Source organism: Macrosteles quadrilineatus, unplaced genomic scaffold, assembly GCF_028750875.1.
Source record: "Macrosteles quadrilineatus isolate MER2022 unplaced genomic scaffold, UCM_ALF_1.0 Scaffold_2__2_contigs__length_208266976, whole genome shotgun sequence".
Taxonomy (NCBI): Eukaryota; Metazoa; Arthropoda; class Insecta; order Hemiptera; family Cicadellidae; genus Macrosteles; species Macrosteles quadrilineatus.
The window spans coordinates 204,939,976-205,167,918 of NW_026542595.1; the positions used below are offsets into that span (position 1 = coordinate 204,939,976).

Sequence of the window (227,943 nt, forward strand, 5' to 3'; positions counted from 1 at the left end):
TCATGTTAAGGCCTCTTTCACTATATGGGAAAAGGAGTTCATATAATTGGTCTGTCATCTGACGGAAAAAGTCAATATTACTAAAATAATTGATTAACTTAACTTATGGGGTAGTTTTGCAATGGCCATATCGATCAAATAAAGCTGTGCATGTATTTCATGGGTTCCAGACTTGGTAACAAATTATGCAAATGCGATGAGATGTGATGGCACTGTTGTGTTTCCGAATGTTTTGTATACGTAAATAGTGAGGTTTAGATGCGTTGTTTGACCTAACTAGATGTGTACAAAGTAAAAACCCTGTACACATTTTTTTAAATACATGAATTGACATTAATTTACCTACTTCACCAAACCATAGATGAAACATACTCCGTAGTTAGTCTATTCCAAAACTTCAACACAGCTCTCATTCTCCTCATCTATGACACAAATTTCAACCCGATTATCGAGAACTTTTATACCAATAAATGAATTTCTGGTCATCTTTCTTGAATTCTCATTTTGTTGAAACTATAAAAAACTTGCCATGCAGTGGAGAATCAATTTAAAATCATAAATAAAAATGTGTAAACATTTAATTAATTTTGACAGTTTCAGTAGACCTTTGAATACAATTTTAATATTAACAGCTGGTTCATTAAAATTGGAGTAAAATTATCCATATGGTCGTAATGTAAAAATACTGCTGAGTGAACTTTAAATGCCTCTGGGGCAGAGCCCCAAGAATCAAATGGTTGGAAAATGCCGACTTAGAGGAAATTTTAGGCAGGTGTTCTTTGAATCGGGTGGTAAATGATCGTGACGTCTGGCCTATGTAGAAGCTTGGGCAGTCGTTGCAAGACAATTTATAGACTCCGGTTTTATTGTTTTATTATTTTATTTTATTTATCCGGATTTTGTGAAAGTAGTTTGCATGAAAGTGTTGACTTTGACTTTTGGATACTGAGTTAAGTCATCCCTTCTTTAATGGACCTACTTTATTGTACCGTAAGTAAGTCCATTTTTATCCAACAAAATCAAATTATATAGTTCAATAATGTGCCACTTAAATGCAGAAATGTGCTAAAATCTAAAAGATTTCTCCATTAGTTTTTGTTGTTGTGATAGTCTTTGTAAGAGATTAAAGATGCTATATTACAGTATACAAAATAGTAGCCTAATTATTTCTCCTCAGTTTGGCTTGGTTAAAGATATTGAGTATTCTAATTCAACAGAAATATCAGTTATCTCACTCTGCTGTGGAGGCTTTAATTCATCTAATCAATTTTTTCCAACTTTAACATGCAAGATCGAAAATATCTACTCCTACTAGATCAAAGGAGAAGTGCTTATGACTATTTTAGTAGGTTTTTTATCCTATTGAATTGGAAACGGAATTATTTTGTTTAAATATTTTTGTCCCAAAGATTAAAAACAAACCAAGTGCGGTACAGTATCTCCATTATGGAGAACTGACACCAATTAAGAGTGAAACTGGCAATAGATATCTCAATTTCAGGTATAATATATTTTTTGTCACGTTACATTTTATATAGTCCAGATTTAGTGTTACACACATACACAATATTGTGATTAGTTGGTTTGTGAAGTTCAATTGTTGCTTTCATCAAATATATGTTTATCACATGTTTCCAGCACCATTAATAATATTGTTTAGAAGAGCTCATACATTTTGTGAAATGAGTGTGCAATATATAAGCCTGCAATCAACAATTTTGTGTAAGTTAAATATTTACTTCAATTACAAAATTAGCTATCAAATGTATGTAAGCTAGAAATCACTAAAGTCATTATTATTGCTAGAAATCATCTTACCTCTGGTCAACAAAACCTTTAAGATTAAAATAGGTGAATCATTCAGATCCATCTAAAATAATATCAACCAACTCTATTTTTGTGAATGTACATTAAAACATAACATGTAAGATGTGTTAATTAGTAAATAAAAAACAACTGTCATGACTTACTATTTCCAAGTTTCCTTACAAATTAACTTACATACAGTATCTCCGTATTCTCATTTATTATCTATATATTAATACGCAAGCAGTTTTCTTTTCACAGTCATAACTCAATAATGGCTTGATGGATTTTAAAGTTTGAGGTGTCAAATCAAAGGTATTTTCACGTAGATGTGCAAATATGTCTCAGAATATTAAGAAAGGGCACCATTTAAGTGCACTTAAGGGCTAAAGTTTGGAAGGCGGCGCTATCTGTTGACATTAGATCAAACTCATTTCCTGTTGTTTACAAATAACATATGGACGTAGTTTGAAATAGTTTTTTAAGGTTAACCACAGACTGCAGGACTTAAAACTGCCAGAGCAAAGCTAGAATTTATAACTAAGTCTGGTTCATAATCAAGAGTTTCCTAGCAATACTTGACAACAAAGTGTTTGTAATAGTTAAATCATAGAAAAAAAGAATAAAAATTTAATAAATATTTCATTCTTTTTGACTATAGTTAAATTGATTGACCTTACATTGTACTTTACTGATTATCATGTAGTTACAGTTCGATTATTCACAGGGCATAGTTATATCTGTTGCATTGCCATATTATCATCTAATTTACAATGTGTATCAAAATTCCAATTCCTTTATAGCGTTTTCTGTTATTTCTTATTTCATTTCAATTTAAAATCAAATGCCGCGAGTACGACGAAGAACTGTGAGTGGCTGGAGGGAACCGGAACGTGGACATGACCGCTTGCATAAACCTCTCAATTGAACATTTGACGGATACATTGTGGTAGAACCACCGTTGTGATAATATCCAATCTCGGACCCCCAAAGGGGAGGTAACTGCTCGGTGTTGGTATCGGCATTTTCAAGTAGGCCACAGACATGGACGACTGGGCATTGGGTCCCAGTGACATTCCTTTATCCAGGATGGAGGGGTGTTTAGCTCTAGGAGAGATGGAAGTGCATCATATTCTCTAACCTACCTGTGTCTGTGGTTCTTTGGGCTTCGGCCTGCTTGTTGTGTGCGACCAGCATTCAGTGTGGCAAATCCTCGACTTTGGAAGTAACCTTTCCTGGAGGTGAAAACGGGCAAGTACCCGTAGCTCACGGGGACACTCAAGGGCAACGTAACTTTCCGCAGTGTGAGGGTAACGGTTTGTAGGCACTTATGCAAACCAATCCCTGTCTCTGAGCACGGACGGTATGGTTATCTTGAGTGTGGGGGGTTCTTCCCGGAACCTCAATTGAGTCAAGGGTGTCGCCACCTCTGGTGGATAGGTTCATCCGGGTGGGTCCCACTTCTATACCTGCCTCCTTTGGGAAACCCTGATGGCCTGGCAGTGATGTTGGGTCTGACGGGCAAACGAAGTAGATCGGGTGCTGGGTCCGAGCCCGCCAGGGGTATCTGGGGATCTATCGCTCTGGTTATCTCTGGTTTCCCAGCAACTGGGTAAGGCCTCGATCGGGTAGTGGTGTAAATGGGAGGTTGGGGTTCCCCCCGTCAGCGTGCTAACGGTCCCCTTCCTTCTGGCTATTGATGGCGGGTTTACCTGTCAGGGATTAGATAGGTCCCGAGTGTTACTTGCACTAAATGCGTCGGGGCGCTCTACCATGGGCCTCTAGGTCCCGACCTAGTGGAACCCAGGTGGAGTGACGCTTAAACAAGTAGCCGGAAACCCTGGTTAGGATTGAGGGGCAACCCTCTTTCCGAAGGGTCTGCTTCGGCAGCCGGTGAGCCTGATGACCTTAAGTCATCCGCCCATGATGTGCAAAAGGTTGATGCGTAAGCTTCGGCCTACATCATGGGGCCCGGGTAAGTCTCACGACAGGTACCGGGTATGTAGTCAGGGGGCTTCGGCTCTCATGACAAAGAAATAATAATAATAATAATAATAATAATAATAATAATAATAATAATATCCAATCTCGGACAAATGAACGTTAAATGTTTACATTGTAGTGGCTTACATTTTAAGCAAGAAAAGACTGACCGAGACGGTTAAGTTTTTACTCTTTGTTGCCATAAATGAAAGGTTCGTTTACCTCATTTGTACTATTCACCATACCTTCAGGATCTTATTGGAAACTCCCAATCTAAAAAAAAGACTGTGAGACTTATATCCAGAAATTATTTGGATAAAATTCGTTAATTCAGTTCTGCCATGATCAGAAAATTCCACAGGGGATATCGACAATTTCAAGGTTCATGACACGTTTTACCACCGATTAGGCCCTCTAATTCCTCAAGAAGGTGATGATCCTGAATACTCATACAAGTACAAAAATGTCACTAGAACCCAAAGGAGAATTAAGCACAATTCAAACAAAAAATTCAATGAAAGAATATGCGGAAATTAGGGTCACAATGCTTATTTGCAAATTTTTGAAAAAATTGGCAGACATTCTGTATGGACGAGAGATCCGAGGAGTCAAGTGAGATTCTACATACATAATAAGAGACATAAGAAGTGTCTTCCCTCGTTACAATGGTGTTACCTGTGTAGATGTCACAGCAATTTTTAAAGCTGAAAACAAATAAGCACCACCTGGCCAAATAAATCGTATAGTTTTTTTTTTCAATACTAATAATGTTAAACGCGTATCCATTCTAGATCTGTCGTTAGATCCATTTGCTTACCCTCTTATGTTCCCAACCAGAGACTTGGGTTGGGGCCCTTAATTTAAACACGCCTAAAACAGAACATATCGTAGAAATATTTTAACAATGCTAGAATAAGAGTAGCAATGGTTGGCGTCAAGAGAGGAATTGAGCTACATTAGGTCAAAAGCTCACTTTACAGTGTGTGGTTGACATCTGTGTGTTCATAGAGTGCACCCGCCTACTATACGTAAGAGATAACCAAAGCAGTATGAGAGTGAATGTGAACTTAAATATTGTAGATTACTTTTATATTTTTACATCATAATATTTTTTATATTCTATAATCAGTCATATAAATTATTTTAGAGTGACTCTTTGATTAAGGTCTTGCTGTTTATGTTTTTTGTTTATTCTTTTAATACAAGTTTCAGTTTTGCTCGATTTTGAGCAACGGGTTATCTTGTACTATTTAAAGCTTCTGGAGAGAGAGAGGGAGAGAGAGAGAGAGAGAGAGAGAGAGAGAGAGAGAGGGAGAGAGAGAGAGAGAGAGAGAGTGAGTGAGAGAGAGGGAGAGATTTTGGTTCAAAAACCCACATATGGACCACAAAGTAATCTTTATGATAGCAAATATTTTTTTTCTGTAATTTGTTAAATTCATTACCCAGAACCTATCTATAACTATAACTATAACCTAACAGTATGCCCCTTTAGCTATTTACGGTAGGTAGTCAATGCTACTAAACAAAAAAATTGTCTTTGATCATCACTTACTTGAACAAATTGAATTGGCCAATATTTTCAAGCTAATCGTATTACTTTGTAAATTTCAGGGTTGAATCTGTTTGTCTTGTTCATCCACCACAATGTGTTGGCGTTTCATCTTGAAAAATCAAGAGTATACCTTTTTGACGAGGTTGAAACAGACGTTGGTTATAACTTTTCCGAGAATAAATCATCGTTGACTATATCTCCAACTAGTGAGAAAGCAAACAATGTTGAGGGGAAATTTGATTCATCCTCAAACTTTACCAAACTTCCTCACGAAAACCACACAATTAATTTTGCACCCCATCATCCCATTGGTGAAATACAATTCAAAGCAGATGAAAACACCTCAGTTGAAACGTCAGTCAAGCAGTTCACTACACCAAAGTTTGAAGATGTGATGGATCCGCGGTTTGTAGAAAGTGAGATGACCAGATATTTCTTCCTAAGAGCGATTTCAAATCTGATAGAACATATCATGTCAGCTCTATTTGCTGTGGAAGATCTGCAACAAGTAACTGAATCACCACATTTTGATTATGACTTGTCACCTTCACACAACCTGAGTAAGAGAGGTGCTGCTGATCCTGGAGAGCATGTTGAAGATAAATAATGAAGATCTGAATGCTAACCATACATCAGAGCTTAAAAATGCTGATACAAATACTTCAAGCGTTGAAAACAACATTAACAAAAGTAACTCAAACAGTTCTCACTTTACAGGTGGAAAATATAGCTCAAACATTTTTAGAGGTAGGCCTATTCACTTGTAATAAATTAATAGATGTAGTACAAATTTAAAGCTACAACATGAGTAAAACTTCCTTTAAAAGTCCTAAAGGAACTTGGTTGAAGTTTGTGGTTTTACACATCACTATTGGTTGATGTCAAAGGCTGTTCTAGGCATTTGATGAACACCCTGCAATCTATAAGTGGGACCTCTGAATCTAAAATTTGGCTTCAATGGTCCTGGCTTAAATACAGCTGATCTTAGTCCAGCCATTTTATATCTTTGCCTTAAAATATGCATTCTGGTGTGTGTATTCTTTTACATTAGATCAAGTATTATTGCTTAATCTAATGTTATAGCCTTGTAGCTTAGCTTCCCAGATTGATGACCCCCTCTTGACAAATATGCCAAAATTAGTCTTCCTTGCTAGGTGGCTTCTCGTTTTGAAAATGTTAATGAAAAATAATGAACACCTCAAGACTGTTTAAGGCCAAGTCACACCGAGCTCGCTCCCGCGGCGGGAGCGAATTTTGAAAAGTCGCTAACCATGCTATCAAATGTGCCAAGTCACAACACCGCACTACCACGCCCCCGCAGGCGTGCTCAGCGATTTTGTTTGACTACCACGGCGGGATTTTTGTCTGGCGCATGCGCAAAGGGGCATCTCGAATGGCCAAGCTATAAAGTTTAAAAATAATACAGATTAATACAGTTTGAAAGTAAATTTAACATTCAATTCAATTCAATTCAATTCAAAACATCTTTATTCATTAGTATATAAAATTGCATATACAAGAATGGTGTCAAATTCATCATTACATAAAATATAAACACAAATAAAAGACAAATACAATACACAAGAACAAAACAACAAAATAATACAGTCATCTCTCAAGTACAAACTTCCAACATAAGGTCCAAATTAAATTTTTAAAATAATTACAGATCACTTTTTATGTACGCTAACAAATAAATAAACCCATTCAATGCTTCTTAAACACTTTACTACTTTAAAAACCAGAAAACTTACATGTCATACCAAACAGGTAAGATGAGTTTCTTATGTAAAATAAATTGTAATGAAATAATCCCAAAACTCCCGCTGCGGACGCAAACTTTTGGTGTGACATGGCTCGAGGAAAAACATCTGCGCCCGGTACTCCGGCGGCAGGAGCGGCATATGTCGGTGTCACATGGCCTTTAGGGTGTTTTAATATTACAACATAGGTTTAAATTAATTATTAAAACTTACTATTTAAACTACTATAACAAACACACCTGAATGAGAAAAAGTCCAAATAGGCATAAGAAAGACCAAACTTGACACAAAGCAACAGCGTAGTTTTAATATTTCACAGACCTGAAAAACTCTCTTCAAATCATACCTTCCTTAGATGAAAATGCTGTTCGAGAGGGTGAAATATTTGAATGCTCTGTGTATAATGTAAAGTTGTGTGTTTCCTACCAGTTTGAACTCTTTTTCATTCAGAGGTACCGTGAGCCTGCTATCCTCACTAAAAATCCTAAAAACCTAGGCTCATGTAGGTTTATGTTGTCGTTGTTATCACAAAACAATTTATTTCATTTTCAGATGACCACAACAATAATACAAGTTTATTGGATTTGATTTGTACAACTGTATGTCTTTTGCTTCTTTTTGGTAAGTAAATATTTTTCTCGTTATAATCTCTCCAGCAACCAACCGGATTCACTCTTTTTGCTACAACTTTTAATGCAAAGCTATTTTGTGCTAATACTTTTGCTCGATTCTGCATAATGCTGCATATGCTATATAGGTTCATCCATGTTATCCAGTAAAGTTTTAAATGTTGATTAAACCTATTTGATATAGAAAATAAGGAAATGAGAGCTCAACTACTTTTGGAATTAAGTTTTCGGGTGTTAATACTGCTTATTAATTAGTTACTTGGATGGGAAGAATTTAACGAGTTTATTTTTAGTCAGCAGAGTAAGGGTAAATAAAATACCAGTTTTGTGTCAGCATTTCCACAAAAAAATTATGATTTTTGCAGGAGTTTTGGCCTTCGCAGCTGGGAATCTTTGTCGCAGACCCCAGCCTGCTGGGAACCAAAATGCAACAAACCAATCTTCTGTCATATTAAATATTCAAATTCCTTAGCCACATTTGCATGGATTGTAAGGTGATAATTTTGTTTTATATGGTTGTAATCAGTAACATAAGTTATATGTAGAAATACAATTGTTTGTCAAAGCGCTGCAGAAGAACTTTTAATGCTTTGTGTGATTGTTAGAATCAATATTAAAATGTATTAATGCTTTTTTTCTAGAATACAGTGAGTGAATCTTATTCTAGAATAATCTTACTTTTCAAAAACTAAGTCAATAATTTTTCATTTCATTTAATTTCAACACCTTCGATAGCACATGCCTTTCTGGACTTTCATGATAAAGAACTGCTTTTATCTTCGTCTTCAACGGACACCTTTATCCTGAAATTAGAACACATAGCTGGTTGTATTTATTTACTCTAAGATACTAGCTTTGTTAAATTTAAATTAAAATTTTCCTTTAGCTAAACGTGATTTCAAAACTCTTTGCAATAGGTTTTTTTGGGATTTTGATTTTAAGCACATAAAGGTGTTTGTTGTGGGAATGTTGCTGGAAGTCAACAGTGGCGGAAGGTCAAATAATTTATACTTGTGCCGATAGGTCAAAAACTACAATGTTTGCAGTGTCTCTAGGTCAAAAATCTCATTGAGTCAAATAATACAGTCCGTGTTTCGCCATCAACAGATCATACAGATTTGCCATCAAGCATCGGCATATATTTATCTATAATCAAACTCGGCTTATACGTAAACGAAATGTGCTCCCCATGAGCGAAACTGAACTTATATTTTATCGTATTTCGTTATATTAAAACTGCTGTTGCATTAGGTCAAATTCCCAATGTGTCAATCGCTTTAACATATACTATGTTTTTAGCACGGACTGTATTATTTGACTTACTGGGATTTTTGATCTACAGACACTGCAAACATTGTAGTTTTTGACCTATCGGCACAAGTATAATTTATTTGACCTTCCGGCACTGTTGACTTTCTGCAACGCGTTCATGTTTAACCACAGTCAGATTGTAAACAAAGTTTATGAAAATGTATTCGAAATAGGCTATTTTTTACAACTGTACCTGATTGAGGTACGTAAATCCCTCTTTATACTGTGTAGATAAAAAAAAGTTGTTTAAAGAAAAATTAATTAGTAGTCATGTTTTCTCAATAAACAAAACAAACATAATCTTGAAAAGGTAAATGTGTATTTCTCTGGATTCATTTTGCCTCCAAAACAGATTTTGGACCCTATTAATCAGCACAATTTGTGCAAGAGGCCTCTCCTTTTCAATATCATGACAGGGAATAAATTATTACCTTCCCCATTACAATAACTATTGATTTATTTACAAAACACAATCATTCAATTTAAAAATACTCATATCTGTAACACATAACCAAATAGCGAAATCCCATTTTAGTTAAAAAAATTTGTGGTTTATCCTGTCTTATCTTACAACTATTAGTCTTTCAAAGACTTCACAGCAAATAAAATACAAAGTTATAAAAGGAATATAGTAACAGTAATTATACATGACTATAGTCCGTTCACAAAATTAAGGCAGTTTGAGGGTAAGTTCCCTTGCTATTTTTTTGCCTAATGTGTATGTTGCAGCTGATGGGCGTTTTAGCAAACCCCAGCTTTTGAGCTATTGTCCTACCTATTGATGAGGTAAGATCAAGTGGAGGGTATAGATTTTTTCTGCCTAAAATGCCTAAATTTTGTGACAGATTAGGTATAATTGCTAGGATTATAATAGTTAAAAACATTTAATTGGTATGTATAGCCAACTTTTGTGCAATTTTCAATATAGAACACAAATACTTCCCAGAAAACACACTCAAAAATAAATACACACAAAACCCATACAAACATTTTTATAATTTTGTAGTATTGTGAAGATTAATTCTAATGTGGAAATAGGCTGAATTCTTTTTATTGTTGGTTGTTAAAAAAACTATTAAAGTCTTATAAGTAATTTAATGTCCAAAATAAGTGTTTGTACAAATAGCCGCTGTGACATATATTCATAGTAGAACCCGTCCCATTGCTACGAAGTTTTCCAGTGCTTGCTAAATTCAGCTGGATCCTAAGAGCTAAAAATGGGTACTTACGTATTATACGGAGGCCACTTATTTTACAGCGCGCTGCGGCGGTTGGGTTAAGTTGGGTTATCATAAATATGTTTGTAGAACTTTCCTAGTTTCGTTATGAATCGAACTATACGAGATGAGTCATAAAAACTTATGATAACCCAACCTAACCTAACCGCCGCAGCGCACTGTAAAATAAGTGGCCTCCGTATAATACGTAAGTACCTAAAAATGTATAATGTAATTCTGACATTTCAGAAGAGAAACATGTTCTCCAGCATTTCTAATTCACTTCTGGTGTACAGTAAATCTTTTTCTAAATTGCTATTATCTTTGAATTGGTTTGGTAGTGTAATGTCTAGTGGGTTCAATAACCCCTGAAATCCAATAATTGAGGCAGGACACAAAGCTGCATATTTTAATCTGAATATGACTGACAGAAGACTGTAGAATGGAGAGAGATGATTTTTATTGCTTGTAGCTTTATGACTGAGTAAGGCCAGCTGTTTCCTTACATTACGAGAAGGATGTATTAAAAGCCCTACGATCCAGTGACAGAACGGAGGTCCAGTTTTAAACTGTCAAAAAGCTACAGACTTTTATCAGGATAAAACCAGCTACCTTCTGACTACTAGGAAGGCAAGGCAATCACTATGTTGAGGAATCAGCCTCTTTTAAACATAAGTTCACAATGTTATTTGCAATTACATTGCGATGTGATGGGTTCTATTAGACATGCGTGTCACTTATAGGGCTTTCTTTGTTTCTTTTCTAACAACCAACTAAAAAAACCAATAGAGGAAAAATGCAAAAATTAGAACTTTTCAGTAAAAATTCAGTAAAGAGACTAGAGAACTCTTTTATTATTGCATACATTTGGACAGGTTAGGTAATTCTTACATAGTTTCATATATTTTTCGTCTTTGGATAGACTTCCCATTGCTATATTAATGTTATAGCCGAGTTGTAGTTAAATTAGGTTTTGGTCATTCATAACTTTAACATTCTTTTGTCACATCATTATCACCCCAGTTTTGAAAAGGATCAGGTGATTTTGTTATGTTGGAATGGTTAGAGATGGAAAAGGCTTTTTCCTACAGTCACCCGACAAAGTTGGCCTCCTTGTACTGTTTATAGTACAGAAAGCTGCTAATTGCTGCATATTTATGCTCTGTCGTACGGTTTATACTTTGTCGTGCGGTTTATACTTTGCACATGGCGCACATCAGGATTCCAACAAAACAATAAACAATACAAAACAGCGTGGTTCTATTATGCACGTAATCCGTGTACGCTTGGAAATAGAAGATAATAATACTATGAGCAGCTGATTGACTATTATAACTACGATTTAATCTGTCATTTCGTGTTTATAGTTTCGGTGTTTCTGAACTTTCTGGACTTTTCTTTTAAACGTTTTTAAAACATTCATACGATCTTAATAACCAAGAAAATACCTTTAAAGCATTTTTTAAAGCATGGAAACCACTTCAAATTAAAAAAAAAATACGGAACTATTTTCTCAAGTCGCGGAGCACATTGCTTGCCGTGGAAAAAATAGCGGAGTGATACGGACCGGTGACTACTTTCTCTAGGGCACCTATTTGTGTTGCCAGCTGAACCTAAAAACGTTTTGTATAGTGTTTGACAGTGTTTGTAAACATTGCTCTAGTGTGCAGCAAAGTGTCACTTTGCTCACTAGTTACACAAATAACTATTGCACCACACTGTAATGTTTTTAACTGTTATACATACGTTAATTGATGGCTGAAAGTTACGTTTTGCTGGCCATGGTAGCTGTCATCATCATTTTGGGGACCGAGCAGGTTTTTACATCCCTAGGGCCGTAAAATCAACTGTTCGCTTATTTACTTTAAACAATAATATATTAAATAGTATATTAATTAATTAATTATTAGTATATTAAATACACAAACTGTATCCATAGCATTGCAATGGACTTGTTTTTTTGTCACCGCTGCCTAGCAACTGTTTATTATTATTTTTGCTGATTCCTCAAATTATTTCTTCACATAGTTAGTGTAGGTACATTATTATTGTGTTGAATAGTATTGTGGGTAATAGGGTATAGTGTGGTGAAAAATAGGGTTTGTACCACGGACCAAAATGGTTTTGCAGCTCTCGATCGTATAAGTTCTCGACTTCGTCTTGACCTTATAAACTATCTCGAGCCAGCAAAACCTCATTTTCGGCCCTAGGTACGAGATATACTGTCTGATAATGTGAAAATTGATTTAAAAATGTTCCATAATTCACTTTTAAATGCAAGCAGGTTGATGATTACCAAGAAGTATTTTGTAAGACTGATAAAATAGGAAAGAATACCTTGGATTTAGTCCTATTAGAGTTTATTTTGGGCTATACTAGAATTTGTTTCAATTTTCAATAGTATTTAAATTTGTTCAATTCCCATTTGTTTCCCAAATTGGCTTAAAATGAGTTTCTAACATTTCAATCCCTAATTTCATATTTTTTTCAAGTGCTGTCATTTACATATTTTTTCAAATAAAAAAAAAAAAATTAACTAAGTAGGAATTGAAGTTGGTTTGAATCTTTTGCAAAAGTATTCAAACGTCAATGACATCTTATCAAAGTGTTTTAAGTAGATAAAAATAGTGAATAATTTATGCATAAAACTATGTTAACCTCACCTAACCTAACCGTGCAAAAAATAGTTAGGGAAATAACCGAGAAAAATAATTTGACATTAAGTAATTAATTCAAATCTAATTGAAGAATTTCTCAATGCGACAGTTGAGTAATGAGTTGTTATTCTCATTGAAATTTGAGAAAAACAATTCAAACACATGGAAGGACTATAATTCATCTCGCGGGAGTTCGGAGATGTCATCGTCGGACACAGTTGCATCGTCCAAATCTGCAGAGCTGACTTCATGTTGTAGTCCGTACTCATCTACGTTGGCCAACATTTGACACACTAGAGGACTCTCTACTCCCAGGATGTACTGGCAAGTGTGAGGCTCAATGAGGTATAGACTGACAGCGCCTGGGGAACTATTCTCTACACACTTCAGCTTCACCTACACAACAATAGACACAGTTACTACATAAAGCTGTCAGTGCATTCACCAGTCTGAGTACCCCATAAACATTAAACTGTAGGGGTCTACACTTCCCTACAGGCCAACAATTGGTCTAAGGGGTCGGTAAAGAACGGAAGTAATTTTCAGGCAAAACTCGGGTCGGGTGAAGCAATATCATTGAGCATTATGCAACGACAGTAGGTGATAATTGGTCAGAATTGGCCAAGAAATGTTGTTATTGTCAGTAGTATTTGGGCCTATATAGGTTTATGATTGTTATATGTGTAGATTTTATTTTCCTTAGTATTATGATAGATTTAGCCTATATTGTATGACGAAGCCTATTTCATGTAATATGATCAATGGTGAATAAAGATTTCTGATTTCTGATATTCACGTTTTTCCTAAAGACGTTCACTAGTTGCTCTGTCTGCGGAAGATGTTCTTGATTTTGCCGTGTCTACAAAAACTTTCAAAATTTCATCGTCACTGTGGAAGAAGTTCATGATTTTACCGCAATATGGGGGCAGATCATGTAAAATATTGTATAAGCCAACTGTGGTTTAACAGTTAATATATTTTTTAGATCAATTTTCAATACTTTCCAATACAATACGATATTGGCCCAAGACCCAAGAGAAGAGCGAAAATGTTTTACCCAACCCAAAACAAAAAAAGTGTGGTTCGCAGACCCTAACAGTAGCCTACAACTCAAATGACCCTACAAACATCAGAATCGCTGACTAACCGAATCGCTTACAGTGTTTTAAAAACCTTAAACTACAAGCACTAATAAGAATCATTATCAAAGGTAGAAGCGTGATCAGTTTCTACAGTAGTGAACTGTCTACATACCTCAGTCTCCCTAGGCAGTCCAGTTTTGTCACACAGACTGCCGCCTCCATAGTAATGTGACAGCTGACGTCGCTCGGGCAGCGGCTTGGGTCGCTTGTGAGGGTTGTGTGTGAGCCACGCAATGTGTGCCTCGCGATCGAACACGCCTAGTTTCACCGTTGTGCGTGTGTTATCCTGCTCCACATGGTATTGCTCCACACTGTGGCCGTAGCAGAACTCAAATTTCCACCATCCAGAACCCTAGAGTATATCAGACCAATTTAAACACAACAGAAGTGGTAATTGGATTTTAGATCTCAAAACACTAACTTGACCTATTATAAAACAACAAAATGTTAATTTGCACACTTTAAAGAAACATATAAGCTTAGCCTGACCTGACTCCAGTACCAATTGATAGACTAGCTGCCAATATTAGTGGCTGGTAAAACAGCGTCGTCAGATCAATTATTGAGAAGGGGACACCACTTAGGTGCGTATTTGAAAACCCAAATATGAGTGAAGAATGAGTGTACAATGGTGTAAGATGATCTTTTTTAGCTTTGTTACTGACTAAGGTCAGCTGTTTCAACAACTAGGATCATTTTTTCAAAGCCCAATGATCAGGGACAGCTGAGTCCAATTTCAAACCATTAAAAAGCTTAAAAAGACATTTCTCAAGATTGAACCTGCAACCTTTTGATTACCAGGCGAGCACTACCAATATCCAGTGCTAACTAGCTAGCATATAACTATATAAGACTCACCCCATGTAGACAAGTTTTGCCAGACAGGAAGTTCTCGACAGGAGACGTGTCTGTGATGACGTCAGGTGATGGACTAGAGGGGGTGGGGGGAGGAGTTGGGGCGTCTTTGTCCTCCTCAACAGCTCTCAGTTCTAATCTTACTCGGTTCTCTCCATCCTGAGTACAAAGAAGAGTAACATTTTTCCAACGGGGTAAGTACAAGTTGTTAAATAACAGAAAAAATACAATATTGACTTTTCAGGGTGTCTACCAGTTGATCTAAATTTCAGCGACTTTTGAGGGGGGCGACTATATAACTAAAGTATAAGAAAATAATTTTCAGTGACATGAGATAGTCGGGCATTCAATATTTTGTACTATGTTGTATTTTGTTGAATGTGTAACATTTGAGCAGATTGCCATCTCCCAAAATATGTTCGCTCTCACTGATTCTCATTATAAACTTAATCACTTGCAGAAAGGTGCAAAACAAAAGACAGGCCTGAAGAACTTTATTAGGCCCAATTTTTTTCATGACCAAAAGTCATGGATCTTAAAATGAAAATCCGTTACTTTCCACTGACTTCTGTGACCCCCTAGTAAAATCAGTGACTTATCCGTGACCAGTAGTCTTTTCGCTTTTGGATACTGAGGAAGACATGTATGTGAAGTACCACCAGCTATAGCCTATTTACTATAAAAAAATAACACGGTTGAATAAGCCACTCGCAGAATGTGCTACGGTCTAAAATTTGAATCCTTCTCCTTAGCTTTTGTTATAATTAGTTGTTGTGACCTAAAAAGATGCTAACTTATTGATTATTTGTTTGTATCTCTTAATTGGTTCATGTGTTGAAATAAATAAAAAATAAAGGCACTTAATTTAGTTATTTTGTTGTGTTTAACCAACAACTAGTTTGCCACATAAAATGCTAAATTCACATAGAAAAATATTTAAGAAGAGAAATATTTTATTTAAATAAAATAACATAATAGTTTTTAGAACAGTTCTTCATGCAGGAAACGAGGAAAATATTCACTATTTCAAAAGTAACATTTTACCAAGCACATCCTGAAAAAAGATAGAAAAAATTAATGAAATGAATATAAAATGCATAAAAGTACAATTAAATGTTAACTTTCTTGAATAAACAATTCTAATAAATGATCAGCAGTTGAAAAGATTCTCTCTGGTGAACTCCGTGTGACGCTGGATAAATCCCGTATATTCACACTCGATTCATCCCTCTGCACGCACTTGGTACAACTTCGTAGTATTACGAAATTTTATTGTACTGATACTAAAAAATTGTACCAAGTGCCGATGGAAGAGTCGAGTGTGAATATACACGATTGATATGTTTTTATTTGTATGGACCATTTCTTACCTGTACGCAGGATAAACCTAGAATAAAATAGCTTATTCCCTACATGGGAAATTCGCTTAACAAAGGCAATCGGCTAAACATGGAAATTTATTTCAATATTTAATCACCCTGTTGTTTTATCAAGTAGTGTAATAAATTTGTAACAAAGTCAAATGAACACAAAACTACAAGCTGTGAAAGTCAATCTACAATAATTATCAAACATAAAGAGTTGGCACACTACCACAACTGAAACTACATAAGATATAAGGTTTCATGCTAGAAATACTATTAGAAACAAATATGCAAAAACAAACCAAAACTACTATGAACAAATGATTGAAAAAAATTATCAAATGACTTAATTAACTTGAAGTGCGATTTTTAAATTGCATAATATGGAACGGTTATTTGGAGTTGACAAAAATAAATTTAGTTACTTATAACTCAAGAGAAATACTTGGGTTTGGATTTTTTTACCCAATTTTGTTTACTAAGTTACACAGTTACTTTCGTAAGGGAAAGGTTTTAAGCAAACAAAATTATAATGACAGCATCAACAGGATTTTACGACTCATCTAGGAACAATACACGGTAACAAATTGTCAAGAAAAAAATTCAAAGCTGAAAAAAAACTTTTTAAAAGAATGCCAATTTAATGTATACTTCAACTATCAATTTCAGCTCCACTAAAAAAATTTGGTCCATGAGAAATAGATCAACGGAGTTTTCAGGTTAGGAATGAATAAACCTTCATGTTAGAGTTCATAATCCTTCATTTGTTTAAAATTTTACCCTGTCGTTACTGCAGAATATTTTTCAACCCTAGCAACTGCTTCAACCCCCTAATAGGCTACATTTGTAAACAAAATTCCCAGTGTGAGGAAACTAAATCAACCACTACACAATAAAACCGACAGGGATGTATATTTGTTTTATGTAACAAAGTAATTTAAACAATGTATTCCCCTTGCTTATAAGCTGAAAAAGAATTACGACCAGGTTTACTTATAATAGTCTTAAAATTATTAAAATTATCACAAAATGAAAACAAACCTTTTCGATTTTATCTATGCTGAAAACCGCAAACACCTTCTTGAGTCTTTCGTCTTCCTAAGAATAAACAAAACTTGCATTTCAACATGTGCAAGGTGTTAAGTTACAAAAATTAACTGCATTTTAGGAAATTGTAAACATTGGTTATTTTTAATTTTTATTATTAAATTTGGTACATTAATTTATTGAGCATGATAAATTATGGTTTTGCGTTTATATAATTTACATTTTTAACATTTCTAGTTTATATAGGTCTAGTAACACTTTTAGTAAATTACAAATTAAAATGAATATTAATAAAGCAAAACAAAAAAGGTGCAATTACAGGATGAAAGTGCATACGTACAAGGAACACATTTACTAAGTTTATTAGCAGTTGAAATGTATATCAGTAACTATAATGTATCAATGAATGGAAAAGTTAGCTATTCAAATAAAAAATATGCCTATGACCAAAAATGCAAGTTAAAAAACAAAATGAAAGATTCAGATTCAACTATAACCACTATGCATGAAAACAATAATTTCAGTAGCCTAATACAAATTTTTTAAAATTAAATGACAAGCACGCTTCTACATTGTTTCACAGAGATCAATACAACAACAAAAATTGTATTATCCAAAATTTTTATACATTGACTATAAATAACCAAGAACTATAAATTTTGTTGCATGTTTGATATACGGTAAACATTGAGAGCAGCTGACGCCTTCAGAGTGTCCTATTTTTTTGATATTTTATTTATTTTATAGAACAGCAACAGATTAGAATTTTTTCTCTAGCTCTAAATCCTAATAGATAGTTTAAAACTTACCAACAAGACACCAGAATTCCCAACATTAACTGTTCATCAAACATGATAGTAAAAATATTGAAAAGGCTGGAGTATAAGTTTAATTTTTGGAATTCTTCCAAAAATGCCAGTGCCCAGAAAGTAGTCCAACTGCTCTTTTAACCAAATTAATCAAACTAGGGTAAAAGGGTAATAAGAATAGAGAGACAAAAAAGTTAATGCTTTAACATTTTAGGTTACAAAAGATAAATTAAATTTAAAAATTTGAAACTAACGTAATAATTGACCACACAATAGTTGACCATTTTAAATTAATTTGGGTTTAACGCTCTTAACGCTCATTTCTCTAGGTATATTTTTGATTATGTCCAAAACACATGATTCCAGATTTTAGAGCAAGAAAAGGGAGAGGAGGCAAAATTTTCTATCGGGCCAATAGTGTGTCTCATGCAAACCACGGGGCTGGGAAAAACATTAGAGACTCACCAAAAGTCTCTGGCGACGCAATTTTAAGCTCTCAGCCTCAAATTTCCTCAAGTTCCTTGGTTTCCTTGGAGCTTCATCAACTGGCAAACAGTTAATAGGATGTTCTCCAGTGTCTTGAGGTCTGAAACCAAAATAGGTTTGTCTAATGGTCTAGTCTAATATAATTTTACAGCAATCATCTCGTCGAGACATGAAAGTCCAACTTCCTTTGTTTGTTTGGCAATGGCTAGTACTGTTATGTCTGCTACTTATCGAGATTATTTTGTGCGAGTCAGACTTCATGTTGTCAGGTAAGCGTGGACTTAAAACGTTTACAAAGGATGGAAAAAGACGACTGATTAAAGCAGTTGATGATGGGTTAAAGCAAAAAAGGCGAAAGAAATAGCTAGGGAATTTGGAATTCCATTTAACACTACGTCGAAGATTTTGAATCACCGGGAAAGTATGACGATGAAGGTGGGTTTACCAATAAGAAAAGACTTTAGAACGGTGAGTTTAAAGACGAGGATGAATGGATTAAACAGTGTCGAGATTAAAACATTCCTATATCAGGACCGATTTTACAAGAATAAGAATAAGAATAAGAAATATTTATTTCCATTGATCTTTATAAAAGAAATAGGACACGTCATTGTTATACATAGTTACAAGGTGATTCAGTGTTTACAGTACAAAATATCTAAATTTAAATAGCCACTTACATGAAAATAAAAGCTTTATTTCAACTTACTCTTCAAAATCTAATATTTATTTCACAACTTAAAAAATCATCAATTTTGTAAAAGGGATTTTTAACAATCCAGTCATACAGTTTATTTTTAAAAATACTGTAAGAAACTAATTTTGCTTCTTCAGGCAGCTTATTAAAAAACATTATACAGTTTAATTTATGTGAATGTTTGGTTTTTGCCAATCTGTGCTGCAATATATCTATTTTATCCCTACCTCTTGTATAGTGATTGTGTACGTCTTTTCGGAAAGAGAATTGATCTAAGTTTGACTTTGTATACATTAGAATTTGGAATATATAAAGATTTACTATGGTTGGTATCCTGAAATTAATGAAAAGAGGTTTACAATGTGTATCTGAGCATTCTCCAGCAATGCTTCGAACCGCCTTTTTCTGGAGTAAAAGGATGTCATTAATATGTGGAGAGTGGCCCCACAAAATAAGACCATATAGTATGTGCGATTGAAAGAGCCCAAAATACGCCAATCTTAAATATTCTTGACTAACAAAATCCTTAAGTTTCCACAGCAAGCACCTCACTCTTGAAATTTTGTTACAAACAGATTTTATGTGTGATGACCAATTTAATTTTGAATCCAAATTAAATCCTAAAAGTTTAACTGATTCAAATTTTACCTCTGTTTTAAGACTGATTGTTATATATTGTGATTTGTCAGAATTACAAGATAGTCTGTTTGCAGAAAACCAATCATATGCTCTATGTTCAGCCTCTTGACTAATTAAGCGCAGGGTTGTTAAATTAGAATGGTTAGCGAGTAAAGTTGTATCATCCGCATATATAACAGATTGTGTATTTATATTTATAGGAAGATCATTAATGTAGACGTTAAAGAAAAATGGCCCTAGTACAGAGCCCTGAGGAACACCGGTTTCAACTTTTTCAGTTTTAGAACATTTATTTTTAATTGATACCAATTGAAGTCTATTACATAAATACGAAGAAATTAGAAGCATGGCATCATTAGTGATGCCATAAAAACGTAGTTTGTTAGTTAGGATATCAAAAGGAACCGTGTCAAAAGCTTTACTTAAATCACATAAAACTAATGACACAGATTCCTTCTTTTCTAAAGTTTCGAGAGAATGGTCAACTAAAGTGAGAATTGCTGAGGTTGTGGATTTACCTCGACGAAAGCCGAATTGGGAGTTTGACAATAGGTTATTTGTTTCAAAGTAATTATTTAATTGATTATACATTACTGCTTCAAATATGTTGAAAAAAATAGGAACTGCTACAACTGCATACAAGAAAAGACCATTAAGTATGCCATTTGTATGCATAATCAATGGTTTTGTTTTGCTTCCACAGTTACCCTTTAGTATGTGTAAATAGCTTTAGCTCATTTGTTTTGCATGTAAAAGTCAAGTTATAAATGTCATGACATAAAATCACTTTCAGAATCCAACACATCTCAAATCTTTGGTATAGCACTTTCATAACTCAGATAGAAGTTGGAAAGATGGATTTGAATTCTTCATGAGATGTGACTCAAATCAGCCATTTGCCTGATTGCCAACCCTTACTGTGTGTATGGCCACACCAAAAATTGTTTTAAAATAATTTGGATTTTTATGCTCACAAGGTGAAAAGCTAATACAAATAGGCTTCATTAAATCGCTGAATCAAAAAGTTTGAAGGGTAATGCCACGGTGCCTGTACACGAAACAATTCAAACCTGGGACTAGGAGAAACAAACAACAATCTCATTAGGAGGGTTGAACTGTTAACATTTTTTATCAAGGTTTTAGGTAAAAAATACTCTAAGTTAGTTTTAGGAGTACCAACCTTAAATAGAGAACTAAGAACAATTCATACACTTACTTGTACTTGGGGTGTTGGCAGAGCAATGAAGACAACACTATCATCTCGTACTGACATGTCGACGTCTCTTTGAACGAGTAGATCTCGTGTTTGCCCATAGTGTAGCAGACGTAGAGAACGTTTGTGCGACGAGGCTGACCGTTGAGGTCACATATCGTGCCGTCAGTCAGGTTCAGCTGGATGTACGGCAAACTGAGACCATCAAGCTTCTTGACTGGAGGCGGATAGTGTAGTCCTGCGTCCAATTCTTGACCTGGACACAATAAAAACTATTTAAGTCTTTGTTTGAAGTTGGAGGTTAGGGTCCTTGTTAGAGTGTAGAATGACGCAGGAACACTGGGGTGTCTGATAGTAGCAGTAGGTATTACCACACGAGGCCTATAAACATCTTCTTACGAGCAATTATCAGGATTAGTCATCACTTTTCTTACCAAGTTATTAATCACATTGGATTTTCACTGATCAGATTGTTTACAACGGCAGTAGGAAGACAGTGGGTGTTGCTAGCCTAGTGGTTAGCGACTTTGCGTCTCGGAACTTTGGGTTTGTAGCGCTTTTCCTTAAAATCGTTTAATCTCACTTTGACTTAAATAAAAAATGCCACTGGCATAGAAAAAATACAAAAAATTAAAATAGTGCTATTTACACTTGATAACATGTCATCCACCACCATAACAAGTCTGTGGCGGTTGTAAAAATTCCATAAGATAATAATTGTGTATAAAGTAGTGGTGTGTTGGTACTGTACTACCGGTTCACGACAAAAAACATTTAAACGTCGGTTCTCAGTAGCTTGGTACTAAAAGAAAACAAGCCTATTGGTGTGATGATGACTTTTTAGTGAAAAAATCAATCAGTTTCAACATCTTTAACTTAATTTATTAGGTTTTTGAGTCTTTTTACTATTTCTGTAATTGTAAACTAAGTACGTTTTACAGTATTTATAAATCATTAATGGTCAAGGCCTACGACTTGAATCTAAAATTTAAACCTTCTAGAGACGTGGTAAGAATGCTCTAACTAGTTTATGAACTCGTCTACCACTTGTAACCTAACCCTTAATGCGTTCAAAGATAAATATCACGAAGTTTACAATATTCTTTTGCAACTTACTCAGCTTTTGGTGAGCCGCCTTGTCCCATCGGCCGAGGTAGTACTCCTGCGTCTTGGAGCGAGTCGCTTCTCTGTCCTCGTGATACTGACGCACGTATCTCCCGTGGCACACCTCGTAAGTCCAGTACGACTCCAGCTACAAACAGGTTCAGCCATTAGCAATGTAATGAGTCTAATATATTCACAAAAAATAATTCAACAAGTTTGTTCCAATACTAAATTTTTATAGCCATAAGCATTAAAAATATTTCTCCCAACTTACGCAATTCAGTAGAGGTTCTTAAGTTATTTACATATTTGTGTAAGAGTAATACACATGCCTAACTAATAATAAGGCATGAAGATTTTTCCAATGAATATATCTTGCAGGCTACGGTAAGACTTATTTTTGTTGGTGGGTCCAAAGGTAGTTTTCTTCTTGGTCTCCAAAGTTCTTAGTCACAAAGGATTAGCAAGAGTAAACTTTGATTACCAATAACAATAATCAAAGGTATATTATTTGATTTATTCATTCATTTTCATTGTCAGTACATAAAATAAATGACAGGACAAATTGTCAAATGAAATTAAATCCATGGCTTAAAACTAACAGGTAAAACTTACATCATTAGGTTTATTCATACCTAATTCCAGCAACCCTAATTTAGTTTTGAGCCATGTTTTTATGGTAGCCTACAGTAAGTCTAAACTTGGAATGATTTTCTAGGATAGTAAAACTTCTATAAGTTATTTAAGGTTTTTGGACCAATGTATTGTATGTATGTATGTAATGTATTGTTTGGATAACTTAACTGGAATATGAGTAATTTGTGAACTACAGGTTTAATAATATTATTTCTGTTGTTGTAATTATGTTTAGTTTGGGTACGACAAAAATATAATAGTAATAAGGGCCAAAAGTATCTTTTCAACCTTCACTCACTTTAGACACTATAGATGACTAAGGTATTTTTAAGCTATTCAATTAACTGGAAAATGTTAGACGAACATCCAAAGTGTATAGACATTAAAAGACATACACTAAAATAGTAATTAAGTTTCATATTTTTTTCGCTTTGAAGTTTACTCACTCGATAAGTACATGAAGATTGTTGAAAAAGAGGCTGTAGAATTTCTAAGGCATTGGGTCCTTCATATGTTTCTTCAGATTCCTAAAAATATAAATATTATTAATAAAAACCATGGGTGACAGTTAACTGTAATTGGTAAATCGAATATTATAGGCTCGAACTAGCAGCACTTGTGTGTCCGTGAACGCGATAACTTGAGTAATTTTTGTCAGATTTTAATGACATTTGGTTTATAGGTGTAAGGCGGAATAAACTTGAATGAGTTCGCTTGTTTTTTAAGCTCTTTAAAAAGGTCTAAATAGAAATTTTGTGTTTTAAGGGTCAAAAATTAGAAAAACCAATTTTTACCCCATAACTTCCCGTAAAACCCTGTTCCCATTGTCTGGTCATGCTGGTTCGCGAACTCATTGAAGTTTATCCCGCCTTACACTTTTTAACAAAATTTCATCAAAATTGAACGTAAATTACTCAAGTTATTGCGTTCACGGACGTCTGACTGTAAGTTACATATAAACATTTGAACGAATGTTGTTTTTGGCCTTTGGGGACATCAAAATTAAAAGTAAATCTGTCCAAGGCCCAGGTCTTTCCTTGCCACCTATGGTAATAACTTGAATACTACCCTATAGGGAAATTTTCTAAAATATCACAAAAAACCTAGGCCTACAACATAACAGTTGAAAGTAAGTTAGGCTTCTACAGGAAAAGACTGTAACATTATTAGTGCGGTCGACATGTTTAAACATAAAAGTTATTTATTTCAATGTAAAAGCAATAGCGGCGATTCCCGTCATCAGCTCTCAAAGTGTTAAATCTTGGCACTATATCTTTGAGAGACTCAAGTTTACTTGTCACTTACCCAAAATACCTACCTACTTGCAAAACGTTGGTGAGTTCAACCGAGACAAAGATTTGACAAAAACTACTATTTATATTTACAGTATAACCAACTATCAGATTTTTTTAGGCTATGTTGCAACATTAATAATAACCAAACCTAATGTATACCGTATAATTTTACTATAATAATATATAGTATATAGTATACTGGTAACGTCTTACTCATAAATGGGAAAACTATTTTATGTTCAGCTTTAGGCTACTTAAGATGGAGGAAGTAGGTGTCAGTTTTTAATTAACACTTTCTTTGTTAGCCAAAGCTATAAATTGATCGGTTGTCAAAATACACAGTGTTATTAAAAGGATAACCTAAAAAACAAGTTATTAAAATTGATAAACCTTAGTTAGTCTCCAGTACTAATAGACAATTTATTGAAAAATGCCAGTTTTGACTACCTATAATAAACTAGGGTGTTAAGATTATATAGGCCTACCGTACTTACTTTTGACTTATCTCGAGTGGTTGGTATTGTGCACTTATATTTCTCTTTACTACTTGTAACGATTGTCATAGATTCACTATCAGGAACCTCCTAAAACAGTCGGATGATCATAAAGTTGGTTAGTATAATGAGTAGCCTAATTTGATAACCTTTTATAAAAAATCCTGATGTTAATTTTTTAAAGTGGTTGTTCTCTCTTGCAGTCTGCCTTTTGTACCGGTCAGCTATGAAGACATTCATAGTATCTCATGATTTTAATCACATAAACATCTAGGCTAGGCCTAAATGTACCTAAAATTTTGCAATAAACGGTTATAAAAGCTTCGCCCAATCCACCACAATTCAGGCATGACTTTGCTTGGCCAATTTCTTACTTCTAAGAATTATCATCAAAACACTAATCCCTTGGATTTTTTAACAATCTCGAGCCCTAAAAATAAATTGTGACTTCAGAATCAAAGTAAAAATTCCCTTAAGACGTTGGTTCAAACCTAATAAGGAAGTAAAACAAACCAAATAGCCTACTACCAAACACAGAGGACACGTCGGGTAAGGCCATTACCACAACGATAAGATGTAAATCCATCGGTGTTCGTGGTGTAGTGGATAGAGTGCTCTGCTGATATGCAAGAGGTCCCTGGTTCAAATCCCATCTATAGGTAACTTCAACTTTATGTCAAAGATTTTCCTTTGAATGCCATTCCTTCTCAACTGTAACTTACATCTTGTTAGAATTTTTGGCATTTATAATTTTATTTTATGAACACAATTTAACCTTCATTCGATTTTTTCATTATCAGCAAGTTTGGTTGGTTAGGTTAAGTTATGACAGTAACAGCCGGACGTCTAATCTACTACCGGACCATACCGGTATAATGTAGTCCGGTTACCAGACATGTATCCTCTGTGTATCTCAAAACCTATTCATGCCTAGATCATTTAAATTAGCATAGGCTACTATATCCAATAAATTTAAGTTAATTTTGAATTTTTTTATATTTTAAAATCTAGTTTAGGAATAAACTTAGTTGGTCTTCATCAGATAGCCAAAATAATGGATGGGTAGCCTAGGGACTTTGGCAGCCTAGCCTATCTTTTATGGTTGCAAGAACTTAAACTTACTAGGCCTACTATACCATTTATAGGTTAGGTATAATCCAAAAAAGGTTGCATCTTACCAAAAGGTCAGCACTGTCTTTTCCTGGCCAGTTAATTTTAAACAACACGGTATCATAAAATCCCTGGATATCAGAACACAACACTCCTGACAATAATGATATTCCTAAGTAAAAAATCAACAAAATGTTGCAGGAAATGATACTCATTTTTACTCCCTGATACTTTGTAGTAATAAATTAACCTATGGTAAGTATAATTACATAGAACGAAATAGATACTGAATAATTAAATAGATAAAATTATAAACATGTAAACAAACTTAACGTAGCCAAATTTGATTCGTGGTCCGACTTAGTAACATTTTTGCAATTAGGCCTATGACAACGACAACAAGAACAAACTTATTCACTGATCAGCCGATCAGCGGTTGGTTAAATTGACGTTTGTTGGCTTGGTGTGTGCCACAAAACAGCTGATCAAAACATCTGGTTGTGGTATAGAAAAGCAGAATCACCAACAAAAGCCATCACTAGGTGTGCAATGCAGTTGTATGCTTGCAATATTGAGCGGAGCAAGTATATTAATCATTTTTTTTAAGTCAATGCTATGCTACGTCTGTTTTATGTAAATGGAATGTCTACTTACTGTTTCCAAAGTCAATGCTAAATTTAGTTTACGTAAATGAGACGTCTCCTGGGGCCCATTTCATAATAAAGTACAAACTAATATTATTAGTAAATCAGCTGATCGGCCAATGCAAATCTAATGGAAATTACAAGCTACAAGTTGTAACTTGTAACTTGTAGTTTATTATGAAATGGGCCCCTGGTCGAATCCTTATTCAATGGTACGTTTGGTTCATATAATTAATGGAATGTCTACTTGCAGAACCCAAAGGTACATTTGTTATACGAAAAGGGGAAGTATACTTACAGTATCCAAAGACAATGCTCCTTTTGGTTAACGTAAATGAGATGTCTCTTTGCAGTATCCAATGTCAATGGTGCATTTATATCACGTAAACGGGATGTCTAGTCGACTTGCAGTATCCAAAGTCAATGGTACAATTGGTTCACGTAATGAGATGTCTACTTGCAGTATCTAAAGTCAATGGTCTTTCTGTTCTTATAAATTAAATGTCTATTGATGTATCCAACGCAAATGACACATTTGGTTCAATAAGTAAATGGAATGTTTACTTGCAGAACCCAAATGTGTTATATGTAAAGGGGATGTCTTCTTACAGTATCCGAAGTCAATGGTTGTTTATGGGTCATTTAAAACAAGTGTGTAATTAGTAACACAAGTTTATTAATAAAACCACATTGTAGTCACAACAGATACACAGGGTCACATGTTGAGGAGTTGACGGAAGAGTGTGTGAAGTTGGAATGAAACTGGAGGGTGGAACGGAAGGGGAATGGAGATACATAGAGGAATGGAAACATAGAATATATAATTATACAATACTGTATCAACATCTCCCTTATCAACAAATAACAAATTTTTTACTTTTACTGTTAAGAATATGTGAAAGAACTAAACAAACATTTTCAGCCTACTCATATCTAGTTAGGTTACAATGAAGTACTAGTTAGCATCAAATGTAAGTCTCCTAGGATTTCTGATTGTTCTACCTCTTTTAGTCACATAACCCTCCATGTTTTGGATAACATTATTTTCGTCATGACCACTGGGAGTGGGAGGAATCAAAGGACTGGGCTGAATTAGACATTTTTGTTGGTTGGGAGTGGGACTCTGGTTTTTATGATTAGGATCCTTAGAATTGGTGCTAGGAAGAGATGGATTTACATTTTCATCGGGATTGTCAGTTGGAGATAAAATAAAAAACTTTCTGTTGCGATTATACAATCTACCATTATCATCCTTTACCACATAAGAACGGGGTGCATTTCCTAAAGCTGTTATCTTACCAGGGGACCAAGGACCATCTAGGTTCTTTTTAAAAAGAACTTTGTCATTTACATTCAACTCTGATAAAGGTTTAACATGTTTGTCATAATATTTTTGTACAGACTGTTTTCTTTTATTTACAAGATTGGGGTTTGGTTTTGTGACCTTTGGCTCCAGGAACTTTGCTGAACATGGTAATAATGAATTTAAATTTCTCGAAAACAATAATTGTGCGGGTGAAGGTAAATTACCTTTAGGAGTGTTCCTGTAATTGAGTAAACCGATGTAGGGGTCTGTGTTTGAATGTTCACATTTTTTCAGTATACCTTTGGCTATTTTTACTCCTGACTCAATCTGTCCGTTGGACTGGGAGTGCTTTGGTGACGATAAGACATGACTAAATTCATAGCTATTTACAAATATTTGAAACTCATGACTAGTGAACTGAGTACCTGGATCAGTTACTAGTATTTGGGGAATTCCATGTCTTGCAAACATTGACTTTAATTTGTTAATAACACCTTTTGAGCTAATATCATTTAGAGACACTAATTCAATGTATTTAGAGTAATAATCCATTACAACTAAGTAGTGCACAGATTTTAATTCAAAGAGGTCTGCTGAAACTTTAGACCATGGCAGGGATGGTATTTCATGAAATAGGATTGGTTCTTTACAGTTATTGGGGGAATGTAAAGCACATGTCATACAATTATTTACAAACTCCTGTATGTCTGACTTTATACTAGGCCAATACAATAGTATATTTCGTACCTAGGGCCGAAAATGAGGTTTTGCCGGCTCGAGATAGTTTTTAAGTTCGAGACGAAGTCGAGAACTTAAATCGATCGAGAGCCGCAAAACCATTTCGGTCCGTGGTACGAACGCTATTTTTCACCACACTATACCCTATTACCACTATTCACCACAATAATAATGCACACTGATAGTCAACACAACTACAACTTTAAGGTTATGTGAAGAAATAATTTGAGGAATCAGCAAAAATAAAAATATATAGTTGCTAGGCAACGGTGACAATAACACAATTAAGTAAGTAAGCGGACAGCTGATTTTGCGGCCCCGGCCTGTAAAAACCTGCTCGGTCCCCAAATTATGGACAGCTGGCATCGCCAGCAAAACCTAACTTTCGGCCACCAATTAACGTATGTAATACAGCCAAAAACATGATAGTGTGGTGAAAAATATTTTTTTCACCACACTATGATGTTTTTGGCTGTATTACATACGTTAATTGGTGGCTGAAAGTTACGTTTTGCTGGCCATGCCAGCTGTCATCGTAATTTGGGGACCGAGCAGGTTTTTACAGGCCGGGGCCGCAAAGTCAGCTGTCCGCTTACTTACTTAATGAATGCATTTTAAATACACAATCAAAATCCATCACCGTTGCCTAGCAACTATTTATTTTTATTTTTGCTGATTCCTCAAATTATTTCTTCACATAACCTTAAAGTTGTAGTTGTGTTGACTATCAGTGTGCATTATTATAGTGGTGAATAGTGGTAATAGTGTATAGTGTGGTGAAAAATAGTGTTCGTACCACGGACCGAAATGGTTTTGCAGCTCTCGATCGATTTAAGTTCTCGACTTCGTCTCGAACTTAAAAACTATCTCGAGCCGGCAAAACCTCATTTTCGGCCCTTGGTACGAAATATACTATTGCTCTCTTTTCACATGTACTTACACCAACATGACCTTCGTGCAGTTTTGTTAACATATCTTTTTGCAAACTGTGAGGAACTATTAATCTATCATTTTTAAACACAAGTTTGTCAATTACATGGAGACTATCCCTCAAGTTCCAAAACGGTTTTACAGAATTGTCAAGATTATTTTTGTTTTCAGGCCACCCAGATTTAACAAATTCTCTTACTTGAACTAAAGTACTGTCCTCATCTGTCTTAGAAATAAACAAGCTAAATTTTTCTTGAGAAATAGGTAAACTATTTTTGAACAAATTAACTTGGCATATTATATCATCATCTGTATGATCAATTTCCTCTTTAGTTTGAAAGGGTAAGGATGACCTTGATAAGGTGTCTGCAATATACAGAAGTTTACCAGGCTTATAGATCACGTCAAGATCATATCTTTGCACTTTTAGCAACATAGTTTGCAGTCTCAAAGGGGCTTGTGACAAAGGCTTTTTGAATAAGCTAACTAGGGGCTTATGGTCTGTCTCTACAGTTATTTTCTTAGAAAATATGTACTGATGAAATCTGGTACAACCAAATGCTATGGCTAGCATTTCTTTCTCAATTTGACTATAATTTACCTGGCTCGGAGTCAATGACCTTGATGCATAGGCCACTGGGTTACTATCACACAATAACACCGCTCCTAGACCTGTTGAGCTACTATCAACAGACAATGTCACCGCTTTTTTTGGATCAAAATAACACAAGACTGGGGGGCTGACCAAAATCTCTTTTAATTTCCGGAACGCGATATCTTGTGGCTGATCCCAACGAAAAACAACATCCTTTCGTAACAACTCTCTTAAAGGTGTTGTTATTGTTGAATAGTTAGGGATGAATTTAGATAGATAATTAGTCACGCCAAGAAACCTTTCCAGCTCTTTGCGATCAGCTGGGACCTGCATATGCTGTATCGCAAGAACCTTCGAGGAGTCTAGAGAAACGTCACACTCTGAGTACTCAAACCCGACAAATTTAACTTTAGGCACACGGAACTTGCATTTGGACATGTTAAACTTGATGCCGTTAGCCTTTGCGATTTCTAAGACTTTACGAAGTCGCTCGTCGTGAGATTTTTGATCAGCCGCACTAATACAAATATCATCAAAATAGCACACTACGCCCTCAATATTACCAAATAACTCTGTCATTTTAGATTGAAAATAGTCAGGGGCACAACTGATTCCATAGGGCATACGTAGAAATCTGTATCTTGCAAATGGTGTATTGAAGGTACATAACCTACTTGAATTTTCATCAAGCTTAAACATCCAAAAGGCAGAACTAGCGTCAAGAACAGAATATATTTTAGAATTTGTTAGCTTACTACTAATCTCTTCTGCATTGGGAATTTGACAATGGGGACGCTTTAAATACTTATTTAGATTTCTGGAGTCTAGTACAACTCTAAGACCAGAGCCTTTTTTATTAATTAAAACCATACCATGTACCCATTCAGTAGGTTCGTCTATTTTAACTATTATGCCCAATTTCTCCATTCCCATGTAGCACAGATGGTTGGGCCAACGTTGGTAAATTGTGGAGCCACACAGTTGGCCAACGGTAGAAATGTCACCTCTTTAAACTGTTTTCCAGCCAACCATTGTCCAACAATGGCCCAACCGTTTTATTTCACACAAAATAATAAAGATTTAGTACGTAAAGCATAATTATTAGTTGAGTAAATTGATTAAATAGTTCATAAAAACAAATTTTGAAAAAAAGCTAGAACAAAATTTTTTGGCCCAGACGGGTCTCGAACCCGGGTCCTTCGACTTATGAGCCTCTTACCTTACCACTGAGCTATCTGTGATCGTTGATAAAGAGAGTTTTCAAGTGGTGAAAGAGTAGCCGACAGTTGCAATGGTCACAATACTTCAAACATTTTTGATACTACACAGTATAATATTATTCTGTTAATCTGTTAAGGCATCATAAGTAGTTATATTTTATTTTTTTGGAGTTAGAGAGGATACTGGTATTTGAATATAGATTAATTAATTACCGTTAGATTATTATAATGCTATTATAATTAACTGTTATATGATTAATTACTCTTTCCCCTTAAATTGTTGCAAATAAGTTAAAGAATATTAATTTAAAAAATATTTGCATTATTATAATTATTAAAATTCATTGTTGTAGCCCCGGAACTGTAATATATAAAATATCTGGTTTTACAATACCTTCATCAGTTCCAAAAACTTTTGGAAACTTTTGGAACTGATAAAGGTATTGTAAAACCAGATATTTTATTATAATTATGTTGTGAAAGCTAGACCCAGAGAATGAAAGTCGTGTAAACTCAACTATGGACCATCGTTTAAAAACAAAAGTATCTTTTGTTGGTCCAACGGAGTGAAAAACGGTTGGACAACGGTTGGCTTGATGTATGATACCCAGCAATGCATATTAATGTATTTCATTAACAATGAACCAATGTTGGTCCACAGTTGTAAATATTGGTTGGCCCAACTACGAGATATACAGTTGGACAACGGTTGGTTGGTTGTGGAAGCTCCAACCAACCATCGACCAACTGTTCCACAGTTGGCCAACGTTGGCCCAACCATCTGTGCTACGTGGGTTCTGTTTAGCTCATTTTTTAAAGGCTCCAACTAAGCAAAAGGGACTCTTCTTGGAGGCTCAACTTTAGCCTCATAATTACTACACAATTCTAATTTAATCTCACCAGGGATTGTACCTAAGTTACCATCAAACATGGTTTGATAATCTTTGAAAACAAAGTCATCAGCGTTTTCAACTGTTACAGAATTCACTGATCTACTTATGAGACCTAAGCTACAGCAGGTTTCTAGGCCTAACAATGGTGTACATTTTATATCTACTATTACAAAAGAGATTAAGTGTGTTTTGTTCTTAACCTTGCAAATTATATCAACTTTACCAATGACATTTACTTGTTGTCCCGTGAAAGATGAAACAGTAACGTTACATTTGTAGATTATGTTCTGATCTAGACCTAACTCTTTGAAAAGTGAAAACGAAATTAGGTTAGTTTGAGCTCCACTGTCAAGTTTAAATTTGACAACTTTACTGTTAATTCCTACGTTTTCAAACCAATCAGCAGAAGTTTGAGTATGATTCACACATTCAATAGTGAAATTCTCAAGGTGTAGGTTATTTTCATCTAGGTTTTCACTAGGTTGAGTCTCATTTAGTTCATCAAAATTTACTTCATTTACTTTTTTGAAGGACTTTGTAGGCCTATTTTGGCTTTTGATTTGATTATTAGTTGGTTTTGACTTAGATTGACAGTAATTTGCAAAATGGTTCTTATGCTTACAAGAAAAACATTCAATACCATACGCGGGACATTGATTCACTAAATGATTTCTACCACAATTTCTACAACTATTAATGAATTTCTTATGATTAGGCCTAAACTTAGACTGGCTATTTGACTGATGAGCGCTGGGTGTCACTTTAGGCTTGGCGAATTTGCTTGAGGCACTAACTTGGGCAATTTGGGCTCCTTCTATTTCTTTAATTTGAATTGACGACAGTTCAGCAGCTTTGCATATGGCAACAGCTTTGTTTAGGGTGAGGTCCGATTCCCGTAAAAGTCTTTCCTTCATATGCTGATTTTCGAGGCCACATATCATTACATCACGCACTAGGTCTTCGCGAAGTTCTTTGAATTCACAGTTTAAGCTTTTATTAACCAAATCTGTGAAGAACGAGTCAAAACTTTCACCGGGATTTTGCTTTCTAGTGAGGAATTTGTGTCTTTCTACAGTCAAGTTCTTCTTTGGGGAAAAGTAGGCCTGGAACTTATCTACCACAGTGTTGTAGTTGGTTAATGAATTAGAGTCTAGATTAAAGGAATTGAAAATTTCGAAACACTTTGCACCTAAATTATGCAAAAGGATTGCAATTTTCCGTTCATCTTCCTCTTTATCAAGGTTTGAGGCAGTTAGGAATATCTTGAAACGTTGATACCAAAACGTCCAATTCTGGGCTAGGTTTCCTTCTAAACTTATGGGGCCTATATTTGAATCGATACTGGCATTTGTATTTGGGCTAGATGATGAGGAAGCCATTTTACTACGGTAATTTGACAGTTCTTACTGAAATTTATTCTTCAATGAAGATTATCCACACTGAGTAATAGGTTATGCTAGGTACTTACGGCAATTCTCGCGTAACCTAACCTAAAACTAATCCACTTTAATCTGCTGACTAGCACTGAATTTACTGTTCACACAAGTGAAAACTAACAACATAACCTGACGCCATGTTTATGGGTCATATTAATTAATTAAAACAAGTGTGTAATTAGTAACACAAGTTTATTAATAAAACCACATTGTAGTCACAACAGATACACAGGGTCACATGTTGAGGAGTTGACGGAAGAGTGTGTGAAGTTGGAATGAAACTGGAGGGTGGAACGGAAGGGGAATGGAGATACATAGAGGAATGGAAACATAGAATATATAATTATACAATACTGTATCAACAATCATCAACAATGGTTCATCCGGTTCTCATTAATTAAATGTCTACTTGAAGTATCTAATATCAATGGCACATTTGGTTCACGTAAATCGGATGTCTACTTGCAGTATCAAAGTCAACAGTTCATCTGGTTTACATACATTAAATGTCTACTTGAAGTATCCAAAGCCAATGTCTCTGTTTCTTGTAAATGAGATATCTATACTTCCAGTATCTAAAGCCAATAATGCATCTGGTTCACGTTAATGTAATGTCTAATTGCTGTATCCAAAGTTTATTTGGTTCACATAATTTGGAATCCCTATGTGCAGTATTCAAAGTAAATTGTACGTCTGGTTAACGTAAATGAAAAATGTTTACTTGTAACATCAAAAGCCAATGGTTCATAATCCTTATTGGTTATACATTTTGTAGCAAATAATGTTTAACGGTATCAATCCGATTGTTCTTCCCTTTTGTTCTCTATTTTGCAATGTGCTAGTTTAGATGATTTATTGGTAAACACATGTTACAACTTTTGTTTGCCTTTTTATTGTTATCTTGCAAATACTGTCATGGCAACCAATTAACCCATAAGGCACATGTTAAATTTCTAAAAGTTTAAATTCACATAGGGAAAAGCCCTGTGGTCCGATTTGTACCATTTCAGATTTATACCTTCCCATGGTTGGTTACTATGACTGTGCTAAATTTCATGCAGATTGCTTCAACCGTTCAGGAGGAGTATTTGTAAAACAAAAGCAGGAGTGTAGTATAAGAGCTTCACTCGCTTCGCTTCGCTCCGCTCAATAAACTTGAATGCCGATGTAAAGTAAGTACTATATTTTGTTACTATATTTTATTACAAACTAAATCTAAAATATTAAAACAGATTGTGGTCTGTTCTGGTCACAGCCGCCTTTAACTCCAGGCCGCGGCCTGCGAAGTGGCAACGTCGCAAGTAGGGTTGTAACCACGGCCGCCTTTAACTCCAGGCCGCGGCCTTCGAACTGGCAACGTCGCAAGTGGTGTTGTAACAGCTGTTTTGTTTGGTAGCAGCTAATGGTATTTGTGTATTTACCTAACCCGCCATGTTAAACTTCCCTATCCCAAGCGTGATGTATATAACTTCATTACTTCTCGAGTGATGTAAAGTTGGAAAAAAACTCACTCGGTGATGTAATGAAACCCATTTAAATAACATTGAGTGCTTAACTTAAAAAATATACCTCTATGGAGCCAACGACGTTCAACGCTAGAAATCAGCTGCGCGCTTGAATTTTATTGTTATGTTTTGAAGAATTTTCCTAACCTAGCTTTTGTTTGTAAATGAACGTTACTGTTAGAAAATGAGTGAAATAGATAATGAAAAATATTGTTCGTAACCTCCTCCTCCTGTATATTGTCGGGTCAGGTAAAATCTTGTACGTTACACGTTACGCAAGAGCGTGTTTACATCACTTCGGTAAATTATGCAACTCGCTTCCGCTCGTTGCACAACATTCACCTGCGTGATGTAAAAACGTTCTTACTACACTTGTAAGGTAATAGCTATTTACATTACAAGTGTAGTAAGAGCGTTTTTACTTCACGCAGGTGAATGTTGTGCAACGAGCGGAAGCGAGTTGCATAATTTACCGAAGTGATGTAAACACGCTCTTGCGTAACGTGTAACGTACAAGATTTTACCTGACCCGACAATATACATGGGTTTACGTACAATATTTTTCATTATCCATTTCACTCATCTTCTATCAGTAACGTTCTTTTACTAACAAAAGCTAGGTTAGGTAGGAAAATACTTTAAAGCATAACAATAACATTCAAGCGCACAGCTGATTTCTAGCGTTGAACGTCGTTGGCTCCATAGAGTTATATTTTTTAAGTTAAGCACTCAATGTTATTTAAATGGGTTTCTTTACACCACCGAGTGAGTTTTTGATACTTTACATCACTCGAGAAGTAAGGAAGTTGTATACATCACGCTTGGGATAGGGAAGTTTAACATGGCGGGTTAGGTAAATAGCTATTACGAAAGATTGGTTACTGGACTATGACAATATTGATCCGCTTAAAAATGTACAGATATAGATTTTAATTCATACTTGTTTCGGTTTTCAATTATGTATGTTTTATTTTCATATTAAATTTATGTTTATAAATTTTAATTTAAACCAATAAAGTTAAATGAGCTATGAGTTAAATGATTAATGAGCTGATGTCACCTGGCTGCCATGTTATCTTATGGGACGACTGTTACTGAACAACAGCACTTGCGATGTTGCCAATTCTACAGGCCACGGTTGTAACAGCTGTTTTGTTTGGAAGCAGCTAATAATGGTATAATTTGTGTATTTACGAAAGATTGGTTACTGGACTATGAAAATATTGACTCCGCTTTAATTGTACAGATTTAAATTTTCAATTCATATTGTTTTGGTTTTCAATTCTGTATGTTTTAATTTCAATATTAATTTTAATACATTTATGTTCATAAATTTAAATCAATAAAGTGCAAATTAATGAGTTGATGTCACCTGTCTGTCATATTATCTTATGGGACGTCTAACACTAAACAACCCTACTTGCAACGTTGCCAATTCTGCCAGGCCATGGCCTGGAGTTAAAGGTGGCCGTGGTTTTGGCACTGCCATAGATAAAACCATAGATAAAACATACTCCTTCGGGAGTATGTTTTATCCATGGTTTTGGTTCATAAATAGCATTAGGGCCATCCACATGTTACGTAACGAGTTTTTAGTTATTTTAATACGGCTCCCTCTCTCCCCCTGTGACGCTGCATAACGCTAGCCTAGATTATAGACTTACCAACACAAGTAGACTTCTCATCCCATTCATATATTAACTGTAAATAATTTTGAAGCTCGTTTTTCGTTTCTAGTTCATGTACGGTGACACTGATCCCTATAGTGTTGACGACATTTTGTTTCTATTAATTAAGGTTTAATTTCATGATTTGTGCTTTACTGTTTGGTTATATAGCTATGGTACGAGATATTGCTCACAAATCATTATAGAACCATCAATAACGTAAATAGGTAGTAAGTTAAACAAAAAATATTTTCCTGCAGTTACCTGAAAAAGCAGGTTTCTTTGCACGGATGATAGCAGCAAAGTAGCTAATTACTACATTTACTTACTTTGCAGCACTCATTCTACGTACCAGCAGCGGAAGTTTTGAGGCCTGTTTCGGCGTGTGTTTTATGATGCTAACGTTGGAGCGGACTGATATAGAGTAAATTTATCTCCCTTATTCGATAGAATTTACAATATTCACTTTTACAATATTTACTTATTATAGGCATAGATAACAGTATACTCCCTAAGTAGATTTCTCATCCTTATGGAACAGCTGAAGCCAATTTTGTTGTCAGTTCTGTCCGGTGCACTGTGATTTGTTTAAATGTTTTTCTTGTTATTTCAGTAATTTAAAACCACGTTTAACCATATAAAACAATCTAAATCATAAACAATAACTCGTCCTCTAGTTATATATAACCAAACAGTAAAGCACAAATCATGAAATTATCACTAAAATAATATAAACAAAATTTCGTCATCATTAGTTAACATGAACTAGACACGAAAACCGAGCTTTAAAATTTACAATGGGATGAGAAGTCTACTAGTGTTGGTTAGTCTATGTTGTAGCATGGATAAAGCATCGTTATAACATATAAGAACCAGACATCTCATTGTGTAGAGCATATTGCAAAATCCCCACTTGGCCACAACAATACAACAGTACAAATTAATAAACGTAAATATTCCCTTCTTTAAACTGTGCTTTTACCTTATTCATATAGTTTTTGTGTAGCAATTTAATTCTTTCCTTATCTTATTTTGTTTCATTCTATTAACTACTTTTTTGTGCATTTCTAACCTTAACCCCTTTAATTTGAATTTAAATTGTGTATGCTCACACAAACTATTATTTGAAGAAGCTATCTTTTCATCAGATGAATCTTCTGGCCATACTCACATAGCCTACTCTACCAGACCTTCAAATCAGAACCTCATGTGTGGTAATAGATTAAACTTAATTGTACAACCAACTTTATTAAAACCAAAAGTCCATAACATTATTTTGTTGTAACCAAAAATTAAATTCATTATCCCTTCATACAGTCTACTTTATTAGCAAAAAGGCAACATGTTTTGACAAGTACAGTATTCGTTTTACTTGTTTTCTTCATGAACCAGTCGCTGGTCTATGTCGTGGATGGCCTAAGTAAGCGGGGATCAGTAGAACAAACAAAAAGCATAGAAAGTGTAAAAATTTACATTTTATTTACAAAATTTACTTAATAAATTACAATAAAACAGACTTAAGACAATATTTTTAAAAACGAATACTGAATCCCCGGAAATCCTGTCGTGCTAAGTACTCAAAGTTGCTTAGGTCACAACGATCAATTACACTACCAGGACTGCCTGTCTTGGACAACCATGCCACCCTGAAACATAACATCTTGGGTAAGAAAATGAAACTATGACTTTAAACACTACAATTTTCAGCTTCATTTTCCTACAGTACCCGACAAAGTGGGCTTCCTTGCATAGATTATAGTACAGTAGTACTTTAGCACACACATTTTACTTTGGCGCACACCAGTATTCCAACCAAACAACACAAAACAGCGTGCTTTTACTATGCACGTAATCCGTGTACGCTTGGAAATAAGTTGGCAACACAAGATACTGTATTAAGACTACGATCAGCTGGTGCAGCTTTTGCCATTTCGTTCAATGTTTGGATTTAACCTAACCTAAAAACGTGTTGTACAGTCTTTGAAAGACTAATTATATAATATATATGATTACTTCGCCCACTAGTTACACAAATAACTATTCCTTGTCCATTGGAACTTTTGGCAGTCTTTGGGATGAATTTGTTCCTATATTGTATGTATGTAAGAAGGGGGCAAGGCTGCACTTAACTTTAAGTCCTACACTCATTCGAATGAAACAACCGAATGAAAATATTGATTTATCGATTGTTTCATTCGATATATCGTTTGGTTAGTTAGGTTAGGTTAACCTTACCTAACTAACCAAATAATATATCGATATATCGATCGATATTTTCATTCGAATGAGTGTAGGACGTAAAGTGCAGCCGGGGACCCCTATACTTACTAACCGTAGGTGAGTATCGTACAGATTCCGTGGATATAGAGCCCACCGAGGATGCTGTTAGAACATATGCTATGTTCAGTCGTAATAGCTTTGTCATGTGCTGATCAGAGGAATATTACGAAGCAGGATCCGAGGGTTAAGATTTAGCTACGAATAACACTCCATTGTGGGTGGACCAACGAATATTTAACAGAAACAAACATTATGGATCATAAACATAAACACATGACGTCACTGGCTAGAAAGTATACTTGTTATTATTTCAATGGAACTATAAAAGAACGTGCAAACCATATGAAAGACTACGGCTATTAGTATAGACATTCGGCTCAGTGACGTAACTTTGTTAACGTTAATGATCCATCCCGTTTCTGTTATAATATTCGTGGCTGTCAATGGTTAAAGGTGCATTATGGTTTGTGAAAAAGGGATCAAATCTGTTCTGATCAATCTGTTGGAGCATATCGGAGATTCATATTTGAATAAGGCACTTTTATAAGAAGTATAGTTAGTGGAAAAAAATCAGACGTAAATCGATCAAGTGATTGGGTGAGCGACGCGTGGGGAAGTGGTTGTTTTATCAATACTAGAGGTCGTCCAGTGGTCGAAAACTCGACCAAAAATATGTAATGTAGAGACTTCTCTATTTTCAACCTACGCTGTAAATAAAACATGTGGTTGGAATTTATTTAATTTGTTTTGATTTCTGTTTTGCGTTGTTATTTCGTCACCAGCATGGCAACCCTTACGGTCCATGTTAATTTTTTTAAACTTTAAATCCATTTTTTATCCTTATTTTAAGCCTATTTTAATTTATGAAGGGACTCTGCACATCTAGAGGAAAATATCTTTCCAACAGTATGCGTAGATTTTTCCTGCGATGCACACGAGCTGAGAAAAAAGGTTTTAAAGAAACATTCTTGCCTATAGATGGAATGGATGTACATGGTTCGACTTCCTTAAGTATTTAGTGTTGTTCTTGTGATTTCTGTGGGAGGTTTTCAAACACTTTCACATTGGGAAGACTGTTCACATTGGGGAGCTAGAAATTTAACTATTAATTCCATTATTGATCGCCCAGAACAATATTGCATGACAACAGAGAAGTTGCCAAGCCCAAGCCGAGTCTGGCAGGACGACAACAATGCCGGGTCGGCCTACTAGAATAGACCTGCCACTGACTGCTGCTTGCAAGTCCATTGTGCCATTGCCGTAGGCCTACAGGGAATGATGAGCTCAGATGATAACGGTATTTTAAAAGAGTCCAATAAATAAAATGGGCAAAGCGGTAGTGGCTAGAAGCTATTCTTAAAAGGTTTTAGTCTGTAGATAACTGACGATTGATTATATGAAATCACCGACTGCCGAACTTAAGTCCGGCTTCGTTTGCATTGCATTGAATGCAAAGTCATAAACTGTAAGTTAGACTATTGGGTGGTAAAATATGATTTCCCTGTGGGAAGGTGATTAAGCAATCTTCAGTGGATTTAATATTTAAATCCCCCATCGAACCTTTGAATCTTCGGTTGTTAACCTATGACTATCTTTTAGAAAACCATGGTTAATATATTTAGTACTCTGCCTTTAACCTCTTGAACTTCAGGGACGGATGATTGATAATTGACGGTTCATCAAGCTATTTACACGTTACACATTTTTACCAAATTTCCCTTATCCTGCTGTAACCCCAACAACCAAAATCTTAAACGGGGTAATGATTAGTACCCCTAAACCATTGTAAATTAAATCAATCTAATCGCTGTCATGTATTTATGTCACCAGAGTTTTCAAGAATAACAATTTTGTTAGCTTCTTTTAGTGGGATATTGAAAACAATAACTGAGCTTTCATATATTGAGATTATATACAGCTAAACTAATCTAATCTATACAGTTCTAATCTATTGCACTGATCTAAACTAGTGTTTAACTCATTACTCTCCTTAAATGCAAATTAACACCTCATTTAGGTATCGCAGACATAGTTAAAGCACTATCACTATGCTGATTACTAGAGTTTTACGTTGACACGGTTGTAATTTAACATTATGTTGACTGACTTTTCACAAGAATATCCCAAAACATACTATGTAAGCCTTTTGGTAAAAAATTGGCGTTAAAAACATTTTTGAATGATTAAAATGTTTATTAAAAATCACATAACATAATAATGCAATAGAAAAGAGATAAGGTTAAAAATATTTCACTTCGCCCTATTTGTAAGAGAATGCTCCAATTGTTCATATTATCACATTGTCACATGCTGTCTATCACCATACAATGTAAGAAATGTAAAAAATTATGGATACAATTACGCAATATGCTAGTATAATTACTATAGCCTGTGAGATGGAACCTGTCTCCTGTCCCCGTCTATCTGAGGACTGGCCAATGGTTTTAGGCCCGAGCCAGCCCCAGGTAGACAGGTTCCAACATACAGACCATAGTAGTACGGAGGTACACTTATACAAGTGTAGAGTTCTCGCAGCATTCCCATTGTAATTTGAGGAACTGAGAGAATGATGTGGTCAGAGTAGGGGAGGCTACTGTCAAGAACCTAACCCAGAGTTCAGACAGGGTCTACTAAGCTTTTCAACATCCAAGTTGAATATCTACATCACCATCCTGTTTGAACTAAGTGTGTGTTGTGTGTTGACCCAATGCGGATCACGATGCATTTCTCAACATTCGAGTTTAGGCCGTGCTTCATTCATCACATACTTATTCTTCCTAGATCTATGTGTACAGCATCAAACGCTCTATGAGCTGATTGAGTACGAAAAATGCTATAGCAGTCATCTGTATATGTATGCATATTACAGCGAAGTACAGGAGTACAGTGCACAAAGTGGTAGTGTAGACAACATTCCAAACAAATCCTTGTGTACATATCGACTCTTATGTGTATTTCCCTGTAAACTCACCTCACAATATTCATTTTAGGCTAGGCCTATTCTATGTGGAATAACAGAGCGATATATAAAATAACAAAAGGTATTTTATTGAAACAAGTGAACAAACATGCAATGCAATTTAAAAGGCTAAGTTACGTTGTAATGAAAGGACTGACATTGGAGTGTGGGCTGAAATTAAAATAAAATAGAAGATAAGTTTGAAATCAAGGTTCAAATTTACAAGTTAGTATAATTTAGATGTGCTATATCTCAGGGTAGGGTGTCGTGCTGGTTTGAATGCTAAGAATTAATAAATTAAATAGTGTCCAAATAATTAATGTGTTAAACCTACGAAATCCCAACAATGAAAATAAAATTTTGAGGTTGTCCAAAAGGTAAGTCCAATGTGCACTGAATTTAAGTGAGTTTAAAAGAAAAGTTTATACTTAATTTTGAAAAATAATGTTGGAGTTAGTCCTCTTGAGGTTGACTGTAATATAACTTGAATATAAACTGGGGTTTCTTGATGAAAATAATTAATTTAACTCAGATGAAATCTAGAATCCTTCTTTTAACAGTTTCAACTTTCAACTATGGCTTCCCTTCTCTCCCAGTCTTCTCCAATTTGGATGTTCACATGGGTCGTCTATTGTTGAACACATGGATCACTGCTTACTTGAATTTTAATTCCTTAAGGACTAATTTTGAAATTATATTATAAGAAATTTTGATGTATTGCAATTCTCTTACATTTTTAACAAATAACTAAGTTGTGGGCTTTGCAAAAAATATATAGGCTATGGAATGAATATTATTAATGATTAATTGAACATAGGTTAATGGAATTGTATAAATAAATTTAATGAATACTAGGCCAGCCTTTCTGAGGAGTGATTAATAGCAAAGATGTATGAACAAAAGTTAACATATTTTAAGAAACTTAATACTAAATAATGAATGAATGAAATGAAATATTACATACCTAAGTGAAATAAAAAACGAATAAAATAAAAATGCAACAAGTGTCATGAAAATGAATACAAACGCTACAAAAACATCCTGGATAAACCAACAATAAGAATAATTGTCCACTCAATTGGATTTGTTTCAAACCAGAAACAATATTGGACGGAAGTGAAAGCCTTGGATCAATCTGTGTAATAATTTGGCATTATACTTGTTTACACTTGCTCTTTGTTCTTCAAAGTTAACTGGCGCACCTTGTGTTGTCGTGTGATATTTACTAATAACAGTTATTATGCCAGATGTCCGAGCAGGGGTGCCAATTATTACAAAAAAAATTGGCGCCTTTTTCAGTCAGGGTCGCCAACATTGTACGTTGCTTCATACACCATTGATCGACGGGGTTACTACACCTTTAGCCAAAACACGTGTTTGAGTTTGTAGATTATAAAGTGTATTGAATTTATATATATATTTTAATTCAAAGGCTGGGAACAGTTTGCATAATCAATTAAACGTTGCGTTTAAAATGTATTATTATAGTTACATTGTAGAGTGTATAAATGGAGTAGGCCTACCTATAATAATAAGCGTAGTTTTTTTTTTTTTTTTTTTAGGGCGAGGAGGGAAAATGCCTTTACGCACACAGGTAGCCAGCCTGTAGTGTGAGACTCCTGAGTTTATCACAGACTACTCACTAAAAAACCCCCTCTACTCTGTTGGACACAGACCTGGAATTGTTTGTCACATTACTTCAAGTCAGGCCAACATGTGACCTAAGCCCACAGGGCTCGCACCGTTTCTGGCATTATTTATTTTTTTTACCTAAACCGCATCCCGGTCGAGGTCAAGCTTCTTGGCGCGGAGAACACCCTGGATGTAAAGTGACACACAGGTCCAATTGTCCTCACCCTCCATCATCATCGGTATGACCGTGTCCACCGACAGCAGTCCTACGAACTGTTGAGCCTCTAGGCGGGGCCTTTCCCAATGCTGGCAGTGGAAGAAAGTGTGTTCCACATCATCGGGAATGCCTGGGCAGTATATGCAATCGGATGACACGGCTTTGCCCATCCTGAACAAGTACGACCGGAAAAAGCCGTGACCCGTCAGAAATTGGGTGAGGTAGAAGTTCACCTCTCCGCACCGCCGATTAACCCAAGGTTGGACTTGTTGTATCAGTCGCCTGGTCCAGAGCCCCCTTGTCTCCTGTTCCCAGCTCTCCTGCCACAGCTGGAAGGTCCGGGTGCGTTCCTCAATTCTTGCCTGGTCCTCCCCACGGCGCTGATAATTGCCTTCCTCTCCGCTGCCAAAAGTTTGACGGGGATGACTCCAGCAACCACCAGGACGGCGGGTTCGGACACTGTTCGATAGGCAGATGCTACCCTTAGTGCTGCCTGACGCTGCACTCGGGCGAGCCGCATCCTATATATCTCCTTATTGAGAGCGTCTGCCCAGACTTCCGCACCGTACAGGAGCACGGACTGGACCGCAGACATCAACAGCCTTCTGCGGCTGGACCGCGGACCTCCGACATTGGCCATTAACCGACTAAGGGAATAAACCATTTTAGCGGCCTTGTCCGCCGTACGGGTGATCTGATCTCGCCAGCTGAGCTTACTGTCCACCATGACCCCAAGGTACTTTGCGGCACGAGTGGTTTGGACTTCAACGTTCCCCACCATCAAAGGCACGATGGTGTCAATCCTCTTTTTAGTCGGAATCACAATCTCAGTTTTGCTCACAGCGAGCGAGAGACCATGTTCTGCCATCCATGCGTTAATGGTTCGCATGACTCGAATAATAAGCGTAGTAAGCACATTTAGGTTGTAATTAATCACTTATTTGGGCACATTTAACTGTTTTATACTCTTGAAATAGTATGACAAAATACAATTACGTCTTAATATTACACTTTCCCTATTTTGTTATTCGGTCCAATCTAAATAATAGTGTTAATGTACCTTGGTCTGTTCTAGGTTCAGGAATATTTCATTTAGCTAATTATTTCTCTCATGGTTTTTGTTGTTGTTCTTGTTGTTGTTATCTTTGTGTTTTTTAATAAGTGTGAATAAAAATGTAAAGTTTTTCTTATTTTAGTTTTATTATCCATTGGAGAAGAGATAGTTGAGTATAATTAACAATTATATTATGTTTAATCTATTATTGTCTATACTTATAAAAGACAAATACCATATAATTATAGAATAATCCAGAAAGAATATGTGTCAGTTGAAATATTAAATAGGAATTTATTTTATTTTTTATGGGAACCGGAGTTTTGCCAACGGGTGTCAGGTAGATGGGGAGGATGCCTTCGGCCACCTCTTGGTGCGGAGATTTGCCAACGGTGGTGGTGGGAGAAAGAGTGTGACGGAGGGAAGGAGAGCGATTGTCAGGGTTGTCTACGCTTGGCAGTTATGCGCTTGTCGCAGTGGGTTAAGTTAGGTTAGGTTAGGTTAGGTTAGGTTAAAAATTCAATACATTTCCTTTCACAGTCAGAGGTGCATAACTCCATTACTTTGAACACAGTCAGCATCTTGCCTGGTTTGTCCACCCCTAGCGGAAGCCACCCTCACGGTCACGTGTAGTCTCTCTCTCTCCCCTCCCCCTCTCGCGCAACCCACAACCGTTGGCAAAACTCCGCAGTATGTGGAATTCATAGATGGGGACCCTTTCTACCTGATACCCGTTGGCAAAACTCCTACACTCATTTTTTATCTACAACCTATGCATCCTTTTTAAGATTAGTTAAATAACTCATGGGTCTCTTGAAATATTAACAAGTGTGCTGAGTTATGATTTCTATAATAAATAAAATGGTAATGGTATTTTAATTTTTTTAGTATTTATTTATTGATTTTTATTATTTTTGATTTTCTGATATGCATGCCAACAGTCAAATGCAACTAGAAAATAGATTGATATTCATACTTATAAGACAATTAGACAGCCAATGTTTCTTCATTCTATGTTGTAACTTAATCATATGAAAACCACTTGACTGACATGAATATTTCATCTAAAATGTTGTCCAAAGATGATCTACAGACCGGGGTATCTTATTTTGTTATCTCGACATAGGCTATTGCCAGGCATCCACTATTAAACTATTCATTGAGCTAATAAGAATTGTTTTATTGATTTTTATCCATCATACCGAAAAAAAAATTTAACTGCAATTTGTTTTGACACTGTCTATTATGAGCAACGTGTTTCATTGTTAATTCATTTACCTGATGCAAAACTCATACCGGATTGAAAATAAAAACTAAGAGAAGAATTTGGAAAAGTTTGAACTTAAATGGGGTTTCTGTTAATTCAGAGCAATTGGTTATTTCAGTTTTTTTTACAGCGGCGAAGCGTATACGTGAAATATCAGCAAGTATTACCTAATGAAACTACACTTGTCAATAATTTTAATCAGCTTGTGTCAGCTAGGTGAAAGTTGTAATGGCAAAACTTGTGTTGAATGATGACACTTCAAATGTAAAAGACAAAACCAGAAAATTCGTGTAGCTACCGATTTCTTATACTTACATCTCCTCAATGTTCGGTTTGGTGCCCTGCAGTTTGCCAACAATAGTTCCTCTTTTGCTGTTTTTCACCCATCCGCCGATACCCAAGTCGGTACATTTTTCTTTGCAGTACTTAGTGAAGTATCGGCCTAAAACAAATGCAGAAGATTGAAAATAACTAGTATATGTATACATGTTTTCGAATCATGGTCTTTGTCAACAAATTACTCACATAATCTAAACAACGGTCAGATAAAAAGTAGTTCCTATATTCCCTTCCCTCGCCAAGACCATGGAAAATTTATTGACGAAGACTATCAGCTGATGTTTACTGATCCCACATCAGACAAAACAATGAAGCACATACTCTGTGTTGAGCTGTTTTACTATACACTAGAGGTCGTCCAGTGGTCGAAAACTCGACCAAAAATATGACATGTACAGACTTCTCTATTATCACCCCACGCTGTAAATGAAACATATGAATTTCTTCCATTTATTTTGATTTTCTGTTTATATTTCTTTGTTATTTCGTCACCAGCAAGGCAACGCCCATAAATAAGGCTCTTGCTAATGAAAACTTTTACTTCAAAACTTTTTTTATTTTTTAAAAGTTTATATTCATTTTTTTGTGTTTAATTTTCATCCTATTTTAAATTATAAAGAGATTTTGCACGTCTACAGGAAATTATCTTTATAATATTATGCGGATATTTTCCCTGCGATGCACACGAACTGAGAAAAAGGTTTATATTGCAAAAAACATGTATTTAATATATCTAAACCAGAAAATAATTATTTTAACAACCAAAAATTGCTAGTAAAATTAATAAATACAATTTAAAGAATAGATACACGATTATTTAGGTTTATGATTTTACGGAAAATTCATAGGACCACTTCTCCCTCTATTTAAACTGAAACCCGATTAATTTACTACAGTATTCAGAATTTAAATTAAAGCTGAAGCCAATGATTTTTCAAAGCGTAAGCTTAAATGTGAAATTGCTATACATAGTTTGAAATGTTCAAATATACTATGGATACATACGCAAATGACATTTTATATGAAGTTTAAAAATTGCTGTTATTTTATATACGAATATAGCATAGCATATTTTCAGCTAAGCATGTCAGTTATTTATACATCTATTTTGCCATCCAACAATCAAAGAGACAGGTCAATAACCCCAAAAGTATTTCTAAAACTAATTATCATAAACCTACCTGAACCAAAAATGAATTTCAAATAAAAAGTATTACAACGTTTGTAAAGTTTGCAAAACTTACTTGTTAAATTGTTTTATTATAAATTGGAAAATAGGTTATAAAAATATTACGGCCTGAGAGGTCCAAAATATAAGTAATATTAATTTCACTGGGAATCTTAATGAATTTTCAAACTACCTTACCTGAATAAGGTTTCATTAGGTCGCATTAAGTTGTTTAACAAGTATATTCACCTACAGTAGACTAAAGGTTATTGGTAATTATATAGATGAGGGTGACCAAGAGTTCTATAGTAATTTATATATCATTAGAAACTAGATTTTTACCTGAAAATAATGGTACAAAAATTTTTCTGCTGCCACAAAAACTGAATTTACTAAGATTTTTTTGAAATTTATTTTAATGTTTTATCAGGAACGTTGAATCTGCACTACAATGTTTACACTGTAAAATCGAAGTTAATAGCACAATTCACATTTATTGATTGATTATATACCATTTTAATGTAAATACCTATTACACTCACAACCCACACTTAGAAAGATAACTACGTTAATTTAAGTAGGCTATAACTTATGTATTATTTGATTAAAATTAATTAACATTAATAAACACCTCTACATTAGGTCGGACATATTTAATCTGGATTTGGGGACTGGATTATGAAAATTGAAGAAGGAATAATAAAATGAATAAACAACAAATTGACACCATTCTAACCTAACCTAACCCAACCAAACTTCTCGGACAGTTTAAAATTGGTTTTATAAGATGAAAAAGACATGTGAGGTTGGTAGGTTGGATGTTATGTGGATTCGTCACTATATTAAGTCCTTTGAAGGTAGGTTAGATTAGGGAAGTTAAAGTTTAGGTTATTATGAATCGAGTTGTTGATTTAATATTATCTCCACACTGTTTTTGCACTTTGTAAAAAGTACTACAAACACGATAAATAATAATTTCAAAAATGCGCAGCACAAAATATATAATGCGCAGCATTTTTGAAATTGTTATTTATCTTGTTTTTAGTACTTTTTACAAAGTGCAAAAACAGTCTGGAGATAATATAAATCAACAACTCGATTCATAATAACCTAAACTTTACCTTCCTAATCTAACCTAACTTCAAAACACTTTATACAGTCACGAATCCGCATAACACCCAACCTATACCAACCTCACATGTCTAAATACTGAAGAAATAAAATGCAAAAAATCGTAGTAAATTCAGTTTTTGTGGCAGCAGAAAAATTGTTGCACCATTATTTTCAGGTAAAAATCTAGTTTCTAATGAACTCTTGGTCACCCTCATCTAAATAATTTCCAAGTTATTATTTATTTTATAACCATATTTTTTTAATACTGTACATAATTAGAAAATAACAATTACAAAATTTCTCGTATAAATTCCGGTTAGCCATTGCTATATTCCAACTATACCACCTAACTATGATTAAAGTTCACTTCCGAACAATTTTTATGAGTTATGTCTCTTTCCAAAAGTTTCATACCAAAAGGGTTCGAAAATATAGACATGTAGTAAAAATCAATCCTACTGGTTTAAATAAAATAACACCGTATATTTTTTGGCAATACAATCTTGATCACTTTTAAAAACTATCGTATTTAGATCCGTAAGACGTCGCAGGTGCAATTTAAGGAATTTGGCACACAAGTCATCCTTACCTTGAACTTCACCGAAGACCTCGAACTCCAAAGAGACGATTTGGCCGTCCGGCCCCATAGCGTCGCCGATCACTGATACACTGATACTGGGGACGGCGGCGTCGCGGCGCACAGGACGAAAACACTGTGACGTCACCTGGCGTCCCCCCCCCTTTCAGAATCAACATGTGTATGGCATATACTGGTCGTTTCAAAGTAGTAATAAATGCATTAAAAAATATTGGGTTTTCTATGCCGAGTCGGCCGCCTCTTCTTCCCGACCGATTTTCACAATTTTGGTCTTAAATGAAATGCATGCACCCACAGATTTGCCAGTAAGCATTATCACTCATTTATCTACTGTATTACTCAACCAAATACCTTATTCAACTTAAGTACAACTTTCAGCTACACTTAAGTTTATTCGCAGAAATTTTATCTAAATTATTTGTTGATTAGTAAACAAAATATTGTAGCACTCTATCAACATAAATAACAGTAGAGAGCTCGCCCCGTGGTCGAAAACTCGACCAAAAGTATGTATTGTGTAAACCTCTCTATTTTCATTCAACCCACGCTGTAAATAAAACATGTGGACCAACATGGCAACCCTAAAGCCCATGTTAATTTTTTAAAATCTAAAATTTACAATTTTGATTTTAAAATATCGCTTAGAGAATTAATAAAAGATGGAAACAAAAGTAGATACAACATTTCAGCCTAATTATAATTCTAAGGTACTGCTGCTCGAAGGTATTAGTAAAAAAGTCCCGAGTGAGGGCTTTAACTTTTATATTCTGTATTTAGATCATATTCCCAAGGAAATGAAAACCGACGGAGATTAACTTATTGCAACACAAGTTTAATCTATTATATTGTACATACAGCTTTGGCTGAATAAAAGTAAATCTACAATGAACAACTCTACTAGCTGGTATTCTGCCAACTATCCTGTTACTTTTAGCTCCACACCTGAAATGTTTACGGTAAATTACTTGAGTAGTTGAATGCAACGCTATGTTTTGAATGTGGTGCAGTATTTTAGTTGAATTTACGGCTTCATGCAAAGAAAAAAAAAACATTAGCAAACTTTTGAGGTTGGACTAAATAACTACTACAGTACTACAATTCTAATCTTAATCAACTCAATTTGTTCATTAGCATTTCATACGCAGGTTCATTGTATTTATTTTACACAGCGTTTATCCTTAAAAAATTTTGGTCCTTCGAACCGGATTCATTCATGATATTAAATCTCAGCCAAATTGCCTAATTATTCGTAAGTCGCTCATCAAATTTATCTTTGAGCTATTTTTCCTCTACACATTTTTCCCGTGTTCACAATTTTCCCGGTTTTCCTGTCCCCGCTTGTTCTTGGCGAGGTGTTTCCTCGGTTTCCTTATATCCGGTTTCCTGGTCTCACGCCCCCCCCCTCCCCTGGACCCATGATTGACCTGTCCGGTCGCCAATCGTTGCTTTGTTCTCTTGTTACCGACAATTGCATAGCGACATAGCGTGTTTTCGCCAGCATCGCCGTACAAAATACTCCTCCGTTATTTGATAAAAATGTTGCAAAAGAAAAATAGAATGTTCTGCCAGTGAAGGTTGTTAGCTATGTACCATCATGTGTCTGAAAGGTTCACACATCGTTCTGATAAGGTTTTGTAAATTGCTAAATTTTTCTCTTTTGTTTTGAGTTGCAGTATCTGACTTTCAGGGAGTTAAAAGAAAAGAAGAAGGTAGCTACATTTGAAGAATAATCGCAGAATAAGCCTTCTGCCTATCCTTCTGTGTATGACACGTCGCTTTTAATTTTAGATGGGTAGAAAAATTGCTTGAAGCCTCACAAAGAATTAAGAATTTTAAGCTGTTAGAAATTTTTAAATAAATATAAACATCAATACAATAGAGGAGAAAATAAATTATCTAGCAATTTTACATACAAATAATATAGTTTATATAAAAACTTTTTTAGAATCGTCTTATGACAACCAATCAAAACGTTGCGTGGAAACTTACAAGAAGGAGAATTGCTATAAACAAGCGTTCATTGATAGCTTGATCTTATATAGACATGAAAAAAACTAAGAAACATGACACTGAGATTTATTTTTAAAAGATTCACACAAATATAATCATGATATAAACTGTTTATATTTTAGGTCAAGTAGTCCGGAAGGGAAACCGGGGCTGGTCCGGGGCGGGGGGTATACCGGGGCTGAATTCTGGCCCTTTCAGTTTTTTAAGTCTCATGGAAAACGAAGAAGGATTTTCACAAAATCGTAGCAATTTAGAAGTATGTAGTAGTGAAAGAAGAATGGTGAAGTAGAACGAGCCAATAAAATGCTGTATAGAAACATTATTTCAGACAATTATCATAGAAAAGTATTAGTATCAATACTCTTAACCAATGGTTGATTACTATTGGTTAAAAAGTAAGTATAACAAACCACATACTTGACTGAAAAGTCTTGATAGGAAACTCCCCCGTAAAATATAAGTTACTTAAAATATGCCTCAATTAAAGGGCTCTACCTTGATCACATTACACATTTACAATATTGATGACGCGCCAGCTGTTACGTTGTTTGTCTATTTTCTCCTAAACCAACAGTGGAAGGTTAAACTTTTGATTCTCTTTATAATATTCACATTAGATAAAGTAATCTATATATAAAGCCAAAAGTACCCATGAACTTTTGAGAAAACTACAAGTCATACCCCCCTAAACCATATACTTAAAATATTCGTCATGACGAGAAACCTTGCGCAAAATTATCCATTCTTTCATAAATTGCCCTTTAAGGTCATAATTGCTTTCCAAAGGGAACTTTCCATATACTTAATGTTAAAAATACCTCAGCTGTTCTTGTATGTTATTCTTTCAATTTATTACCTTATTAAAATCTGGTGTGATTATTTGTTTGTAATACTGTATTCTGTTTTGTTTATTTCAGCTTAACTTAACCAATCAATAGTTTTTTTTTATAATACTTTTGAAGTCAAACGGGTTGAAGCCCGTGGGTAACAGCTAGTTCACTCTCACAAATTACTATACATACATAACAGACTTTGAAGAACGATTGAGCTTTGCTTGTACTCCATGGTAAGTGTGAAAATTCTTTACTGTAGATCTAGATGAGGGTGCATTATTTATTCTCTTTAAGTATTCTTGTCACGTTACGAAGCATGGGCAGAACAACTAGTAATAGGCCTAGATGGAACCACCTGCAATAGTATTTTATATTCTAGTAATATTTGAACATAATAATTTGTCCTATATAAGTGAATACATATGTTTGTGTACAAGTAATAACTTTCCCTACAAGAACTGATTAATATGTATGTTAATAAATTATAACAATATTTGTTTCTTTATCCGTACTTCACAACGAAGTGGAGATGCAGAAGCGTTTTATTAAATTATTTGTCAAAAAGTATATACATTTATCTGAAAGCACAAAAATACGTCAAAACAACACTTGTATTTACACTTATACTGTTTACTTACAAGACGGTAGATACATATAAAATTTACCATACGCCTATTGGGTGTGATGATGATTGGAGTGTTCAATCAAAATCGATCACCACTTATCAGAATCAGAATCAGAATACTTTATTCTTGAACATAGAGTACAGAATAGGCGTCAAACATTACAGAGATTTAATTATAAAATAGCATAAAGTTGTTGGGCTATGAGGCGCTGTCGGTAGTGATGGTTATTGTTATTACTATGAGGGTTGTTTAGTCCTCACTGGAACATTGGTGATGTTCTAATATTGTGAGTAATCAGTACAAGTGTAAATATATTATTACAGTGCTATTTGACTTTTTTTGTACTTTCAGGTAATTTAATAACACTGCTAAATTAAATGAATGCTTGATGCTGATAAAGAAGTTATAAATTCATCATTACTTAAAATCAATCATTTAGTGTAACAGGATACAATATAAATTGTAAACCAAGTAAATTGTAAATATTGCGAATGTTAGTGTGTTGTTAGATGAATATCACCTTGGAACTATGGAGGCCCGCGAGGCGTAGCCCGAGAATATTTTTAGGCCACAGAGAAGCAAGACACATCTTACTTCTCAGTTGTTAGGCCTATGTCTTGGCCAGGATCATTACTATCTTAGGGTACAGTTTCGGTGCAATCAATTCAATTCTGTAGTATTTCAGTTCACTCGTAACAAACATAATTATATACCTATTTAGAAAAACACAAATAGATAATTACCTCAACTTCATGATGTTGAAGATGTCCAATGTAGTTATAATCATCATAATTACTTTCGAGATGTCAGTATTATTGTCATCAGACCAACTTAATATTTGTTTTATGTTAGGGGTTTTGATTATTGGCCATTAAGATAAGTTAAAGACTTACTGTAGCATTCTGATATTTAGTTATCGTTGAAGTTACCATTGTCGTAATATGACCTGGAATAATTTTGTTTGGCGGTCTTTTCACAACCTATATTATAAGGCATTTTAATAGTTTGCTGCCCAAATAAACCATTATACTATTGGCCAACTTTACAAACGAGAATACTTTAAAAGTGAATTGAAATAAATTAACGAACGACAAGCCATCTTCTGAGCCGATGCCAGCAGGGATCTCATTGTTCCAAAATAGCATACTCGTTTCACCACTCTAGATTAACTAAGTTGATGTCAAATTTGACAATCTTTTTAAGATGTTGTGTAGTTTAACAGTCTTCATCAGTGGTAGCCATATTGGATTTTAGTCCCATAAGAGCAATGTTAAATTTGACAGAACAAACCATCATTTGAAGCAGCATGCCGGTGTTATTTATTAAGATATAGTTTGAAAATTTATTATTAGGTTTATAACTTAGAGTACTAGGGAATGAGGAAATGATATTTCAAATAGTTTATTAGTATTTGTCTTTTCTTAATAAATAATTTAATTAAAGGCTTAATTAATTATCATTAATTGTTATTAGGTAGAGGAAAATTTACAAAACTAAAATCCTCAATCCCTAGAGGACCACTAAACCTTAATTTTAACACCTCCATCATATTTTATCACAACAGGTTTTTTTAGAAATTCTGTTACAAAGTTAACATTGCTCTTATGGGATTAAAATCCAATGTGGCTACCACTGATGAAAACTCTTAATTGGGAAAACTAAATCATTTATTTGAGTTCATCAACGTAAACACGTACTACGTACTTCTTTTGTCATCAACCCACTATTGGTATTTACTGTATCACGATTATAACTAGTAACTTACTACAAGTAAGTAAGGTTTACTACCATCGTAACTCCCTTATTAAAAGTGATAGTAAAAAACGGGACGAAAAGAGGTCTGCAATTTTTCGAATGTTAGATTTGAAGATTGATGCTTCGAAACTAACTAGTTGCAAATTATGTGCAAATTAATAGTGGATTTCCGACGAAAAAGTATAAAATACAAATATTCTTTTGGTTAAACGATGCTAATCTCTAAAGACAACTACCAGTAAAATGAACGATTAATAAAACCTGTTGATCGAGAAAAATCTTTGATAAGAAAAAATTTAATGATTATTTATATTTATATTCCAAATGTTAAACTAGCACCGTGTAAAGATATTAAAAAATTCAATAAGTTGGATGGAAAATAATAAATTCTAAATCGTTCAATTATCTTACAGAAAGCCTTGTAAATATTCCTTTTGACCGACTGCAGGCCAATTTTCGCAAAAAGGTAACACATAAAAAGTGTCATAAATGCTTAACGTCTCTAGATCTGAATTTAATTTCACACACATTAGGGATTTTTTACTGAAACCTTTCTCACATTATAAAAACTGGTTGTAGGCCTATAATTATAACGTTGTTGGATAAAGTTGAACTTGGATACTGTATATCCTTAGTATAAATATTATCTTTGCCAACCCCATGTGATTTAGGCTACACATGTTTATTGATATGGACTGTTGGACTTCTTATCTTGCATACAAAGTATGTTTTGGGTGAGTGTTATGTCCAGTTAAAGTTATAATTGTGTTAATTGGATAAACATTTTTCTCTTATACTCGTATTTACTCTAAATATACCGTGTTACTCTTCGGTTGGAATATTATACGTCTAGCCATAGTTTATAATTAAATTATTCTATTTTAAGAATCTTTTTAAAATTTGTGAATTAATAAGAAATAGTCAGCAGTCATTGTAATTCACTGTGACGTGTGCTATAAAAATACCTTAAAATTGTCTTTTGGTGATGTTTGGAGTCTTCAGGAAGGCAGTGACCACAGAGTATGTTTAATCGCAAAATAAAAGAGAATATCTTCATAAAAAGAGAAATTAATCCAGAAAAACTCAGTTACCTTTTCAAGATATTATTAGTTTGGACAAATTATTAGATAAATAGAACAACTTATTTTAAATATCTTTTTAATTTTAAATGTACACTATAAAGTATGATTAACGTCACAGTTGTAAAAAAGTAGCCTATCCGATACTCTAATACGAGCAATGTTTGCTTGTATGTATGCTTGCTTGCTTGCTTGCTTGCAGAAAGATCTCGAAAACGGCTCCGACGATTTTCTTCAAATCTTGTAAATAGTTTATTTTTGGCCTAAAAACAAGTTTCATGCAGTTAGAACTGCCAACAAAAATCTAATTACGTAGAAAAACGAAACTGAAAGTCACATTTTTTTAACATTAGTCTTATGGGTTGCTAAGTAACCATGTTGGTTGAATTAAATAACAAGGAAAAGGTAAACAAAAGACTTGAAGTTGTAGCACGTGTTCATAATAAACCAACTACCCACAGTATACTAGCAAATTACAAATACAGTACAAAAGGAAAAACATCACTTGTTAATATTGAGCAAAGATTATACTTAAGATTACTCGAGACATTGTAGTCAAGGGTAGCAGTGCGAAGTCTAGGATCTGTTTATGACGAATACATTAAGGTATCTGCAATCCTAAAATGCTATGGGAAGGGAAGGAAACAGGTCCGTGACGTAGGAAGTAGTGAAGGAAGTAGTAAAGGCAATCATAAAATGCTATGGGAATAGAGGGAAACAGGTCCGTGACGTAGGAAGTGATGAAGGAAGTAGTAAATGCGAGCAGTCCGGAGTGTGGGGACTGTTTATGACGATAAGATTAGGGTATCTGCAATCCTAAAATGCTATGGGAAGGGAGGGAAACAGGTCCGTGACGTAAGAAGTGGTGAAGGAAGTAGTCAAGGCGAGCTGTCCGGAGTGTGGGAACTGTTTATGACGATAAGATAAGGGTATGGGCTATCCTAAAATGCTATGGGAAGGGAGGGAAACAGGTCCGCGACGTAGGAAGTGGTGACGGAATTAGTCAAGGCGAGTTGTCCGGAGTGTGGGAACTGTTTATGACGATTAGATTAAGGTATCTGCAATCTTTAAATGCAATGGGAAGGGAGGGAAACAGGTCCGCGACGTAGGATGTGGTGAAGGAAGTAGTCAAGGCGAGCTGTCCGGAGTGTGGGAACTGTTTATGACGATTAGATTAATGTATCTGCAATCTTTAAATGCAATGGGAAGGGAGGGAAACATGTTTGCGACGTAGGAAGTGGTGAAGGAAGTAGTAAAGGCGATTAGTATGGAGTGTGGGAACTGTTTATGACGATTATATTAACGTATCTGCAATTCTGAAATGCTATGGGAAGGGAGAAAAACAGGTCCGCTACGTTGGAAGTGGTGAAGGAAGTAGTCAAGGCGAGCTGTCCGGAGTGTGGGAACTGTTAATAACGATTAGATTAAGGTATCTACAATCTTAAAGTGCTATGGGAATGGAGGGAAACAGGTCCATGACGTAGGAAATGGTGTAGGACGTTGTAAAGGCGAGCCGTGTGGAGTTTGGGAACAGATTTATGTATCTCCGATACTAAGACTGCTTTCAGAGTGAACTAATGATTTTCTCCGAGCAAAGCTCGGTCCCCAGGTACTTTAAAATAAACTTCCATAATTGTTATCTTGTTAACAATTTGACTGTGGTTAAACATTCAACTGAAGGGACAGCTGTTAAATTGCAATCTATTATATTATTAAAGTGATACAATCAAATTTTATGTAAACGGTTAAGACCATTTACCAAATAAAAATATAGGCATATGGCACATAAAAATGAAGCTTAGAGTATGTAGATTTGCCGAAAAGTATTGAAATGGGCGAATTTCCTAAGGGCTCTGCCCCACAGGCTGATTTCCAAAGGGCTACGCCTGGCATGCTTCTAAAGTTTAGATGATTTTTTAATTTAATTTAGTTCATGAAACAGCTGGTCAGTACAATGAACTGGTGTTTGTTTATAATATTATTTACTCGAAAAATATGTTTGTGGCGCTTTATGTAGATTGAGGAAGGTTATGTTTGGTTTTAAAGAAAGGTTGTATACGTTTTGTAAAGTATTGCTCAAAGTTTCATTTTGTAATTTATATAGTAAGCTACGTATAAAGAGGCTTGACTAAAACTGAAGAATTATGGTAAAACATGTCATTCATGAAGCATCAATATGAAGCAATTGATGCTATTGCTACACTAAGGTATGTTGTCATATTCTTTTGGATCCATTAACATTTGTTACTTATTATTATACTTGTTACTTACACTTGTTATTTCCTCTTCAGATTTGTTTACATCACGACCATATGCATACATTTACACTACTTTTTAATGAAACAGCTGTTAATATTTAAATTGTGATTTACAAAATTTGTCAAAATGAAGTATTTGCAATGGTTTTTGCTGATTGTAGATGGTTATTGCATTTGTAGAAAACACTAAAAAACAAGGTCAGCTTTTGAAAAAAGATAAGATATTTACAAAAAAATTTAATTATATCTAACTGTTGTGTACATCTTGAGTATTTCCATAATCTTTGAGTTGACTCTTATAAAGTCATCGGAAATTATTTTAAAATAACGCCTGTAATGCTTCGCAATTGCTCGAATTCGAGCAACAGGTACACTAGTTCACATTTAAACCGTTATGAAGAAAGCTGCCAGCATAACTGGATCTTTCAAAATGGACTCTATAAATAAAGTAAAACGTGAAGGGGTAAAGCCCGAAATAAAATTACATTTTTAATTGCCATTTGCAGATGCACTAGATCATGAGCTTTAAAATAACACCTCAATCGTGAAAGTCGGGTAAGTCGGACAAAGGGATGTTACAGGGAAAAATTGTATTGAAATTAAGTAAATAGATTTGGTTTGATAATGTTTTGCATGTCGAAAGCTGTTAGGTCTTGATAAAAGCCACTAGGCCTTAAAATAATCGAATGAGAACCAATGCAACGTTAAAAGAGGCTTCCAGCCCTGTTAACAATAGGGATATGAAGAAAATACATTTAGATTTTTAAAAGTTTATTACGACAATAGAACATAAATTTATAATAGTTATGGATTATTCATTAAAAAATGCTTATTTACAATAACCACTAAACACCTTTATTTGTAGAAAGATTTCAAAACAAAATTTAAGAGTCATAAAGAATATACCTATTGCAAAAATCAATGCAGGGTTTTAAATGGAATGCGTTGTATATTTTAATAATACTGCTTACATCAACAACACAAATTTCTAATAAAATTACTTTGAATCAATTTTTCAATTAAAACTGTTGTAACTACTGTGCTAGATCGGCCACCTTTAACTCCTTTAACGGCCTGGTAGAATTGGCAACGTCGCAAGTAGTGTCGTCTAGTGCCAGACGTCCCATTAGATAACATGGCAGTCAGGTGACACCATCTTCTTGATTCGCTTATTATTCATTAAAATTTAAATTTATGGACATAAATTTATTAAAATATCAAAAATAAATCATACATAATTTAAAACCAAAACAATATAAATTGAAAATCGATTTCTTCTATACATTTAAAGAGTGGAATGAATAATTCCGTAGTCCAGTAACCAAGCTTTCGTATTCTTAAAAATACACAAATCTCCAAACAAAACAGCTGTTACAGCACTACTTGCGACGTTGCCACTTCGAAGGCCGTGGCCTGGAGTTATAGGTGGCCGTGGCTAGATACACACTATTCTTGGTCATTCATATAATGTCAAACTTATTATGTACACATATAATCATAATATCACTATAACAGTATAATGGTTACAAATAAATAACGATATGTACAGCTTAAGATTAAATATAACTTAACTTACAGCAACATTTTTGTACATCTACACTATTCTACGCTCACTATCACATAAATGCATCCATACTACACAAGATAACAAAAACTTTATACTCTAGACAGTTTTACATTTCTTACTTTGACATCATAGAACATATGTAGAATCACAGTATGTTTTCATTTGGCTTTGAAATTGGCACTTAGTCTCTAAAAACTAACACTGCAATCATGGCACGAAATCATTATGACAAGAGGTTTTACGCATTGGCTAATACATATTTTTAAGTATTCAAATAACGTTGTTCTAGTCTAAAAATCAAATTTTAAACATGATAGATATTCTATTTTTTACTTTTGATTATACGTTGCATTGCAATATTTTGTTCTATTGTTTGTAAATTTTCTATCTTTATCTTTAATTCAGGAACCTAAATGGTCAGACAATTAGGGAAAGTTTCTTTTTCTCAAATAAAATTTTAAATGTTCTCATATTCGATTCGGTACCCATATAAATTATAGAGCCGTTAGATGGTGCAAATAATATATTGAGAAATTAATAAAAGGGGGAGTTAACAAATGTTAAGTTTGATTATCAAGGAATTAAAAAACGGGAACCCCTTCGTTAGACAACCCAAATTTAGCTAACAAAATACTGAATTTTGATCTCAGCTTAAGCATTTTTTAAAGCTTAAAAGCACATTGATATCATTCACGTTTTAGAGTTTATTTTGGTTGATCAAGTTGAGCTAATTAGCCTATGAAAACCCCACTTTATGATTTATGTCGTTTACACACTGAGTAAAATTACATTTCTAACACTCTTCTTATACTTAGAAACTATTATATGATGCAAAATGCACAATGACTATGATGTGGTTTTTTACATTTAACTACCGTATGTTGCCTTTGTACATAAACGTTCGTAATGTTCGTGCACTCATCAGAGTAAATGAGCTTTTCCCGTGTAGATGTTTCAGCACATCTCCATGCTCAGAGTTTTCCCAAGTCAGCGTTAGCATCCCTGTAACAACAGTGAGTGATGAAAACAGTACCTAAAAAAAAATGTTTTAGTAAATCTGTATTGGTGTAGCCTTGACGTTGGACATTCATGACGTCGCATTCATGCGGATCAATCAAACTATTTTATGGGACTTGATATTTAAAATTTGAATGTGTGGTTTTAAAGCCCCTTTCCCATTTTTTCTGAAGGAACTCGGACACTAAATTGCTGCTACTCATTGATAAACAGAAAAACTCAATCACAATTAATTTGGTAACATCTGAGATATTTTAAAATTGTTTAGCCTATTGAGTATGATGACGTTTCCGTGCATTTATTGATCAATAACCGTAGACAACGTACCTACTTTGACAACAATTGCATTTTGATTGGCAAAGGCAGATGCGGAGCTTGACAACGTTAAATAATGTGATAACGTTAGCTTGATAACGTTAAAGGTAAGTTCTCAGTTCTTTTGTCCATTTCATCTGATTGCCTTGGCCGGACTTGTAAAACAAACTGGAAAGCCGAGTGATTAAACTACTTGCCTTCAAAACTGAGGGATACTAGTTTGATCCCGAACAAGGGTCAATTTTGGACCCAATACAACATTAGGACCGTCTATTGATTATTCTAGCAGACAGAGTAATCTAAGAGAAAATTGTGTCAAAATATCTGTCAGCCGTAGAAAACGTTTCTTTAATTTGTATTCAAATACCACGCCCTTTTCCCAGGCTAAGGAAAATCTTTATAATTTTACACCAAAACCATTCACTTTTACTTCGTGATAACTCCCATCGAAGAATATACAGAATTTGACAATCTTAATTCAGATATCAAAATCATCATATCAATATCAATATCAATATCACACTCGGGATGATTTAAAAGGAACTTAAAGTCCTATCCCAAGAAAGTGGTATCATTGCTTCTCACATGCTTTGTATTAAAAAGGTTACGTTTAGTAAATATCTTTGAAAGTCTTTTATTGTCTTATTCAGCGTCATTGACAATTCTCGTTTGAAGGTGATCACTACAACCTCTCGATTAACTAAAATTCGGACATTTCTTATGCAGTGAACACCTTAAATTTGGATGAATAGATCAGACATCTCTTGCAACAAAAAAATCCAAACCACCAGATTTTGGAAGTAGAAGAACAATCAGATACCTATACTACATGAGGGTCGGAGGGAAGTATGATGGAGGCCCGCGGTTTGTGCAGATTGTGCAGATGGTTGATCTCCACATCTTGTGCATCTTGAGCTTCACTCTTGCGCCTCACTAGAGCGGCGACTTGCCTCTTCTGCAGCTGGGCTAGCAGCTTCTTCTTGCGCTTCGTCTGTGTACAAATCATACTGATTAGTAGTTCGTATACGTGTAAAATCTTAAAATTGAGTGCAACGGAACAAAACTAATCAAAGCAAATTATTCCTGATGTTTTCAGTCAATGGATGCACTTTGCACGATCATATTCTTAATTACCAATATTTTGATGAAAATATCGGCAATAAATCTAAAGGTTTCGTGATGTCACAATTATCACAGTTCATTCATCTAGGGAGAGTATAGAATTTCACAATAGCTCGCTCTATGGGATTCTCTTTGGCCTGTCTTCTATTTAAATAAAAATCTACTACAGGCCTATATGGATGCGGTGTCAACTTCGGCATCCTAAAGCCAATGGTCAAATACTAGCCAATTCTCAGGATACACATTCAGATAGCACTCATTGACTGCATGTACTATATAAAAAACTCCCTTATAGATTTACCATCCTCATGGATCAGCTAAAGACAATTTTATTGTTAGTTCTGTCAGGTGAACTATAGGGGTCGTGTTTTGTGAACAATTAGTTTCTTCCGGACATGAACTAGACACGAAAACGAGCTTCAATATTTACAATGGTATGAGGAGTCTACGCGTGTTGGTTAGTCTATGTACTGTGTTGAAGCCCTCGCTTCTGAGTTCTAACCCACCTGGAAGAACAGCCTGAGGTAGTAGCAGGGGAAGTCGACGCACTGCGCGCCCTGCTCCTCGGCGTCGATGTAAACTCCGCGGACGAGGATGGAGTTGGAGGAGTTGATGAAGATGAGCAACACAAACGACACGACGTGAGAGACCCAGTAGCTCTTCACTGGTGTGTCTGTAACATCACATTGTCATTCAGTGGTGGACAAGAGGCTTCAATATGATTAAGATTTAAGAGAAAAACTAAATTTCGTCTGACTGAATTATCCAGACAAAAATATTCAGGTAGACTTCGATAGTGGGAAAGCTGCTCATCCCCCTTAACGTAGCTCACTTGTCTTACTTTTTCAGGAACATTTGAATCACAACTCTTGTGAATCACAATGCACTTTGAGATATAATTAAATATTAGATCTTTCGTTCAGCTTGAGCAAAACCTTGTTGGGAAGTGCCTTTGAATAGACGATTTCGAGACAATATTTGAGTATATTTCGGAATCTAGTAACTTAATTGTTTAAGAATGCATATGGGTACACACAAGAGACAGCTTACGAAGTGGTATGGCAAAGCATGACTTGTTTACTACAATTATCAATAAACAAAATATAAATAGAACAGCGCTTCCTGAGCGTCTATTAAGATTTGATATTTTTTACTTTACTAATCTTCAGTGATGATAATAAGATTGCAATCTACAGAAAACTCTCAGAGCAATGTTAACAAAAAGTCATAATACATATTACTAAAAATGGAGTCCCTAAACGGTTGTGGTGAAATGGAAATCACTGCTCCTCATTTCATTCGTCCATAACTTGGGAGAACGCCGAATGAAGCAATCTGTTCCAAACGATAATGTTCCGTGCTTGCCGTTCCGTAGATAGTTTGAAATAACTATTTTATACTCTGTCTAGCTAGAGCAGGTGGGTAAGAGATTAAGGTTCCCAATAATAATTACTAAACACGTTAAAGTTAGTTTAGTAGCAGTTAAATGTCCTCAAAACAAAACTACACTATAGTTTTGTCTTATCAGCTAGGGAAGTATTGAAAATAGCACAAATCTGTGCAATTAATAATACGATAGAAAAAAATACTCCCACTTTTTCACATTTTGAAACAGTGGATGGCTGATTTTAGCGTCACATCATTATGGAACTCGTAGTCAGGCATTGAGGAAACAACTTACCAGGCAAAAAATATATGTTGAGCATGTTCCACACTCCTCTCCAGACGTTGACGGTGCCGCAGAAAGAGAAGATGAGGTAGATGTCGACAGCCACAAGTCTCCAGAATCCGTCAATCCTGGACACCAAGGCCTTCATGAGAGGTTGGGTAGCGAACGTCGCGAACACCAACATGTAGCCGAGAACCTATCATAAACAACATCAACCATAAGACACTATTGGTGTTTAAAAAGTTAGATTATACAACATTCTTCAAAAGTATTAAGGATCCTTAAGAAATAACAAGTGTACGAGGAAGTATTAAATGAATTAATGAAGAGTACAACACTTAGCATATTGTAAAGATTCTCCTCGAAATTCTCAAGTACTATATTATGTCGTAGTTTGTTTGCCGATGGGGTTGGTTAAATACTTTTAAGCTATCACTTACGTTGCATCGATTCAGAGTAGACCTAAATCAAAAACCAATGGCGAAATAATTTAGGTGATTTTTAAGACAAAGTTTTCGACATGATCATCATACATAAATCATCTACCATAAATTTAATTTGTTAATCTTACCCACCACACTCTCTCAAGCTATGGAGACGCTCTTCAAAATATTTACTCTGCTAACTGTACACACCACTCAAAAGGATTTGAGCGAACTGGTTCATGAAGCAAAATAAGTGTTCTCACAGTTTCCCGTGCACAAGTGACATGTAAGATTAGTTTTACGATTTTGACGGTATTAGCCGAAAGCGGGATTTTCATTTCTTACTGCCGACAATGCTGCTACTTTACTCGTCGGCTAGCATCTTGAAAAATTGCCGCGTGTAATTGAGCATTAAGGGTCAATGCTAAACACAGGGATTATCCACTTCTTTCTTCTACCTTACCCAGACCAATGACCAAGAACTAGGTCCAACCATAGGTGTCAACCCATCTCAAAGCTTCCGTCTTCAAACAATATGACAATACAATCATCCACACTGTCCTACCACAGCGTAAACTAAACACACCAACTATCTAACTCATATAGACCATAGAGAAACAATCTTTATCTACGTCACAACTCTTGAAAAGTTCGGAAACCCCTTCGGCAATGATCTCATTTTGAAGTGGACCGTCTTCGATGTCAAGGCTCGTCTAGGATGTTTGTGGGAGGATCAATGTCAGTGCAAAGGTCGGGAGATTCTGTAAAACAGGACAACGAGCGTTGAGTGGCGCTTTGTTGTGGAATTGGCGACATCCTCCCGACTCACAGGGCCGCTGCCCACTGTGTACCTCAACCCGTGGTTTGTTGAGGATATAGTCCTGAAACCCTGAACCAGCTGACACCCTACTGGACTGGAACATCACGACGAGACGATCTGTCATGAGCTTCGTTCCTGGAGTCCATGAAATGTACAGTAGACACACGACATTAGTGACTTACTCTACAGGATAGCATATGCAAATATACCAATGCCGATGGGGATGAAACGGGGCCATGTAAACCCAAATACGAATGGAGGATGAAAATAGAATAGAACGAGTTACCTTGATTAACTCATTATTGACTAAGACTAGCGGTTTCGTTAGTCAGGACTATTTATTAAAATCCTAATGATCAATGGCCAACTGGGCCCAGATCCAAAGCAATCAAACCAGTTAAAAAAAAGCTATTGCATTTTTCAGGACCGAACTTTTTGATCACTATAGCCAGTCATCTACCAGGTATATTGTTATGTGAGCTTTCCATCACGAAAAAGTGCCGGTATTGGTTTTGTAAAACTCATAGTCACAGGTTCTTGATGAAGAGCCAAAAAATTATATACTACAAACATCTGAAGACAACCTGTGCAAAACGTGGTATGACGAAAGTAACAAAAAAAACTAGGCAAGTTAATTTTAGAACATAACATGAATATTTTAGGGTTTAATAGACAAAATAACGTCAAGGCTTAATGAGAAACTACGGTATCAAGCCTGAAGTCCGATACGTAATTTAAAAAAAAACCTTCTTCAAAATGTTGTCCAGTTTGTTTTCAGAGATAACCCTACAGCAGGTAGAGAAAATTTGTGAAATTCGTGTTTTAGCGAATTTCCCATATAGGGAATAAGCTATTACCGTAGTACTCATGGTAAGACCTGGACCCGGGACCGTTTTACTTTTTCGTTTTGAGGTCCCTAGAGACCAAAAACACCATCCGTTTAAATTCATATATATATATATATATTGATATATGTGTCCGTTAGCGCGATAACTCGAGCAAAAATTATCCGATTTTGATGAAATTTGGTACAAACGTGTAATCCTACGTTTATTCGAACGAGTTCGCGATCCAGCATAATCGGACCATGGGAAGGGTGAGGTTCATAACTCCAAGTTTTCATAACTCCAAGTACTTTTAAATACAACATTTCATAACTCCAAGTAAAATTATGTCCAAGTAAATTAAAACCAAAATATTATAAGACCAAGTTTCAAAACTCCAAGCGTTCATAATTCCAAGATTTATAAGTCCAAGTTAAAATAAAACCAAGTAAATTAAAATACAAAATTTCATAACTCCAAACGTACAGATTTGCAAGGACCACAAGTCCAAGTCTCATAACTCCAAGGGTTCATAACACCAAGTTTCATAACTCCAAGTGACAAAGGGTACAGTCCGTGCAGGAAGCGATAACGTACGCACACACACGCACCCATTACACACACACATGCTGGAAGAGAGTTTCCGATGTTGGCGAGATTATTCGAAGTGGTGCGTTCCCTGTCGCTTTGCACGTTCGTCTAAATTGTAATACAAATAGTGAGAGGATGAAATTTACATATTTAAATTCTGCGTAAACTGATGTTTAATACTATATAAATACAATTTAGTTCGTGCAGATGATTAATGTTTAATAATGGAAAATATGAAAAGGTTGTTCAATGTAAACATGAAAAAGTAAGTGAGCGAGGATTTTTTTATTTTTTGGTCAGATGAAAACTTTCAGCGAGAAAAGTATGGATAATAAGATGTTCTTCAATTTTTGTTCCAAACATTTTTTCGTAAGACTTTTAGTTTGTCCAATAATCGACTTAGATGACCACCACGAGGTATGAATGAATTAGTTTACGTGCACAGTATTTTAGCAATTGCCGTCTTCCAACAACAATATTAAGGAAATACAGTATTAGTTCACGTTTTAAAATTTCTAAACTATGAAAAATATTTAGTCTTAACTTCTTAAGCTGTACCGGTATGTACGAAATTTCGAAATTTTTTCTACATAATATTCGTGGTGCACAACGCAAATAAGTCGTAGTGCCTTTTTTTCCACTATTTTTCATCTCCTATTTTCGGGAACAATTTAAACAGTATTAATCCAGGTTAAGGTTTCATCTTGTAGCATTTGTAAATATAAAATTTGATTATAGTTACAATTACTTGTTCCCTCATAAATCTTTATTCCGTAACAAATATGAGAGTGTATGTTAGCAAAGTAAATTGTACGCAAAATGTCTGTAGTGCATAATGGGTTTAGTAAAAAAATACCATATTTAAAATTTAAAAAATACTATCTAGATTTGTATGATCCAAACAAGCGGATATAATCTATAGATAGGTCTAAACATTTGGATTTGGAGACTAAATTATCATAGAAATAGGTTTTTGAGTAAATACATCTATACCTAATACCAGATTGTTTTATTTGAGTTAAATAGGAGGTATTTATCATTTAGGTATTATTGAAGTACCTTAATGAGTTAAGTACTTTAATACAGTATAAGAATTGATGTCGTCCAGTGGTCAAAACTCGACCACAATCCAAATAAAATATGAACTTATATATATTCATCCCACGCTGAAAATCAAACATGTGATGATTGTGTACCAGTCTTCAATTTGTTTTGATTTGATGTATATTTATCGTTGTTATTGCGTCACCAGAATTTTACTCATAATCCAAATGTTAGTTTTTTGTTTGTGTTAAAATTTTATTTGTTCAATTGGTGTATTTTTTGTTTAGTTGCAATAACGTTAATTATATTTACCTGAGAAAATGCAAAGTTAAAGACCTTCTGTTGTTCAGATGATTTTTGTTTCCCTTAGCATTATATGAATAATAATTAAACCTTCAGGGGCTCTTGGGTATTTTCATAGGCTATTATTAAAATTGCTTGACTTTTATGAAAACATAGATTAATGTCATTGACGTACCAGATTTATTTGGCTTTAGAGGGCTTTCCTCTGCAATGATCAGATCACAAAGTTAAGTCCATGTTTCCTAATAAAATTTGTAGCACTTCGGCTAACATCCTCGTTCATAGTTTGTAGGAATCTGAATCTTGTAGGTGTTCTTCATTATACAGGCTAATGACGATAGTTAATTCTTTAAAAAAATATTATCTCTATTTCTTCTACTAGGGGGCGTTCTATGACTTTTAATGTTTCAATAATTTGCAAATGGGTTCTTTCAATGATTTATTTTTCAAAGATTTAATTTTTGTAGGACGCTTTTCTTTGAAATGCAGTTTAAATATTGACAGCAATTAAATTATACAGCTGATAAAAATTTAAACAATTATGATCTTCATAAGGATAACATGGGAACCTTCAAAGCCACTGGGGTAGAGCCCAAGGGACTTTTTCAAATCCAGTTCAAGGCCAATTTGCAAATCTACGCGACACGCTCTTTCCAATGATACGTCAATGGATAAAATCGGTTAAGAAATGACGGAGGAGTTCAACCGACAAACTTCGTGTTCGCGTATTAATTATATAGATATACGTATCACGTTTCGTTTAGCCTACAGGTAGGAAATGTCGCTCATTACGAAAATCTATATAATTAATACGCTACATGAAACTTTGTCGGTTGAACTCCTCCGCCATTTCTTAACCGATTCTATCCATTGACATCTCATTGGAAAGAGCGTGTCGCGTAGATTTGCAAACTGGCCTTACATTACATTTGAAATAGTCCCTTGGGCTCTGCCCCAGTGGCTTTGAAAGTTCCCATGTTATCCTTATGAAGAACATAATTGTTTACATTTTGGTCAGCTGTTTAATTTAATTGCTGTTATATATTTTTCAATTCAATGAAACCCATCGAGTACATTTATTTACTATTTGAGTTTGTGTAAACATAACCTCCAAGACGGATTTTGTTAGTATGGTTGTACAGTATCTTAAATTTGTGTATTTATTTATCGTTGTTTTGTGTAGCTATGACGGATCGTGTTAGCACGATTGTAACATTTATCGTTGTTTTGTGTAGCTATCATTTGTTTATTTGTTGTTTTTTTTTCTTTTATATGCCTCCGACGTGACGACAACAACACATATAGACAGGAGGCGTAATCGTGATAACGACCGCAGCTCACAGAACAGTGGCGAGTATTAGGCTTAACTCATCACAGTCAGCACCTGACCCTGGACAATCTCAACTATTAGGTTACAAATGCCCCCTAACACTACCCCAAAACGACTTTTCGTTCTCAATTGGCCCTCTATAAATGACCTGTGTTGCCTGTACAGCGAGGCATTTTGAGAAGGAGAAAACCGGCCCGAATGCTTTAGGTTTATCAATAACGAAGATAAACATAGTCTGAGTTACACACCGGTAATCTTTGAGTTGACTCTTTTAAATTCGTTGTAAATATGACTGTTATTCGTTTTGAAATATCTTCTGTAATATTTGCAATTGCTCAAATTCGAGCAACATGTACACTAGTATTTATTAATTCTTTTAATAATGACTCTAGAGAAGAGTTAGAAAATTAAAAGGTGAAGAACAATACAGCTAACAAAAGTGGTCCTGTAACATTTGGTCATAACTTGAACCCATATGACATTATGGATCCTTTCATGTTCTGGAATTGATGGAGAGTTGCGTGGAGGGGCGAGCAGGGGCGTGTGGGACTTTTTTAGTATCCATACTGGCAACCTGCCTGCCGCTTACTTCGAATTGTCAATGTTACCAACATGACGTGGCTTCCGTGCCCCGTCTTCTGAACTGCCCGTTTAAAAAATGTAAATTTAAGTAGAAAGGTCTATAAATATAAATATAATAAAAAAATATTAATATAAATATAAATATAAATTAAAATATAAATATTGCATATAAATACAATCAAATTAAATGTAAACGGTTATGGCAGTTTACCAAATAAAAATATTGGCATACAGCACATTAATTTCATTGTAACATGTAACATTAAATTCATCCCAAAGTGTAATCTAAATTTTAAATTGTTTTAAATCAAAAGTATTAGGGACAAGTGCCTTGAAAAGTACCAAATTTTAACCAACCCCTATTTTATTTATTGCATGTGGTACAAAGGTGAAGACAGAGACTCCAAATTGGTAACCATCATCCATCTCGTTTAAATCACTAACTAAGGACAAATCGTCATTGGACATTTTGAATCAGCATAGCCTAATAGGCCCAATTATAACTTAAACTCATCAAGATCTACATATTTCAAATTTAACCTTTATTCCAAATTTACACACACATATATTATATACAGTACAGCATATGAGTTTGAACAAAGTGTGTATTGTCCTCTGGGGCTCTTAAAATGAAGATAAAAATCGGTTCCGGGTTTAGGTCTTACCATGAGATCTACGGTAATAGATTATTCCCTACTATGGGAATTTCGTTAAAAGTCTCAATTAGAGGTGACGGTATCCCTGGTTTTATGTACCTGGGAACCAAGCCATGACAGGGTAGTGGTATTAGTTTATTTCCATTGAACCCCTACATTGAGTAATCTTCAGTGTAATCTTTGCTCAATAGTAACAACTGGTGTTTTCCCCTTTGTACTGCATTCGTTAATTTGCTCGTAAAACCTTGGTGAACATAACAACACACTACAACTTAAAATAGTTCTATTAGTCTATGGTCATGGTTACTTGGAAACCAATGAGGCCAATGTTTAAAATTACAGACTTTCAATTCAATTTTGTTGCGTAGTTAGTTTTTTGCTAGCAGTTTTAACTGCAGTAAACACGTTTTTAGGCCAGATATAAATTATTTATCAAATTAGAAGGAAATCGTATTAGCCGTTTTCGATATATAGAGGATTAACAACCATTAGTAATTGAACGGCACAAAGCGAAGCTCTTATACTACTCTCCTCTTTTTGTTTTACAAATACCTCCTGAACGGTTGAAGCGATCTACACGAAATTTAGCACGATCATAGTAACCAACCATGGGAATGTATAAATCTTAAATGGTACAAATTGGACCACAGGGCTTTTCCCTACGTGAATTTATTTATTTTTTTTTAAATTTAACATGGGCCTTATGGGTTCATTGGTTGCTATGACTTTATTTGCGAGATAACACTAAAAAGATAAACAAGAGTTGCCACATATGTTAGTCAAAGAATCGTTTAAAAAGTACATTACCGTATAGGACACAGAAAAAGGGAAGAACAATAAGATTAATATAATTGAGCATAATTTACTACAAAATGAAAACCACCAATAATTATGGTCGCCGGAATAAGGCTGAAACACCTTTGACTTTAAATAATCTATATATCCATTACATTTTAACCAAATATAAGCCTACCATTGAGTTATATTTCCATTTAACTTGCAATTCCAAGTAGGCTTTCCATTTCAGTGAACTAGACTTACAATTAAATAATGCAGACTTTGAATAGGTACTGCAATAATTAGGACTTCCATTAATATGAACCGAAGATACCACTGAGTTTAGATGCTGCAAGTAGACATTCCATTGACGTGAACCAGACGTAACATTGACTTAATATACTGCGAATCGGCACTCCGTTTATGGGAATCAAATTAACCATTTTTTTGGATCCTGCAAGTAGACAATTTATTTATGTGAACGATATGTACCGTTGAGTTTGTATACTTCAAGTAAACAATTCGTTTAAGTGAACCCGACGTATCATTGACTTTGAATGCTGCAAATAGGCATTTTATTTATGTGAACCAAATGGACCATTGACATTGGATACTGCAAGTAAATTTCTCATTTTTGTGAAGCTGGCGTACTATTGATTGACTGTAATTGATTGTAATTGACTTTGAATAACGAAATTAGACATTGCATTCATTTGAAACAAAATATATACTAATGAGATTGGATACTGCAAGTATACATTTCATTTACGAGAAACATATGTAACATTGACTTTAGAAATTATTTGATTATTATGTCTGCTATCTGCTCAATGTTGCAAGCAGACAACTGCATTGTACACTTAGTGTAAATTACCTGAAATGTAAAGTTAAAACTGTGAAACACAGGAACGTTTCTCATCCAAAGTCCCCGTGCGATCTCTAGTGTTCACTTGGTAATACATGTGTATTACAAAGTATAGGGTGTTTTCAACTCCCCACGTGAGTGTTAACGTTTCGTAAAAAGTACAAGTTCCTGTATAAGGTAATGTTGTTCTTTTTGCGAAAGACTCTAAAAGTAATGAAAGGACATTTTTTATTTACATTTATTTCGATAACAAACAAGTGTTTTTGACATATAAATAAATTTGTTTGCACAAAACTTGTGTGTATTACGATCCCCCCCCCCTAAAAACTGTTTTTTAGTAGTACATTTTAGGGAAAAATAATACCTTTACCATTCACAGACATAATATAATCTTTTAAAAATTATATATTTTCCGGGTAGTACATATGCTAGTTATTCAATATCAAACAGTTCAATGACAAAATACATATTTTTTAATACAACAAATTGTTTATATGCAAAACTTGACCAGATACACACACAAACTGCAGTTGGTAAAAGAAATATATTATTTACATTGTATAACTTAAAATAAATAACTCTTTCATATTGGAAACAGTATACAGTAAAATAAAAACAAGCCCATGGGGCGTAGCCCAAGGGAAATATGAAAATTAAATGATATTATATTGCATTGTCTTCCATTTGTGGGCTATGTTTCAAGTCTCTAGCTCATCGGGAAGTTAGTATAAAATTGATTGCAAAATTTGTACCGGACAAGAAAGCGAGCTAATAAAAACGTTTTCATAAACTTAAATAACAACAAAAAATGTTATTTACCAATTATTAGTGTTAATACAATTATAACAAGTATGTAATAACGGGGTGTCAAAAACACCCCACGCGAGTACATACGTTAGTAAAACCCGCGCGAGTAGTTAAAGGTTAAAGTACCTTTAGCATAGAAGTAAGAAGTATAGCAATTAATTAATCTGTAAGTATATAACAAAATTACATAATCGTTTGACAGGCGACGGTAGGTATATAGTACAGTAAAAATATGTTTTGACCCAAAAAAAATTAGCACAACCGGGGAATTTGGTACAGATGTTGGGTGTACCTTCCTTTTGAACATACTAAAAGTCCCCTAAAATTGAAGCTGTGCTACGGCCGCCATATTGGAAAATGGCGGCATATTTCTGTATTTTTCGCTATAGTCACTTTATTATTAGAGATACAGGAAAAAGCTAAATATACAAAATGTAGGTCATCTAAAAATACACATTTTTTGTATTTATCATCTTTCTCTAAACCCAACGGTTTTTGAGTTATTTGTTATTAAGTATATTTAGTTTTTTCTATTTATCAAAAATAGGCGAAACACATGGAAATTGACCGTTACTTTCAAGGATTATGATAATTTATCCTATTTAGTTAAATAGTGTGATACTATAAAATCGAAAAATTTAAGCTTATTTTATGAGTAAAACAACTCCGCCACAGCAAACCTGCAGACTCAGCAAATTTCCATTTGATTGGATGTTTTATTAAAAAATGTATATAAATAAAATTAGGTTCAACAGGTACCTAGGTTTGCTGCTACAGGTAGGTTATTATAGTGTTTTTTTTTTAAATATCAATACCTTACTATAAAATAACTAATTTTCCAAGTTTGATCGAAATATATCTATAAACAAGCAAACTGCAACAGTTAACTAATTCATAAGAATAGCATGGGAGTTTTAAATTTACAATAAACAAATTTGAGTATACAAATTTTGGTTGTGTTTACTAAAAAGATGGCGATTATTCGTCACGATTAGAATATTAACCAAATGGGTTTTCAAAAGAACTGTCATCTACCATATTTTGTAAAGTACGCAATAGTCATATTAATATTTTATCTTATTTTTTATCCATTTAATAGTTAACATTTTAGTATTTTGATGGCACCACCACACTAACTAACTATACTTGACATCCCATTGTAAATTTGGAAGGGTGTTTTTCGTGTCTCGTTCATGTTGGTGACTAATTAAGCATGGTATAGTTAGTTTTATTTATCAAAAATCGGTGGCACCCATCGCAATCGACGGTTACTTTCAAGGTTTACGACAATTATTCATCCCACTTAGTTGATATCAGAGTGATAGTGGTAGTGCCATCAAAATATTAAAATGTTAATTTATTAAATGGGTACAAATGAGTATAAAATATTAATATGACTATTGCGTAGTTTACAAAATATGGTTGATTTCCTCACTCCATACAATATTTCCGATACTTGGTATCGCCATATTTTTAGTAAACACAACCAAAATTTGAATATTTAAATTTGTAAATTGTAAATCTAAGCTACCATGCTATTATTATGAATTAGTTAACTGTTGCAGTTTGTTTGTTTATAGATTTATTATGATCAAACTTGGAAAATTAATTATTTTATACTAAGTTATTGATATTTTACTAAAAAAAAAAAAAAACACACTATAATAACCTACCTGTAGCAGCAAACCTAGGTACCTGTTGAATCTGATTTTATTTAAATACAATTAATAAAACATCCAATCAAAAGGAAATTTGCTGAGTCTGCAGGTTTGCTGTGGCAGAGTTGTTTTACTCATAAAATAAGCTTAAATTTTAAGATTTTATAGTATCACACTATTTAACTAAATAGGATAAATTATCATAATCCTTGAAAGTAACGGTCAATTTCCATGTGTTTCGCCTATTTTTGATAAATAGAAAAAACTAAATATACTTAATAACAAATTACTCAAAAACCGTTGGGTTTAGAGAAAGATGGTTAATACAAAAAATGTGTATTTTTAGATGACCTACATTTTGTATATTTATTTTTTTCCTGTATCTCTAATAATAAAGTGACTATAGCGAAAAATACAGAAATATGCCACCATTTTCCAATATGGCGGCCGTAGCACAGCTTCAATTTTAGGGGACTTTTAGTATGTTCAAAAGGAAGGTACACCCAACATCTGTACCAAATTCCCTGGTTGTGCTAATTTTTTTTAGGTTTATGGAATTTTTCTCTTATTTTTACTGCACTAATATGGATACAATGATGCGGCAAAGGCTGCTGACAGTATTACAGCGGAGCGGACAGCGCAGGAACTTGTGGCGCTGACTGTACTACACATTCCACTTGGAGATATGAGACTCCACTCAACTTTTGGAGTTATGACACTCTGGTTTAATTTTTACTTGGACTTATGAAACTTTGGAGTTATGATATCTTGGACTTATGAAACTTTGGAGTTATGATCACTTTTCTTGGAGTAATGAAATTATCCCTTTTCGGGTACTTGTAGTTTTGAAACTTTGGATTAAATATAATTTGGAGTTATGATCTCTTGGACTTATGAAACTTTGGAGTTATGATCACTTGGAGTTATGAAACCTTGGAGTTATGAGATGATCCCCATGGGAACGGGGGTTTATGGGGGGTTTTATGGGGTAAAAATGGGTTTTTCCCATTTTTGACCCTAAAAACAAAAGATTTTGCAATTTCTTCCTAAACCGTTTTGTAGAGCTTAAAAAAGAAATAATTTAGTGTATTGAAGCGCTGTTGTATGCCTAACGGTCACGGAGAAATTTCAAAAATAGTGTAATTTAAAATTCCCATGTTATTCTTATGGAGAAAATGAAAATTGTTGTAGTTTACTTGTTTATGGTTATATATTGATAAAATTTGGCAAATTTATTTATTTCATCCTATACTATTGACGTATGGTCAAAAAACACTTTTTACCTTCCCCGTAGCAGCAAACCTAAGCTCTCGTTAAATATAATGTTATTTAAATAGGGAATAAATATGTCTTATTTATGGAAATATTTTAGTAAAAATGTAATCAGACAAGTTGAAATTCGCTTAGTCTGCAGGTTTGCTGCGGCGGGGGTATTTCTTTAATACGATGAACCAATGCACTCATAATATTTCACAATCATCGTTCTACCGCATTACATTGTGATCATTGTTTGCAAGTGTCACAGTGCTTTCGGATGCACAAAAAACGACGTGTGTTTCAAACGACGCGGTACGTTTATGACGTTAATGGGTAATTGCGAAACATGGCAAACCTGCAGACCGTTTGTTCTATTAATCATCTTCGTTTCAACCAATCAACCACTCTAGTCTTCCTGGCGCATGTCTCGACTGGTCCATTAGCTATTTATGTAATTGATTGATCTTTCTAGGTGAAGAAATGCACTTGCAGTTCAGTAGATTCATACGAGTATCAACTCAAAGACCGGTATTTGGATAAGTGAATGTTCTATTTTAAGGTACTAGCTACTATATCCATCATTCGAAAAAGGAAGGGAACGCAAAAGAGAATGATAAGGTTCTCTAGATTTTCTATATGACATAATCATACTTCCATGTAACATTTTATACGCAAAACTTAAGTTTAATAGAATAAGAACACATAGAATTATTTCCTTTCAATTCAGGAAAGGGGATTACTTTTCCTAGACAGCCTGGAAATTTAACAACGGAATTATTAGTAGTCGGTGTAGCCATAAGTGGTGATGATGCTTGTTTAAAAATACTGTAACTGTATGATTGCATTTGTCAAGATAAACTTAAAAGTGTCAATGTACTTGTTTTTAAAACATTTAAGTGATGTTTACTTACTTTTGAGGTGGTACTTGCTTGGCACTTACTTGTTAAGTATTGTTAAGTAATACTGCAACTATGTGGTTAAACTAAATTGTTTAGACCTAATTACTTTTTTATTTGAAGTCAATAGATTCAAATGAATCTAAGAACATATGGCAGTGTAGCAATAAAGTCTATGACTTGATATTAATAATTCATAAGATTAAGATATTTTACCCGAATTCTTTTAATTTTAGTCACTGTAGCTAATTTTATTAATTACTCAGAAAACTCGTTACTGGCAAACCCCTAAAAACCTGTACTACCTTTCGTTAATCAAACATAGCACTCCTGTTAAATAACTTGCAAATCTTCCCTATTTTAAGTAAGTACCGAAAATTAGTAATAGGCTAAACGGGTCAAAATAAACTGAAAATCAAGATTAAACACTAAAAAAACCCTCATAAGCATGAAATCCACTTTTTTTAAATTAATAATATTTATAAAACTCTTCAAGATGTCTTAATGATATCGGTACATATATTGGTATTGTAGTAAACTATTTGCGGAAAAATAATCAATTCAGTATTATGTTTTGCACAAAAATGGCTGCCATTTACGTTTTTAAATTAAAGTAAAAAAATTGGCCGATTTTATGAAAGAATTGTAAACAAAGCAAAAATAATTCTTTGAAAAGAAAAGACAGTTCCTGTGCTTTGTTTGCTAGGAAAAGAGGCAATGAGGAATATCTTATGAAATATGTGTATATTAATTTTTGAAGACATCTAGTCTTTAGGAAACCACCCACAGTACTCACCAGTGAGCCCCAGGCGGAGAGGTCGGGTCGGTCGGGGAAGAGGTAGTTGTCCAGAAGACACCAGAAGCCTCGCCACACGAACACTACCAGAGTTCCGATTATGAACACGCTGAAGAAGCAATCCAGCACGTAAAGCCAAGTCTCTCTCGTGCCCTGGGAAATCACCACGTGTGAAAAAATCTTGTTTTAGGATTATAATTTCTAAATGGGATGACCTACAAGTTGAAAATAGCTGGGATCAATGGTTATAGTTCTACAATCAGCTGTTTAGATCATGAGAAAGCAGCTTTTCCATGGTTAGAAGCTGGACCCACTGTATTAAACCTTGGGAAAAGATATATAGCACTGGCTACATCTGATCGTAGTTTGTAGCAATGCCAAACAAATTTCCCTAGTAGCACCAGAACATTCAATTTAATATTCAAATACGCATTTTTGTCCTAGGACGCTGGGTTCTAGCCCTGATTTTTTTCAGATTATTTCAGGCTAAGCTAAGGGGCTGAAGCATTATCACTAAGATAAAATCCATTGGTGATTTGGGATTGAACGAACCTCAATCAAAGGGTTAGCCTAAATCACATTCATCATTGTACAGTGCATTTTAAACCTACGTCTACCTTTCTCTTATTCTTTCCCGTTGCGAAGCACGGGCAGAATAGGCCTAACTATAGTTATTTCAAACACTAATTAAATAGCGGATAAATATAATAATATGTTAAATATAATATCCAGGCATTCTGCTGCGGGGTATTTTGTACGCTACGATGTTCTTACAATTTCTAGAGATATATTGTTTCAGTGTTAGATCGCAATTGAACTATTTAAATATGGCCTACCTAGGAGACAAGGATTAGTGTAGGTCAAAAAGTCGCAACTAATCTACCCACACAAAAAAGTATTCCAAGGAAGTAACGTGATAATTAACTATATATGGAAACTAGAAGACGGCGTTTAGAATGTACACTTGTTGAGCATTCTTACTTGTATATAGTTTTCATATAATTCCTTCTCTATTCCCACTTCGCTTATTTAATTTTTGTTTTCTTTCATTGTTTATATTTTTGGTTGCTTTAAAATCCAAGCCAATGACATACTAAGCAAATAGCAGTATTTGATCCATGGAAAAGCCACCATGAAAGTAACCAACAAATTAGTAATATAAACACTGTTTTAACAGGAATTGTATATACAAAGTAACTACAATAGGGTCATTCATCGAGTTAATCTATTTTACCTTTGACTACAGTATCCAATAGTCAATGATTTTACTTCATTATTTAACTTGTTCTGTTGGATATGGGTGATATCGTTCTAACTTTGAAAATCAGAAAATGTATACTGTAATAGGCATATAAGAATGCCGAAACGAGTGCTTGAAACTCCCTTTCCTGGATTGAATTTGCATAATCTGGTTCTCGTGTACAATTAATAACTTTTCAATTGATTAATCCACAAAGTTTCCCGAAAGTTGTTATTGTTGCAATAATTTTACTTACCAAAATGTTAAACTTGTTATTAATATTAAGAAAAAAGTTCAATTTATGTTATATTTTGCAGGTCATGAGATAGCCTTTACGGTCAACGATTTGAGAAATGGTCATGGACAAACCATTATGTGCCTGTGGGTGTACAGTTCATTGAAACGATGCTGTATGTTTTCTTGGCGGCAAATTTTTACTGACAAGGTTTTCTGACGTTAAATGTTTACGAACAAACAACATAAAACCTAGGGTTTAAGAAATAATTTACGTAGGCAATACAAACTATCATAAACTGTGGAAAGGAGAATGAGAATTTTAATTTCTTTTAAAATTTCGTGTTCGCAATGCATATTATAGTTAGACATTTTCCCCTGCAATAGGATGTTTTACTCTTAACCCTTAACCCTTTACCCTTAATTTAAGCCCATAGTACAAACTATACTGTTACATTCAAGCTCCTATGAAATTACATTTAGGGTATTACTATAATCTATATAATAATAGGCAAGCATGTTTCTTTAAAACTTTTTTTGTCTCAGCTCGTGTGCATCGTAGGGAAAATCTACGCATACCGTTGGAAAGATATTTTAATGTAGATGTGCAGAATTCATTTATAAATAAACTCAAAAATAAGCACAAAAAATGAATTTAAAATTTAAAACATTTCACATGGGCCTTATGTTTTGCAATGTTTGTGACGAAATAACAACGAAATATGAACAGAAAATAAAAACAAATGGAAGAAATTACAATCACATGTTTTATTTACAGTGTGGAATGGAAATAGAGAATTCAGTACATTTACATATTTTTGGTCGAGTTTTTGCCCACTGGACGACCTCTAGTTGGTATTATTATAATCGGCAACAAAAGATAGTTGATCTAATCAAAGCAATACCTACAAGTAACATATTAAACTAACGTTATAGTTGGTAGCTTCAAACTCAATTTACGCAATTAAGTTACACCTTGCAATGCTAAAAATATATTTGACAAAATTCTAACTAATCTTATTTTTTTATCGGGCAACAACTTGTAAAGAAACTTCAAAATTTGGTCAATATACGAATGAAAATTGAAAATGTATTTTGCACAAATTACCCATCAAAAATATCTTCAATCGTCAAAAAAAATAATTATTGAAATCGTAAGACATTTATCTTACTTTTATAAATTTAAATGGGTTCTGCAAAAGCCATTTTTTAGGTTATTTACGTACACCATCCAATTTACCCCAAACAAACATTTATTTTCCTGTTATTATTATTATTGTTGTTGTATACTATTTTCATGTTTGGGTTATTTTGATATATGTTTGCTTTTACTTGTATTGTATTTTTATTTTACACCTCTGTTTAAGCTATCATCTAAAGTGTACAAATTATGTATATAATTTACAGAACAGAACTCAGTTTTGGAAATGAATCAACTTAGATGTGATTGAAACAATTGTAAATATGTGTATTTTAATTAAAAGTTTTAATTATATTTGAAATTAAAACGCGTGTTTGGATATATATAGCAAGATGTATGTTTATTTGATACATGCTTAGTAAAGTTACAAGAAATAAAATTAAATTTCGTTCACTCATGCTTGGATTCAAATATAATCTAGTGGCCTGTAGGGACATAAAATCCTAAAAAGCTTAATAACATCAAACAAATTATTTGAACAAACTAAGAAATATATTATCTATGTGTCAGAATAGATATCCCTGTACGCCATATCTTTTGGGTAAAAAAACAGTTTGTTATTTGTCTTTGTTTGCCTTTGTTGGCGTTATTCTCAATCAATCATTTGAATCACTACATAGGATTAACTCTACTAAAGGTAGCAAACGTATAATTGGTTGTTAATAAATACTGGTTTATTAAGGTAGCTTTGGTCTTGTGGTTGATGGGGGAAAAAAAGACTTCCCTGATTGCAATTTTGGAAATTGTCTTCGTCAAATATGAAAAGGCAAATAAAGGTACGTTGAGGTAAGCTTAGTTCTTGGCCAAACCCACTAAATTAGCATCCCTACCCAGTTAAAATTTTTAATTTTATACTCCTTTTGTTAAGGTTTAACAACATTAGTGTAAAATAAAGGCATCCCATTGACCAAACTTAATCCTAGATTTTTTCTGATCAACATTAAAAAACTACAATTAGTGTAAGTTAATGTGGTGGTATTCCTCAAGGAGCGATTGACGTTACATATTCTATCAAATTAGGCCTAATCATCGGCTGATTCTTAACTCTTTTGCGAGCAACAGACAGTGCCTGTTTAAAATCAATATTGTTTTTCCTCCCACTGGAACTTGTCATAGTACCTACTTAATTAACAAATATATATATTTCCTGTACGAACCTATTCCATCTTTATTCCCAGGTTATTTCCTAAGAGTAGCCGTTGAAGTTATTCCACTTCACAAAATATTGATTAAACATTACAATAAATCTCAAATTTAAAATAAAGAAAGTGTAGAATAAATGTAGAACATATGTTTTGAAATAAAAACAAAGCAGAAGTTTTCCATTTAATCTTGAATAGTTAATTATTTATACAATGTAGTTATTTCATAATTTGAAAAGTTTCAGAGTAAAACATTTTATTTCTACATTCTATAATGTAGGTAACTAAAAAGTCTTAATTATTATAGGTAACGTCATTTCTGGTTTTATATAGTACATTGCAGAATAATTGACTGGCAAATAAGTAATCCAAATGTTAACATTGCGTACTGGCTTGATGATAAATCACGATCAGCTGTATTGAAGTAAACAAATATCAGCAGTAAATGGCTTCTAATGCTATTCTTTTGGAGAACATTATTTGACGTAATATCTCGTTTTCTGACAACTTTATGGGAATTCTGCTATTTTTCCCGAGTCCCTGGGGTCAAGACCTTTAATTTAAGACTCCTCCCACTTTTCTGCGACTTATCAGACGTCCACAATTTTCTGGTCAAAATGTTGTCTTACAGAATTACAGAATAAGGATTTTGCAACTAACACGTAACGTAAAATGTCGGGAAACCCAAAATAACAAATCAAGTGAATGATCCTTTTACGAAAATATTATAAATCCTCGTAGGCTCTATGTTATAATAAATAGTCAAGTTAATAACCCTTTTTCAGAGAGTAATGAATCATGGTTAATTTAATTGCTTTCCACGATAACTAAAAGTCTATAGGATTGCCTTACTATTTTTTGTTTTGTTTTACGAACTAAAATTCATACTACAGTTTAATGAAATCGATAAAAAATATAGGTTTTCACTATATTTGTGATTTCATTTTAACTCTTCAATAATCGTAGCAATCATTTTATCGGTTCTGATTAAAATTAATTTATTTTTTGTTTAAAAGAATGGACGCTACGAAGGAAAATACTCGAATCAGGGTCTCGAAAATAAATTTAAACCCCGAATTTGGTAAATTATTGTTGTTCAGTGAAACATTTTATTTTACTGCCCTTTTTGATTTTGTTACATGTTTAAAGTAACTGCCTTGTAGTGGTTTTGGATGGGTCTTTCGGTCTTTCGGTGTTTTGGAGTAGTTTTGGAAAGTATGTGTCCATTCTTTTTAGTATATTCAGCAAAAACTTCCTTTGACAAATTTTTTTGATTTGATTTCCGCGCGTTTGATTTCACGTCTTATAGAAACAGTTACTTTAACGATTACATTAAAAGCTTTCCTATTCATTAGTCAGGACAATCTTGCTTACGTTGTCAACTTATTCGCTACATACATAACCCATCAAAATTAATATATACATCTAAGAGAATGGATATTTCGTTTCTTCTGTAATATGTGTTACGCTGAACCTGTAACATTACTGACCATAACCAGACAGTTTGAACATTATACGAATCTCTCCAACGGATGATAAGGAACCACACATTTTATTCCACCTTAGTCAATACGGCGCACTTCAGATATCACATAGGTACGTTGCTGCCAAGCCCTTCGCACTTATACTCACATATTTGAACATGGTCGGAACCTCGAAGTAACCTTCTCTGCGGTCCGTGACGACGGCGAAGGGCGGAGCACTGATGTTCCTCAGGGTGCGGGTCCCCGCGAGGATGACGATGGCGGAGAGCGTCACGGCGAGCACCAGGTCTACGCCCAGACCGGTGTAGAGGTCCAACAACTTAAAGGCGCCTCGCCACGAGTTGACGCAACAAAACCCGAACACCGCGGTGTACAAGCGAGAACACAGGTAATACAGGAGGCGGTGACGATCCGGGTGGAGGACAGCGGCAAGAGAGGTTTGACCTAGAGTCAAGATAAGGATTCCGCCCAGTCCGGCACCTAAGGAGACAAATCCACTTCTACCAGGGTCATCGGGGTACACATAGACGTCCATGAGACCCCATGTCCCCCTCCAGTAGCCGACGACCAGGGTGGTGATGACGAGGGTGGACAAGAGGGTGTCCAGGAGGGTGAGGAAGGCGTAGTGGACGGCGTTGTGCCCCCGGAGGCCGTCGGTGATGCCCGCCGTGGAGCCACGCATCGTTCTGGCGGATCCCCACTACCAGCACAGGACATCAGGAGTGGTTCTCGCACGCACACACACAGGACATCTGTCCTCGGGCCACTCAGTCGGGGAAACACTCAGCAATTGTAATGTTGCTAGAATAAATGTATGACTGTCGAAGAGTGATTGGAATACTTCTTGATCATGAGACATGGATAATATTGGGTTTCTATTAAATAACCATAACCAATCTGGAGAGAGCAAAGGCAGTAACGTACCAATCATTTGGCTCATGAGAATTCGGTCAAGAACATATGGGTCCAATTTCAAACTAATACTGACTTAGCTTAGGGTTGAACCAGCGACTTTGTGATTGTTGGGTGAGCACTTAAATGTTCTTGTAATCCGCCGCCACCAGTTTGATCGGAAGAAAGAGTCTTTGAAGGCTCCAAAAATAATTTCAGGTGACATAGATTGATGTTCTTATAAATTTCCATAATCAATCTAAGGAGAACAACATGCACTGGATGCAACAGCAGTTCTATTAAAAATGTTTATAGCTTTTTTGATGGGTTGAAAGTAAACCAAGATAGGTGTGTATGTACTTTAAGCTTTTATCGTTCTTAAGAATCAACTTGTCTTAGAGGGTAACAAAGCTATTCAAGGCAGCTTAACTGAAATAATAAGTTATTCAATCTCATTTGAGCTAAATCTACCCAATTATCTATACAGGGTTATTACAAATGATGTTCCTGATTTTCATTATAAATATTATTGGGTTAATTTGTTTCAAGACTATTTTAGTTGGTACCATTGGAAAGAAAAACTCATAAAGTTTCATTTACATTGGTTTGGGTGCATATCAGCTGTTTGTCAAGTCAATTGTTGTAAGTGTTGTGTAATGGCTGAATTTGAAGGCAGGAAAGCTTTTTGCCAGTTGGAATATTACATTAACCAATCTGTTATTAGTGTGCAACGACACTTTAGAACCAGGTTTAACGATTATCCTCCTAGTAACCACTATATTGGCAAGTGACACTTGAAATGTAAGAGAAATGGCTGCATTTAAATGTTACTTGTAGTAGGGCTGAACTTAACAAATGTGCTGCCTGAGATACGGAACGAGCTCAGTGGTCCGAATAATTACACACCCCTGAACTGGCCTACAAGATCTCCGGACATCACCCCCTGATTTTTTTCTTGTGGGGATACATAAAAGTCTTTATGTGATTCAAAGATAAGGCGTACACACCACCATTATCAGATAGCATACTTGAGGTCCAGCAACGGATTACCAATGCTATCGAAACAATAGACCTAGACACACTTTTCAAAGTCTAGCAAGAGCTTGATTACATTATTGACATCTATCGTACCACAAGGGGTTCCCGTGTCGAGCATTTACAGTTCTGTGTATCTGTGTCAACACTTTTTGAGTTTTTCAAAAGTTGTAACCATTTTATTTCTTTGTATAACAAATAAAACTATATTTCACGTATGTATGAAATCATGAACATCATTTGTAATAACCCTGTATAATTAATACGCGAACACGAAGTTTGTCGGTTGAACTCCTCCGCCATTTCTTAACCGATATTATCCGTTGACATCTCATTGGAAAGAGCGTGTCGCGTAGATTTGCAAACTGGCTTTACATTTTTGAATACGTCCCTTGGGCTCTGCCCAGTGACTTCAAAAGTTCCCATGTTATCCTTATGAAGAATATAATTGTTTACATTTTGATCAGCTGTATCCTAATTGCTGTTATTTATTTTTCAATTCAATGAAACGCATTGGGTACATTTTTTGTTGAAATTAAATATTTACTACTAGGTGAAACCCGTCGAAATCGACGATTAGGGGCCTCCTCGTTTTACAATTAATTGGCAATGTTATAACGCTTGACTGTGCTGTAAACGATCTATTGTACATCCGAGTAATCTGTTAGCCACGATAAAAATCAAAAGCTCATAAAAAACACGTTGGCAAAACTGATTGTGCTGTTGAACATGTGTTTAAAATTGTAAACAATTTGATTGACAAACTATTTGATTTGTTCACAAACATACGAGTTAATATGTCAAAACTCTCAAACGTACTTCAAATTAGTAAACGATTAAAACTAATGTTTCTACAATCGCTTATCCGCCAGAATATTCCATGCATTTCTACTTTACCGCTGTTACTTTCTTCGAGAAATTCCCAACCGTTTGGTTCACAAAATCACAAACCCCAAAGTCGGAAAATGTCTCAAGAAACTTCTGGAATTTTCAACACCGAGGTTTATTTACGCCTTCAATCTTGCAAACATCACCATACCCTACACCAAGACACCAGGACAAGCAGTGTAAGTAACACTTTATTATGATAACCATCGTATAAGGTTGATCCATTATACATATTAGGCTGGTGCTATTGGAAAGGACTGAGGAGGTCAAACTTTGAGCTTGACTATTTTAAAGCTTGAGTGATGTGATGTAATCGCAAACTTTCAGCAAGTTAAAAGACCACTGATTATGTTTTATATCATTTTCAGCTCTTGGGTGTTTCAGAAACAGTGTTGTTTATTTTGCGGTCTTTAACTGTCTTTTTGGGCCTTTGTCAGCGTACAATCAAGCATAATCTCTTAGGGTACTGGTTTATCAAGCCTGTGGATCATCTAAGTTAGTTTCTATTCCAGATTTCTTTACATGGCATGAACTACTTTTTGTGCTTGCACTTTTTGTACTTCGTGTAACTGTGTATTTTCCACATGACCGTTCATGTCCACGTATATCAGAGGAATTGAAGCATGTTTTATATGATAAAAACAACTGTTGTCTTTTATCAAGTTGATACAACCTTGCAGCATTTACTTGTTCTTTGATACAATTTACGTATGTAATGATAGCGTCTCTCAAGAGTTGAGTATAATGAGTTATCAAGAACGCACAGCAGCAATAAGGCTTCCACTTGAAATATCTGTAAGATAAATGCCGCTTAGCCTTGCTTAGAGTTTTACCACTTACTTAATAGTTATCAATGTTGTAATTACAAAAGATCTACACATTGTTTTAACCTCGAAGGTAGTTTGGATGTATTCGCTAAAGCAAAAGCTGTTGGCCAGGGATAAATTTACACAGACCATCACACTCCATTCTACCTTTGACTTTTAGACGGGCATAGGTGGAAGGAATCTTTATGAACCAGCTGTGTTTAGTATTGAATGCAAGAAGGCTTAGAACATATTTTGAATAAGCCACTCGTGGATCTTACTCGTTTTCAAATTTTAGTCTTCATCCCTACTGAACACTTAATGTTTATAAGTTACTGATATTTGTATATGACATAAAAGATCATAGTTGACAGCTTGAACTTAATATTTACTTGGATGGAATATGTCATGTCCAACATTGATAGTGGCACACTCTGCCTAAATTTAACTACGGTACGTTTTATTTTAATTCTATAACTAACTACATCATTGACTATACAACTCCTCTATTCAGATTATACGTAGACAAGTTCTGTTGCTGTTTTAATATAATGAATTATTTGGTGTTGTGCTGTAAACTGCATTGGTTGGATTTTAATCATCAAAAGTGGTTATTTAGTTGTGGAGCATAATATGTTTATATTATTTTTTGACTCGTGGAATTGTGTACTCAACTGATTATTTTACACCAACCACAATCACCGATTAATCTCAGAGGTGTATGAATAACTCGCAACGCGTGAATACCTTGTAATTCAACTACAATCGAAGATAAGAGGAATCGTTAATCCTTAATTAATTATTTATCTAATCAAACACGCGAATAAGAAATCGTGAGTTAGGGACGTTTAAACAACAAAGTTTCTTTTGTAGTAATCTAAGATATTCTTGTAGTAAAATATTTAGATGAGAGCTCAAGAGAAGTTATGTTCCATAGATTTTACAGTTAAACTGTTTTTCAATAATAGTGGTTTTTCAATCCGAGCTATCTGTTGGCCTTTCTGACAAGCAAAAAAACAGAAACACTGATCCAACGTAGGTTAAATTTGTCAAAAAAGTTAGCTAGTAATACAGAGAAAAGGTAGAAGGAGTTTTTTTTTAGCGAATTTCCCATATAGGGAATAAGCTATTACCGTAGTACTCATGGTAAGACCTGGACGCGGGACCGATTTTTTTTTCGTTTTGAGGTCCCTAGAGGCCAAAAACACCATCCGTTCAAATTCATTTAAATATATATATATATTTATATATATCAATAAATTAATAACTTAAAAAAAGGGTACTAAATGTTTAATTATTTATTTCATTTATTAATTATATATATATATATGTCCGTCAGCACGATAACTCGAGCAAAAATGATCCGATTTTGATGAAATTTGGTACAAACGTGTAAACGTACGTTTATTCGAACGAGTTCGCGATCCAGCATGATCGGACCATGGGAACGGAGGTTTACGGGGGGTTTTATGGGGTAAAAATAGGTTTTCCCATTTTTGACCCAAAAAACATAAAATTTAGCAATTTCTTTCCAAACCATTTTGTAGAGCTTAAAAAAACAAATAATTTAGTGTATTGAAGCGTTATTATGCGCCTAATGGTTACGGAGAAAATTCCAAAAAATTGTAAATTTAATATTCCCATGTTATTCTTATGGAGAATAAGTAAACTGTTGTAGTTTGCTTGTTTGTGAACATATTTTGATCAAATTTGGAAAATGTTTTTATTTCTTACTAACTATTCATATTTTATAAAAAAAAAACAGTTTTACCCTCCCTGATGCAGCAAACCTAAGTACTTGTTAAACTAATTGTATTTAAATCAAGAATAAATGTTATATTTTTAAGTAGACATTTCAGTGTAAATCCTATCAGTCAAATGGAAATTCGCTTAGTCTGCTGGTTTGCTGCGGCAGGGGTATTTTTATATTTTCAATCTCACCTTACTCTAGACCTATATTAATCCCCGTATTATTTGAGGATACATTTTGGTAAGTAAATATAAAGAATATTAAAAAATCCAATTTTTAGTTTAACTTGTTTATGTTTATCTACTAATATTAATACTAGTGTTATATAGGCCTACTTAATTCAAAACAATAACATATTTTACACATTGAGTAAAACTAAGATGTGTTACATTAAAATGTCGCTTTATAGTTCTTCAAGAAACACAACTTTACTTAACAAAATGGTGAACGAATGTTTCGTCCAATGCGATTATATTATTACGCCCTCTTGACTCAATTTTACAGACTCGTATCCAGAAAATTCTAGTTGATCCCAATTCAAACGTTCACGACGCACACAACAATAGATCAGCTGGTCAGTGGATGTCAGCTGATATTATAGATCAGCTGGCTTGTTTGGCGCCATAACCTCAGTATCAGCTGTGGAAGATTCCCGCTAAGGGCAAAGGTGGTAGAACCCCAAAATTATAAACATTCGTTATTATGATGCAATGTTCTGTTCGGCTGTACAACGAATACGGGTTTTTACAGCGAGTTATCAAGGACAGAACTTGATTAAGCTGTTTATCTTCTTTAGTTCTTCTATTGAAATAAAGTTGTCTTAATTGTTTTTAATGCTAACTGAAGTATTTTGTAGCAAACAGAACTTGTGTAGAGTATGTTTTATAACTAGCTGAATATAAGAAAAATACCCCGCCGCTGCAAACCTGTTGACTTAGCGAATTTCCATATACCTGATTGGATTTCCACTGAAATATTCCTTTACACATGATTATTTATTCCTTATTTAAACAATTTTAGGTTTAGTGATTACTTAGGCTTGCTGCCCTAAGAAATGCCATAAGTAGTTATTTTATCAAAATGTTAATAGCTTCGTATAAATATAGTATACTAGCTGTAACCCGCGGGCTTTGCCCCGTTTAACTTCTTAATTTTCAAGATTATCTCGTTCGCATGGCTCAATCACGTCCTGGTTGAAGTTTGTTCGCTACCCTCACTCAGGTTGGAGCTCGTTCGCTGCGCTCACTTGCCTTCAGGTTAGCTCGTTCGCTACGCTAACTCGCCTCCAGGCTGAAGATCGTTCGCTACGCTCACTCACCTTTTGGTTGCAAATTAGCTGTTGTCATAAATGTAAAAGAAATAATAGTGCTGCACCCTGTTGGTAATCCTTGTAACTTTAATGCTATTGAACATCATAGAACAGAACCAACTTGTTTAATTGAAACAGCTGTTAAGATTCAATAATTCCATTTCTCATAAGGTTAACATGGGAAACTCCAGAGCCACTGGGGCGGAGCCCAAAAGGATTTTTGAAATAAGAATATGCCTATATGTTAATCGGGAATGTGAGCTATCATCATGCCAAATTTCAGCCCAATCCGACCAGTATTTTTCGCGTTCACTTGTCACAAACATACATCCATACATCCATACATCCATACATCCAAACTTTCTCATTTATAATATTAGTAGGATTTCATAACAAGAATAGAACGTGAGTCGTTACATATTTTGAGACCATGTTTAAAGTGCGAGATTTGTCAAACTTTTGTAAGTTACTTTTCGATACACTACAAAGGCTAATTACTTTTTAATTCACAATAGACATTGGAATATTTTTTATAACAGTTGGGAACATTGAAAAACTATAAGAATTTGTTAGTTTAGGTCTTCTAATTAAAGTTCAAATTTACTTAGCACACTTTTGGTTGTTGCAAATCGGAACAGTTGATGAAACAGTAACAAATGTTTGTTTATGTCGGCAAAATCCAAAAAAGTTAGTAAACATTACTTTTGTATAGTAAGCATTCTTTTGCGTATTAAACTATGTAATAATAAATTTCCACAGTTGATAAACATAAAACGGAAACAGGTAATTTCACAGTAGCGAAAATTGAGTTTTTGTCTACTGGCGACCACGTTGTATAACTTACCAATGAATGTCCATTTTAGAACAAAATAATTAATCATTTAGTGCTTTAATTGGTTTAAAAGCATTCAGTATTTTGACTACATTTAATAAACCAAACTCGATTCTTACTTCCTAGAGCTATCAATTAATGTTAGCCTGTTTTGTACCTGGTGAACCTTTCTGATGCCTTATTGAATTATTTGCAAAACAATTAGAGGTTCATTGTCATTCAAATTGATCAAAATGGTAGTCCATAAAGACCTCTCTAGTTATCTCAAAAGTTTTTACTAGCGAATTTCCCCTAAAAGGAATATTAATATTGGCCATCCACTTAAAAAGGTATAGTAGGCCTTCATTTATACGTTAAGAGATCTTAAAACGAAACATAAATCATCATTACATACCAACAGTTCATCATCTACTAATTTACATAAACCACATTTTTATTTTAATGTAATGACTGACAGTATTAATTTTACAATAAGATTAATTATTTCAATATTGACTCGGTTGATCAATTGTTTTCAAAACGACCACCTATAATTTGAAGACATTAATTTTATATTAATTTATTCATTAGTTGGTTTGGAATCCGGATTCACGTTTCTATATTTCAGAAACTACTCTCAACGGTCTAGTGATTTCATAAAAGAAGATTGATTGAGTGGAGGTTTTTTACATTGAAAGTATATTTTTCAATGTAACTGTTGTCTGTGTCCATGAATGAATGCCAGTTTGTTTTGATTTAACCTCAAAATTTGTCAAGAAAACACACGACCTACGACCACACTGCAAAGTGGTTGATTGTCAAAGATGGTCCTCCACCAAACAACTGCCCCAGGCTAAAAATCCAACTTTGTTGGTGGCATGATATGAGTATACAAAATTCAAAGAGTAGCCTACTTTTTATTCTGTGCCCCGTGCGTTATCGCTGAAGTCATCTTTATGGGGAATAAATTAATTGCGGTAGAGTGATTGTCTGTGGTTACACATTTATTTAACAAGGCACGCGTGGTTTTTTGTTTTGATATTCTAACAATTAAGGCATTGTAAAGCAAAGTGTTGATGTGATTTGATTTTTCGAACAACAATATATGTTTGAAAACAAGTTGGATTAGTTCTGAAGTTTTGCTATGGTAGGGATAGTTTTTGGAATAATACAATTAAATCCATCACACAAAAGTAGCGATTTATATTTGCCAAAATTCTTTGAGGAGGTTTATTAGTTTTTATAACTAAAGTTAATAACGTACAATTGTTTTTAAGTTGGCAAAACCCGATCATTGTGGTAATCATCGTGGTAATCTTCGTCTAGTTTACATTTTTACCTAATGCTTAAATAGTAGTTTTTACATTTTGTTAGTCTTTGCATTGACTATAGATCGGGATCATTATTGCCATTCTTATGTAGACTAATAGTTCTTATTGAACGAAAAACTAATTTAAAAGATAAGAAGTAGCATAACTCAAAAAGAACTAAAGAAACTATATTATCTTTGATAAAAAAATAGATACAGTTGGTCCATATGGATAATTGTATTTCACTATATAAAGTCAATGGTTAAAGTGATAGCATAAGCTACATACAAATATTTAAGTGTACGGGTAGTGCATTTGACAAAATTAAAATCCTAAAATATAACTGTGACAGCATAACAAAATCCAAATGTGAAACTAATTACAATCCAGCAGAATTCGTTTAATCAGTGAGGTTTACTAATAGATCTCTATCGGGTCTTCGTCATTGCATGGAGTTATGCAATGTCATTATAATGATCCAGATATAAATACATCAAGAATCAGTCTTACATAAGCGTTATATAAAGAGTTTGGAAAAATTAAGTTCGTAGAGGCCAACGATAAGACTACAAGGAAATGAATGAGATACAATCAAGAATTGTTAGAACAATCGAGAATGTAGATTTTGTTTCTTCGTATTTTTTGTTTGCTAATTCACTACAACATCTTTGTTGCGGGAATTTACTTTGCTAACGTGCCCTGGGTAGGCTAATCATTAATTGCTGTGTTTTGGAAAAACAAATCTTGGAATGTTAGAAGGGTAAACATAAGTATATGATTAAGAATATGTTTTCAAACTATGTTTCTTTCCAAGTATTTTTTGCTTATATTTTTTGTCTTATTACAATTTGACCAATTTAGTCAATTTGGATTTAGAAGATTTTTTTACAGTAAGAAAATACAAGCAAGAAAACAATACAAAACGAGCTTTTTGAACTGATTTTATCAGAGTATTTTTTATGATTGATTCCACAAAAAAATTGTATATTTCATCACTAGGGCGCAAAGTGACTCTTTTTAACCCGAGCTCATGTTTCACGACCGAGGCTATAATTATTTGTGTAACTAGTGGGCAAAGGCAGTTTGCACTCGTATTACTCATTATATTGTTCCTAAAGTAAAATAATGTTCATAAATCATAGAAATAATTGGTGTTTCAAACACTGTACAACACGTTTTTAGGTTAGGTTAAATCCAAACATTGAACGAAATTGGAAACACTGCACCAGCTGATCGTAGTCGCAATATATTTTTGCTACCAACATATTTCCAAGCGTAGACGGATTACGTGCATAATAAAAGCACGCTGTTTTGTGTTGTTTGGTTGGAATACAACCTGGTGTGCGCCAGAGTAAAAACTGTGCACGAAAGTAAGCTTTCTGTCTGTGCAAGGAAGCCCACTTTTCGGGCGACTGTAGGGAAATAAATATTGTAACTAACAATATTTCAGTCATACTGAACAATTATTTAACAAACCAAGCTAGAATACGAAAATACTTTTCAAGTAAACATAACCTCTCAAAACGACTTTCAACTTGTTTTCAATTTTGTTATTGCAAATAAGCAGTTGTTTAGTTAGTGATTCGTCTATTACGATTGTGTTAGTATATTATACTAGCGATATGTCTAACTAACTATTGACAAGAATGCAACAATAATCTACGACGATGTAAACAATCGATACGTGCGGTTGCTTACAATCGAAGTTTACAACAGCTGACTTTTAGTACCTAGTTAGCGAGTAAAATAACTACAGACCCGCAACGCGTGTTAAAATTAGCTGCATTTGCTGCAGTTTGCGAAAAATATTTTGGACTGTTTTGTCAAAAGGGATGATTAAAAAACATAAAACAAATGTGAGAGGAGGTTTTCGAACTAGAATTGTTTCAGAGCACTTCTCAATTCTACATTCGCTCCAAATGTGTTTATTAGAATTACGGAAACAAGCAAGGAAAGAATGCGAGAGAAGGGTTTCAAATTGTATTTCTATTTTTCAAAGTGTTTCCCCTTTCTGCAATAGCTTTAAACATTAAAACCGATTTATATATACACACCAAACAAACAATCAAACAATCATACGATAGAAGAGACCCTTTTTAACTAGATATTTCGATTGTTTATCTGTTCTTCATTGGCTTACTCAACTGAACCAAATTATTCAAACATTTTTGTCGCGAAGAAATAACTTAAGCTTAGAACACTCGAGGTAAATTAACCACTCAGTATAGAGTGAAATGTACGACTTTAAATTGTTAATTTATAGAAAGGTAAACACTATTTCCTCCACGTGTGGTTGCAAATCACAGAATTAAACTTCGCCAATTAAAACCTTCTAATACGGTACGGAAATAACTCGTGGATAGCACTCGTTCTCCGCGCACTAGAGATATACGTACTTTATATAAACTAGAGATATATTTTACTCGTGTTGGAGATTAGTCCAAACGAAATGCATAACTGTGATTTCACAGTGGTTGAGAGATATTTTCTCAGAATGTTGTAGATTTAATATCTGTTAACAATGAACTAGTTTCAAACATGAGTGGTTGAATCCGCGAAACATGTAATTTAATTACAAATTGTGATTGTGTATTTGGCTAGTTAAATCTCAACATAAGTATATTGTTTTATGAAAATTACCAGTTTTGTGTCAAAAAGTGTGATTTATTTTAGAATTTCGTGAAATGCTACTCAGTCACGTTGGAAATTTTATACTTCGTTGATTTCGATCAAAAGTGTATTGTAACATCACATTGCAACTCTGATGTTATATTACTGGAAAGTATTACAGTATATGAAACGTTATTATAATAAGAGGAGTGTGTGTTTTTCTTATTATTTTTGATTGCTAACTAATGAGGTGTATCAGCAAAAACAAGCACTGAATTCAAAACGAACAACTAATACGAAACACAACAAAGGATTATCTCAAAGAATATTACAGTTGTCAGCTTTTGGTTCATAATACAATTTGTTCAATACTTTCCCTGGTAAATACTGTTTTTAGAACATTTTCATACTGGTTTAAGATTATTAGGCTATCCTGAAGCTCATTGTACTTCATAGGAATATGTTTATGCATACTTGTCCACTTGGGGACTAAATTCTTAACTGTCATGTTTAAAAACATGTTAATGTATTTATTTCTGTGTCGAATATTACAATACCGGTACATAGGTCTAACGCATTGTCTTATCAGTGACGTAGCCAGGATTTCAAAATAGGGGGTCCACCGACCGGGGGGCCTAGGTAAAAGGGGGGTCCGAGAAAATTTTTAAAAATATAGGCCCTAAAACGGTCTTTTTTTAGCTCTCTTGGCATTGAAAAATATCAACCCCAACGTCAATACAGCATGATTATATAATTTTACATTGAATTTAACCAAAAAATATTATATTTAAGATTGGAAGGGGGGTCCAGACCCCCCAGGACCCCACCCTGGCTATGTCACTGGTCTTGTAAGTGTGCAGTTAACTATTGGTGGTTAATTTAAACATTTTACTTACTGTAAACCTTGGGACTATAAAACTACTATGAGTATGCATGCAATCTTAAAATAAATCAAAAACTACTTTATTTACTATTTTCAATCTTGGGATGTAATTTGATTTTTTGAGCCCCTTATTCACTAACGTGCATTTTAAAACTATACGATGCAAACTTTCAAAGAAGAGCAAGTAATTCACTCACCGAGATATTGAACATGGTCGGAAACACGAAGACATCCTCGGCCTTGAAGTCCAACGCGATGCAGAAGGGAGGTGCCAATGTGTTGCCGAAGAGGCGAAACACGAACAGAACCACAGTGGAAGGTACAGTCCACAAGAGGAGGTTAGGGACGTCCTCGCAGGCGGTACAGTCCTCCAGGAGGGCCCAGGTGGAGCGCCACTGCATGGCGCAGCACACGGCGAACACGTAGATGTAGCAGCGAGAAGCCAGAGTGTACTTCAGCCCGGTGTGTTGGAAATACTCCACAAAAGCTTCCCGCAGGAGGGCGAAGACCAGGTGGAGAGCCCCGGACACCCACAGGGTCCACCAGAGCGGGAAGGACTCCCGGTAGGCCTCCATGAACTCCCATGTCCCCCGCCAGAAGCCGACGACACACGGACCCACCACCAGACTGGAGAGCAGAACGTCCAGCACGGCTAGGAACCACATTCTCAAACATCATTCGCTCACTGTCAGCTCGGCATGACTGAGCGAGACTGTGATAGTGTTATCAGCGTCACATGGCGGCGCTACAGCTACAACATAGAGTACACGTCTTGTGTTGGGCTACTTGAGGGAAACGGGATACGGGGGAACAGGTCATGTCACGATACAATACAGTATAGGGAAGGCGATGGAACATGACAGAATGGTACATAGAGTAACCTAGTGTGCGGTACAGAATACGGCGTGTGTATCATACGGCGGTACGAAACTCAACAGAGAAACCTCGTAACTTATTTTCCGATCGCGCGATCTTCACAAAAGGGTCTGATGTATCGGAATGCACTTTTGACGATTGATTCTCGATACTGATACCAACGTATAAGTATCGGTGGTATCGAGGATTGGTTTCTGGAATCAACAAATCCCTAATAAATGTATCAATAAATTTCGTGGGGGGGCCGGCCCCCTTGGCCCCCGTCCCTGAAAACGCCACTGCTCGTAAGCGGCAAAGGATAATACGTTAGTGTCACGATTCATCATAAAATAGAAGTACATGTGGTACAGGTGATTTTCTCATAATCACGAAACATTTACAACCTCATGCGGTACAGGAGAATATCTTTGTCACGAATCGTAACTATACATAACTTATACGGTACAGGACAATACGTCATGTTTCGCGATACCTAACAGCGCGTATGTATTCGGTATTATTCAAAATAGAGGATACGGAGTACGATTGAGTTTACATTGTACAGGGAAATATGATTGACGTACGTCATGCAAAGTACCCTTCAGTAATAAAATACGGCACAGAAGTGGATAATGAGTCGTGATGTGCTACATGGGATAGGTCTATTTGAACGAAAGCTATTACAATGGAACCTGGATAGCAAGACCCTCGATAACAAGGGTCTTTTTAAATCCCGTTGAATTTATTTTACCCCTAAGTCACGTGTTATTGCAGCACATTGTTGTGTTCAGTTGGAAAACTGGCTTGCATTATAAAAGTAAGGAAAACTATGAAATTAATGAGTCAAAGACATCTCTTCCAGGAGGTCAACGAACTCAACTAGATCTTGATGGGTATACACATGGTGACTGATTCAAAAAGATAATGATGATGATACAGAGAAGCTAAAGACCAAACAAATCAAAGATAGTAATAAACTGTGTGTGGGCCTGACACAACTCAATTGTTATCGCTGCTTGGTAAATACTGTATTGTTTGTAGTTTGGAAAGTCGCCAATATTACAGTTAAGCAGACTTTTGTTATGGCTTGTAATTCGGCTAAAAGTATTGTAGTTCATAATTTGAACAGAGTTTAGACAAACGCATTGCATAATTTGAGGTTTGAAAATTTAACAATTGTACAAAATGCATAGGTTTGGGCAGACATCGTATTATTTTTTATAGTTTGGACAGACAACTATTCTAAAGTTTGTAGTTCGTGTTAACCTATTACCAATATTATAGTTTGTAGTTTGGGGGAACATCATATCACAGACTAGGGAAATATTATGTTTATCATGAGCCTTTGCTATTGTGCGTAGTTAGAACCGTTATGAATCGTATGATGAGTGATCTATTGTGAAGATTCTAACGTAATAAATGCACATTTCAATTACATAAATTCATAAGATATTTAATTCGAGATCACTGGACGGTTAAAATAAAAAATACCCGACTTGCTACCATCATATAATTGATACGGGTTGGCTTACAGATTTAAGTGGCACATAAAGATAAAGCAATTGGACGAGTAATTGGAAAAAGTACAGTAATGTTTAAAGTTCAATAAACAAGTTTTAAAGATTTCTTAATCAAAAGTAAGTTATTCTCATCTCAATTAAAACAAAAAAGTGTCCAGGGTTTTACCAGTTCAACAAACATCTCGGTAGATTCTGGTGTATTAATTAAAGCTAGCATGATAAAAGCTCTTGGAATTGATAAAATGGCAAATTATACATTGTCGACATTTTGACTAAGTCTATCTATACTAACATAAAACTGTCGGGAAGTTTAATGAATAGTTATAAAATTACTAATTACATCGTGTATTATGTGTCCTCTAGATTTGATTCGTAAAAAAAATTGCAGATAAATTAGTTTTCAAGTCGACAAAGTTTAAAAAGCGAATATTATAAAAATACCTATATGGATATTAGCTGACATCATGTAATATAATCATGTTACGGTACTAACAAATCCTCAAAATTAGTATCAGGAACGAATACAAATAAAATTTAATTTGTAAACTCACGAAGATTAATTACTATATTACATTATAAATGCTTTCTTTTCGACAATACCATTGACTATACTATTTATACTAATGTACTATAATACTAAAATTGTATAGTCAATGCTATACTATAACAGAGTTAGTCTATGTATGTGGTTGCGATATCTGTTGGCGAACACTAGAAACTTTACGCCGATCTCGGTTACTGCTGCACTCGTACAGATTAACTTCGAACTATAATAAAAAATAGTTTTCTGTTTTCTAAGTAAGGAACGTTGCCTTTGCCTAGCCTATGTATATAATTTGTTGTGAGTAATTTATTTTATGGTATGAGAATTTTATATTATGCGCATGGCGATCTTGATAGTGTATAATTTTGTGTTTTGTGGGTTTACTCGCTTACTCGAGTTTAGAGATAATAATTCAAAGTTCAACGTAAATTATAAAGTTTTACGTAAAATTATAATTAATTAATTAAAGGCAATTTAGACAAAAAATTACAGAAATTAAAGAAATAAGACTAAAATGACTTTTAATTCCGTTAAGCGTAGCTGTGCCATAAATAAAGTACAGTAGATTGATTCATTCAAGTGCTATGACAACTTTCAACACTGTTAAATTTACCGGTTATTATCATTGATGAATAACCAATTCCAATTCAAAAGAGCGATATAGCCTGATGAAAAAAGCTACAGTTCAAGAAAATGAGGTGTTCGAAAATAAATACGGTAATGAGAATTATTACTGGTAACATTATGCCAAAACTCGACAATTTCAACAAACAGTGTTGGCCAACCTGAGTCACAGACTGTTTTCTAGCTTTTGTGCCATCAGCTGGTTGGTTGCTGGAAAAGACGATCTTCACTCCCCGGTCTCTTGAAGTGTCTGCATCTGTCATTCTTTCTTTCCCACTACCGCTTGAAATTCCATTGGTTGAGGTTATAGTCGTGTAGACCGAAAGACACAAAATGGTGAGTAACTTAGTTAACTATATCTCTAAATATCACAAAACACGCAACACAACTCACTGCTTCAGTTCAAAGACTCCGTGTCAATCAATTCGGTCCAGATTATTGATATTGCTAAGAAGGAAGTGAGTAGTTACCATTATGAAAATGACCTTCAGTGTCATGTCTCATGTCATGATGATCATTGTTTTACTTCAGTAATCTTAATTTTTTTAGGCTCAACCAATAAGAGTGGTCGTAACTGGAGCAGCAGGGCAAATTGCTTACTCCCTAATTTACCAACTAGCCAAAGGAGATGTCTTTGGACCCAACCAACCTGTCATTCTACACCTGCTGGATATTCCCCCCATGATGGGTGTGCTTGAAGGAGTTGTTATGGAAATAGCAGACTGTGCTTTGCCATTAGTCAGAGGTACGTGTAAAATCTTGTCTCAATACCTTGAGTTAGAGATCAAAATTTAGTGTGCAAATATATAGACTAGCTTAAGAGCCTAAAGCCGCGTTTACACGAGGCCAGTTGGCGGGCAAGTTACTTGCCTTTGGTAACTTGAAATACATTAGACACAAGCAACCTGCATGCTCTACTGGCCTTGTGTAAACGCGGCTTTAGCCTAAGTTAGCTTTTGTTACTTACCTAGGTTGAAAAAATGTAGGCCTAGTTTTGTTTATAATAATCCTAATAAGTTACAAGCTAAGAAGGCCTACACTCTCACCGATTAATGAATATGCCTAAAACTGGCAAAGTTGTTCCTATTCTTAACTTAGTGGTTGTGTGTAGGCCTACTGAACTGAACTGAAACACCAAACAGGATTATTTTTACCTCTCGCCTAAAGAAAGTACGAAACCTCACAATGGGTTATAAAAAGAGTTCTACAGTAGGCTATGTAGTCCTACAACATTGGTGGGGCACACGGGAGGGATGATGGCTAACATAGTGTCAGCGTTCGCCGCTAGAACCGCTAAGTTGAAAAATTTAAGTTAACTTTTTAATTATAAAATTAAACTGTCATAACCTACCTAACCAACCAAACTTGCTGATAATATATTTAAGATATAAGATAAAGATCAAATAAAGCAAAATCTTTGACAAAAAGTTAGTGTCCATGACGAGTTTCGAACCCGAGACCTACTGAACACTAGTCCGATGCGCTATCAACTAAGCCACGAACGCCGCTGGAATCACATCGTCCCGTTACGTTAATCGTGTTGCCTCAAGAGAAGACATAAGCCACTAGATATGACGTCACCACACCTTTAGCCATCGTCCCTCCCGTATGCCCATTCCCTACAACATAGGCTATATTTGTATTCAAACAGAAGTCAGCTGCTTGTTTTGTAAATTTAATAAAACAATCGCAAATCTTAAAAAAAAATGTAAAAAATATTCATAGGCCTAAATTAGGCCCTATCCTATTTTTTAATAACGTTTGTGGTTATTCATGATATATTATATCTATCTATATCTATTAAAGAGGAACTATGTATGTATGTACCCTATGGGCTCAGAAACCGCTCGACAGATTTTAATGAAACTTTCAGACATTATTAAGCATTATTCAAGGATGGTTTGTGTGAAGTTTGGTGCAGATCTGTCCAAAGGGCTCCACCCCAAAGGGTTTTAAGGGGTCCAATCTCAGACTTTTGGAACTAAAATGTTTGCAAATAAATTATAATGTAAAAGCAGATGTTTACTTTCACCAACTGTTTTGTAGGTTTAGTAATAAAAGGAAGCCTCGCCGACAAACGAGGTTACTTAGGCCTAACAAAGTTGCATTGTTGATGTCAAGGAACAGTTTAAAGCATTTTTTAAACAATTTAGATCCATAAGATACTTTGAAGCTTATAGAAAAATTTTGCACAGCTGACGTTTTTACCTTTTAGCTTTTAGGCCTACAATAATAGTGACAATCAATTTACTTTCACTTCAAAGTGGCCTTTAAAATATTTAATCATTAGTCAAGTAAGTAGAGTAGTCCTATGAAGTTTGCATTAGAGAATCATGAGCTATTTTGCAAAATACAGTGGTGTAACAGATCGTCTAGTTATATAGGCTAAGTACCTGGGCTTATTATGTTAAGGCAATGTTCAATCCTTTTCATACAAAATTCTAGTGCAACCAATCCCAACATTTTTATACAAAAACTCACCAAATGACATACAACTTATGGTTTCAGAGGTTATCCCCACTGCTGATGTTGCTGTTGCGTTCAAGGACGTGGAAGCAGCTTTTCTTGTTGGAGCCATGCCTCGTAGGGAAGGAATGGAAAGGAAGGACTTGCTTTCTGCTAATGTGAAAATCTTCAAGGTTCAGGTATGTGGTTTTATATGAATGGATGAAAAATATTACAAGAGTTAAAAAAATAAGGTAGCCTACCAAGCAAGCTCCAGACAAGGTCGAGTGATATGCCGTAGCTCAAATCTAAGACTGTACTTTTAGTTTCCCCTACTATTCTATCTGGCTCCCACTGGTGGCGATAAGTTTAATTGCAGTAGCCTTTACTGATATGAGGGAACCCCCCCCCCCCCCCCCCCTAGGGTCATCCTAGTTACGCCTATGGTTGTGCTTGTATTTTGAGGTCATACATTGATTGTGGTGTACTGTAAAACTGGCTTCTTTAGTGTCTTCCGCATTAGCAAAATTGTTAGCATAGTCCGAGACTTTTGTGGCGAAAGTGTGAACTTTTAATCGTAAAATTTTTGTAGACGTGGTCTGCTGTCGCAGTAGATAAAAGCTCCGTTTCAGCTCAATTTTTCTTTACTTGATGTTCGATCACTTGAGCTCTTAGACCAGACTTGGCTCGGCTCGCTAATTGAGCCGCTTTCACACCTCTACCAACAACTTAAATAGATCACTTAACTTATAGTAGGTACCTTTGTGCAATATATACTCTACAAAAGTAATCTCTTTTTGTTCACTAGGTTATTCATTTAATAAAAAATGCATACATCACTGAAAATGAAGTATAGGCTAGCCTGTATTCTATCTATAAATTACTTTGAATTCCTGTGAAAATCAACCTGAGTTTTTGACTATTCTAGATTATCCTAATGTGGTATGGTTCCAATATACCTATTTGGATTATTGGAGTTATATTTTCAAATTACAAATACATTACCTAACCACCGTACCTTAAATAATGCAAAATTTTTTTCAATTTTTAACAGTAATTTTATTAGGAGATCTAGGAAAAATGTTATCTATTTGTGAACAGTCTTATTTAAACATTGTATAGACCATAGTCATTATTATACACCAGTTACCCACAGCAGAAATTTCTATATATTTAATTTTACTCAAAATTCTAGTTTTTGCACACCAACTCAAAACTTTTACACGATGCTTACATTCCAAAGCTTCTGAAAATTCAATTCAAAATTGAATTCATCCAATTTCATAAAAAAAACAAAACGAAGTAGACACCATATTTATTTTAAATTTACATAATTCAGGTACAGGTACTAAAATATCAAGGAATCATCCAATCAAAAGTATTATACCGTACTTCATTTTATCCCATCAAGCCACGAATCTATCCAAAGGCGGATCCAGGAATTTTTTAAGGGGGGGGGGCGCACTTATATATTTACTTTTTTGCCATCAAAAAAATTGTAGTGCATTTGGTAACAGGGTTTAAATTAACACTATTTTTAAGGTTGGATGTCGTTTTCTGGTCTTTTGAAAAACCCCCAAAATTGAGGATTGGTAAAAAATGTCGGTTTCATTTTATTGGTTGTCATGCAATCATTTCGCCGCAGTCACGGATGACGACAACAAGTTTTGGTGCTCGCGACGATGTTCAAGATTTTGCTGCAATCGGAGGAGGTGATGATTTAATATCTTGGCGCTCACGGTGATGTTGAGGATTTTGTTGCAATCGCGAGATAGAAGTAGGACCAGGGCTAGACCATTGATTATACATTGCAGAGATGTATAATACTCAATGGCCAGACTTACCACCAGGCCGCAGCCTAGGACTACAAGCAAAAAGGGGCCGCTGCATTGTAATAACAACAAGTTGTTTTCTAAAATTAATCAGGGTTGTTCGGTCAAGGAAAACGTGGAAAAGTCAGGGAATTTTGTTGGTCGGGAAAAGTCAGGGAATTATGAAAAAAATCTGGAATTTCTCCTGAAAGAATACCTTTTTACAGATATGCTACATTTTGCTCTACATGTTTTTGTCAGGGTGATGACTAATGTAACGGCAAAAAGAACAACATAAGCACTGATGCACATTTTTATATAGATAGTTATCGTTACGGAAGAGGAATCGATATGTATATAGTTTGAAATAAGTTTTGTATTGGAGTGATTAAATATAAGTTATATATTTACATTTGTTCTAATGTTTATTGATTTTGATTAGTTGATATTGACTTACGGTATACCTGGAAAAAGTATAATATCAGTCTGGAAAACTAAAAAAGTCAGGGAATTTTATTTTCCAAATTTAGTACCAACCCTGTTAATGATTCGCCACGCTAGGGAGTAATGATAACGATGTTTCCGAGATAGTGGGAGATGTTCACCATTTTGCCACGATCAAAGGCAATTCTTTAACCAAGGGGGGGGGGGTACTGGCTAGATCTGCCACTATTAACGCATATCTGTCATTATTAACTGAAGGTTAAGGGAAACATTAAAACAGCTATCATTTCTTTTGTTAGTGTACTTGAATAATAATGGTAAAGTTTGAATTTAAAGCTTCAAATCCACACATGAAAAAAAAAGATCTTAATGGTTGTTTAAAAAAACTTAACTAGTTCAAGAAACAGGAAAGCATAGTTTATCTTATTTTGTATTCTCGTTCAGTTTTCTTTTAAGATGTGAAATCAGATAAATAAAATGGTTTGAGAAATATAACAAGAACCCAGGAAATGTATGTACACTCTTTTATTGTTTTGTTTGATAAAAAAAACCTGAAAGCAAATAGATTTAACATCATGTAATAGACTAGACTTGAATCTCATGGAATAAAATATAATATTTAGCTTTATCTTCTATCAATTGTCTTTCAATTTCTCAAACGGTTTGATGTTTAAAGAAAGTTACATGTTGCACTCCTACTTCAAACAGACATTTCTGAAAGATCTCTTATTTTTCAATGGTGAACAGCTAGATCAACATTTCTTGCAATGAATGAATTCATTGTGAGAGCGGAAGTCTTATAATTGGTGTGTTTGTTTGTGTGAGTGACTGGCGTTTTGATTGGCGTAGAAGCCATTTTATGCTTTTAATAAACGTGATGGTGATTTCGCCTTGACACGAATCAAAATAACAAAAAGTAAAACTTCAGCTTCATTATTTACTTCAAGGTCATTACAGTTAAGTATGGAATATTTTCTTGAACATCTTTAAAAGTTCCAACAATTCCCATTCTGATTAGATAGTTTAGTCTTGTTTAACTGTGCGCTGTGACGTTTTTCAACATTATTGTCAGTTGTTTTCCTTCTTTATTTGTTAACAATCACTCATTATCGTTAATTCAACATGTTAGTCCAGAGGTCTGCATAAATATTGTACCAGACTGATTTTATAAGGGACACTACTCAATGGAAGCTTTCAGGGTCAAGATTTAACTGTTTGAATACTTTATATTCTACGCAGTTAGAGATTTTTGTTATAACTTTAATAATCCCGTCATTCTGATAGCTTTTACAATACGGTACATAAACAATTTTTTTCTCCAATAAAGTATATTAATGTTGTTTTAGTTTAAAGGCATGCATATTCAACTCATATTAACCATCATAAATAATGCCAACATTTTCTGTAATTATTAAGTTTAGAGAAAATGTTTCCATTATAACTGGGTATTGTTAGAGCTTGATGATTATAAAATCATAAATAACATAGCATAAATCATAATAATGTGTTAACTCTGTAATCAGTTCTGTCTATGATTTTGAATCAAACTTATTTATACCAGTTACCAGTATCAACTACTGACTGCTTATCTTATTCAAGTCCAAAATAACAACCTCTACAGTTCAATGATAAAAGGTCGCATTGATAACGGATGCAGAAATCTTCCTGAAGTATTCCACTCGTGAGATTTTTTTTCAAGTATTGAAGGAGTGTTTTTTTTTTGCTTAAAATGAATTCAGTTTATGGATTTTATGTACATCAAACTTATATCCAATTAGAAATTTCAGAAAATTAGTTTAACGCTATTAGAATATTTTAATATTTAAGTTTTTATTTTGTAATGGACCGGTCCAAGTTCTAGTCTTGTTACTATCCAATGACCTTTATTGTTTGTTGATAGCTTAATGATAAATGGAATCTGCAACAAGACATAGTTGAACTTTATAGCCATTTGTAATTACTTATGGGTATAGTTCTAGAAATTGCAGCACCAATTCTTTTTATAACTCATTATGTTTAGTGCTATTTCAAAAGGGTAAAATTCCCCTACTAGGGTACAACATGTTTTCCCAAAATAGTAACCATAAAACAGAAGCCAAAACTAATACTAGAATCAACTATACAACTAAAGATTTTTAACTCTAAAAAAATTTGTATTTAGAATAAAAACTAAAACCATCTATGTTTGGTATTTCAAGGGCTTTTGGCTGTGTTTAATTATTACATGCCACTGTCATTCCTTTAGTTTCCACTTTTATTATATTAAAGAAGTAAAAATGTGTCTTTGTTTTACTGTAAAAATAAAAAAAAATAGTATTAAAATTGTAAAATCCATTATCTTCAATGTCGTTCAATGAACCACATCTGTAAAAATCCTACTTAATTGGAAAATATTGTTGGAAATTGAAATATTAATTTACTTATTAAAAAAATATCGCTACCAACCACAGAGAAGTAAAGTATAGAAGAAACACTCAATTGTACACTAAAGTGATGTCTTACACACCCCTCGTCCTCATGTACGACAATGCTCATAGTGGAGGTGGACCATCTGCCTGTTCGATAAGGATTTCTGCAGAGTGCTTGCCGTTAGGGCTCTTCCTTGCTCGTCACAAGTATATTTCCGGCACAAAATAGAAGAGCTGAAAGCGCTCATCCCATAAGCGAGTTTCCTCTGTACCTTACTTCTCCTTGTACTAGCCTATTGTTTCTGGCTGGACACATTTCAGATTGATATAGAAATAGGTTTAATACTTTTCTTTGAAATGGCGACCATACAAAGGTAGGTATTTTAAGCAAAGTATGAATGGAGATGAGTGTGGGATGAGTGGCGCGATCTTGTAGTCTTGTTAGTGACTAAGGCCGACATATTAAGACCGACTAAGACCTTTGAAAGTCATACTGAGCAAGGAATCTGATGTGCTAGGTTTCCTATCTAACTTCTCCTCTGAATCTGCTGCCGAGTTGGATAACAGTCTCTCTGATGTCAAAGCATCCCGTGATCGTACACCTCAGGAAATGGCCTTCTTCAAATCTTTAAAATCTGAACTTGAGGAAAGGATCTCCAAAGGTGAAAAAGATCTGACAATAAAGTACAAAAATAATATCCCCGCCATCGTTAAGAATAAAAAAAACTAGTAAGCTTCAACGGTACACCAAAAAAATTAAACTGTCTCTTTCAAAATGTTAATGGACTAAAAAGTAAACTTAGTGAGTTAATGCATGCTTTAGCAACCACCTCATATGATATTATTGCTCTAGTTGAGACAAATCTTACGCATGATATACTAGATTCTGAACTGGGCTTTAAAAACTTTTCTGTGTTTAGGTGCGATCGGTCAACCATGACTAGTGATAAGTCTAGCGGGGGCGGATCTCTCATTGCGGTGCGTGATTCGATTCCTTGCAATAGAATTTCTCCTTGCAATCTCAATACTGAAAGTGTTTTTGTTAAAACGAACTTTGCCCAATCAAGCACAATAATAGGTTGTGTGTATATCCCCCCGAATCTTCATAGTTCAGTTTATAGTGATTTCTGTCAATCTGCTGAAGAAGTTATTGGCTGTAGTAATGACAACATTCTACTGGTTGGGGACTTCAACTTGCCCAATACGGACTGGACTGGATCCTCTCAATCTACTGATGAATCCTCACGCTGCATCTTTGAGTTGGCCAACTTCTATGAACTTAAACAGCTCAACAATGTCCACAACTATCGAGGTGTCACACTTGACCTCGTTCTCTCGTCAATGCCTGACACTGTAGTTGCTCCGGCCCTTGACTCTTTTCTTCCGGAAGATAGACATCATCCTGCTTTAGAAATTACTGCAGCCATCCCTGTTCCGGTGAGTCAAAATTGCGTAAAGCTTGTTCATGACTTTAGAAGATGTAACAACGAATCAATATTTAACCAAGTGCAAGCTCTTACATTGCCCGTATTAGATGACTTGCATGACTGCGAACAGTCATTCAGCCTTTTTTGCAGTCAGCTGTCTCACATCATAACGCTGAATACACCCATGAAGAGAGTTCAAACATCTAGTTTCCCTAAATGGTTTTCCAAGGACCTGAGAAATCTGGTCATCATGAAGAAGATTGCCCATAGGAATTTCAAGACTTCTGGAAACCCTATTGATCTAGAACGGTTTCGATGTTTGCGGAGGCAATGCAAACTCCTGGCTGGAAATTGCTATGCATGTTAGGGTTGAGGACAGCATTCCTCATAACATCAAATCCTTTTGGTCGCATGTCTCCAGCCTGAAAGGCGCATCCAGTCTCCCACCGAAGATGGCCCTAAATGATAGAGTGGCTGAAGACCCAAGTGAAAAATGCAACCTTTTTGCTGGTCACTTTTCTTCAGTGTTTGGTGTCAGTGATGTTCCAATTCCTGTCTTCAATTTCGCTACTAGTGACTCCCTTTCTTTGATCAAAATATCAGCCACTGAGGTTCAATCGAGGCTTGACAAACTCGACCCATCCAAAGGCCCTGGTCCAGATGGCATACCCCCAGCTGTTCTGAAACTCTGCTCTCCTGTTCTTGCCGCTCATTTGGCCGTCCTATTCAATGCCCTACTTTTCTCTGGTATCTTTCCATCAGCCTTAAAACAAGGCTTTGTCGTACCGATCTACAAGTCTGGTGACCGAAGTAGTATTTCAAATTATAGACCAATTGTGATCCAATCGGCTTTGGCCAAGGTTTATGAGTCTTTGGTCTTGGACCATCTCTATGCTTATTTGAAAAAATATATTACTCGTAATCAGCATGGTTTTCTAAGAGGCCGCTCCACCATTACTAACCTACTATCATTTCAAGAATATGTTTCATCAGGATTCACTAGTTCAAGGCAGGTTGACTGCATATACTTGGATTTTTCCAAGGCTTTTGATAAGGTTCATCATGGTTTGTTGATCGCCAAACTTGCTGGTTATGGCATTAGTGGTCCATTGATCAAATGGTTGGAAAGCTACCTAAAAGATCGTCACTTGATTGTCAAGTGTAGTGGCACCTTCTCTTCGCCCTTCAATGTTCTCTCCGGTGTTCCTCAGGGCTCTCACCTCGGTCCACTACTTTTTAATACATTCATAAATGACATAATTGGTGTACTGACGTCGGACTGCTTGATGTTTGCTGATGACCTCAAGATATTTTCCCAGATCTCCTCATCCTTAGACCATGAACATCTCCAACGATCTCTCACCAACGTTGAGACGTGGTGCAATGAAAATGCAATGGAACTCAATGTTTCTAAGTGTCATGTTGTCTCATTCACAAGACTTGTAACATGTAGCACCTTCGACTACAAAATTGGTGGTGATATTCTGAGACGTGAGGATCGTGTGAGGGATCTTGGTGTCATACTTACTTCTACCTTGAGTCCTGCTGAGCACATCATTCATATTATCGCAAGAGCTAATTCCATCTTAGGATTCATCCTTAGATCATCAAGAGACTTCAAGTCCCCACAGTCACTTCTAGTGTTATATAAGACCCTAGTGCGACCAGTTTTGGAGTATGGCTCTATTATCTGGTCACCATATCAGCTTGGCCATATTGAAATGATAAATAAAGTACAGTTACGCTTCCTCCGAGTCCTAGGTGTCCGACTGGGCTATGAGTATCGTGCCCCACCAATCTTGGAGCTTCAGGAGCGCTTCAACGTCCAACCTCTCCATCTCAGAAGAAAGCTGCACGACATCCTTTTTTTGTTTAAACTGGTCCGTAGTGAGATCGATTCTACCGATCTACTGGAGGGAATTAATTTCCTTATACCGAGAGGAACACGATCTTCGGATACATTTGCTCACCTGTACTTACCAACTAACTACTCTCTCAATTGTGGATTGGCCAGATTGCAGCGTCTTGGAAACGAAGTCGGGTCACAAGTTGACTTCTTCAATGAACAGTTGTCTTCCTTCAGAAGAAAATGCTCCAACATTATCTTTGTTATGCCTGTTTTGTAGCTGATGTTTGTTTGTTTTTCCTAAATCTCTTTCATTCTTGTTATTCATTCATAGATTTATTGTTGCTTGTTGTTATTTTTTCACGTTGAACTTAATGTCATCATAGTTTATATTTTGTTAAATCTTGAGGAGATATTTGTTGTTGTTGCTTTCAAAATCATATGCTTTTTCTGAAGTCCAAATTAATATTAAATTTTTTTTTTTTATTATCTGTACAATACTTTGTTAATGTTATTATCTGTAATTTTTGCCACGCTGTTGTTTTCTTGTTATAATTTTGTTGCAAAGCTGCTTTGTTTCATGGTCATTATGTTACTTATCTTGTATTTTTTTGTTGTTATCTTTTCATTCTGCTCATGTGCTTAAAACACATATTTTGTAAATGGTGTATCCGTTGATATGAATAAATAAATAAATAAATAAATAAATATTCCTTAGACCCCCATATTCCTTAATTAATAGCCCATACTACAGCTAATGGCAATTAAGGGACCTACAATTTATAGTGGAATCCTAACCTCGCCTTTTTGTATTAACGAATTGGTCTAATTATCAGGATAGCACTGTGCATAGTCATAGTACTCACTAGTGCGGACGTTAATCCACACCAGGGAGTATCACATTCACAATGCATGCCTATAAATATCCACAATTCGTGACCTCCTAGTAGCTGGATTACAGGACGACGCCACCGTCTCAGTAAATCCAAAGCAGCATCACCATACACATGAATACACATGAACCTGACCAGGATAAATCTCATCAATTACCAAGTTCCATTTCAGTTGTTACTCAGTTTTGGGGCTATAAAATGTATTCCAAAAATCGACCAATGTTAAAATTAAATTTGGTCGGAAGTTCCACAATTAATTGTGTTTCTGTACTCAAATGAGGGAAAACTGGAATGTTAAAAATTATGTATTTTCCTGCCGATTTGCCCTTCTTAAAAAACTTGTGAGCAGCCAGTATTGAGTTTTTCATAACAATAAGACGGTACAGTTCTCAAGGACTACAGTTTCAAGGTGATAATGTGATAATAAATGATAGACAATTTTGTTCAAACCGGAGTCTTGTGCTTAAGTGGTAACGCAGCAAGCAGCAAGCACACGAGCTCCAGCACGGCCAATGCCGCGAGCTCCGCTAGACAATGGAATTGAGCTCTAAATCATCTGTGAGCCGGCCAAACCGATGGCCCATAATTAAAGGGTTCGCACTGGTTCACAGAAAAATAAATAGCAATAACAAGCAGTGAAGACCCGCGGCAGGTTGTGCAAATACTCAACACTGGTTTTTGTGGTGTTTGGTAAAGGGGTGGGGGGGGGGGGGGGGTAACTACCCCTGTGTGTAGTTTAATTTTCTAGTTTTGTTTTTTTAATAAATGATGCAATATGACTAAAAATATAGTTCAACACACTGGCAAAAAGTGACTTTTTAACCCTCGCTCATATTCCGACCTCGGCTTTGCCTCGATCATAAAACTTGACCTCGGGTAAAAAGTTAGCCACTTTAGGCCCTAGTGATGAAATATACTATAAAAAAAAATTAACATGGGCTCACGGGTCGCAATGCTGGTCCATAAGTGGCATTGTTTATCATTTTAGACCTTGGGAAATCTTTTCAAGGTCACTTTTAGCTCATCTCTGTCTTAGTGGCTGTATTTTAATCCTAAAATGTTGAAATAAACTATTTTTGCACAGTTAATTAAGTATTTTCTTTATAATTTTGCAATGCAATTTTAAATGTAGTAGCATACAATTTTTGTTTGAAACTGACCTATCATCAAACAATAATGTCTTCTCATTACATAGCTGTATGGGTTTTACAATGGAAATACAAATTTGTAGGCTGTACTGAATCTGGTTTAAAAATAGTATAAAGATGGTTTAAATAGTGTTCAATCTTTACTTTGGTCAAGAAAATTATTTTAATGTGTTCTTATGCTCAAGTTGGATGGATGTGATTCATTGCCTTTAGTTTGGAAGTTGGCTGGTCTAGTGGTACATAGCGGGACTTCGGTCCCTGAGGTCCCGGGTTCAAATCCTGCCAATCACCAATATACTTTATCTAGCGATAATGCCGCAACCTCTAGGCCTAGCATGAAGTAATGTGATAAACAATCTCAGTCTATGCCTAGTTAAAATGTATATATAGTTTGTACCAGCTGTGTTCAGTTTCAATGCTTGTTACACAACTCGTATTGGCAGCAAATATATAAATAGTAGTCACAATCAACTGGTGTCTGCCATATCTAATCTTAATGACTTGAGCAAGTAGTCACTTGTAAAACTAATGTTTAAATTTGCCAACTCAATCTTCCTAAAATAAAATATAATCACGTTTAGATTTGTGAGCCTATAACTACAAATGTTTTATTTTTAACTGACTACATTTTTGTGAGTTATTTGCTAATTAAATGAACATACCCATAAAGTACAACTCAATACTGACAATATGAATTCTCATGAAGTTGATTTATGATTCTCTTAGTATAGAAATACTGTAGATACAAATCATAATTATCAATTATGTGAGCAAACTACTTTATCTATAAGTATAGAATTAGACGGTTTTTGTTCTTAGAATGATTTGATACTTCTTAAATTGAATGAAAATAAACCACAATAATTTACCATTCAATGTCATACGTTCATTCAATATTAATTAATTGTGAAATAACTGTATAGAAATCATCTAGCCAAACAAAAAAAAACTTTGTTTTCCTAAAAAATATCTGTTAGGTAGAAGTCCCCAAAAAAGAGATTATTTATTAAATTCAAAATTCCTACTTGAATTTTAATGACTATACTAGTGTCCCTGTTGCTCGAATTCGAGCAATTTCTAAGTATTAGAGTCGTTATTTTAAATGGAATAACGTTCATAATTTCTGATCACTTTAAAAGATTCGACCCAAAGATTATGGAAATATTTAAGATGTACATAACAGAAAATATCAATTTATCCAGGCTCTCTCGCTTTTCCATTGTAATATTTACAACCCGAATTCAAATAGTAAATATTTCATTTCAACCATGTCAGTAAATGTTTGTAGCAAAGTGTAAAATTAGCAAACTTATTGACTGTTTAAAATTAACATATGTTCTTCTTCTCACTTTTAATTTCTGACAACAGCTGGAGTTACATAACAATTTTTGTTTCCCATGTTAATCTTATGGAGAAATGCGAAACTTTAAAGGGCCCCAGGTCCTCACTCTCTGATTATTTCCCTAAAAAGAAAGTTTCCTGCACAACTTCAAGTTACGCTCTTTCCAATGACACTAAAAACATGTCAATCGGTTATTCAGTAGTTTCGGAGGAGTAATTGTCACAAAAAACATGCTTGCGTATTAAATAAGTACGAGAGGTCGTCCAGTGGTCGAAACTCGACCAAAGTAATGTAATGTACTCACTTCTCTATTTTCACCCCACACTGTAAATAAAACATGTGATTGGAGTTTCTTCCATTTGTTTTGATTTCCTGTTTATATTTCGTTGTTATTTCGTCACCAGCATGGCAACGCATAAGATCCATGTTAATTCTTTCAAATCTTTAAACTCATTTTTTGTGCTTATCTTTGAGCCTATTTAAATTTCTAAAGGGATTCTGCACACCTACAGGAAAATAGCTTTCTAACGGTATGCGTAGATTTTCCCTACGATGCACACGAGCTGAGAAAAAAGGTTTTAAAGAAACATGCTTGCCTATTAATATATAGATAGATAGATAAATAATCTATCATAAGGTTTAAGATTAAATAAACCTACCACATAGTTGTGTCAAATATTTTATTTAATATTTTTGGATCAGCTGTGTGAATTTTTGAAATATTTATTTTCAGTTCTGGTTGTTTACATTTAAATGCTAAAGCAAAGGTAAACATTGTGTTTCCATGGAGACCAATTAGGCTATTAATATTTTATTTCTGACAACAGCTGGAGTTTCATAACAATGTTTGTTTTCCATGTTAATCTTATGGAGAAATACGAAACTTTAAAGGGCCCCAGCGCCTCACTCTCTGATTATTTCTAAAAACAAAAGGTTTCCTGCACAACTTCACGTTACGCTCTTTCCAATGACACCAAGAACATGTAAATCGGTTCAGTAGTTTCGGAGGAGTAATTGTCACAAAAATCTTGCTTGCGTATTAAATAAGTATAGATTACAGTATTTAAAAATTCATTTAAATCTGCAAAACATTGGTTATTCAATTTGTCCACCACTACATGGGACCCAGACCCCCCCCCCCCCCCCCCCGCCCAGACCCAACATGTATAACAAACTTACATTTCATTAAAAAGTAGAGTAGGTTGATACAAAATTCAAAAAATTGAAATGGAGATTTATGTTACTTGCAGAGAAAAAGAATTGTATTGGTCAAATATTATTTGTTCTAATTTTTTTACCACTACTGATTTTATTATTATTTTTTTTTTTTAATAACTTTAATTCAAAGACATCAAGGTTTAAGAAATTGTGACTATTCATATGTCAATTTTGTTTTGTACTTTAATAGAATATTTTATTGTCTTTCAAATCCATTAACAGTCGGTAGCTCAGTAGCTAAGCCATGTTTACTGTTATTTTGAGATTGTGCAGCCGGCTACCTGTGCCAAGAAAGTGGTAGTTTGATGACCTTGGACTTGAAAGGTTTACATTTCTCCTCGGTTTTTTCCACTGTGCAGACTTCATCAGACAAATATGTGTTGCAAATAACAGACATAATCTATCAAATATATTTAGCAAAAAAGAAAAAAACAATGGTTTTTGAATGAGAGTTTACCCCTTATTCACTATGTTGGTTAATATTTTAAGTAATTTTAATCTTTATTTAATTTTACTCTTCATGCATGGGTCCCATTAAAACGTGTGGACGAAAACTTACTAAGCTATTTTGAATGTTAAGACATGACAGTTCTAAAGTTAATCATTTTAACCTTGAACTCACTTTGCTTCAGGATATCATAACAGTTTTGAGCCTGGAAACTATCCAGACACATGTTTACCTGATATCTGACCACGATAACAATTCAGTTAAACCTTAATTGTTAATTCCATGTACTGTATAACCTCTTCGGCAATAATCCAACCTTCCTTGTCTTGCCTTCAGCCTTACCGAGTAGTCAACAGGTTAGGTTAAGACATTAAGGCTCCCGTTATAAAATGATTATACCCATTATAAAATGATCATAAAACTGAAGAGAGTTCGTAACATCCAATGAATGTCTTCGTCACTACTCACTATACACACACCAACACATAACAGTTTTAAAATAAAAACTCTATAGGCATGCTACACTTAAAATCAAATCAAACTTTATTCCAGGACACCAATGTACAAAAATCATACTTCTGTATAGGCTTTGTCAACATAGTTCAATTAGAAGGACCAATCCATGTGTTATGGCTAGCCTGACGCAACTATGACACAGTAACACTCATATGGAACGATATACACATGACGTTTATATTGAACTAGTATAATATTGACTCTGACTGTGTTTTGTATTCTGTTCATGTACACGATGCATTATATTTATAACTATATATAATACCAAGACAAAAATGTGGTTCAGATTCCACTATAAACTGTAGGTCCCTTAGTTGCCATTAGCTGTGTGGGCTATTAATTAACAGCTGTGTCTAAGGAATATGTCGGCCTTAGTCACTAACAAGACTACAAGATCGTGCCACTCATCCTACACCCATCTCCAGTCATACTTGGCTTAAAATACCTAGTTTGTATGGTCGCCATTTCATTAAAAATATTAAAAAGTATAGGTTATTTTATAGGTCTCAAAATAATTTTAAAAAAGTAATAAGTTTTTGGGGCATACATTCAAACATTGCCTTTTTAGTCACACCTTTGATGTAACCTGAGAAAAATACAACTCTGCTGTAAGCTTACCGAACAGCTAACATTGTTGTGATATCTCAAAGTATTCTCCTGTCGTAGGGCGAGGCTCTAGACAAATACGCCAAGAAGAGTGTGTTGGTGCTGGTGGTTGGTAACCCTGCCAACACTAACGCTCTGATCTGCTCCAAGTACGCTCCATCCATACCTAGGGAGAACTTCTCCGCCATGACACGTCTGGACCAGAACAGAGCCCAGGCACAGCTGGCTGCCAGGCTCAAAGTGCCCGTGGACAAGGTAGGCCATCAACTTACAAGATGTTTTAACCCTCTGAAATCCAGTGAGTTAATTATGCCTGCGATTAAACACTTTGCTAATTTTATGAAGAATAAACAAAGCCAATTTTACGTATTTTAAAAACACATTGAGTAGGCACAGAGTAAAGACAATTCTCAAAATACTTGATTCGATGAACTACTCATTGAAATTCACCTAGTCCTGTCAACTTCCACTCAAACTGTCCACCGTTTGTTTTAGGCCTCCCACATCAAGATCTCACACATAATGGTGTACCTTTGATTATTAATTGAACCACACATTCCATGTTAAAATGGCCACTAGTTTTAAAATGTGTGTGAACACTGATCAACGGAAAATCCAAGCTTAGTAGTTACATAATTGACTCCCAGGTTGCAGCACTTGTATAGAGGTATAGCTTTCAGCCGTTATTGTTGAGTGATACTAGATGCATAGATAGAATTGTAAATGAAAGTTTGGTTATGCTGGTCTTGTATCAACGGTGTCCGATGCATCAAACGTTAAAACTCAAAGACTTTTTGGAAAAATAATGTTTTCCACTTTGTATACTTAACCCTCTTTCTCCCTCCTTTTCTTAGTCCTTATGAACTAAATAACTGTCGCCTGATTTTACAATCTCGTTAACAGGTAAAGAACGCCATCATCTGGGGTAACCACTCCAACACTCAGTTCCCGGACGCTTCTCACGCTGTTGTGGACGTTAATGGCAAGGACGTGCCCGTACCTCAAGCTCTCAACAACGACCCCTGGCTGACCAATGACTTTGTCAAGGTGAGTACGAGTAATTGGTATCCTCTTCCGTTCCGGTTATTCTCAGGTTTGGTCATAATTCATAAATAGACCTCTCCATGTTATATTCCTCCAAAGTTCTTCCTATACTACACCATATTTCTTTTTTTTGTTACTTCAGCTCCTTTATCCACCTCCTAAATCCCCCTCTCTCTATCACTGTCAAGTCCTTTTCCCAGGAATTCTCTATTTATACATGTCCAAACCATAGTCTTGCTTTTCCTACTTTTTCTCTCCTCTTAAGCTGTCTTCAACTGTCCCTCTTCTGATTGCTTTATTCCTACTAAGTGTAATAATGTGTGTGTGTCGCATTATTTTTATGCCTGAAAAATGTCTTCAAACAAAAAAACTCTAATGTAAACATACTTATAGTTGGCATACAGTGGGCAGTGAGAACAGTTAATTGATTATATGTACATAACTCACATAATCTGTTAAATTCCACAAACATTGGCTTATGTTTTCTTTGGTCATAATTTCCTATTGATTACAAGAAAAACATGTACCGTTATAATAATTGTATGAAACTAAAAATTAAGAGAGGACTTTAAACATCAACTTTATCTTTTTTAATCTAGAAAAAAACATGACCCTATTTCACCTAAACTAACCTAAAGCCTACTGTAACGGAATTTCATAAAAATGGTGCCAATGGGGTCCTAGCTCTTAGTCAACACAGACAAACATGGTTTGGAAGAATAATTTTGTTTGTTCATTGAGTGAAAAAACATCTTTAAAATATTTACCTAAACAAAACTCTTTATAAAGTACATGGATATGGAGATGAGTGTTTAGATGAAGTTTGCAACTTATGTAACTAAGACCATTGTAATGTTTACAGACTGTCCAAACCAGAGGAGCCGCAGTGATCTCTGCTCGTAAGATGTCGTCTGCACTGTCAGCTGCTAAGGCTGCTGGTGACCACATGAAGACTTTGTGGCAGGTAAATAAACCCCTCAATGTCATATGGATGACTGTTGTTTCAATCACCTAGTTGTAATTACTAGGTGGCGTTCGCAGAGGCATCCACAAAATTGAGCGGAGTCATCAAGGGTTCATATTATACTGTTTTTGTCATACTGCAGTAAAAGCAGTCGTTTTAATGCATGCGTTGCAGGTCTAAAGTAGCATTTTTACTCTTTAGGGTGTAAAAATCGTTTTTAGCCTCTATGGAGTAAACATCAGCTGTTGTCAACTCAGTTGGAAATTTCGATTGTAAACGATTGAATGTATCGAAAATATGTATCGATTCGTGCTATTTTAACCTACAGTCCACAGTCTCTTCCCATAGCATTTTATCATTGCAGATACATTAATCCATTCCCACACTCAACACTGCTCACCTTTACTACTTCCTTCACCACCCCCTACATCGTGGACCTGTTTCCCTTTCTTCCCATAGTTTTTTAGGATTGAAGATACGTTAATGTATTTGCTGAAGACAGTTCCCACACTCTGCACTGCTAGCCTTACTACTTCCTTCACCATTTCCTACGTCATAGACCTGTTTCCTTCCCTTCTCATAGCATTTTAGGATTGAAGATACATTAATCTAACTGCCACAGACGGTTCTCACACTGTGCTCATACTTTACTACTTCCTAAGCCACTTCCTACGTCATGGACCTGTTTTCATCACTTTCAATAGCATTTTAGTATTTTAGATACGTTAATCTAATTGCCACAAACATTCCCCACACTCCGCACTGCTAGCCTACTACTTCTTTTACCATTTCCTATGTCGTGGGCATGCTTCCATTCCTTCTCATAGCATTTCAGCATTGCAGATACATTAATCTAACTGCTACAAACGGTTTCCAGATCCCACACTCCACACTGCTCACCTTACTACTTCCTTCACCACTTCCTACGTCACGGCCCTATTTCCCTCCCTTTCCATAGCATTTTATAATTGCATATACCTTAATCTAATCGTCGTGAACAATTTCCACACTCCAGACAGCTCGCCTTGACTACTTCCTTCACCACTTCCTACGTTGCGGGACTGTTTTCCTCCCTTCCCATAGAATTTTAGGAATGCAGATAACTTAATCTAATCGTCATAAACAATTTCCATACTCCGGACTGCTCGCCTTTACTACTTCCTTCACCACTTTCTACGGTGTCGCGGACCTGTTTTCCTCCCTTCCCATAGCATCATAGATTGCACATACTTTAATCTAATTGTCACAAACAGTTCCCACAGTCCGGACTGCTTACCTTTACTACTTCCTTCACCACTTTCTACGTCACGGACCTGTTTCCCTCCCTTCCCATAGCATCATAGGATTGCAAATACCTTAATATAATGGTCATAAACATATCCCACACCCCGAACAGCTCGCCTTTACAACTTATTTCACCACTTCGGCACTTCCTACGTCACGGACCTGTTTCCTTCCCTTCCAATAGCATTTTAGGATTGCAGATACCTTAATATAATCGTCATAAACAGTTTCCACACTCCAGACTGCTCACCTTTACTACTTCCTTCACCACTTCCTACGTCATGGACCTCAAGCTAGTGTCGTCATTTGATTATATTTATGATCCATACGGTTTCTGTTCTAATATCTGTGGAATAATGCTATCAGCTATTTCTTTATCTACTGCATTCAAAAGTCAACAGCTGATATCATATGTCTTTGTTTATGTGTCAAATACTGCTTCCATAAGGATTACATTGAAATTTGAGACCCAGTGGGGCGGATTCCTGAGAGACTTTTTTAACGCCATATAGATGTTGCTCACCGGTATGGTCTGTATCACCATGCAAAATTTGAAAACGATTGATTCAGCCGTCTAGGAGGAGTTTGCGTATTACGAAATGCATAAGAGTCGACGTATAAGAGCTTCGCTCGCTCCGCTCAATGAGTAGTTTTTTTTTTCTCTGAAAATGTATCAATTGGCCATTACCATCCTCAGGGTTAAAAAATACAATTTTTATCCCGCACGCGGGTCAAATGCTTAAACACTGCCGGATCAGCTGAGCTAGGAGGTGGACGGGCGGGGGCGGGGATAGGTGCATTGTCCATTGTTGATAAGGTTCTCTCTTTATTTTTGAAATCTCAGGACTTCTTGTTAGGAAAATGTCTAATTCAAAATTGGGCTACAACTATGGAATTTATAAAGGTAGTAAATTTAAAAAATATTACTTTTGTAACATGCAATATTACAATAGCAAGGAAATAGCTGTTGTATTCCACTCAATAACAGACTAAGTCACAATTCACACAAAAGTGTATAAGCACCTTTTCAAAGACAAGTACATTACAAAAGCCCACCGTACACACAATAGGGTTCAAATTTTGACCTTGATGACTACATTCAACGCGGTTTAGCTCAACGATCGTAGAGCGCTCATTTACTTTTTTTTTAATCTTAGTAGTTGAATCAGAGGGTTTCATTGCCCAACACATGTGTTAAACTATCCAAAGATTTCTAATTTTGGTAGCAGTTTGTCAAGAATTTTTAGTAGGCCTAGGCCTATAAAATGTTCAACACCTCAGCAGGCCTATCTCAGTATGTAGTAGACTGTTGTTGCTAACCAAGTGTGTGTGTGTGTAGGGCACCACCCCAGGCCAGTACGCCAGCATGGCCATTATCAGTGACGGCAGTTACGGAGTCCCAGCCGACATCATGTACAGCTTTCCAGTTACTGTCAAGGACAAGAAGTGGACCATTGTTCAGGTATGAGGTATTGTGAATGCTCCATTTTAAAATTGCTCACCAGAAATCAACACAATGAACGTCCACTGGGAATAGTTCGAGGGAATATTAAAGTCTATGAGTTGAATAAGTTCATCATCTGTCTTTGCATAAAATAGCCCAGTTGATTCAGTAGTTTTTCCATTTACAGGGAAAAACAACTTCCCAGACAAAATCCATCTCTACTTAATAACAATAATAGTTGATAGCCTATTTATTTATAAAAAAAAAGAGATAGGTGGCATCTTTAACCTTGTCCACATAGGCCTCTGGTCTGTGTGTAAAACACATTAAGCAAAGCAAGGGGCTAGTCGGTACTGTATAAAAATTAATTACACTGATAAATATTAGTTGCAACACTAAGAAACGAAGCAAAAATGCTGCCTTGGATTTGTAGACTTGTCTCGCTAACAACTAAGCCAGAAACTAATATTATACATTTTTGACTCTTTCTTTCCTAAAACTTTAAATGTATTTTCACTGTTTAGGGCCTGCCAATCAATGAGTTTGCCCGTAGCAAGATGGACCTGACTGCGAAGGAGCTGCTGGAAGAGAGAGAGGAAGCTTTGGCGGTCTGCTCCCACTGACGGGGCCCCCCTCCCTCCAACACCCCCTCCCCAACTCCCACCACCGCCTGCAAACTGTAGACCACACATTGTACCTAGCGACAATAAACTGCAGTTCGTCACATCTGGTGTCATTTGTACATTTTCTACATCCGGGATGTGTAAAATGTAAGTGGAAAGTAGATTCGATGTGGTAGAAAATCAATTCAAATCAGTTATAATTTTAATTATAAACGCTTAAATATATGTGGTATTGAAGTTCAGTTTTGTGTTATGCTTGTCTATCCGAATCAGGTCTAAGTGTATCAAACCACCATAGTTGAGGGGATTACAAAATAATGTTGAGAGGGAGGTTCGACAATTTTGTAAAATAGTATTCCTATTTTGAAATGTAAATATATTTGACTGTATTTTTGAATTTTAGTTTCTTACAAATATTCAGTTTGTTTTTTTAAAATGTGTGAAGTGACGGATGTACTACGACCAAAAATAAGTGTTGAAATACTTTTAATCAATGCTACAAAACACTAAAATATCCTTTCAGTGCCTTACCAGTCTTTGACTGTTTTACTAACCATCCTGATTGTAATATTTCAAATTTCTGTTCAATTATCTTCAATAGAAATACTTTTCATTACTAATTGTTATTTATGTAAATTGAGTGTGGTGGTGGTGGTTCGAGTGCATGCTATGGTGGAGGTGTTTTTTTATTTGAAGACTAACACCATTTTATACTTATCGGTGTGACTTACAAAACAGATTTTCGTTTATTAGAACAAATAAGTTATAATTATGTTCAATTATGTGTTGTTAAATTTAAGATGAAATATATGTGGTCCTCAGAATGTAATACTGTATGCAAATATATGGTTACTGTTTTCAAAAATGTCTTCTTTTACTGTCTACAAATGTATTTCTCATCCTCGGAGAATTCGGACAGCTGGATCTCCCCTTGGTCAGGCGACTGTCCCCCTTCCCTCACCTCCCCTGAAGGTATCTCCTCTTCCCCACTATCTAGACGTGACATCTCCCCGGCGTTATATAATTCAATATCTGAACCGCTTAAACTCCTAGTATTGTATGCAGTGACTTTGTTGATAACTATTTTACCATACTTTCCCACTGGTTGAAAATACAAAATCTTAATAATTTTTAACAAGTTTTTTCGTGGATAAGTAAAAGCAAAATGCCTGATTTGATGTGAAAATCATAAAGTATCCACCTATTCTGTCTACTTAAACTTGTCCCCATTTATTCAGGTGGGCACTCTACCACAGGTAGTTAACTTCTCATGAGTTGGAGCTGTACACCATACTTGACTGGTATGTGAGTCAAACTCCTAAATACTCAGAGTTGTCTCCTTGCTGGCAACTCTTTAATTGAATCGGCGATTATTCCTAATGGTCCACTGTTTTAACAACACTTGTCAACCAAAAGCCCGGATAGTAGAAACTAGACTCCCAAATATAGCTTTCAGAATTTTTTGGCAAAATTATATATAGTGGAAGTTTGACATGTTAGTCTTGGATCAGATATTGACAAAAAATCAAAATTTGTAAATTGTGTTTTTGGAGGAATACGTTAAAGAAGGAAAGAATATTTATTCCTAATCCAGATATAGAACTGGGTCTTGTAACTGTTCTTTAAAGTCTTTATGAAGAAACCCAGGAAAATTATGTGTTGTAAATTTGATCTGTGCTCTCCAATTTTTGAAACTCTTAACTTGGTGCATTATTTGTTTTTTAAGTTCTTTGTACCGTAATATTTTGCATCGGATGGATCTTCAGTTTCTTTTCAGATACTGACGAGACTGTTCAATAATAGTAGACCTATGTGAAATGTATTGTGAAGCTAAAAGGATAGCTTACAGTACATTTTAAAAGTATTAAAAAATAACAACAATTTCTAAGAATATTGTATGTAACCCAAAGACTTTTTAAAGACACGTTTTCTCATTATTTTGCAAATTTTGAGATTCTAATGCATACCTAAAACTCAAGTATTAATTACTTTTTTTGTTATTTTTACACTTTTAAAATGAGTTAATGCAAAAAAATGTTTAAAAGCAAAATAGTATTTGGGTTAAGGTTATAAAAATAGGCGGATTACCTCTTTAAATTACCTTAGTTTTTTATTTGTATTTCAATAAAATGCCCTAGGGTACATTTATATCACATTCAAGTTCTTTGGTGTAAAAAATACATAACTTCTGTATTTTTTATGTAACATTTTTAAACCATCTGATTAGAGGAAGGAATTCAATTAGAACGGGCGCTTGGAAAAAATAAGAAAAACTAATCAACTTAAACCATTTAACAAAAACTTGCCGGTATGAAGATTCAAGTCAATACTTTAAACAATAATAAATTATTGTACCGCTACATTAATTATGAAAATTAAATAAATATTTTTGGTTAATTGACTTTTTGAATTATGAATTGACTAATCTCCTTTGTATAATACTCTTATGATTGAGTTTTGCTTAAAACTCATTCGTTCAAATCACAGAGGAATCCACCCACAGTGGAAAACACATGCACAATGCTCACACGTGGTAAAAACTAGTTTGTAAATACCGTAAAGAATGTTTAAATGTTGCGGTGCTACATGGAAAAACACTGGAATATAGGACAATCTAGCATAAAACATACAGTATTGGTTCGGGACTGTAGTTACAGTAGACCCCCTCTTAACCGACCCTAATGGGACCGGACCTAGGTAGGATAACTCAAAAGGTCTGTTAAAACGGGCAATGCCTAAAATCATAACATAATTAAGTGTTATTAATTTTGAATTATATAATCATTATTTTGAAGTCATACTTCTAATATTTATAAAATAAACTACTCTTATCTCCTTTTTTTCCTATTGATAGAAAAGTCATAAATAAACACTAAACACCGTTAAGTCAAATAGGCCTACTTTAAGTGGAATAGATTATAGTACTAGGCAAGAGTCAATAAAAATTCCTATTTTAATAACTTAAGTTCTAACCCCCCTTCCCTGCCCTCCGTACAAGTTGCATTGTTTGTTTACTCTAGCGATAAGATAATCAGTTCTCAAAATTGAACGCACTTTACGATTTTATAAATTTGCCGCACAGATAACAAATCAGATCAGGATGTGCTCGCACTATAAACGATGATGACAAACTGACAATATGCTATATTTTTTGTGATCAATGCAAAATAATTTATTCTTAGTCACATCCTGTGGAGATAAGCGTATGGTTCGGTTCTCATCGCCCAGCGTGGGAGCGGATATGCCGAGATTCCTAGAAAGCGGCGGTTAAGCCGAACTGCTCTCAAAGCAAGGTCGGTTAAAACAAACTGTGATATTTTACGATGGAAGGCGGATAATCCGATTATCGGTTAATACGAGGTCGGTTAAGAGAGGGTCTACTGTATCATTTAAAGTAGGGTCCTTTAATGCCTGCATTTAATGGATACAAACAGTGTATAATTGGACATGCATAAATGCTTTGTTACTAATATGTGTGGTTTGAAACACCGGGTTTTGTTCACCAGAAAACGTAAGTGTTAAAGAACTCTAAGAAGAAATACAGAGATTCACGCCCCTGAAATATCTGTCTAATTATAATAATTCAATAGTTTTTATCATTAAAATCTTGGCAAACTCAAAGAGGCCATAACGACAATATTTCATTGAGAGACAGTATTTGTACTTGAACAAATACTGCTTTTGTGTATACAATGAACAGTTTATATAACATTAACCTCTGTGTCCCATTCAAAATGCATAATCGATACTCTATGCAACAAACCAACTTTGTTAAGTTTTAAGTTACATCGTTGTCTGTAAAAGGATTTACAGTCAACGGTTACATGTTGGATTAGATATCAACGACTTTAAGCTAGTAAAATATGAGCAAAAGCCCAGAGTATGAGTAGGTATAGTATAAAAATAACATATTTCAACTTACTGTAAATTCTCACTTCAACTCTAAGGTACACTTCATAACAGTAAACATTTTCAGCAAAATGTTTAGGCCTGCAGAACAATAGATTTGTATTCTAAAGAGTTTTAATTTAAAAGTTAAAAACCCTTAACAAAATTCACCAGAAAATATAGTATTCTCAATTTTTAAATATTAAAGCGATACCAATCAATAATAAGTGTTTGAAACATTAATATGAGTTATCACATCAGTTGTGCAATGCAGTAAAATTGTTAAAAATCATCTAAAAAACAGTTAGAAATTACTATTGTACGGTTTGTCTTTTAAGTATACAAAAAAACTACGTTAAAAATGTGTTCCCAATGTTCCCTTATATACACTAATAAAAAATACATTTTAATAATAATACATTTCAAAAATAAGCTGTCTTATTGTGTAATAGTTGTGCTGCTCCTATCCTAAACCTAACCTAACATCACAGAAATCAACCCTCGTCAACCCATCAGATGTTTCATGCTTCCAATGAGTCATCTACTTTTACGTGACCATTTTTTGGTATTTTCAAATCCGCCGCACATGAGAAAGCGCTTCCATAGCAATGTGTATTCTCTTCGTCCTGTAAAAGAAAATTAGTGTTTTTAGTATATGTTTAAACTGAATCAAAAACTCATTGGTACTATTTAATTGTAAAGTTAGCAAGTTGACAAAATGTAAAAACAATACTTTAAATAAAAAATATTTTTGTAAAAAAAAATCCAATTAAAGTTACAATACAACCGTCTTTACTTACATCAAAGTTTTCACTGAGCTCCTTTTTAGACAAACTTTCTATCACCGCACAAGCATAACAGTCGCCAAGTAGATTATTTGTTGTCCTCATCCTGTCTCTATAAACAATTCATAACAAAAAGGGTACTCAAATAGAAAATTCAATGAAATAGATAGGTACACAATAGCTTATAAAAACAGTTAATTTCAAACATCATTTCTTGAATTTGTTAGTTTGAGACATAATAAAGGCATGCATTATGGGGAGAAGAAAAGAAAGGTTAAAAGAAGTTCTTTTACTCCTCGGCCAAAAAAGAATCATCTGTAGTCAAAGTCATCAGCTGTCCTTTTTTCAAAATTTAAAATTCACTGATTTTGCCATAGAAAGTATTCACAGTTGACAAAAGTATTATTGCATCGTTATGAAAAATCTTTTATGATCATCGTGTCACATTGTATCAAAATTCAAACCGATTTGATAAATTTGAATTAATTTTTTTTGTCAGTGGAGTAATAGGAGTTGCTTCTAAATAACCGCAACAGTTGTTCATAATACATATATAATGTATAATCTATATATTTAATACGCGACATGAAACTTTGTGAACAAGAAGCCTTTTTTGTTTTAAGATTTAACCCCACATATTATATACTAAAATGTTCGTCTAGGTGTGTAGATGTGCAAACTGGCTTTAGATTTTCAAAATAAATCTTTATAAGAGCGTGGGCTGCCCTCAATTTCCTTCATTAAGGATAACATTGTGATTGATTTGAATGTTATTATATCCTGAAACAGATGTCAATACATTAGTTTAGAGAAAAATTAAATCCCAGCTGTTTTGTTTGGTTTTGAAATGTAAATAGTTTGCATGTTTTTAAAAGTAATTAGAAACCCAGCAAAGAAATGTTACCTATAGGACACAACGGAAGAACATTTACGTTATATTTTCGTTTAAACATGCCAAGGACCCGACGACAAAGAAATATTGCCGGTCGGACACGACGAGTCAACATATGGCAAGCAATACAAAACGTAAGGAGGAGGAGCTTGAGCAGTTAGTGGCAACGTGTGCTTACAAAATTGCACTTACAAATGCAAGAATTCAGCAGCATTCACTTGACGAGATGGCATTAAAATGTCAGTGGTGCGCTACATTTTAAAGAAGAACAAAGAGGACGAGGCGAAGGATTTTCATCCTGCTGCCATAAAGTAATTTAATGGAGCAAATCATTTGAGGAGAAACTACAAAGAGAACATTAGATCGTACAACTCTGCGCTCCCAATGGTCAGCACTTGAGCTAAAATTGAAGAACATAACGATGGAGAGCCTTTCATGTATAAGGTGCACGACACAATGTATCACCTAATTGGCACCTTTCAACCGTCAGAAGGGGAGCATCCCACATATGCCCAAGCTTATATCTACGGACCTCCAAAACTACTGAACCGATTGACATGTTTTTGGTGTCATTGGAAAGAGCGTAACATGAAGTTGTGCAGGAAACTTTCTTTTTAGGGAAATTATTAGAGAGTGAGGCCCTGGGCCCTTTAAAGTTTTGTATTTCTCCATAAGATTAAGATGGGAAACATAGTTATGAAACTCCAGCTGTTGTCAGAAATTAAAAGTGAGAAGTAGAACATAATAAAATTTTAATTGTAAAATTGTGACAGAGAGGTTATGCAGAAAATCAGGTAGGTATCAGGTTGTTTGGTGCTATTAAAATAAAGACTTAAATTTGTAAACGTACTGGCGACAATGGGTAATACCATGCAGACTACATTATCATTGACAAAGACCAACATGGACAACCTATTGCAGCTATAAGTGGGAAACATTTCTACAATACACTAAAAGCCATATCAGCTTTTGAAAAATGATAAAATATTTACAAGAAATGTTGATTATATTGAACTCTTAAGTACATTGTGATTATTATCATTAATTACGTAATCTTTGAGTTGACTCTTTTAAACTCATAGGAATTTATGACTTATATTTTTTCTTAAATAAGTTATTTGTTTTTAATAACTCATTGACTTCTTTGCCATTGATCTATTTCGAGCAACATGTACACTAGTTAATACTTATGAAGTCAAATGGGGTGAAGCCCGTGGGTAACAGCTAGTATGTATAATAGCAAAACAAGATGTTAATGATTTTGTGGGCTTACTTACAATCGTAAATAATGTAGGAAATTATCCTTTTGTGATTAGCGTAAATAATGGTGCAGAAAAGCCAAACTGTCTATCACACCAGCCAGAAGAAGTGCTGTACCAACCCTTGCTCATTTTCCAACCCCATACTGGCTAGTTGTTTCAAGCTTGTGTCAAAACGAGTCACTTCCCAAGTCAGTACAATAATCATACATTATACCACTTACACAAACCAATCAACGGCAAAGAGCAGAGAAACGTCTTCAGTAGGAGCGTTGACCGTGGAACACAACATCAATACCAGGACGAGGGCGGCTGAGGGGACCGTGGCACTAGACATGGAGGCTGCAGTACATGATAACCTGCAAGGACAGGATAAGCGGACAAATATAACAAAACAAAAACATATTTGTGGGCATGACTTAATAAAACAGATGTTTTAAGTAGTTGGAAGTCACTATTAAACACAGCTGACTAACGTTTACAAAAAGGTTTCAAAATTACTTTGCAGGATTTGGAGAAATAAGTTGGAGTCAGATATAATAAAGTTTAGTTGATGGCTGAACCAACAGCAAGACAAACTGTAATCCAAGGCATCGATGTAACTTAAAATCACAACTCATTTTCACTGTAACGGGCTACCCACACTTTCCAGAAACGTTCCAAGCAGGCCACAGTGCCGATTTAGTTAATGGGCCTGGACCCAGGGAGGCAAGTCTTAGATTTTTTGGGGGCGTTCGGAAGAGTAAAATTCCTCTACGAGGAAGGTAGCGCAATTGTCTCACAGGCATACAGCGCATAAAATGCAAACCACGGGTCAAGGTCCAATGCCAAGCGAAAATTCAAGGCCACCAACATCTTTTCCACATAAAAATATATAAAAAAAAGAAGTCTTACCCTAGTGTTAGGAGGTCTCCCACAGTGAGTGCGATGTTGTTGATTTGTGCCAGAAAGCAGACAGACACACTAAGGAACAGAGCAGTTCCATCCATGTTGATGGTTCCGATGGGAAGAATGAACTTGGAGATGCGAGAATCTACCTTGAGTCTTTCATCCAATAGTTTGAAGGCCACTGGAAATGCAGCGGCTCTAGCACAACAAACCAATGTTTCGTTTAATTTAAAACATTGACTTTTTGATACTGAAGTACTACACAATACTGAAACACAAAACTTAAATTCACACTGACTGAAGTCTATATATACCGGCTTTAGCCAAGGCCACACTAAAAAAAACAGGCTGTAATACTCGTCAAGCATGACGTCACGATCGAAGACGGCAATGACGTATTGTTTGCCTTTTGTGATCAGCTACATGTTTTAATCTTTCCTTGGAAAATAAATAAATAAATACCTACGTCATTGCCGTCTTCTATCGTGACGTCATGCTTGACGAGCATTACAGCCTGTTTTTTTAGTGTGGCTTTGCTTTAGCCAATAATAAAAGAACAGTTGAAATTTTTCATAAAGTGTGTTACTGTATAAAACCCTTTTCTTTCTATTAATTTTTGTCACTGAGATGGTTAAAGAGAAGTAAAAGATTACATCAAAAACTGAAGCTATGTGGTACATTTCCAATATTGGAAATGGTTTACAGTTAGTTCTTCCTTCTTGCGGTGGATTTTTTTCAGTAAAGTGAGCAAAGCAAACCCTTGTAAAATGAGAACCATACAGGCTGGTGTTGTCTGTAAAAAAATCACTTTTTCAACCTTTTTTAACATTTATCAAGCTTCTTTTATTGTTGTTTTCTGTTTTCATAATGCACATAAAGCTGTTACAATAGACTCCCTCTTATCCAGACTCCAGTATGATCAATATTTTTGGGCATCACTCACCTTATTGAAATCAGGAGAACACAGTCCTTGTCATATCACAGTTAATTGCACATACACATTGATAAAAATACAAAAATAAAAATAAAACTTAATACATAATTACAGACTAAAGTTCTCATCTCCGACGTTTCGCCACACCAATAAAAACGTGCAGCGTTTTCAAGGTTTTTTCTATTCACGTAAACGTTGTGAGCGCCTAACCACGACTGACGACCCCGGTTGTGGAGGAGTGGGAAGGGGAGGGGAGGATCTGTTATCTCGATCAGCTGTTGGCATTATCTTCTTTTGTTTTGATTTTTCAATGCATCCTTTAATTTCTTTCTTTTTTAACGTATTGTAAACAGAGCTGATGTCAATGGATGCGTTGGCTAATGAATCTTATCCGGGTTTTCCGGTTAAACTGACCTCCCCAAAACCTCGTTAAAACGGACCGTTTAAGTGCATACTGTATACAGTATTTGACTTAAATTTAGGAGAGCATTGTATTTAGACACGTGATCTCTGGTCTCAAATCTTTCCCACGAGAACAGTCGTTTCAATAGTGTACCGGGCACTTCCTTCCGCTCTAGTCCGGTTAAACCGTTGTGCTGATAAAAATTGTCCGGTTAAAGAGATGTAATTTCCGCCAAGTGCAGTCCGGTTAAACCGATGTCCGGATAAAAGGGAGTCCACTGTGGTTTTAACCAAATAATTTTACTTCTTAATTTTTTACAGAGTTAGTGTGCTGGATTAGCATAAGAACAAACAGTTACAAGTAATATGGTTAAAGACGTAATTAATTAATCCATCCTTAGTGATTTAAATTTAACATTCTCATCAATTAAATGAAAGAGTAAAATCACATTCTAAGGTAGTTACATAATCAACATATCAATGAAACGTGTTTGAAATTTGAACAATATGTGAGTATTTTTGTCCCGCTGGATGAAGTTAGTATTGCAGAATTATTACTTAATTCAATATGCATATTGTAGAAATATTCCATCTATATATGCATGGGATCAGCTGTAGTTCGTTTTTGGCACTATTTCAGTGCTGGCAACAAAATAGAATTGGGAGTCCTTTCATAGAGCGCTATAATAGGTCTGCGTTCACTAGAAATAACCAGAAGAGAGTGTCTACACTTTTTCTTTTATGAAAGAGGCTGATATTTCATGCTTAATGTGCTAGTAGGTGTTTTATTTACAATTCAATTAAAACAAATCCAATTGTGCTTATCACTAATTTATGCTACTGGCACGGAGGAATTTTCTTTCCCTCTGCACCCTTTCAAGATCAGATCATTGTTCTTTCAGAGATAAAATTTTGTAATTTTTGTATACACAACTACTTAATAATTTTTTTCCCAACAATAAATTAAAGTTCATTAAATTGGTCGCAAATTCGTTGCACTAATTGTAGAATGGGTTTCCGTCACAAAAAAAAACTCCTTGTATTAATAAAATACAACCGCCGCAATAAACTTGCAGACTAAGCAAATTTCCATTCACCGGAATTGATTTTCAATTAAATCTATTTAAATAACATTAGGTTTAAGGAGTTTTAAGGAGCATTAGGTTTAAGGAGCTCCGTAACCGAAAATATTGTAAAAAAATACTTTATTATACCAAATTATTTGTTATTTAAGCTCTTTAAAATGGTCTAGAGAGAAATTGGGAAATATTGTGTTTTCTGGGTCAAAAATGTGAAAAACTTATTTTTAACCCTTTGAAACTTAACCCATCTGTCTTTGATCCTTGAGCTCTTACTTCTGGCTACAAAGAAACAGCTGATCTTAAGTTTGTAAACTAATCTGGCCATGTTCTAAATTCCTTTCCTGAAGACAGAGCCAGTATTCATGCTACTCTAAAGAGGCATTCAATCAATCACTAATCTCACAATTTTTCATTCAAATATTTGAGTTCAAAAAAACCCCTTCGTTTTTGTATCCTTATTCCAAAAAAGTTATATAAGTTAGACAGATAACTAACAATTTATCATGGGAGTTCTACAACAAAACTTACTTGGAAGCCGTTGCAAAAGCAGTGACGATGGCTGGACCTAGACCGGAGTAGAAGGTGTATGGGTTTTTACCAACAAACACGTAGTAAATGAGCTGCAGGATGATCAGCTGATAGAGCAGGACTCCCGTGGCCATTGTGAGGATGAACCACGACAGTTGGGTGAGGGTCAAGCTAAGGTCGGCCACTGATACCATCTTCCCGCAGATGATACTGCCTACGCCCAGGGGGGTAAACCTGTGTAGACATTTCAATGTTTAAAGAACATTGTTGGCAAGTTTAGGTTTTTTAAGTGTCATTGCAGCAATTTTCCATCACAATAAAACAAACGTTTTAAAATTTCAGAATCTGGAAACTGGCTCTGTCTTCAGGAAAGCAATTTAGAACATGGCCAGATTAGTTTACAAACCTAGAAATGTTTCACCGCATCCCCTTATAATGAATACCATTGCTCCATCATAAATTACAAGTCAAGTTGTCACTTCCTGAAGTTTTCAATGTTAATCCATGTTGTGATGGGTGTTTAAAAATGGTAAAGAGTGAGACAATTCATTTAGGTTTAACCATAAACTCTTTTGAATACTGAAGTAGAGATCCCATCTTCCAGGTGTAGCTTTGTTGTACTCTAATCTAGAAGAGAAGATACTACTTAAAAATCTTCTTGTGTTTTTGTGGACGCCATTGGTGTTTTTGAAGCTATTTGGAAATGTCCAAAACTCTGTTCTTGTCACTCTCTAAACTTGAACTTTTTGTGAGATAGCCCAAAGAAAAATGGCATCTGAATACAGGGTGCATTTCATTTGGATTCAATTTAGCGACCTTCAGATTTGAAAGTAAGTGTTATAACCACTCGGCAACCCAAACAGCGTGTCTCATTCTTGATGGTATCTCTATAGCCAAAGGTTTTACAATATGCTCAACACAAAAACACCATCAGCTCTTTGAGAATCTGCACCAAAGGCAAGTTACACTCACCATATCGCTCCCATCAGCATCTTCATCAACACTTGGTAGATCACTGTGAAGAACTCTATCACAATAGCTTTCTGAGGTCCAATAGATCCAAGCACCGATCCAAAGATTATGCAGAAGAAAATAATTCCCAGGGTGTTGGTGCCATTCCTAAAAAAAAAATTTGTTTTTATCTACGTGATTGTATGACAGTGGTGTATTTTACACTTTTAATGAGGGAACAGGATATAAACCGTTGTTTGGAAAGTTTTACTATAATTTTTCTCTTACGGTTTTAAGAATGTCATCCTCTTAAGTTTTCTAAAAATACGTTTAGGTGAAATCACCATGATAAAACCACATACCTGAAAGAAAGCCTTCGCTTGGTTGGTACTGCAATATCTGAGACATTTACTACTTCAAGAGAAAAATTATCTGCATTTTGACCGGGCGTGTAATATTCCGTGTATGTCTGAAACATTCAGAAGAAGAAAATCAAAATCTTACAGTAAACACTATTAAACACATTTTCAAGATTTTCCCCTGAATTCAGACTTTATTTTTTAAATTACTGCACAGTGTTATGTTGACTATAACAGTTTTTTGTGATCAATATGAGTTGTAGGTTTTGAAATTTAAAAGTAAATTACAAAGGTACAGAACAACTTGACATACAATGTTACCTGTTCAAAAGCAGACTGAAAGATATTGTCAGGTACAAGATTTCTGGAACAAAAAATTATCAAAACACCATCATGCTAATTCCTCACAAAATCTTACAAATCCTAGGTTTTCAATTTATATTTATACACATGATTGATGGACAATATGGATAGTGAATAAATATTGGCGGGGTTTCTTGTATTTTATTTGTATCACACTTTGTGAGACCATGTAAGTTCCAAGAACCAAGAAGAAACTTAATATAGCAGTCCTATTTTCAGTCCCTAATTGTTGATAGGTATCCGTAGACTAAACAACACAAGTAGACTTCTAATCCAATTGTGAATTTTGAAGCTTGTTTTTTGTTAATAGTTCATGTTGGTGACACTGATCACTAGTGTCGATAACACTTGTTTCTATTATTTTAGATTTAATATAATGATTTATGCTTAAATGTTTGGGTAACAATGGGACGAGTTATCGTTTATGATTAGATTGGTTTATTTGGTTAAATGAGGTTTTAAATGACTGAAATAAGAAACAAACGGCAGACACCTCTTAAGCGCACCGAACGGAAGTAACAATAAAATTGTCTTCAGCTGATCCATAAGGGTGTTAAATCTACTAAGAGAGTATGTTTTATCCCATGGTATAACCTACTGCTTTCCTGTATCGCATTTGTGAATTACCGTAGTACAGTAGTAGGCCACTGTAGTACCTACCTAGGTAATCCACATATTTACACAACGTCCTAGGAAGTGTATGGTAAAGATTTTGACATTGAGTATTTTTTGCCAGTTACACGCTTGTATAAGAGTCTTCAACTGAAATAGGAACATTACCATGCATTAACAATACAGTCTTTTTGTGTTACCTAATTCTACACTTGAACATATGAGATATCAACATACCTGCCCATGTCTAAAAATCCATCCAGCAAATTGGTGTTTCTCATGTCAACAACGTTTGTAATGTTGCTGTGAAAGTCTGGACTTCCTGGATGTATAGTAATCACCAACAACTGAAAATGATCAAAAATTCTTTAAAACTTCTAATTAACATTGTGTCGTAATACAATTAAAAAATATTTAAGGACTAGCTGGTCCGACAAACATCGTCCTGTCCTAATGCGGTTTTATGTCAAATGTTTGTTCATTTTCAAAATGAGCTCGTTCGCATTGCTCAATCACTTCCTGGCTGAAGTTTGTTCGCTACGTTCACTCACCTTATGGTTGGAGCTTGTTCACTGCACTCACTCGCCTTCAGGCTTAGCTCGTTCGCTACGCACACTTGCCTCCAGGTTGAAGTGAGTGAGCTAATGTAAACGCAATTTTTTTGGAATTTTAAAAATCAAATTGCTAAATAATGGTTGGATTGATTATAAATTTCCTTACATAAAAACCTTCCCCTGGCACTAAGGATTATACAGATTGTTGTTGGGGCTGTCAGATGTATCTAATTTGAAAATGTTCTAAATCTGGCACTAACAGCACAAAACCAAACATTATACACATTATTTAGAATAATTTACTGAACTGACAGAATTGTCAATGCCTAGGAAGTTAATTTGTAATTAAAACTCCTTGACCCTTTACTTAAAGACTCCATCTACACAAACATATCTCTTCCAATTTCTTTTCATTTCTTGATTTCAAATTTTTGTCTTCCTTGTGCAAATATAAACTATAGTACGATTCGGTCACTGTGCAATATGCTATATTATTATTCTTATTCACATTTAGAAGGTATTGGCGTTTTAGAGACATGGTAAATCACGACTTTTTCAGAAGAGGGCTATACAACAGTTATTACTTTTCAGCCAAGGAAGAAATTTACAACCAAATGTTTGCAATTACAAAAGAATTATTCTTAGCTTGTGCTGTGCTTGCCAGCAAAATCAGTGTAGTAATTAGAAACACAAGGCCAAAATCTTTAACAGCATCGGCAATAGAGGGACTAATCCTCTAAACTTTTATTAAGCTTTAATAAGATAAACTCTTACCGGTACTTTTTACTTGCAATTATTTTACATAGATTGTAGATCATTCTTGTTATTTCAGTGTTATAATGTATAATAGAACTGTATCATATTTTAAACTCATTTATTATTGTTTAAGTTTTTGTTTCAAAATTTTGTAGTTCTTTGTTTTGAATCAAAGGTGCTAATATTTACAAATCTAATGTTTCTGTAGATATTTTGTATGTTTAATTGCTGGACATTAACCTATAATTGTGCTAAAATTTTCTGAAACATTTAGAGTGCTATTCTACATGACCTACCGTACCTAATGAGTTTCAAGTACGGTATTCTTGTAGACATTTATTGTTCCATTAAATTATTATCATTTAGGCCTAATGATAACTTATTATTATTTTATTTATTCTGCAAAGTAAAGTAGAGTTCCCAAGGGCACATAAACAGAAAAAAAACAGAACCCAAAAAAGATTTTTCTAAATGATTTAGAAAACATCTCTAAATGTAATCATGTCTTTCAAACTAGAGGGAATATATCAAGCCTGATTTATTTCAGTATTACTATAAGCTTACGATAATTACTAAATTTGTCATTGATATTTTATATGACTTACCAGTCCTAATGCCACATTTAGTGCTGAAGTTGATACAAAGTAAAGTATTGTCCGTGCAGCGATGCGTCCATTCTTCCGAACATTTATGGTGGCAGTTCCTATAAAATACAAAATTTGGTTGTTTTATAGTAGTTTACGCAACGATTGCGTTAAGTGAGTCTTTACGACACGAGTAGAAAATTTAAGGCACGAGCCTTGGCGAGTGCCTTAAAAACTTCTACGAGTGTCGTAAAGACTATTAACGCGAGTTGCGTACACTACTTTACCTACGACCGTTTTTTAATTACTATCAATCTGGATTTAATTACTAACAATCACTACTGATAACTTTTTAGAGAGGTTATGTTTTCGTGTATTGTCATTGCCACTGAAAGTGATGCAACGACTTGTTGTATAATCAGCTGATTTCCTGTAATTACGTGTTTGTTAAACTTCGTTAAATATTACATTGCTAGCAGCATTCTTACCATAAATAATATTGTATCAGGTACAATTCGGCAAATATTTAATTTATTTTTGGACTTCCACCAACTTAATTAAGAATACGCGAGTATCAACATGAACAAATCGGATCAACAATTAAATTGGTCAACTGATCAGCTGATCAGCTGATTAGTTGACGTTCGAAGCATTACAATTTTAATTCTTTTCTCTCAATACTTGAACCTCATTGGTCCGTTACCTGTGTGGATATGAGAAAACTATGCGGATATGAAAGTAAACAGCTGTAAAGTGAAACTTTTCAATTCTAAGAACTGGACTGAAATGGCTACTTTAAAAAACGGTCGTAGGTAAAAAATATTTCAATGCAATTTAAGTGACATGTGCTAGCCTGATTGGGGAAAATATTAATTCTAGTAGGTTGAATGGTATGAAAAAAAACATGTCTTGGTAAATTTGAAATCATATAGAGAATATAGGAATATATGATAACATATACCTTTTTATGGAGAAAATCAAACAAAAATAAGATATTAATACTGTACCAGCAATAAAAGTAACTTAACACAGAGTAGACCTACATAAGTACAGTAGTTATCAATAATAGCTATAGGGTGCATTAACCAAGTTTAGGCAAGTTTTTCTAAAACATATCTGTTACAATACCTGGTACAACACAAAATGTTTGAATGTATGTAAATTAATTATTTGAATCATTATCCAACTTAAGTAGCCTAAATATGAGGATCTAACATCCTAAAATGTTTTTATTTCATGTTCAGACTGGTCATATTATATTTTTCTTTAAAAAAGTACCAGTTGGTGAATATGTCTTTATAATAACGCTTCACAAATCCAGGAGTGTGGAGGATTATTTTGAGCCAATAACATTTCTTATACTTCCGTCAACTTAGTCATAGATGTTTATTTTAGTCTTTTATTATACTTGAATGAAATTACAAAACAATTGTTCATTAACCAAAACCAGAAACACCTCACAATGTACATGAATTAGGTACTGTACTCTATTCTTTGATTCATCATTAAACGATATCAATTATCAATTATTTAAGATGGAGACGCCGCTAGGTGCGTATTTTTAACCCAAATATTAGTGAAGGTTGAGTGGTGCGATCTTGTAGTCTTGTTAGTGACTAAGGCCGACATGTTCCTTAGACACAGGTGTTAATTAATAGCTGATACAGCCAATGGCAACTAAGGGACCTCCAGTTTATAGTGGAATCCAAACCACATTTTTGCCTTGTAATTAACTAACAAGAGGTTCTACCCGCGAATTCACGGGTGTACAGAAGCCACCATTAAATTAATTTAATCAACTTTGACTTTATATTTCATGTTAAGGGCCCAAGTTCGAAAAAAATGTCATCTGACAGGATTTTAAAAGCAGTGGAACCTTCATACCTTACGTCCTGAGGTGGCTAAGGTAGGTACGGTTGTACCTGAACTCGCACCTCTCTTTCACGACGTCTTTAATACTTTACTTTCAATGAAATGGCGACCTGTTAAAGATCGGTGACAACATCTTGGAACGAACAACATACGGTACATGGTTTGTTAAACTCATATTCATCGTGTATCGGACACCTTTAATCACTCACTTGTATCAAACAGCTAGAAATAGCTTCACTGTCCATTCACAGCATTTCTTTTAAGAACATAAAAGTAAATAATAAAATAAGTAAACAAAATTGTAAACAAACAAACTATATTGTCAATTGGATTGGCCAGCTGTTGTTCACTAAATTAATCGAATTACGTTAACTTCCAAAGCATGCAAGGCGTAGCCCTTTGGAAATCAGCCTGCGGGGCACAGCCCTAAAAAAAGGGAGTTCGTCCATATCAATACTTTTCGGCAAATCTACACTTTCTAAGCTTCATTTTGATATGCCATATGCCTATATTTTTATTTGGTAAATGACCTTAACCGTTTACATAAAATTTGATTGTATCACTTTAATAATATAATAGATTGGTCTAATTATCAGGAAAGCACTGCGGGTAGTCATAGTACTCTCTCGTGCGAATGTTAATCCACACCAGGGAGTATCGCATCCAAGGTGCATGCCTATCCACAATTAGTGACCCTAGTAGCTGGATTACAGTACGACGCCACCGTCCCAATCAGATTGGTTCAAATTGGTCAAGATCTTAAAAATATGAAAAAATCTATATAGTTTAAGAACACATGCTCTACCGAACTGACTATTTTAAAAACTCACCAATGATAAGGCAGGAAATTACGAAGGGAAGGATCATAAGCTTGAGGACTCTCATGAACAGCTCTCCAGGATAAGATATGAGGATTACAGTATCCTCACTCAATCCCATGGGTCTGAGGATCAATCCTGCACAAACAATACACAATAGAACTGTACCTTTTTGTTGCCTGCATCTTGAGTTAGTATTTTGTATTCACCTTAAGGAAATGTACAAAATTGCAAGAATGCAAGCTAGAAAAAAAGGTAATTGGTATACCATAAAATTCATGAAACTACAATAGGATCTCAAAGATCTCATCAGTGGCTCTTTAGAGGTTCAATAAACCGTGTTTTCATTGAGTAAAATTTTGACATCAGCCAGAATCCATATGGATTACCTGTGGCATGCATGCCAAATTGCTAGCTCAACTTAATCAGAAATACTTGATTTTGATTTGCTCTTGACTTAGTCTAGTGTGGACAGTGTGGTCTTGACTAGTCGAGGTACTGCCATAGATAACACACTCCCTCAGTATATTTCTCATCCTCAGAAGACAATTTTATTGTTAGTTCTGTCCGGTGCACTGTAGAAGTTCTGTTTGTTTACAATTTGTTTCTTGCTATTTCAATCATTTAAACTCTGTTTAACCAAATAAAACTATCTAATAATACCGATCAAATCATAAACAATAACTTGTCCCCTAGTTATAAAACCAAACAGTACAGCACAAATCGTGAAATTAACCCTAAAATAATAGAAACAAGAATAAGACACGAACAACGAGCTTCAAAATTTACATTGGGATGAGAAGTCTACTTGTGTTGGATAGTCTAAGTGACTGTATTATAGGTTTATTCATTTCATTGACTCAAATTCTGGCAACAGCTGTTTCATATAAATTACCTATATGGCAGGCTGCATGCCAATTCGCTTGCTCAACTGGATCAGAAAATCTTGATTTGCTCTTGACTTTATCATGGAGTCTTAAGAGGTTACTTTGTCCATTGTCTACTTCAGATTATAAAGTTGATGGTCCATTGGTACAATTAAATTAATAATTTACCAAATCTGGAGAAGCAAAGTGAGTGTTTTAACCCAACTATGAGTGAAGGATGGTTGTAGAACATCGATGGTGTAGAATGGAGGGATACTTTGTGTAGCTAGTTTTCATAAGATTAGCTGTTTCTTTGGAGGACATTAGTGAAGATTTCAGTTCCTATTTGAGTTTGTTTAACACCTTCATGGAGGTTGTTGAATATTTTTGTACCAAAATATCAAAGAAAAATATTAAAATATAACTTTTCTGGTTTTAAAGTAATGATCCAAGGCCCCAATAGTTTTTCTAGTGGCGCCTTGAATGTTCCCTGCTTTTAGTTATGTAGCTGTTATGTATCCTGGCCTGTAAATATGAGGAATATTTCATTTAACTTATTAATTTATCATATGGTTTTGTTTTTGTTATTGTCTTTGTGTTATATCAATTTTGTAAATAGAAGTGTGGAATAAAAATGTTTAGTTTTTCCGATATAGTTTTATTTGCATCACTGAAGAAGAGGTAGGTGAGTAGTAAATTAATAGCCATCAATTTTACTAGCTCTTGCACCAGTATATTTGAATTGGTAGTTCCCCTTTATTTAACAACTGCAAAACAAATCACTAAGCTTTTGTTGAACCAGTATCAAAGAAAGAACACAAACATCATTACACCTTCTCATTTGCCAATGATAAGCTCAAAACCTAAGATGTAGGTCAGGGAAGATGACAAACTAAACCACCTTAAATTAGAGATGTGCATGAATGAAGCAGGGAGAGTAATTCTAAGGTGTGTTTCCAGTGATGTTATGTTGAGGCAGGCGGTAGGCTCATTCATTATCATTATGAGACTTCATTGCCTCATCCTTTCACTTTTGCCAACTTGTGCCAAATTGCAGCCATTATAATAACACATTAGGTTTGTCTGATCAGGGAGCTCTTTGAAGTGCCAATATACTTAGAGCGACAGATTTATAACTTTCACACTTCAACACCAACTTGTGTTTTCATTTTTTAAATCAGTGTCCTAGAAAACAGGCATAATATTTCAGCCTAGAATGATAAGTTTACTGCCAGAGTCCAAAGTCAATGTTAGGTATCTACTCTTGGTATGAGTATGTGTATGTGTGAAATTAAAAAAAATGGGTTCTTTTTTAATGACCGAGTTGATGAATTTTTCTCAATGATTAAATAAAAACATGTTTAAACATTTTTACAAGGCTTGAATAATGATACCTTTTACAGCTTTTACATATTATTCATTTTTAATGACTGTAAATGGGCGATTTTAAATAATTGAGTATGATTTATACTGTATATCACAGATAAAATAAACTATATATTCCAATGTTTCATTTCAAGTGTACACTTAATTAAACTTATCCATCCAAGACAATGATAATATTGTAGCCTACAAACTATTTCCAAAAATATTGATATTTGATGATAGAAATGAATAAAACAATATTATTTATAGAGCTATTAGAAATTCCACTCACGTAAAGGGGTGTTTGCATTGGAGGTGGTTGAAACTTAATTAAGGTCGTGTATGAGGCTTCATGATAAAGCAAAGCTCAGCAAATACTTTTACTATTTAACTGAAGTAACTTTGTTTACACAAGGAGATGGTTTGGATAGAAATTGTATATTTTACTTAGCATTTTAAAGCAAAAGGAATATGAAGTAATAATGTAATACAAAATTAATACATTGAGATTTAAGAAGCAAAATCTATCAATTGATTAGTCTAAAATAACTTCTTGGTTAGCATTTTACATGTTGGTGCTGTATGAACATTTAATCAAATATGTCTTCCAAAAATTAGTTGACAATGCGGTAATCTATGTCCTGATGATGGCCACTGTGACTACATAGTATAAATCAGTCACTTTTAAAACAACTTTGAGTACATGTTTACTACATTATAGACATGTTTATAACATTTATCATTTATTTAATATTTTGTTAACAAAACAGGCTAATCAGAATTTATTTGATAACGTATTTTAGCATATCTACATGTAAAAGAATTAATAACCTACCACCAGCATTAGTAAGTGGCCAAATTTTAAGCAAATGTTTATTTTTCTAAAAATATTAGTTGAGAATGAATACAAACAAACAAAACCAGTACACCAGCACGAATAGAGCAATATAATCACTGATTCTAAAGGGAAAATATTAGGTAAAACCATGGCTTGTAAGTGCAAGGTTTTTATTAGAGAGAGAATATGGTTGCCCAAAGCCAATATTGACTACTTTATGAGGGTCCTGGCTAAGGTAAAGGAACCTTAAATATTTCTTGTTTTGTTGGTTTTTCCTTGGTGGTTTCTTTAAGATGTGTAATTATCTTGTAAGACTGAAATTAGTACAGATATTGATTCCTTGTTCTACTGTTCGTAATATAATAGCACAAAGGATATTGGATATTTAGTAATTTCAATTAAGGCTTAAATTAACACATTTTTTGTCGCATGTTTAAACACCATGCAAATAAAACAGTGAACCATGTAACATTTTGTAAAATGTAAGTCAACGTCTAATAAATAAAAGATAATAAAACATGCATTTGTAATTATAGTTTAGTGCATGTCTACCAATTTTAATGGTTAACATATTTCATTCTTGATAGTGAGATAATTTACAGAGGATGATGTGGATAAAATTGTCAGATTTGCTTGTATTGATAGAAAATTATTTACTTGCATTTCGACTGAAAAATATATTGTAGCCTATAACAAGTTTAAATCTGCAAAAAATCATTAGATAATTTTGTTTTAATTATGTGATCATAAATAACCATTAGTTCATTAAAAAAATTAATAGATGGTATTAAAAAAACATTAGATTATACAATTATAATTAGATATATTTTTTTTTAATCATTAGATCATTTTGAAAAAAATATTTGATTTAGTTTTAATGAGGTAACTTTAAGAGAAACAAAACCTTTGAATAAATAAACAACATATTGCTCCAATTACATGTACAATAAAAGAATTGTACTTCTTTTAGCGAATTTCCCGTTAGGAATAGGTTATTGCTGTCTTAGACATGACTTTGTCATCTTATAAAATCTACGAGATGGATGTTTAATGTAATGGTGATAACGAATTTAGAATACTTTGGTCTAAAAAAAATTGGAAATTTCATATAGGCTTAGTTCATTCTTTTTGCTAAACTATTTACTAGTGTGTCAAATTCTTTCATTTCAAACTTAGGTCATGGTGTAAGATTGAGAGGTAGGTTCTCACTGAACATTCAGTTATATTTCATTCATAGACGGACTGGCAGTGGGACACTACCATTGCCAACATTGTAAGTGATGGGTGAGCAAAACCATTTGTCATGTCCCTACTTGTAACAATAAATAACAAAACATGCCAACTCATCAGACAACCACCTTGTCCAATACAGGGGATTTGGAAATAATTCAATAGTTTTAAAACTTATATTGGTAAACCTGGTAATGGTTATTGCACTTGAGGGCGCCAATGTTTTGCCATAAAAAACACTTTCAACAAACTGCAACTTTATTGTTGCAAAATTATGAAGAGGACCATTCTTGTTGTAGATTATGCTTTTGATATATTTAGCTCTAAAGTAAACAGTTTTCAAAATATTTCCTAAAACCAAAATACCCCCGTCGCAGCAAACCTGCATACTAAGCGAATTTCCATTTACCCGGCTTGATTTCTACTAAAATATTCCCTATAAATTTTCAGATTTATTTCCTATTTAAATAACATTAATTTTAGTGAGTAGTTAGGTTTGCTGCTACGGGGAAGATGTTGAGGTGTGTTTTTTTCAATTGAAATATTGATAGCTTAGTATGAAATAAACCAAATTGCCAAATTTGATTAAAATATATCTTTAAACAAGCAAACTAGAACAGTTTATTTATTCTCCATAAGAATAACATAGGCATTTTAAATTTACAATTTTTTTAATTTTCTCCGTAGTCAATGAACATTCAAAAACACTTCAATATACTAAATTATTTGTTTTTTTAAGCTCTTCAAAATGGTCTAGAGAGAAATTTAGAAATTTAAAGTTTTTAGGGTCAAAAATTAGAAAAAACCATTTTTACCCCATAAAACCCCCCATAAACCCCTGATCCCATGGTCCGATTATGCTGGTTCGCAAACTCGTTCGAATAAATGTAGGTTTACACGTTTGTACCAAATTTAATCAAAATCGGATAAATTTTGCTCGAGTTATCGCGCTAACGGACACATATATAAATATATATATATATATATATATATATATATATATATATATATGAATTTGAACGGATGGTGTTTTTGACCTCTGGGGACCTCAAAACGAAAAAGTTAATCGGTCCCGGGTCTAGGTCTTACCGTGAGACCTACGGTAATAGCTTATTCCCTATATGGGAAATTCGCTAAAACTACAATTTTTTCAATTGTTACCCTCGTTTTACACAAGCACGACTCATAAAATGGTGTACCTTTTTACCAAATATTAGGGGACTATAGAACAGTTTGGAGTCAAAGGTTAGCTTTCACTTTGGATGTTGAGGTTAGGCCTTTTTTGGCTAATTGTACGTTCTGTACTAAATGGAAACAATCGATGTTTGAGGTTTATGTCTAATTGCACCGTACTTCATGTTGTATGTGAATCTATATAAAATCATTTTAGATATTATATCAAAATAAGGGGTTTTTGACATGCTAAAAGCTGGATCAGTTGAAAATAAGTACCGGTACTTTTTGACGACATTGTCTATGTTATTAATGAATAATCATTGTAGTCAGTAATCCAATAAAAATTCTAAACTGGACTCATTTGATTTTTAGTAAGGACAGCAAAAAACAAAAAGCTCTTTAACCTACAGACAGGAACTTACATATGAAACATCCCCACTGACAATAATCCATGACTTATTGAACTGGAACATTAAGGCTGCATAGCATTTATCCATGCAAAGTCGATCAAAACTCACTAACCTGTACTGAGGCCTCCGAGGACTCCTGCGGCGGTGGCTATCAGGAAGAGGTTGTCTTGGAGCCATCGTCGCAGACACGAGCCTGACCACTGGCTAGAGGAGCTGGACATCTTGTCTAGCCGGTGGGGTGGAGCCCTAGGCAACGACATGCCGAGGCGTGCTCAGTGGAAGGGTAAAACTAAGCTATTAATAAAGTCTCTGAGGAGGCAATGTCTCCCAAGCGACGAAACGTGAGTACAATGTCAATAAGATTACACTAGAGATATAAGTGGGATGTGTTTTTCATGGTTAAAACAAACAACTCACTTAGTGCCCTCTCAATTTAGTAGGACTAAGTTTAATTTCGGTTCAAGTAACATAGTGTTGTGTACAAAGTAAGTTAAGGTAGAAATTAAAAGTAGTTATAAGTATGTAATTGAGGCTATATCAAAGATTAGGCCGTCGAATCGAATAAATTTTCATCCACTTATCAACTATGAATAATTAACAAAAAGATAATGCCAGATAAATTATGAAAATGTTAACCCATGAACTTACATGGTTGAAGGAAAAAATAGTCGAATCAATACGTATAGAACGTAAAATTTTGTATGACAATAATACACGAAATGATAGTATGGTTAACGATACCAAAACAGCTGATACAACAATGGGCCCAGCTGATTGTAACTAGCACGGTACATTGACTAACTGTATCCACTATGCCTGCGTACACCTGACTGAGATGTTAGCTGTTTGAGGGTTTAGGGTGGTATCTAAGCTCCCGCCCAGTTTCAACCCATATCGACCAACCACCCTAAACCCTCCAACCATGACTATTGTTGTGTACCATATGCGATGCAATTAATTGGGTCAATTTTATATGCTTTTGGCATTATTTTTTATGGCCATACCGTTATTGAATTACAGTATTAGTACAAACATACTGTAATCTTTTCTTTTTAAACGGTAGTGTCTGGTATATTTAAGAGTTAGTTAAAATGACATTGTTAATTTTAAGACATCATCAAAACCTATAAAACGTTACAATTACGTATTTTAAGCTTAATATGAACTTAGACCAGCCATTTCTTTAGTCAGGACCATTTTTTAACCCCCATTTATGAAGCAAGCTTCGAACCGACAAAAATATTCTGACGTTTTTGAGGATCGAACCAGCAATCTTTTGGTAGCAAGGCGAGCACTAATCTCCCAGCTACATATGAATATTTGATGAGACTGGGATGAGTGAGATATTTGGTACAGCTCTGTCAACAAATCATGATAATGGTTAGCATCTTCCTGTTACCTCTGCCTGTTTCGCCTGTAACATTGATAGCCTTAGTGACTGGTTCATAATTAGAATATGTCTTTTTTTATCGTCACTCTTCCGCCACTTTATAAGTTGTACCTAATCGTGCAACACCTTAATTTTACACGTAAATAATCGTATTAGTAGGACAAGTATAGATTCAAACGTAGGTAGGACGGCTATGTTTAGCAGAGAATTAACAAGATAAAAAAAACAGTACAAGAGTATCTGTGTACATTAATTCAAATCAATTACCGTATTTAGGCTAGCTTTCTCTTGGTTTATTTTGCATTTGTTATCCCTCGATAAATCGATCAAATTTATAAGATTCAGATATATTTCACAATTGTTATAGAAAAAGTCTTATACAGAAGAATCCTAACTTGAGTGCATGCATGCACTAAAACGAACATGAAGTCTGAAAAACAATAAATAGTAAACTTACCGTACGTTTTTAGTAGACTTTTTAAAACGTTAAAAACACTTTCGATAACAAAAAATGTGTCTGAAATGAGACTACTGTTCTTGATTTTAGCCCAGCAGCTCATGCAGTATTGTGCTTCAATAAAATTAGGCAACTTTCAAAGCTAGAAATGATATATTAAATATTTGTTCAATAGTTAAGGCAGTCACATGGTTCCTAAACCCACTTCACACTTTATGCGTTACAAAGTCTCACAAAGCGAAGCGTCTCAAATGCATTACATTTTGTTAATCGGAGTTCTGACAAAAAGTCGATTACAATATGTAAATAAGGGCTTCTAAAGGGCGACGACCTCTTGTAAGCAAATTAAAAGTATAAAAATTCACTGAAACTATGAATAAATTAATAGTGTTCCGCGCAAGTTAATGATCAAACATCTATGTATAAAGTTTTAAACGCTGTGCAGTTTGGTTTCCCTTGTTTTTAAAATACACTAACTAGTTACCATTACTCATTCATGCAGTTCTGTACATTCGTAATACGTACACATGACAGAGTCATCAATTTGGTACAAAATGGTTTATTACATTTTACTACAATACAATTTCATAAATTCAAATTGTGAGATGGACATAATGTTTTAAAGTGCAACGCCATTTATCTAAAACAGATATGAGTATGATGGATTCAGTATGGATTAATGTTATTTCATGTTAACGTAAACCCTTATAATTGTCTGTGTAGCTGTGCTGTGTGGTTATAGTCAAGACCTCACTAGGCATTTTAGTGCGCTTGTTTCATGTACTACCGCTCTTCTCTTGCCTGTTTAATTGATTATCAGTATATTCAAATTAATTTCATCCATATTGCATGAAGTATAGGCACCTGATTAATACAAATTCTTAAGTCTTGATTGTATAGTGCTTCCCTTCAAATCCGAAGGCTGCTATAATGATTGGCCCCGAGTGAGATTGATTTTAGACTCAGCCAAGTAGTTTGTCATTGTGGCTAACAATTAATGACGCAAACCAACCAAAGGTCGATGCTAATTATTAACAAAACCACGATTTTGACTTTTCCCAAAAGAAAAAAACGTTAGTAAATGTCCATAGCGTTAAAACACAAACACAAAAAGTTTCTCAGTAACTTATCCAATTAAGCCATCGGTTTTATTGTATACTGCTTAACGTTCAAAATTGAACCTCAAAACGTTGATCTTCAAAATTAGACATAAATACAGGGTGATTGATATAAGTGTGCCAGCCGTTTTATTCGAAAACCATAAGAGATATAAAAAAAAGTTAAATGGTAAGTGCCTTGGATTTTTTATTTAAAAAATTATAGTCAAGTCAAAAAAATTATTTTAGCCACCATTTTTCCAATATGGCCGCCAACTTTGATTTTTCTTATGGAACACCCTGTATTTCATGATGTATTCTGGTAGAAAATGTAATTTTAAGACGATTTTATTCTTGTAATTTTTTTCATAAACCTAACCGTTTCAAAGATAATAGTGGTTTAAGTTGTGAAATTTTGAATGGTTTTGGAATAAAACAGCTGGCATGCTTGCTAAGGCCTTTATCGAAACTCTTTCTCATGCAGAAATTTCAAAACTTTAACCATTGTTATCTTTGAAACGGTTAGGTTTATGAAAAAAATTACAAGAATAAAATCGTCTTAAAATTACATTTTCTACCAGAATACATCATAAAATACAGGGTGTTTTATAAGAAAAATCAAAGTTGGCGGCCATATTGGAAAAATGGCGGCTAAAATAATTTTTTTGACTTGACTACAATTTTTTAAACAAAAAATCCAAGGCACTTACAATTTAACTTTTTTTGATATCTCTTATAGTTTTCGAATAAAACGGCTGGCACACTTATATCAATCACCCTGTATAGTGCGAAAAACACTAGGTACTTCCCTATAAATTAAAACTGTGCGCCAAAGAGTAAGGCTGGCTGTAGGCCTACTATAATCTGTGCAAGGAAGCCCACTTTGTCGAGTGACTGTAGGAAAATCCATTTTTTATGACAACTTGTTTGGTCATGAGCAAGGCTACTCAATTAACATCGGTCTTGTATAGGCTGAAATTCAATATGGATACTGATGATAAAGAAACTAGTAGTAAGCCGGTTTAAAGCTTGATCATCAAAGCTTGCTTTAGAGTACGGTACTAAGCTTGTTAGGCCTATTAGCGTGTTATCGTAAGACTGTTTTAAGCCTGATTCTCAGACTTGGGATCTGGTTTGAAAACTCAAGCTTATTACAAGTAGAAAAATTGTAAACTTCGAAGCTTAAAACAAGCCAAATTTAAACTTGTAAGCTGGTTCCCCAAGCTGAAACTAAGCTTGTTGCTCTAAACCTTTGAACAAGTTTGGAATATTGTATGTTTGTTGAGTGTGGGATAATCATTTATGAAGATTGCACAATGTGTACTGACTTTTGCTTTCTTGAGAGATAGGACGTGCTATCCAAAACTAGCTAAACCTGTACAAATAAACAAGCAAAACATTCTCCAAAATGTTGGATTTTAATCTGTCGCCTTGAGTGGTTAAGCCATGTCCATAGACAATACAAACCGTATGTGAGCAGTAATTTGGCAATAATTCTAGTCTAATTGAAGAAGTTGGGCAATATAGCAGAACATTGTGCCAGAACTCAACCCACCGATTACAATTAGCCTAACTATTGAATGTTCAACAGTAAGAATTTCCTTATGCATGATGTTATTTGTAATGCACAAGTCCTTAGTTGATACTATATTTTCGTAATTTAAACTGTCTTATTTTTGCTCTCAATTAACCAATGTAAGCATGGATCGAATTAAAGTTGAAGCAACACAATGCCACAATTCGGCCTGAAAACTTCAATTTGTTTTATCCAAAGTCGATGATTTTACTCCACTAGGAAACAATGTGATTCATTGGATTTTCAAACCACGAATAACAAAGGACGGGAAATGTTTGTTTCGACTTCTAGGAAGAGTTGATTGATCTATTTTGTGGATAGATAACTAAAACCATATTGTAGTTCCAATAAAGCTCTGTGCTCATCGGATTCTATTGCTTGGAAAACCCAGTCGCAAACAACGAAGGTGGCATTCAACAATGATTTAGTGTGACAAGCTATTTCATCAGCAATGCAGAAATTCAACAGAGAAACGACGCATATTTGTACACGGAAGTCCAAGTTAGAGGAAGAGTGGTCTAAAACCAAATGAATCTCAAATATCAATAAGTCGTTTACATTGTGTTCTAAAGACAGTTATAATGTTTCTGGTTTAAAAATCCACACGATAGTGTTCTAAATGAACCAAAATAAACATACGTTCCCTCAGCAAGACATTATTCACGATCGAGCTGAAGAGCATTTCTCTTGTGGCTAAATATACAGCAACTAATTATACCAACTACTAATCATACGACAAACATTAGTGAGCTCTGTGTGGTTAGCAAAATATGCCACAATATTGTCACAAACCAGAGTAGATCAGGTGTGTAGTCGAGTTTTTGGTTAATTTGTTTCATAAAAGTAAATAAACACATCGACAATCATAAGAAATTTGAACAAATTATGAGATAAGTGCCATAATTTCACCAATCATATCTGTAGCTCTTGTCTATTGTTTTTTTTATTGTTTGTTTTTGTCATGGAGATTTTTTATTTGTTGCATAAAAAATACACGTAAGTTGTAGCATTGTTGTTGTGATGCAAGTGGACCTTAGTGCCTAAACATTAAAAAAATCCTTTTAAATTACTTTCATATGACAAAACTTAATTTATATTTTTTCAACATGAGAAACGGTTATGATTTATTAAGACAAGATAAACCATTGAAGGTAACTCAATGGTCCTGGCTTCCAAATCAGCTGATCTATGTCTCAAGCAAAAATGATACACTTCATTTACAAGTTTATGCACTCATAATTCCACTAATTTTAACCATAAAATACACACAAGTATGTCCTTGTCCAAACAAAAGTTGTCTTTATCATTGGATGTTAAATGAATAGTACTATAGTCGGGGCCAGGTTAACGCTGGGCAGACCCGCAGGCCATAAAACCGATAAGACCCTATTCAGCCCGGTCCTCGCCACCGAACCCTATTATGCCGCTTCGCTGGGCGCGTGACTCACTGCATCGACAGTACAGTACGCCAACGTGAAAATCTTTATTTTTTTAACTACGTGAAAAATAATGTGATATTCTTGTTCGTCTTAAAATTCTGACAAAATTGATATAAAACTGAAATAAATCGGCTTATTTAATAGTTAATAAATTAATGATAAGTTATGTCATGTAATAACACAGACATTGTATGTTATAAATTATGATATAGTATAAAAAGTAGGTCAAAAAGCAGTCAAGGGGGGTCATTACTAAAAAGAAAATCTCTGTCCTTTAACATAAAAAACAATAAACGCGCGGATACTTCATTCCTGATAATGCTTTCCGTTTATTTAAAGGTCAAAAGAAAACTTGCTACTTATAAATGCTTAGATCCTATAATAATAATTATTTTAATTAATTTACAATTAATTAATAGTAAACCCGTTGCTCGAAATCAAGGAAATAAATTTTGATTATTGTAAAAAAAATAACAAAACAATTTATTTAAGAGTCCACTTTACTTGAAAAAAGGGGGTAGGCCTACTGAAACAAAGGTTGGTGGGAAATGACATGAGTAAATCGTTTAAAACCTATCGAATGAGGGAGACGCACGTCAATTTTGCGTGTTAAGAGACAAACAACTGTGAGTCACTCTTAAAGATCTGATAGTATTATGTTCGTAATTTTCATATAATTTGAAAATACTTGCAAACAAATTGAAGTGGATAATTATTATTGATGATTAGTAGTAAAACAGATAGTTTAATCATGTATAATTATGAACTATGTTCTATCAGACAAGTTTTGAATAACTTACCAATACTATATCATATACTATATCATAATTTATAACATACAATGTCTGTGTTATTACATGACATAACTTATCATTAATTTATTAACTATTAAATAAGCCGATTTATTTCAGTTTTATATCAATTTTGTCAGAATTTTAAGACGAACAAGAATATCACATTATTTTTCACGTAGTTAAAAAAAAATAAAGATTTTCACGTTGGCGTACTGTACTGCCGATGCAGTGAGTCACGCGCCCAGCGAAGCGGCATAATAGGGTTCGGTGGCGAGGACCGGGCTGAATAGGGTCTTATCGGTTTTATGGCCTGCGGGTCTGCCCAGCGTTAACCTGGCCCCGACTATAGCTAAAGGAATAGCTGATTATAGCCGGTAAAAAAGTTACACAAATAACTCAAATAAAAAAGTCTCACCCAATTCTAAAACTGCGTTCTTGCTCAAAATATTCAGCTTAAAATAAACACTTTGACACATAAATAATAAAAGGAACAATGTATTTAAGTCCAAAAATAATTTAAAATGTTTTCCAACCATTTTTTTCACATGTAACAATCCAATGATGATGAAATAAAAACGAACTGCACAAATTAAATTCTGCGGCAGCGCATTGAGGTAGACAAAAAAGGTCATTGTAGGCATTTGATGAAACGTACAACTGCTCACCAAAATATATTATATTATTATTTCTCTATGACCATAATTTTAAGAATAGCCCGGTAAGTATACTGTTTAATGTATTTTTATTTTCCTTATCCGAAGTTCCCTTTAGAAATTAATAAAATCATATATTTTTTATGTGTTTTTACTTAATGTTGCGTTTCCCAAGCTATATAGAGTAAAATGTTTAGTAGCTCAAATTTACATTTAATTTTGGGAAACAAAGCAGTGACCTTGAGGTAGTTGGGGGATTAAATACAATCAAAATGTTTTTTTCACAACAATGGTAAAATTGTGTTCTTAAACAAAGATTTCTGATATCTCATACCTTATGTCTAACGAAATTGTCATTGTTATACGTTTAAATTTTTCCCAAGCAATTTTAATTACCAAAGTGAATAATTCTACTTACGGTAGTGTCGGCGACGTCCGGCAGAATGCGCTCTAGGCCTCCACGTGTACAGGATTAGAATTGGCAAAGATGATCAGCGAAAGTAGCAGAGGCAACCCGCGCAGCACATTGAATCGCTGACGACATCAATTGACGGTGAAATAAAGGGGTAGCGAGCCAAGGAAGTAGCAGCAGGCTTGAGAACATTGGGGTACTTGTGATATTGGGGTCTTTTTAAAGTTGAAATATTAATAAAGTAATCGCCTTACCAAAAACCCGGTGACCGGCGAAGTGTCCCCGTGAATAGACTGGGGCCAAGTGTCTTCCTTTCGGTCAACTCCAACCTCAGTCTCTCCAAAGTACAATTGCTAAGTCTACGGTTTTTGTGGGTCGGTCGATTGAGCAAGCTACGTGTCATCAAGAATTCTGTCTACTAAATGCCAATGTTCTGACACTGGTATATGCATTGTGAAATCCATTTACCAGGTCTTTTACTTTTGAAATATAATCCCAAAATTTAGAAAATAATTTTTGGTGACTACCCGTCACAAAGGCGAGGAGGTGGCGAGAGGAACAGACAAGAAAATACCACCGGAGTTGAGATTCGTTCGTTCTTCGTTATGTTCCAATCCAGAGAGCTAAAACCCTACTGGACTGAGGCTGTTTTAGGACATAGTCCTCTTCAGCCAGGGAAAGGATAGCAGCAGTAGCAGAGACGTGTAAATAAAACGAAGCGCTATTCTGCCACCGCTGCCGGTTGTGGTTGGGTTGATTGTTATTTGTTTTATTGAGGATAGTTTTACGGTTGGATTGTGGTTTTCGGAAAGGGAGGTTTGGTTTTGGTTGGGTCGGGTTGCGGGTAGAGGAATTATATGTATGTAACATATAATCATGAGTTTGGGGGGGGGGGGGGGTATTGGGGTCTTAGGGGAGGAGATGATGATAGGAGCAGACCACCGGAGATACCACCGGAGATGAGAACATTGGGGTAGGTGAGGAGAAGGCAAGAGGACCACACAAGAAAATTTTGAAAGATGATAATTTTCAGGTGTTTCATTCTACTCGTTTTATATCATGGGTGTTTATTGTAAACTATCTGTTTCTTGTTATTTGAGTAAAATTCTATTTGTAAAAGATTATAATTATATTTGTAGACTTTTTTTCGCTTTTGGTAATACGGTATACCACAAATCGAAAAATGTCTCCTGAATTAAGAGAAAAAAAATAGTCGACATTTGTAAACACCAATTGGTGTTTATTTTATGCTTACGCAGCTTGTCAACGATGAATTTTACATCAAACCATATTTAATACCGTACTTAATACTTCAATACTTTATTCTGAAGTTGCGACCATACGAATTTAGGTATTAAGCCAAGTATGAATGGAGTTGTGTAGGATGAGTGACGCGATCTTTGTTAAAAGGATTACTGTATTGCAGTAATTAACTTGAACTATGCTGTAACGCTGTATCTAACTGCCTTCAAACGTCTGTGGGCAATTATTCGGTCAGATATGGTTTGGATGAAGCCTGCCTTATCATTGCAGGAACACTTTCTCAGAGTGTATTTATGAATTTCAAATATTTTTATTTGTACTAGAGCTCGCCTCGTGGTTGAAAATTCTACCAAAAATTTATTGTGCAAACTTCTCTATTTTCACCCCACGCTGTAAATAAAACATGTGAATGTAATTTCTTTAATTTGTTTTGATTTTCTGTTCATATTTTGTTGTTATTTGGTCAAATTATTTTTTTGTGTTTTTTTTTTAGTCTATTTTAATTTACAAAGGGATTTTGCACATCTACAGGCAAATATCTTTCTAATAGTATGCGTATATTTTCCCGGCCATGGGCTGGAGCTGAAAAAAAGGTTTTCAATAAACATGCTTGTCTATTAATATATAGAATTAGCCCCATGCCCCATGTTAAATCTCCATAGTAAAAGTTAATTTCCATTTTTGACCCAATTAACATAAATATTTTCAAAATACAAATAAAAGCTGCACATATAAGACCGATAACCTTTCTTTTCGCACATGCCGCGTGTAATTCGGTCCAGTAGTATGGTCAGACTAACTGTTATTCGTTTTGCAAAAGGTTTTTTAATAATATATAACATTTTCTTGAACAATTTTAAAATCAACTTTCTATTAGAATAATTTAAGCGTCACCAGATTTAATATTTAATACCATATCTTTGTCATCTTATTCAGTAAAAATAGTTTAACTCTCGTCGCAGCAAACCTTCGGACTGAACGAAAATACATTAGGTCCATCGACTGTTTATTTTAACTGATTTACATAAAAAGAAAATTTACACTTGGACCAACGGTCAGTATGAATTCATATTTGCCCAATGAGTTCTAACGGTTGCTGCTATTAGAAAAACAGTAAATTGTAAAAATATCAACATTTCAGAGAGACATAGCACAAGCGATAGGAATTTATTTATTCTCCATGAGGATTACATAATATGTTACTACAGTACTGTAATAGCATCTCAATACCCAAATAGCGTGCAGACATGTAAAATACGAAATAATTAAAACATTAAATAATATTTTGAAGATTTAAAAATATTCTTTACCTACGTCATCTGGTGAATCGGGCTTTCAAATTAAATGTAGGTATGGCTTTGTCTATTAGTTATCAAAATCGTAGATATTAGTTAAGGACATTCAAGGTTTTTTTATATTTTAGGGACCAGTATGTTTGAATGGTTTTCCACCAGGTCTTAACACAATGAATCCGATAATCCGATTATGGATTATTCCCCGCAGATACATTTGCTGAACGCGTTTAACACTAGCTGTGAAATAATACATCTTTGCAGACAAAAGGCCAAACCAAATACAGAGATATCATTGCACGAGTCAATGATAAAACATAGCACGTAAATGTATCACTATCTCAATATGGGTATTTCCCCGCTAACGGACGATGTTTTGGAAATTCCCGCAGAACAGATAGCAGAGAGTGCATCAAGTGAAATTCCAAAAGAAAGCTCCACAGCGCATGTTGTATGGTTGGGCGTTCCCTACTTTCCTCTGAGACATTGACTTACCAACAATGGTCTAGGAGTCAGCTGGAAGTGAAATTTCGGGGTTTCCATTGCGTCATGGTCGTCACTGCGGTCTACAAATCATATGGACCTTCCTTCCGTGTATTTATGATTGGTACTTTATGAGTTGTAGCATTGAATATTGATGTAGACATTTCTGTGTCAAGCTGTAGCCAATGTTAACATAACAATGAAGGGGGACCGCGCCGAACTTGGACAACGACACACGCGGACAACGTTAAAGTTGGACAGATTAAGTTTCCAGGGTTGTCGTTTGCGTGCAACGTTACCCTTGGACACATTTGAATGTGTCCAGATTCGTCGTGTCGTGCAGCGCCACCCCTGGACAACTTATAAATGTGTCCAGGTTCGTCGTTTGCGTGCAACGTTAAGCTTGGACACATTTGAATGTGTCCAAGGGTAACGTTGCACGCAAACGACAACCCTGGACAACTTAAAAACTTGTCCAGGTTCGTCGTTTGCATGCAACGTTAAACTTGGACACATTGAATGTGTCCAGATTCGTCGTGTCGTGCAACGCCACCCCTAGACAACTTATAAATGTGTCCAGGTTCGTCGTTTGCGTGCAACGTTAAGCTTGGACACATTTGAATGTGTCCAGTTTCGTCGTGTCGTGCAACGACGAATCTGGACATTTGTCTTAAGTCTCTTGTTTTGGGACCTGACTGTACATTCTACCTGTCAAAGTCCATTGTTTGGGATTTCGACCAAGGCCCCACTAGAAAAAACACGCCATGCTGAAGGTTCATGACGTCACACTAGTGGATAGATTCACTGCAATATCCCATATGTTTTAGGTAATAAAGCTGGCTGTTTTCAGATTTTACGGTTACATTTTCGTACAACTATCCACCACTGTGACGTAGTGTTGCACATAGTCGGTATTTTTGCATACATAAAAGTAAACGAATATTTTCTGTTCCCTACGGACGGAAAAACTAACACTTGCTCGGAAAACAACACATGTGTGTAGTATAAGTCTACTTTTTAATCGGTGAATAGCAAGACAACTAAATCGCTGAACGATAATATTTCGTGCTTGGTGACTGGCGCATGTCTGGAACCGCCTTTAGGATAAAGAAAATGCATCCCTCAGGCTTTTGTTTTGCGTTGTCCATGTTTGTCACCAATCTTTCAGATCAGTTGAACTATACTTTTTCTGTTTTCATAGCTTAGTATTATTTTTAATTTTCCGGATATTATGGATTAAATATGAATGAAATAATCATGACAGTATTAATAAGATTACATATACGTCTAACGTTGCCAATCGTAATATAGTTTCAGGCGACTATTTCAAAATATCTGTTTGGTTTTCAAGCCTCTTAATTTCACATAAAATTATTTTTGATTGGAATGTGTGTATAAAGACCAGACTTTCTTATTATTAGCATGTAAATATTGTATATGTTGTCTATACATAACTAATATGAAACGTAGATTTCTATCTTCAAACGTGACTTAATAAAAAATAAATAGTAGTTCAGGTTTATTTAAAAAGTATCGGTGCTATTTGCACATTTTCACACATTTTGTGTGACTGCACAAAAACGAGTCATTCGTATTCCGTTCATCTCAAGTAATTGAAAACCATTGTAGGCCTAAATAAACTCGTATTATTGACACATTAAAAATTACCAACATAAAGATTCTGCATTTAAAAATGGTATCATTACAGTATTATCATTTTTAAAGCTGCACCATATTATAGGCCTAAGAGTTGATGTTGTAACGGTTAATCACATATTTTTTAGTTTATTGGCCTATATTTAACATCGGATTTCCTCTACAAATTAGACGCATCATACAGTTTTGTGTTAGGCCAAAAAAGGTTACGTTCATTCAAAACTAATGAATTCCACTGATAATAAATCTACTGTCAGAAAATAAGTATTTTTGTATACATAAAACTGCAAATAAACACTCCGAAGACTCTAAGATGTGATTTTCTGCTGTATAATGTATTTTCTAATGCTGATTTTAAGGACTTGCAAAAAAAGTCATGGTCTTTACTTTATGCTTTTGAGTCTGGAGCATATTTATACAAGTGTTAAGAGGTTAGTTTTCTTACTGAATCTCATTAAAAATATGTCTAACGAAAATAAAACAATCATGTTTAAGGTAAACTAAACTATTAATCTGGAACTCTAGTTAACTTATAAAACATATACCTTGCCTTACGTGTAAATCATGTTTATTTAAAACTAGCTAAGTACCCGTTCTACGCACGGCGATAGTGTAGTCCTCACCATTGAACACTTTATCCAATTTGACATTTCCATTAACAAAAGTGCTCTTGACTTTTTCGTGAAACACTGAGTAATAAAGACATTAATGCGTCACAAACAGACACACACACGAAAATTCAGAATTTAATTAGTTAAGGAATTTGCTACAATTTAACCATAGCAAAGTACATATAAAATCAGTAAGCGCCGTCAATGAGTGGAAACCTAATTTGTGTAAGCTAGTGACGACGATGATTTAAAAAAAATGTAAGTTTCCCAGCCCTAAACAGCACTGATTCAAGGTTTTCCCCGGTTATCAAAAATCAGGAACAATTTGATACACAAAGAATCTCCGGTTCCTGACCTGGATGATGCCAAGCTATTTAATTTCATTTGCGGTTACACATTATTGCACTTGCGATTAATTAAATCCGCTATGTAAGGACAATTTTTTTTAATGTCACTTTGTTTGGCTTTTATTTCAAAACGTGATTGAAATTGTTGCGGTATTTGTAAACAACATAATGTAAACATATCAGTGACAGCTATATTTACAAAGTAGTGAGGCCATATTGTAATGGCTAAAGACACTCCCGCCAACCCCGTGAATATATAAAAATGATTTAAAGTAGTGAGGCTATGTTTTATTGGCTAAAGACACTCACGCCAACCCCGTGAATACATAAAAATGATTTAAAGTAGTGAGGCTATATTTTATTGGCTAAAGACACTCACGCTAACCCCGTGAATACATAAAAATGATTTAAAGTAGTGAGGCTATATTTTATTGGCTAAAGACACTCACGCTAACCCCGTGAATACATTAAAATGATTTGAATCTTGATTTTATGTACTCTCGTTTTTCCGGAGATGGCCGCGTAAAATGCCTTCTGGGCCGTGACAGACAGACAGAAATTGAGATAAGACTTGTTTCGGCTAGTTTAATGTATAACACGTAAAAGTAACCAAAAAAATATATAATTCAGAGAAAACTATAATTTTATTTATATCGATTTGTCAGTATTATTTGATCTGTGATCATCAGACGATAGTCTATCCTCTCTACTATGTTTATTTAGTATATTGGCTCGATTGTAAAGGTATGGTATGATTAATAGTTTTATTTACTTTTACGTCATTTTGTAACCATCATGGCTACCCACAAGGTCAATGTTAGAATTTAAAAAATTTGAGTTACTTTTACATTATATAGGCATTATTAGAAATTGAGATTGTTTCGTTCAAATCTTTCCAAACATTTGTCGAAAAAGCTTGGTAAGTTTGGCAAAAATATGTTTAGCCGTTATTGAGTGTGATAGTGTTACAACGTTTTACATTGAAGCTGATCCGAAAGAGCTTTGCTTCGCTCCGCTCAGTTATTAGAATCGAACTAGTAAACCTCTGGTTTACATGAATCCTGTGTACAAAATAATAATTTAATCCTAATATTATCGGTTCACTTAATATAGATTATCAGGTTATTGTTTATTGACCAGAATCATTAAAATATATTACATTGTTAAGACTGACTGACAAATAATGCACTCTGATTCGGATTCTTTGACCCTTAACGAGTTATTTTTACCCGCGAGTCTGTGACATGAGTTAGATATTAACCGATTTTACTGGTACCTTTAGATGAGACTACTAGCATAGATGAAGTACTAGTATGTTTCAGAAATCTGTAGTAACTAATATGTAAAATTGGTAACTAAATGAATTGTTCTAAAAGTAATTTCAAAACAACATCATGTTACTGTTCAAATTTCTGGAATGGCCTGTTGTGAAAGAAAAATCTAAGAATTGCAAATTAAGCCCATTCGTAGTAACGTGCGTAGGGATTAACGGGACACCCTTGTATTATGGATGTAGTATCATACTTCCTTTACCTTTCCCAGTACTGACAGTTTATGGGTTTGCTTATATCAAACAATAGGCCAAATACTTTGCACCAGATGTCTACGACTACATTTTACAACAGGCATTTCGTTCACTTTTCCCAGTAACAATTCATGGTTTGTTCCTGAATTAACAATAAGGCATATTGTGTTTTTGTTCAAATACAAACGAGAGAAATTCATCCGTATTCACGGTCGGATTGGAGGCCATAACATCTACATTAATGTAAAGCTATTGCTGCGGAAATAGTCTATTATATTTAGGCGTAGGTACAACGAAACAACTACGATAAGAGAACGATTGAATTTAAAGATGGAGCTTATTGAGCCTCCGTTTGCCTACATTTAACATATGTTTTATTTTGATATAGGCTATTTATTTATTTTATGTCATGAAAAGCATTGTTTTCAAGCAAGATATTAAAATATCCCTAAACATTGCCTGAAGGAGTTGTTCATGTGTTTCGGGCGTTTACAGTATTGCTCGTCTTCATTTTCTACAAATATCAGGCAGTATTTGAGAACGCATTCTAAAGTTTTGCTTGATATGATACTTTATGCGAATTAGGCATTTCCTTATCAAACAAATCCGCGAAAACTACTTAGGTTTACTTATCTGGCAAATTATATACCCCAAGGCATTGCAACATTCTGATCATTACAACATGACGATCGATCCTACCAACGCGATCCTGCCAACACGATACTATCATCAAAAATATTTCAAATAGTACAAATGTTAGGAAGTAAAGAGTGTTGGGAATTATATTATATTATATCAAATTATATTAAACTAGCGGAGCATCCGTCCTCCGTATGGGGTTGGCATAAGTATAAAATGCTTATTGCAGTTATCCTGCTTTGCGTTTGCAATGGGGGAGGACACAGTTTGATAAAATTTTGTTAATAAATTTACGGTATGATATAGTGTAACACATCTACTATTGTCATAATGTTCTACTATTACACCTTAACAGTCGAAAAAAATAAATTATCAAACATTCGCACAATATCACAAATTAATCATTAAATTAAAATCTCAAACCTAACTATAAACAATCCTACCTTGACAGTTCTCATTTTGTATCACAGCGTTTTGTTGCTGCCTAAGTTCAAATTAGCTGTGTGCCCGTTCTACGTACGGGGATCTATAGGGTAGTAGTCAGTTGAATGTGACAAAAATCACACAATGTTGGGTTTTTTGGACATTTGTAATTTTATTTCATAAAGTCGGTAGGCCATGTATTCTATGGAAAAAGTACTGGTATCAAGGATCGTCGTCGAAAAGGTTTTTTGATGAATAAATAGGTAGGCGTACGTATCCAAGAGATGGGCTATGAATGGGCCTATTTCCTGTATGGTCCAGCAATTGCATTACACGGTGAGAAGAAACAGAAAGGGACACATTGGAAAAGCAAGTTTAGCATCATCCGTAAACCTCTGTTAACAATCACCCACTAAAGTTTTGATTTTTTTACTTTACACTTTACACAATCGCCATTGAAGTGCCGTCAATGAGTGGAAACCTTGTTTGTAAGCTATTGGCGACGATCATTAAGTGTCCCAGCCATATACAACACTGATTCAAGGTCTTTTTTCTGGTTATCAAAACTCTCTCAGTTAGTTACTGTTTTTTGGCTAGGATTGAAAGTTTATATTTGGAATCTCTGATATCTCATAATTAATTTTACTTATTTAAGTTGTTCATTTTTGTGTTTAAATGCAAGCAAGACACTTCTCTCGCTACAATAGAAGGCCTAGTGGTAAATAATTATTAATTCTTCCAAATACATTATGAGCTATTTAAATGTATGATTAATTGGCAAGAAGTCAGACAGCATCTTAAAGATTTAGTCTCAAATGCAACATCTGTTATGATCTGGAACTAAGTTTATATTTTCCACTACAATTTTCTTACAAATTCTAATAACCAAAAAGCTTTTAGTATTTTGTTAGCCATTTCATGACTGACACTTTTGTATGCTGAGGTGGCCACTTGGCAATGGCAGGTTTAAACTACTAGGTGGCGTTTGCAGAAGCATCCACAAAATTGGGTGGAATCATCAAGGGTTCATAATATATTGTTTTTGTCATACTACATAAAACAGTCGTTTTTAATGCATGCGTTGCAGGTCTTAAGTAGCATTTTTACTCTTTAGGGAGTAAGAATCATTTTTAGGCCTCTATGGAGTAAAAATCAGCTGTTGTCAACTCAGTTGTAAATTTCTATCGTAAACGATTGCATATATCGAAAATATGTATCGATTCGTGCTTCGTAACCATTTTAACCTACAGTCTACAGTCTCTTCCCATAACATTTTAGCATTGCAGATACATTAATCAATTCCCACACTCAACACTGCTCACCTTTATTACTTCCTTCACCACCCCCTACATCCGTGCTATATCCGTGATTCGCAACGAGAGAGAATATGTTCCATAGATATACTGGATTAAAAGAACCAACGAATAAATAAATAAAATTTCGATAGATCAGCAGCCTGATCATTTTCAAATTACTTTTCGTATAAATTTATACGATATAATGAAATAAATTACGTTATACATTTGAAAATTCCAATATTAAGTGTATTCATAAGAATAACGTAGACACTTTTAAGGCAGGCAGGGTTGAGCCCTAGGAGAGTACTCTTATGGAGAATAAGTGAACTGTTGTTTGCTTGTTTATAAACAAAATATGATCAAATTTGGAAAATGTATTTATTTATACTATACTGTCAACATTGAACTATAAAAACACCTTACAGCCTTCCCTGTAGCAGCATACACAAAAACTCGTTAAACTAATGTTATAGTAATAGGGAATAAATATTTCATTTTTAAGGAGATATTTTATTGACAACTCAGTCAGACTAAAGTATAGTAGCTTTTAGTCTGCAGGTTCGTTGTGGCGGGTGTAGTTATAGTTCCGTAACGGTTTTGCAAAGTATTGCCCGTAGTGGATTCACTAACGATCTCAAATACACGCCTGATATTTTGTCATTGTGTATCACCGCTATTTTGCTGCTTTGTTCAAATAATCCTCAAACGAATCAGTTTTATTATTTCAACCTATGTAGGTACGATATGTGATCGTAGGATACGATAGACTGCACATTGTGAAACAGGTTTAGTCGAGCAGGATCCATTTACACATACCGTAATTAAATAATCCATAACAATTTGACTGCTCTATTGCAGTTGTTTCGCCACGAAAACGTTAAAATCTAAGGCATCTGTTTGCTTCATTTTGTTAGTTTATCCATGTTAGAGGTTGACGACTGATACGTTCAATCATTGAAAAACCAAGGACAAACCCCCAGACAAAAACACTCCACATATTTCGTTTCTATAAACCATTAACAAATTTTGATTTCAGCCGCAGCTCCATATTGCAAATGTACGTTTTGAAGATTCAAATGTGCCAAAAACAATGGACAGCTAATTACTATTGAAGGGCACTAAAAATCACTTAAATATGGCAGTTTTAAAATGAGACTTAATTAACTTTTCTACGACATTTAGCAACACGTATATTGAACAAAAGCTGTAGATTTGAACCGTCCGTTTGGGACACGGTGTATCCAGGTCCCATATGTTTTAATTTTTTATTAATATCCAGCAAACATTTACAACGACCAAATAAACATGCAATTAAATTTCCGAATTTATAATGTACAATGTGTTTCGTGGACTATGAGTCACTACAACACAGTGTATTAGTAACAGTGTGTTAGAAAGAAGCCTTGTAACAATAAGGCGTATTCACGGCATTTCTGTTTTAGGAAGCTCATTCAGAGTTTACCAACCGAGCGAGACTGAGAATTTGATGAGCCTGGTGTACAGTCTATTCAAAAACTAAAAGTGTCCAGGTTCGTCGTTTGCGTGCAACGTTACCCTTGGACACTTTTGAATGTGTCCAGTTTCGTCGTGTCGTGCAACGCCACCCCTGGACAACTTAAAAACTTGTCCAGGTTCGTCGTTTGCATGCAACGTTAAACTTGGACAAATTTGAATGTGTCCAAGGGTAACGTCGCACGCAAACGACAACCCTGGACAACTTGAAAACTTGTCCAGATTCGTCGTTTGCATGCAACGTTAAACTTGGACACATTTGAATGTGTCCAGATTCGTCGTGTCGTGCAACGCCACCCGTGGACAACTTATAAATGTGTCCAGGTTCGTCGTTTGCGGGCAACGTTAAGCTTGGACACATTTGAATGTGTCCATGTTCGTCGTTGTCTTCTTTTATCGTTGTCTGATGGAGGCGGTGTCTGCTTTTAACGTAGTCCACGTTTAACGTTGTCCAACTTCGACATCGTCCCCAATGAAGGTATAGTAGTTGAATGAAGTGTAACCGGCATAGTTGATGTTAATCATTGCACGATTTCATATACGAGCACTTTTAACAATACAAATCGAAAGTAGAGCACACCATCAACTACACCATTTTATGTCAAATGTATTTATTTGACGGACCCAGCTGTTCTTGATCATTGGGCTCAGTAAATGGTCCTGACTTAATGGAACTGCTGGTCTTAGTCAGTAACAAAGCTACAGAAGGCATCTCTCCATTCTACACTCATCCTCCACTTTTTTGGTTGAAATACGCACATAGGTGGCGTCCCCATCTCAAAATGATAATGATAATGACTAATGTCACATCAATTAACAAAGTATCGAAATCTTAATTAAGAAGATAGTGTTCCAAGACAAGAGTACACACACATTCTGAGTGGGATTTAACTTCAATTTGAATGAAATTTTCCATGTTTCCCCGATTCCCACGTTAAAGATAGTCCGGTTTCAGTATGAAAATTTAGATACTGGATTTTACTTGAATCGCCGTCAGAGTGCTCTGATGACAATTATTAATTCATGTAATATTGATGTAATCGATGTACCAAAGCAAAATTTAAAGCGAAATGTTAAATCTTAGCGTACGTTCTTAAAGTCTAAATTATGTCTAGGACGCTTGGCAAATCACCTAGATAGCGAATTGATTAACAAAATTGTCAACCCAACATAAGTAAATCAATGTACTGTAGCTTTGAATCAACCTTCTGCACCAGATGAATTTGATTTGAGAAATGATTAATGGTTAACAAGTAAAAAACGCAACTGGAAGATTGTTCCAATTCTTTTTACTAAAAAATCTAAACACGGTTCTACAATATTAACTAGTCTCACTACTATATATATGAGTGAAATATATTAGGACAACATTACCTTAAATCAGAGTTTCCCTTAATTAACAGTCACCATTTTAAATAAATAACAGTTTAAAATTACGGTAAAAATTGTCACGATTAAAAATGACCTTAGAGCATGGCCATGGCCTTTGGAGTAATTTTCTATAGTTTCCTCCTCACTAACACTAACGTCACTACCCATGGGGTGTATGGTGTCTTCTATGGGGCTTTCAATGGCCTCTTCTTCTTCAATTTCTTCTTCTTCGTCTTTATCTTCTTTCTCACATTCTTCTCTTTGATCAATTATGTCTTTTTGCTTTTCCTCAGTATCTACTGTCTTAACGTCCCCAATTCTACTCCAATCGTGAGCCGCACACAAGCCAGGATACGTTTCGCTACACTTGGTGAACAAAGGACATCCAGAGCATGGTTCCCCCCTTCTGTAAACCCGCAACCCCCTCAGATTGCCCCCGGGGACGTAATTACACACAAGTTTGTACTCGTACTCTATATCAGTCACCCATTGTACAAACCCACACCCCAACTCCGCCGTGGACCCCCATACCAGCTGGGTGTAGTGGGCAAACTTCGGAAGTTCTTGATCTGTAGGATTGAACCCGTCAACGTCCCCTGGGTAGTTCTCCACCTCGTTGAACCACCCGGTGATGAAGTACTCGATGACGTCAGCTCTGTTGCGACGTCTGCCCGGATAGTCCACGCCCTTCATCCACGCAGTGTTCTGTCCTACATGTTTCGCGTGGAGTGTTCGTCTACACTTGTCGTGGCCCAGTACGTCACACTGGTCGGCCCATCTTTGTGCGATGATGGCTGCCTCTCGGTCCCAAATCACTTCCAGCATATCTGCGGCATGAGGCTGGTCGTGGTCTCCAGAAGCTATCTTTTGCCGATGACGGTTGTGCAGATCCACGATGAGTTTCTCCTCTTCCTCTGACAACCCCCCCTGGAACTCCCCACACTCCGGGCCGCCCCCTGGGAGGTAGTCGCACATGGTGTGGTTGACGTCGCCACAACTCAGGAGGCAGTAGTCCAGGGTGATCAAGGCTTGGTTAGGAGTGATGAGCCTGAAGAGGGTCATCACCAAGATGAATCTTGTTGAAAACATTGTCACTGAACACGACTCATTTTGATCACCTTTGTCTTCTGACCACACCAAAGTTTTCTAAAAGTAGAAATTACCGGTCTATTACTTTATCACCTTTAGTTTTAATCGATGTTAACAACATTATTATAGTTTTATCCACACGTACACATTCACTAGTCAAACACATCGTCTCATTTCATCTGATCCTCAAGCTATTTAGCTTTACCGTCAACATTTTCACGACTTGTACAAATGTACACGACGGAAGACACGTACACACTCAGTTCCGCGTCAGTCAGGTTCAACACGCAAACTTAGACTAGAGTCTTTATCAATTTTATCAATTTGGTAAACAAATGCCAGTCGCAACTTTACTCGAGTTTCCACGTGCTTTGAATCTAGAACATTGCCTTTATTTTTGAACTAGGAGTATTTATTGTAAATTCGATTAAGTTTTTGTACTTTTTTAAGAGTTTATTTTAGGAGTAGGCCTGGATGATCAAATATTTTGGACTACTAGGTCATTCGTGAGTAAGTAGCTCCTAATATGTGTTTATACATAATTTTTATCTTAACAGGTAACATAACGTATATTAGTTATGCTCAAAAACTCATAGACGCTACATTTTATATCTACTTTGAATGATCACTGTTTTCACACACAATATAAATAACAAAAACTACACTAACTGTGCACCATTCGGCAACCAGAATGTTTGGCACGACGGAATAATGCTTAAATTACACTATCATTATTCAGTAAATCGTTTTTAGCTACTATAATGGTTATGCACGTGTACATTAAGATTTGACTTGTATTTTGTGTGCAAGACGCTTTTAACGCCACAAACATAAGCGTCCAATATAATGAAGCTTTTAACGATGGATTAGCTGTAAAATTTCATTTCAAAACTTAAGAAAATTTTTTTATGAAAACCATAACATGAAGGGCACGGAATGGATATCATTCCCTTCCCTCACTAATTCTCAAGCACGCTTTGGACATGAAACGGATAAAAGAGGCTGGTATTGAAAATTTTTTTGACTCTTTTGAAAGAAAACTTGCATTTTTCAACGTTAGGAAGCTGATAAGACAATTTCTAAGTCTGCCACTTCGAGTTAGAAAAGTTGTCCAGTTCGTCCAGCCATTAGCCTACGATAAATTTGTGGTGTTTTTCTCCCAATGAATTCAATCAATCTAGAGCAAAGCATTCAACCATGGATTAACTTAAGCCCATTTAAGTGAAAAGGGTCAATGAATGATCTCTCAATGATTAGTTTTCAAACCTAATCATTAAACACGCAATATCAATGTTCTCACAAACTCTTCAAGCGTGCTACAAACATATTAAATTCAGACGGATCCATCTCCTCGTTCTGTGATAAGTTTGTTTACAAAATATAGCATGTTTGTGCTACTCTGAAATCACACCGAGACAAATACATATACCTAAAATGAGTTAGTAGATAAGGTGCTAACTTACTTTTTGTATTTATTTTTATTGAGTAGTTTCCGTCAGTGCTTCTTTAGAAGTTTACACATTCAAAAGAACTATAATTTCTCAGCATGGATGATTATTAGAAAATACAAATCATACGAAACCTCTAAGATGAGCATTAAGCAATTTAATACTATTATCTGTCGATGGGGGGGGGAGAAAATGCTCATTGGACAAAACTTATACAGTATTTAATTCACCGAAATTTCTTAATCGTTTGCCAGAAATTTACAATAGGTGTCGTTCTCTCATTCTCTCCTATTTTTGCCTGAGATTTGTAGTAAACGATATAACATGAGTCCTGAACCAAAGACCCGTAAGTTATCATTGCAATGGAGATCGACGAGGTGAAACAATGACCTTGTCCAAAGATTAAAATCAGCTGTAAATAATGCCTCGGTCATAATCACAGCTGACTGGCTAAGCTTCGTTAATACAGCCGCTGGAGTAATTTATCAAGAACGAAAATGCTTTGTGTATATTGTATTTTGGGAAGTTTGAAATTGTTGTTAAACTGTCAACTTAAAAGTTAATTTCAAATTAGAAATTTCATTTTTGAGTAAAATGGTACGTAAATTAACGTATCTACAGATACGTTGTACTCTACACTTCGTTGTAACTACAGTGTACTACAGTACACAGGAATTCAAGGCTTTTAAGGGAAATATATTTCTGAGCTGCGTGTGGAGAACCGTATCCACTGAGTTTTTATTATTAATTGATTTTAACAGGATGAAAACTTAATGTATATTTGATCAGTAGACCTACACAGTGTGATCATTTGTTGAGACACAATCATTAATGAAGATTGACAGTCAAACCAATAATTTGAGAAACCTTCATTTCTTGTTATTTGTGTATGACAGCTATAAAGAGGATTTAAAGGTAAAATATCCTTTTTACTGTTAAAACTTAATATTAATTAGTTGGAAAATCTGAGTACTACAGTTGAAAAATTAGAGTAATATAGTTGGGAATATACTTTGACATGGCTAACGCTGATTGTATTTGGTTAATTTGACTAAATAAATTACTTATGCAATCTGCGTAAAATAGCTGAGAAATTCTAAGTATCTCCCGCCCCAATATTTTTTTCGTGCGACGCCCCTGCAGTCTATGACGTCACTTATCATCTCCCGTAGTTCCATATACTTTTGACCACAAACAGCTATGGCAGGGGGGGCACCAGCTTTACGTAAAGATATGTTGAAGAATGGTCGGTTGTACGAGTTTTTACGACAGCCATACCACAAGACTATAAAAAAAAATCATTTGCCAATACCATTTTGTCTGTTCCGTTTAAACTTCCAATAATTACATAGATCTATCCCAGTGTAAAAACGATCGAATAAAGTCCACTACTTCCTAGAAAGGTTCGTTCTGTTACATACTGTTGCATACTGTTACATACTGTTACATACGCTCTGTTACATACTGTTAACTTCTGTACCGTTAAAACTTTGTACCTGGGTCGGATAACTTATTATGGATCGGATATGTTATTCCGACCTTGAACAAATCCCATGAACAAACACTGGAAGTGACGTAAACAATCGTGAGCTGAGATTGCTATTTGAAGGTTTTAGAAATAAATTACAATCCATTCCACCATAAAACTGTACATTCAATATGGATTGAGTCATTTTATGAAATGGCTTGTGCGATCATACTTTTTGTTGCCAATAATAAATTAATTATTTTAATGGATCGTTGTATTATTGTAATTAGGACTACAGTCCTAATTTGTTGTTTTATATTGTAACTATTGTAGGGGAAGGAATCTTAGTCAAGACGAATTGCAATAACGAATATGGGTTAACAACTCAAGGAAATTACAGTTTGTTAGTTTGTTGCGTATGACTGTATTACCTTCTGAAAGTCCGTTTTCTCATCACTCCAGAAGGGGAAGGAATCTTAGTCAAGACGAATTGCAATAACGAATATGGGTTAACAACTCAAGGAAATTACAGTTTGTTAGTTTGTTGCGTATGACTGTATTACCTTCTGAAAGTCCGTTTTCTTATCACTCCAGAAGGCTCTGATAAGTCGCTTGTGTACTGATAATGGGACCTCATTACTCACTTTCCTTTCCTACTTCAAACGACGCTGACTTGACAGGTAAGTCACTAGTTGTAGAGGAAAGAAACGAATAATCACTAAATAAATAGTTTTTAAAATATACACAAACGAGTACTTCAATTTGTTATCAGTTAAGATTGTTCTGGACGTCATCAAGTACAAGAAATAATATTGGATTTAGATAAGTTATGTGCCGCTGCCACAAAACTCTTTCAATAGTACGATAGACTCGTTGGCAACAAGAACAGTAAACAATGCCTGAATGGTGGCACGTATCATGTTAATTGGTCCGGAATGGGTCTAATTGGACCGGAGTGGCGCGAGATGCTGTGTTAAGATCAGCTGCGGTCGCTGAACTGTAAGTTCTCGTGTCATAAACACTACTTCTTCGTCTTCTCTTCCGAAAGAGGCTGCGCATTAGATTAGGTCACCCATAACGACCGAACTCTGTCGAAAATTGACATATGATAAGTTATTAGCTTTTGCCTAAATTGGACTTCCTCTACTTAGGAACTCCCAGAGCTAATGCAGTTAATATTCCATTGTGTTCTAGAAGGGTGAAGATTTTGTCACATTCTTTGAAATAGTGTTACAAATTATATTTTACAATTGTGACTTGTTAATGATTACCGGTATTAAGTTTGATGTCACTTAATTTGTTTGTCTACGCAATTATACATGCCAACTTGTCCCAAGTTCTAGAAACCATTTGTATACATTTTTTGTAATTTTCTGGATATTTTCATTGAAGGATACGTCCCCAAATTAATCACACTCATCGAACTTTGAGTTTATTGTGACCGTAGTGTGACAATAGTCCTGAATTGAACAATAATTTCTTTATGTAAATTGGACGAGAGTTTACACATTTAATATGTTAAATACCTTCTTCTACCTGCAGAAACTAAAAAAGTATAACTTTCTCAATTTTCCAAAAACCACTAATCAGAGCTTAATAGTACCTAAATCGTCTTTTAGAGTATTTTCTTCCAGTGTTCTCTGATAAATTTCTATCATATTTTGATGGGACATCACAATAAGTGAACACTGTTTGCATTCAAGTTTTAGAATAGATTAAAGGGGTAGACATACGTCTACTGCTTTAATCTGTGGTTTTGGTTATTTCTGTACAAGATTTGATATAGAGTCCTGTCCCTTAAATTCTATAATTGCAAAACCAGTTATCAAACTGTTCAACTCTTAGTTGACTATCAATACATTAACATTTCGTCATTGACCAGGTGAATTTTAAACCATAATTTATGTTTGGAAAAGACCTTGTGCAAGTTTACGATCAAACTGTTAAACCAAATTACTATGATAAAAATGAACAATTCTTCATTCAAAAGGTTAATGTTAACTTTTCATGTATGGAATCGTGCAGAGTTTACTATAAACATTTCCAGCCTAGTTTACAACCATAAATATATATTTCGTCACCAGACTAATTTTAAACTCTGTATTTGAATCAGTGCTTAAAGCCACTAAAGCCGATAACAGTTGAGGACGGATTAGGGATGTATTTTGGGCGAGTGACGTAAGTTCAGATTAGACACACCCCACAGTTGTAAACAACTGCAGCGTCTTCGCCTGCGAGTTTAGCGTTTTGCAGATTTTTTCCAAACAGCGGCAGAAGTGCTATCGGCCTGTAATCCGCACGAGATGGTCGGTTCCCATCGGTTGACCGCCGCTCGGGTAATGACTCCTGGATTTCCCCTGGACCTGGTTGTGGTTGTTGGAGGCCGTGGCCGTGAAACGGGAATTCCGTCAGTCAGTCGCAATATGCCGTCCCTCCTGCGTCCAGGTAGGATTAGCTTTTGTTGGGTCCAGAAGTAATGGTTTTTAGTGTACTGTAGTTTGCAATATTTTTTATTGTTCTATTTGGCCAGTGGTTATGGAGTTAGGTTAGGTGTGACTATGGATAAAACTAGACATTCCATTTTCATATTAAAGCTATCAGACTTCCCATCTATCAGCTGTAGCTACCAGCTGTAGCTATTTTTTTTATTAAGAAAGAACGTAGTTGTGTGAGCCAGTTACAGAATGCGTTAGTGTCTAAAATTATATTGTATACCTTATTTTTGTTTGCTGGCCATGTTGATGGGCCATAACAGTTGCTATAACTCATCATAAGTCATTACCTAAGTTTGACTTGCTAAAAAGATGGTGTATTCGACAGAATTTAGTTATTTAGATCAGCACAATCTGTAGGTCACATCAACTACAACGATTTGGATGAACAAATCTGGCTACAAATGAGGGGATGGAATGTCTATGTACTTAGAGTAAAATATACTTTGCACAGTCTCAGACATAGGCTACTGAGCTGGTGCAAATTACTGATTTATGTCGAATGTATACCGAATCTACAGAACTTGAAGGTCTACTACTCAAACACTGTTGATATAGCTGTAGCGACTTTTAAATCACATAAAATAATGTGGTAACAAAATCTAAGGGAGGAATTATATTTTTGCTCATAATACTTTCGGAGTAGCTCATTCAACTATGTTCTTAAAAAAAAAATACGAAAATGTAGGCCTATGTAGTTGGTCCAGTCCAACAGGTGGGATATCTTCTCCAATCCCCTATCGAAAATGATATACTGCTATGTTCTTAGTCTGTAGTTTAAAATATAAAATATATTATTGTGTTGATGATCTGCATTGGGACAGTGGTTTGAGAATCATTTTGTAGACTCCTTGAAAATAATAGCAGCGGTTTAAACTTAATAGCTAGAAAATGCACTAATGTTCCTTATTTCGAGGTCACATACCTCGAGAATGGAAGGTTCTGCATATTTACTTCAGCTCAAATTATATATTGCGAGTAAACTGAGTAATTTATTGGTGAAAATTAGGAAATCATAGTTCTAATAGATGGTTCAATTTTTGGGACATAAGATGTAATGTTTATGTGTGTACAGTACTGATTATCCTCTAATATCTATGGCGCGATCTTATAGCGCGAATGAGGTTGGAGACGTGGTTTTCGCGCAAAATAGCTCAAACTTCTTTGTGAATAGACTCAATTTGTAGCTCTTTAAAAATGCTCAAATTGTTTGCAAAGTTATCAACTGATCTTCTATACATAGGCCTATATTCAATAATTCTAATTGCCCTGCTACTAATGAGTAATTTCAAGGATACCCTTGCCCAAAAATGTAGTCCAATGACAAAAAGAAATTATTTTCCATTTGTATATCATGTTTGTAATATCATGCTTCGCAACCATCGAGCAAGAAGAAATCGATTATTTGCAATATCATTACCAAAGAATATGTGGTTTTCACCATGACTTGCAGTGGTTTGTCAGACCTACAATTGAAAATTTGATTACCATCATGTAGTGAATTGAAGGAAATCCCGCGCTTTGCTTGGACGAAATCAGTTATCAAAGTGCTTATTAGAACTTTAAAGTTCTTTCGAGTAGTTAAATAATTATTACCGTTTAAGGTTGTTAACAGTGACTCGAGCTTTACTAGCTTCGAACTAAATTACGTTATGACTTAACTTAAACATTACTTTACGTTTTTAGAGTATGTTATGACACGAGTGGCAAAGCAAACTACAAAAAATACTGGACTACCATACTGTTATTGGAACAGCATGCAACATCAACTTATTTTATAAGTCTATAAAGTGAGAATTGAGAAGTTTGTGATTCAATAATATCGAGGATTTCGTGTAATAATCTAAATCTCTCTTATAATTCATGATTTAAATCCTACACACTTATCTATCAACTTGGCAAAACCAGTGATCAATAGACCGCATTGCATTGGCTTAAATAATTGTTCTTTTATTGTTGGGTAAGTCCCAGGATTACTCATGTGTTAATTACTATCATGTATATTCATATTTAGTACAGTTATAAAACTTTGTTCTCTAATACAACCTAATCTTCAATGAATCCCGCTTATAATCTTGCCTAGGATTGACGAAATTGGTAAGAACATAGTATAAAGTAAATCCCTATTGGCTAAAATGTGTTTACTTTGGTTGCAATTAGTACAAATAGAGAGTGGGGAGTGAGCTGGTCTAGCGGTAGAGCGCGGGACTTCGGTCTCTGAGGTACTGGGTTCAAATCCCGCCAAATCACAAATGGATTTGATCTACGTGATAATGCCGCAATTCCTAGGCCAAGTCTGAAGTAATGTGAAAAACAATCCAGGGCTAGTGCCTAGCATCCTAGTACAAATAGAGGGTAGGAAAACACAATTGACACATCTGCATAAGATGAACAAGTGTTTTGAAGTTCCGTGGTGTAAATCGCCTCATGAAGTTCATAACGAGTGGGTGTGACCTTAATTTCATTCTGGACTATTGAGAACATCATACTTGAAAATCCCCAAGCACATGCAATTCGGGATAAACCCCGCGCTGAAATAGACCATCTTCCTGTAGAGAATTACGGGAACGTCCCATCCCGCAAACTACCGGGAATCGACGTGTTGTGTCGAACTATATTTTAGTATTTAATCGTCACGCGTTCTCTTTCGGAGAAGTGCCATGTGTAATCTACATCAAGAACTTCAGTCAGCTGGGAAGAATGTGCAAACTTCCGTCAGTGTTCCCAATAAACCAGCTGATCATAAACAGGCAATTATGTTGTTAGGGTTTCTGACTTTCCCCGAAGTTTTGAACGATGGTGAGATAAGTCTAACTACTTAAAGCAAGTTCCGTGCTAAAATTGTGCTAATATAAAGATAATTGGTTGAACTAAAGTGAAATGTAAGTGTAAAACATACTTTGATGTATTGAAGATGATTTTGAACTCTCGGACAATGAAAATTGGTTATTTTTATTATTTACCTCTCGTTCCCACTAATTTGATTGCACGTTAGTTCAGATTACGTAAGTTGTAGAATCATGTAATGTATAATATACAGGCCAAAGTTACTGTTCAACTATCTCGAATCGTTTATTTATTTGCTACTAAGCTATGTCAACAGTACTAATATCTGGTCAAACACCAAACCAATCTAATGTAACAGAAAATTACAGTACCTCATATTGACTATTATGTTGTTATACTCTTTTTTGCCTAGATAAATCTGACATCTGATAGACCATGGAACAGATAAATATTATGGATATATAAAATATGTGATATAAGCTAAATGTATCACTAGACGTTTTAAGACCCATCAAGGAATTTCATTCTCTACAACAAAAAACCATGATTTATTCCATACTGATATGGTTCAGTTAATTTTGACCGACAGTTCGCTGACACTTCACAGTGTGGAGGTTTTTGTTTTCTCTCCATAATCCTTTAGCATGATTTGGACAATTATTTTAATCTTTTGAAATTTCAGTTCCTGTTTTAGGTTAAGTTAGGTCAGGTTACAATATCAAATTAATCGCCCTCGCTTGAATTTCTAACACCGTAATACTTTCTGCACATTAGCTAGCACTAGCACATAACAAGCTAGAGCTTCCTTAAAATTAGGTATGTTATCCAATTCCTACCCAGACAGAGAGACTCCATACTCCATGAATCAGCGCGAGTACGCAAGGTCAAGGAGCAGACGTAGCGTTTCCTAGAACCGCGAGTAGGTGAGAGTGCTACGTCACAGTTAGATCAGCTGATCACCTGATTGTTGTGATCAGCTGTTTAATAATACAGGTGACTCACAGATGACCAGTCAGCTGACGTTATACAGATAGCCAAATTGCTATTTAAATTAGCCATTATGTTATTGTGACGATGTTTTTATTATTCGACGATGGTTTAAAACGGTTTCACGTGATACGTCACGATGGGTGGATGAACTTTTGCTTTTCTTCTTTTCACAATATAAAAGTATGTCCAAGATGTATTTAAAAACACCGACATGTTGAAGCGATCACTTGCCACTATATAACTGATTATCTAACACCCTTATATAAGTTCCTAGAAAATTTAATCTGCTGCCTTTTCCGTTATTTGGTCATTATGATTTAACAACCATTGTATATATTTAAGTCGTCATTTAGATTAAAGCGGAATTTATTTAAGAATGAACTATTTACTCATTACTTATTTACATTACATGCAAATACGGACTCCGATGATGGCCATGTTTATTGAGGAAATCCAGTTTGTTTAGAAACAACAACTTTTTAATAACTTTTTTCCTCGGGTTGATATGGCATTAATGTGAAGTAGTTATTCGATGGTACAAAGTTAAAGTTAAAGTAAAGTTTTCTGGTTAGTAATGTTGTGTTTCGATATTGAACTCTCTCAGATTTCAACGTCTGTAAGTAAAATGAATCTCCCCCGGAAATAGTTATTTGTGCAACTAGTGAGCAAAGTGAGCACTTTGCACTCGAGTTGCACATTATATTTTTCCTACAGTTACCATAAAACAAATAAATTGGTAAAGAAACGTAACATATTTTTACACAGAAGTGAACTTTTAATATGACATTAATGATACAACTGTACAACAGCTGACCAGCTGATTTACAGCCAGTGCTGGCAACGTATTTCGCGCGCATACGACTTTGTCTTCATGTTACGCGCTCACTATTTCGTGCCTTCACGTTACAAATCTGGAGTGAGACAATGTTAACATTGTCTCACTGGTGAGCGAATTGGCCACTTTGCTTTCTCAAATCAGTGAGAGAACATGTACATTGTTAGGTAACGTAACTGTAGGAAAACTATTTAAATTACAAAGAAAAGTGTGATATGATACTATGAGTATGATGTGAAGTATGGCGTGATACGGCATACTGCTTAATTAAGTTTTATCATTGACTATTTTAACCGCTATGGCTCTGTAGTCAATGATTTATATTAAGTAGCATAATATAAAATTCCCATGTTATTCTTATAATAAGTAAATTATTGTACTTTACTTGCATATGGATAAGTTATAATTTGATCAAACTTCGCAGATGCATTCATGTTATACTAAGCTATTAATATTTTCTAGAAATATACTTTATTTCCCTCACTGTGGCAGCAAACCTAGGTACTCGTTGAACGTAATGTTATTGAAATGTATTTTTTTGAATACATCATCAGGAAAATATAAATTTGCTTAGTCTGCAGGTTTGCTGCGGTGGGGGCATTATTTTTTTAAATCAACGGTTGTATCCAGTTTTGTAAGAATGAAGAACGAAGTTGAACCATTTACTATCCATTGAGACAGAAACATGTACCTTAAATACTAGAAGATGTCAGTAACAAAAAATATAAGTCGTAAAGAAATAAACTAACGGTCTGTCAAGTAATCTGGCTGATGTAAAGAGTTAAATAAAATTGCAAACGATTGATTCTAAGTCGTTGGAAAGTTTATTGTTCAACTGTGTGATTTGATTCGTGATTCAAGAACTTAGGGAGTGCCCTGGGCCAATGAACTATACGTTATCGTTAATTCGGACAATCCAATTACTAAGCCAAGATAATTATTTATTATTAGTCTAACTGTCCCCTTATCGCACAAATATATTTAATAAACTAACGGGTCTTATTGAGAATTAATACATAACATTATCTTTGTTAAACATAGGCTATTTATTTTTTGTAATATTTTCGAATCAAATATAAACTGGGTTACACATTTATTTATGATTAAGTTTATTTATTTACCCATCAACACCTATGACATTCTCTTCTCGGGGAACTAATCCACACACGTCAACAGTTTACACATTGTAGCAGGTGACTACTGATAACTTTGGTAAGAAGAAAACTCATCCTTAATTACTCATCAATCTCTCTTTTCGCCATTGGAATTATTTTCGCCAGGTCTTGTTGCCGTAAAACGTCGACCATTTGTTTGATTGCCTCATTTCGCCAAATAAAGTGACATCTGGGCACAAAACCAATCTTACTCTGGATCAAACCTCCAACCTTAACATTTTAAGAACACTATGACCATTGATTATACATCTCCCCAATTTATAATCAATGCTATTTAACCTAACGATTTGTAAAATTTTAATTTTGTTTCGCTAGTCATTTCAAGTCCTGTACTGGTAACACCTGTGCGTTAAAGTTGACTAAATACTTCTCTCGATTTAGGCTGGATTATACAGTGCGGAGTGCGGGTTTAATTTAGGGTTTAAACTACAAGATAAACATTAGGTTACAGGCTAATAACTCTAATTGGACGTAATAATTTGAAAGACAGTAAAATTGCCTATAGAAATAAAGAGACAACGCTGTAGCTTTACCAGACGTTAACACATCTTGTTGAGTTTAAGGCCACAGAAAACATACTACTATAACCGTACTACTATAATTTGGGTTATAGTAGTATGTTTTCTGTGATAAGGCTAAGGTTAGCTGATCATTGAAAACCATTATGATTAGTGCAGTACTGTATCCATATAGTTTTAGTATTGCTTCAAATTAAAATTTTCCAAAAGTTTGAGAATGACGAAGCTTTGTAATTATGATTAGTAAGTACAGAAGCCTCTCCTGGTTTTAGCATTGCTTCACATTTAAATTTCCCTATACACGAAAAAAGACATCAACGTACTTAACAGCGTTACCGGATCTAAATATATTTCTTAGACCTAAAAAGGATGTAAATTCCTAAAGAAGTGCGACCAATCTAGTCTTATCAATATTCATGTGTTTTTCAAAACTGCTGTCATTCAGAGTGTCATTGTTCCATCATATTTTAGTACAGCTGAGTCAGGAAAAACAATAATACTTTGTGATTTTTACAGCTAAAGCTCATAAAGGTAGTTACGTATTATACCGACCACACCTGATAAATATAACCTAACCTAACCTAAGTGTGGTTAGGTTAGGTTAAGTTGTTTAGGTTAGGAAGATTTTCTTCTTTAAACTAATTACCATTGTATTAGAAAGTCGATTTGTTGTGGTCGGTATAATACGTAAGTACCCCCGTAAAAATGTAAAAAATATTTTAACTATGAAAGTTTACTTCAAATGAGTTGTAGAACAAACTTATCATTTTAAAGATAACAGTTGGTGTCTGGAAATCCTGCAGTTCAACTAGATCTATTTTATGAACGTTTTTTCTAACCACACCACAGGGTTTTCCCAATTGATTCAGTCCCGTGATCATGCCAGTTACAAAGAACACGCGCTTATACACAGTGGTCGCCCGCAGCAAGTCAAGTGGTATTTTGATTTGTCGTCATTTCTCCCGTTGTATTTTTGTGGGTTTCGACAAATTTTACTTCTGTTCTATCATTGTTGTCGGCCTGGATGTCTTGTAAACAAATTATAGGTGAGTTAAATTTAAACCGTAAAATAGTTATGAATTATTAAACGTACAATTTATAGGAAATTAGTACAAAACATTGCTGTTCATCCGTACAAAGATATTAATTAAATTTTCAAATATTAACCACAAGATTAAATAGTTAAGGTTAAGGTTTTGGCTTTTCTAAAAGAATAATAATTACATCTTTTGGCTTTGGGTACACACACGTGAAATAAAACAGCTGTAACTATTTTTATTTTAGAAAATAGCTTAGTTAAGGTGAACTCCGCGAACAGAGTATGCTATTTGTTCTTTCTTAAACCGAATACTGTATTTAATTCATTCTAAATTAGAAGAGTGACTTGACAAATATTTCAAATACAGATTTTTTTATCTGGTTTCCTTGTTCCTTGTCCCTTGTTTGAGATACTGTGACACTTTTTTTAACCTAGTCAAAACTAGTTGTACTTATTTAGGACTGAGATAAGACTCAGTCGACGCCTGCAGGAACTTGTTACACGCTTTAGTGCACGTCTTGAAGCATCTACTAGTTGTAGGAGCTAGATAAATGCAGTGTTTGGAACAGTACTTCTTTTACAAGTAGACCTCTTATCCCTATTGTATGATCTAAAAAGCTTACACGTATAACGGACATTACCTTAAAATTACGTTTCATCCTTTAAACCTTATAGTTTAAAACTTGGGAATACGTTTGAATGGCCTCTTCTTGTTGAAAAGTATTGATAGACTGATAGCATAGATTAAATGAGTTATATATTTTGATAGTAAGGTTGGTGGTATATAGATGTTGGTTATGGACTGTTTTTGTAGCTGAAGTTCGCAGTTAGCGTACCCAAGTAATCTCAGAAGATTGACTATATAGTCATTTAAAGTCAATGTTGGTAGTTAGATTTTACAGTTTATTCTAAGATTTCAGAGGACCATTCTAGTTTGTTTAATAATTCGATAGTAAAAACAAATATATACTCTAGCCACACACATATTACTATCTAGGGTCGTTGGAATTTAACCCCCTAGAATTTTTACCTATTGTCTGTGCTCTAGCTATGTGGATTTCTCATTAAATACAGTAGCAATATTAAACTGGAAGCGCTTTTTGTTGTATTATTAGAGCGTGTTTTATGTCCAATTACGTATTATTGCACTGTCATTTACTTGTTTTGCTCGAAATGTTCACAATTTAGTTAGGAACGCTACTTCATCTATTGTGTAATTGTGAAATGGTATTATAAACAAACAATGATTGGTACAAAACACACAATTAGGTGAGAAAATGAGGACTCAATTCTAAGGCTTGACTGATAACAAAAAAAAAACTAAATAATTTTGGTTTCTTCTTACGGACGTTTCAATCATTGAGAAATGAACGAAATTATTTAACTTTTAGCGCGAATTTCCCATATAGGGAATAAGCTATTACCGTAGGTCTCATGGTAAGACCTAGACCCGGGACCGATTTACTTTTTCGTTTTGAGGTCCCCAGAGACCAAAAACACCATCCGTTCAAATTTATATGTATATATATATATATATATATATATTTGTATATATATACGTGTCAACGTGTGTCCGTTAGCGCGATAACTCGAGCAAAAATGATCCGATTTTGATGAAATTTGGTACAAACGTGTAAACCTATGTTTATTCGAACGAGTTCGCGAACCAGCATAATCGGACCATGGGAACAGGGGTTTATGGGGAGTTTAATGGGGTAAAAATGGGTTTTTCTTATTTTTTACCCTAAAAACAAAAAATAATGCAATTTCTTTCTCAACCATTTTGTAGAGCTTAAAAAAAGAAATAATTTAGTATATTGAAGCGCTGTTGTTTGCCTAACGGTCACAGAGAAAGTTAAAAAACGTGTAATTTCATGTTATTATTATGGAGAAAATGAAAATTGTTGAAACTGTTGTAGTTTACTTGTTTATGGATATATATTGATAAAATTTGGCAAATTTATTTATTTCATCCTATACTATTGACATATGGTCAAAAAACACTTTTTACCTTCCCCGTAGCAGCAAACCTAAGCACTTGTTAAATCTAATGTTATTTAAATTGGGAATAAATATATCTTATTTATTGAAATATTTTAGTAAAAATGTAATCAGACAAGTTGAAATTCGCTTAGTCTGCAGGTTTGCTGCGGCGGGGGTATTTATCTCTTTGCGTTTCCCAATGTTTTGCTCTTGAATGCTCCAAACATGTAGCTATTGCATTTACTGTCGTTTGTCCGTTTTACTTAACATCGCCATTTAACTTGTAGAAAAATTGTATTAACCATTGACTATATACACAGATTCTTCACTTCTCTAACATTGAGATGGTAGACTGATTCGTTTGTTCTACAGCTGTTAACCACGAAGGAAAATTTTTTAACAATCAGCATTACATTGCTACAGTAGGCCAGGTATAACATAAGCAATAAAATAGCATATTTACATTCACTTATGTAGGGGTCACCTATGCCCCCCAGTTGTGGGTCTCACTAAGGCCCTGTTAGAAGTACAGTAGGCCTGTACACCAATGGAACACAGAGTCCTGCAGAATGGAACACAAGTGGAAAAGGGTTATAGTAAGACATCATGAGGCAACCCAGGTTTTAGCCGGAGTCACTGGATTTCGGAAGGTCGACCTTGTGTTATAGAATCATAAAAAATCATGGAAAGAACATGAGTTAATATTCCAGTACAGTAATGGTCTTATAAAATAATAAAGAGTGAAATAGTTATTGTCTCTACGTCATACTGGCAGTTTTACCATACATGGAAACTCATATGACTGTGACCCTACGACAACCTAGGCTACTTTCTAGACTTATCATTTTAAGCTGCACCTAGAATTATCATCAGTAATGAATCAAGAGATGCAATTTTCTCCCACTTGGCTTGAAGACTGAGCTGGAGGAGCCGTGCTAAATGGTCAAACTTGAATGTCAAATACTGTGCTACTTCGGCCAACTTTCAAGAAACATTTTAGTGGAAACTATTGGACTCAAACCAAAACTACATCCTCACATTTTCAGAAGTTTAAAACCCTGCAATTAAAAATATCTCCAATCGAAAAACTACTCTTACAGTATTCCACATGAAATAATGTTGAAACCTGAAAGCCCACAATGATTCACTCATACCCCAGCAACTCTCCAGGAAATCCCTCATTTCCGTCAGCCCCAAGTCCAAAAGGTCTGGGAAATTTGCAAAATCACCCTCTCTGGGGTTTTCTAGGAACGACGCTAGCCCCAGTGTGGGTCCAGGCAGTGCGTTGCCCTGGTATTTATAACTTCGGTATGCGACGCTCTATTCCCTCCGTTATTTCGATCCCAGGGGAATCCCGTGCTCCCGACTTAACTTTTTGATTATTTTTACCTCCGCAAAAGCGTCGCGCGAGTCCAAAGGTCAACTTCGTGATTCACCCTACTAACTATATCGTTATGGTTTGTTTACGAATTTTTAGTTGGTAATTTGTAATGTTTGGGGGTCTGAAACAAAAGTTTGTGCGAAATTATATAGTTGGTTATTTTTCTGCTTTGGAAAATATGTAGTATAAAAAACAATCTAAGTTTTATGCTCTTAATCCCATCACTAACCTACTGGACCGATTTAGTGGGGCAACCTGAAGTAAAATACAGCAAAACATATAGTACAGTACCTATTATTGAGTTCTTGCGTATGTCTCAACCGGCCTCAACAGTTCCAGGTCCTGTATAAACTCTAACGCTTTTTTCACTAGAATTTGTGTTGCAATTCTTATACAATACACCAAAGGGGGGGGGGGGGGTTATTTTGTAAAATGGTGATTGCCGTCGAAATAAATAAATAAACCAATTATTTGAATGTATACTGCTTTGACTTTACTGCTTTTCAATGCATTGCCAACCCATCTAAAAATTGAGTCAAACCCTATTATTTTTTAAAAATCACTTCGAAAATTACTGGTATCCAAGTGTTACTACAGTGTCCGTGATTTTATTGCTGATGGGTAGTCATGGGCATATGGTATGCTTGGTTCATGAATTGATTACATGTAAATGTTGTTTAGTTTAGTAATTATTTTATAGTTTATATGACACTCGGTATTTTTAATGTATATTGACTTAGCCAATGCATTAATGTACCTAAATCTGGCCAAATAAATGACTTATGACTTATACATGCTACACCTATAGTTTTGAGTCCAAAGAAAGTAAAAGCATTATTATATTGTCATTTAAATCGTTACCATATATTTCATAATCTTCAAATCCGCTTTAAGTGGAGCAAGAACACAAATCAATTGTGTTCTCTGACATAAGTTACTAATAGAAAAAATAGTATTTAAAAGGTATTGCTTGATCTCAGGTACAGTAAACTAAGAGATATTCTAGAGCATACGTTGTCAAATGTATCCTTAAATAAATATGTCAGTATTGTCAGTAATATTTGGTTGAACCATTGACTATATAACACTACTATAGTAGTGTTATATAGTCAATGGTTGAACTCAGCAGCGACCACAGAATTAAAACTCAGCTCACTCAAACACACCGACAGTAGGAAAAGAGGCTTCACAAGTTTGATTGTGACGTATTAAAAGTTAACGTCATAACACCATATGTATCATGGTTGTTTATACCATCTATTGTTTGCAGTTTCGCAAGCATGTTGAAAATAAAAAAGCGAAATAAATTTGTAAAATGAACTCTTGGAGCGCTAAGTGATAACTTGTTATACATAGTCTTGAGAATTTCAACAATGCATAACAAACCTCTCTAAGCCCCCCCCCCCCCCCCCCCAACACCTTAGTCTTATCTGAGGGGTTCCCGGTTACAAATGGCCATCTTATCATTATTCCTTATCAATAGTATTTAGTAACTCGAGGCCGTTGAGTGTAGTATCGCTAGTGTAATTGAACTGGGAAACCCAGCCAGCCATACCCTCCAATTACGCGCGTTATCCTTTGTTCAATACAAATATTTCCATTACTCAATGCCAGAAAGTACTTTGGTTCTCTGTTTATGCAGGACTAACAACTTGCGCAGAACTCTTGGATAATTGAATAAAATTGAATGTTTATAATTTTAGACATTATTGTTAGGTCTTTATATAGTTTTGATCGAAATGTTACAAATTCAATTAAACATTTGAAAAACCATGTTATCTCCTCGTTTTAAAGTGTTATTTAGCATGTTGAAAATTGGACCCACTCGTCATTCGGTTGAGGTTTACATGGACTACGATTTCTACAGTTTTATTTATATTAATTTTAAAAAGTAATATTTAATGCAAAGCAGTTTAAAAATGTTTATGAGATAATGCGGCAAACGATTGAAGTTCACTAAACTATCTGTTGCGCATATTTTACTATTAAATGTGTGTTTATTAAATATTTTATATATTTGATTATGCAATGTTTTAAAACTAGTAAAATTGCTAATAGAGACGTCAAAGTGAATTTTGTCTAATCCACAAAGACAAAGTAAACAAAGTCCTAATAGGGTCATCAATAGAGGGAATTCCTTTTAGAAATCACTGCGCATCTAGGAGGATTAAACATTAATTAATTCCTAAACATTAAACATTAATGTTTAATCCTCCTAGCTGCGCATGCGCTAAGACTCAGACTTCCCGAACCGTCTGGCCAATGGCATTTCGATTTCAGCGCTGAAACGTTGGCGTATTCGGTTCGGATTTTCTTTCGGTTTCAGTCAGTTCAGTCCAGTCAGTTAGTGATGGGAGAATCGAATACTTTAAAGAATCGAATACAGTGAATTCGTAGCCTCCCCTGTATTCGAATACTTTTACGAATACTTGTATTCGAACACCTTTGAGTATGCAAAGCATGGAAAATGAGTGTGTAATTCTTTTTTCATAATGCAACCGTTCTTTTGGCCACTGTTATTTCGTTTTACAGTAATTAATTCATTAATATAATTTATTCAATGTAATTTTAAATTATATGATTTTTAAAAGGTACATTTATTTTGATTTATAATTATTTCATGGTCAGTTACAGTCTTATTAATGTATTATTTTCTATTATATTAACTAATTAATATCTTTAATAATATGTCTTATTCATTTGTATACATAATTTACATCAGATAAGCATGTTATTTTGCCATGTAACTATATAAATCGGTTGTAGTTATAATAAATTCTATTCAATTGCCCTCTACCAGTAGTAACCTAATATTTTAAATATCCAATATATTCTAAATGTTAACGATTAATATGTAAATTATAGGGCTAATGGTAAAATTATAACGAATGGATGAAAACAAATGCTGCAGTAAAAACATTAAATACTCTTACGAATGCTACGGATTCGCAAGATATTCAAAAGGGAATTCAGTAGTTGAAAAAGTGTTGTATACATTTTTGAATCCCCCGAATTCGCTTTCTAGATTCAAGAAATCATGCAAAATCTGAGGTCAAGAGTATTCACAAAAAAGTATTCGTACGAATCTGAAGTATTCGAATCTACGAATACTCGGGCTGTATTCGAATACTATTCGATTCTGTATTCGATTCTCCCATCACTACAGTCAGTCAGTGAGCGAAGTTGTGTGTGCGATGATGACAGACCTGTCTGTTGCTGTTCGGTAGTGTACGTAAATAGGTTGTGTTATTTAAAAACAAAGTGGATTTATTTTAGTGTTTATAAATTTTACAAAGATGAGCAAAAAGGATAATTCCTCCCTCCACTCCAGTAAGTTTAGTTTTTGTAATGAATTAGGCTAAGTTAATAAAAAATCCGCCAACATATGGGAATTTGTCCTTTGGAATTCCCCAGTTTACACTTATAAGCTAACATTCCAAGGCTGCTAACCTAATGCATTTGCGCAAGCTCTTCTTTCAATAACTTAACTTACATTGTGTTTAACTAGGCCTACCTATAGGCTTATAAAACAAATGTAAAAATACTCTGTATTGAACTTCTTGAAGATTTGAGATCCATTTTCTTATTCAATAGCCTAAGCTAGTGGGCCTAGGCAATAACAAAGGGCCTAGCCTACATCATGCTTCAATTTAATTCAGACTAAGCCCTACGTTACTTTAGGCTACCTGATTTTTAGCTAGGTTTAGCTGTCTTAAACAAATGGAATGGCTTTTAAATAGATCGAATAAAAATATTGTGATAACTCTTCCCCTAAAAGCTATCATAATATCCATTTTATGTCAGGTCGGGTGCTTGGTCCAAGTAAGCTAGCATCACAATAAGTATTATTAGGACTTATTTAATTTTGACCAACACTGCCTAAGTTATTTGGGTACTCTTTTTGTATTAGGCCTACACGGAGGCCACCCTTATACAGTGCACTGTGGCGGTTATGTTAGGTTGTGTTATCATAAATGTAAACTTAGTTATAACTCATTTGGTTCAATTCGATTCATAACGAAATCAGAAACCAGAAACTTTTTATTGTCGTAATTTGCAAGGTGCATTGACTGAAGTCAACAATGAGGTTTCAAGTTCAACCAAGATAAGAAAACTAGATAAAACATACGCTAGTTAATAGACAAAACATTTGTCTGGGAAGTCACAATAAATCAAAAATAAAAATTGAGCTATGCAAGCATTGAGCCTATCAGAAACAATGACAGTAAAATGTAAACCAGATCATACGGTCATACTCAACATGCAAATAGGTAAATAAATTGTTTTAGCCTATAAAACGAAAAAAGGAAAGTCCTACAGACATCTGGCCTATTTATGATAACCAAACATAACATAACCGCCGAGCCTGCTGTAAAATAAGTGGCCTCCGTATAACATGAAAGTAGTCCTAAGTTACCGTTATTTGTCTTCTTTTTACAATTCAAACACAAAAAATCCAGCTAAACTTATACAGTTGTCTTGGAAACCATCGCACTGATGCTATTAAACCCAAATTGTTTGGTAACATGTTCGGCGATGTGGGAAATGCCTAAGAAGGGTCCGTCGTCTGGTCCGGCGAGCATGTTCGATAGTGTCTGGAGAGTTTTAAGCTAGGAGGTACTGGTGTCAAGAGTACTGGAGGTAGCCTACTCACCAGTTTTTTAAGTTATTAGCCCTAAGTATTAAAACTATTTAAATCTGGTACATACCGAGTTAAGATTATATGGTCATGTAACCAAATGTTGTATTTTTTTCAGGCCACACCTCTGGATCTGGTGAAGGTGGTCACTTTTCGCATGAAAGAAAACCTCATAGTGTTCAAGATACTTTTAAGGGACTTGACAGTTTGTCAAGTTTAAAAACCAGTGATTCGTGTTCGTACAATGACTCCGGTGTCTGGTCCGGATCTAACATTCACTCTGAGGAGATAAACACACCAGAATCTCCCATTTCTAAAACCGACAGTTCGAGTTTTGTTACGGACAAAGTTGCTTGTGATAACAAAAGCTTCATGAGGTTAGATAGTGGAATAGACGTGAGTGTGAGTAAGCAGTTTAGTGAATTAAGTCTGGAAGTTGAGGATTCCTATAACAACCTTAACGACCCTCCATCGAAATCAAAAGATTCTTGTCTGGGATCGTCGTCGAATATCAACAAACAGTTTGTGAACAACCAGCTATCTGATGACACCAATGCTATTCTGAGGATACAGGATGCGGGTTTAGCACAGGATGACGACAAAGCTCATAATCCAACAATCACATCTGATGACACTTCCGCTCTCCAAAGGATACAATTGCTGAAAGCTTGCTTTGAGCAGAATGAAGATGGAGACACGTAAGTAGCTTAAATACTTCTAGACTTAACTTATGCCTTTGAGATACTAATATAGCCTACTTAAAATTTAATTCTGTGTAGGCCTGATTTTTAAGCTTTTACGGTATAGTAGGCAACATTAGTTAAGCTTAACAATTAAAACTAGCCTACTTAAACTCAATCCAGTAGCCTACCTAATCAATTTATGAATTCAAGTTTAGGCCTATAACAATCTTGCATTGCTACATTTTGTTTCGAGAAAAGTTTTTTCTGTCTTTTTATCTTCTGATGCTGGGATGAGTTAGTATTTAAAAAACAACTTTCTTTTTTTCTAAAAATTACAAAAAAATCATTTATTCAGTAGCCTCTAGACTACTCCGTTATAGGGCCTTGATTAACATTCCACATGTAGCCTATATAAAAATTGAAATAACTTTCCCCTAACTAATTTTTATTTATTTGTTGCCAACGGATCAACACAAATTTTACAGTTGAAATAGGCCTACATTGTAAGAAGCTCATTACAGTCTGACTAAATAGCCGACTACCTAACTCATTAAGGTAGGTAATAGTCAAATCTAATAAATACCGAAAATAGGTAACATAAACTAGCTTAAAGTAACAAGAGGCAATACAAGAAGAATAATTATTACATGCAAAACCTTGGACATTAGAAGAACTAAGAAAAACTAGAAAGTTAATTTATCACAAATATTATAATATAAAATTAAAAAAAAATTGTATTGGTTGTTTTAGGGATTTACACCTGGCCATCTATCACAAGTTTATCGAGACGGTGTACGCTCTTGTACGGATGGTTCCACACCCGGACTTCTTGAACATAAAAAATAACGACCGCCAGGTGAGCTAAGTTACATTATTGTTATTATTTAGGCTAGTATGTAGATTTAAGTAAAGGCCTAGCCTATAACATTTAAAATCATTTTCCAGTAGGCTATATGGGTCTGCAAAACCAATTGAATGAATTTGCAAGTCAAGCTAGATTTGCAGAAAACAATATGGTTGGCACTTAATTTATCTCATGGTCAGAAGTCTCTTGGTTAAACAATTTAATTAGGGCCTAATGATTTACTTTTTGGGATATCAAAACCCTTATTGCTTAATGACAGCATATGTGATTATTTTTACTGACATATAGAGTGTAATGAGCAACAGTATGTGTCTTATGTTTTTATTAAATATTTAACCGTCTTAAATATGGCACTGGGAAAGAAGCTATTGTAGCCTAATTTGATTGTTGTTAGGCCAACTTGAAAGTGGGAGTTTAAGGCTTATCCCAACTAAGATATATTTACTCTGCCTGTCGACCGAAGCACTAACCTCCAAACGTTGCGTTACAGACCCCACTTCATGTGGCAGTGCTGACAAGACAGCCACGGTTGGCACGCCTGCTGGTCTGTGCCGGTGCTGCGCCGGACGTGTTAGACTGTTGTGGGAATACTGCTCTGCACATCGCCGTGGCCGCTGATGATCTAGAATGTGTGTTGGCCATCATCAATCCAGTTTCCAACCAGGAGACTGTGTCTGCGCAGCTTCAGTATCGTCCCTACCACTCCTACATCCACCGTGATATCGCCAACATCCACAACTACGATGGTGAGTCCACCTTTATACCTTCTCCTAGAGCTAAGGAAGCGGTTTGTAAGGTTAAATTTTTCATTGTGATTCAGTCCGTCTGTATAAGGACAATTAAACCAGTAGGTATATAATTGACATTGCTCAATGAAGGAATCACAAGTAATCCGGTCTTGCTAATTCAGTAATTCAATCTGCAAAAATAAAACATGAAAGTGCCACATTGCAGTATGGGTTGATTTGCATTAATAGAAGATAGTCCTCGACCATTACCAAATAAAAATCCAAGTATCAGTCTGCGGTATGATTAGTTTGGGTTACCAGTGCATGAAGTACGGCAGGTCATTTGCGTCTGTCTTATGGTATTTTTTGTTACTATTTAGTTTAACCTGAACTTTTTTCGGCACTTGCTAAATGGGAGATAGGCTTATGGACCTTTTAATCTGTAAGTTATTGCTCTGTAGATCAAATGAATGACCATGGGTTCCTAATGGTGAAAACTGTTTTTTTCTCTTTTAGCTGAAAAACCATTAGTCTACGACTGATAAAATATAATTTTTGGCAGGGAAGTTATCTTGAGGGTTAGGCCTACAGATTTTAACTTTTAATTTAAACTGCTACTGCAATTAGGGGATTTACCCAAAGATAAAGACTACTACTTAAGTTATTTGTAATTATATTTTTAATATATTTTTCCCATTACACCAAGAGAGTACAAATTTAGTATATGTATTTTATGCCTGACCGTGTAGTAACATAATCGTGTACCTAATGTTATTGTTGCCTTTTGTGTAATTGCTTGATTTTGATGGTATATGACTTGGCAATAATGGCTACATTCATGAGGGTAATGAACAAAACATTTAGGAGGTCCTAGTGTTTATGAATAGTGCATTATTTAAGTTGATTGCTTATGAATAACTTATTTTGATGCTAATGTCTCAGCAGACACATGAAAGGTTGCCAGTTCTATTCAACTATGGCTTTGTCCAAGTCTTATTTGCTATGATACTGAAAGGTTAAGCTGATTAGATAAGCAGGTCTTAGATTTTCCATGAACTGTGCCTTATTTACACTTCTGGTCTACTTATTAGTGTGGTTAAATTGGTTTAAGTAGTGGAAACCTAAGGTGTTAGTGGAAAATAGTTCTTTTAATCAATAGTAGTCTTACATTTGTCGTTGGGTTTTGATTATTCAATGATTGTGCAATTGGATTTCACCCTTTTAACTTTTAGCGAATTAACAGAAGAGAAGTGTAGACGAAAGTAATTTTTAGTTTGCTACAATGCTACTACATGAGTTGTTTTGTAATGTTTGACTATAGTTCTTGTAAGTGACAGTAAAAACTATGTCTATCATCTCATTTGCCTAAAAATCGCTTTGGAAGTAATATACTTAAATAGTAGGTTTTTTGTAAAGATTTTATTAGACCTATTGTATTGCAATGGGGGACATATCCTTTGGAAAAAAATTAAATAGGCCTGCTAATGAGGTTCTGTCCACATTCTGGAAAGTCAGGGATAGTCATGGGAAGTCATGGAAATCCGCAATGATGGAAAGGTTTGAGGGAATCATTCAATGCTCTAGTCGGCCATACATAACCTCGACTATTGTAGCATTTTTTTTTATTTTTCACAAAAGTCCGACAATTAAATTTATTACAGTTGTATTGGTTTTTGAGTTTGTATTAGTTTATTGTACCTATTGTACTCAATTGTTGCCTGTTAATGCATATTTCAGTATTTTATGCGAAATAACTTGTCTAGGCTGTATTATTCGTGTGTGTATGTTATATCATAATTTTCCTAAGTTCTTGAGTCATGGAAATCAATGGTAAATGGTCATGGAAAATGATGACAAATTTTCTGTGGACACCCTGTCTATATTTTGGATTGCTAACTAAAAACTCTTATATGGATGTGTCAATCAGTTAGTCTTCATTGTTTGTTGATAAAACCGTTTTGGTACAGTCATAACTTTATTAGGAAGGTTTTAACATAATGTGCTTTTTGGAGGCTCCAAAATAAACAGCTTGGGTCTAAATCAACCAGGAAGCTTAAGTAGTCTGTAATTTCCCAGAGTTGTTGTGCGCCAGTTTCAACTTTAGCCTTGGTACCAGGAAAATGCAACATGTGGGGATGTCCAATGTCCTAGGACTAGCATGTCATCCTGCAGTGTTTTGCATTCTTCTAAACATTCTCACATTGTTGTCAGAATTGTTTTGTCATTGCCAGGAGTGTATATTTTTCCGAGTTTTTTACTGATTCGAAATGGGGTCAGAAATGCTCAATACAGTTGTAAATATTTTTATGTAAATAAACTACAATACAGTACAGACTAATGAAAGTGAACTCTTTTGTTTGTTTATGGGATATAAATGTGATTTATTATAGTCCAATTATGTAGCTGGTAATAGTAATCTGAGATGTATGCATCGGTCCCCTTTATGACATAAAACCGCTCAAGTTTGCCTTTATTTTAATTTTCAAGTTATTTATTGGTTGCTGTAACAGATTTTGACATTCATTCCACGTATGCTTTATCCATGTGTATTCTAAGGATTCTCCCATTCTAGAATTACTTGTATACATTTTGGTACTATAGGACCTCAATAACATGAATTCAATTAGCCGCCCTTGGTAACAAGTGATATTTTTAAACACTTTGTTTTGTGTCACCTACGTGTTGTTCGATAAGAAGTCTATCCTGGTTTGATAATCCCAATGAGAGACTTGTTGAGGACTTGCAAGTCTTGATTGTATAGGTGTTGAAGTGTGCTGAGTCTTGAATGAATGGGATTACCAGTGACTCAATCCAGGATGCTGAATAACTGCATCAAGGCTAAGACGATGTTGTGGCATTCCTTCTGTGGAATAGCAAAAGATGTTGTGGCATTCCTTCTGTGGAATAGCAAAAGATGTTGTGGCATTCCTTCTGTGGAATAGCAAAATCACGATGCGCCCAAGAAAATCTTGAATAATTGGCTGAAAACCTCCAACTTATAGTAGACAGTGCCTTTAGGGTGTCTTTGTCATGGCAGAAACTGTAACATGTTGCTTTGTTTTGAATATAATGATGTGATTGTTTTATGTGTAGGGATGTTTAGGAAATGCATGGTTTCACATTGTGATCTATTGACAATGTATTTCATAAATATAAGAAACAATGAAAACTAATTTTTGCCCCATTTCTATATGAACATTACGGCCTATGTCTGATGTCCACCGTGTTAATATTTATAAAAGTAATAATTTATGTTGCACTTCCTTGGTATTCTGCTTATAAAAGAAGGCAAATATTTCCTCATGTGTCCACTTTAGCGAGAACCGGTTCTCGTGTTCAAGGATTTAAGTATTTCAATGTTATTTCACATGTGTCTCTTGAGGCAGTGTGTGATGCGTGTCATGAATAGTTGACTTGTGTAGAAAGATTTTAGTTATCCAATAATTATGTAAAGTAATTAAAAAATTGTGTTAATTATTAAATTGTAAACATATCTAGCATTGTACGGCTTTGATGATATCTAAATAGATTAAAATATTTAAGTGAGAGCTAAAGCGAGTATGAATTATGAATCTATGAATGTGGGTTGAATAGTCACGCTGCAATTTTGGTTAACAGCCTCTCCTTTGTGGTTTCTAAGCGTGTTTTACGTCATTGTGGGGGGAATTGTGGAGAAGATTTGGTCTGTTTAAAGCTAAAACGACTACCTGTCTGTCAAAATTCCACCTTCAAATGAAAATTTTCTCCCATCAAAGTATGACCTTGTAATTGACACTTCAATCATTTAAGAAAATTTAAACTAGGTATCCTACGTATTGACAAAGATCATCCCAGTAGCAACTAATTTCTACTCAGTCATTAAACGTTAGCAATTTAATTTAATTTTGCGTTGAACCTAATTCATTCCATTTTCTTTATTGAACTGCATGATATCTGTTCTTAATAAATTCCTTTCTCCTTTCTGTATTGATTATGAAGTGACTTATGACAGGTATAAATAGTTATAACCATTTAACGTAAAAATCTCTACAGAAAGTTTTAATGCAAATGTAATAACCAATAATATAATTATTGGCCCTTTAGTTACTCAATTGTAATACTAAAATTTGTTCAAGTACCGAAAATAAATAAATATGAAAAAAAAAACATGGGGGGAGTTAAGACGCTCTATAGTTATAGGGAGCTTAGAAGTTAATATTAGGTATGATTTATACAGCCGTTTTAACTATATACAGAAAAGAAAGCAATCTTTTAAGATTTTCTGTCGTTCCATTTAACAGAATTTGATAGGCTTCTAATTTAACCATGTTTAAAATTAACTGTACCTATAAATTTTCCTATTTATCTTCAAACATTACGTCATAATGACATTTCAAAGGCCGTTTCTCGGACCGTTGAGCGCTGGACGAGATCCAGAACACGTTCCAATCAGTTCTCGTTCCCGGTTGCAACCTGTTACGCGCATGGAGCAGTTCAGTCACAGTTAAAGGTGTATCATTGCGCATTGCCGCGCGCCTAGCTGACTCAGCTTTCCATCATTTCCATGTTTATCCTATGGAAATCCCATATTTCATAAGTCTTGACGTGGAAAACTGCGAATGATGTTTCAAGTCTGTGATGAGTCAATACGTTGGAACGCGTTTGTTTACAAGAAAGGTTAAGGTCACACTGGGGGCAGGAGTTGGGGTCGAGTTTTGGGACAATACATTGTTGATATTCTGAATTGACGTGCCTACTGTAGCGCCTTTCGAATACTTTGATCAGCGCCGGGGTATTAATTGCGCAACTTTTTCGTCGGTATCAGTTTGGTTTGGGTGACGTGATTACGATACTCACACTCAATATATCACTCAACTACCAATACCAATTACCATTGTAGCAACGGCGTAGCAGGTTGCATTCAGAAACCGCCACACAACTTTCCCCCCGAGTGATAACTTTACATAATAAATACATTTTAGATTTGTCACTAAATCACCGAAACTTTTTAAATAAGGAAGAAGCCAAACAACTGGTATCAGTTCTCGGATTTCTGTCAAAAGAGGTTTACTTGACAAGATAGAGATCTGTGATTCAACCAGTGTTTATTGGGATTCGGCGAAATGTTAATCACCGTGAATAGCAAAGATAACGGCGTATCGGGCAAGAAACGCACAACTCCGAACATGAATAAGCAATTTGGTAATCCTCACATGTTCAAAAAGAAATTGCAGACGCTACGTGGTGCCGAAGCTTCTAGAAGGTTCCGTTACAGTTCCAACTCGTTCCACGTCCACGAGCTAATAATGATGGCGTCTGTTGTGATACAGATACAAGTGTTTGTCAGGGAACTGTCAATAACAAGGAAAATCTCCCGGGGCACACACATCGTCCTGGATATCGTGTTTGTGTTTGTCTCCGGCGTATTACACTTGTATGTTTTCACCATACTATATAAAGTGTATAGTACACGTCAACAGCGAAAAAAAACTTAGGTTTTTTAAATTGATGTTCAATCGATGTTTTGTTTGGTTTTACGTGGTATTTCTACTTCTAATTTCAATACGTATTTTAATGGAAAATTCTTTAAATTTGCTTACATTGATGACTTGGCATGAGAGGGTTGAGAACTATATTGAAATCAATAATTCAGTAAGTTAGTACAGAAATAACTGCTTCATGAGGTTTTGTCTCTAGGAATATTATTTAACTGGAAGCTACTTATCACAATTATTAACGAAATCAAAAAAATTCCTAGTTCAAATTTGGTTTTCGAATATCTTATAATAATTTTAATCGTTTTAGGTTAGTCGTTTTGGATCGCAAACCTGGTAATTTTATTGCCACAACTTAGGAATATTGACGAATGCATTGCCACACAAACCGACCCCGTGCAGTATCCGTGGGTCGTGTTGGCTACCACGTTTGCTGGTATTGTATTGTCCACGGGTCTATTGTAGCCACCCGTGTTCCTAGAAGTCCTAATCCCAGGCAGGGAAACCCGTAACCCCTGGAGCTCAGGGCTTCCCTTGACCAAAATAAGCGTGTTTGCCACCAGACCTGCGTGTAGGGAAGTTTGTTTACGGAACGGGAAATGTCGGTAATGTAGTGATAATCGGTGAATATCCATTATGTCTATGATGTGATGGATCGCGTTTTAACCAGCGTGAATTGTTTTATTGTTTCGGATGATGGGTATGCTATATTGTGGCCTTAAGTCCCCCACCAAAATAAAAACTATGTTCTCGTAATACTGGCCTCCTCGATCCTTTCTTCCAGGTCAGATCATTTTTGCAATGTAAACCGTTGAACAGATTGGCGGTAAACGCAAACGCCGATGTCAATAGGAACAAAATAGGAACAAAAGCATATCACAAACCCAAAATAAATAAATGGTTACCATCCATTGAGTCTTGTTACTTGATTTATAAACTGATCGGAGGAAAATAAAGTCTAGACTTAAATGAGGTTGCTGCTGTTTATTTTGTTAATGAAAGTTGTAGATTTTCAAGTATAATCTGATTAATGTCTAATAAGTATTTTTTAAATCAATTACATACATCCGGTAATCTAACGACGCTAGGTGATTCAAGATTGTACGATTTTCACAGCGATTTCCAGTTATTTCGAGTGGTCGATTCACTTTATTTATGACATAGTTTACCGTGTATTTCCCTGATCTGTAGACCGTTAGCGTGAACAGTTTGGTTAACATGAGATCGGTACGATACAGTGATGGCTTATTTGTGCCGGGGATACCGATCTTCTGGGAAGTCAGTGGGAAAGGCTGTCTACTAATTATTTTTAAATCTATAGAGTTTGTGGGATCATCTTCGCGTTGCGCTGTTTTAGTGGTTTTATAGATGCAAGGCGTGTTGACGCCACGCTAGAATTGAGTAGAACATGCGCTCAAGCTGGTGAAATTACTAATTATTTTCTGCTGAGAACACACTTTATTATTTCGCTACACGCTGAAACACGTGGAAAGGACCATGAGAGGCCCTGAGTGGAGAGTAAAAAATTGTAAACAAATTACGACGCTGACTTGTAAAACTATTGTTTACTTCACTTTAGTTAGACTAGAAAACTATGTATTTTCCTGCAGTAAAAATTTTTGTAAATACCATTATCAACACGTAAATATATTTGACACAACAATTGATTCCGTTCTGCTTAATTTTATATTGGATTGAGCAATGATTTGATTTGAACCAAATTAGACCAAATTTCCATCATAATGTATTCGAATAATGCATCCATGACTCATTCAGAAGTAAGGAAGTTAGGAAAATGTAACTAATTTGCATTTATGTCTAATTCTCGTATTTTACAAGATCTGTAGAGAACATACAGTAGCAGTTTTCTCATACTGACGAATATATCACTGCACGAATTTCGCTGCAAAACATCCTACGTCAATAACATATTCTTCGTTGTCAAAACTTGATTTGCGAATCCTCCTCCAACGGTTGTACTAGAGTGTAAATCAAGTGAAGTTTTACATGTGCGATGATCGTTCGTACGTAGGTTATTCGCGTCATAAGGCCTATAAACCTTGTACTCGCGCATGCTTCTATTCAACGAGAAAATTTGTATCCCATACTGGTTGATGGAAATCCCACTTAATCCTGCGGTTTTCGTCTTTTAATCCAGCAATTTTACGACGAAAAAGTGTACCATACTACTACAAATAAGGTGCTCCGTCTACACTTGAAACAATTTCTTCATCCAGCTTGTTCTACTTATTTCGGAATATTCTCCCTAAATTTGCTAGAATATCCCTTTTTAAAGAAAATATCCCGCCAGTTTGAAGTGTCAGCAGCCCGGATGCTGATGCGGTTGTGTTTTTGACCTTGCTGACTTTATGAGTTGACGCTGACGTAGTGACGTACATATCAATGGAAATCCCCATCCAATAGGACCTTTGGTGTGAGTGGAAAACATGATAAGCATTGTTTGTGTTCTGCTTTTTTGCAAATTTGCTGATTTCGCACTACGTCAACGGATTTGTTTTCATTTATTTAAATGCGAAGTAAAATAAAGCGAGTGCTTTAATAAGACTGCAGCAGCATTGTTGTATGTTAAAATTGTACACTTGTTGGGGATTACTACTTCAATTAGTTGGAGATAATTGTATGAAGCTAAACTGTTCAGTATATTAATATTGTAGTATTATTAGTTTTTATTCCCATAATACTCCATAAACAAGTATTGGACGGGTTTCTCTCTGAACCTATTGTTTATCTGATAAAAAGAGTTCGTCATATAAGTATAACACCAATTGCTAAATTTTCATTTTATTTTCTCAAAAATCCAATAATTTTAGAAAGTTTTAGCGAATTTCCCTATAGGGAAGTAGCTATTACCGTAGGTGGCACGGTAAGACCTAGACCCGGGACCGATTTACTTTTTCATTTTGATGTCCCCAGAGGCCAAAAACACCATTCGTTAAAATTTTTATATATGTATATATATATATATACTTATATATATATATATACTTATATATATATATATACGTCCGTGAACGCGATAACTTGAGTAATTTTTGTCCGATTTTGATGAAATTTGGTTTAAAGGTGTAAAGCGGGATAAACTTGAATGAGTTCGCGAACTAGCACGATCGGACCATGGGAACGGGGCTTTACGGGGGGTTTTATGGGGTAAAAATTGGTTTTTCTCACTTTTGACCCTCAAAACACAAAATTTCCCGATTTCTCTTTAGACCTTTTTAAAGAGCTTAAAAAACAAATAATTTAGTATATGAAAGTATTTTTGTTCGACTATTAGTAACGGAAAAAATTTAAAAAATTGTAAATTTAAAATTCCCATGTTATTCTTATGGAGAATATTGTCAAATGTTGTAGTTTATGGATATATTTTGATAAAACTTGGCAAATTTATTTATTTTGTACTAAGCTATCAATATTTTACTCAAAAAACACACTTTATTTGTTTCCTTGTAGCAGCAAACCTAGGTACTCGTTAAACCTAATGTTATTAAAATATATTTAACTGAAAATCAATTCAGACAAATGGAAATTCGCTTAGTCGGCAGGTTTGCTGCGGCGGGGGTATTTTTTTTTAGATAGGACGTCTAGGAAGGACAGTTAAATACATAATTTCAATCAGTTGCTTTCAAAATTTAAACTAACAGCAAATGGCAACAGTGCACTTTTGCAAACTGCTCTATCTAGTAGTCCTGTGTCCTTTTTAGTTGAGTTGCAAAATATACCATGGGGTTCATTGTCAAAACCAAATAATGTTGCATATCGGTGTAATCTGTTGTCCCCCATTTGTGTGTTTGCATTCACAAGTTGAACCGTCCAACGCAGAACGTTGTGCTGGAGGGCTAGACGCGAGGCGGTAATGGACCACAGCTGGTTGCATGGTCGGGATTTCCCATGGATGGAGGATTGTGGCAATGTGGCACACGGCCGTAACGATCTCTCCCGCTCTTCCTCAACCCTGGCCGCCATTTTGTTCGGGCACTTTCGCCTCTCTGGGGCTTCCCTGACCGACAGCTTTCTTTGTTTCTATCACGTATTACGGCACCGGGGCGAACGAACGCTGACATTTGCGGTACACCCTGCGAAGGCAGTTACACTCAAGGAAAATCTGCAATTGTCACATCTGCAGCAGTTACGATTTATCATTGACTTTGTTCTGTAGAAGAGATCAATCTGGACCAGCTGATGTTTTTCTATCTAATCGAGATAGCCAAATGCTGTTTCGAAGACAAAATTACAGTTTTCAATCGACGATGGAAAGTGCCGTTCATTCCACTTCAAGTAACTACCGTTCGTAGTGTATGTGAAATGCATTCATTCGTTTTCTTATTTGCCTACGGTCTACATTGAAGCTTTCATATTGCGGATTAACACGTTGTCTACGAGGAGTCCTGTGTTTGTGGACGTGTGATTGTCACACAGCGATCGGCGTTCAGGAATTCCAAAGCTATGACATAACGATCTGGAGTTTTACGATCTCTAATGACTTACAGAATACACGTTGGTGACAAACGCTTACAAGATAGATTGTGATCGGAAATTTGTTTAAGGTCAGTTTAATGTCGTGAATTAATACATTATTACGGTTTGTGGACAAAATCAACACGAGAAGAAACCAAAATCACATTTAAACGCTTATTTTATACCATGTGTATTTTGCTTCTGACTCCTCTTTTAAAACATGTTTTTACAAGTACGCTGAGGTGTAAAATCACAAGTTTTTGCATGCAGCTTCACCTATTTACAACTAAAACACACATGCCAATCAATTTTGTACATTTTCTTCTAACATTTGCTAAGGCTTTGTGACGTTTTAACATTGGGTTTGATTGATTTACAATCTGTTCCTCGCCTTCGTCGAAGGTCTGCGACTGCGACAGTCGGGCGGTGACGTCGACACTGGACAGCGTTGTATTGTGTTTTCTGTATTGTATCGTAGTCGTAGGCGCCGGCTCTACACGGTTCTGTCCAACGCCGGAAGAAACTCTCGAGTTGTCGACCTCTTGTCTTTCTCGCCGTTCTGTACTCTACTATACGTTCTCCGTTTACATGTCCTATGCAGGTGCATAGGATTTCTGCTAGGGGTTAAATTCCGCCTAACAAACGTAAACCTCTACACTTTTTCAACATATTGATACTTTAATACTTTTCAATGAAATGGCGACCATACAAAGTAGGTATTTTAAGCCAAGTATGAATGGAGATGAGTGTAGGATGAGTGACACGATCTTGTAGTCTTGATAGTGACTAAGGCCGACATATTCCTTAGACACAGTTGTTAATGAATAGCCCATAAAGCTAATGGCAATTAAGGGACCTACAGTTTATAGTGGAATCCGAACTACATTTTTTCCTCGGTATACAGTATACGAATTGGTCTAATTATCAGGATAGTACTGCGGATAGTTGTAGTACTCTCTAGTGCCGACGTTAATCCACACCAGGGAGTATCGCATCCACAGTGCATGCCTATAAATATCCTTAAGGTTGTCAAACTTGTCTGGACATTGTAAATTGGCAGCAATTAATTACGCTGCTTAGCCGCTCCAAAGTAAAGACAATAATGTAACCTTTGCGTTAGGTCTTGGCATTCCATTAAGGTTGCTGCCAGGTTTAGAATAAAATTGTAGTGGTTGAACTGACAAAGTCGAGTGCGCTGGTGTGATTACCGTTTCTGCAAAATTCGCTGACTTTTTAGCTAATAAAAATCAACCGCAAAACGTGTTATGTATATGTTTTATGTATCTCCTTTTACCGCACGTTTTGTCACACACTGGAAAAGTTTATGAGAGGAAATATGATTTTAGACTACCACCACACACTGAGTGGTTTAATCTACTTTGGTTTTTTTACATTTTAACAGCTGTCGATATAGACGTCTACTCTGAAGTATGTAAAAATTCAATGGTAATTCAGTTAATCAAATTAATGAATAACTATCCTAAAATATGGACGTTAACTTCTATAAGTTAGTCTGGTGCCTTAGCAGTGTAATTATGATTGTGTCTCATAATCGTAAAAGGTCATCCGGTTATCACAATTGATAAGGTATCAGGATTTGGTTGCGCGTGTACATGTTTGTGTGATTTGTGCATGTGTTGCGTGTTATAGTCGTTTAGTAGTCATTGATAAAAACGCAGTAAATTGAATTACTTCCCCGAATTTTCCATCCTAAAATGTGTTCGTTTCTAAGGTTTATTTTGTTCCGTTCGTAAATAGGCCTAAAGTGATACCATTCGATAAAATCAAGGAATAAATTGAGCGAGGATAGAAATCTTATGCCTTTTTCACCTTCACAATGTCTTCATTTTGCTCCTTAAAGTTTTATATTGACACAATTGACACGGCCAGGAAAATAAGTATACTGTATATTGTTGTTATATGCAACATTAATACTCCACCAACACGATAAATAATTCAAATATAAATTACCCAAATATTTATTTCAACCAGTCAAGCTATTGATTACATTATTACACATAGTAACTTTTAACAATACAATAATTTACCAGGAATTAATTATTTTTACATCAGCAACTATTGAAAACAACGGTTTTCCCTATATGATGAAATTGCTGTCTCTGGGCTTGATTGGCAGCTCCGAATAACAATCCCGAATTCCGAACAACGATGAATAGGTACTCAAAATATCGGCTTTTTGGTAGTTCCCGAGTACAACATATGTAACACAGTGCAGACATTCGTTGTTTTCACCTGCGTCGGTCGTCCGTGGACTTCCCTAGAGAGATTGCAGTACTTTCTAAGCTTTCCTATCAGGGAAACCCTCCTCTGACGGCGCCTGTTTCAGCAAACATGGCTTGTTTGTCAGCTGTTTATTACGGTTGATAATACAATGCTAATTTGTATGCATTTGTGATAGTGATGTACATATCACTTTCTAGATTCAGATTTGATTACATCACTGAATAGCGGCTTTTGTGATAGTTTTTTTCGTCCTATTTAAGCTTTAAGTTTGATTTGGAAGAGAACTGAAGAGCTTTTCATGAAATTTTTTTATCATATTAATAATAAACTCAATACGATAATATTTCTTCAATGGACAGAATTGTTTACATAGTGGTGGTTTTAATAAATAGAATTATATTTAGGGAACTAATTTACAATCATTGGTCATGATTTACCTAATTTGCCTAATTTACCTGATTTTTGTCATATTTTCGATCTTATATGGTTTGCTGACTATTTTACCAAGACTAGGCATTTAATTAGTTAAAAATCCAAACTGTTCTGTAAACATTTAGTTTTTGGTATTTAATGATATATTTAAATCAATAACGATACTTTGACGAAAGATACTTGTAAATACAAGATAAATTATTGTGCATGTGATATTTATTTTGAACTATTGTATTAAATTAACTGCAATTTGATGTCAAATTAAATAAGCCTATTCACACACTGTCATAGTATCTTTCATAAATACATAAGTTACGCCCCTCAAGGAAAAAGATACAGTAGAACTCCGATTATCCGAATCAATAGGGACCAGACCCCATTCGGATAATCAGAGTTTTACCGGAATTCCAGGAATTTAAAGATAAATCCTAATTTTCGGTACTAAGTGAACTTTTAATTAATAATAAATTAAATCAGAACATTTTTACAGTTTAGAATGCTCTTAGTACAAGTGTTCTATACATGTTATTAAGTTAATAGTTTAGCCAGTGTGTAATTTTGGTGTTCCATCAAAGTCCAAAATTACACACTGGCTAAATGTGTTGAATAACAATTCTTTGATATTTTGCAAAACTTATTACTGTAACTTTACGTTTTTAAAATTGTTGAAGTAAGCGATTCAGATAATCGGAGATTCGGTTAATTGGAGTTCGGATAATTGGAGTTCTACTGTAGTAAAATACATCATTAAATCTTAATTAAGCAAAATTTCCAAGAATGGAAGGTGAAATTGATGTGTAACTTAGTTTTAAATGTTATATTTCCCAAACTTGGTATTCACCTGTCTAAACCATGTTGAGTATTGGCATGTGCTTTCGGACTTTCTTGAGTGGTTCTTGAAGAAGTTGAATAAGGCACTTAAATTTGAAAACACTCTAAGATTGTTGTTTATCTCTGGGGTTTCCCTGGCAATCAGCTGATTTAAGGATTTCAAAATATTCCTACGATTCGAGAAGCTGTCAATTGAAAAAAATAGTTTTTTTATATAAATATTGTTTTTGATTTTAGGTCAAGCTTGCGTACATTTGGCAGCAAACAATGAAAACATTGAGATCCTACATAGGCTGGTGTGGATAGGAGCCGACATTAATGCAAAGGTAAATTTTGACAAGTCATTAGAAAATTCATGTTATTGTGTATCAGACTGGAGGATTAAGCAGCTGTACAGTTGAATAAACGTATACTTTGTGGTTTTTTTTTTTATGTAATAGCACAGGATACAAACTGTTTAAATGACCCAGTATCTTTTCACAGTGGTAGAATGCAAGACTTTGGTTCCCAAGGTTCCGGTTTCAAATTCCGTCAATCGTTAATGGAGTTGATCTAATTGATGATGCCGCAACCTCTAGGACTAGTCTGAAGTAATATGAAAATTATTCCAGGCTAGAGCCTTACGTTCTAGGGTGTGAAGGTTGGAACATAAAGAAAAAGTAGCTTTCCACCACTGGCTGTGCTAGTTGGGAAAGCTATCTGGAATAAATATCACACTACAGTACTTTTATTTCTTACACTGTATTCGTATATTACGCTCAAAATATAAACAAAATTTATCAATTTAAATTAATTTGATGAAGTTATGGTAATGCCTGAGTAGCACTCTGATCATCAGGTTTTTGTCACTCACGGTTTCGAATCAGATCAAAAAGTCATTAATTATTCATAGTTTCACATTAGGTACAAATGGCATTCAGGGCTTATTGTGTGCTAGTAGCACTGTATGGCAATGCACTGTGTAAGCTACCTTCTACATAGTTTATTACTAAGGCTTTAAATAAGACTATAGTTCTGTACAACTTATGTGCTAATTCTTTATTGAACAATCCAAACTATCAGATTACAGGTACGAGTCTGTGGTATTTAACTGTTAATGTTTTAATTTCTACTCCAGTTACTTAGCTTCCACCAGAGGTGTTACTTGTTTACTGACTGTTACAATTTTGTAGGAGTGGAAGGGTGGCCAGACATGTCTACATTTGGCCGTGGAACGTCGCAACCCACAACTGTGTCATTTCCTGGTAGTCGACGCCAAGATAAACGCAGAACTGCTGAGCTACGCAGGACAGTCTGCGTACCAGACGGCAGGTCAGATGTGGGACGCTACGATCATGAAGGCACTAGAGGACTACGGTGTCGATACCTACCTCAGCAGTGATGAAGAGAGTGATGACGATGTGAGTTCTAACAAAACAAGTCTTTATTGTGAAAATACATTGGGGACATTGGGGGTCTATTTGTAGAGCGTGGGACTTTGGTCCCTCAAGTCCTGTGTTCAAATCCTGCCCATCATGAATGTGAAGGTGGACGGATTTGATGAGTGATGGGGTGAGTCGGTGGCTCAGTTGGTGGCGTAACGGACTTCGGGCCCAAGGCAGCGATGTCGTGGGTTCGGATCCTGGTCACTGCCGCAAACATTTTATCAGTACAGTTTACCTTTGTACTGTAGGCCTACCGGCTCACCCCTTGCTTTGCTGGACGTTCTTTGCACAGATCTGTAGTCTATGTGGACGGGCAAATGCAAGGTTAAAAGAGGCCGCCAACCTCTTTTTTTTTAAATGAAAATTATTGAAAAAATTAGAGAATTGTGACAAGTCATTGTTGAAGAGTTTACTAGCATTAATTTATGGTTATTGTCATAAGCTGACATCATATTCTTATTTAAAGTTAGAATGAAAATGGTTGTATAGTACAGTAGTTGAGCCACGGTACAATTGCTTGTTTATGTCAATTGCTGATTTATGTTGAATATGCTAACATCTTGAACTGATGATTTTTTTAAGCATCTTTTATTTCTAATTGAATACACCAAATTCTTAAGGATAATATTCAATTTGGACAACAGTTAGTTGTTAGTTGTGAGTATTTATTGAACTGATCAATTTGAATTAAATATAACTAAAGAAAACTTAAGATACATTTTTTTTGTTATCTTATAGTTGCATTCAATGATGTTGCAGATGTCGGAAGGCAGTTTTGGCGGATACCAGGTGAACGGTGGAGGCCTAGTGAATGTTGGGGCCTGACCTGTTGATACTCTACAGTGAACCATTCCCTTGACAACCAGTGAACAGTGCGCTCCCGGGGCGGCTCTCCGAGCAACAAGCTATTGTAGTCTGCTCGTCTGCAACTAAGAGTCGACTCGTTTGCTCAACATATATTTACAATCCAACCAACATGGTTATGTCAAAGTAATTCCATACTTCAATTAGCTAATGTTTAACAAGAGTTTGATGTCAAAATTCAAGAGATCCAAGTTTTAATTTTTGTATGATTTTTCTCGTATGTGTCCAGTTGATTATGAAATCATGTATTTTCCAAGATGTTGCGAAATTGTTTATTTTTGTTGTGAAAATGTATTGATGTGTTTTATGTGATTTTTTATGAGTTCTATTACAATCGGAATTTATGTGCTATTCTTTATCTACTTTCTTGTTCTAATTTATCTTGTTGATTATTGTAACATGCTTTAATGTAACAAACTTGGAAGTATTGTATGTGTATACTCCAAGAACTATTGCAAGCTAAACTTCTTTATAACTGGTCCCAAATAATGAAAAAAAATTTAACATTCTGCAGTTTTGACTGCTATTTACTCTTTTATAAAGCTATTAATAAAAACAACAATGTAATTTTATAATAATTGTTCTATTGTTAAACAGAAAATATTAATCAAAATCCATCCGACTAATAAACAAAATTATACTATTAAATCTGTGCTGTCTCATGATGGAAAATGTGTAAAAAGTGTATAATTCTGTAAATAGTTAATACACTGCCTTTTAATTGTAGTATTCTATATAATCACATGTTACATAAGCTATGATAACTATCTACAAAACAGCTGTTAAGTGCACGGTATAGTTTGTATTTTTATTCGTATTTATGATTACAACTCTTAACACAAACGTGTTAGGGAAATGTTACAGACAGGAAAGTGATCGTTAGAAATGTCTTAGCTTGTATTTTATAGATGATAATTGTGTTAGCACGATGCATGCAGAAATGTGCGTGTAAAATGTTGGAATGATTGTTTTAAGCAGAATGTCGGATGAAATGGTTAAGAGATGTACCTGAATCTGTTTAATTTTCTGTCGAAAGTCTGTCACAATGGTCAACCCTCGGTTACCAATGTAGATAAAAGCTTATTTATATTAGGGTGATAAAATTGAACTTAGACTAGAGTGTACTTGTAAACTAAATAATTAAAAAGACAAAATTACTTTTCTTCTAAGTTGTACATAGTGAACGTTGTATTATTTCTTATGTTTAACTCATATTTGCAACCTAACTGTATTTAGCCAGATTTGGATTGACCTCTAGTCTTTTTGACGAGATGATTGGTATTTATTTAAACTATGATTTGTCGGATTCAAGTTGTAAATTCCTATTTGTTCGTAACTTATGTTAGTATTCAGTTCTAGTTTATTTTATTAACACTTATGAATAAAATTTGTTATATGTTAAAATATGTTTTGGCTATTTATTTTGACCTAATACCATCAAGTGAAACAAAAATTTGTGTCTGATGTTGTACAAGAAATTATTTTTGTTTAATGTATAAAAAATGTAAGTCTTAAAGGACGTTAGCGGATTGGAGTCTTAAAAAGTCTACAATTTTGGAATTCTAATCTCAAAACAAAGCAGTAGGTACTTTTTAAGAATGTAAAATAATAAAAAAGGTTTAAACACCGGACCTGCTATATTAGGCAATCCATTCAAATTGCCTACAAAACTAGTTTCAGCTCAGAGTTTGCAATTTGAGTAGATCGCCTAACAGAACGTATCTAAAATTTATTTTTTTATTTGGCAAACCAAGTTAACATTTACAATGAAATGTGAAATAAGTTTAGTTCTCAACTAAGATGGTACTGTTATCTGACTATTTAGTTGAGAGAGGAAATGCAAGAGATGACATAAAGAGATACACAGTACTTGATAAGTTTAAAAGAGCTGTATTTTGAATGAATCATTTGAACTAGCTTTGGACTGATGTTACTGAAGTTAAATTTTCTATAAGATATTTCTAATTCAAACAAATGGATTTGTCCAGTATTCATTAACCTCACATAGGGACAAAATTATTTTTTGTGATATGCCTAGAAAATTTCTTTACAAAATTATACACAAAACTATTTACTTAACATACCACTTATTTTGCCCTCATTTGGAATTTTTCATAAAGCATTTTTGGCCATCCTGTAAAATATATTTCATACAGTCAATGACCGGTTTATATTCTCATTGATCATATACTCATTGATTTAAGCTTAGCGAAATTATAATTTAGATTTGGTAAACATTTTAGATGAATGAATCACAAAGAGGTTTTTAATACCAAAAAACAGAAGAAATGGAAATTAACCTTATTTTACCATTTGGTCCTGGTGTCAGTTTTTGAGGAGAATAACAGCTATTAAAAGTAGGTGAAAAGTCAAAGTTTTATTAGCTAATAAACATTTTATCATTTCATGTTTATATAGCCTAATAGAAAATCATTTTCCTTCGTAGTCTTTATGTAGAGAAGTAATGTATTACCGGTTTTGTTGTTTGTAGATAAACTGAAAAGTTAATTCCAACTGGTGCAGCTGGTAGAAAGATTTTGGCTGCTGTTTCTGCGGTCCGAGCAAGTGAGTCAGAAGATATTTGCGGCAACCCCATAACAGGAGTCTCGTCCCCCCTCCACTGCGGAACTATTCTTAGTTTTGTAGAATAAACAACTTGCGCCATTCCTTATTTGGGCTGTTTTAAAATTGTACGCTCGCTACGTAAAGTCCATTTAATTCTCTCTCTGAGACATGACACATACAGAGTGAGTTTTATAATGAATTATGTGCCATGAAAGGTGTTATTGTTCAATTAAAAAAATTCAAAACATTTTCCTTTTGAACATTACACAATAGAAATCTTTTTAAAATTATCATGAATGTTTTAAACAACAAATAGCAAATATTGTTAGTGTCTTGTTTATAAAACAAATGTCAATAGTATGATTCAAGGTGGAAGGAAAAAACATAGGTGTGATATTCCCGTCATAGGCTGATGTCACCCAGATTGCAAACAGTTGTAACTGTCATACAAGCATATTTGTTTTGATTTGATTGTAATTGTTAACAATTGATAACAATAGTGAAATGGTGTTTGCAATCTGGGTGACGTCAGCATATGACGGGAATATCACACCTATGTTTTTTCCTTCCACCATGAGTACGATTAATGATTAATTATCTCTTCCTGATCCTTTATACATGTCTTGCCACTTGAGGTCCAGCTGTTGGATCATTGAGCTTTCAAATGGTCATGTGTTTAAAAAACAGCTGATATTAGTTACAAAGCTGTGTAGATCATCTCACTCAATTCTACTTCTACACTCACCCCCCATGCATACTCACTGTTCAGCATTAAATACGCACCTAGGTGGTAATGCTGTTTCCAAAGAAATCGTAATCATTCTTTATTCTCGTGCAGCTGAATACTGTCTTGGTTGAAATAAAAATATAATACTGTAAAAAAATATGTGCTTGTGCTTACTGCTGTGATAAGTGAAGATTGCTGGACCCAAACAAGTGTCGTCTAGCTCAAAAGTCTGAGACTTTACTACCAGAGCAACGTAAAAGTTCCCTCGTATATAAAATAAAAGAACTTAAGTCAATATCTTAAGTAACAATTAGCAACAATAGATTATTGGGTACTTCTCTGATGAATCTGCAATACGAGAAAAGATAAACTTTCAGTTTTGCCCACGGATTTAAAAAATACCATCAGTTCCACCCAAAAAACTAGTTTTTTTACAAAAAGGTAAATGATTGATATCTTCTAGGATGATTTACATCACCTGTTGTTTAGTAAAAACGTCGAACTTTACTGATATACATCACATTATATGTACACTTCACCAGAAAAGTTAACAAATTCTTCCTTATCTAACAAATAACGTATCCACAACGTAAATTTTCCAAGCATTTTCGTGTACCTACAAATATACCCAGAAGTTAAGAAATTTAAATCCTGTAAAATATTTATTTAAGATAAACCATTGGAACCTTCCTTAGTAAAACCGTAGCCATCCACCCCGCAGCACGCAGCATAAATCACTTGATGGGTTGATTGTCTGGTTAGCTGAGTGATTTTAGTGCTCACTCACCTTCAAATCTGAACGAAGCAGGGTTGATAATGGACATTTCTCAATTGGTTAAGCTTTCAAAATGATGGTCTTACAAAAGATCGACATTTGGAAGGAGGAGGGCTTCTGGGCTTGGACAATACCTTTGGAGAAAATAAGCTTAAAAACCTATTCAATATAGGTATCATAATGATTAGAACATTTTCCACAAGTGGTCCTATTGAGAAATATATTGTCGGTAAACAAGATCAAACTGATGTGGCAAGCGACGATGCACCAGCAGCGCATCGTCTTGATGCCCAAAAAAGGTAACGTCGAGGAGCCAAGAGCGAATGGGGATTGCCCCTTGGCTAAGCAGACCTACACAGCACAGCGCTGCCAGACGCTGGTTAAAATAAATACTTCTAAACCCAGCGTGCAGCGCTCGGAAATGTGCTAAATCTGGCCCCTCCAGATCAAAATATAAGTCGGACTAAATTAAGGTTGGAGTTTCCAGCCGTAAACATTTATAGTTCCTCTGCTCGTTTTATCCAAGTTCTTTTTAAAGAATAAACCTCTAATTTATTCTCATACTTAACAAGCCAAATTCATGCTGCAAATTTGTATTTTAAGAGTATTTGATTGTTTTACTAAATCAGTTGCAAGAAATATATTATTTATATTAATAAGTAGTTTCTAATAATAATGCTTAACAATCTGTACCATCTAACTGTATTTTTAGTAAGACTAAATTAGTTAAGTACAGCTTGTGAGGCAACTTCTAAAAAAGTATTAAGAAGTTTTACAACAGATCAGGTTCCTGGATCACAAAAGTGCTATAAATTTTTATCTGTGAAATACATATATGGATATTGTCAACCTTTTTAATTTAAAATGTCCATGTTTATTCTTATGTATAAAATAAAACTGATGTACAGTAGTTGAGTAGTTAGCTTGTTTATGGATATGTTGATCAACCTTGGTCAAACCAATTGGTCAAACTCAAACATAACATATGGATCAAACAGGCAAATGGAAATTCGCTTAGTCTGCAGGTTATTTGCTGCAGGAGTTTAATAGTAAAAGATGATTTGAATCACTTTTACCATTATGACTACAGAGCTTACTCTATTTATTACATTCAAGTGTTCAGACCTGTGTTAAAGTGTGGTCGAAAATACCCTTTTTAATGCGTACTTCCATTTTATTTTAACACACACCTATCCTCCTGAATCCATTTTCTTAATTTTAAGAAAAAATAATGAGTTATATTAATTTTAAGATTGCACCATTGACTATATATATTTGCACTGAAATGGTAGGTATAGAATCTAGTACCATAGATAAAATCTCTTGTATCTGTAATTACCTCATCTATCTAGAACTAAGTTTATACGTGAGTTTTAATTGTCCCCCCCCAACTTTTTTCTAAATTTTTTTCAAATGTCAATCCCAGACCACATCCAAACATTGTTGGGTAGTAAGTTGTACTTCATTTTGACAAGGTGGTCATTTCCGGCCGCCATCTTGGATTCGCCATATTGGATGCAAAATATTTTTTTTCAAATGTAAAGGTGGGGTTGTGACCCATTATGTCAACTAGATTTTTACCCTGATTACAATGCCACAAACCACTTTTAAAAATCTTGATCCGTTCCAAAGTTATAGGGCTTTATATAACTTTTTTTAGCCCCTTTTAACATTGATTGTGCATTTACAAACTAAGACCATAATCTCAAAATAGTGCTAGATAAAAATAAGTATACACTACCAGTCATTGTCAACCTACTTCCACTTCGTTATGATGGATGTATTTTTTCGGCCGCCATCTTGGATCCGCCATTTTGAAATGTGATAAAGTTTTTTAAATATGAAGTGGGTGTTGTGACCCATCATTTTGAATTTTTTTAAGCTAAACTCAATGCCGCAATCCATTTTTTAAATCAAGTTTTCTTTATGAAATATTGCAATATTTTTGTTAAAAATGTCAATATTTCAAAATCAAAATATGAAAATGGAAACGGATTGTGAAATTACGTTCAGCTTAAAAAAAAAATTGAAATGAGGGGTCACAACACCCCCTTCATATTTAAAATAATTTATCACTTTTCAAAATGGTGGATCTAAGGTGGTGGCTGAAAAAATACATCCGTCATAACCAAAGTGGAAATAGGTCAACAATAATGACTGGTGACTTATCTTTATCTAGCACTATTTTGAGATTATAGTCTTAGTTTGTAAATGCACATGTTAAAATGGGCTAAAAACAAAGTTATAAAAAGCCCTCATAACTTTATTTGTATTGGATCAAGATTTTTTAACGGTTTGTGGCATTGTAATCAGGGTAAATATCTAGATCGAAATAATGGGTCACAACCCCACCTTTACATTTGAAAAAAAAAATATTTTGCATCCAATATGGCGAATCCCAAGATGACGTCAGGAAATGACCACCTTGTCAAAATAAATTACTTACTATCCAACAATGTTTTGAAGGGGTCTGGGATTCATATTTGAAAAAATGGAGAAAAAAGTTGGAGGAGGGACAGTTAAAACTCACCCTGTATGTATTTGTAGTACCTAAAGTATAACATAACATAACTGTTATTAATCCTACCTATAATATTGATTTAAAAGGTCCGACTACCAGATCGACATTCTGATGAGGGAAGTTTTGTCTGTAGCCATAGGTTTCTTTCCTCACTTAGGGGCATGGGCATCGACAGGGGGGTGCAAATAAGAGGGTGTAATTGCTACCCCCCCCCCCGCCAAAAACTTATAAAATAAATTGAATAAGTACATTTGGTTCCTTTTTGATTGTATAGCTCTTGGATTTAATTTTAAGTCTTGGGTCATCACAATAACTTAACTAGCTTATTTTTTAACCTTGGCATGAAAACTGAGGACTCATATCCTCCTTGATGCACACTATACTATAATAGTAGTATTACCTAAAATTTGTATTTGGTGGCTTCTATTAGTTGCCACATGTTTAATCCTCCTATAGGTGATAACCCTTTTGGTATAATCCTGGTTGTTTAAAAAATGTACATTGCAGTAAGCTATTCTTTCATCTCTCATAAATTAATTATTGTAAAATAGGTATGGTAGGTTAGGGTTCACTTACTCTACGAATCATTGACACAATGAGCCTCCAAATATGTAATTCTTAAAACACATGGCTCACTTACTCTACAAATCATAGTCTATACGAGCTTCGTAAATAATATTGAAGGTTCACTTGCACTACAGGCTCGTATACTATACGAGCCGATCAAAAATATCAAATAAATGAAGAGGGTTCACTTACTCTACAGATCATAGTGCCTATGAGCCAAGCGTATGAATTCTTGAATAATTCAGGAATAAGCTCGTATAGTATACGAGCCAAAATACTGAATTTAAATAAATTACAGGAGGAGGCTCGTATACTATACGAGCCTATTTCATGATAACTATTACACAAATAGAAGTCGGCTCACTTACTCTACAGTTCATTGGCACAATGATCTGTAGAGTAAGTGAACCCTCTACAAATATTAGAAGGCTCACTTACTCTACGGTTCATTTAGCTACTCGTCGCGTGGTTTGCAGCGCGTCGTTGCAGGCGTGTATGGTAAACCAATACCGCAGTTCTGCCGTTCTGCCTTACTTCTGCCGTTTAGGCCTACTAGTCTTGCAGCGTGAAAGAGAGCTTGTTATGTTAATGCATTGTTGAATTTTTAACTTGTGTACTCGTTGCTAGAAATCAAGCAATTATCAAGTACCGGTATTACAGGAGCTATTTTAAGAGTTATTACAGACTTAATTTTCAATTAATTAAAAAGACTCACGTAAAAGCTTATGCAACTAATGGAATTACTTACTGTGTTATGAACATTTCTATATAATTAAAGTTGTAAATATTTTAAAATTGTTTAGAAGATTGCCTTTTTAGTGTTTTCTACAAACGTGTCTCAACTTAAACACATAGCCGCATTAATGTTAATGTGCATGTGCATTTTCGCCAATGATAATGTACCAATGTCGACCGTACCAATGTCTAAACTTTACTTTCAAATGGATTTGTTGTTAAATTTTTTTATATTTATACATCATACATAATTTAAATGTTTTTACGTGACAAAATAACGAAATATAACAAGCTACATTACATACAATATAATTTAGGCTTGAGCTAATGGAAAACTGTAGTTTTCGCATACTTGTCTTAACTTACAGATTCAATTACATCCTTTGTTTACCAAACAAGATATTTACATTTATTGAAAAAATAACACTTAGACAGATCAATAATTGTAAATTACGATGACAACTGCATTTACATAACAATCATTATACAAAGAAGTATGTTTTTGTGACAAAGAGGTCAAATAGAAATTTCTTTTAGAACTATATAATTTATAAAGACCGGCCTTTTACAGTAATATGGTTTACAGTACTTATTAATTGCGCAGTTGTTAAATGCCCTTATAAACATATGGAAATTAAAAATTTAAATTATTAAATCATTTTCTTTACAAACTCATGAACAATACAAAACGTTCGCTGACCCCTCATAGGAATGAAAAAGTAAAGATGATCGCAAGATCTCAAGTTCAAGTCACGTTCTCATGGGCAAAGACCTGGCTGAGAACAAGCCAGGCATAGATTGAATTTCGATTTTAATGATTAAAGTGTAAAAAAAATTGGCCTGATCTGTAGTTTTGCAAAGTGTTTTAAAATTTTTGAAATCTTTATTAGTTTGGGCAGGATTATTCATCAAAGTTAGGGTTTCTCCCATAAGATTAACATGGAGGAATCTAAATATTTAATTGGAAACTTTGTGTCCACTAATTCGAGAGAACGGCTGGGCGTAGAAACTTGGTAGAGGTGTCCAAATAAAGGTTTTTTTTCTGTAGATGAGTTATCAGAAGAAAAACTAAGTAAATTCCCTTAGGGTTGTTTATAATGTATGTGGGCTTAAATCCAAGGTTAGTGATAGTAATTTTTTAGATTTAGTTAATAAGTATGAAATAGTAATATTTTTGGAAACATTTATCTCGGATAAAGACAAGGATCTTATTGTAAATAGTTTTTTTTTATATTTTAAAGTTCATTTTAATTTTGCTTACAGAAATGCGCAAAGGGGTAGGTGTATTGGGAACAACCAACAGAATGTAAACAACATAATTAGATGTATCGTTGACTCAGCAAGCGTAAAACCGGCTATAATAAATAGCGATGGTAGCACCAAAATTAATAATAAACAACCTTGGTTTGATTATGAATGTCTTACGTCGCGAAAACGGTTATTCAGGGTATTAAATTTATTTAGGACAACTAGTTCCAAGGAAATTAAGAATAGATATCTATAATTGAATAAGAGCTACAAAAAGCTATGCAGTAAGAAAAAAATGTTGTATTCCCAGAAAATAATAAATGACTTAGAACAAACCTCAGATAGTAAGACAATGTGGAAAGCAATCAATACATTTAAATGTAATAAAAGGCAGACTATAGGAGATATACTGACAAATGAATGGGTAAGACATTTTGAAAAGCTGTTAAACCCTGCCCTGACGTCTTCAACTATTAATTTCGCCTTGCCTGAGATTGTGAATGAAGAGTTAGATAGAGAGTTTACCATAGCTGAGATAAAACATGTGTTAAAAAAGCTAAGGCAGAAAAGGCTCCTGGCTATGACAGAGTACCCTACGAATTCTTTAAGAACGCCCCAATCAACCTCTTAGAAAAATTAATGATAGTATATAACAAAATTTTAATTGACGAAACGGTTCCGAACTCTTTTAAAAGCTCCATTGTATTCCCGCTATTTAAGAAAGGAGATAAGGATAATGTAAACAACTATAGAGGGTTATCATTTATAGATTGTGTGTGTAAGATATTTACAGGACTGATAAATAACAGACTATATACATGGTCGGTAGGGGTAGAACACAATAAATTGACAGAGTTTCAGGCTGGTTTTAGAAAAGATTATTCAACTACGGACAATATATTTAACTAGGTGAAACCCGTCGAAATCGACGGTTACTTTCTAGGCTTACGCTAATTCATCTACGGAAACTTAGGTGTAGTGGAATATACTTGAAGTAGCTGCTTAAATAGTATTTGTTCTTTATGCATTTTTTTACAGCCGAAATGTCGTGTTATTTTCAATCATGTTAACAACCCAGTGGGCCACGGTCCGTAATATAGGCCACTGCAAATAATTTGTCAAGATAGGTACCATTTTAGGCAAGGTTTTCTGTCTTTGGATGTAATTAGACACGATAAGAACACAATAAACTTCTTCTGCAGATAAATAATCTGCTGGAGAAATATTAGCGGAATTATAAATGTTACAAAGTGAGTTCAAGCATTTTGTAACAATACGGGTAAGTTACATAGTATTTTTTTAGGCTGCTGCTCAGTGCACTTCAAGAATATATTTCTTAGAGATAAGTCAAATGGTTTTTGTTGCTGTGTAGCGCTAGTAAACATGCACAGCACAACCCATTTCGTTCTTCTAATAACATTCAAAGGCTCTCTAAGAGTTCAAATTCTTATTTTTATACGTAGGCCTATCTATATTATGTGTTCACTATGCTGAATGAATAAATCTACGTAATCTCTCTCAAAAGTTTGTAGTAAATTGCAGATTTACAGCTTAATGACTTTCTAAATCGTGCACATATTTCTACATAAATATTGTAAAACTAGCTGTGTACCCGTTCTACGCACGGGGATCTTATAATATTCAGTTGAAACCTTCTTATATAACGAACAGCAGTTGGTTTGCATATTTTAAGATATGCTGGCCAAACTATTATACATAGCTTCATTTTATGTTGTTTTTTGTTGTTCCGGATCGGTATGACAATCAATAAAAGGTTAAATTACCTCTGTGTCTGCCGGTCGATCCTATAACGGTAGGCTTACTTTTATTTTTACTATCTGATCTCGTTTGCATGGCTCAATCACGTCCTGGTTGAAGTTCGTTCGCTACGCTCACTCACCTGTATGTTGGAGCTCGTTCGCTGCGCTCACTTTCCTTCAGGTTAGCTCGTTCGCTACGCTCACTTGCCTTCAGGTTAGCTCGTTCGCTACGCTCACTCGCCTCCAGGTTGCAAATTAGCTGTTGTCATAAATGTAAAAGAAATAATAGTGCTAGTGCTGCACCCTGTTGGTAATCCTTGTAACTTTAATGCTATTGAACATCACAGAACAGAACCAACTTGTTTAATTGAAACAGCTGTTAAGATTCAATAATTTCATTTCTCATAAGGTTAACATGGGCTTCCAGAAATTCCACGTCAAAAATCGACAAAAACTTGATTTTCAAGGGTTTACTGTTAAATATCTAACTGTCTCATATTCGATGAAATACGTCTAAAACCATCTCATATATGTATAGTATTTGGAAAATAAGTTTCAGGCGGGACAGTGCTATAGTTATTGAGGAGTAGTTGTAATAAAGTGCGTATTTTAGCGTTACCAAGAGAATGACAGATAGACAGACAGACAGACAGACAGACAGACAGACAGAAATTGAGATAAGGTTTGATTCGGTTTCTCTGACCTATGAAATGTAAAAATAACCAAAAAGTTCATTATTCTAAGCAATGTACAGACAAAACTCTAATTTTATTTATATAGATGTTTTATCCAGTTGCTGTAAGCTACTATTAATTTAACAAAATATGGACATGGCTCAAATGGGCAACGTGCCCTTCTGCACTTGTATTATTTTGTATTGTATTAAACATTCGAATGTTTTCCAATGATTGAAAACATGTATGAAAATAATCTCATGAACCTATGATGATCTGTAGAATTATGATAAAATGTACTCAAAAGTGGTGAAAAGGGCAGACAACAACCCGTACAACAGATATTAGATAGTTCAATAAGAAATTATTGTAAGAATTCTGTGATAAACGGAATTTCCACTGATTTCGTAATTGAACGTTATATTGCAAAATATAACATGATAGAAAAGAAAATCAATTTTAAAATCAGAAAATAACATTGCAAATACTCCTTTTGGACAACTCAGTAACTCCCAATATAAATGTGTGTTGTTTAAAACACAATGTAAAGATTAACAGCTGTTTCATTAAAAAGATCCACATGGCCAAAATGTAAACAAATCTGTCGAGGGATCTTTAAAGGCTTCTGGGGCAGAGCCCTAAGGGACTTTACTTCATGTTTCTTTTGATAACTCATCTACAGACCAAGGCCTTTCTTTGGAGACCTCTATCAAGTTTCTACGCCCAGCCGTTCTCTCAAATTAGTGGAGACAAAGTTTCCAATTAAATATTTAGATTCTCCCATGTTAATCTTATGGGAGAAAACCTAACTTTGATGGATGATCCTGCCCAATCTAATAAAGATTTCAAAAAACTAAAAACACTTTGCAAAACTACAGATCAGGGCAATTTTTTTGACACTTCAATCATCAAAATCGGTCCAACAATGAGGGAGGAGTTCTGTTTACAAAAATTGGCTTAGCGTATTATATATATAGATAGATAGATTTACCATCAATGATCGAAATTAGTATTAATAGAAACGAAAAGCTGTTGTTTTTTTGTGGATTTTTCTCTGCCTTCGACACAATTGACAGAAAGTCGCTGATTTATAAATTATCATGTTTAGGAGTGTCGACAAAAATGTTAAACATTTTATCAGATTATTACGATGGCACGGTGGCGGGTGTGTGGTGCAAGGGCGGTGTCACTGAGTCGTTTGCTACTACAGCCGGTTTAAGACAAGGATGTATTCTGAGCCACTTCTAATCTTCAACCAGCGAGACTGTTTTTTTCCGTTTTCACGTGCGACGCACGTGAAACAGTTTGACCGTGGCCACACTCGTCTTACGAGATAGGTTTTTCGGGCAAACCAGCGAGACTGATAGAGCATGCCACACTGGCAATAAAAATCATCCGTGTCCGTGATACGCACTCCCCCCCCCCTTCCACGCTCTCCGTACAGGTTAAAACTAGAAACGTCCGTGGAAAAAGTTCAGCGAGATAAGATGAGTGTGTTCACTCCCATAAGCCGCAATGCCCCGCGACTAGTTTTACGTGCAACGCCCGTGGGATGTTAGTAGAGAATACACGTACAATTCCGTTTGTCAGTCTCGCTGGTAAAACCAGCGAGACTGACAAACGCGTTCACGGACGTTTTTACTCTAGTGTGGCCTGCCCCATTTACCGTAATGTATCTCTCAAACCCACGGGTAACGCCCGTGGAAAAAAAATCAGCGAGATAAGATGAGTGTGGCCCCGGCCTTATGTTCTCAATGTTCATAAATGATCTGCCAGATATCTTGGAAGGGGGGTGTAGTTTTGGTGGGTCCAGAGTTAATATTCTAATGTATGCAGACGATATTGTACTCATGTCACCTACAGCCCAAGGACTACAACACATGATTAAAAGACTTGAAAACTATTGTGACATGTGGAACCTGGTCGTAAACCTGAACAAATCCAAGGTCATGGTGTTTACAAAAGGAGGCAGGCTAAGTGGAAACAATATATAGTGGTATAAAGGAGACCGTATAGAAGTAGTCAATCAATACAAATATCTAGGCATAACGTTTACATCTACATTATCATGGGAACATCATTTTAAAGAGAAAGCCAGGACTGCCAATTTAGCGTTAAATGCTGTGTGGGGGAACCTGATCACCAACAAAATGATACCAATTAACACTAAATATATTGTTTTCAATTCCATTATAAAATCAATTGTATGCTACGGAGCACAGGTATGGGGCTTTAAGGAGAGTAAATAAGTCGAATCAATACATAAACAATTTATCAGGAAGTTGTTCCGTTTGCCCCGCAATACACCAAATTATGTTATTTATTTAGAGACCCTATCAGAAAAAATATACTTTTACACCTTGAGTCAAAATTTAAACTATATTTTAAAGAATCTATCATCAGAACCAAACCGCCTGACAAAAATCCTGACCGAACAAATTGTAGACAAAAATATAGGCTGGAGCAGAGAAATAGGGCGTCACTACTTTGTAAACAATGTTTAGCACATATTCATCTATGAAATAACGAACAGCTGTTCGAATCAAGATTATTTCTTCTAGCTGTCACTGATATGTTTGCATTTGTTGTTTACAAATACCACAACCATTTCCGATCATGTTTTGAAAGCAAATCCAAACCAAGTAAGATTAAAAACGTTTTCCTACAGTTACTTAACAATGTACATGTTCTCTCGCTGATTTGAGAGAGCAAAGTGGCCAATTCGTCTCTAATTACTTTGTCTCACTCACTCCAGATTTGCAACGTGAAGGCACGAAATAGTGAGCGCGTAACATGCAGACAAGGTCGTATGCGCGCGAAATACGTTGGCAGCACTGGCTGTAAATCAGCTGGTCAGCTGTTGTACTGTTGTATCATTAAATGCAATATTAAAAGTTCACTTCTGTGTAAAAATATTTCCCGTTTCTTTACCAATTTATTTGTTTTATGGTAACTGTAGGAAAAATATAATGTGCAACTCGAGTGCAAAGTGCAATCGCCTCACTAGAGAAACTATTCCTCACTCGCCTACGGCTCGTGAGTAAGTATTTCTCTCGAGTGAGTCAATTGCTCTCTTTGCTCACTAGTTGCACAAATAACTATTTCCTTACATAACTGATTTAATTAATCGCAAGTGCAATAATTTGTAGGATAACCGTAAATAAAAATAGAGATTCTTTGTGTATAAAACTGTTCTTGAGTTTCGATAACCGAGAAAAATACCTTGAATCAGTGTTGTATATGGCTGGGAAACTTACCTTTTTTAAATGAGCGTTTTCAGTCGAGACTCGGCACACGACCGACGCGCGTCTACATGTCCATAGTAAAAATAAAAGTAGGCCTACCGTGTATTTATGTTTTATTCGTCATGTGTATAAGTGTACATTTCGTATATGTGTTTTAAAAACTCCAAGACGCAACTAATCGGGAAGCTCAAGACCTTATATTAGGACTGATGATGGCGATTTAATTTCGCCGAAATGCATCTCCTGTAATAGGATCGACCGGTGGACACAGGTAATTTAACCTTTTATTGATTGTCAAATGTCATACCGATCCGGAACAACAACAAACAAAATAAAATGAAGTTATGTATAATAGTTTGGCCAGCATATCTGAAAATATGCAAACCAACTGCTGTTCTTTAACATCTTGCCAATCCAGTGAATACATTAAAATGATTTGGAACTTGATAGGTACTCTCGTTTTTTTCAGGAGAAGGCCGCGTAAAATGGCTCTTGGGCCGTGACAGACAGACAGATAGAAATTTAGATGAGACTTGTTTCGGTTTCTTTAATGTATAAAACGTAAAAATAACCTAAAAGTTTATGATTCTGAGCAATGTATAGACAACACTCTAATTTTATTTATATAGATTAAGCTGGAAAACTGCAATTTACTGCAGACTTTTTCAGAGAGGTTAATTCGATGTATTAATTCAGCTTAGTGAAAACATAATATAGATATGTATAAAAATAAAAACTTCAACTTAAGAGTCAAATCATGTAATCATGTTAGAGAGCCTTTGAATGTTATTAGACTAACGAAAAGGGTTGTGCATGTTTACAAGAGCTACTCAGCAACAAAAACCATTTAATTGATCTCTAAAAAATATATTCTGAAAGTGCACTGAGCAGCAGCATACAAAATACTATACTATAACTTGCCAAAATAGTTACAAAATGCTCGAACTGGCATTGTGACATATATAATTCGGCTTATATTTCTCCAACAGATTATTCATCTGTGAAGAAGTTATCGTGTCTAATAACATCCAAACACATAAACCTTGCCTAAAATGGTACCTATATTGACAAATAATTTATTTGTAGTGTCCTATATTACGGACCGTGGCACACTGGGTTGGTAGCTAACATTACTGAAAATAATACGACATTTTGGCTGCATTTAAGCAGCTACTGTCATGACAGAAAGGTCATATTCCTTTTCAAATATATCACATCAGCCTTTATGAAATATATTGATTATGCACGTAAACATCAATATTTACGTAACAGCCAATTTACAGTATTTATTTTGCTTTTTGGAAATGCCACATTGCTATTTCATTTGCATCATTTGTTGCAAAAGAAGCCACATGACCATATAATCTTGGTGTGTGGGTGTGTGTTGCTCAATCACGCATAAACTACTGGACGGATTGGACTGAAATTTGGCATGATGATAGCTCACATTCCCGATTAACATTAAAGCATATTCTTATCTCAAAACCCCTTTTGGGCTCCGCCCCAGTGGCTCTGCGTAGTTCCCCATGTTAATCTTACGATTTTTCATATTTAAAAGGAATTAATGAATCTTAACAGCTGTTTCAATTAAACAAGTTGGTTCTGTTCTATGGTATTCAATAGCATTAAAGTTACAAGGATTACCAACAGGGTGCAGCACTATTATTATTTTTTTTTATTTATGACAACAGCTAATTTGCAACCAAAAGGTGAGTGAGCGTAGCGAACGAACTTCAACCTGGAGGCGAGTTAGCGTAGCGAACGAGCAAACCTGAAGGCAAGTGAGCGCAGCGAACGAGCTCCAACCTAAAGATGAGTGAGCGTAGCGAACGAGCTCCAACCTAAAGGTGAGTGAGCGTAGCGAACGAACTTCAACCAGGACGTGAATGAGCAATGCGAATGCTTATGAAGTTAAACGGGGCGAAGCCCGCGGGTACAGCTAGTGACCATATAAACGAAAGCGAGTAAGCCCCTAACATTACGTGGAGAGATTAATTGACAACTTTATGTATGTATAAGCCTGAGACAACTAACTGACATCCCCCATGTCAAGGTAAACCAATTTATTGATGAATTTTAGCTTTAACAGTAACACCACAACCAATTTCTCAAAACTATGATATAGGGTTATTCATTGGCACAGAAGTACGATATGAACTGACGGGACAAGACAAAGGAAAAATCAAACTTACAATGTATCGGATATACATCCCTTTGAAGTTAGAACGTGCCTTCTCAACAAACTGATATTTTTTCTCAAATAAAATCATAGATTAATCTGCTTTACACTGGTAAAATATCGGACATATAGAAATCACTACTAAAATAAACGGTATCAGCATTCTGACACATACTTTCTCCCATAAGTTTGACAACAACCTTTATCATGTGCAAGTGGTGAGAGTAAATATACGGAAATGGGATTTGTACAATTTTGTTCAGAATTTAAAGGACTATAACCATAGATAAAAGACTCCTTTTATCTATGCTATAACATACTAAATTTTTATCAAACTCGTTTAAACTTTTTTTTAAACAAGAGCAGGTAAAGTGTTTAACTACAATAGATCCACCAATACGATTTCAATACTTTTTAAAGGTTCATCCAAAAGAAGAGATACCAGTTAACAAACTAATAGTCTAATAACTCCGATGACGTACGGCACGGGAAATATTTTATTGATTGAATGATCAACCATATTTGGTAACTAACGCAATTAATATAATTATTGTTTTTACACGTATTACTCTTTAAACAATGCTAAATGGTCAAAATATGTATAATTAATTTCACTCAATTTATCGCAATTAGATGAATTAGCTTGAGCCTGAGCCTTGAAAGTAACAGTCGATTTTTTCGGGTTTCGCATAGTACTGTATAATCTAATCATAGATGAAGTTATGTAATGAGATAGGCAACCATATGGAGTTTAGCGTGGGCATATTTTAGCCTAGTAGTAGTGTGCTGCTCCTAGTATAAGGAGCTCTAAATATTTGCGTTACCAACGGAAGCGCAAACAATAGCATTGTTTCCTATTGTAAAAGCATTCGAGCGCCCGGTTGGCGGTTTTTTTGCTGTGTCTACTCACTATTTATATTACTGAGCGAAGCTCTCGACTTTTATGCATTTAGTAATACGCAAACAATTACAGGTCTATTACAGGCCTACCTTAGGGCTATGCCTCATAGATCTATAAAGCAATTCCTTTTATCATTTAGACATGTCTACGCACAGGCCCCTGGCTATGTAGACCTTTTCCTCATAATTTGATAAGGTATTCTTTTTTTCCTCTTTGTGCCATTTATATATAATACTAGCTGTAACCCGCGGGCTTTGCCCCGTTTCACTTCTTAATTTTCAAGATGATCTCGTTCGCATGGCTCAATCATGTCCTGGTTGAAGTTCGTTCGCTACGCTCACTCACCTTTAGGTTGGAGCTCGTTCGCTACGCTCACTCATCTTTAGATTGGAGCTCGTTCGCTGCGCTCACTTGCCTTCAGGTTAGCTCGTTCGCTACGCTCACTCGCCTCGAGGTTGAAGTTCGTTCGCTACGCTCACTCACCTTTTGGTTACAAATTAGCTGTTGTCATAAATGTAAAAGAAATAATGGTGCTGCACCCTGTTGGTAATCCTTGTAACTTTAATGCTATTGAACATCAGAGAACAGAACCAACTTGTTTAATTGAAACAGCTGTTAAGATTCATTAATTCCATTTAAATATAAGTACTCATAAGAATAACATGAGAAATTTCAGAGCCACTGGGGCGGAGCCCGAGAGTCCGATCAGAATAAAAACCACTTAGTTTTCCTATTTAATGTTAATGCCTAAAGAATCAGTGTACCAAATTTCAGCCTCCTAGGTAAATGGGAAGTGGGAGAATTAGTGATGAGTGAGTCAGTCAGTGAGGGCTTTGCCTTTTATAGATACTTTTGTAATTTTTTTTAAGTTAAGGATTGTATAACTAATGTAAATACCATGAATTGTATTATGCAGTTGGGAAATAAAATATTATTTCATTTCATTTTCATTTCATATGGACTAACACGATCGGGTGACATTTAATTGCGAAGCATTCGTTTTGGCTTTGAAACTGTCAGATATTGTATTTGCGGAGGTTTATATGTATTCCTATTATATACAGTTATAGTTTTGCCAGCATATCTGGGAAAATGCACACTAAATATGCAAACCAACTCCTGTTCTGGTTTCAACTTACTACAAAATTCCCGTACGTAGAACGGGCAAACAGCTAGTTCTACATACTTTCTTTGTAAGTTTACTATCAGTTTTAATTTGAGATTTATTGTAGTGTTTAATCAATAGTTTTTTTTTGAAGTGGAATAACCTACACTAGCTGTTTATATAACCTCGACTGTTACAAAACAACCTGGGAATAAAGATTAAATAGATTCGTACGGAAATATATTTGTTCATTAAGTAAGTACTATGAAATGTTCCAATGGGCGGAAAACAATATTGTTTAAAGGAGATTTTAAATAGGCGCTGTCTTACGCTTTGAGCAAAATAGGTTACTAGCATGTATATAATATAATAGTAAATGGAGCATCCGTATATAACAGTAAATCCTAGAGGTAGTTTCCGTTTCTTTATGTTTCTTAAACAAACCAAAAATATGCATGTCAATGCTGATGAAAAGAAATTTCGTGATTAGTTTCGATAACTGGGTAGTGGAACCTTAATCAGTTCAGTCAGCAAAGTTAGGAATCAGCCGATGATTAGGCCTATTTTTGTAGAATATGTAATGTCAATTGCGCCTTTAAGAGGAATACGACCACGTAAACTTAACATTGATTGTAGTTTTTATGTTGATCAGAGAAAAATCTAGGGTTGGTTAAGTTTGGTCATAAGGGATACCTTTTCTTTACACTAAATTTTGTTCAACCTTTTACAAAAGTAGCTTGGAAACAATTTCTTGGGTAGGTATGCTAAGTTCTGTCAATGAGATACCTTTACTTAACACTAATTTTGACAAACCTTTACAAAATATAAACAAAGCATAAACTTAGAAATAATAAATGGGTAGGCATGTTTGCTAATTTAGCGGTTTTGACCAAGAACTAAGCTTACCTTAACACACATTTATTTTAATTTTCACATTTCACGGAGGCAATTTCCAAAATTCCAATCAGGGAAGCCATTTCTCACCACAATTAACCACAAGACCAAAGCTACTTTAGTAAAGCAGTATTTATTCAAAACAATTATGCTTGCTGCCCTTAGCCACAGAAAACATTTAGCAGATACCCTATACCTATGGAGTGATTCAAATTATTTATTTAAAATAGCATCAACAAAGCAAACAAAGGCAAACAACAAACTGTTTTAAATCTCTCACCTCAAATCTTTGAAAGCCCACTGGGCAGAGCCCTAGGACAATATCGAAGCGGGAATAGTTCTATATGTATCCTCGGAACTGTAAATCTGTTTGAAGGCCGAGAATTTTGAATTTTGGGTCTTACCAACATATTTTTTAAATTTTATGGCCTTTTAAAAACAACACGTGGTGGTCTGGAAAATAATTTTTCAGTACTGGGAGAAGATTTCAAAATATTGAATGCTACTTTCATTACACTGTTTATCTTTTGTAGCCCAGGATAGTATTGAGTTATAAATTTAGGATCACTTGAAAAACTATTATCTTGGTTGAGTTTTGTTTGGGTTTTTGATCTGATTGGATATTAGTTTTTGAGGATAGCCTCTTTCAATGAAAGCAGAATTCAATTTAGTGATATATTTTTCAAAATCAGATTTTTCACTGCAGAGTGTTTTAGCTCGAATTGATAAGCTTTTTGGAATTGATTTTTTCATATACATAGAGTGACAACTTTGATAATGTAAGTACTGCATTTTGTTAGTTTCTTTTAAATGAATTTTTGTTTTAGGTTTTTGATTGTCAATGATCTAAGAAAGAAATAATTTTGTCTGAATAATTCCAAGTGAATTTCAAGCAAGAAAATTGGTTTAAATCTTGTAGAAATTCTTTTAGTGAATTTATTCCGTGTTGCCAAACAATAAAGATATCATCTATACATCTTAACCAAAGAAGAGGAGTTAAAGGATTGTTTGAAAGAAAATTTTGCTCTAATAGACCCATGAAAATATTAGCGTAGGCTGGGGCCATATATATATATATATGTGTGTGTGTGTGTCCATCCGCACGATAACTTGAGTAATTTTTGTCAGATTTTGATAAAATTTTGTATGAAGGTGTAAGGCGGGATACACTTGAACGAGTTCGCGAACCCGCATAATCGGACTATGGGAACAGGGGTTTACGGGGGGTTTAATGGGGTAAAAATAGGGTTTTCCCATTTTTGACAAAAAAAAACATAAAATTAAGCAATTTCTTTTCAAACCATTTTGTAGAGCTTAAAAACAAATAATTTAGTATATTGAAGCGTTATTAAGCGCCTAATGGTTACGGAGAAAATAAAAAAAAATGTAAATTTAAAATTCCCATGTTATTCTTATGGAGAACAAGTAAACTGTTGTAGTTTGCTTGTTTATGAACATCTATCTATATAAATAAAATTACAGTTTTGTCTGTACATTGCTTAGAATCATGCAGTTTTTGGTTATTTTTACGTTTCATAGCCTAAGAAAGCCGAAACGAGTCTTATCTCAATTTCTGTCTGTATGTCTGTCTGTCTGTTTGTCCATTCTGTGACTTCGTCTGTAACGCCAAAATGTCATTTTACGCGGCCTACTCCTTGAAAACTAGAGTACAGATCAAGATTCCAATTATTTTTCTGTATTCACTGGATTGGCGAGAGTGTCTTTGGCTATTAAAATATGGCCTAACCACTTTTGAAAAAATATAACAAACCATCAAAAACCCAATTTTGTTCGATTTTTGTCAAATTTTCCCCCAATGTTTACTATTACATTTTATGAAATAACGATCAGCTGTTTGGATTAGTTCTCATTTCTAGCTGTCACTGATATGTTTACATTAAATACTGTTTACAAATACCGCAACCATTTCCGATAAAGTTTTGTTAGCACATCCAAACCAAGTTAGATTAAAACCGTTGTGCCTTACTTAACCGGTTTAATTAATCGCAAGTGCAACGATTGTTCTTAAGTTTTTATAACCGGGGAAAATACTGAGAATCAGTGTTGTGAATCAGTGCTGGGAAACTTACATTTTTTTAATCATCGTCACCAATAGTTTAGAAAAAGGTTTCCATTCAATGACGGCGTAACAAAGACAGTTGTGTAAAGTGCAAAGTAAAAAATCAACTGCAGTGGGTGATCGTGGATGTTGCTGTGATCTTGGAAGATCTTTCTAATTTCACTGTGATCATAACATATGTTTAACTTACAGATGTAGCTAAAATCGCAACTCGCTTTTTCCAATGTGTCACTTTCGGTTTCTACTTACTTACATTTCGACAACGACATCGGTACTTTTTCTACTTAGGAAGTAAAACTACAAACGTCCAAAACCCCAGATTTGTGCGTTTTTTGTCACATTTCCTCCGAATGTTTTCTAGATATGTGTACCGATTATAGTTTAGAGATTACGTAATCTTTTAAAAAAGAAACCTTTGTTTGGATAAAGGTGGTTTCTTCAAACTGTCATTAATATGTTAACATTAAAAGTTGCTTACAAATAAATGGGAAATAACTATAATTTTCGAAAACTTAAAAAAAATTTAAACCAAGGGAGATTAATAGCTTCGGTACTGCACCACATCAAGTGAATGTTTTTTTTAGCAAACCATATATAATAATATAATAGTGAGTTTTTAAAGCTTTACGTTGTTAACGTTACATGTTTTGTGGCCTGTGTATTTATTTATTTATATATTTTCCAACGAATTACCACCTATAACCAGTTTGATTAGAAGGACAGTTTGAATTGGTCGTAATCGTAAGTACTATAGTTCTTTTCTTAAATGTAAACGTTGGTTTTTGGTACTGCTAATTTTCCTTAGAACTGGTGGTAGCAGCAAGAATAATTTTTACGTACAAACACATCACTATTTACAACTATAGTTATCGTTAGTGCTGTACCTTATTTCTTATTAAATTTAATTGATGTCTTACTGTATATAATTTTATTGCGTTTTCTGTCTGGACTCCAAAATGTTACTTTATGCTATGAAAATGATAATACATTAGTGACCGATTTATTTAGCAAACCATCATGAATTTTTAAAGCTTGGCGTTGTTAACGTACCAATGTTTTGTGGGCTGTGTATTTATTTAATTATTTATATATTTGCCAACGGATTTACACCAATTTTACAGTTTGATTAGGCCTAAAAACGGTTATTATAAAATTTGATGACACTATCAAAACTTTAAAATAATTGTAATTTGCTTTGGTTAAAGCGTAGTAAATCCCCTAATTCATTTCTGTATTTGTGTGTGAAAGCCTGTTGGTAACGCATTAATGTCCTTATTTCTCAGTGTTTCGTGAAAAAAGAGCACCTTTGTTAATGCAAATTTCAACCCGAATAAAGTGTGCAGTAGTGAGGTTGAGGTAGTATTTTTACTACTTTTAACCAGTGTGAAAAGTAACTTTCAATTACAGGCCTCCGTAAGTTAAGGGCTATGCCTCATAGATCTATAAAGCAGTTCCTTTTATCATTAGATATAAAATATGGACTAACATGATCGGTTGACACTTAATTGCGAAGCATTCGTTTTGGCTTTGAAACTGTCAGATATTGTGTTTGTGAAGGTTTATTATGTATTCCTAAACAGTAATAGTTTAACCAGCATATCTGGAAAAATGCACACTAAATATGCAAACCAACTCCTGTTCTGAATGTAAGGTTTCAACCTACTACAAGATTCCCGTACGTAGAACGGGCAAACAGCTAGTATTTTGATAAAATTTGGAATATGTTTTTATTTCTTACCAACTATTAACATAAACAAAACAGTTTAACCCTCCCTGATGCAGCAATCCTAAGTACTTGTTAAACTAATTCTATTTAAATAGGAAATAAATGTTATATTTTTAAGTAGACATTTTAGTGTAAATCTAATCAGGCAAATGGAAATTCGCTTAGTTGCTGGTTTGCTGCGGCGGGGGTATTTAGTCTTCACGTACAGGGACTTAAATGTTTGTATTAAATTGTTAGCAATTTATCAATTTATTTATGTTAGCAATTTATAGCAATTAATCGTGGACAGAATCTTCCACAAAAGATAATTACAATATAGTTTAACACCCTAGAACTCCTTAGGGTAACATTAAAAAAATATTTTTTGTTAAGGCTTCGTCATAATGTAAAAAATACTCAATACAACAAATTCATTAATTTTACATA

General features: G+C 34.9%; 8 protein-coding genes across 13 annotated transcripts; 3 read left to right on the forward strand and 5 right to left on the reverse strand.

Annotated features, from left to right (window-relative positions):
* Positions 1-1,654: 1,654 nt before the first annotated feature.
* Positions 1,655-8,297, forward strand: LOC128985932 (uncharacterized). 2 transcript variants are annotated; one of them, XR_008490088.1, is made up of 2 exons: positions 1,655-1,722; positions 8,099-8,297. XR_008490088.1 is itself a non-coding variant. In XM_054405924.1 (2 exons), the coding sequence occupies exons 1-2, from the start codon at positions 1,683-1,685 to the stop codon at positions 5,946-5,948; spliced, it is 588 nt and encodes a 195-aa protein (XP_054261899.1). In that variant the 5' UTR covers positions 1,676-1,682; the 3' UTR covers positions 5,949-6,063. The 2 variants fall into 2 exon arrangements, 1 of the variants encoding a protein (XP_054261899.1); XM_054405924.1 differs by lacking the exon at positions 8,099-8,297 and adding an exon at positions 5,401-6,063 and having other exon boundaries at positions 1,676-1,722.
* Positions 8,298-9,483: 1,186 nt separating this feature from the next.
* Positions 9,484-26,209, reverse strand: LOC128985931 (endoplasmic reticulum lectin 1-like). Of its 2 annotated transcripts, XM_054405922.1 has the most exons (11): positions 25,878-26,208; positions 24,700-24,789; positions 23,357-23,437; positions 22,287-22,422; positions 21,174-21,426; positions 18,601-18,721; positions 17,321-17,377; positions 14,919-15,074; positions 14,173-14,412; positions 10,478-13,314; positions 9,484-10,255 (listed from the first exon to the last, which is right to left on the reverse strand). In XM_054405922.1, exons 1-10 carry the CDS (start codon positions 26,022-26,024, stop codon positions 13,090-13,092), a joined length of 1,506 nt encoding a protein of 501 aa, XP_054261897.1. In that variant the 5' UTR covers positions 26,025-26,208; the 3' UTR covers positions 9,484-10,255; positions 10,478-13,089. The 2 variants fall into 2 exon arrangements, with proteins under 2 accessions (XP_054261897.1, XP_054261898.1); XM_054405923.1 differs by lacking the exon at positions 17,321-17,377 and having other exon boundaries at positions 25,878-26,209.
* Positions 26,210-38,200: 11,991 nt separating this feature from the next.
* On the reverse strand, positions 38,201-49,456 carry LOC128986616 (acylphosphatase-2-like). The gene is made up of 3 exons (XM_054407070.1): positions 49,362-49,456; positions 46,468-46,594; positions 38,201-38,389 (listed from the first exon to the last, which is right to left on the reverse strand). Exons 1-3 carry the CDS (start codon positions 49,417-49,419, stop codon positions 38,275-38,277), a joined length of 300 nt encoding a protein of 99 aa, XP_054263045.1. The 5' UTR covers positions 49,420-49,456; the 3' UTR covers positions 38,201-38,274.
* Positions 49,457-58,746: 9,290 nt separating this feature from the next.
* On the reverse strand, positions 58,747-98,791 carry LOC128987698 (uncharacterized). 2 transcript variants are annotated; one of them, XM_054408688.1, is made up of 7 exons: positions 98,551-98,791; positions 95,044-95,597; positions 77,253-77,405; positions 63,634-63,817; positions 62,459-62,625; positions 61,651-61,821; positions 58,747-60,500 (listed from the first exon to the last, which is right to left on the reverse strand). In XM_054408688.1, exons 2-6 carry the CDS (start codon positions 95,509-95,511, stop codon positions 61,651-61,653), a joined length of 1,143 nt encoding a protein of 380 aa, XP_054264663.1. In that variant the 5' UTR covers positions 95,512-95,597; positions 98,551-98,791; the 3' UTR covers positions 58,747-60,500. The 2 variants fall into 2 exon arrangements, with proteins under 2 accessions (XP_054264663.1, XP_054264662.1); XM_054408687.1 differs by lacking the exons at positions 95,044-95,597; positions 98,551-98,791 and adding an exon at positions 82,702-83,253.
* LOC128987700 (malate dehydrogenase, cytoplasmic-like) lies at positions 98,583-121,165 on the forward strand. The gene is made up of 8 exons (XM_054408691.1): positions 98,583-98,725; positions 98,939-99,134; positions 100,898-101,034; positions 115,002-115,196; positions 115,845-115,988; positions 116,848-116,949; positions 119,573-119,695; positions 120,202-121,165. The coding sequence occupies exons 1-8, from the start codon at positions 98,723-98,725 to the stop codon at positions 120,298-120,300; spliced, it is 999 nt and encodes a 332-aa protein (XP_054264666.1). The 5' UTR covers positions 98,583-98,722; the 3' UTR covers positions 120,301-121,165.
* Positions 121,166-122,384: 1,219 nt separating this feature from the next.
* LOC128987695 (excitatory amino acid transporter-like) lies at positions 122,385-151,636 on the reverse strand. Of its 3 annotated transcripts, XM_054408683.1 has the most exons (13): positions 151,537-151,636; positions 143,825-143,958; positions 137,840-137,965; positions 135,159-135,256; positions 133,481-133,590; positions 132,590-132,632; positions 132,272-132,378; positions 131,931-132,077; positions 130,959-131,192; positions 128,019-128,210; positions 127,349-127,483; positions 124,989-125,085; positions 122,385-124,814 (listed from the first exon to the last, which is right to left on the reverse strand). In XM_054408683.1, exons 2-13 carry the CDS (start codon positions 143,931-143,933, stop codon positions 124,710-124,712), a joined length of 1,503 nt encoding a protein of 500 aa, XP_054264658.1. In that variant the 5' UTR covers positions 143,934-143,958; positions 151,537-151,636; the 3' UTR covers positions 122,385-124,709. The 3 variants fall into 3 exon arrangements, with proteins under 3 accessions (XP_054264658.1, XP_054264657.1, XP_054264659.1); XM_054408682.1 differs by lacking the exon at positions 151,537-151,636 and having other exon boundaries at positions 143,825-144,669; XM_054408684.1 differs by lacking the exons at positions 124,989-125,085; positions 151,537-151,636 and having other exon boundaries at positions 143,825-144,680.
* A 12,335-nt stretch (positions 151,637-163,971) lies between these two features.
* LOC128985311 (venom allergen 5 2-like) lies at positions 163,972-165,039 on the reverse strand. Its single transcript, XM_054404703.1, has one exon. It carries the CDS (start codon positions 165,037-165,039, stop codon positions 163,972-163,974), a length of 1,068 nt encoding a protein of 355 aa, XP_054260678.1.
* A 3,541-nt stretch (positions 165,040-168,580) lies between these two features.
* Positions 168,581-205,219, forward strand: LOC128985312 (NF-kappa-B inhibitor cactus-like). Its single transcript, XM_054404704.1, has 7 exons — positions 168,581-168,635; positions 185,913-186,492; positions 187,228-187,333; positions 187,833-188,088; positions 201,765-201,853; positions 202,700-202,927; positions 203,711-205,219. Exons 1-7 carry the CDS (start codon positions 168,581-168,583, stop codon positions 203,774-203,776), a joined length of 1,380 nt encoding a protein of 459 aa, XP_054260679.1. The 3' UTR covers positions 203,777-205,219.
* The last annotated feature ends 22,724 nt before the right edge of the window (positions 205,220-227,943 follow it).

Excerpts from the sequence above, each read along its gene's own strand:
- LOC128985932 (XM_054405924.1), top strand. The coding sequence starts at position 1,683 with ATGAGTGTGCAATATATAAGCCTGCAATCAACAATTTTGT. Across the intron at positions 1,723-5,400 it reads CCTGCAATCAACAATTTTGT|GGTTGAATCTGTTTGTCTTG; the intron begins GTAAGTTAAATA and ends TGTAAATTTCAG.
- LOC128985931 (XM_054405922.1), bottom strand. The coding sequence starts at position 26,024 with ATGAGTATCATTTCCTGCAACATTTTGTTGATTTTTTACTTAGGAATA. Across the intron at positions 21,427-22,286 it reads GGCGGCTCACCAAAAGCTGA|GTCAAGAATTGGACGCAGGA; the intron begins GTAAGTTGCAAA and ends TATTGTGTCCAG. Across the intron at positions 13,315-14,172 it reads GACTGCCTAGGGAGACTGAG|GTGAAGCTGAAGTGTGTAGA; the intron begins GTATGTAGACAG and ends ATTGTTGTGTAG.
- LOC128986616 (XM_054407070.1), bottom strand. The coding sequence starts at position 49,419 with ATGGGGCCGGACGGCCAAATCGTCTCTTTGGAGTTCGAGGTCTTCGGT. Across the intron at positions 46,595-49,361 it reads GGTCTTCGGTGAAGTTCAAG|GCCGATACTTCACTAAGTAC; the intron begins GTAAGGATGACT and ends CATTTGTTTTAG. Across the intron at positions 38,390-46,467 it reads AAACCGAACATTGAGGAGAT|GGTGGCATGGTTGTCCAAGA; the intron begins GTAAGTATAAGA and ends GTTATGTTTCAG.
- LOC128987698 (XM_054408687.1), bottom strand. The coding sequence starts at position 83,235 with ATGCGTGGCTCCACGGCGGGCATCACCGACGGCCTCCGGGGGCACAAC. Across the intron at positions 77,406-82,701 it reads TTCCGACCATGTTCAAATAT|GGCACGAGAGAGACTTGGCT; the intron begins GTGAGTATAAGT and ends GTGATTTCCCAG. Across the intron at positions 61,822-62,458 it reads ACCTCAGGCTGTTCTTCCAG|ACGAAGCGCAAGAAGAAGCT; the intron begins GTGGGTTAGAAC and ends ATTTGTACACAG.
- LOC128987700 (XM_054408691.1), top strand. Across the intron at positions 115,197-115,844 it reads TCAAAGTGCCCGTGGACAAG|GTAAAGAACGCCATCATCTG; the intron begins GTAGGCCATCAA and ends TCTCGTTAACAG. Across the intron at positions 115,989-116,847 it reads TGACCAATGACTTTGTCAAG|ACTGTCCAAACCAGAGGAGC; the intron begins GTGAGTACGAGT and ends TAATGTTTACAG.
- LOC128987695 (XM_054408682.1), bottom strand. The coding sequence starts at position 143,972 with ATGTCGTTGCCTAGGGCTCCACCCCACCGGCTAGACAAGATGTCCAGC. Across the intron at positions 131,193-131,930 it reads ATGCTGATGGGAGCGATATG|GTTTACCCCCCTGGGCGTAG; the intron begins GTGAGTGTAACT and ends ATGTCTACACAG. Across the intron at positions 127,484-128,018 it reads GGAGACCTCCTAACACTAGG|GTTATCATGTACTGCAGCCT; the intron begins GTAAGACTTCTT and ends CTGTCCTTGCAG.
- LOC128985311 (XM_054404703.1), bottom strand. The coding sequence starts at position 165,039 with ATGTTTTCAACAAGATTCATCTTGGTGATGACCCTCTTCAGGCTCATC.
- LOC128985312 (XM_054404704.1), top strand. The coding sequence starts at position 168,581 with ATGGGACCTCATTACTCACTTTCCTTTCCTACTTCAAACGACGCTGAC. Across the intron at positions 188,089-201,764 it reads CAACATCCACAACTACGATG|GTCAAGCTTGCGTACATTTG; the intron begins GTGAGTCCACCT and ends TTTTGATTTTAG. Across the intron at positions 202,928-203,710 it reads ATGAAGAGAGTGATGACGAT|ATGTCGGAAGGCAGTTTTGG; the intron begins GTGAGTTCTAAC and ends ATGATGTTGCAG.